Source organism: Pagrus pagrus (assembly GCF_965226575.1).
Source record: "Pagrus pagrus genome assembly, chromosome: 13".
Lineage (NCBI taxonomy): Eukaryota > Metazoa > Chordata > Actinopteri > Spariformes > Sparidae > Pagrus > Pagrus pagrus.
The window spans coordinates 13,947,736-14,216,961 of NC_140197.1; the positions used below are offsets into that span (position 1 = coordinate 13,947,736).

The window sequence follows — 269,226 nt, forward strand, 5'->3', positions numbered from 1 at the left end:
CATGTGTTAAAGCACATGTGTCTTTGCCTCTGTGTGTGGGCGTCTGCGTAGCTGTCTCTACATGTCGGTGTCAGACGGAGAGACCGTGTGTGGGCATGTGTAACGCATGTGCCAATGAATGGAAATGTACTGTGTGTGTGTGCGAGCATTTGTGTGTGTGTGTGTGTGTTCGGATAGCAATGTCTGCAGTGAATTATTCAACAGTGGAGATATTGCAATAATGGCAGAGTCAGCAGAAAAACTGCAGGGCCTCTGTCTGCCAAGAGCTGTGACTGAGTGTGTGTGTGTGTGTGTGTGTGTGTGTGTGTGTGTGTGTGTGTGTGTTAAAGAGAGAGGGAGAGAAGATGGAGTAAGAAATGATGGGGGAGGGGAGGAGGTATAAAGATGAAAACAGGTAGAGTTAGATGGAAAGAGGCCACAGGTAAATGGTCCATTAATAATGTTTCTATAACCTCAATATCGCGCATATTCAATATGTGCATCACTTCCACCGTACATTACAGCCCAAAGAAGTACTACATACAGTACATACTATATTTGGTTTTCACAACATTTAAGCTTATTGTAGAGAAATCTTACAAAAAATCTTTAGGGAGTTTTTAAGTTGAATTGACTTTTGTGCCTCGGAGCAGTTTGACAACTTGCAGAACAACGTGTTTGGAACAGCTTTGATGAAGTTAATGTGCGAGACAAGTTGTAAAATGCTTTTGAAATGTGAGAACGTTTCCTAAACTCGCTCATCAAAATATAAATGCACAGTATGTGATTTCTGCCGCCATGGGTCTCTCAGTCAAAACAACGAGAGCACAACACGTATGTTGATGACATTGTGATGTAGCGTTGGATCATGGGAGAAATCTACTCATATTTTATTCACTTACATATTATTTGATTTTTCTATCTATCTTTAAGAAAGTTAGACTACTGTAGGTACACAGCTCAACATAACAAAACATAACTAAGGTTTAGTTGTTTCTGGACATTTTAAAGGTGCAATATGTCAGAATTGTTGTTGAAAACATTGAAATGTTACTAAAATTATCAACAGAATGTAAAGAAATAGCAGTTTCGACTTTGTTATGTCTGTGTTGCAGAGATAACTACTGAGGTTAGCATGCTAACCAGCGAGCCCCTTCTGCTGTGCCAGCTGTGTAAACACCAACATTTCCTCAGTGCTCCGAGCTTCCAGTCCAGACCGCTAGCTGCACGGCTAACAGAGCTAACTAGCGAACTTCAGTTAGCAACAGTAAGCATTTACTCTGGTGATATGCTGCCCCCCTATTTATTTGGAGCATTATTTTTACAGGTGGACAATTCTTCAATTCAACATATTGCACCTTTAATTTAGAAACGTTACATATTATATCAAAGACACCTCTTAAAAATCTCATGACATTTTAAGCCTTAATGTTAGGCATTCACAAAAATCCAGCTGCACGTTTCTGCTCAATGGAAATATTGTTAAACGTGGCACAATAATATTTCAAACAACATCTTGAGCGTACCTTTCTTTGCTGTTTTTACTAGTCAATAATGGATGCAAAAACCCTGCAGCAGCAGCTCTGCGAGCAGGTAGGCCAATATGGAAATCCTGCGTGTGTTTGTGTGTGCTGATGGAAGTGCAGAGAGAAAAACTGAGAAATTAGGGCAGAGACAGAAGGGAGAGATATAAAAAGAAAAGTATGAAAAAAAATAGAAGGTAAACAAAGACATAAACAGACTGACAAAGAGGAAGAGAAGAGGACCAATAAGGCGAGAGGCAGAGAAAATAGATCCAGAGACAGCGGGGGAGAGATAGTGAGAGACAAATGAAGCTGAAAATATGTATCAAGCTGTTCCAACGTCAGACAGAAGGACATTAACAATTAAAACAGAGAGAGGCAGAACAGGTATTGTGTACTTTGGTAATCACTTAGATCTCATTATTAAACATTTGTTTGTTGTGTGGCGCCTCGTGTGGTACTTTTGTGATTCATGCCAACGGAGCACTTTTACTTTGCAGACGGCAAGAGGGACGCAGACCTACAGACAGGCAGAGGTGTGCCTCCAGCTGTGGTTTTAATGGTGTGTGTGAGCGGAGCAGATGGAGTCGTTAGCTCCCTGGGCCATCAGCCCAGTCTATCGCTCAACCATACATCACCACTGAGGCACGCCCAAACTCACCTCAGCAATAAGTCTGGAAGTACCTGGGCCTAGGTTAACTACACTTAAACATCTGAGTCAGTGTCGCTTGCTCTACCTATTGTAATGTCAAGCCTACTACCTGCTCTATGTGCTGATGTAACTGTTAGCATAACTTTACCATTGTATTTCTACACATTCTTTATCCGACCTTGCAATTAGTGCCTTTATTACTTAGGAAAAACACACTCGTATTTGTGATAGTGTATTTTGTCAAGTGAAGTAGTTTTGTACTATCTTTTAAATTAGAATTGGATGAGATATGCTTCTTGGCCCACAATACCTTCATTCAGGGTCTGGCACAGCATTTCATGACAGCCATTTTTGATTTAAGTTCAGGATACAAAAAAAAAAAACACAGACAGAGCGCATAAACAACCCAAACCCATGGAGGCATAACAAGAAAGACGTTTGTGGGACGTGAGACAAGCTGGTGACGTGCCTCTGCTCCCACAGATTTCTTCCTGTGCTTCATAGCGCCATGATCTAATCTGACATGCATCAAATTGATATTGTACAGTCAGACTCAGACTGCAACCGAGATTTTATTAGACCCGTCTTGCACAGTGCAATGAACCTACACGATCATTATCTGTCATACAGACAGATTATAGAAGGACTGACACCAATAGCGAATGGTAATTTACTCTATTGTAGCGTTAATCTCAATACAGTGTGTCGACATGACACCGGCTTGTCAACATCTCGCCAAATATCCAGATAACCAGAGAAAATCCTTCATTCAATATCATGTGTCAAACTTAAAAGTACTCATAATGCAGAGCAGCCTTTCAAAGTACAAATTGATGCTTACTATTGGATTATTATTACTGGCACGTACGCAGCATTTCATGTTGAAACTGATTGAGGTGGAGCTAACTGAACAAACCTTTTGTAAGGTTGAGCCCTTTATCTTTTAAAATGCATCATTTTGTATCATGTTTTACCTCAAATATGAACAGGTGAAGTAAGCATTGCCATCAGATATTTCCCCTCTGAAGTGTAGTGTGGTAAAAGTGCAAAGTTGCGTAAAGTGGCGCCAGTAAGTTCCTCAAATGTGTACTTAATTATAGTATTAAGGGTGCCATGTGTAAGAATTGGCCACCTGTTGAATTCATATTCAAAACACAGAGAGGGCAGCATATTACCAAAGTAACCACTAACTGTACTATATGTAGCTGCCATTAGCTAGTCAGCTCAGTTAGCCAGGGGGAGTGTTGGTGTTTAAATCGTTGGCACAGGATTGGAAGGGGCTAGCTGGTTAGCATGCTAACTTCAGTAGATATCTCTACAACGCATTCTATTGACAATTTTTGAATTGTTTTTTTATGTTTTCAACAAAAGATTCTCACATATTGCACCTGAAAGTAATGTACCTAGTTGTGTATCACCGCTGCCTCTAAAACACAATGAACTACAGTGTATATTTACATTTTTCTGGCCATATCTGTACCCAACTCAAGTGAACTTGATCAAAAGATTCCTACTATGATGATGATCACCTAAAACCCCAGGTTTCGCCCCAATGTTAAGAACATTGACTAAACAATTTAAAATCAATATTACACTCCTAGCATTTCCAAGTCGTATTATTGGCTGCAACCCCTGTTGCGCCCCGATCGTTTTCGTTGTCTTCAAAGTACTGTAGCAACTACCAACACGACAGGACAAAACATGTTAATTAATCTATAATTGAGACGAAGGAGAACGGGAGTAAACACTGATAGTGTCATTTTTCTATAGCCGTTACATTGTGCAATCAACACTGTCTCATAATGAAAAACAAAAACGTTGCCAGTTTAAGCGCTTGGGCAGCAGCAACAGCCCCTTCAACTCTTCCTCTACTTTAACCTTCCTTCCACGAATATGTTAATGCTCTTGTGTGAATCCACCAAGAAAACAGGTCAGTGACCCAAAGTCTGAAAATCATACTCCCCAAACTAAAATTACTCACTAGCATTACCACACTACAGTCATCGCATGACCAACCTCCAGTGACTTACCACAAGTTGCATCATAGCCATGGTGGCGTTAGTGACACAGGCCTACGGTCTTGCTGGTCAGCAAATGCACCGCAGCAGCATTACAGTAGTGCGGCTTTGTTCACTGCTTTCGCTGTATGGAGGAAAATGTAAAAAATCATAAATCAAATGGGCATATTGGCGAGGCCATTCAGAGCAGTTTAATGGCTCCAAAGCCACTGACTGAGGACCCATTTTAGCTATAGAGCAAAACAGCCAGGGGGCAGGGAGGGAGAGTAAAAGAATAGAAAATGACAGAAATGCAGCCAGAGAAATAAAGAAGGAGAGAGGGAGGGAGGGGTTCGAGTGAGGGAGGGAGAGAGGTGAGCAAAGCTCCTTTGTTTCCCTCACAAACCCATGAGGGAGGTATTTGAAAAAGAGAGAGGGAGACAGAGAGGGAGGCTGCACTTTACACTGCACTGCGCCATGCTCCTTCCCTCACATTATGAGTCTTTCTCCAACCTCTTTCAAGTCTCTTTCACATGAGCATACACACCCAGATGCTCACCAGCACACACACACACACACTCACACGCGCTCAGTAGTGAGTCATAGAGATAGATGGCCCCCTAACCATCCCTACAGTTGGACTGGCAGAATCAATTATGGATAGATTTCAAAGGGAAGAGTGCATATGTCTATGAATTATAGACTTGCAGCCACACACCCGCACACATCACACCGGTGCAGCGGAGCAAGGCACAGCACATGTCAGAAAAGGCCGGCGCAGCATTGCACTAAATAGATCAACAACACGATGCGGTACGGCGCGGCGTGCGCAGTCGCTCCCGTGTTAAACGATAAAGGTGCACTGATGAAACTGTCCTGGATTGCACTCGTGTGCACGCCGGCTGCGTTATCGCTCTGATTCCCGTTCCGTGCAAGGAACGACTGGAAAATCCGAGAGCCGCTCATGTGTTAGACCCGTCGTTGATGCATTGCGATACACAGCGGGGGGCTTCTGCAACGGCTGCAACCGGTTAAAGCATTTCCCCGAGGGCCCGAACAATCAGCGTGCTGATGGATGGTGCAACATGTCCCGACAAGTCTCACAGAAGCGAGACCTTTTATACACATTTGTTTTCTTTTCACACGACCAAAAAATCTCACTAACAGGATCAATTCTGCTCCTTCCTGCAGTGCGCTGCAGAGCTTCTCTAGCGTAAAAACCACAATCTTCCTTCACAGCAAAAGATGGCATTTTTCCCCTGATTGGCTGGCAGGCAAACTCTCTCACGCAGACAAAATGGGTGCAGCCAACTTATCCTGCACAACATTAAAAGCTGAATAAATAAAGAGGAGGGCTCATCCCTCTCCACCCCCCCCCACCCTCCTCCTCTCCATCGAATTGGCTGCGGTTGTAATGTAGCACACCGTCTCATCCCAACTCAGCCTCGGCCAAGTAAACCAGACACTGGCACAGCTGTATGGAGTAAAAGATATGATAGTAAATTATACAACGGGAGGTTGCAGCCGCGCAATCCGATTGGCCAAAGAGAATCGCGCCGCCGACTCCCGTAATACTAGCTGCATTTCACCGGTTGCTATGACAACGCTCCCGGTAAGTGCAGCCAGTCGGTGACCTTTTTTGTTTCCTCTTGATTGTCCTTTTTTTTATTTATGCAAATCATCGTAGAAGCAAACCACTCAATTAGTTCACAGGCTTTGGAAATGATTGCATAAAGCCACGAGGATGTTTTGCAGATGTTTCTTTCATAACGTGCATCAACAACATCATGGACGTCCTCTTGGGTATTACCGCTGGGGCGTGTTTTTCTTTATCATTCCAGCACAGCGCTGCATTGGCCTGGTTTGGCACCGCTCAGCGCGGTAAACTCATATTCTATCTCTCGAAACAGCCTCCGCTCTGTGCATCTCTGCTGCAAACGGACACGTTTTGTCCAGTTCTGCTCAGGTTGGACCCATATTGCACCACAAGAGCAGGCAGCAAAGTTCAGTGGCGCTAAAATTTTCATAATGCTGCAGAACGTTATTCTTTAAAAAAAAAGCGCTGAATAACTAAATCTTAAATTCGGGCCACATGTGTTTCAAAGATGCGCCAACATGAAGAGGAGAGGAGGAGAGCAACGGCAAGAAAAGCAGCCAGAAAGAGGGAACTGGTGGTTGACAGTATATTTAATTGATAGCGGTGAGGGCGGACATGCCAACGCTGTAAACGTGATGAATGGCGAGGGGAGACAGAGGAGGAAGAAGAGGAGTGGTGGTGGTGGAGGAAGATGTTTGACCTTTGCCTTATAAATCACGAAAAACTTACTTTTACTTTTTGAAATTTTTGAATCGATTTCCATCTTGACATCTAAACTGCCCATCCAGGCCAACAGGAAGTGCGGATGTTTAAAGGTGCACTATAGACTAAGAAACGTTTTTTATTTTCTTTACATTTGACTGAATAAACTGAATAAACAAACTGACCTAACAGGACAACACAATTTCATACTGTTTCACTTTGTTTGTATGCGGCGGACTCTGCCACCTTTCTAGCTACAAACAGTGTTCTGGGGACTTATTTTCCTCTGAGAACAGCTTGTTTATTCAGTTATGGGAAAAAATAAACATTTCTGAGTTTGTATTATTGCCTCCTTAAGATTCTAAATATTAAAATTCAGAGTTTGAATTTATTACCCAAAACTACTCAGTGCCCCTTTAAGCCATTCCCGGGTCAGGAGAGCAAGGGGCAGCTGTAAAGCCAGGTTCTACATCACTGACACAGCAAAGATAAACAGAAGGCTCGCTTTCCATTCAATAACTTTGACTATAGTGCTTTCAAATCAAATGGTTTCTATGGCTAAAGCGAGGCAGAACGTCTGTAAAAGCCACTTTCACTTTGCCTAAATGTCACAGAGAGTCAGTTTACTGAGCTTTGTAAGAGCCGTTCATTTAAAGATTACTTACACGGGACGCCATAACCCATCATTCTGCTCAGCGCTCCTGTAAATGCCGTCACGGGGAGCGCTGTTGTAACATTTCGGAGGGAAAAGAGTGGCCCGTGTAACTGCAGTCAGCGATTCAAGGCTTTTCACTAGTCATGCAGTCAGCTTAGCATGACAGCCCGACACTCTCATAACCCCAGAGGTGGGAAGTAACAAAGTACAAATACTTTATACGTGTATCTGTTTGGTTTTTGTTACTTTAGTTTTAAAGCATTTGAGGAGGATTATCCATTATTTTTTATTTTGCACCGCATTCCCAACATCACAAGACTGATTTCAAGAGAGGGAGACTCGAATGGGGAGAAAAGGCACGTTAGAGACCCTGCAGCTCTCTGCCTGGTGCTTGGGAACCCAAAATGGAGGTATTTGACACCCTGGGAATGAGACTCAACAATCATCGTGGAAGAATCCTACTGATTCTACCTTTGAGGTTAATGGTCTTTGAATTATATTAATTTCAGTCTGCTTCTCATAGAAATGTCCTTCGGTACTTTCTTACTTTTACCTGCGCAAAGAAGTCGAGTACTTCTACTTTTACCGATGTCTTTTTTTAGACAAGTATCTGTACTTGTACTTTAGTAAAGAATGTGTGTACTCTCTCAGCTGGTCACGTGTCATAAGCTGCAAGTCTGATCATTTTTTCTTCTCTTCCTTACACACAGGCTAGAGTATATGTCACTGACATTATTTATTCAGTGTGATATCAAAGGAGGACTAATTAAATATCTATGCAGTTTTCAACAGATAATTACATTCGTGTCACACATACATACACGGATGCACAGCAGAATGGCAAACGCATGTAAACACTGACACGCCATGCTGGGGAGGCACACACACACACACACACACACACACACACACAGAGAGAGAGAGAGAAAGACAATAGTTTCTCTTGGTTATAGTTGCAGAAACACATCTTGGTGTTGGAAAGACTGCTAAATCTTCCACTGAGATTTTATTCAGGCTCGCAGCAATAAAATCTCTTTTTCTCGGGATCTCGTACTGCCTTGCTTTACACTGCATGTGCATGTGGGTGCTGACTGAAAGGGATTCTGCTGTTACACACCACATCGGGCAGCAGAAAAGAAAAAAAACGAGTTAAATATCTGCAAAGTCTGCTGACTGTGTTGGAATCATTCCTATTATTGGAAGAATAGAAATAAATGTCATTAGATGTTGTTGTTTTATTTATAATTAAAGGTGCACTGCGCAGTTTTGGGGAAGAAAGAGAAAGATCCACATTGACTGGTTTGTTTTTTTATGCCTAAACAAACTAAATAAACAATCTCTCTCTGTTTTCATGACTGAATAAACTGAAGGACAGCACGATTTCATACTGTTTTACTTTGTTTATATGTGGCGGACCCTGCCACCTTTCCAGCTTCAAACAGTGTTCTGGGAACCTTATTTTCCTCTGAGAACAGCTTCTTTGTTCAGTTACGGAAAAAACAAATATTTCTGACTTTGTATTATAACCTCATCAATATTGTAAATATTAAAATTCAGAGCTTGAATTTCTCGTCCAAAAGCGCATAGTGCGCCTTTGATATATGATCTCACAATGGGTCTACTGTTGGCCCGAGGACTGGATATTCCCAATCCATTTTGTTATTAAACTAAAAGCATATTTATATCTGACCTATTGTTCGTTATTAATCAATACTGGACAGTCTGCCAAAATCAGAAACTGCACAGTAATATCCAAAGTGCCTGACTGGACAACTCCAGATGAAATGTCTGCTAAACACACAAATCCATATATATTGTGCTCAGAAGACAGCTTTAGTATGAGATAATATTTAAAGATTAATACACCTTCCTGTCTAATTTGGTCTAATCTGAGCCCCTGTTGCAGCTGTCCCTGCTTGACTTCTTCCTCTCGATGTGAGCTGACATGACTCTCTCTTTCCTTCTCACCTATGGGTGATGTTGAACAGGTTTAGTCCATGTGCCTGCCTCCTGTCCTTATATTATAAACCTGTCTCTCTTCTCCTTGCTGTTTAATCACCATGCATCTCCACCTCTATCACGCTGACAGAGTGGTCTGAGTCCTCTATTCTCTTACCCCGCTATCCATTTCTTTCTTTTCTCCCTCCTCCCTTTTAGTTCCTGGCCATCGATGTACGCCCCCCACCCCCGGCCCCACCCCTTCCCCTCTCCTCTTAATCGTTCCCATGTCTCGTTCTCACTCCCGCTGCTCTAAATTGATGAAAGTGTTCGCATTGTTATTCCCCAGACTCGACCACGTTCACACCCTGACGCGCACACACACATGTGGTCCGACTGCTGCCTTCACACCCCCGCTGACACGGTGGCCGGCAGTGTTTCTCTCAGTGAATCCATTAGCACCAACATCAGCGCAGCCATCGCACACACACGCACGCACAGATAGAAACAGTAAACACAGACTTCAGACGTTCAGGAACACACAAAAACAAACAGACGGCGCCCGAACAGCACCTCTTAACACTTGCCTATGGCTGGTGTTGACATTCTACTCTGGCACGTAAAGCATGCAACACCGTGCTGGTGAAGGAGGCAGCACCGAGTTAGCTCAATGCTAACCCCAGGCTAACACAAACGTTATTGTCATTCATCTTTTTTCATTAGTTTGGACGCAAATTTCAGTTGAAGTTTGAGCCCACATCGTTTAGCCACGGTGCACTATGAAGTGATTGGCCACCTGTCAAATTCATACTCAAAACAAATAGGTGGCAGCGTATCACCAGAGTGACCGCTAACTGCTGGGAACTGTAGCCGCCTTAGCCAGTTAGCTCTGTTAGCCCTGACAAGGAGCTCCAGCACCAGTGAAGTGTTGTTTACACCACTAGCTCAAGAGTGGGGGCTAGCTGTGGGGGCTAGCTGGTTAGCATGCTAACTTCCATACATATCTCTGCAACGCAATGCATAGATGTCATGATGTCCAAACTGCTATTATTCACACTGCTGATAATTTCAGTCTTGTTTAGTCTTCTGCTTGAACATACACTTGCAAAATGTGCACACAAAGCTTCTCCAGGCCTCCAAATGTTCTGCAGAACTGTACTACACTTTTACCTCATCCTGGGAAATGTGATTCTGTTGACCCTGACAACTGTTTCTCCTAGTAGTTTATACTGTGAGTCAACTTGTGTCCAATATGAGCGTTTATCATAAGCTGTATATATTATATCCTAACAAGCTTAGTTATTGAAAATGTGTGAATTTATGTGATGCTGAAGATGTCACATACAACCACCACATAACCTCATTTTGTTGGCTGCTGCTACTGGTGTCACCACCTAAAAAACACATAAAACACACACAACATAGAAATGTGGAGCTCATACGTCAATAAAAACATCTTTACAGCTAAAGAAGTGGAAAAACAACACGGCCATCTGTCTCTCTTTATTCTTAATGTTTATATTTGTCATACTGTTTGTCTTAATGCAGACCTCCGGGTTGTCACTTGTTGTCGATGTCACTTTAAAAGAAAAAATGTGGATGAGCTAGTATTATAGGTCTGTACTATACGCAGCCCATGCAGGCTTTAACCACCAGGGCAAAGCAAACCTAAAATATGAAAATAGATATTGTTGTCCAGGTTTCTTAGCCAGAAAAGCCTGTCCTCATTGGCTGAAAAGAATCCCATGCCTTCATGGCCTTTAGAGCTCAGAGCTGAGTCGGGTCCCAAGGCAGTCTTTGGCCATCATTGTTCCAGCCTGTGATGATTAGCCATTAGGCTCCTGCGCCCTGACATGCCGTTGAGGCCTTGCCTCCCCTGCTCTAATTTTAAAAAGGGATGAAAAAGAAGACCAGGATGTGAAGAAGACGAAGAAGAAAAAAAGAGGGATTAGCGCGGAGAGGAAGCACTTTCCCTCCCCCTCTCTCTCAGGTCCCCAACTAACACTTGTCCAAACATAAAGCATTTTATCCTCCGCTGTGCCCTGCCTTAATATCTCACACTTCAAATTGCTCGAGTCCTCTCATTGTGTGTGTGTGTGTGCGCACAGTTTCGTTCACTTTCTCCCTTTCTTCCTCTCCCTCCCTCTGTCTCTCTGGGGTTAGAGGACTTAGTGGGCTTTCAGAGAGCTGTTGATTTAGCATTATGTGTGTTAATGCAGGAGAGCAGGAGGGGAGGAGTGCTGACTCCAATACACTTTAAATCCACCACATGCCAATAGATAGGATGACACCTGGACCTCTAGCTGGGACGCTCTGGTGAATAAATTAAGCAGCCCTCATCTCCACATCGATCTAAATGAACCTGCAGTGCGTTTGTGTGTGTGTGTGTGCTAATGCGTGTAGCGGAGGGCAGTGAAGAGCATGCACGGGTTGACTGTAAATGTGGGAGGCTGGAAATGTTTCTATTGGCGATGATGAGTTATCCAAGTGTGTGTGTGTGTGTGTGCACGTGTGTGTGTGTGTGTGTGTGTGTGTGTGTGTGTGCGTGTGCGTGCGTCCTCTCCGTCCAGGCCACTTTTTTCCATACATCGATCGTTAGGTTAGAAGGGCTCAATAGAGGTATGGCAGCTGTGATAGCATCTTTAAGGCAATTAGCCTTGGGCACGAGCCTTCACACACACACCTACACACAAACATCCTCCTTTGTCCTCTGTTGTTCCAAACAGCTTCAGATGAACACACACTTGTTAAAATGATAGAGCACTTCCTCTAAATACGGAACATTTGAATGGCAGAAGTATCTGAGAGGAGCTGCTGCTGGTAATACGCTACAGGTCAATTTTGACAGCATATTTTGTTCAACCCCTCCTGCTGGTGAAGGCCAATGACTTTCAAACACCATCGCCCTGTTTGTTAAGCAGTTAAATGTGTCATTTCCCTCCCGAGGCTACGATAATCCTGATGTTATCACCAGGTTTTTTTTTTCCTTTTTCACTTTTAAAAACATAAAAAGCTCTCTCAACAACCACAGTACAAGTAAACTGATCTAGATGTGTTAAACCAGTGGAGCGGCCATTTAAATCCTTATCGCAATTATTCTTGTCATGAAGCATCAAACTTGACATGAGCTTTTAACTAGATGAACTGCTAAACACTAAAACCAACAAGGTTACTTAGCTAAACGTGATGCCTGTGTCCCAAAAAACACAACCAGAGCTACACTAGAAACTGATCAGGGAGCTGTTTAATAACACAATTCATGTGGTTAATGTCAGCAACCGGGAGAAATTAGCAGGTAAAAATGAAATCGGTGGTTTTACAGGGCAGCCACAGGCTGAAACATCATACTAGCAGTAAATGCTAGTGTGGACAGATGCGAGTGCCATGGACAGCTCCCCTGTGTCTCACATCCTCAGCAGCAAGGGAGCTGTCCCTGGTGCTGACCGCGCTGCCTGCTGACAGCACCACGGAGAGCTCCACAGCGTGCAGTCTTGACATAACACAGTTTGAAATAACACACTTCATAAAGGATCATTGAATCATAACTTAACAGGCTAATTTATACTCACCTTAGTCAGTTTAGGCCCTAAAGTCGGGGGGATAATTAGCAGGTTTGACATTATGATACCTCTGTATTCTGTTGCAGAGATATCTAATGAAGTTAGCGTGCTAATGAGCTAGCTCCAACCCATCCTGGTCCAAAGCTGCTGTGCTAGTAATGTGAACACTATCACGCCCCTGGTCCCCCAGCTCCCAGTCTGAACCACTAGCTGCACTGCTAACTGAGCTAATGAGCTAAGGACAGGTTAGCAGCAGTTAGCTGTAACTCTGGCCCCCTAATTGTTTTAAGTATGAATTTGACAAGTGACCAATCCTTACAAATTGCACCTTTAGTCTTAGTATATCTCTTATTAAAAACATTATATATCTTAAAGGATGAGTTTGAATGAGCAACATACCAAAAATATGTTATCATAGACTGTGGGGAAAATGATTCTTTAAAAATGCAGATTCAGGGTTCAGATACGGGCTATACAAAACACATTTCTGCCTTCTGCTTGCACATTCACAAAGCTTCCGGTGTATTAATTATCTTGGCCCGAGAAGAAAAGAGGTTTTGAAGGCGGTGAATGATTGACACATCAAAATGGGCGAGAACAAGGGAAGGCGCTTTGAGACGGAGTCAAGGTTTCATTCTGTGCATGTAAACACAGCCCTTGGACTCACCTCAGCAGCTCTTGAAAATGCCTGTGAACCCCTGCAAAAGTGTCGGGCAGATGTTAAAGCTGTGACCTCTGAACCGAACGTGAAAGGGGAGCTTTGCGAGATAACATGTTTGAAAATGTCATCCGTCACCTGCGCTCCCCCGGGGGCTTTATGACAGAGCTGTTGTGGTTTGTTGGCCCTGAAAGCACAGGCAGCCCAGCACCTTTTGAAATGGACAGCTCCACTCCCTCCTGTGAGCGTTTTGCACGGCCCGAGATTGGCGTTGTGCGAATCATCCCATTGAGTGCATTTAGCTCACTTTTCATCGCAGCACAATGAGCCTAAATACGGCACTAAAAATAGAAACCACCTCCGAACTGGCACCGAAACTGTCTGAGTTTTACAATCGCTTTTGGGGCGAGGGGGGAAAAAGGGGATAGTGTGAACTAAAAAAAGAGATAAATCATGTGTGGCGGGCCTCGCATATTTCGACGTACAGTGTAACACACGCTCTATCAGTCTTTACCGCCCTCCCTTGTATCCTCTCTGTTTTCCTGAATCTCCGCTCATCTTTTCGCTCCCTCATCTGTGTCATCGTGTGACAGTGTGAGCTGCCGCTCTGACTTCATGCTGAGCTGTTTGCATGGATAACACATCTGTGTACACACACACAAACACACACTGTGTATGTGTGTGTGTGTGTGTGTGTGTGTGTGTGTGTGTGTCTGTCAAAGGGGAAACAAACCATTTGATTTGCTACTGTCGTGATGAATAACCTAATAATCTCGCGGTCGTCGTCGATGCAATGCAAAGACTCAAGGCGAAGTTTGGGATTGTGTTTGTGTTTGCGCTCCTCCTCTGTCTGATTGGGTTTACTCATTCTCTACGCAGTGTGTGTGCCTCCGTGTTTGTGTGTGTGTGTGTTTGTGTGTAGTGACGTAACTCAACCTACATTTCCTTCCTTCCTATGCGTGTCTGTTTGTGTGTAAGTTCGTGTTTTACAGCCTCCAAGAGAAAACCTTCCATGTGTCATCGTGATGACTCAAACGGATGTTACTGTACTGTGTGTCATTTCCTTTCTGTCTTTTGCCTCCTTTGTGTGATGAAAAACTACACTGTGCAGTCGGTCATTTCGCTCATGTGTACAGTGCGTGTGTTTGGCCTGAGGTGAGTCCACAGGCCGGTGCTGACCTGCTGACTAAATAACCACATGTTCTGCGGACTTCTCTCAATATCACAATGTCCCTTCATTTTCTCTCTTTCACTTTGTTTTCTTTATGTTCTCTTAGTATTACATTTGTTTATGTAACTCTTAGAACCAGCCATATCCTGCTGCAACTGCCTGTTAACTGAACTTCAGTTAAATCCACACCTTTTATGTAGAGACATGTGTGCCCATGTGCCCTATACTTGACCTGAAATAGGACTCTGACGTTCCTATTCCCTGAGTTGGGAAGTCTGTCCTCTGCTTTCGGTGTGTACGAGCTTTTAAGTTGTAATATGCAAACAACATGGATGCTACAAAGAAGATGTGTTGTACTTTATTGCTCAAGTGTTTGAATTAGGGACAGACTAATTGTCGGCCTGGTCGGTGTTCGGCTCTGATGCAGCATCCTCTCTCTGTCACAAGACACCACTCTGTGGTCTCGCTCAGATCCCGCCTGCAACACTAAGTGATTGGCTAAATATCACAAGTCTGAATCTGCAAAGTAACAAGTAACTAAAGTTATCTAAATAAATGTAGTGGAATGAAAGTATAAAGTAGCAAAAAAATAGTAATACTCAAGTAAAGTACCTCAAAATTGTCCTTAAGTAGAATATTCCACACATGCGTGAATACACTAGTAGTTACAAGGGGTTTTTGATACATGTATGAATACATTAAGGTAGGAAATTTGATGATTGAATATATTTAGTTACCAAGTAAAGTCCAAATGATAAACAAATGATATGATAAACAATATTAAATGTTACAGTAAGTGAGTTAATTAGCATATTCTAATATATGAACTGTTACTTCCTGTCTGACTGCAGCCAGAATCTCCACCAGGCAAACAGGATAAATCCTCGACAGCTGGTAAAGATGCGACGCTGTTTACCACTGCATTCACACTGCAGCAGGCATTTCTTTTTTTTTTTTGGTCAAATTAAATCCTAGTGCAGCATTCAAAACACAGACACGCAAGTTTAACTACATCCATGCACTTAGCAGCTGACAAACTGCGCCGCTTGCTATGCAGGAGGCTACTTTAATCTTCCTCCAGCACAAACACGACATCATCTCTGCCCCTGTTTGACTCCTCGCTCCTGCTTTCGTGTCTGCCTCCCTCCGCGCGCTACCTGTTTTCGGGTTCCTCTCATGCTCCTTCTTTTTTTTTTCTTTTTCTTTTTCTTTTCAACCTCTTTAGATCCATCTCTGTCCCTCTCTCTCTCCCCCCGAGTGACAAAACAGGCCGCCCAGTAACCAGGGGAAACGCTGCGTGATGTCACACACACCCTCACGCAGGCTTAGTCAGAAGAAGCAGCGATGTAAATCCCCCCCCCAACACACACACACACACACACACACAGTGGAAAAGAGTGAGAAAGATTAGGAACCCCAAGTATTCATAAGTATTTCTCTTTCATTCACCCATTCACACACTCACTAACACACACACACACACACACTTTGCGCTCCTTCAAGTAATTGTATTCAGAACGACGAGTCAGCAGAATAGTCTAAGCTGGCATGCAGGGTTATGTGGAGGCTGACGCACACACACACACACACACACGCGCCCTCTCAGGCCAGCACTGCGGCTTCTTTTGCCATCTTACTCACTTTCTCTGACTAACTGCTGTATGCCCCCTCACACTGAGCGCAGACAGAGAGAGGTGCGGTCATCCCTCCATCCTCTCTCTCTCTCTCTCTCTCCCTCTCTCGTACCTTGAGGAAAGAACAAAGGGATGTCTAATTGCAAGACAGGACCAGAATTCCTTTTAAACAGAGAGATGATGGGGGAGGAGGGAGGGAGGGATGGAGGGAGGGTGACCCAGTTCTAATCAAAGTGGAGGGTTGTATTGTTTTGTATTTCTGAGCTGTAATACTCTTATTATAGCTTATTTATTCATGCCTGCAAACGCATACAGAAAACAGAAAACCCTCATGTGGATCTTTAGTCTTTTTATCTCTGTAGCTGTTCATCATGTTCATGGATCCGCCTGTTTAACCGCCGTACTATACAGATGACAGTATCCCTCTCGCTGTTTCGTCTCCTGTCATTCTCGCCCCTGAATTTATTCCGGCATTGTATGAGGGTGGGATCGTACAAGCTGGGTGGAGGTTGTGCTTGTTCCATAGCGGAAACTGCAGAAATGGGCCGGCCCTTAACAACAGCAAAAGGGAGCCACAATGGCAAAAAGGCTGACACTCTGACCAATTAACGCTCCGCAGTTAAACCTGTTTTTCCTGATCGGTTGGCTCATTAAGCCACAGTATATCTGCAACAATGCAGGATTGATGATGTTGTTTTAATGGGTTACACTGCATGTCAATGAAGCGTGAACATGCATAATGGGTGAAGTTACAGGCTATCTAATCCACATTGAATCGAGACGGGTGCATTTTACTGAGTTGATGAAACCGCTCAGCTTTTAGGGGGCGTTCAGGTACACAGCGACAAAGAGGCCCAAAGCAGCAGGACATTTTGTTAAGATGGAAATGTGCTACGCACAAACGTAAGAAGTGCAAAGGTGCAAAATGGCATCTAGTGGCGTGATTAGTGCTGCCAGATCTCGCGAGAGATCAATGTTATCATTACACTTCAGTTATCAAGTACTGCATTATGTGCATCCATTTCAGACTAACCATTTCTCCCATATTTCACCCACTTCATCTCTGGTTTTGTTAGCTGAGTAATTAAAAAAACTCCAAGACATGGGAGCAAGCCCAAAGAAGCAACTACACTTGAGGAGTTAAAGTCAACAACACCTTAGAATAATCGAATATTGTCAAATTATCCCCAGTGATTTTCGTAAAGCATTTTTGCTTGAAATCCCCATCCCTGGTGAAAAGTACAATACTTGGGTAAATGTACTGTGTTACATTCCCTCCTTCACAAGTCCAAAAAACTGCAACTCACCAATACCAACAGTTGCGAGTGACTTTACGGTAAAACAAGTAAAGTCGCCTTTAATAAGCAGTCTTGGCAATCCTGCGTGTGACACGAGGATTTCAGAAAAGTTTGGCTTCATGGAAGATGTCCTACCGTAGATGATGACTGCCAAATCATCCAATCGGTGCTGCATATACAGATTATGACTACTGCTGTCCCGCCTTTGTGTGTCTGTATGTCTGAATGCATGAAATCTGGACTGCGGCTGTGCTCTTTAGTGGCAGTATGGTCGACGTGACAGGCAGGTATATGAGATGTATGATGTTGTTTAAGCTTTTATTCTATCGATTACTGGATAAAGAGACACAGTTGGCAAAGCAGGTATTTCAAACACAATTACAAACAATGACTGCAATCACACTGAGAACTTTTTTTTTGTTTTGACAACCCCTTGACTCTACCTGAACAGACCAGTGCAGAGAGACGCCACTTTAGCTGCTTATAGGCCTGAACTAATCACCACCTAATGTGGGTTCAAATCCCAATCCAATCTTTTGAAAATTGAGACAGACTGCTGATTTATTAAGATGAATGGCAGCAACAAATGGACACACACACACACACACACACACACACACACACACACACACACTCAACAACTGACGCACAGTGCGGGTCAGAACGAGATGAGGAGTGGGAGAGATAACGAGAAGAGGCTAAGAGGGTTAATGACTGTCTCAAACACAAGGCCAGCAAGACTGTTCCCGTTGATGCATGCACAACACACACACACACACACACACACACACACACACACACACGCACAGGTCATCTTGATGAAATTGCACATGATAAATTTATGATCCGCCTGACGCTCCGGATCTCGTCGCTTCGCGCTGTGTCTTCATGTCACGCCCGCCTCTGCCTGTCAGAGAGAGGCAGAGCGGGGGGGGAGGGGGACGCAGGAGAGGACGCGGGAGATCGAGGTGAGGAGAAGAAGGAAAAGATGGGGAGAGACAAAGACAGAAATAGAGAGAGCGATAGTGTTTGAGCCAGGAGTGCGGCTCTTTGTCTTCCTAATGGAGCCATTACCTAAGGGGTGTGTGACCCCCGGGGGTCAATCCGACACAAGCGCGCGCACACATACACACAGAGGACAATGTAGATGATGGGCGTGAGTGGCACTGCCAAGAGCTGAAGGACAGGCTACGACACTGTGTAATCTGTATTTTATTACCAGAGTTTTTACTCGCTGATGTTACTGTACCTGTCTCTCTCTCTCCATCCTCCTCCACCTTTCTCTCACCTCCTCCCTTTCAGCTACTGATTCTTTCAGATCACAATCTGAGAAAGCGGCTCAGTACAATTATACAAAAAAAGGATGAAGGGACGCACTCAGATTCCCTCCTGTTGACCTGCCTGTATCACCCATTTTCTTCCCCCCCCCCCCCAGCAATTAGTCCTCTTACTCCCCCCCAAATCACCTCACGCCACCCCACTCAGTGCTCCACATCCCCCCTCTCTTCCTCCTCATCTCTCTCCCCTCAACCTAATTTAAAGCGAAAGTGACCTTTTTTGTGTGAAAAAGAGTCATCACACATTCGGGAGCATGTACACACACACACACAAACACACACTAATGATACAATGAAAAGATGTCTGGGAGATAGAACGCGCTCTTTAGAAAGTACACACTCATTGTTATGCCACTCCTGTGAGTGTGTGTGTGTGTGTGTGTGTGTGTGTGTGTGTGTGTGTGTGTTTGTCCACCACTAAGGGACATGAAATGCAATTACATCTGTCCTTGGGAACATTTCAATCGCTCCGTGTCCGCTTCAGGCAAATTACCTATTCAGCAGTATCACACATATACTACAAAAGATGAGTGCGTGTGTGTGTGTGTGTGTGTGTGTGTGTGTGTGTGTGTGTTTGTGTTTGTGTTTGTAGTACAGTTTCTACAACAATTTAAAGGTCCACTATGTCATTTTCGGGGGGAAATTTGAATCAGAAGAGAAAGATCTTCATTGACTGTTTGACTGAAACTCTCTTTGTTTTTATGACTGAATAAACTGAATCAACAAACTGATCTTACAGAGGTCAGACTATGCTTTTGGGGGTTTTGGCTTTCCTTTACTGTGTCATGTAGCATTTTTGTGCATTTTTGTGCAGTGGAAAAGCCCAAAGTCAACGCCAAAGGGAGTTACTCTCTCCCACAGAAAACACTGTTGCACTGCCTGAAACACCTGCTTGGAGTTGAGCCTTTACTTCTGTAAGTTATGTGCATCACCATGTAACAGGTGTTATATAAATATATATGTATACATATGTATATATATTATGAAATATACACTCCAGTCAGTCAGCAGACATACAGTTGCTACTGCTGTAGTGTTATTTTAGATCACACTACCTTGCTAGGCATGACCTGCAAATGCGACTGCAGACCTCGAAAGCACCACTTAAACCCAGAAACACACACAAAAACAACCTCATATGCAAAAGAAAAGTGTTCTGCATCTTATTTTTATTGCCCAAGATATAAAGTAAGAACAAAGTATCCAGATCTGACTGAGATTCAGCAGTAAATGCCCCCCACACACACACAGAAGGCAAACAGAGGGTGAGCCGCCTGCCAGTCTGTGCATCTCCCCTATTGTCAGCACTCTGACAGAATGTAATTGAAGAAAACAGAAACCCCAGAGAAGAGGATCAATTACTCGGTGTACAAGACCGGAGAGATGTTTTCATATTAGAATGATAAAGTGTTGCCCGAAGTACTGCAACACAGGAGGAAAGAGAGAAGGATGAATGTAGAGAGTGGAAGAAACAAAGAGAGAACGATAGGAGAAGGGAGAGACAGATGAAGTTTGAGAGTAGTTTACCTATTTGCCTCAGTGGAATGCGGGAGGATGTGTGTGTGTGTGTGTGTGTGTGTGTGTGTGTGTGTGTGTGTGAGACACAGGAGATTTTGAGCGAGAGCGATCTGAGCTGAATTAAGTTGTAAATTGGAAGGGTGTGATTGTGCCGCGAGACTCGCTTATCATTCAGCTGCATCATCTCCAGCGGCCTCGGCGCTCGGCCGGAGATACAGCGAGGAACAATGACGGCCTAATTCCATTGTGTCCATAAACCGTCAATACGAGGGGGACGGAGGGAGAGAAAAAGAGAGAGGAGGAGGAGGAGGAGGAGCGGGGGTGAGGGAGAAGTGGCCGAGGGACACGAGGAGCAGGTCGTGCGGTGAAGAAGAGCGCAGGAGTGAAAGGGAGCTCTCTGGTGAAGAATGGAGGAGTGCGAGCCTCACGGTGCTGAGTGACTTCAATAGCCTTCCCTGCCTCCCTCGGCCCATCGCTGCCTCTCAATTAAATTCTAATCAATGGAAAAGCCTCATTATCCCCACTGCCTGCAATGCTGTGGAATTGATCTCTGTCCCTGTGGTACAGCCATACAATGCTAGATTTCAAAGCTTCGGTCAAAAAGAACAGTGTTAGCGGACGCAGGGTATCAAACGCAGGCTGATAAGGTGCCGTGTACAATACAAGACAGTCAAGGTCTTTGTGATATAATAGTCTGCCTTTTTAAGCATCAACAGGTGAGGCTTGGAAAACACACCAACCAGTTGATTGACTTTCCTGACCATCGATTTATCGGTAATGTTTTGTTCCATGTAAAAATGGCAGGAAATGCTGCTGTCAGCTTCTAAAAATACTGCTGTTTTCTGCTTTTCTCTGTTTTATTACAATACATTGAGGATCTTTGAGTTTTATAACACAACAAGACATTAATAGACATAAGTTCAGACTTTAAGAGACTGAGTTGGACATTTTTCACTTTTTTCTGACATTTCAGAGACCAAACATCAAAATAAGCAATAATTCAGTGTCAACTGTGCTTGAGTTCTTTGAATACAATATCAGTGTTTGGCCATGAGAGTGTGACACATTTCCTTTATTGCATATATATGTGTGTGTGTATATATATATACACAATTTGCAAAATAACACCTCAATATTTTTTGCATCTCTCTAAAAAGTGAAGAAGTGGTCCACTTCAGCACATGCAGGCTGACAACCGCAGGCTGGCTTTTCAACTGAATATCTGGAGATGGTACACTTAAAGAAACCTTATGAATGCACACACACACACACACACACACACAAACACACACATACACACACAGATGCACACACACACAAAGTACAATGGGTGTGAGGGAGAGTTAAAGGAGAAAGATATGGGTACTTTCAGACAGAGACAAGGACAGAGGTGTCCGGGGGGAGGCCTGTTTAGAAAGCACCTGCCGCCGACCCCTAAGGAGCAGACAGATGATTCGCCACGGGAACAGGAACACCTGACAGCCCACACACACACACACACACACACACACACACACACACATACGCTGCATCTGAAAGAATATGTGACTGCAAGCTGAGAAGGAACCTTGAAAACAATTTACCCACTTCAACACACACACAGACACACACACACACAAACTCTTCTTCTGTGTGCATCGTTCAAAGACACACAAGAAGTGGCTGTAAAATGCTATAGCAGGCAGAAATAGGAAGAAGAACGCACACAAAACAGTGGGAGGGGGGATGAGAGAGAGAGATGCCATCCCATCATGAAGGCACTGGGCTCTTTTTATGAATTTATTTAGTTATTAGAGGAGAGGAGAGGAGAGGAGAGGAGAGGAGAGGAGAGGAGAGGCGAAGAGAGACAAGTGAAGGTAGTGAGGAGCGACTGTGATCCCATTAGGCCAGTTAATCACCGCACCCCCTGCAGTCATTTTGCCATCACAAAATTGGCTGAGTAATCCTGTACTCAGTGTGTGTGTGTGTGTGTGTGTGGGTCTGCATGAGTGACGAGGTTAGACATGTAATTATGATGTGCATGTCTCCTGAATTCCCTCTTTTCTTGTTATTTCATGGTTGTTTGCCTAACAAGCTGACATACCGTACACTCATTGGTATGGAAATGTTTTGCGCTAATAAAGCATATTTTTAGAAACCGGAGGTACATCAGCACAATATTTAGACATCGTGACGTTTTAGTCATTCTATCGTCCCTGCGTTTTGCTAACTGTTAATTCTTTAAATTCTCATTTGCAACATCGCCTCGCTTATGAGATTAAGAGGTGACAGAGAAAACAATTTCTCGTGTTGTGATTGTGCAGGAGAGCCCGCCACTGATTATTTGTCAGTTAGTGACAGCGACAGAGCTGCTCATTAAATGCTGAGAAAGTCTCCAGCTGGAAGGGGTGTTTGTGTTTTGTACAGTCACGCATGGAATTATTTTGTGTATATAAATGACCAATTTCCTCAGTGTGATGACTGTGTTGTCTAGACCTTGGGCTCTTATCTCCTCTGTCTTCATTTCCTGTGAAAAACACAGACTTTAAATGGTTCCAGACAATAGAGATGACAAGTGGAAACCCTGTTGAGCTTGGAAAAAAAGGGTAAACAGTACATATACTAAGAGAAATAATAGAATAAAATAAGAAAACTTGGATTATTTGGCAGATATTGTTTTCTTATGGCGGTCACATTATTGAACACTTAAAGGGAATCCTGTGTTTTTAAACCTGGGCCCTGTATTTACATCTTTTGCTGTGTAAATGATTCATACTACTGTCAAAGTTACATCCTCTGAAAGTGCTTGATTTTGCCACTGGCTAATGTTGTTATTCTAAGAGTCTGACAAGATTACGGAAGCGATTTTACAGAGATAGACCTTTTGTTAAATAAAAAAGATCCATTTCGTAACCGGGAACACAAGTCCCGCTGGAGGAGAAGTCTCGTTCTGGAACCTAGCCAAAGGTAAGTTCTTGTGGAAATATGAGTCAGAGTCAAAGAGAGGAGTTTGGAGTTTACCTAGAAAAAACGCCTGCAGGAATTTATTTCCAAAGTCATGGCAGACTATTTAACCGAACTGTAACAATTCATCATTGTGTTTCTGGTTACAAAAAGGATGCTACACATTTATGAAAGGCTTTATTCTGTAGGAGTGATTTCCGTAATGTTGTCAGGCACTTGGAATAACAACTTCAGTCTGTCTGTGGCAAAAACAAACGCCTTTAGTAGACATAACTTTGATGGTCGCAGTTGCCCCAAAGGATTACAAACCCAGCTGCTGCCAGCTGAGGCAATCTGCTGGACTTATTCCAACACTTAGTAAGAATAAGTTACACACCAAAACACATACAGTAGAGCTGAGGTTAATAAACACTGTAATTCCCCTTTATAACAACTCATTTACATTTTTCTGAGAAATATAAAGACACAACATCTTAAGGAGGTGATTGGTGAGGATGGTCCACACAGTATATGACACCAGAGACCGCTTACCACCATTTTTTTAACATGATTGTGGTTATAGGCCATTTTCGTCGATAAATGGTAGTGACATATTGACGAATCGTATTTCAGACTAAGATGCTGTGTCAATTTAATTTGCAATGTACTTAAAGTCAAAGCGCAGCGTACCGCGTAAAATGCTTAACATGCAATATTAAAGGTGTCAATCTTATCTGCTTCAGTTACCTTAGTTTTCTACACCAGTAGAGGTGTATTGATTATTTGAGGTGAATCCTCGGTTGGAGAAATGTACTGAGTGAGGGTAGCGAAGTGCACACTGATTAACTAGTGCTGTTTTTTTACTGTCAGGCAATAGGATACGGCTAAACACACACACATGCATTGAGGAAAATGCTACATAAAAGGCTTTAGCTGGCCTTGGTCTGCAGTGACAGCACTGCAAAGCCATCATTAATGTGTGTGTGTGTGTGTGTACAGACAGTAATAAATTATAGCTAGTATACTGCAGGGAGACCATAGTTAAATGAGGGCGCTTTTAGTCTTTATCAATAGCTAACTGTGTTTAAAATTGTGTGTGTGTATGTGTGTGTGTGTGTGTGTGTGGTGGTTGCACATGGTGTGTGGTCTCAAAACCTGTATTGTGCTTTTCAACACATGCAGGCATATCTTAGGGTCTACCACACACACACACACACACACACACACTGTAACAGCCAGCTTTTAATTACAGTAGTAGATAGATCTAAACGATTTTTGGAAAAGCTGCTATAATTGTGTTTGTGTGTGTATGTTAAATGGTACATTGTGCTGAGTAAAATAATCTAACTTGTACATAGTTTAGAAGTTAGTCAGTTTTCTTTTGTGTGTGTGTGAGAGAGAGAGTGTGTGTGTGTGCATGTCTCTCTCTCTCTCTCTCTCTCTCTCTCTGTCAAGGCATATTTCTCAGTGGGGCTGCGCTAACAATGCCCTCTCCTACTTGTCAAGGTTGGACTAAACTAACATCTCAAACACACACACACACACACACACACACACACACACAAAGCCCGATCACGACGCTCCCACACGCTGAAGCCAACGCATAAAACACACACACGCAATGCAAACAAAAAAAAAACCAAACCCTCACCTCGCCATGACTCCTCATCAAGCGTCTAAATGAGCTATTGAAAGTCAGCAATTTCGATTAAATCAAACCCTTCAGTAACAAACCTCAGTCTCTATCATTCAGGAGCTTCGGTATTGGAGCACAGAAAGCCAGGGTCGACCGAGCGGAGCGTGGGTTTACTGCAGTGAAAAGAATAAAGGATCACTTCTCTCAAGGACAGCTTATCTAAGCTACTGCAAAGTGGTGGTTTACCAGGAGATGGTGTTGGGAAGAAGTTCGTCCTCAGGACAAGGAGTTGGTTTGTTGGCAAGTTGAGTAAAGTTTTTTTTTTTAGGTTAGACATGTCCCAATATATCAAGTGCTGTAAAGAGCTGTACATGTTATCTATTTCAAAAGCTGGCACTGGTGTGAAACTTACCACAGTCGAGCATCATTCAAGCATATTTGCAAAAGTTATGAAATAAGATTCATGATCAAGCATTTATTCATTTCATATGAGTTGTCTTATAAGCTTTCATAAACCCATCTTCTTTAAAATAAAGCATGTGGTGTAAATGCCTACCATACCATAGGGACCATACCTACCACCCTACCATAGGAAAATGTCTAGTTAGAACTATTTGGTTTAGTTAAAGGGTAACTATACCAATTTTACACATTAAGGTGTGTTTCCAGCTCTTGGGGAACACTACTGCATATGTAAAAAAAAAAACAGAAAAAAAGTGGTATAAAGCCTTTTGTGGCCTCAGAGGAAGCTGCATGTAATCCGATAAATTGCCTCCAGTGATGTCACTCACTGGCTAAGTTGCATTGTGGGTAATGTAGCTGCCAGCTTTTGAAAAGGAACAATGCTTTACTTTAAAATGGCGATATCTCTGGCTCTTCCGTATCGATTTTGAGTTTTGCAATGCCAAGATCTAGCTAAAAAAAATCATGGCAGCTACTTTACATATGCAGTAGATCTCCCCAAGTCCTGTGAACACACTTGTCTGAAATTGGTGGAGTTACCCTTTAGGGGAAAGACTGTGCTCATGATAAATAAATAATGGTAATGTATGCAAGCTAACTGAAACACTTGGTTCCTTGGACTCCATGCACTTGGAAAATGGCTACATTTTCTTTGATTCCCCTTACAATCGTGCAGGGTGCCTGGGTAAATCACGATGCTACAGCCCCATATAGGTTATATATAGGTTATACTGCTGCCAGCTGCTGGTCTGCACATATTGTAGCTGCAAACCCTGCCCTGTATCTTTAAAATAACATGCAAGTGAGGCTAATATGCCTCATTCTTGCCACAAATACTATAGACTCGCTCTCTCCGTCTCTCTCTCTCTCCGTCCCTCTCTTTGTTGCGCTCCCTCTCCCCCTCTCTCAGGTGTTTTCGGCAGGTAAAAACCCCATTTCCCTGTTCCCCTTGGGGTGCGCTGACCTAACTGCCGGTGCTCCCCGGAGCCCTGGCTAACTCCGCAGACCCATTTGTCAACGTTGACCCTGCAATCCTCCCCCCACCTCCCCCATCCGTCTTCCCTCCCTTCCTATTCTATCTTCCTCTGGTGCTTCAGCTATTTTTAAATCCTCCCCTTATGTCTCGCTGTACACCCCTCCTCCTTAAAAGGACTATAAAAGCGCCGAGGGCTGGACAAGATGGACGGAAGGGGCAGGTGGGGGGGCTGGGCTGGGGTGGGGATATGGGAAAAGGGACAGAGAGGGAGAAGAGGAAGGAAGGGTGAGGCTGGAGCTGGAGGGAAGTGGAACACTCAACTAGAACGTAGAAGAACAGGTGCTGCGATAATGAAGGGTACACTCCTTCTTACATGTCGCCCCTTTAACTTTACATATTTCCGCCGGTCACTGCTAATACAGTGTATACAAAATGGAAGCAAGAACAAGCATATTGGTTGATTCCTGGTTGGTAAGTGTTCAAAAAGCAAGCTGGTTATCGCTAAAGTGTGATCAGCACTAACATGAATGACCCATAAACTCTTTAAAACAGATTTACTGACTTGAGCCTGTCAGACCTTTACGTCAATAACGCAATTTATCGGGGAAGACAAGAACCAAAGGCTGAACATTTTTCAAAGAATCAATGTCATTATTTATTTACATTATCCTGACGCTGAAGCCTTATCACCCCGAGTGCCAGGAGGGCAGATTTGAGGGTCACACAGTGCTCGCATTAACAGCGGCTGCGTACAGTAATTACAGTTTGGGAGGAGAGGGTGGTGGGGGGGGGTTAATAGGATGCGCACAGACTTTTCTCAGCAAAAACCTTATCGCTAATAACCACACACTATCAACTTAATTAAAGAGCGCTTCTTTAAAAGCCCCTCAGCCTCTCTCCGGTTTGCTCCGCACCTCTTATTCTATCTTTAACTCCCTCATTTGTGCTCATTCCATCCTCCTTTCTTCCTCTTTCTGTCGCTTTTTTTTTTTTCCCAAGGAGAAAGCTGTTGAGTCACTCCTCCGTCGTCCCCATTCTCTTCCCTCTATCTTTGAAGTCAGCTGAATTTCCACGGCGCCACGATGTAACGGCGGAGGGGCTCGCTGCACTACGTCAGTTACATGATGCGACGCGACACTTTAAGGACTTCATATTAAGGACTCTGCGGTTAAAAGAACCGAGAGTGCTGAGACAAGTTGCAAATGACCTGAAAACTAAAAATAGTGCCCACCGAAAAAGTCGTTCACTGCAGCATTTAAACTGGAGGAGGACATTATCGGCCGCTGCATGATGGCGCCTCGCAGAATACTTAAAAATCGTGTCGCTGTCACTCTGACTCACTGCAAACTGTTCCCACGCACAACGTATAGAACATGCGGCGTACCTTAAAACGCCAGCAAAACATTAGGCGCGACAAGTTAAGACACCCGACTGGAGTGTAAATATTCAGTCACTTTCAGGCCAAGGGGGTTAAAAGTTTGAAGAGCGCGTGGCTTTCGTCAAGACAGCCGGATGCGAGGACATTCCAGCTTCTTGTCAGGCTCGACAAGACCTCTTAAGTTGTCTTTCATGTTAATGGATGCGAGGCAGCATCCTTTTTCTTTTTTCTTTTTCTTTTTTTTTTTGCAGAGCTGAAGTTTTAAGAGCAAAGTGCTGGCTGCCGACCGAGGAGGCGAGGGAGAGAGGCAGAGAGAGACAAATAAACTGAGCGTGCCAATAAAACATGAATAATGCCATTTTCCTGAGAGCCCCCCACTGCGCTCGCAGCTTGTTCACTGCTTGTCACACGGGGACCTTCTTACAAGTCGTCCTCCACCCATCCATCCATCCATCCATCCATCCGTCCCCGCGCCCATCTAGCCCCGCCACTTCAGAACAATTAAGGTTGACTTCATGCTCCAAGGGGCTTTCCATCATAATGGAGAGACGAGTGAAACAAGGAAGAGGCTCGTCGGAGGGATATTTAATTCATGTCACTCTCACTGCCTGCATCTCTCCGTTCCCTGTCTTTTAGCACAGCTCACTACCCCCAACATGCTGCAGTGCTGGGCTAGGCTACGCTGCCCTATAACGCTAAGGGAGAGACCACGGTCCGTTTTAATGGAATTGTGTTGCAACGCTGGAGCGGGCTCCGTGCAGGATGCAGCGAGAGGAGCAAGTCAGCCCTGGTCTAACGTGATTGCGCTCGTTCACTGCAGACACTGCGGAGTAATCCGGCAGCGGCGTTTCTGTGTGGCTGTGTGTTCTCTGTATGCATACTCGTGTGTGTGTGTGTGTGTGTGAGTCAGAAATGGATGGATGGAAGGAAAAAGAAATGGAGGGAAAGATTGAAAAAGCATTAAAGACAAGAGAGCGGAATCAAACACTCCTGAAAGCTAAAGCTTTGAAAAGTGGTCTGTGTGTGTGTGTGTGTGCAGGGGAGAGGGAGTGCGGGGTGCAGCTGTTGCCAACTCCTTTCGACATGGCTGCGATAGATACGAGCAGAAATCTCTCACTTCAATCTTCAAACACTTAACGGCACGGCGATGGAAGGGGAAAGAGAGAGGGGAGGACAGATAGACTTTGGAGATAAGATGCGGAATGCAGATGAGAGAGGGAGATGAGGAGAGGAGGGAAAAAGCTGCACAGGGACGCAGGTTGGGTGCGAGATAGCCCGCGCCGTGCTCGAAAAAACAGTGCAGTTACTGCCCGTCCAATGAAAGCCGAGCCTTCGTCACTATTTTTCTGTGACCTATTTAAAAAATATCCCCAACAAAATGCCTCCTGTCCTATCCTTCCCATCCGTCTCTCCAGCATCTTCCGACCCGCTCTTTCCGAGATAAAGTTGGAGGAGCGGGAGGTCGGTGTTTTTCGCGGGCTCGTCTAATTAGATCAAACTTAAGGCGACTGACTGTTTTCTGACCTCCCAGCACGTCGGGTTTTTACACACAATCCCAAAGCAGCTCAAAGGGAAGACGTCGTAGCGTGGTTTTATAGAAAGCAGCCTGGAGAAAGGACTGCGCCACACCACACTGCACCAGAAATGTGAGAGCATCGACAGCCTAACATGAAGATATCAGTGCCTGCGTGTGTCGGTGCACCACTCAGCACAATCGAGCCCTGCTGACCTCACAAGAGCTTGCTAATAACTGTGCATGTTTATTTGAAGGCTCCCAGGTTTCCCTCCTTATTAGTGGAGTTGATGTCCAAACCCCCGAACGGACTATAGCTGACTTCCCATGGCCGCCGTTCTGCATTTACATCACTCATTGGAGGTGGTGCAACCTAAAATCAAATCTCATGCAACAGCAGCAACATTTGATCACGTAGCAGGTGAATCAGTTAGCTTAGCCAGCACAAACATACATGCATAATAGCTGCAATGGGGCAAATGAAACCGTTTCTGAGAAATCAAGACAATTTGGGAAAGAGTAGGAAGTAAAGGCTGATAAGCTGTTTCTGTCTTAACACTTTAACCTCTGACTGCCACGACAAGCCTCTTCTGACAAGGTTAGCATCACTTTGAGGCACGTTTCACTGTTTGCATGTGCAACGGGGAATTGTAAAATAGAGCTGCACCAAACAAATCCCTTTAATAAATGTTGGCAATGTATGTTTCTGTAAACCACGGATATGTTGAAACTTGACATTTCTTTATGTTGAAACTTTGTGGCCCTTAAGGTTCAATTTTCCGTTTTATCTTATTGTCTGGTTAGGAGATCATTTTAAATATCTTAAAATATCTGTTTTAATTAACACAAACCGGCTCCTGAGATCTCCTTCAAAATATCCAGTGATGTCACGCTTACAAACGCAGTCTAGAACAGTGGTCACTGGCTTAGCAGCCTCGTCACCGCCACCACCCTCCACTCCGCCTCCAGATATGAAAGTATGACACAAGCATATGACACATTTTGCAGTAAATTGCCTGTGACATGTACAAATGTGAACATATCGGTGGTTTGCAGGAACATTCACTGCCGACATTTTACCCCGGTGACTGGGCTGTGCGTTCTGCTTTTGTACGCTGTGAAGTCCATTCTCGGTGTTTGTTCACTGGAGGCTCCAGGTTTCCACATCACGCTTGTGTACGCTGAATATTTTGACCAGGATTGGCTTTGTGATGTCACAAATCAGGCGTGTGCAGCAGTCCTGCCTCTTAAAATGAGATTTTCAATGAGCACAGAGAAAAATTACACTTGAATAAAGGTGAAAACAGCCTTCTAGTGTTACACTCTGCACAAACGTCATTCTACACAGTGAAGATGAAACATTCAACTGTACGAACAAGAGGAAAAACATAGTTTCGACTGGCGGGGTGAGGTTTTAGATGTGAAAATATAACAGGAAAATGTGCTTGATTCCTGATGCTGTATTGGAAGTGGGATGCTACGAGCATGCCAAACAAACAGCCTCTAACTCTTTTATCTTTCCTCGTCCCTGGCTTCTTTACTGCTCTCTCACTGTAACACAGCACCCACAGGACTTGCTGGGGGATCGCTCCTCATCCAGAGCCACATATATCAGGGTGGCTGCAGCTGCTGCAGGCCCGTGAGGGTGGTGACTTTACGACCCCCAACACCAGCAGAAAATCTTGTTTAACTATCCATCCAGAACAAGCTGTCAATCTAGACTCCCCCCTCCGATCGTCAGGGTGGATGGAATCAATAGAGCGGTGCGTTCAGCTTTACATATTCATGTCAACATAAATAAGCCATCAGATCAACATCCCTGGGGGCAAAGTTAGCTGATATTTATCCGCGTGCATCTCAGGAGCGTGAGTGACAGTAGGTGGTGATAATACAGTTTGAAAAATCAACCTCTCACTCACATCGCTCTCTCCCTCTCCCCTCCACCATAACTGTGATTGACAAGTCCTCCTGAAAGATGCTTCTAGTTAATAAGTAGCTGTCGCTCATAATGAAGCAGTTTGCAGCATGCACCACGAATTAAGATCCACAGAGGCTCTGCGGCTTAAAAAACAGTGTGCGGACAATTTAATCAGACAATTTCAACGTTCGGAAAATGAGGAACTTGTCTTTGAAGGCTTCGGCAACCAGATTCTTGTCTTTTTTTTCTTTTTTAAGCATTTACGCTCGCGCCGATGCAATTGCCTCGTGACACAAAGACGAGGAATGAAAAGGCTCTCGCAGCCTGCAACTGCGTGCATGTGTTATCTGTATATTAGTCAGGCTTAAGCTGAGATGACAAAATTCTCCCCTCCAAAGCTGTGATAGCTGTGTTATTCTCCGCGCGCCTCTCCAGTCTCTCGGTCGCCGAGCTTACGTTATATTTATTGTGGGGTATTTCTGTCGGCTTACGGCGGCTGACAAGAGTCGAGTCAAGCAGATCAGGAATTCAATTTGCTGCTGAGACACTTGGGTTAATCAATGAGAAACACAGGAAAAAAAAAAAAAAAAAAAGAAGACGGAGAGTCACACCCAACCCAAAAATGCGCACACACATTAGCTTTGCTCCCACACAAATGCACACAAGACAAACAGACGAGAGGATTAGTCCGATGTTAGCCCGCATGCTGTTTGTTTACCCGACACGATACGTCCTAGCCTGTGCACACAAAAACTCTTGTTCGCTAATAATGCAACCCGCACCGAACAAATAGTCTGAATGGATGCTAATGTAGCGGTGTCACACTGGTGAACCTGTATGCAAATGCGCGGGACAGGGCTCCATCACTTCCTGCACGCCGTCATACGCATGGACGGAGCCTTATTAGAGCGTCTATCACAGCAGGAGAGTGTGATTCAGTGGGAGAAGACAACAGTGGGGGAAAAAAAAGAGGACTAAGCAGCAGCAGACGGATAAAATGGAGAAGATGAAGTGCGTAAGGAGATTAAAGACTAAAGTAAAACGCCGCCACGGGTACGACATCAAAATCAATTTATATTCCCGTTTCGCTATCACATAACGCAGCGTCGGCCTTCAATCCTGAGCATTTGTCAATTAATTTAAGAGTGGAGAAGATGCTTCGGTTGGTACGGGTCATAACTTTTGTTTTTTACCACGCCGAGGCGACCCGTTCAGTGGGTTTTATGACAGAAAGGGGCTTTTTTACAGCTCCTGACCCGACTTGTCGACCCGGCAGCGGCTGACACTGATAAAATGCACTCTTCCTTTGCGAGCATCCTTGCGAAAGAAGAGTGCATTTTATTTGCAATATGTGACTTTGTTGGCTTGCGTGCGTGCTGCTGCTGCAATCCTCGTACACAGTGCTCCCGAGGCTGAAGCCGAGGCTCTCCTGAGATGGAGAGACGGAGCGAGAGAGGGAGCGAAGGAGGGAGCGAGAAGGCGACGGAGGGGGGAAAAGAGCCGAGGACACAGAGGAAAGGCGGGAAAAGGAGAAGCGAGCTGGTCCAAGGGGAAGAGCAACGGAACAGTAAAGCTCGAACTATGGCAGCACGAATGCAAACTTCCCACACTTTGAAACAGATTCCATCAGGGGAAGCCAGAGAGAAGAGGGAGAGGGAGAAAAAAAAGTGGGGAATAAACTCATGAAAAGAGCTAACAGCTCTATTTCCTCCGGTCCCACATATTCATTCAAATCGATTCCCTTTGAGAAGTGAGAGGCCATTCCTCATCTGCAAGACAGCTGCATCTAGCTATCGGAATAATACGGAGCTGAGGCATACAGTGGCTGCACACACACACACGTGTGCACACATGAGCGTTTTTCATATTTACAGCGACTTCATGCACACGCATAAAGAATTCAAAACAAGGAGAGCTAACAAGTAAAGTGTTACCATTGGGATCTCAGTGAGGACCGGGGTAATAGGAAATCTGACAACACCCCAGTGATGTCATTATCGCAGTCTGGACCCACACACACACACAGTCAATTATAGACGTACAAACACAGATTGCCTTTGTTGGCGATATATTGATGAAGAACAGGCACAGACACATGGACAGCGTGGATGTGTGTGACAGTGCGGCAGGCTTTAGCAGGAAGACGCTCCAGTTAAATGGCAACAAAAACATACGACTCCGCGCGGTAATTGGACAAACTCATAAGTTATGTCACAGAATGTTATTTCTGCTCAGTCTCTCGCTCCGTCCCTCCCCGCCGCTCTGATTTGCTATTTGACACGAGGAGGCAGCAGCAAACATCAGAGTGCTTGTGTGTATGTGTATGTGTGTGTGCGCGCGCACGTCGTGTGTGTGTAATTATACCGCCTGAGGGGAGACAACAACAGGGATGGATGAATAATGTCCTTTGATCACGATAACACCATACACACACACGCACACACACACACACACAAATGTTTGCATCCACTACTTAATGCTGGCAGTTACACCGTGTGTGTGCGGTTAGTTGGTGCAAAAAACTTTTCCAGCCACCGGCCGCCATGACAGCTGCCGTGAAACACACACTCAGATAGACAAAAGTACAAGGAGTGCTAGAGTTTATCAATACGAGTGATCAGAAAAAAACACTGTTCATTATCCTGGGATCCATCGACGAGTCTCACCACTGACGATCGATCGTTTACATAAATACACTCGCAGCTCGTGTACACTGAATGTGTGTGTCTGTGCGTCACAGTTTAATTAGTTAAATGGGAACAGTGAGTAACAGCGGCTGATACGGGGTTTCGCGGAGGAGAGTCAGTCAGTCGGCTTACTGCACAAAAATAACGATTCTTAAAAAAAAGTGTTTTTGATCCTGATAACCGTTAGCTTTAGCATTTTAGCTCTAGTAATCACTTACAGAGCTTTAACGCCGACTGACAACAGTTGTTATTGACGCTCTGTCAGCCTCGATTCAGCCAAACATCGATGGTTGAAACCGGTTGAGCAACGTGTTTCAGTGTCACAACATGAAAAACAGCCAAATGTGAGCATGACTTCAGGCTGAATTTTAAAGTAAAATACGTTCAATTAAATAAGCGCCTTCCTCTTATCGCCATTTTGACGGTGGCGCTGTGTTATGGTCACTTAGGTGAGGCTGATGCTGCTTTCCAGTTAACGAAAATTTTCGACCTCCCACGAGAAAAAGTGCAATGGAACGCCACCTGTAAACTATCAAATCGATCTACTGCGACTTCATGACGTCACACAGCAATGGCAGCACCAGTGGGGAGGGGGTAGGACGCATTTGTAGACCATAGTATTTGTTTTAGATTAGTATAAAAGTGCCTGTCACATGGATGCCCTGGAACACACATCACACAACACTCCGGCGGGTGGCTGAGGTGTTTGGTGAGTAAATGTTTGTGTTATGTTAAGTTGTTTTGGCGTTACTGCCAGAGTCACAAACATCACATCATATTGAAAAGAAACATCTGACAAAATAAGTGTTTTAACATCTTTATTTTTTGGCTGATCGTTTGTGTCCTCCAGACTGCACCTGGCCTTCCTCTGATTCGGCCTTCCTCTGGGGGAATGTACCAAGTGTGGTGTGGATGAGGGGGAGGTTAGGGAGTTTAGAAAGCAAAGGGCTATATTGAGTAGTTTAAAATGATGTTTTCTGTTTGGAAGAAATGTATTGATGTTAACTTATATTTGTTTCTATCGGATGATAGATGAAGCACTGATTTAAGCGAAAGGTTAGTTAATTGATGGGCTAATTGTCGTCTCCTGCAGTAGGAGGAGGTTGGAGTGGCTTGCGAGAGTCAGTTAATGCAGGGGAACAGGTTGCAGAGGCTAAAGACTGCAGGGGCCCCAACTTAAAATGAGTATAGCCTGGTAAAGTGTTTTTGCCTAATTTTTAACCTTAAAGGAATGACATCGTTTCGAGTAAACTCTGGATGTCGCCACTTCAGGACACTTTGATTGCAGCGACCAGGCAGTTTGGAGGAATATTACAAAGTTTTTGTGTAGTTTTATGGACCTTTTCATCTCGGACACCATTGACGCCCGTTATATGGATTTTTGCTGCCGGAGTGTACCCCCGCGGGTCTCCAGCTGCACTTTGAGGAATAAAAAGCTACATCGGATTTCTCATCAGCATGAGGGTGAGTCGATAATGACTGAATTTGGTTCTAGAGTGAACTATTCCTTTAATCAAATCCAAAGATTAATTCAAACGTGACCTACACTTAAAAAGGAAATAAGTCGCTGATTTTGTAAAGGGAGGAGAGTGTCAGAGGATTAATCTGGTAGTCTCGTGTCTGCGCTCCACTAAGAATCAGACTTGTATATGTCATTACGTGTTCATTAATATTCATTAATTTGTTTGAATCACTGAATAATTAATTAATCAACCCATGTAAATGAGGTGTCATTTGTTTAAGACGCTAAAGGGATGAGCTCGAAAGTAAAAGCGCGTGTGTGTGTGTGTGTGGACACACGTGTGCACGTGCCAGCGTGATAGTTAAGGTGACATCACTGCGATGTGGCACACTGCGGAGCACACACACACCCACAGTGCTACACAGCAATATAAAGAGCATCACAACAATATTTCCAGGCTGTTTGAACACTTTGTTTTATTCAGAAGCAAAGTGTTTGTTTTTCTTTTTTTTCTTCAAGCAGCACAACAGAGAGGGACATCTCCCAAGGCTGCTGTTAACACATCTGGTGCACAGACCATGATTTAATTCACGAGATGCGCTCTCAAATATAAAGAGAAACAGTGAACAGCTGCAGCAGCGGCAGCACACATCACGCAAATCAGACCGGACGTGTCGATAGGTGGAGTCAGAGCAGACACTAACAAAGACTAAGGAAAGGCAGAGTGAACAGCGTTCGTGACCAACATGATCCAGTCGCCATTATTGACCATTGAGCGAGTCGATAAACATTTAGCGCGAGAATTACATGAAGCCAATCAACAAGCCAAGCCAGACGTCCGCCCACGCAATTACACCGGGGAAGGGAATGAGAAGATACAAGCCTTAAAAACTATATGTATGAAGAGACCAAAAGCAAAAAAACACACGATAATAAAAGAATGAAGCTAAGTAAATACAATGAAAACATAATAATATGATTTTTACGGGTTTTTTAGGGGTTATTTCTACCCATGAGTTTCAAAGAGCTGCCAGGGTGGCACCTTCAAGCTGAATTGCTGAGAATGCAGCAAGGAAAGATATTTCTTTCCTTAATCAATAATGCATTCTTTTCAATACTGGCAAGTGATGCATTATTCAACAAAGGCTGAGAGATGTATGGAGGGGACTAACACAGGGACATACTGCAACATTTATCTAATTAACAAGCGAGAAGGAAAGCGTGAGTGAAGGATAGAGAGATGGGCAGAGGGACAGCACAAGGAGAGAGCAGAAGAGCAGGAAGGAAAGGAAAGACAGAGTTGAGTCGAGGCGTAAATAGCGTCTTTCTTTAATGGGGAAGCTCTCAGATAGTATTCTCTAAGGGTTGAAGAGGAAACGGCTTTGACTGGAAGTCATCAGCACCAAGAGATTTAGCCTCCAAGTGACGGGCAAAGGAAACACACACTGAGTAAAAGTGTATTCAGTGCACGCAGAGGCATTAAAGCACATATATACGCAGGGAAAAAAATTTCACACACGTCTAAGCACACACAAGTACGAAGGCGTAATCGTGAATAGACAAACACACCGAGGGTCTTACAAGGCGTAATCATTGGAGGCGAGCTTCTCCTCATATTTCACATGAGGATTAGCGAAAATCTGCATGGAACAGGGCGGCAGAAAGACTCCGCTACTTACATTTCAGAGGGTAACCGTATAAACCTTAACCTACAGAGGGTGAGCAGTTATATAAACTTTAAAAGGAGGGTAAAAGACTATGTAAACCCTACCAGGAGAGGATACAGCAGAGGACGCACGAGAAGAATCCTAATCCCTGTTTGGGATGGAAACACACTGCAGCACTCACTAAACAGATTTAGCTGTTGTATTTATGTGAGTGTGCTGGGGGGGAGGTGGATATCACACACTGAACACCATCATGGCCATTATCGTGCAGACTCCAGGTGTATAAGTGATGTCAGGACCTCTGATCTTATAAAAAGTGTAACATCGTTATGGAGGAGTCTGATGTATTTATCTCAGCTGTATTTAAGGAAAGGTTATTTTAAGTAAATAGGGATAAAAACAGAACTCTGTGGTAGCAACAAGTGGTGAAACATCAGTTGATAAATTGATTATTAGAAGATCAATCCAAGATGATTGGCTCATTTATCAGATAAATATGGCAGCCCAGTCACCAGAATAAAATGTTGGCAGGCGACGTTACTGCAGATAACGGTGCGTGTCAGAGGTCATTTACCATGTGTCGTATCACATTCACATTATATGTTTATGCCCTGACTTTCATATCAGGAGGAGCAGACAGTGGTAGAGTTACGGGCCAGAAGGCTGCCATGCCAGTGACCGCAGTTCAAGACTGCATTTCAACATTTGGATACTTTGAAGGAAACCTCGGGGACATTTGCCATGGCTACGAAAAAACATTTTTGATGGGAAGTTTGAACAAATCCTGCTGCGTTAGTGGCAACCAAAACATGTATTTTAAGCCAAAACATGATCTTTTCCTCCTTTTTTAGACTAAAGCCAAGATAAAATTGAAAGATCTAAAGAAATGTTTCAACATATCCATGGTTTACAGAAACGTACCTTTGCAAAGCCACCATTTATTCTGGCCATTGGATTGGATATACCAAACATTTGCGTCTCACAATAACATTTGTTGCACTTTTCTGTTATATGTTATGATTTGAAGATGAAAGTGATGTGTTGTTGATGTCCATATTAAATAACTGTAGCACAGCTGGGCTGATACTAGATTTTTGGGCTGAATGCCAATAGGGTTAGGGTTATGGTAATGCAGGCAGGGTGTTTTAACAGTTGGAAATAAGATGTATTGTCTAAAATGAAACTGTAAACTTCCCTGGGAAGTGCTACATCTCCGATATATCTGTGATGGGCTAATATCGGCTGTTAAAACCAACTAATGGCAGTCAGGCTCTACAGTGAATGACGGTGATGATTCAGCGTTCGAATCGTTTTGACCTTTGCATTCATACTTTTACATCGTTGTCCTTGATCCAGCCTCTAGCTTGGATTTCATTTTCATTTTGCGAGATTCCTTGTCACATATTATCAGAAAATCTGGTGTAAAACAATCAGATAATCCTCTAATATTGCCTCAGATACTGTCAGGTTCTCAGGCGAAAACATTGCATCATCAAAATGTCCAGAAGAAACAAAGTCATCACAATGATGAGGAACATCACACATTCCTAAGTGGCTCTAAAAAAAACACTGGGTGAGCCCAAGGTGATAAAAAAAGAAGATTAAAACGCATAAAGAACATACATTATACCTGGAGCTGGAGGAATACAGGAGCCTGTGTGAGCTCCTTTGTGTGAGACAACTTCACCTAGCGTGAGGAGTGTGCGAGTTTGAAGCTAACACAGATAGACAGATAAGATGGGAGGAAAGAAGGAAAACGTTAAAAAGAAAACAAAGAGGAGACAAAGTGGTGGGTCGAGCACTTTAAAGTGGATTATTTTCTCCTCATCTGCTCCGGAGGAGGAAACACGCCCGCTGTCAGGGAGCTGAATCGCTGCTGTTTCAATGACACTCCCTGACAGGGGACATGAGGTGTGTGTGTGCCCTAGTGTGTGTGTGTGTGTGTGTGTGTGTGTGCACAGCTGAAATAGGTGGTGTGTGGCAGGTGCCAATCAGGACATTCTGTAATTCCCCACCACACTCAGCCTGCCTCTGGTCAAATTGAGGGATTATCCCTTCCCCTCTCCACCTCCTCTACTTCAACACTCGCCTCCTCCCCCTTCTCCCGCCCTCTCCTCCAACACTTGCCCCCCCTTCATCTCCCTCTTCCTAAAAAGGGGCAACGTGTAGCATTACAGGATCAATAAACCATTACCGCAGTAACTTTAAGACATTTGTATATTAACTGTAAACAAACAAGATCATCGCTGAGAGGTTCTGCAGCCTCATCGACCTCCAGACTGAGTGTTTTATTGTGGGCCACGGGGTGGGATTTGGTGGGAAATCTGCCGGACCGCCTGAGAGAGCGATTGCTTTATGGCATGAAATAGGAAGAGGGATGCTATTCTTTCAGTGCGACAGGAGCTAAAGATTTGTGATTTTTCTCGCACTGGTGGATCTTGAAGAAAAAGAGAGGTTTATAGAAAAATGATTTATCCTCTCCGGTAAAGTGAGAGCAAAGTCAAACATACACAAGCTGCACTCGAGGCTGGAAAAGTGCGCAAGTAGTTTTGAACACTAATATCGTGTGTTCACACCAATTACGTCGAAATACTGTGTCTTTCACAGTTTTGGATAATGACACACTGACGTTTCACATGTAGCATCTTTAAGGAAAGACTGGCTAACACGCTGTCTGGTAAGCTCTCTTTGATCTTCCCCCCAAATACCACAGATCAGAATATCCCCATTGTGAGTCTGATGAATCGTAGCAGCTAAACACTGCCTCAAGAAGCCAGAGTATCGTGCGCTCCTCATCTGTTTCTATTCACAGCTCAAAGTGATTGGCAGGCAAAGGAGACGTTGCCTATTCAAATTGCGAGAGCCAATCAGGACCTGTGCACCTTGTCTGAGGGAATCCTGCACCATGAATGGAGACTTCCAAGATTACGGCTCATTGTACCACGCAGCCGCTGTTAGCCAAACTACTAAAACACTCCTACTCCTGCTTTATTTCCTCACTTAGTCATCCATTCTTCTGTTCTCGACCTACTTTTTAGAATTCTCTCTTCTTCCACACGTTCCTCCAGCACTTTTTCTGCAGATACTTACCTCATCCTCCCACCCCCTATGCTTCCTCCACATTATCGCTTCCCACCAATGTCAGCCTGGTTCCTCCCTGCGTTTCTGTCTCTAGACGCCAGCTACACTGATATGAGCCCTTCCTGAGCCCAAACAGTCACAGCGCGTTTGATTTTTCTCTGTGGGTGCGCTTGATTTTCTCGGTTCAGCAAAGATGCAAGCCAGGACTTTTGGCAAACCACTCCAAACCAAAGCAATTACTCAATCAATACATTTTTAATTCAACCATTCCCCCTTTTCACCCAATCATCAACTACATCCATGTAGCCAAGCATTCTTTATCCACACATGATCCTCCACACACTGCTCCATACCTTGTCAGCCATGATCATGGACGACCCTCCGTGGATGCCCAGGATGGGTATGAGCGTCTGCGAGGAAATAAAATCCAAAATCTGGGCGATGGCCTCCTGGTCGGTGCCATCCCCAAACACCACGCCATGGATCTTGGTCCCGGACATCAGGTCGCACATGTGGGTGATGATGCTTTTCGGGTCGGTCTCGTTGACCAGCAGTGTGACCACGTTGACATCTATGGGGTCCTCCTTGCTCCACAGCGCCCGGATGTCTCGGTCTGAGATGTAGCGCGTGCGCCCCAAGATCACCGCAATGTTCAGGACCGGCACTTTTTCCGAGCCGCCGCCAGACCGCTGCTTTTGAGCCGCCGCGGGGTCTGCGATCAGGGTCACCGCCACCAGGAGAGCCAGGGATAGCAGCACACTATCACTACCAGTGCTACAACTGCTGCTCCTTTTACTCCTCCTCTTACTCCTTTTGCTGCTGAGGGACATCCTGCCAAACCACTTCATCCCCTGCATGGATGGAGGATGAGGGAAAACAGAGCAGATGAAGACAGATCAAAAAGAGAGAAGAAGATGAGAGAGAGAAGTGTGGAATGATGATGGCAGAGAGGGAAAGACAGGGGAGATAAATTGTTAATGCACAGCTCTTTGAGCCCACACATTCAGGTTGAATCCTTCATTTTTATTCCACTTCTTCTCTGTAATGTTATTAAATACATAAACCTTGTGGGGAGGGAGATGGCCTTGGGAGGAAGTTGCGGAGGGATGAGTGAAAGAGATGACTAACAAGTATACGCTTTATGGTCACGACTGCGAGGATCAGATGATTCCGGAGCAAGCCGAGCCCTTCGGAAGAGGCAGGCAGACATTTATACAATTTATAGTCTCCAAACACTCAAACTGCAGCATATAAAGGGAGATCTGTGTGCGACAACAATAGACAGGCTGTACAGAGCATCCATTACACTTCCTGCTGGTTGGTTGATTTAAGTTCTTCCATTAATCGCAATGTTGACAATTAATTATGCTCAGTAAGAGACTGATGTAACGGTGGGTAATTTGGTTTTCAACTGACAGAGTTGAGGTCTTTGGGAGTTTGATGATGTTGTGAAGTAGCGTGGAGTCATGGGAGTTGTTGTCTTAATTGTTACACAACCACCGTTGCTGCTGAAAATCTATCTACGAGACTTAGGCAGAGATGCTCACGTATGAGGAGATGTTTTAAAGCTGTATTCACGCTATCTTCAGTCATGTTCGCCGACTTCCTTCCCCACTCTCTGACTCTCACGTTGAGGCTATGGCAGTAAACAACCAAATGAAATGCTACCTTGAGTAAACTTGTGGATTTCTCTGGGTTTGAACTAGGGGTGATTCAGTTTCGATCCTCAAATTCAAAGGCAGCATCTTGAGTATCTTACCTAACCCAACCCTGCAAAAAGGTCACCAGGACTGCCCCTAGTTTGACCACTACTGAAAACATTTTGGACACAACAGTTCAACGAAACTACGTAACAAAGGTGTAGTTGTTTTCAGACACTGTAATGTGAAATCTTTATTATATCTTTAACCTGACTGTCACGAACCTATCAGTGGGACGACAGTAAACACAACTGCGCTGAACAATAAAAACCCATATAAAACTGGTGCGTCCCATGTCATACTGTCAAGATTTTTATTAAATGTCTACTAGAGGGGACACAATATTGCATGCACAACAATATTGGAGTTGGAAACTGATGTGAACAGCGAATAAAACAAAAGAAAACATAAATGCCGCGTTAGTTTGGGAATTTCTTCACCTGTATTTATTAGATTCTTATATAAGTGATTCTACGCAGTGGTGACACGGCGGTCGGACACACAGATCATTTTGTATCCCAGAGGTAAGTACGAGACAAATTACATAAAGGCTGGAAAGAACAGACTAATATAAACCAGCGGGCGCTATAAATAGCTCGGGATGCCACTGCTGGCTTCGGACAGGGAGACAGAGGGTTGGAGCGGGGTTTCCTCAGTTAAAACAAATGTTTGTGTGCCTGACAGTGCGCGTGTCTGCTTGAACGTGTGAACATGTGAATATCAGACAGTGATAAAGTCAGTGCTAAGAAGGTGGCAGCTGTTACTCTGCACCAAGAGTGACATCATCCTCACACACAAAACCACTATCTCCACCAGCCCGCTCCCTACAGAGATAACACTCACCGGACCTCCTTGGACATTCGGTGCTCAGAGAGCATAAAACATCGAGTGTGTGTCTGTAGGTTCATCATCGTGTGTGAGACACATGAGCAGGTGTGCTGAACAGTAGAGCGTGAGCAAAATCAGAAGGGCATGAAACATATGGCCACATAATGTGTCCATGTGCACCGCTGACGATTTATGGATTCACTGACAGGACGGCGTGTTTTTGCGTCGGTGCAGAGCCCGTTGGTGCGTGATTGATTCACAGGAGCTGTCGTTTATCAGGCCACTGTTGCAACCAGAAGAGATTTAAGCACTGAGATCATAAGATCATAAGAAACTTGTCAGATTTATATAGCGTTCCCAACCATTAGCATGAGCCACGAAACGTCACTGTGAAAAACGCAGCGAGACGTCAACATGTTGCCAACCAATGTCTTTTCAGGAGAACCAGAACAATAGAGTAAGTGCGGGTTTTTGGTTACCAAAGACACGGTATATTCTGACCCACAGCTTTGTCTGTTTCTCTCATAGTTAAACTAGAAATTGTCGACTTCCCTAGATAGGACACACTGCTTTTGTTCAATAGCTTTTGTTTCCAAATTTCCGTGATTTTTCTAATCATTCATTTAATCTTTAATTGAGACATGTAAGCAGATATGGTCGTACCGTAAATCCAGCCTTCAATTTCCCAGGATATTTCATCCCCAGAGAGCGAGTTAAAGCAACAAAGTAGACTTTTTCCAGCTGAACTGAAAAACTCAAAATTAATAAGAGACATCATATCAAATTTGGTGGAAAGTTGCACCATGGAACAAGGAATCAGTTGGTGCGGCAACACAAATTTATCTGACTGCCTTTTTTTAAATTGCATGACTAACAATAGTATGTCATAATCTATCCAATGGTTGTATATCACCACTACACCTGTATTTTGATGCAGATGTGGATCTACTGTAGATACAATTCAAAGTTTATTGAACTCGGTTTGAGTCCCCTGTAAGCAAACAGCCAGTAGTGAAGTAGTTATTTTAAGGGAACCAGCAATCTTTTCCTAAACTTAACTGCTATTTGCCATTTTTTAAAAAGAGATCTATTCCAAACTGTTTTCTCTGCCACTGTTTGCCAACTGCTGTTTATCTGGCCTTCTGAGTTTCCCATCTGATGGAACACAAAAACCCACACTGGCCTCCCCCTTCACATCTGAATATTCAGCTGTCGCCTAGTGTCCTACTCGGAATACTTCCTGGTAAGTAGTTACATAATGTATTTTTTTATTTGTGAAGTTTTGCAGTATTTTTCAACACTGCTGGAGGAAACCGCTCCTGCTTTTTTCTATTTATAAGTATGATGGTGGTTTTAGATTATTTGCGATTTGTCATACCTTATGATTCCATAATGAAATTGAGACTTCGGCGGAAGGGCTTCGTCGCCGGCTGAATAATGCATGTGGGCTCGCTGTGTCATCCCCGCGTTTTTAAAAACAAGCAGAGGACTGCCCCCCACCCCCATACCCCCTGCCCAACTGAGCATAAACACTGTTAGAGCAGACCTGAGGATGAATCATCCAAATCTCAGGCCATTCACTGCAGAGAGGGCACCGAATGCCTAATGGATTCCCAGTGTCTCTGTCAAGAAGTCGTCATCCTCCTTCACCCAAAAGCTGTGAGATTACACGAAGGCTTTGCCCTGACAGTTTGTGAAATCACTTAATTCTATACGGCTGGTGTTTCTTTCTCAGAGGAATGATGGAATATAACAGCTGAGAACATATTCATCTTAATAACACGAGATATAATATTGTAAAGAGGCATTTACATCATTACACATACAGTATTTTTATAGTTTTAATGACTAACTGTGACTTTCCCCATTTCAGGCCTTGCTCAAGAGCACTCGAGAAGGACACTCTTCCCGTCAAGAGAAATTAAACACAAAGCTTCCGTTTGAAAGACTGTCTTCATTACTACTAGGCCATTATGCTGCCGCTACTGCTGATACTATCTTTTCATATATTACATTTCACTATTAATATCACAGTATCGGTTGGACCATCACGCTGTTAAAATGCTTTTCATCAGCAGTTTCTGGAGGCTACAGGAGAGTTATGAAGCCCACACAGTCTGGAGAATCTGAGCAGAGGAAATAATAAATGAATAATGTCGCTACATTAATGCTCACATATGTATTGTACACATACTGTAGTATGTACATGGATTTGGGGAAGAGTTTCGCTCTATACGGTACGAGCTATCACCATCCTTATTTAGAGAAATCACACACACAGCTTCCCTGTGGCTACAGTAATTGTGAATGGCGAAACAAAAACAGGGTCAAACTGGTACCAATTTGGCGTTTTGCGGTATTTATAGTAACGGTTCATCGCTCACAAGATTATCTTTCGGTTCCAAGGGGCGGTGTGGAAATCTGACAAACAAAAGAGCCCTTTTTGGGTTTTTTTCTCTCTCTTTCCTTGTCTCAACTCTGCAGCGTCGCAGGGGGGCTTTCAGGGAGAGAAAATAGAGCGAGGAGGAGGAAAGAGGCAGATGAAGGCAAAAAAAAAAAAAGAAGTAGTATCTTGAGAAAGAGACGCGGACGCACAAAAAGAAAGGGGACGGGGAGAGAGAGGGAAGGAAAGAGAGAGAGAGCCTTCCCCCAGCCAAATCGGATTGGGGCAGTTTGTCGTCACACAAAGGCTACCGTTTCTTGGCACCACAACAGTAAATGATGTTTGGCAGGCACATCCATACTACTGGCTATCGTTCACACACACGCGCGCACACGCTCACACATTTGCTAGCTCACACCAGGCACGAACTGTAAATGCTCTCTGTGCGTGCACGTATTCAAAGTAAATCACTCTCTTGGTGATTCTTTATTCTTTGGAAACACACCCCACACACACACCAGCGGGGGAACCTCTCTCTTACACTACCAAAATGCTCTCCCTGTTTCTGGTTGACACACAACTAGCTTTCACACGCATCAATAATTCAGCTGCATTATCTTTACACGATGATTAATATGATTACATTTACTGCGGTGGTCACATTCATTCTTCTTTCCGTCTTGCTAAATGGCATTTAAATTAAATCAACGCGCTGAAGACGCTCTATGGGTATGATTTATTTACGGGGTCGGGGCTCAGAATGGTTGATACTGGGGCTGAAAAGTGTGTGTGTTACTATGCCACGGCCCAGAGGACACGTGTGTGCGTCTGCTTTCTGGTTTGTTAGGACCACGCTGAATATTGTATGTTTTATATGCGTCCCACATTGGCTCCTCCATTACTCTGCGTTCATTCAGCGCCCAGTCATCTGCTCACTTATCCGTCTGTCTTTCCCTTCATTTTTCATACCAGTTTCATCCCTGCATATTTTCACCACTTGCGCCCCCACCGCATTGACTTCAGCAAGACATTTCATATTACAAACTCCAGACTCCTCTATGATCTCTCATAATCTCGCCAAGGTTTTTCAGGCATTAAGGCGCATTCAGCCTTACAGCCACAGCTCTGCATCTGCCGTCTTTTCTTTTCGCGTCCCTTCTTATTAATAACTTTTCTTCCGTCGGTCTCTCCATTACACTCTGCTTTATATCAAAGTTCAGCTGATGTAGACGGAAGAAACTGTTTATATGTAAACGTTTGCTAATGTTCTATTAAAACACAGAAGGCTGTTCAACAAGATTACACTGTTGAAAGAGTGAAGCTGGACACATACTTTGCACTTCTCAGCAGCTAGTTTTGGACTTTTTGGACCCGCTGAGGGTAAATGTTAATGCCACGGTGCACATAAATAAAATGATATTCTACAATAGTGTGCAATGCCCCTTTTTGTGGCATTGCAAGTAGTTTTAGTGCCTAAACCTAACCTAACCATGGCTGTTTAACAACGTTAACAACATCCCAAAAGTCATTATTTGTCATACTATGAAACTTTTTGTCAGCACCCTTTACTTTGAAAGTCTAACCAGCTGTCGCTCCAGGAGCCAGGCCATATCACCCACCATCAGCGCCTGACCTCAGTCATGTACTTATGGCTGAATGGGGAGCAAATCCCCGCAGCCAGGCCCCACAACCAGAGAAAAGAGCAGCATATTCTTTCCAATGGTGTCCAAGCGACATGTCACGTTCTCAGCTGTCCATCAATCCTCTATCCGCCTCCTCGTGCAGCAGAGAAACTATTTTGGCAACCGCTTAAACAGTTATGTGGTCTCTTCATTTCATTTCAGATCCGTTCGGGTTCTGCTTCCTGTTGCCAGTTTCAATCTCTCCTCCCCTCGAACTGATCCGCCTCCCTGTCTCGGTGCCCTTTCCCTTACAGTGACACCAAATGAGGAAGAGAGAGACGCACATCAAACCGGCGATGTTTAGATCCACAGACGTAACCCCTGAACCACAGCGCCGTTCTCCACCCCAGAGCGTACATTCAAGCCTCTCCCCTCTTCCTCTGGTCTCGGTTCATCAGACTCTTCCCGCCCCGACTGCTTCATTGCTGCATGTGTGCCAAGTTGTGCAGAGATGAATTCTAAAATGACTCAATTTTTTAAAATAACTTTGTTAATAAATATATTCTCTATTAATCTCTGCCAAAACATTTTCCCTCTCTGCCATTATCCTCGCTCTCTCACCAGCTCCATCCCTCTCCGCTCGAGAGTTTCATTCTGAAATGAGATTCTGTCATTCGAGGAAAACTGACACCAAAGAAAAAGAAAATTGTATGAATGCAAATGCGCCGCTCAAGCCGGGAACTGACTATATGTCCTCTGCATACAGAGTAAGAACAATGTTTAGAGTTTTTTTTTTATATTAGACAGCTGTTGTTGTAGTTTTTGTCCTATACTCTCTTTTTTCCCCCCAACACCTGTGTCTCATTAGTCTTTTCGGGAGAAAATCCTCCTCCGCTGCACAGAAAGTGATCCATTTTACATCCCCGCATCAGCAACTTATTTACTTTGTCCAATATCACACAAAGAAACCGATACATAGCGAGAACATTGATAGACACCTTGGCTGAGAGGGTGAGAGAAAGAGCCTGAAGAAACATTCACAGATATTCATAAAGTCCCAGGAATGACGTCACGGCAGCACCCACACTGTCTGACTGACAGTTGGTGAATGGGAAGAGCGGTTCTGAATCAGAGAGTATATAAGTCCAATTATTATTCGGCACAGCAAAATCAGTTCACCACACAGCCCGGGAAAACAGTTGTATAATGTGTTTGGTGGCTCTGGGGGAGCTTTCCAAAGGACGGACGTAGGCATTCACGAGGCAGGGAAGTTCCAACCAAAGATGCCATCGCAATGTATTATGGGAAGTAAAGAAACTGGTGTTTTTTAAGGGGCTTAAGTCGGGATATCTCAACCTTGTCCGCTTCGGTTCTGATCTTTTTCCGATCGCGAGTTTCGCCAAACTTTCCTGTAGTGCCCCTTCAAGTATCCCGCAATCTGTCCCCCCCATCTCTTCTTCTCCTTTGTCAGCTCATTCCTCTGTCCGTTTTCTCCCAGCCAATTCCCTCATTCAATCTTCTCTCTCCCTCTCTTTTTTTCCCAGGCCCCAGCCATCTGCTCTGTGTGCCCTGACGTGTGCATGAGCACCCATGAGAAGCCCAGTGGAAGTAATCGTCTGTTACCACTCAGGCTTCAACATGTTGTCTGCCCACTGCACATACCTCTTTAGCTCCCTACAAACCCACTCGGTGTGTGTCTGTGTGTGTGTGCGAGGGACCAACAAAGAAGAACCCACCACTGTTCTCTTACATAAGGGGTGTGAACAGTGTTTCTCTCCGTGTCCCTCCGCACCTGATGCCCCAACACGCACCTCCACCTCCCTGCTCCACTCTGTGTCTCCCCCCCTCCTTTATTTTCAGTTCTCTCAGAGCTAATTGCATCAGTCAGTTTCTGCTTCATTAGCATGCGGGCGGCCGATATTAGGCTTTCTTGAATTTCAATTTGCTTTACTGGCGTGACATGCGAACACGTTTGCGTTGCCAAAGATTACACGTTGTCATTCAGGGTGCTTAGATGTAAGTTGGCAGGTTATTTTTGCATATTTCTGCGTTGCTGTGTGGCCTCTGGTCTGTGCCCCAACAGGAAAAGGAATCTTGTTCCTCCCAAGACACCTCTGAAGGGCCGGAGTCAGAGGTCATTTCAGATTTTTATTCCTCCAAGAACAACGCTGATGAATTTGAAGCACGGCAGCGCTGCTTTGCAGGAGCGACCGGCTCGGCACTCGATGGGCGACCTGATTTTAACCCTTTTTGTAGAAGAAGTATCCTCTGACTGACTGACTGACTGACTGACTGGACTTCAGAGCTGAGTTTGGTTAATAGTGTCCTCATCTATATGTAAATGGAGGTGTATTAAAAATCAATCATCTCTCTCTCTCACACACACACACACACACACACACATGCAATCTGGCTCATTTCCTCTCTGCACCCTTCTCTCCTGCCTGTGCTGTAACGGGCAGTAGTGAATGCAACAATACTTAATAAAAAGCATAATCTGTCTTTCTGGAATGCACACACACACACACACACTTGCTGAAAGGTAAAAGCAGGAAAACCATAAAGCTGAATGGTTGTAATTTACAGCGGGGGCTCAGTCTGCGTGTGTGGAGGTAGTGGGTTAAAACATTATTTCCTTTTGCTGTCATAAGGAAATATGGATTGCCCTTCCATGGGCTGCAGCTGGCGCCTTAACATGGGGGGGGGGGGCTTCTGTGATAGGAGAACTGCGCTTCAACAACGTGACTGAATCCCGAGAACAGGAGAGAGGGGAGCGGGTGGGGTGGGGGGGAGATGTAAATTCACTTGGATCCCCCCCATTAAGTTCAATGCAAGCAACACAATGCAAGTGCGACCCCTGCTGGAGCAACGCCGGCCTGCGTCCTCCGCTCTCGGCCGAGGCGCTCCTTCACATAGTGAAAGATTTGATTTGATTTCAGGGCAAAGCCCCGCGTTCACTTTCAGTCACGCTTGGGGAGACGCGCGGAAGTGGAAAATAATCTCATTCTAATTTAAGAGAATAAGCGTTGAGCGGCGTCTCCATCGGATTGCGCTCACGCGTTCGTCCTGGTATGGGATGGAGATGGAGATGGAGATGGAGAGGAGCTGGAAGTTGTTCCAAGCAGTGGCGCGACCGAAACCCGCAATGTGTTATCCAACCTCTGGATAGAAATGAGCGGAAGGGGCACCCGTCTTTTTTTATTCTGCGCGCTGCGCTAAATTCTTCTCCTCCTCACGGTGAAGCCGGCTTCATTCATGCGCCCAACTACCACAGGAGTGCTCGCTTCTTCCAATTTCACCTGTGCAGCCAGTTTACTGGTGCACGGGAATGTCTGGCACACGGATAAACGTCTCCGTGCTCCGCGCACTGCGCCAGCGTTATGAATCACGTTAGAAAAATGATGATACTTGACGTGAGAGATTCTGATTTTCTCGCCTCGCATCGTGATTTAGGGGCAGCGGGTGCTCTCCGCGGTGTGGGTGCCGCACTTTGGATAGGGGGGACGCCTGTGGGTAAAAAAAAAAACCCCGCTGATCAAGAGAGGAGGAGGAGGAGGAGGATGGGGGGGAGGCAGAGACAGAGATGGTGCACGATCATCACAGCCCAAAATTCAGAGAGGAACACAAAAAAATATATAGAGACTACTTACAGCATCTCCCTTCCACAGAGCTCCAAAACAGTGGTGTGAGATGACATTGCAACAGTCCCCTCTCTCCTCTGAGAAACCATGCAGCCCCTGTGGTTGTGATCACACTCCCCGCACAACAGGAGAAAGACCAGAAGAAGAAGAAGAAGAAGAAGAAATCACAGAATCTCTGGCGATGAATTATTCCCACCGTGTCCAACAACAACAATAATAAAAAAAAAAAGGTATAAAAAAGAAGAAAAAAAAACCTGAATGAAATCCCCCGGTTTTTTTAGCACTTCGCAAGCGCGCAGCCGCGAATTAAAATCACTGTTGTTGTAATCCAATCTTCATTGTGTGTGTGCGCCTGCCGCTGCTTCTCCTCTGCAATCTCTGCTGGCCCCGCGCATTGTGTGTGCGTGTGTGTGTGTGTGTGTGAGGGGGGCGGAGGGGGGGTAGGGGGGGGTGGGGGCTCAGACCTGCCTCTTGTGTGATCACAGGCTCCCGGTATCCCGTTATTCCTGTCCCGGGCGCGGAGAGAGGAAGAGGCAGGTGAGCAGCCGCCGGACGCACACATAGACGCACACACGGAGCTCCGGCAGCCTGCAAAGCGTGCATGGGACCCGCTCCCAACGTCTCTCTCTCTCTCTCCCTCTCTCCTTTCTATCTCTCTCGTGCACGTGGATGCGTGCGTGTGATCTCGCGTTTTTTTTTTTTTTTGGGTCTATGTGTGTGCCTGTGCCGCGCGCTTCTGCAGAGGCAGGGGCAGCTGGATAGATAGACGGACTGTCGGTCCGTCGGTCTGACGCGCTCTCTCTCTCTCTCTCTCTCTCTCTCTCTCGCTCTCTCTCTGCGCTCTCTGCGCTAAAGCTCCTCCAGGAAGTGGCTCAGTCAAAGAGACACTAATAGAGGCAGAGTTGGGCTAAATCACAAATGATTCACACAACAATTGTAAACCCTCCCTCCCCCTTCATACACTTCACCTTCTCCATTCTTTTTTTTCTTTCTTTTTTTTTTTTGTCAAGAATAACCCCCTCTCTGCCAACAACTGTCTCCCTCCATTCACGCCTTCTTTGCGGGGGGATTTTTTAGACATTCAACCCATCCGGAAAACTGGAGCACAGACAGAGAGGATAAGGGGATGTATGAAAATAGAGCTACACCAACCAGTGGTGCAAAGGAAAATGGAATATTAATAACCGCCTGATGAAAGTCAATTGTTCCACCTTCATGCACCAAAAAAAAAAAAAAAAAAAAAAAAAAGAATGGATATTGACGTACAAGCACAGAAACAATCTGTGAATTCATGCAGGCTAATTATTAGACTACCCACATGCAATAGAAAGACAATTTAACAATGTTAGGTTAAGCTAATGGAAGTAAAAAGAGGGTGCTGGGAACAAATGTGCTACTGCAGGGGAATTTTCATTATCACAGAGGTTGAAGGCAATAACGTGGGAGTTTCCGCCAAAGTTTTCTGCCTTGTTGCCCTGTAGAAGTTTTTGTCCATTAGGCGAGCATTAAGTCGGCGAGGTTAACGGGCTGTTCCCTCAGGAGGCGCTGTGGGTAACTTTGGTGTGCTTCTGACCTGGAAAGACAGGACATGAGCATTTAGCTCCTGCTGCGCTGAAAAGCTTTGGAGAGACTCTTGAAGGCGTAATTTGTAAGACACGGCCAGAATTTTCCCACTGAGCAAACACATGTCAGGGTTCAAAAGTTTTCTTGTTAAGTTTTTACAATGTAATTTTAGTCACAGACGTCACACGAACTTCTTCTTGTTCAAAACTTGCAAGTTTTCAAGACAGCCAAATTTACTCTATGCAGCAAAAGCTACAGGGTGGATCCTAGCCCGCATGAGGCATACACTTTACCTGGTGAGCTATTTATCAGCTATAATAAACAGCATGTTTTGGTCATCCAGCCTTGGAACATTAGCCAACCTGATGAAGGTTGGATGACCAAAACATAGTGATAGTAAAGTGGATAAATAGCTCACTAGGTAAAGCGTTTGCCTCATGCAGGCTACTAAGGATGAGGCTCAGGGTTTGAATCCCCCCTGTAGCTTTTGCTGCATGTAGTAATATTTGGCCGTCATAAAAACTTGAATTTTGAAACACAGACGTTCTTTAAACGTCTGTATGTCTTAAATTCAGGTCAGCAAAGACATTTTGGATATGTTTTTGTTCAATGGGATTAGTTGAAAACATTAAAAAATGATCTGACATTAATAACTGTGTGAAGGAACAACTGTGTCAATGGTATAACAAAGACTATGTTAGCTATGATTTGCAGAGATGTCTACTGAAGTTAGCACTCTAACCAGCTAGCCCCAGCCAGTCATAATACCACCCTAAGAGGTGATTATCTGATAGCACCCACAGTTTCAGCTGTGGAGTTTGGCACAATAAACTCCCAAAATGTCAAGAAAGGACATTTTTTTACACCTGTTTTCTTTACTAGACAGAAAAATACAACCATAGGCTGACCCTGTCTGAATTCAAGTTTCTCTCTTTCAGCCTACCAAACTAGGACCAGCTCAACTGCCTTGTTAACTCATCCTAAAACACACTTCATTCAAACTCAACATGTACGTGTTGCAACTCGCCGACGTACCTGGTTTGCCATGTCATCTCATCCATGGAGAGTCATAGTCCTGATCCAGACCAATGTAAATCACCTCCATACTGTATCACCTGGCTTCAAACTGGCATCTGTTGGCATCTCCCAGTCACCAGGCTGAAATGTTGGCAGTTGATGTTTCTGCAAACCACCAATAAAGGCTGCCAAGCCAGTGACTGCAGTTCAACATTTGAAAGTATGAACATAAGGATATGTTGTGGGTCTGTTTTGTGGTGACAGGTTTTCGCAAGACTTCAGGACAATTCCAGCCAGGTTTGTGGCTACCAAAACAGGTATTTTAAGCCAATACATGGTCTTTTCCTAACCTTAACCAAATGATTTATGTGCCTTAACCTAATCAGAGCACATGCACAGCTTTGTCACAACAGAAAGTTCAACAAGGAATGTTCTGGGGATTGTGTTGTGCAGAAACCACGAGTCCCCACTGAAATGCTGAATTCTATACACTGCAACCAATATGCATCTTTTAGGTGTTTTAAGTTTGAAATATGTATTAGCAAAAGCAGTCCAACTCCATACCTGCAGCATGTAACAACACCTTCTGCTGCAGTCTTGAAACCCAACCTGAGATTAATTAAAGGTCTATTTGTAACTAAATACATTTTTTTCTGACAAAAGTTGATGAAGGTTCTCAGTCATTAAGGTCATGGTAATTCTAAGTGCTATATCGTAGGCAACTGGACTTTCAGTTTCAGTTTCTTAAAGATGTTTCACCTCTCATTTTCTCACAAATATTACCTTTAAGTGATGTTAGGCTACTTGAAATGTCAGTCAGTTAACTGTTTTCATGGAGCCTATAGTAAGCTAAACTGACTTTATTATGTAAAATTGGAGTTCCCGATTAAAGGGGCTCTGTGAAATGATGTGTAGCAATTTACATGTATTGGCTGTATGTTAGCAAACTGTAATGTGACATGAAAAATTACACCTTCCCTGTCTCTCAGTTGCCTGTACAAGCCTATGGATGATATGTCTAAGTTGTTTAATGCTGTTGGACATTGGAGTTCTTCGTGAAGGACTTGGGTTGGGGTTTTTTTTCATGACAGTCCAAAGGATGTGACTTTATTCACGTTCTCGAGTGCCTCGTCTCAGTGCCTCTAAGAGCAACAGTAGCTAACGTTAGTTTGGAAATGGAGTCCGCTAACACAAACTAACGACCGGCTTCCAGCACAACACAGAGGTTCAAAAGAGCCCCTTTAAGGTTATTGGGGATAAGGAGCTGAGCTAGATGTAAAAAGGGAAGGATGTCATGAAAATGTCAGGCCAAATGAGAGATGCCACTTCCACCCAACTCATCAGAGAAGGTCAGGACGAATGACTATCTATCTATCTATCTATCTATCTATCTATCTATCTATCTACTGTATCTATCTATCTATGCATTTAGCATCTTAGCAGGCTCAGCAGTAGTGGTTCTCTGCCCTCTTTTGGAAGCTGTCATGTGAATTTCCACATCTCTCCACCGCACAATCTCTCTCCTCCTCCTCCTCCTCTCTCTCTGTGCAGAGGAGAGAGCATCAGAGAGAGGCAGCGAGGGAGAGGGAGGGAGTGTTACATGCAGTAATACGGGCTTCACAAATGGGTATATAGTCGCAATTCACACCTGACTGAGCAAACGACTATCAAACGACTGGAGAGGCTCAAAGATGGCAGCGTGTGTGTGTGCATGTGAGTGTGTGCGTGTGTGTAGGGGATACTGGTCACTGATCCTGAATCTTCTTCAGTGTGTGGATGTGCTAGAAATCCATGCTCTCCACACGTCTGCAGCTTCAAAAAAGAAAAGGCTACTTTAGGATTCATGATGGAGCGGAGATGCACCATGCAGCATGCAGCCACACTTGTATGCGAGGAGAGTCAACAAGCAAGTTTCAATCTGCCAGCGACCCCGACACTGTACAGGGGACAGGCAATATGCAGCAACAAATATCACAGCAAACCTGTAAGTTGCCAGGATGTGATAAAAATGTCACAGAATGCCATTGTGACATTAAAAATGCCACGAGGCTCAGTCAGGTTACTGTGAAGTCATTACTGGGAATCACAAACACATTATAGTATGTCCCTACAGGAATATTACTTTGAAGCCATCACAGATGAGATTACAGTGAAGCACCCTAAGGTCACATTTGAATATCAAGGAGTCAGTGTTATCCATAGGAAGACTTTGAGGACATTAAATTGGGTGCTACAAAGAACAGGAGGAATGTTGCATAATTGTGTGCTCAATTAAAATTAAACAGAAGTCGTCTCTTAGTATTTGAAATAAGAAAGTAGTGCATAATATCACACAAACTGTAAAGATATGTTCCCTCTCCCCGGGGGAATATAATAACAATATTCATGACATTTTATTGCATTGTCTACTATATAGTATCAGTGCAGACATCCCGGTGCATTGCAGTCGGATAATGTACTGTATCCTCTTTCAGTATTGATTTGACACATAAATGGAGATGCAATAGCCTACATTTGACCGGTGACCTGTTTGTCATTTTCAGTTATTTGTCAGTAAGCTGGAGGCTCTGCAGAATACAGACTCCGTTAGTCCCTTGAAGGGTCACAGGAAGGCCGAAACATGTAAGAAAACGCGCTGGACAGATGACACACGGCAATGTCTTTTTGTTTCTTTGTCTGCTGGCGTAAAGCTAGGGTTAATCTAGAAGCATTTTTTGTTATATTAGTAGAAAATCTCTTAACATCCCAACAGCAATCAATAAATCAAATGTGTCAGAGTCTTCCACAGGGCTAGTGCTCATAGTACACAGCCACTGAGCCTGTTGTTTAGAAACTACCTTGGCTGACAGTAACACAAAGCACACAGCCCCTGAGCCTAAGAACGAGTGAGCAGCAGTGGCAGCGACTGTCGTTTGGCCGCTAATCAAGTAGCACAAAGCACACAGTCCCTTGGCCCAATAAAAGAGCTGCCATGGCAGCGACACACTCCTGTAGCAGCTAATGTTAGCTTAAAGCACACAGACCCTGACCCAAAGAACAAGTTAGCAACAGCAGCAGTAAAAGACTGTCATTCAGCTGCTAACCAAGTAGCACAAAGCACACAGCCCCTGAGCCCAATAAAAGAGCCTCTGCGGCAGCAACACAATCCTGTAGCGGCTAATGTTAGCAGAGTTGTTTGTTTATGTATTTGTTTGACTAAAAAGCTTGTTGAATATAGTGAGTTAGCCGCTAACATGGGCTGCTACAATCTTACCAACCCCAGCTTTAAGTAAAGTGGCCTTTTTTAATATGCTGCTATTTTTATTTACAGTGCCGTTGGAAAAGTTGGGGGGCAACCCAGTCTTCTTTGTTGTTTAAACATATTCAGTGAGCTCTATCTTCTGTCAAGATAATGTAAATTGAATTTCTGTTTTGTGAGATAACAAAAGTGACAGATAGAAAGAAAAGCGTCATGAGTTTGAGTTCCATCTACAAAGACAGCAGCAGGTGTAAAGACATTATATCACAGAGAGCAAAAGGTTGGCTTAAGTGTGGGGAACTAGTGTACCACAACTTCATTGTTCTTGTATCTATGTTTCAGTCACTGATCCAGGCCCCTCAAACATCAGCCTGTCTGCTGTTTGTAACTGATGTGAAGGTGCTTTCTCCTTCTGAATATGTCACACCTTGCTGCAAACTGCTGCTGTGCAAATCAGCCATCATGGTCCACTGAAGCCAGAAGGACAATGTCATATATGGCACCCCAATGCCTTCGTATTGGACACTTTCCAGACAGTTTGGCTGCACAATTCTTGTACTTGAATATCACAGACAGGGATAAGGGAACAGCACATCCTTACTGGAGTAAGTGCCGTACATACAGTTAATACGTCTGACTAAATGTTCTAAATAAGGCTAATTCAGCTCTCATAATTCCTGCAGCGAGTCCCTCAGGATTACAGAGGTACCATCGCAAGCTTTGCCAAAAACTAACAGAGGATCGGCAAAATCCCATGAAAGCCTAATTATCTGCTAAAGGATGCATAATAAATCTAAATAATTAACTATGTTAGGAGCGAATGAACCTAGCTCAAATTTTATTCCTTTGGTATCTAAAATAGTCCCTGCTCCTGCTTCAGAAACTTAATTTCACCCCGTACACCTTCCCAAAGTCATGACTGGGGCTCTTTGACCAACCGTTTCTGTAACATTACGTAACCGTCAATCCACATTCACAACCCCCCTTCATGCCATGATTGGCCAGCAGTGAGGTGAGAAAGGAGCCAGGGTTTGAACTTCTCCCTCTAGCCCTCTTTTTCATTTTTCACACAACTATGTCTGTCACTTTGCGTGTGTCTAACCAAGTGAACACTATGAAGGCCTTCAGGAAAGACTCAAAATGTACGTGTTTTCCCCCATAGTTATCACATCTCCACCCTCTCTATGCACACCTCTTTGACTGCGGCAGCATAAACAAATGCATTCTGCAGTGGTTGCACAACATGGCTGTGTGATTTGATTCCTCTCTAGTTTAAAATGGCCTTCAGCAATGGCGGACTCAGGCTGTATGAGGAGCAGGGGCAAAAAGAATAAAAAGGGCACCAGCCTGATGCTGTGGGGCAACATCGCGCAGAAAGTCGTGATACATTTAGTGAAGAGAGCGCACTTCATCACATTTTACAGATTTTTGGCACTAGTCATCTGTCACTGTAGTATCCGTGATTCAATTCAGAGCGGTTTCTCCTTATTCTTCGCCTCCGTCTCTCCACCAGTGCCATTTGCCTTTTATTATGTTTGACATGGTTTTTGGTTTAGTTTTATTTTGTAGTTCTCTCCTCATGTGTCATGTTTTGCTTTTCACTTCCTCTATTTGTCTGTTTTCCAGCCTTTTTTGCTTCTCAACTGTGTTTTGACCTCACTCTTTCTTGGTTCATCTGTTTTGTTGCATCGGTCATCTTGGCTTCATGCTGGGTCTCCACTTTTTGTTGTGGTTCTGGTTTTATTCTTTCAAAGATTAATTTAGACTATCGCCACCTGGTGGTATGAAAAGTTATTTCCTCTCATGCAGGCGCAGAACATACAGACCAGTTGTACAGCTGTAGTCTTTGCTATATGTTCAAGTGCAGCTTTTTTGCTGAGACTCATGCGACGTGAGGCAACGTGACAGTCAGCCTTTGTCACTGCTGGTTCTTCGATGTCAGTTTCGTGCGTGTCTAACGGTGCCTACATGAGCTCTGTCCCTGTTCTTTGCCTAAAGTGCATGTAAGCTCCTAGAGCTGTCTGCCTTTCAGTGTGTTTTATTTAAACTGTACCCAGCTTAGATCTCCAGCCGCTGGTGCAGAAGTCGGAGAACAATATTCGAAACAATCAGTGTACAGCAACTTAATTTTGTAGTTGCTTATCCAGACTTCGACTGAGTGGATTTGTGTCCCGGTGCAAGACGTTTTCTCTAACGGTGGGCTTCATGAAGCCTCAGGAGCCGATCTATTCCTGGTGTTGATTATTATAAAACAATGATAATGGAGGTTTGTTTGATGCAGAAAATACTCTGACTCCAGCTGTGAATGGACAAAGCTGGACGATCTAAGTAGCGAGTGGGTGGGACTGAAGGTGTCTGAGTGAATGTGTGTGTGTGTGATTGCGTATGATGGCTTGGGGATACCAGTGGTGGCAGACATACCGGGCTGCCATGTGTGTGGGAGTGTGGGAGTGTGCGTGTGTGTGTGAGACATGCTGGGGGAGGGGAGGAGGGGGGGTGTTACCAGGTCACCAAACAGCTGTCTGGGAGACAGAGGCCGCAAGGGATGTTCAGCACACCCACGCTCACATGCACACGCACATACATGCACACACAAAGAGCGGGAGAGAGGATAACTCAACCACAAAATAGAGACAGACAGACAGGGAAACAGATGCTACAGCATCTCGCGCCTCCGAACACGCACACTCACACACACCACTGCGACGTAACATATGGAGATCAATTGGTTTTGGTTACATTTCCTGATCTTTTTATTGGGAGTATAATTCAACGCTTCCTGTTGTTTTTTCAGACGCGGTAATTTGATAATAGAAATCAATTCCTCAGTTCATTCTCTCTCCCTCACATATGTACACACTCACAAATCTATACCAGTACGCTACACATGATCAACAGCTTTCATTTCGCAAGCACACAAATACACACACACATGCTTTCAGGGGACACTCGCAGTTACCTCAAGTGTCATGAGGGAAGGGAAGGGAGAGGGAAATAAATGAAGTTAGAGAGGTGTCAGTGTTGAAAGAGAGTGAGCAACACCTTACCTTCTACAGTAAATGACTGATAACACAATGGTGGAAAAAAAGATAAAGGTTCTTGTTTGACAAAACTCCACATTTCACATTTTTAAATTAACTTAATGCCCCCTGAAATTGATATGCAATACCTTGGAAATGAACACCCTGAAATGGACTCTGAAAATAATCAGGCTCAGCTACTCATTAGGAATCTCATTGCAGTCATTGGAGTGAAACAACTTCTTATTTTGTGCAGCGTTCAGTCGTACAGGGTGTCAGGTATTCAGCATCCACCCACGCCCTTCTTTCTCTGAGCAGTTCCAGACAAAGCACCTACTGTATAAGCCTCATTAGCTACCAATGGATTAATGCGATGAGATCAGGAGTTATTCCGCTTCCCTAAGCAGCGTGACTTCATCCTTGATTGTTACTGCGCCACTGGTTGCATCACGAAATACCACAAGTCTTGACCTTTTGTCCCGCATCCCAGATTGTTGAACTATATGAAGTCTGGACATAAAGCCTCTTAATACCACTCTTCATTGTTCTATTAAAAGAGATTTTGTGTTGTGTAGGTTGTTTGTTTATGTTAGCGGACTCCTACTACTGTTGCTGTCCATTAGTGGACATCGCAGAACACTGACAGTCCAGCAGCATTAAGCAACTTTAACAAATCATCCACAGGCTTGCATAAGCAACCAAGAGAGGTCTCATTTTTCATGTCCTGTTACAGTCTGTTCACATATGGCCATTAAAAAGTGATTAATATCTGTAAATTGCTATGAATTGTTACAAAAATTGTACTAGCCAAAAAAAAAGTTTGTAGTTTTCTGGTGGTTAAAGCATTATGTGAGGTGTGATTGTGCCGCGTCTGTTATTGTCTTCACTGAATCAGTTAGTGTAGAATAATGTTTGGTTATAAGGTTAGTGTGCACGGTGTTGTTCACCAAGGACCATAGGTCATTTACGAATGGCCATGTACCACCAGAAAATGACACTTTTTGTCTCACTCAGGGTTGAGTCAGATTACACTTACACTTGAAAAATGGATGAAGCCACATGGAGGACTCGGCTCTTGCAACACATACATTTACTTAAAATGTTCATTTTCCACCTTCAGTTGATCAAAGGAATAAAAACTCCATTTTCATCATTATAAAACAGAGAAGCCATGCATGTCTATATAATATAAACTAAATCAGCTAAATACACATTTTTTTTCAAAAGAAATCTGGCTTGTTTATTGTTTTTTTTTTTCATTTATTTATTCAGTTTAAAGTTAGAGGGACATTAATAATAACAACTCTGTAAATGTGGGCAGGTGTAATAAAAGTTACAATAGGCACAAAAGATACATTAAAATGGGACAGCTAAATGTACACTATTGAGCAAAGCACATATAAAAACCCAGTGTTGTATGTAATCCATTACTACCCAGCCCTGGTTAAATATGCACAGCACAAGGGTCACCCACACACCTCTCCACTTTGCCCCATAGACGCAGTAGTTGTGGGAAAACAGTGGAGCTTCAGGAAATTCACTGTCAAGTCAAGAAAGGTGTGGGTGCTGAAGCCAAAGCCCGTGAGGCACAGCAAAGTCTCCCAGCAAATAAATAACAAAATTAGTCATCTCACTGGTACAACACTCAACCCCAGGGAACACAGCGGTTACATTCAGTTCAGGCTCATGACCTGCCAGGATCCAGGATCCATCAGTCTCCTGGATGGGTCAACTTCCACATCACACATATGTGGACTCAACATATAGTTACTGTATGTCTCCTCCAGCAGACATCCCTCCACCACTGGATCCCCAGAAAACAGCTCAATCGTGTGACTGCTTCCCTCCAACAGTATTCTTGTAGCTAGCTTTTAGCATTTTACAGCACCCACTTCTGAAGTTGTGCTGAGTTGAGTCATCCATTATTTAGTTTACTACAGATAAAAGACAACCAGCATGCAACATACCAATAAAAGATGATGTACGAAAATGTCAACTCCAGTCAGTTATTTTTATATAACAACAGGAGCTTACCAAAGTGCTTTCCATTTGAGGCAGTTGGGTTAAAATCAGCCTCAATACAGGTATACATGATAAAAGGATACATATACATTAAAGGCAGTGGTGGATAAAGAATGAAGTAATACAGAGAATGACGGATGAACAGAACTACCACAATAAAGTGAGAATCATATAATAAAGGACTTTAGGAGAAAGAAAACTGTCAATGGACGGGACACAATGTGGAACAGAAGGCTATTCCAGGGCCTGGGAACAATGTTGACAAGATACTAATGAAACAAGAAAGAGACCATCGAAAATAAGAAAGTAATGCTCACCAACAGGACAGATGGCATCTTTATAGACCATGTGGAGTACTTATGTAGCCTAAAGAAACACCTTTTTGTAGCTTTGTTTTGACGCGAGCTGCATACTAAACATCCACATAAATCAAAAGAGGCAGACGTCGTCATGTAATCATAATGAATTCCTGAGAGAGCCCTAAGCCAAGTTTTAATCTAAACAGGTGAGGGGCTACTACTTCTTTTCTTCTCTTTTCATGTGGGGGACAATCTCAAACTGATCACTTGATCTCTCTTATGCTAAAAGGGATCACCTTGAATAATGTCCCAGTGGAATATTTAATATCTTTGACTATTATATACTTTTGAATATAGACTCTTGGCTGTACAGTAGATGGCCACAAAAAATGGGTTGGCAACGACCTGAGCCAAAGCATCAGTGTTTAACGACCTGGGGATGAGACTCAACAAACAACTACCTTTACCTAAAAAGTTACATTGTCCTGCTTTAACTTATGTCACGTATGTAATGTACGTTGCATAACATACTTATTTAAACTGAAACTGTGATGTTTTCCTAAACCTAACCAAGTAGTTGTAGTGTCTAAACCTAACCCGGTAGTTTTACGTGCCTAAAACCAACCAAGTAGTTTCAGTGCCTAAACCTAACCCAGTAGTTCCGGTACCTAAACTAACCTACGTCTCACAACATTAGCCATGAGACAATGATGGTCTGGTATATTAAAGGTCCAGTACAGACATAACAAAGGTTACCTGCACCTGCTGCTAGTACTCTCAAACATTCATATATGGATATGTTGATTTGGGAACTATCGTTATGTTGTTTTGGGAGTCAATGGCAATCAAGGTTTTTAGTTGTTAAGGGATGAGGATGTGTTGAAGTGTTCCTTAAATAAAACAGCATGTCCATCTTCCATTATTTGTACTTACCTTCCCTTCAATGATATGTCATCTGTGGTTTAATGTCAGGGTTTAATGTCTTGCTCAAGGACTCTTCAGCAGAGAAGTTGTTCACTGTAACAGGGATTTACACACTCGCTTTTAAGCTGAGGCTCACTGCACTGCTGACATTCTCAATGCCAAGTCTCTTTTATAGCTTTATACCCCCTGTCCCAACAGACAAAGCTGTCATATCAACACCTGACAAAGCTGATTCGTTCTGTATCTAAGCAGGTGCTGAAGGAGGAAACTTTCTGAAGAGTGGTATGACCAATCTTGTGGGGCATTTTGCTGTCACAGCCAAATGTGGATGTCCAATTAAAAGCTGATAGCGGATGCTTCATGGCACCGTGAAGATGGAAAACCTGGCTCGGCTGACAGACGACTGTTACCAGGTGACTGACTTGTTTGAAGAGTAGATAAGTGAAGCGACATATGGAGATGGGTTGGAGTCTATCTGCAAGGCTGCCTTCATAAACTACACTTCAGAGGGAGTATAAGCCAAAAAAGAGAGATGTTTCTTTAATGGTTGCAGGCAAAGTCAGTCTTTGAATGCAGCTTTGACTGGCTAATTTCAATCGTGGAGCCGCAGAGCTGCATTCAAACCCAGAATCTGTCTGTCAAAGCATCAAAAGGCAGTGCAGTAGAAAGCCTGCGACAGATTTTATTACAAATGGGTAATACATTACAATTAAATTTGCAACAGCAAATCCATTAAGCAGACAAAGGCTTTAATAAATATTGGCATTTTAAAAGAAAAGCTATTAGCAGGCGCTGTGGCTCGTGTCAGAGGAGGCGGGGCGGAGGCTTTTCATTTTTTCTGCGATTCTGTCATCTTGACCTTTACTTCTCACAGGAACATATTACAACTGACATTGCTTCACTAACAAACACACATGCATGCTCTGGCATGCACACACACACTCACACAAAGCACTTCACCACTAGAGGTTACAGTCACATTTTTCTACTGTGTATATGATGTTGAGCAGCACCATCTTGTGTTGAGCTGAATGAACGTCCTGTAGCCGTGGGAAAAGATGGTGCAGCAAAACCATGTGAGCCGAGGGGCTGGGAATGTAGTCTGCAGGTTTTAACCTCTCTGTCCAACCATTTCTGTGGAAAATCTATTACTTATATTTTTCTTGTGAAAAATGACTAAACTGATTTTAGTTTGCTTGGGGGAAAGATTTAAGGATGCAGCATATGTGGTCCCGTGACACCCTGAAACTAAAGGGGGAAAAGAAGAAACCTGATTGGAGCAAATATTGTCAGTATTAAAGGCAAGTATGAAATATATAAAACTACAAATCCACCAATCTCTGACTTAATAATCAGTACTTTGATGATGAGAATCTTTGTTGATGCAAAACGATGTACTCTTTCACCAACTCCCGGAATCCTTAGACTATCAGACATTGCCACCTAGTGGTTATGATTCTTCCCTACAATAGCAAGACAAGTTTATTTGTTTTATTTGTTTTATTTCGCACCTTTCAACAAGGTAAATTAAAGTGCTTTACACAAGACAATTAGGCATTAAGAAACAGAAATATATAAGACACACAGGGGAATATAAGAAGACAATATAAAAGAGTGAAGTGGTATGAAATAGAAGAATAAGATTTCAGAGTTGCAGATCTGTGGTGCATAAAAAACTGAATGCTGCTTCTCCGTGTCTAGTTTTGGGGGCAGTGAGCAGACCTGTTTCAGACGATCCGAGAGGTCTGGATGGTTCATAACAGCGCAGCAGATCAGAAATATATATTAGCCAGTGTCAAAATCTGAGAACTGAACTGATGTGATCCGCCCTCCTGGTCTTAGTCAGCTGTCTGATTCCATTTCTGCTGAGACAAAAGTCTTTTCCTCCTTGATGCACTATTAATGTGACAGTGTGCTGATTTTTGAATTGTCTCACTGGGTGTGAGCACTGACTTTTAATCGCTTCTGTTTCGGTCAAAAGACAATTACTTCTGTTCAGTCTTTGTATAACTGCAGGGGATTTAGGCACATCCAACCACTGATTCGTTCAAAGCACTCTCTCAGTGCTTGAATTGGAGATAAATGAACTGTGGGATATTTAAATTTCTCTTCAATGACTGTATATTTATGTGCCAGAGTCCACCTTTACTGATTTCACAATATATACATTTAATTAAGCCTGCTATGAGAGTAGTTTACTGGTTTGCAAATCACAATAAAGGTAATGAGTGATTGATTTGGGTCAGAACTGAGTATACTCAGGTATTATTTACTTGACAGCCTGAGTTATTTTATAAATTTACAAATGAAGATTTTTTTCATCCAAAGCATGTGAAGATCTTGTCAAAAATATTAGTGCATGTGAGCCCCCTCCCTTAGGAACCATTGGCTGACCCTTTTTATAGACGCAGCGAGCAGGGTCGTGTGTGTCCTGACAAACACCGGAGTCAAGACCGCATTTGCATGAAAATACTTTGTTTACTTTACTTTTGAAGTGTTGAAGGTTAGGTATTGTCATGCAAATGCAGTCTTGACTCTTGTGTTTGTCCCCAAAAGTGGCATAAGTCAGAACACACACACACACATACACACACCTGCCCTCCTCTCGTTCCCAACTCTGCCAGTTACTGAAGCAAATAATAGCCAATATGCACATCCTCTTGTTGCCTAATGTACTTACATCATCACTTGACATGGTCCACAAAAGGGTAACTTTATTCCCTCCTCTGCTCCTCTGTCTGTGAAGGGGTTAGGGCGGGGTGCGTGGGGGCTGACGGGAGAGGGAGGGTGTAGCTGACACGTCGCTTTGTTTTGGTCTGACATGCTGGTGCTCAATTTGGCATCTAGGACTTTTAAAGTCATTTTGCATTCAAAAGCATGTTATGGTTCCGGCTTCTCGAACGTCTCAGCTTCTTAAGAATGCTTGCTTGAGTAATAATAACATAATTATATAATATATAATAACACAACGGTCACAGGGGACATCTTTCTGCATTGAGTGCTTTTAATATTAACACTTTAAGTACATTTTCCTGATTATTCTTTCATAGCTGTACTTTATTTTCAATGCAGGACCTTTACTTATCAGCGTACATTTACATAAGTAAATGATCTGAAAACTTATATAGTATACTGTAGTATATTAGTGACAGCCTGTGCCGCAGTAACCTTTGTTATGACCATCAGTACCTCACTTTGCTAACAGCACATCCATCATGTTCTTTGATCACGGCGATAAAGAGGCTTTGGTACCACTCAAGGAGAAAACAAACTCACCATCGTAGTGCCACATTCGATGAATACAACCTTAGAGCGGAGCCAGAAAAGAAAAGCAATACAAGAACGAGTTAAAACCACTTAACACTTCATGATGTTTATACCTTTTCCTGACAGACTCATTTATCAGTGTTGGCCAGTGTAGACTTGGAGGTGCTGTTCCCACTCAGTAATGTTCAATGGAGCTGTTGAGGTAATAAGGATTTAATGCACACATGAGAATATCTGGGAACATCCTATGTACAACATTATGTCTGCGTCTTCTCAATGATGGATTTCGTCCCTTGCTTACTTAACGACATCACGGTGGAATATCTTGTTCTCCTCTGTCATCATCTGCACCTTTTAAGCTGAGACCAGCAGCTCTATAGGTCGCTGTAGGTTGGTCCACACATTTTTTTGGCGGCCACATTTTTCACCCTACAGGAAGTTGAAACTTGGCATGGAGTGTGAAGGTGTGTGTTTGTGTTCTGCCAATTGTTAAAAGGGAGCGTGGCGTTAGGAGCGGCCCAAAGGCACATAATTATCTCCGCCAAGGAGGCTGTGTTTTTGCCCGTGTGCGTTTGTTGGTTGGCTCGTCAGCAAGATTACACAAAACCTACTTTACGGATTTCCATGAAACTTGGATGGAGGACGGGTGTCGGCCCAGAATAACTCACTTTTGGTGCGAATCTGGATGAAGTTACAGATCCAGGATTTTTTTCCCTACTTTCTTTATCATTTCGAGATTGGGCTTTTTTTCCAACTTGTTTGTTAATTTTTCAGGGAATAATGCATGTGTCTTGATTTAAAAAAAATCAGTTGTTTACCGAGTGCCAATTTCCATTCTGAGGCTAACACAGACATAGGAAAGATATTGATTGAGTGTTTAAAGAGTCAGGCTTTTATTTCTATAGTCTAGAATGAAAATAAAAATGTAAAGTGTAAATCAATCGGATCAACTTTTCATGTTAAAGTGTGTTCACAGGTCTTGGGAAGTATAACTGCACATTAAAGTAGTGTAAAGCTTCTTGTTGCCTCCAGAGAAAACTGCATTTAATCTAATAAATTGCCTCCAGTGACGTCATTAAGTGGCTAAATTGCATTGTGGGTGATGTAGGCTCCAAGCATAACACTCCTTTAACACTGTTGGACTCATTATGGACAGGTTAAAAACAAATGATCAAAATTGTTACAGCAGAACTAGCCACTGAGTGACATCACTGGAGGCAATTTATCAGATTACATGCAGCTTTCTCTGGAGCCATACGAGGCTTTATACTACTTTTTTTCCACATATGCTGTAGAACTGCCCAAGACCTGTAAACACACTTTAATGTGTAAAATTGGTGGAGTTACCCTTTAAAGGTGCCATTTGTAAGAAAAGTTGATTTATGAGTCTCATTCCTGAATAGTCAAATAATAATGATGCTCGGAGTGTTAATCTGATAATGTACGATAATCTGGACATCAGTCAGGCTGTACTTCAGCAGGAATGGCTCATAAATGGGTTAATCAACAACATCAACCAAATAAACAAAGCAGACGACACGCGTCAGGAATAAAAAAATCTTGTATTTTTTAATTGACAGGGAAACATCCTTCAGGACAACGGTTGGTCATCACACAATAATCAGCAACGATACAATGTAGAGAGTCCGACTGTGTGTCGAGCCTTTAAAACACCTCCCCCGTCCCCTCCCTTCTCCCTCTGTTACAGGGAATAAATGGAGGGCTTATTATTGCAGACACGTTGGCTCTCCTCTGACAGACAGAACACACCTCCTCCCCTCCTTGTAAGGCTTGGGGGGTTTGGGGGTGGGGGTGCCTGGGCCAATCACTGAAGGGTTGTAATAAAAAAAGAAAGAAAGAAAGAAAACACAAGGCTTCTGATTCATCAAAATCAAGTTCTATCACAGTTTGAACTTTCTGTAAGTCTGGCACTGTGGCGACAGAAGCGCGATGGGCTTCAGCGCGAGGCCGGACCAGCTCAGTGTCGAACCAGAAAACACAACTTATTACTATCTTTACCTGTCCATTACAGAGCATCAGGGCTGAGGCTACTCCTACATAAAATATACATCAGTTAATTAGTTTCACCAATACCAGAGTTCTACCATGTTTAGAGTATCAGGAGATAAAGTGAAAAAAGGTTCACCTCGACATTAAATAACATTGGTTCTGAACAAAATAGAACCAACTAGGTTTCCATTTCTCTCTATAAAACTGTATAAAGAGGAGCTCTGTCCTCATACAGTAAATAACCACCCAGTATTGCATTGGACAACAAAGAATAGGGTCATTTAATTAGTATTTTATCGGATACCAATTAACCAGAGCCCAGTGCAATTAGGTAGTCAATCTACAAATGGAAACATCTGAAAATGCAAATATCAAAATCTCTAAAACATCCAGATGATTCGTTCCCAAAAGAGTTTTTTTTTTTTCTTAAATCAGAACATGCAATAGTCAAAACTGTTTCCTCAAAAACAGGATTTAAATACTGAGATCCAAAGATCTGTAAATCGTAAGAACAATTATGCAGTCACGCTACCAAACTGTGTCGATTAATATGGCAATATGCGGTAGTTCGGGGTCGTCTGCACTGAGTCAAAGAAGAGCGAGACAGAAAGAGGCTGTCTTCAGACAACTTAAAACCTCCCGTTGCTGACAATCTGTGCAGGAAGAGGACATGAAACAGGACAAAGCAGTTGCACAATAACAGTGTGTTCAAGCACATACTGTATCAAAACTCTGTTTAAACCAGGGGGACGAGCGACTGTGCCATGTACAGGAGGGAGGACGACATCCAACATCAGATGTGCTTCTGTATGTCAGAACTGGAAGAAGAGTGCTATCAAAGGACGAACACGCCGACGGCGGCCGTGTTCGTCAGCAGCAGCATTTTCAAATTGTGACTTCGTGCTCCGAGAGCTTCTCGTTCTGTCTCTGCAAGATGCAAACCTTTAATTTATTCACCTGGACTCACAGCAGCAGCACTGACCTGCTGAATGTGGCACCGTCCGAGATATCTGTGGCAAAAAGACGCTAACAGATAAAAGTTTCTTTCTTTTCTTATGTTCTACCTCACAATTTCCCCCCTACATGCATACTGCTCGGGAGACGTAAAGCTAATGAGAGTGCTGAAGGAGAATGATAATCTGGACCTCTTGCTTTTCATCACTGACCTCATGTTTAAAAGGGTTTCTGCAGGAATCGGCAGCTTTTACTGCGAGGCTTAGCATAATGCAAGGCTGATTTTTTAATCAGACAAATGAACATAAACATTTTAAAGCCCCCCCTCCAGTCAGAAATGTGTTTTATTTGTTCCTACAGATTGAGCTTCACTGTGTAGAAGGTTGTGTTCACATCTGTGTTTACTGAAAATGTACAATTTCTCTCAATCAAGGGGCGGGGCTACGAGCATTATTTGACATCACCAATAGACTGAAAGCCAATCCAATATTTGCATATTATAAATCAATGTAATATAAATATAAATATATTATAAATATAACGTTAGCTAGTTCACAAACTGGCAACCACTGGAGGGGGCAGCTGATTCGTACGACAGCAGTGTTTTGACGTGAATGCAACGGAATAGGGGAGATCGAACGCCACATTTAGTGACTGAATGTTATAACACCTTTAAATTAAAGTGCGAAGGGGACCTTTAATGCCCACATAAAAAAAAATTCAGGGCTTTACCTGTTACCAAACTGGTTTAATACTATTTCAGATATTCACCGACCTCCAGAAACCCTTTGTCACACAGTTAATCAATCACAAATACTCAGAAAGATACACTTTATCATTGCACAAATATGTGTAATCCTGGGCCTTGTGTTGATTACAGTACAGCATCAAAGCACTTTGGTTTGGAGTTGTGCGTGTTGCATGCTGAGCAGAACAAAAGCAGAGACGCCATCCCAGCCAGCTGCCTTTAAAAAGGGGATTCAGAAGTAGCTTACCAGCATGCTTCTTGTTGTGTAACCAGACTGTGCACAAACTAGAACAAATACACATTGTGCTGTGTCAGAATAAAGGTATGGCGTGGTAAGCCACCGGAAGGAAAAAATGCTCATCATTCACACCTCAGAGAGTGGGAGGGGGCTGTGCACGATCTCTGTATAGGCTCATTTAACGTAACTGAGTGTCGTCGTCTTGTGTGATAAGATTAAGGAGTGATGAACGGGCTGTTGAGTCCTCAGCAGGGATGCATGTCACTCTTCTGCTCGCAGTTACAACACCAGCGGGCGGGCCTGAGCTTTTAGAGAAATCTACACTATACCTAACACTGCTTCCAGCCACACCCATGCCACCGCGGCCACGCGCAGGGAGGGGGGGAGGGCAAGTACCTACAGTAGCATGAACACTAGAGATAGAAATACTCTCAATCGTCATATAAAATGGGTTTATATCATATATAGTAGCTCTACAGTATGTACGAACACAAGAATGTGGTTGTTGTATGTAGTGTGGATGTTACTATATTCTTCACAAGTATATATTATTATTATTGCACTCTGGCTACACATATTTAGTAAGTTAGTTAGTTTGGTTGTCTTTAGATGTACAGAACACAAAGTGGTGTCAGAGCTGATCCAGCTTGAAAACAGCTGCAGAAGTGGGGGCTCAGTGATGGCAGGTCATGACGCTGGATTTTGCTCATATTTAGAGATATTAAGCTGCTTGCAAGTTCTTTTTTTGGACAATTAAATAAATTGAGGTACAGTAGTTTTTCCTGCGTTGCGCGTACTGTGAAGGTAAAACCTGCATAGCAGTAGACTTGTATTTTTAAAGAGACGGCGCACAGGTTTGACAAAGTCATCGACCGTGTTCTCCGCAGGGACGTCTCCGAATGAATTTGGCTTGCATCACTGAGCCCGCTTCTTAAGACTGTCACATAGACATCAAATACATAGAAATCTGAGACAAAGCTACAGAAACACGTCACACCCCTGTTCTCGTCTCTCTCTCTCTTTTTCAAAATAGAAAAATAAAATCCCGCTCCTCAACCTCGGCTAGCCTGTTGCGAGGAGGGGCTGATCTCCTTCGCCGCTCTCCCTCCGTTTTTGAAAAGAAACGTACATTCACAAGAGGACAACAGAGGAAAAAGAACAAGCAACTTGAAATTCAAATTTGTGTGCAAAAAACATGTTAGATCTCTATAAAAATATGTGCATATGGATAGAGCTATTTTTAATCTCACCAAATACAGTATTTTCCTTTATTTACACTGCACAGATACACAGATAAACATACACTACAGCTCTGCCCTGCTCCCCCTCTCTGTCGTTGCAGGCGTAAGAATAACATGGCCAACTTCCATGACAACAGATTTGACAGTACTCGCACGTAGGAAAACGCAGACACGCTCACTCGCACACGCACACACACGCTTCTGCTCCGATCAATGTGATCGAGGAGCAGAGGAGGGGGCAAGCAGAACTTCTGTAGAAAACCTGAAGTTGCATATCCCACAATTCCCCCCACGCTCGCATTTCACAAACCGCTTCCTGTAAAAGGTCAGAGGTTATCAGCCAGACGCTGCTTCCTGATTGGCTCGCGTGGGTGGGGACAGTGTGTCAAAAAAACTTTGGCTACGGAGTTAGGTGGCTTTAGTCCTGGTGTGTTCTCAGTAGAAGTCCTGTACACACCATGTACAGTGGGTACTGTTTGACTGGTACAGCCTCAGTGGATCTGCTGTCCTTCAAGCTGGGTTTAGGAAAATGGATCCATTGTCTGTTACTCTCGGACCGGACTGTACCAGCGTCTCTCTGGAAAGAATAATGTCTCCTCAGTATTCATCTTAACAAAACCAAAAAAAAAATATCCCTCTCCCGGTAAACTTCTTCTTTTTTTCTCCCCAGCACCAATCTCTGCCAAGCTCGGCCCTCTGCTCCAGTTTCAGAGATTTTTGACTAATCGATTCACTTCCTGAAGGCATTGCTCCATTTTCATTGGGCAGTCCTCCGATTCTTTGCACTGAATCCCGCACCGCTTCCCAGTCTGTTGTCGAAAGGGGAAGAGCAGGTGGCCGTGTCAGCGTCTGATAGGCCGCTCATGTATCTGGACTGTGGTTGGTCGAAGGTGAACTGGGGGAGGGGCATGTAGTCGCCTGTGAGCGGGGAGCGCCTGGCGGCGGGGGAGAGGGAGTGTGTCTGTGAGAAAGGCATTGCGTGCGGGAGAAGAGGTGCGTGAGGCTGGATGAAGATGTTCGGGCTGATCGGGATGCGTGGGTGCGTGGGTGTGGATGCAGACGGAGGAGTGTACGCCGGAGTGTGTGTCGGAGTGGATGCCCGTGAAGGCGTCAGCGTGTGTGTCGGTGAGTGTGCTTGCAGTGGCACGTGGATGGGTGTGAGCGGCGTGTGCATCGGGGAGGGCATCTGTGCGCGCATCTGTGACTCTGCCGCGACATCTTGCGCGTTTGACTGCGTGTGCGGGGTCAAGTCATAGGACGGCGTCCTACGTCTCAGCATCATGCTGCAGTCAGCCAGTTTTGGAGGTGAAGCAATGTGAGGGTGTTCCCTCTCTGAGGGCGGGTGGATGGATATACAAGGAGGGCTCATCTTCTTCTTCCTGTGGCCGCCCCCGACTGACTGCACCCTCAAAGGAAATGCCTGACCGACCTTTTCCGAGCGGTGAGCATCTCGCGTGAAGCGTTGGTCGTCACCGGTGATGACAGCCTGCGGGAGGCAGACCTCGATAGAGTGGCGCCGGTGGTCATCAGGGTAACCAGCGGACAATGATGTCGGCTTGTCCGGGAAGCCCTGGTTGTCAGCGCTCAAACCCTTCCGGAAGTCACGGTCCTTCAGTCCCGCCCCGAGCAGACTGAGTGCGCTCCTGGAGGAGGAGGGCGGCAGCGGGGGAGGAAGAGGTGAGGAGGTGGAGTCGTGAGTGTACGGGGAGTTGTAGGGGGAGAGGGAGTGGCTGCGGCCGGTCTTCCCTCTGCTCTCCTGCCCTCCCCCCTCCTCGTGTCTCCACCTGTGCTGGGCCGAGCTGGTGATGTGATACACCTCCTCGTCCGCCGGGTCGCAGAAGGACGCGGCGGAGGGCGGCCTCGGTCTCCGAAGGCTGGGGGGGCGCAGGGGGAGGCGTGGCGAGGGAGGGGGAGGGAGAAGAAGCGAGGGGGACGTTGGCGGAGGAGGGAGGGGAGAGGGAGGTGGGAGTGGGAAGGCGGATGGGGAGCAAGGTGGGAGAGAGACTGCAGAGGGGGAGGAGGGAGGAGGAGGAGGCAGGGGAGATGGGGAGGAGGTGTGAGGAGGGAGGGCAGAGGGGGAGGGGGGAGGCAGATGGAGGGGGTTGGGCCTCTCCTGTTGCTCACAACTATGAGACTCCACCGAATCCAATTTAACTGCAACCTGCAACATAAAAACACGGACGTTAAATACAAATAAATAAATAAATATTTGACATTGTGACGTCTGCAGAAATATCTACTGAAGTTAGCATGCTAACCAGCTAGCCCCCCTGCGGTCTAAACATTTGCCCTCCCCTGGTCCCCGAGCTCCCAGTTGGAACCGCTAGCTGCACGGGGAACTGAGCTAACTAGCAAAGGACAGCTACAGTTAGCAGCAGTTAGCTGTTAATAAACTGCCCCTTATTGGTTTTGTGTAATTTGACAGGAGACAGATTCTTACATATTGCACCTTTAACATTCGAACATGTAAGTGTGTAGCGAGCTGACACGGCGTCTCTCACCTGTCTGCGCAGGGCCCGTGGGGAGGGGCTGGGCGTGGGCGGGGCGATGCGGGGCAGGGTGATGGTGGGAGGTGTCCGGGGGTGAATGGGGGAAACGTCCGGTACCTGCAGCAGCGCGCGACTGTCACACGGCTGGGAGTGGACCGACGTCACTGAGCCTGAGGTCACAGATGTAAAGAATCATGCACGTGATACAGACACACGTGCACGCTCTCGATGCAAACACATGCACTCTTGCAGAAAACACATGCGTATTTGAGCAAACACATACACAACCTACATGACTATTTCCTTTGGGATAGTTTACAATTATTGCATTTGTTTAGTATCATTAACACTTTATTTTGATAGAATATTTGGATTCGAGCAACAAGAATTCAATGTAATTCATTCAATTAAAAGTTTTACTTTTAATTTATTTGCAGTTGCTTCAAATTTACTATCAAAACAAAGTGTTTTCTGAATGAGAAATCATCAGCACAGACAGGCTGCTCATCAAAACAGAAGTGTTATCACGATCAGGTAGCAGCACTGAGCTGATTGTCAGTGAATCATAGTTTGCAGGACACATTCTGCATTAGATCCTGGTTACATACAGTCATACCAGGGAGCTTTAAAGTCCTGATAACACACAGAACTCTAATGCAACATGGCGATCAATGAAGTCCAAAGCAGACAACTCGAAATGCAACTGGAGATGAGGAGGAAGCAACTCCATCATAAGTTCAATCTTGGTTAAATAACTGCTCTGAGACTGTGTGTAACCAGGATCTTGGGCATTCTGCACACACAGGTCCAGTTCACCTGTGAGTTCAGATGTTATCGTAGTAAACAGGTTAAAAACATTGCAGCAAAGTCAGAGTTAAGAGTTCATTTTCAGTCCGTACTTTCAGGCCAAGCTGCAAAGCCACTTGATTGTAAATCAGCCACTTTTAATCTCAAAAAGCGGACAGTTGACAAAGCACCGCCGCTGTGACGATGACAGTTTTAATCGATACAGTTTTCTGACTTTGCAGCTTGGCAACTTGAGTATTCAGCCATTCCACAACTGAGCAGATGAGCCTGTGTGAAGGTTGCAGAGATTCACATGAACCGGCTCATCCACTTCAGTCAGTACCTTGGAACAGAGCTGGGCCTGGCCACAACATGCCATTAGAGTCTGACTGCAGATAAAACAGTGCTTGTCAGTGCTTTGAGTCGTGATCTCGGCATGTTTATTCTGCGGCTAAGTTGTATTATGTTTTATTTTGCTTTGTGTTTAAAGTCGGAACTGGACAGAAAAGCACCACAGACTTCATGCGATAGGAAAGTGATGTGTGTTTCCCTTTGAAATGATAATTCGAGTTTGAGTTTTGTGTAACAGTGCAACAGACATTGTTAAATCCATATATAAAACATTAAATGATTGATTGTATAAGTATTCACCCCTTTGCTATGACACATGTAAGCTGCTGCAGCCAATTGTAAAACTCCATAATAGATTCAATGTAATTCCAGAGTCTGAGCCTGAGCCTGAGCCTCTCTGTCACTCATAAACCTTTTTCAGATTTCTGTCCAGACTCTGAGCAACAAGGGCACAGATATCTACTGTACAGGAGAGCGACTTTGTTAGCTTTCATCAACTATAGCTGTCATGATGCTTGACCCTGTGAATGACTCATGGAGTATGTTACAAAAATAATCATTTGCAAGCTGTGCATGGCAAACTCCTTTGAATCCTTTGTTGATGTATTTAGTATCCTAAAAAGGAATTTATGGACTTGCGTTGGACTGATTGATTGGTGTCTGCCGCTGTGGGCTGCCGACTCGCAATGCCATTTTTCATATTTGTTAATCTCTACGTTTTTAATTTGCAATTTAACAGCATGACAATGATGATGATGTGACCACAGAAAGCATGTTACCTTACATCTGGACAATATGTTTTGTAAGCCCAGTCATCCCTGTAGCACCACATCGATTAATTCATAATGGTACATTGTGACAGATTTTTTACTCATTAAAAACTGCAGCGCCTGTTATATGGATGATGCACTGGGCCATATTGCGATTTTGATACTATTTGCATTTAATTGTGCGGAAGCATGCAAGTATCACGGAAGAATATGACTCTATGTGAGGTTTATTAAATGGGATTAACAGCTGTGACTGTTATCACTGGCTGTCTGACACGAAGGAAAGATAGAGAATAAAACATCCTGATCTGATGGTTAATACTGAAGCAGATAAGTTACCTGAATGCTGGTGCTGGGGACTGAGCTCTATCTCCTCCAAAGGATAGGGGGCGCTGGCGGGACGTACAGGTCTGAACATGTAGCTGTCGTTAGGCAGAGAGTGCATCCTGGATACAGACATCTTCCTTGGCGACAGCAGGTTCTGGTCGCCGTACTGCACCTCTTCCTCCTGCGGGGGGAGACAGAGACCGCACAGATCTCACACTGACTGTGACTACATGCAGTAATACAACATATGGTAACACATGCTTGTTTTCCAATGAAGGATATGCTGAAGAAAACCTACTTTTGTCCATTACACCCTTAATTACACTAATGTCCTTCCTACCTGTCCAGGTGAATTTGGACATGGTCCAACGTAGGTCCCTCCCACTGAACTGTTGTTGGAGGTTGTGCTTAATTTGCGCTGCCTCTCCAACGCCATCTCCAAGGCGATCTCTGCATCCATCTCTGCATCCTCTTTAGCCTCCTGCAAAGGAACATGCATTGTTACTTCCTGACCACAGTTTATGGTAAATGGTGAGATCCATCCAGAGAAAGTGTCAATTTAAAGGGTAACTCCACCAGTTAAACTGTTTTAAGATCTTGGGGGTCTTACATCTACAACTGCATTTGCGAAAAAAGTAGTAAAAAACATTTTGTGGCTTCCGAAGCAGCTCTATGTAATCTGATAGATTGCCTCCAAGCTAAATTGCATTGTGGGTAATGTAGGCATTTGTTTTTACACCGTCAATGAGTCCAACAGTGCTTTTAATGTACTACATTACCCACAACGCAACAGAGTGACATTGCTGGAGGCAGTTTATCAGCTCACATGCAGCTTCTTCTGGAGCCACAAAAGGCTTCATACTACTTTTTTTCTCATATGAAGTACTCCTCAAGACCTACAAACACACTTTAATTCGTAAAAGTGGTGGAGTTGCCCTTTAAGTCCAAAAGTGGATCTACACAATATATAAAATATATCTGTATATTTGTTCTAGCATTCTAGTTACTGTACCTTGTTGCTCTCCTCTAGATGTTTCATCAGAACAGCCACCACCACATTGACCAGCACAAACTGGGCCATGAGCACAAACGTGACAAAGTAAATCGGAGAGACCAGAGGCAGGTAGGAGAGACAGTGGTCCTCTGGCTGACAGTCCCGTAACGTGTCCTTAAAAGGCACAAAGAGAAAGACTCAGAAAGAGGAACAGAACAGAGCAGAAATGAACAAGAGGCAGTGCAGAAACAGAGTGCTGCACACTCGCACAGCACCAGTTAGTTCAGGTGGATCGGCTCAATTGATCATCTGTCGGGCCAATACGCCAGAGGCTGTACTACAAACGCTTTGGAGATCTAAACTGTAAAGAAACCATGGTTACGGTATATTATCTGGAGCCTCGTTAAGCTTTACAAAATTAGAAATCTGGAAGAATTTGAGGGCAAACAAGGACAGCGGGAGTTATATAGGGAAGCAGAGGATGTGTTGAAATTGCCGCTGCTGATATAATTTATGGAGTGCAGGTTGGAATGTGTAGACGTGTAGCTTGCTACATGTGAGTGATGACAAACCAGGTCCACATAATGATGGAAACCCTGGACAGTGCCCTTCGCAGCTAACAGGGGACGAGGACGCAACTGGGAAGAGATCAGGGTGTGTGGTTCTGGGATGTATCAACAATTTGTCTGCCCGGGGCCACCTGCACAGCTCTGGGAGGGTGTTGACCCGTTGAAGGTCCAAACCTTTTCACAACAGCCCCCAGTGCTTAAGCTCGTTCTGTAGGGATGGCATGTGTGTCAAATTGCTGTTTAAATCAGGGTGACCTAGTCTCCTGTCCTTAAGTACGACCTGCAGCTTCCCCTCCACCGCTGAGCCAGAGGCTGAGCCAGGGGTGCAGCCTCGTCCCCATCCCAGAATAGGTGGAATAAATAAATAAACGATTACATATTAAAGAAACATTCAGGCAAAGTGCACGGCTGTGACTGGTGAGTTGTGACTGACTCTACTGAACTTTTAGTGGTGTAATTTTGACTGATTGTATCGATACCCTCTTCACGGCCTGACACATTATGAAAAAATACTGTCCTCAAATGCTACAAATCTAAAGAAAATGCGACATTATGTCAGGAAAGATCTGCCAGAAATCAACAACAGTGTGATTGTGATTCATATCGCGGTGGTCGTTTAACACTAATAGCTGAAAAAGAAAACATTATTCTCAATATTGCCCTCATTGGCCTATTAACATATATATTTTGAGCCAGCTGAGGGTGATTACATCATTCATCACATTTTTTAATAAAGGAAAAGTCAGGATGTGAAAGTGTTGACATTGCTCGGCTCTAAGCCACTTTATTACTTCTTAATTGGTTTTGGAGGTCATTGCTCTCTCTGTGGTTATGAGATAATCTAGTCATCATTTATGTGAGCGTGTGAGTGTGTGTTAAACCCTGTGTGTGTGTGTGTTCATACTTTCATAATCCCGTTCCAGTTGTCTCCGGTGGACACTCGAAACAGTGTGAGGAAGGCCATCCCGAAATTCTGGAAGGTCGCGTGACGACTCAGACCCTCACATGGGTTTTTGTCGTTGCACTCTGATCAACACACAAACATATACAGGTGTTAGTCATATTATACTTCTGATAAAGTGGCTAAAAAGGAACAAAATGACAGCGAGATGAGTTAGTATGAATTATTATATAACTGTCAGCATCAAAGCAGTGTGCACTGTACACACACACACACACAAACACTAAGCAGTGTGTCTCCATGGAGCTGACAGAGGAGAAGAGATACCAGTCTTCTGGAGGACGGGGAACATCTCTATCAGTCTCAGGGTCAATTTGACAGAAAGCCCTCAGGAGCCTGTTAACAGACTCATAACAGCCACCAGGAGATGTATTCCTTTGTTTTGAAGCCCGGGTCACATTAACAGGAAGCCAGAGTGAAAGGAGACAGTCCTTCGTGTATTGTGTACCTTGTTTCTGATTCTAAGCATCAACCACCAGGAAAAATAGGTTTTTTCACAATAAGAGAGAGGCTCAGAAGAACTTGACTTTTCAGAAACTCTTTGCACAAAAGACTGAAGTACACAAGTACAAGTAGCCATATTTTTTACCAAGAATAATCAACTGGGTATTAGGTTTTAAGAGATCTGTGATTTGATTTAGATTCAGATTCAAACCACTGACTGTATAAAATATGGACGGAGCTCCCGAGCCAACACGGAGGTGCCTTAAACCTGCATTCTTTCTAATTACCAGGAGGGGGCGACTGCACTGGTTGCAAAAAGAGGTCCCACTGTATATAAGCTTATGAGAAAATGACCCTACTTCGCACTTGATTTATTACCACAGTAAACAGTTTCTTAATGAGTTCAGTTTCAGGCCTTCTTCAATACAGCATGATGTTCAAATTGTAAATTATGGTTTTGCTAAAACAGCAACTTATTTTGAGACAGAGAAGTAACTGAGTACAAATACTTAGTTACTGTAGGCTCAGGTTTGGCTAGCTTTGCACATAAGTGGTATGTATAAATATCCTTCAGAGGGATACTTTTTACTTTTGTACTTTGAGTACATTTCAGAGCCTGTACTGTACCTTCTTACTTTTACTCGAGTAAAGAAGTAGAATCAGTCCTTCTACTTTTACCAGAGACTTTTTTACACAAGTATCTGTACTTTTTTTTGTCACCTCTGGTCAGAGCCAATCAGGATAGAGGTGTGGCGACGCACGTCCTCCCCAGCTCCACCCTCTCCTCTAAATATGGTCATTTCTGGTTTCCAGAGAACCAAACTGCCAAACTCAAGACTTTTGAAATGGCAGCCCACGAGCCAATGGGAAACGCTACAGTAAGGTTAAAGTTTATTCAAACTGAAATACCTTCAATATCAGCCACGCTCAAAATACCTGCTATCCGCACAGAAGCTTAAATCCAAAGCTGTGAGTATTAACATTCAACCCTCGTTCCATCCTCTTTGATGTTTCCTTTGCTCATGACCTTCCCTTATCTGTTCTGCCTTCTGCTGACGCCACGGTCACAGAGTTCAGACTCCCATTGTGCCAACATACAGTGCCATCCATGTCTTAGGTCTCCCAAAGGAATTTCAGATCTTACAAAGCCTTTGTTCCTTTCTGAGGGGAGAAAGATTTCATGAGCCAATTAAGCTAGTTGTTGGTGGCCAATTATAACACACAAACCCCCCAAAAGCTCCTTCAAGTGAGGGCCTTTACTTCTTTATATCTGCTTGCTTTGTATTCTCTGTTAGCTTACACATAATCATAGTCCTCTGATTGAAAAAGTGAAGTTCATTGCCTGAAATCTCTTTATGGGAAAGAGACGTGTTCCGAATGTCGTTGTTTAATGTAAAATGTAATCAGTGTGAGCTCCGAGAAACCTCTTGTACCTTAAGAACGTCTACCCTCGAGGCCCACAAAGACTGGAACCTCCAGCTAAAAACTAATAATGTTTCCTGATCCTCGCCAAGCCGCACTATATTCTCCAACAATCATCTCTACAAGTCTTTTCTGCAGCTTTGTAAGTTTTAAAACAGCATGTAAATTGAGGCATCGTGAGGGAAAATAAGTCGTTCAGCACATCCGAAAGCTTTTGTCAGCAGCTCGGCGAGTGCGAAGATCGTCGCGAAACACGGAGAGGGATTTTTTTTTAATTTATAAAACTGGAAAACAGACATCCATTCGATTTCCCGACGTGTTGAGCGGAAGCATAATAACGTTTCACAGAAAGCAACATCTTCATCACAAAGTTGTTTTCATTTAGTCCTCCCAGTGAATGCCTTCTCTTTTTTTTTTTTTTTTTGCTAATCCCCTTCCCTCACACATCGTCGCGCTCTCAGAGAAAATGAGTTGGAAGCAGCCGGCCTATTGAGGAAGCAACACGTAAATAAATGTGATCATGCAAATGTGATCTCTTCTTGTTAGAAACAGCCCTCTGATGTGAGAGAGAGGGAGAGAGAGAGAGAGAGACAGGCAGACAGATGGGGGAGGAGAGAGAGGGTTCGGCGAAAGGGAAATTTGCTGTAAGTCGTGACTGTGGATGTAATGAGTGGATTCAGAAACATTTTCTTTGCTGAGGCTTGTAGACTGTGCTGCCTGTGTGTGTGTGTGTGTGTGTGTGTGTGTGTGTGTGTGTGTGTGTGTGTGTGTTAACTGGTAGTAGCGTGACTGACCCAGTTTGCCAAAGAGCTCCACTCCCAGCGCGGCGTAGATGAAGAAGAGCAGCATGAAGAGGAGACCAAGATTTCCCACCTGGAAGGGATAAACATGTTAGATCTCCCTCTGCACATAAACACTGCAGTTTAAATAATACGTGTTCAAGCCTGCAGGGAATAGGAGACATTAGGATTAACGTACTCAATCAACTTCACACTAACCTGGATTTACCACGGATTATATACCAATATGCCAGTTACCAAAGTTAACTGTTAACTGTGATCTCCTTTAAACACCAGGCTGCCTAATACAAGCCAGATGAGGTCACATAAAGACATGAGTACACCGACATTGCTTCTCTTTAAACTGGGATTCTGCACACTGAGGGTTGTGGGGCGGGTATCTGTGTGCTGACAGGTGTACTCAAAGCCCTAATGTCCTTGCTTCACCTAGCCCGTAGCTATATTTAGCGGGCAACGAAAGCCTCCCACTGAATTTGTCATTCTGGAGGTGGAAACCATCGAGACATGTGGCTGCACAGTCACATACAGTATTTATCGTGGCTTAATTGGTTGACAACTCTGATTTTCTTTTAAAAAACGTAGATTTACAGTGGATGTTTGCACATATTGAAACTGAAACGGTTCTGAATCCGACGGTACCAAGCATTTCATTAAATTTGTAGTGTTTTGAGATACAGTCATTTCTACAGAATACTATATTTAGTCCTTATTCGCATCAGGTTACTCATTGTTATAAAAAACACATTAGAGGAACACAGATTCCTGTGATCCTTTGTGACTACTGACTTAAAAAGGATGTTAAGAAAAACTTACGCTGTAAAACTTTAATGGATTTGTGCTTAGCTCATCCAGCATTTAAAGTACTGTGATAAATTATAACAGACCATGGACCCTTTCACATTTGTTTTCAAACTCAGAAATGTAATATCTACAATATTAATGAGGTAATAATACAAGCTCGGTAATATTTCTTTTTTCCATAACTGAATAAACGAGCTGTTCTAAGAGGAAAATAAGGTCCCCAGAACACTGTTTGAAGCTAGAAAGGTGGCAGGGTCCGCCACATATAAACAAAGTAAAACAGTATGACACTGTGTTGTCCTTTAAGACAGTTTCAGTACACGGGAAACCTGCTGGTGGTCATCAAGGCGGATTTAGACATTTAGGCAGAATCCCTTCCTACGACGATCTGCGTCACACTGTCAGAAAGTTCCCAGCGTGTTGTCTTTTATCCAGTTCCTTAAAATCTGTTCTCGTGCACTCTGTGCCCTGAAGGTTTTACGTGTACACTTGACATTTAAAAAAAAAAAAAAACAGCAGAACAATGGAGTCTGTCACCGCTTGTGCATCATAGTCTGCGGTGCAGCTGCTCTTTGGCTCTGAGAACTGTGCCAGGCAGCAGGAGAGACCTGAGATACTCCCACAGCATCCGTGGACGAACTTTAAATCTAGCGTGTGCTGAGTGGATAGAAACAGCACATCGAGGAGGGTAGCGTCAGGGAGGAAGCCGGCTGCACAGTCCGACGCTTCAAGCTGTTTTCTAAGAGGCAGCGCAGCTCAGCGATCAAGGTCCAATCCATGCAAAAATGCTCTATGAAGTGAGCATATCTTTGATTATTAACTGAGCTGATCTCTCTGAAGCCTCCATGTCCTCAGCTGTCCACTCTCACTGCGCCTTCACACATTTCAGCACGAGTACCAAAACTGATTAGTTGTTGAGAACTGTCAAATTAATTTTAATATCTTCAAATGTTCAGTGTTTCCTTTGAGTTTGTGACTACAACACATGTGATGTGATGTGTTTGGCCTTGTGATCATGCAGATTTAATGCTAAAATCATCACAGTTCAGCCATAGAGAGGTAGGAATGTACAAAATGAGACATTTCAGGGTCAGAATGCACATCCTGTAACGTGGATGGATACGACTTGAGTTAAATATTCATCAACAAGCATGAATCTTTCAGACGGATGTCTATTCCAAACACAACCCTCATATTTAGCCTATATTCCTGCGAAGTTCTCATAAATAAAACAAAAAAACAGAATCAGTCTTTTCTGTTTAAGACCCTGCCGAGTCTGAGTTTACCTGTGGCAGCGCCTGCATGACAGTATCCAGCAGGGCCCTCATCCCTGTGGCCATCTTCAGGAGTTTCAGCACTGCAGAGGGACAGAGGAGCAGTCTTAAAAAAAGTTGTTTCTGGCTTCAGTAGCCCCCGTATACTGCAGAATTTATAACGGCACAGCACAATACTGGCACAGCAGGGAGCCACAAAGATTTGTACTGGATTTATTGCTAGACGCTAGGAGCTGCCTGTGACGTACTACAAGCTGAAATCACACGATTAAAAAGTGCTTCACGACACGGACAGGATGTGATTAGAACAGCAACGATTCATCGATTAATCAATTAGGTGTCAAATATTAAACTTTTTTTTTCTTTTCTGGTTTCTTCACTCCTCACAAGTCATACTTGATTAAAAGTAAAGATATTGTACCAAGTAGTTTTCAAGCAATAACTGTACCAAAGTATCAAAAGTACAAGTAAAAGTGAATTCTAAATATATTTACATGTATGTATATTCTGTATACTGAAAATCAGCCAGTTCAATAATCAGATCCAATGATCAGCAGTTTTTCTGATTATTGAAATCAGTTTGTTTATCTGATTGCCGCTTCAATTAAATCAATTTAAAAAATGCACTATTTTGGCTCTTCAAAGCGTAAATAAAAGAAAGAACAAATATCTCAAAAAGTACTCGAGTAAATGTACTTAGTTACATTCTATCACTGAAAGCGAGACATTTGAGGACTCGCTGTATGTTTTGCAGTCGTTAACGGGATGAACAGATGTGTGTGCGTGCGTTTCTACCTCGTGCTATCCGGAGTACCCTCATGATCCTGATGATGGTCGGGTTTATGGGCAGGGCTGCGCTCATCTTCAACTCCTCCAGGATGATGCCCATGATGGACAACGCCACTATCGCTATATCCAGCTGATTCCACCTAAACACACAGATAAACACACGTAGGAGGGAAAAAAAACATCATTACCTGTTGTCACTCCGGTTGAGTATTAGCCTCTAACAGACTGAGAGTTTACTGAGAACACCAAAGTATGAAGTTTGAGTGCTAACATGTATTTTACACTACTTATGTTGCAAATTCTATTACATTTCACAGCACCGAGGTCTTGTACAGATCCCACTCTTACCTGTCTTTGAAGAACCTGTGTATGCCGAACGCTGCAAGTTTGAGCAGCGCCTCGATGACGAAGATGAAGGTGAACACGTAATTGCAGTACTTCAGAATCTCCTCTAAATACTGAACACACACAAACACACACACACACACACACACAAATAGGGAATTATTTCAAATAAAATTCAAGTTTATTTGTAGAACAAAGTAAATTCAAATTAGACTTCAGACGAGTTTATCAGGAAGATGTTTAGGGGAAGTTTGCCAGCAGTGATGCCAACCTCAGATTATTACTATGTGATTTCTACGGAAGTGTTTATTTTACAGTAAGCAAATAAAAAATGTTCTCCGCTTGTGTTAAAAGAGATTTAAGTTGCCCAGGAGCCTACAAGTATTGCCAAAACTCAATACCAATTTACTGCTACCCAACTATAACGCTTGAGTGTGTGCGTGTGCGGAAAGAAACATCACCTGCGGCTGATTGTAGTGCTCGATGCTCATGGTGAAGACGTTGATGCAGATGATGAAGGTGATGAAGAGGTCCAGGTAGTGGCTGGTGCACAGTGTGTGGATGGACAGGCGCAGGGGAGAGTAGTCGGCGTAGTAGGGCCTCTGCTTGGCCTCTGGAGGACACGAACGAAAAATACGCAAAGACGACACGGAAAGCAACAGTGAGTAAATGTGCTCTGCGACTCAGATATTATGTGTCCAGTGGTGTGCACAGGGAGGTGCAGGGGCCGAGGGAGGGGAAACGCCACTGCTGAAGCTACAAAAGTTCCCTTCTCACAGCTTTATCGAACCAATATGCTTGTGTCGTCACTGTTTTTGCCATCTAAGCTACTGTGCTCAGTGTGGCAGTGTCCTTTTTCGTCAGCTTTGCCCCCGCCCCGCAGACCTTCTGTGCACACCACTGCCTGTGTGGTATGTTCGAAATAAGAGAGGACATGAGAGTCACAGGCAGGCTATATCATTTGTTATGCTTTAAGGGTTCAAACGGACCAAATGTTAAAAAGACAAATGACTCCTAACATCTCCAATTCACCTGGATAGATAATGTTGAAATCAACATGTCTTAAATGCAACATAAATGTTTTTTGGTTTTTTTTCTAACTTCTACCCCCGTATTGGACTAAAACAAGTGGCAAACGTGTATTTCTAGAATAATTCAGAATGCTCCTTTACAAGATTTATTGCCTTTTCTAATATTTGTATTCTTGTCAGGGCAAAGAGGTCCGCTGTGCATAAATGAAAGCCTCTTTTATAACCCAGACTATAGTTTTTGACAGGTGTGTTGCTCCTTCTTGGAAGCAAACCGTTACAGCCTATGAATAATTAACACACTTTAAGTGGAGCTGTTATCATGAATAAAGCTCAGAGGAGGGAAACTGAGTAATATCTGACCTTCATTAGGAGGTGCAAATAACACAAATAACTATGTTTCAGTAGACTGTGCACTCACATGTCCATATTTGACGAGTGTGTATGCGTGTGTGCGTACATCATGCTTACATGCCTTTGATGTAAAGGGTAATGTCTGTGGTGACGTGGCTGAGTGAGGTACTTTCAACAACACAACTCTTCAGTCAGGCCGATTAGTGTATCACATTTTTCAAAATTAAACGTAAGATCAGTGATAATCTATCGACGATACTAGCTAATTAAATCTATCCATCTTGCTCAATTTCCGAAGCTGCAGAACGTGACTGTGATGTTGAAAGCACACCGGAGCCGCACCTCAATGACATCACTACGGTTATTTTTAACCCAAAAGAAAAATCTCAATAGTCTAAAACTTCTTTTGTCTTGGCCTGATTGAGGAGCGGACTGATTGCATGGCCAAACACTCAGAGTGTTTCTCTGAGACTGATTAGGTAGCACTTGTCTGGACCTTTAGCAGTTTTAGACCAGTGAGAACTAACACATGATGAAAAGAGCGGCGCTCTGCTCACACCATATACTGCCTGCTGGTGTCATTCTGCTGCTGATGTGGCGGGTAGTTGGACATAATTTTGTGCTGTGGCCAAATCGTGGTTGTCTGTGATGTATGCCAATAAAATACCTGTACTTCTCACAGTTTTCTCTTTTTTAAGTCAGCATGTTATTACAATAAAAGAAGAAGAAGTCCTTACAAACTACTGGTTTGTACTGCAAGTATTTGGACTCATTCTTGCAATAGGTGGTGTGTTTATGACGTTTCTGCCAACATGTGCTTATGTTTTCTACAATCTGTACTTAACTAGAGGGACAGTTCACCCCACAATCAAAAATACATATGTTTCCTCTCACCTGCAGTACTATTTATCAATCTAGATTGTTTTGGTGTGTGTTGTCGAGTTTTGGAAATTGGCCATAGAGAAATTATAAATTTGAAAAACTCAACAACGGACTCTATCCAGAAATCACGAACTGGCTGCTCAAGATAACCCACAGACCTTGTTGTGAGCACTTTCATGTCGAAAATATATGGAAGCGTGCATCTACACCTGATGACGGCGCAGGACGTAAACATGAGGCGCCCTCCTAGCTAACTTAGCTAGCTAACTAAGCAAGCTAATGAGAGGCTTGTGCTCGTGACAGCGCAGGATGTAAACATTAGGGAGCCTTTCTAGTGTTAGCTAGCTTGGTTAGCTAGCCTCTCATCCATGAGTAGATCCACGCTTCCTCCTGCTCTGTGATACAGTTGAAGTTTAGTAGAAAGTTTTTCAAAAGTTTTTTTTTCTAGGAGTACCTAGCTCCATGGTATCCGAAAGAAGGCAGACATCTCTACGACTGATATCTCCAAAACTCGGCAACTCACACAAAAACAATATAGATGGATGAATAGCACTACACGGAAGAAGAAAAATATGTATTATTGTATTTTGGGATGAACCGTCCCTTTAACATGGTCTTATAGCTCTATTACCCAAGGTATTTACAGGTATAGCAGCCAAAACGCCTGCTATGTTTCTGAGTCTGCCAGTCAAAGCACGTTTAGAGGAAATGTCCTTCTTCTACCTGTGTCGAGAGACGCCTCAGGGTTGTACATGCACTCGGAGGAAGGGAAGGGGGCATTGGCATTTCACCAATCCAAATTTTGCTAGCAAAATTTCCCGAGGCACATGGAGGAAAGAGTCAACCTCGATCAGCTTCACATGCAGAAAGGCGCTGCAAAGGTTTTCTCCAACAGTAATGAAATTATAATAAAAATCAACTTAGGGATGGTAGTAAAACAAGATTTGGTGTTAGAGGAGATTATTTAAGGATACTGGATACTGTATTATTGCTCATTTTTTACACTACAGTGGTGGCAGTCTATTGTTTAAAGAGTGAGCATAGAATTATTAGACAGGTTAATACTAATGTAGAGGTTGGTTAAGTTGGCCCGGTTTCAAAAGTTTCCCATGCAGTGTTAGGGGAGGGTTGGGTGAGGGCTGCAGTCATGCACTTACATGCGTCAGACTGGCGTAGCCGACGCCTTCTGTCAGCGATCAACCACTGATCGCGTGAGCTAGCCAGTCTTTCAAACTCTCCCTCTTTTTTTCTCTTTATGTTAGAGTCTGAATATGTTTCCCTGTTTTCTCTCTCTCTGTCATTCCTTTCTCTTTTTGTTCAGGCTCTGAAAGCAGGCAGTGCTCAGAAAAATAGACTACCGACCAGCCCCTCCATTCTCCTTACTCCTGCGCTTTTTCTCTATCATTTTGAGCCTCTTCTCTTCCCGTAAGCGGGCCTCCTCCTCCTCCTGGTCCTGCCGGCACTTGTGGAAGTTCTCCACGACGACGCCGACGAACATGTTGAGGACGAAGAAGCTGACGATGAGCAGGAAGGAGATGAAGTAGAGCAGCATCCAGGGGTTGTGGTTCCTGACAGGCTGAGAGGAGGATATGGTGGAAGAGATTAGGCTTTCGATAGTTTAGGTTCAAACACCTATGTTGGACTTTTTCATCTGGTTTCAGCTGACGTAAATCCCAAATGCCACACTGCCGGTGTAAAGCCTCACAGTCTCTTATCGCATCCTACAATGACAATGGAAATTCTCTGAAAATCCTTGGGTAACCTTTCCAGAAATCAAAAGGATAATTTCAGCAGTTTAATGATTCCCCTCGATGAAATCATAAATAAAGGCTTTAATCCTTTGGTTTCTATTTTATGATGAGTGATGAGATATGACTAGACTACAATATGTCAGCACATTACACCGGAGACAGGCCTGGATCTGAGGACAGCCTCATCTGAACTGAAGCTTCCTGAAATACCTTCATGAACTCTCACAATTTGTTATATTACATCACTGCCATTTAACTTCTCTTATTCCTTCAAAGAAATATTCACTTAAACGTTAACTCTCACTCAAATTCTACAACTAAGACCTGTCGTTAGGCTGTTTTTACGCAGGTATTTGTTGATTTCAAAACTTAGAATGGAGATTAGCATGCCACTGTTCTCTAACATGCCTCACAGTTCAAATATATCAAGCTAAGTCAAGTCAGTACTGTTTTATTGCTGACGATACTGAATAAGTACTGAGCAGGGAGTGGACTTAGACAATAAGATTAACAGCATCAATCGCAGTTTTTGATGTATCTCATGTTCCATAATGTCAGAGGAGCGATGAGTGTCAGTGAGGGGTGAAATACGTTACAATACACACAGAAGTGGAAACACATCAGGTTTTATGTAGGTGGTACCGCCCCATCAATAAATATTCAACAACAGTTCTGCACGGCAGCCCGGCACATTCCTCGCATCGTTACCTGTTGGTCCACTCCCACCGCATCCAGCCCGTCGTACATGATGTTGACCCAGCCGTCTTTACAGGACAGCACAAACAAAGACATCAGAGCCTGGATTGGAAACAAGAAAGAAATAAGTCAGTACACGAGAGATTTCCCTGCTCCTATTATAATTATTACATCCAGACAGATGTAACTATGAGAATTGCATCGATATTGATTTTCAGGAAAATTAATGTAAAGTAAATGAATCATCATTAATCAATAATCAATATCAATATCAACAGTTTTTTAGCAAGTCATTTGTCTTCCTTCCTCAGTCCAATAACCCGCACCTGAACGAGGTTGTCAAAGTTGTACTTCCTCCGTATCCAGCGGTAGCTGGCCTGCAGACAGTCGGACTTGTTGGTGATGTTTTTCGTGTCCAGACCTTCACAGTGGTAGAACTTCCCTTTGAACAGCTACAGAGAGACAGACAGAGAGAGAGAGGTCTGCGGGGCTACTCGGCTGCCATTTACACATTATCTCAACTGCACCGGAGCTTGCAGCATTTTCCACACAGCCAACCACTAATGCCAGGACTAAAAGGACTTTTAATAGAGCACATTCTTATCAGAGTGCTCAGCTAAAAGCTGGCTTCGGGGTCATGTTGTCCTTTTCACACATTTCCTAATCGTCATTTTTGTTCAAAAAACGACACTCATCAAGAACAAAAGCTTCGTGTCCCATTGGCTATTCAAGACACTTGCTATCCCTCCTCAAGCCACAATCACATATGCAGCTGCTCAAGACTGACATTTAAGCTTCAAAGGGTAAAAGGCTTTCTCCTCTGGTATTTACAGAGGCATAAACACAATGTGTGCATTGGATCGCTACATGGCTTACATGTCTGTGTTGTGGAATGAGTCATTGCGTGTGAATGTAAACTACCTGCACCCCCAAGATGCCGAAGACGATGAAGAAGGCGCAGCAGATAAGCACAATGTTCCCGATGGGTCTGAGTGAGGTGATGAGCGTCTCCACAACCAGCTTCAATCCCGGGGCTCGGCTGATCACCCTGGAAAACACAAATTGAGACATACAGATGTTTGTAACTGTGCTGTAGCAAGTCTTACCTCAAGTGATTTCATCTAAAAGGCAGCATTTTCATTTCAAACCTTACCAGGGCCTACTAACTTTTCACTGAGGCCCTTTAACATTTGCATCATCAGGTTCATACTTTCCTTTAATGTTCAAATAATTCATCTGTTAATTATTTCTCTCATGCTGTCCGCTGTTGCAGCCCCTCTATTCACCTCCTCCTCCTGAAAAACCTAGTCTCTTCTGATTGGTCAGCTCTCACAGGCCTGAGCAGGCACCGCCCACAGTGTTTGCTGGTGTTTTTAGAATCACCATCATCAAAAAAAAACAAGTGAATCTCCCTTTATACAATATAAGACCTTTGAGTAATCAGTGTTTATTTCTCAAATTTTAGCTTTCCTTTTTGCAGTCTACACACACAGACACAGACACACACACACACACACACACACACACACACACACACACACAAAGACACTATTCACCTCAGTGGGCGTAGCGTTCGAAGCAGGCGTAGGACTCTGAGGATGCCCAGGATCCTGTTTCCACCAGTGTAGGCCAGAGAGACCAGAATGTCGACCAGAGACACGAACACCAACACACCGTCCAGAACGTTCCAGCTGGACTGGAGGTACGTCTGCTTCCCAAAGCAGAAACCGAGAGCTACAACCTGGTGAAACCGTAACGTAATTATCAAAACATCACTTGAGCTGCAAATCAGACCTTTGACTTGGATGTTATCGATGCGGAGTGAAAAAAAACAAAGGAACTAGCAAAGACAGCGCCTGTCGTGTGATTTTTACCTTAATGGCCATCTCTGCCAGGAAGATCACAGTGAAAACGTAGTTGGATACACTCAGAAACTTTCGCTCCTACAGAAGAGAGTGAGATGAATGTAAGAACGTATGAAGAAACACTGTAGATGACCAGGAATTCACAAGAGCACATGTTCTCTTTAAGCTGCTTTATACAATTAGCCTATTAAGTTTTAAAGAGTTATGAAAAAAAGACAAACATCAACAGTAATTCAAGTAGAATATACGTGTGGGAAACACCTGGGTTATTGTTTGTGATTGTGTGTGTGTGTGTGTGTGTGTCTCACCGTGCTGTGAGACTGTATATCAGGTCTTTCCAGCGCGATGGTGATGCAGTTCAGGAAGATGAAAACCAGGACCACGTGGTCGAACAATTTGTGAGAGATCACACTTTGGCACCACGCGCGGCATCTAAAACAACACACACAAACACACGAGCGAGTGAGACAGCGTCATCTATAAAACGTCTGCGGCCGGTTAAAAGTATTGACCACACAATTAGCAGTGGGAAAGCAATAAAGAGAAGAAAAATGAGAGAGGGGGACCATGGTAATTAAATAAAGAAGAGGGAAGAGGTAAATGGGAATAAGTGGGCCAGCTGAAACTAGACCCATACAGATTGATAATGGCATTTTGTGTGTGTGTGTGTGTGTGTGTGTGTGTGTGTGAGGGAGAGGGAGACTCACCGGCTCTCTGGAGAGAACAAATACAGCGTCCACTCTTCGTGTTCTTTGCACCAGCGGGGCTTCATGTTATTGAGCTCTTTTTTCATCCAGTAGCACACAGAGCTCTGCAGAGGTGAGAGGTCAAACATCAGCATTATCACAGACAGCAACAATTGAATCATTACATTTGTTACACCATCAACACCAAAGCCACAATCATCATCACCGTCATCATAATCATGCTTTCGATCGACAAGTGGAGGCCAAACAGTCTCAGAAATGAACTAAAAGTCAGAAATGAACTAAAATTATCAACAGTTCTGACATGTTGATGATCTATGTGTTGTGTTGTAGAGGTATTTACTGAAGTTTACATGCTAACCAGTCAGCCCAGTCTGTCCTGGTCCAAAGCTCCTGTGCTAGCGGCATAAACATCAATACCTCCCCGGTGCAGTAGGGTTGCAGTTTTATGAGACTTCAATCTTTGCTGTCAAAGAACAGAAAGTATATTTGACAGCATCGACAGTCATACTAAGGAGGAATTTACTCGCCCAATTAAATTATAAAAGGCCCTGAAAAATAACACTTTGTCATATCTGAGTTTCCACATTGCTGCTGCCGTTAGCCGTTCCATACTGAAATCTATGGGGGCACAACAAACAAGTGCAGTTCTGCATAAGTAGAGACGGAAGTAATTGGACCGTAACAGGCCAACTAAGCTCGTAGAAAGTGCTGTAAAACTCATTAAAGTTTCTAATAAAACAAACATTAGAAAGCTAGGTGTGCAGCTTCTGTGCTTCAGGATTGTAATTAAAAACAGCCCAAAGTCAAGCCCCTCAGACGCTGCTTATTTGGCAGACCAGTGCTGGTGTGAGTGTGTGTGTGTGCGACTGGGCGTGTCTCGCTGTGTGTGCCCAAACGTGAAGTTGAACCTGCCGCCTAGATGTAGTACTTGCAGCTGAAAAGCATAATCCCTGACATAGACACAGACAGAGAACCACAAACAGATACACGTATCTAAGCTGGCAGGTCTCTCTCTCTCTCTCACACACACACACACACACACACACACACTGGTGGAGTTTTAAGCCTCCCATATTCTGTGTGTCCATGGAGAGGCCTTCTGTTTTAGTGGATTTCATGGCTGTGTAAACCTTATTTGGAGCCAATAAATCCATCAAGACTGTCGCAACAGAGGTCATCCAAAACCACCACGGTGTACAGCCTTCTCCGCTTCACACACACACACACACACACACACACACACACACACACAAATGAACGAAAACACTCATCTGCACATGCACAAATTGTTTTGTATCCACTGAGAAAACAATTACTGCCTAAGCCAATCAATTAGAGCATGTCAGTTGGTGTCTCTCTAGGCCTCGCAGTGTGAACACAAAACACAGACACTGCAGCGTCTCCAAGTAAGAGACAGACAGAAGGGCAAAGAAGACGAAGAAGAAGAACTGGGTAAGAAGACAGAGACAAAGAGGAAAAACAGAAACAAGTGTAATGAGAGTCAGAGAGGGCAGATTAAGAGATTAAGAATTTACATAAAAGAGCAAAACCACTGAGGCTCAACCGCTCAGCGAACTTGTCACCAGGCCTTTAAAAACCCACAAATGTCTCCCTGCGTATGTAAAACACTGATGATACATGGCTTTGAAAAACCACTAAAGGACCCCCGCTCTTCTAAATGTTATTTCAGAAGACTCTAACTTACGTCATCATCCGTGTCGTCCTCAGGCGACGAGTCGTCCTTGGGGTCGGAGGTCACATTGGGGTCATAGGTCAGGGTCCTCCCGTTACAGTCACCGTACTCGGTTATTATGGAAGGGCAGAGAGTCGACGCCTGCAGCAGCTCCAAGGGCTCCGGCCGCAGTCTGTTATTCCCCCCAGCCTCCCCCTTGTCCTCCCCGCCGTCCTCCTCCTCGCCTCCCTCCCCAGACAGCAGGCTCTCCCTCTCGCCGCTTGTGTCTCGCCTCTTGAGGCTCGGGGCTCTTCCCAGGCTGTTCCAGCTGGAGCGACGGCTGCCCCACGAGCGTGGAGGAAGAGGGGAGCGCCGGCCGGGACTTGAGAGGCTCTGGAGAGACGGGAAATACGGGGTGAGCTAAAGTAAAAGCAATACTTCAAAAGTTAATGATAATACAATGTAATGATGTTTCAATCTCTTCTTTTTGTAGGCTAACAGGGAAGTTAGCATCACCCTGACTCCTTGTTCTCTTTAATTGTGGATTACTGCAGAAAGTAGTCGCCAGAAGTAATAAGCTAATGTTAAAGTTATAGATGAACTACAGCATGTTCGATTGACTGAAGCATCATCCCCACTGAGCTTCCTACTAAACTATATCATACACACAAGTACAGTAATAATGAGTAGATGAGTTTCCTTGTTCTGTGGTTTTAGGACTCATTCCTTCAGCACTCTGTTTGACTTTGACAGCAAGTTTAAGGATTCCTGGTCTACTCTGCTGTCAAACTTTTGGTGCCAGTTTCTTCTTTTTGTTCAAGACAAAGGCTTCTTTCTTGGGATATTTTCCACAGGGGTTCAGAGAGACATTCAGTCTAGACAAGGTATGAGCAAGAAATTTCTTTGATGGATTGCTACATTTTCAAGAATTTTGTCTCAGCCTGTTCAAATGCCAGTTGGCTACTCGATCAAATTTAGTTACATAAGAAATAAACCAAGAGTTACTAAGGGAGGGACTATTCTCACAGCATATTTATGTACAGCAACTTCCTTACTTACTATCAGGAAGCAGTAACAGGAGGTCGTTGAGAGAAATCTCTTAGTTAATGGCCTGGTAGTTGTAGAATATGGTCATGCAGAAGAAGGCATTGATAATGACTAATAAACAGCTGATTAATGAAATGAAGAAAAAGTTAAACATTCCTTATGTAATAACAGAATTATGTAAGGATAGCTCCTTCTTAGTCTGAGGGAATTAAGACGTCCTTCATGGTGATGGCTCTGACTGAATCCCGTAGATTGAAACGTTTAAAGACTGTGATTTATTACAGTGTTACTTCATGGGACCTAAGTCACTGGGTCTTTGGCCCTTTGTGATACTCCATTTGGGACCACTGTTTAAAGTTTGTCTCATACGCCATATGGCTGCTGCTGAATAAGTGGGTCATATGTATGCCAACATCCTGGTTTGTGAATGGACTGATAAACAGTTTTCATTATTCCACAGCGTGTTTGATCCAACTCACCAGAGAACGCTGGTCGTAGGCAATGGGCTCGATGGAAGTGGCGCTTCCACGACGAGACTCTGAGTGACTGATGCCTGCCTCAGAAAAGCCCAGACCCACCTCGCTGTACTGAGGCACCCCCTCTCTGTATATGAGGTCGTCTCCGAGGACAGACTCAGGTCCCAGGGAGCTCTTCGGCGTGGGCATGGGCGTGGCGGCCGTCCGCATTATTATAGGAGGAGCCATCGTGCCGCGAGGGTCAACGTGACCGTTGGCGGTCATCATCAGAGAATACATTTTTAGCTCTGTGGGGGAGGAGAAATAGTCATTATTATCATCATTGTGTCTTTATTCAGTTATTTTGGCATTTGTAATTAGTCAGTCATCATCAGTCATCTAACAATCAAAGCAAGAAGAAAATCAACACAATCTGAATTGAACTAAATGTCTTCTCTGTCATTTAACCCACCATTGTCTCTGAGCTGTTCCACCTTCTCATCCTCCTCAGAGTTGTCTGATTTCTTCTCATCATCTGACTCTGACCGATTGGCATCACCCTAAAACACATGCAGGCAAATAATAAGCATGGTTTGGGGGGATTTCTAACAGATCCTTATTCTTTTTGATAAAGAAATAGAGTGCAGGCACATGGAAGTGTGCTGCATTCAGTGCTCAGAGATGATTTTTGTGGCTGGATCCTCGCTGTGCTCCTGGGGCGAACATGATAACAGGGTTGGATGAGGAAGAATTGATGATCTATAACAATCAGTGGGCGTGTTGGGAACTGGTTATAATTGTCACTCTCTCATTGCCTTTAAAAGCAGTGGTGCCTTGCGCAATGTGACACTTTGGTAATTGAGAGTCCGGACCCGTGGCCCTCAAATGGCTCCACTGGGAGTTAATTAAAAGCGTAGAAGAGACGGCCCTCCATGCAGCATGAACACAGTTGTGGATGAGAGATGCTGATGAGTATTAGACATTAATCTTCACAGTGTTCCCCTGATATTAGAGCCTAAATTGTAGTAAACCAACTTTTCTGAGGAATTAGTTGTGTTGAATGGTTGGAGTTCAGTGAAACAGACATGCAAAGGAGTTTTTGAGAGTTTTGCTTTAGGAAATGTCTACAAGGGTAAGCCTTCAATGACTTGAAATGATAAGAAAATGCCAACCAGATGGCAGCAAAGGGGAAGTGGAAGAGCAAATACTGTGAATCTTAATGGCTGAGTTCCACTGTACCACTGGTGCAATAGTATAACACCGTTGGCATCACGTGGTATCCCTGTTTTGTCAGCATCAAGAGTGATGGTAGTTGCCAGTTAGGTGAAAATGAAAACAACATAAAAATGGCTGAGTTCTACAATATGCGATCAGAATACTACGCTGCCCTAACATTAGCTAGCTAGTATTATCAACATTAACTTTACATCAAAAGAAAAAATAAGAAAAAATATCACTCACCTCGGCCTGGAAGCCCTCAACCAAGATGGCAACAAGTAAATTGAAGAGCACATAGTTGCCAAATGTCATGAGAGCGACAAAGTAGAGAGCTGCCCACGGAGAGGTGGAGGCCATGCCGTTATACAACACCACATTCCAGTCCTCCTGGGTAAGAATCTATAGATTGAGTGAAACACAGACAGAGTTTTAGTCATAAATAAGGGATGGAGGCGGAGTAGGCTGTTGTAATTTAAAAAAAAAAACAGAGGTCTTCAGACATGAAGACATGGGAGAAAGGAAGGAAAAGGCACAGAGATTAAAACAAAGATGGCACGGAAAGAGACACACAAATGTGAAAGGAGGGCAGGAAATTGAGCATTATTGGCTTGTACAGCTCCTATGGGCTCTATACGCTTTATACAACCCAGTAGTGAGCTACTTTTATTGCCATCCTGCCACAATACCTCAACCTCATGCACATGGGATTACTATAAGTTGACATGCAAAGTGTATGTGGGCGTGTTTGTGTGTGTGTGTGTCTGCGCGTGCCTGAATCAATGTGAGTGATGAAAGCGTTTAAGTAGGACGCTCTTCATGATGCAGCATGAAATCTCACTCCGTCTCTGCCCACTCATAAAATGCTGTGGCAGGAAGGCAATTCACTGTAATGTCTGCGTGCATGCACGTATGCATGCGTGCACAGGTCTGTGTGTGCCGCAGCTACTCCCCGGAAAACTATAGTGGTGAGTATATAGAGTGTGTACCACCTTCACATGACAGTCAGTTCTGGTCTAAAATGCTTTTTCAGCATCTTACTCCTACACACACAGCAAAGTGAGACAGTCCGCTGCCTTCTGTCTTCTACCTTTGTGCTGACGCATCCAGTGTAGAAAGGAGGACAACCTATCTGGAGCGATTGAACAATATCTCCACATAGGGAGAGCAAAAAATAGAAATAATAGTGGAAGAGGATGTGCATAAGCAGGATTTCACATTTTGCAGCACTAAAATTTGACCGATGAGCAGAACTTGGCAGTTACACACATACACACTTACATTACCACCAGTGGACTCTCATTCTACACCAAGTGTGGACCTCCGTTTATGATCAATACTTTTAATGTCTTTTCCAATAATATTATTACAAATATGATATATAATGATGTAAACCTATCAAAGAGGGGACCTCCAGACCCTGCAGTGGAGCTGTCTGTGCCCATTATTTCACCTTATGAGGGTCTATTTACGATTATTTCTTCCTTTTAAAAGTTGATCATTTAAACTTTGATGTCAACATTTAAACATTTCTCTGTGATACAAATATTACGAAAATGATTTTGGCCACTTTTATTGGGAATAAATCATATTTGACCTGCAAATCAGAAGTAACTTAGCTGCATGTACTAATATTAAGTACTGCATTGTTAGCAAGAAAATATAATATAGTGAGGCTTTAATTATTACACATAAGCACACTCTAGGCTGAGTTTTGCATTCAAATTTGGGATATGTTGGGATACAAATGTACACACACTATCACACCTCACCTCCCACTTTATCTCTTACAAGTATGCTGTGTGAAGAACGTGATGCCACAGCTGCCTTTTGTCCTACTGTAATATACTTCCATTGACGTTCATGCTGTTGTAGTAAGGCCCAGTAAGGAGTACGATTGGGCTGAGGTTTTGAAGGGAAGCCAGTAACATATGAAGAGTTGATTTGTAAAAACAAATGAATTGCATCCTCCAGTTTAATAAACCAACACCAGTTTGATTGATATTCCCTTTCAATACACGATAAAAGACATGATTAAGGAAAAGTAACAAAAATGGGAGATCTTATCAAAACAACCCAGCACCAGTTTGATCGATATTTCCCGGAGTGCAAAAATAAAAAACATGACTTTAAAAAATAAATGAACCCTTCATATCTTACTCACTGCTGAGTTAAAAAAAAAAAAAAGGTTTTCAAATGATACATGCATGACTGGCAGCCTAATATTTTAGCTGTATAGGTTTATATAGTTTATAAGTTCACATACGCCAGTGGGCAACTTGCAAGCATATTTCTTAAAAGCAACACTTGTCCGCTGTAACATTTTCATTTTCTGTGACTAAGGTAAAGACCATTAATGAATAAAACAATTATTATTGGTTACACAAGAAACATACTTCAGAAGCAAAGCAGCAGGATGTGTGTTACAGCCAGCAAACCCTTAAACACAGTATCGGTATTATTTGAAAGCTAACCTGGAATACAGTGACGATGGCCCAGAGCAGAGTGTCAAAGTTCTTGCGGTCAGGGATTGTGTCTCCGTTCTCCGTCTTGAGACTGAATTTACAGCCAAACAGATGCATGCCCAGTATGCTGTGGAAAACAAGGAAATGCAGTCACCATTTTTTGAAAATCAGTTTGATAGATTTGTGTGCGTGTGTGGTGCGTGTGTGCCTACCTGAAAGTAAAGATGAAAAGCATCAGCAGCATGCAGAATGTGGCCACATTGTCCATGGTCTTCATCAGCACCACCAGCTGTCTCCTCAGGGCGGGCAGGAAGCGGACCAGCTTCAGAACCCGCAGCAGACGAAATGTTCTCAGGACCGAAAGCCCACCGTCTGCTTGACCGATTATCTCCCACACACTGAGAACCGCAAACACCCAAATTTGTATTAAAACATCATTGAGTCTCTTCAAAGCTGGAGGTTGTATTTGCACATTACAGTATGTTACACACATTTTGTTCTGTGGGGATGCAGTTGGTGTAAATCCAGAGTAATTATGAAGGTAATTCCACTTCAGTGCCACACATATGAAAAGCTCCCCTGATCCAATATGAGCTCTATCAAACTAAATGACAGCCACGCAGAAAACCTCCACTCCCGACAGGATCAAGAATATGCTGCAGCAGCAAGTAAAGCTGCTTCTGTGTGATCCATCATGAGCGTGTCAATCTTAGCTATTGTAAAAATGGATCCCGCTGCAGTAAACCTGACACTCTAAAGCCAATGAGTGACATGCAGGAGAAGAAATAAGAACAGGGGGTCGCTCGAAATCCGAGCTCTGGTGTGTGAAATCCACTTTGGTGAGAGCCACAGTTTCACTGACTTTGCATGGAATTGTAAAACAATAAAAATCAGGCTGCAGGGATGAAAATTACCTGATGATGACAATGATGCTGTCGAATATGTTGTATGGGTTCCTGATGTATCCAAACAAGCCGAAGGCCAGCAGCATGAAGCCCATCTCCAGGACAAACATGCTGGTGAAAACGATGTTACTGATCTCTAACACATCAGTCAACTCCTCAGGCTGTGGGGAGAGAAGAAGAAAGAAAGAAAGAAAGAAAGAAAGAAAGAAAGAAAGTTAATATCTCCAATCGATTATCAGAGTAGTAAACCCTTCTGGTGCCCTGAGCCGAGACATTATCAATCAAGTTCAGAGCAGCAGTCAGGCCCAATCAATCAAATGGGACCAACAGCACCAATCCATCAGTGCTGATCCACTCCACTTACCTAACAGCACACTCAGTGATCCAGCTGATGTGACTGAAGCCCTCCCATAAAGCATGCAGTCAAGTCATTTATGGAAAACGCAGCAGTTTTGTGCACCGCTAACAGCATTATGTGGCCACTTCCTCAACTTTTCATGATGGAAACGGTTTGCTTGAGCAGCATCAGTGCTGATTCGGATCAAAAGTTGTGACTTAGGTTCAAACCCATTACTCACTCTGACTTCCTATTGCATGTTTCTCACGTGGCCAAGTAAATAAAACCATTACATGTTCCATTAGATGGCACAAATTAAGTTTTGATGCCCATCTAACTAAATAAATTTACAATGAACATTATCTCCTGTGATAAAAATTAAGCTCTCTGATATTGTTTTACTTTTTCCTAATTTGTATCATGATTCAATGCTGACGAGCTCTGTGCATTCACAAATAATGATTCATTATGATCCCTAGACACCAGAATTATTCTAAACCATAAATTCGTACCCTCTCTGGTGAGCCTCGCAGTCTGTAAAGCCCCTCCGCCTGTGACTTTATTCCCATGTCATGCATGGCAGTTTCATTAAAACTAATTGTGATTCCTTTCATGTGGGGATCAACAAGAAATAGGCCCGAAGCCTATTTTGTATGGCAGGCAGACCATATTCTAGACCAATAAACACAGACACGAGATTAATATATAAAATCCCAGACGGCCTGCTGCTATCAGAGAGAGGGGTTAACCTTCAGCCTGGGTTATTGTGCACTATCAGCACCCTGCAGAATCATCCATTGTTAATTTATGTGTTAAATGATGAATAAGGGTAAGTCCATCAGAGTGAAGTCCAAACATTCACTTCATTATTCAAAATCAAATATTATCATGATCAATTTTCAATTTTTTCAATTTACCACTGATGTGTATGATGGTTAAAATTAGCCTAATCAAACACAAATAATATGAAATACAGGCATATAATAGCACATTTTGATCAAAGTCACAACTTTTATGATGCTTCTGCTGAAGCACGACTGAGGATCAGGATCACAGATAGAGGGCGCCAAACTACACAGCACTCCTCACCTCACTCCAACTCAAACACACAGAAACACAGAGCTCCCATGAGTGCAGCGAGCTACTAACTTTTTAGAGCCACCTTTCAAACAAAGCAGGGGTTAGTGTCTCCCACTGATGGAAAGCCAGGTTTTTTACTCAAGTACAGTATTTAAGTACATTTCTGAAGCTCTTTACATGAGTATTTCCATTTTATGCCATCTAAACTTCTACATCACATTTTAGGTAAGTGATGTACCTTTACTCAAATACATTCAACTGTAGTTGCTTGATTTTTCATACAATGCATATAGTTTATTTTCATATTATGTATAACGTACCCAGCACTTTATGAAGCAGTTTAAAATAGTTCCATCTTGACAAGTATGTGAGCAACATTTACATGTTAATCCATCTGACAAGGTCCATTTAGCATTACAACTACTTTCACTTTTGATGCTTTGACTATATGTTATTGCTGTTGCTTCTGTACTTTTTCTTTGGCAACATATTGCAGAACTTTCAGTTGTAATGAAGTATTTTATAGTGCGGAGTCGCTTCTTTTTACTTGAGTAAATGATCTGAATACTTCCTCCAACACTGGAAAAGTTACATGTTGAGTTGAGTGTCACATCCTGGATCTCCTGGGTTTTGCATATTTTCCAGTTTTGAGGATATTTGAGCATTTGTTGTCAGCAAATAATAAGTTCAATTGATTATGTTTTAAATGTTATGCTGTGAATACTAAAGACAACAGTCTGGCCTTTTCAACTGTGACACAAGGTGAGGGAAAAGGCCCATGCCAATCCACTGATTTGATGGCAGTTGAAAGATGATGACTGCTACAGCTGGTGTATTTGTGACCTCACTGTTACTACAAACTGGGTTGCTGTGTGTTGAGTATGCCTACATTATAGTGCAGTCTTGTAATGTAAAGCACGCAACATCTCTGTTTTTGTATCTTTACTATTTTCAGCTGATGAGCTATTGAGTTAATCGGGACAGTCGTGAAGAAAAAAACACCAGTGCAAAAATAAAAGGGTGCGGAAGTAACGTCAGGGGACTCGAGTGCTGGTGTGCTGAATGTGCACGGTGAGGAAAACAACGGCACATTTTAAAAAAAGAAAAGACTATAGCTGTTGGCTCTTCTTGTGTTTTCAAATTGTGTTTTTTACTGTCCTGCCAGCACAGGAAAAACTTTATAGCACTGCAAAAAAGCTTTATAACAGCCAACTTTGCTGTCTTAAGCAGTCATAATATAGTAGACTCATGGACATTATTATTTAACACTGGACTAGTGGCACTTTCATTACCTTCTGGCGCACCATCCTCGCACCAGAGAAATAAAACATCATACTGCAGACCAGCAGGGTAATAATTTCCATACAATGCCGTTCAGCAGGTTTTATGATAGGACTACAAATTTATCTTAAACACTGCATGCAGTGTGTTTCGAGGGGAGAGTGCAATGTGACGGACATATAGGTCAAAATAACATTGATTAACTACAGTAACAGCTGAAGGTCTGGTCGTCCTGAGAGGTCAATGCACTGCAACTTAAGAAAACACAAGCAGACAAAACAAAAGCCAATAAAGAACACATATTAATCAAGTCGACAACAGATTTGAAGCAATTAGAAAAAAACATGCTGCACAAAGAGGAAAGGCAAGCAAAAATAGAGAGCATCATAATTTGCTGCCATCATCATCATCATCATTTCATTAGGTTACTGAAGTCAGCTATCCAGAAAATTAGCTGAATTGTACGTTTTGGGGGATTTTTTGATGGGACAACAAGCGTCTCCCAGCTGTGTCCAGGCATGTGCATCACTTTTTAATGTCGCCCCGAGAAACAGTTGCTACTTGCAGCCTTTCTGTGTTTGGTCGTGTCTCATTTGCAGCCTTTCTTTTGTAATGCTCGGCATATGTTGTCAAATTGGTGAAGAGCTCTTCTTAAGTTGTTTGAGTCTTGTCTATGTTTTTGTGTTTTCTTAAGCTGAAGTGCATTGAACTCTCAGGGCCACCGAATGAATGAAGCTGAGAGCCGAGCGCCAGAAGTGCTAAAAAATCTCTGTGAGCTTGCATAAGATCGCATTAATGTCTTCTCTGGTTTTGTTTGACGTGGAAATGAAATTGACTCAGCGCACTTAGTTCTTGTTTCCTGCTGTGGCTGATGGCATTGTCATGGACAACGGAAGGAAGCAAAAGTTGAGGAAGTAATTGCTAGAAGCAGGTTCAATTAAGTCCTGTGGCCAGTGATGGAAATATAGGTTGGGAAAATGAAAAGAAAAACCTTTAGTAATAAATCCTGCCAAGGTGCCCTTGAGGCTTCATCCCATGACGCATGTTTTTTTTATGGTAGCAGCTCTAAATTGCCATTAACATTCGCAACTAAGTGGTTTCAAATTAATTAGAAGTTCTTAGCTGTAAGTCAATATATTTGATGTAATGTACTACAGTCCCAAATGAGCTTTCTGAACTATTGCTTTAGATGTTGCCTTCCACTATGATCATTATGTCTGACAGACCAGGCGATCAATAATAATTTAATACTGTCGGTGCCTGCAGAAGGATGTTTGAATGAGTGCTTGAATACAACTCTTCAAATGACCTTGGCCTTTATGAGGAAGCGCAGATGAGAAACACACACACACACACACACACACACACACACACACACACACACACACACACACAGCTTCTCTGGCAGAGCAGTGTAGAGGAACAACCTTGACTTTACAGCAGGACACTGACATACATAAAAACGTCAGAAAAGCACAAAAATTAGGCTACTGTGCACCAAATCAGACAGTGTGTCTTAGCACAACACCGAAGAAACCAACAAAACAAACAAACTTGACGTGTTTTTTCCTTCCTTTGGTTTAGCAGACTTTTAAAGTTCCCATGTAGTCAAAATTGTTGTTTAAGTGTGTTTTAATTCACATCTGTCTTGCTCCATAGCTCACCAATACACCAGTATAAGGCCGAATAGGGGCAAAAAAGTTTAGAAGTTTAGAAGTTGAGCAGAGTACGTAACAACCTGAAAACTCATTAAAATTGTTGTTGACTCATCCTGCACTCGAGGGTGTATATCATTTTTTCGTCCAATAAATGCTTTCTTTTTTCTGTGACGCTGCCATGGATGTATAAAAAGAGGAATGCCTCCAGAGTGGAGTGTGACTCAGGACCGGACCACACTGATTACTGTACAAAAACACAACTTTATAACTTTATTTGGTGATTCGGATGAAACTGGATCACGTTTATCGGGCAGGGCGTAATAAACGTTCAGTGCTATTGGCTGCTGCCTGTTTTTACACAAAACATGTAGCTATGTTGAAACAAATGGCACTCATTTAGCCATTTCATGGGAACCTTAAGAGTGATTGTGATGGTCGAACGTCCAATGCATAACACTTTAAATTAGAATCTAAAATTCTTAATTATGTTTTCTTGAATGTATCTAAATCTAGTATTAATTGAAATCCAACGCACTGGAGCTTTAATCAGTAGAAACCTGTCTGATCTTTCAGTTGTGCATAACACACAGTTACCTTAGAGCATACCTATATTGTACAAATCTTTGTGTTTGTGCTCAAACCTCAAGGAAAAAGGTTACGTTGAGCTTGCAGGCAAATCTGATTTGATTCTCAGACATAATCTTCAGGATTTGCTGTCTTTGCTGTTATTCGTGAGTCATCGAGTTGGATTTGTGTCACTCAATAATTAACTGTTTTTTTGCGGTCGTGTCGCAGAACAGAGTCACGTTTTTAAACTGTAGTCAACTAATGATTCTCTAAATGCGACGCCATTGTGTTGCGACGCACGTGAAGTAAAGTTTGGTACAGTTTATTTGCAGACAGTGTATTTGAAATCAATTTGCACAAATCAGTGCGCATGTGGACTGTAACGTCCATGCAGATTCAAAAATAGCAATCTGTTTCCAATCTGGATGAGTCTAAACATAGACAACATGCATCAATCATCTCCCTCTTTATCTAAACCTCTCTCTCTCTCTCTCTCTCTCTCTCTCTCTCTACACACACACACACACACACACATGCACACACACTGTCTACACTATGCCTCCTACATTCATACACCTCTTCACACACACACATACACTCATAGTCTCGTAAAGTTTGGCTAGGTGTCACATAAGGGGGATGATGAGTACTGAGGGGAGGAGGAACTGTTACATAACACTTCAGTCTCTCTCTCTGTGAGTGTGTGTGTGTGTGTGTGTGTGTGTGTTATTGGCCCAATAAGGCCATGGCTCTCCCAGTCGCTCCTTGTGTTTATACCACAAAGATAGAAGCACACACACACACACAGGCCCTGGAGAGGGAATTAGAGCCAGAGAAGTGGAAAGGAGGGAATGGACCGTGTGCATGCACAAAAATCTTCTCTTTGGGTTTTTCATCCATTTTGCAGCACGGGTGGGAAATTAAAAGGTTGGGTGTGTGTGTGCATACATAATGTAGCCGTAAAAACTCTGTCGATGAATGCGTCCGTGTAACCATACGTACTTTGAGTGTGTGACAGTGGAGCGAGGGAGCTGTATCATTAGATGGATACTTCCCAGATGTTGGCCACACAGGGAAAAACTAGAAACATAATCCTGGAGTGTGTGTGTGTGTGTGTGTGTGTGTGTGTGTGTGTGTGTGTGTGTGTGTGTGTGTGTGTGTGTGTGCGCGTGTGAGTGTGGGTGCTGCTCCCCCATCCTTCCCCCTCTTACTTCATTTCCTCACACTTGTCCGTTCGACCTCCTCTCCTCGCCATGCTCTCATTTCCTCTCATTTAGCCAAATGCCATTTTCACACATGAATGCCACATCTGACAACCAACAGTACTCATCAAACTACTTTGTTTCTCTTTGAAGGTCACTCACAGCCCTTTTAGTTCTGACTCATCGACCTGAAAAACTCTTCTGGGCTTTCATTCGCCTTACGTCTTGTTAGTCTTACCTGCTCGTGATACTCTATCCCCATGCTGAGAGTATTGACGAGGATCGCGATCATGATCCCTCGGTTGAAGTATTTACTTTCCACAATCCTCTTCAGCTTTTCCCTGAAGCCCATCCACGCCCGAACCACTCCGTTTTTGTACTCCCTGACCCCCCGACGCCTGCGACCTCTCCCAGATCTCAGCTCTCCACCCTGAAGCAAAGATGGAGGAGTTTTAGTTTGTGGTTGCTATTGTTCTAGAAGATACAAATTAATCAGGAACAACAGCGATAAATCATAGTGTTCTTATATCAACAGTGTTAAGTGTCAAGACATTCAAATGTGGTTCCTTAAAGGTGCAATATGCAAGAATTTTAGTTGGAGAGATCAAAACATTTTAATTATCAACAGAATGTGAATAAATAATAGTTTTGATGTTATTATGTCTATTATTTATGTTGCAGTGATATATTTACTGAAGTTTGCATGCTAACCAGCTAGCACTGGCCAGTCCCGCTCCAAAGCCCCCTTGCTAGCGATGTAAACACCAACATTTTCTCGCTGCTCTGAGCTCACAGTCCAGACTGCTAGTTGCACTGCTAACCGAGCTAAGCAGCTACAGTTAGCAGCAGGTGCAGAGATATATTTACTGAAGTTAGCATGCTAACTAGCTAATTCTGTTGCACTAATTCTAATACTGTCGCACCATTTCCCATATGGCAACTTTAACTAAAATAATGTGCAGAAATTATAGTTATGACATTACGATGCCTATGGCTTCACAACACTACCGGGTCAAAAACTCCACTGGGGAACCTTTAATGTCACATAACCCTTTCCACAACCTTCATCATCACCACCCCTTTGCATTCTGACCTGGGGGAAGTCGTGCAGTCCGTCAGCCTCTCCCCTGCCTCCCTCCAGGTCTCCCAGCTCCAGCTCCAAGGTCTCCAGGCTGCGGGCACACATAGGGCAGCTGAGCAGCTCCAGGAGCAGAGGGCTAGGCACCACGCCTGCCAGCTGGTACAGCAGCCTCTGGCGTCCTGCGGGGTGGAAACGGGTGGAGACGGTCATACATTGCGAAAGGGGTTTTTCCTAGGGGCGTCATGCACTGCTGTTGTGCCTTTCGCTTTACTGAGCAAGACAAACATATTAGAAGTTTAGTTTTCATCAGTCACCTGTTGCAAATGTTTTCTTTCGTGAGGGACTGAATGCAAATGTTGTTTTGAAAATCAATGGCGCCTACTTTGAAGTTCTGTTTTTTGGGGGGCACTGGATTCATGTCTTTGAGGTTATTGTTGTAAAAATCTAATATTTTTCACATAATGGCACATCAAAGATTACATTTGCATCCTTACTAACAAAGAACTGACCTTTATTGCATTTTCTTTGACTGATGTTCAAAAAAAAAAAAGGATGAAAGGATGAAATATTGTTTTACATAAAAGCATGTCAAGAAGATGGAGGTACTGCTTCAGCCCTGAGTGGTGCCTGAAGTCTTCCCTGAGAGCCGACACCAACAAGGCACAGTAACTAAGAAGGGACAAAAAAATTAGTCTGCAAATTGTTTGCTGCAAAGCACTCGTGGCTGCTCGTTAAGCTTATTGCTGTGAGCGACGGATAAGTGGAGGTGACTCAGATGAGAGTTTAAACTTCTCGTTTCAATTATATGGGCCAGACATCCAGAACAGGAGGTGTCACCATCTCGGTTCTAAATCACAAATCTATTAAAATGAGCTTAGAGGATGAAAAAGCCTGAATCTGCACTTAAGATGCTGCACGATCACAAACAAAAGGAATGAAGGTAACTCCAACAGGGACTGAGATGTTTCAGAGATCCTTTATTGATTTCCCCTGGAAGAGGGTTTACTCTGGACGGATTTCAGAAACCTTTTCTACCCCATGTTGTTTATTGTAAAACTCCCAGAATGGTGTTATTCTTTTATTGAACTCTGGAATCTTTTTTATCTTCTTTATCTTAATTTAAGTGAATATGAACTGAACTTGCCTAACCCTTACCTGCAAAAAGCCACCATGATAAAGTCAAGTTCTTCTTGTGAATTAGCCCCAAAGGAAGATTTGAAAATGTAAATGAGAGTTGGCAGGGCATAAAACCAATGATTTGTTGATCTTTAAAAATCAAGATGCGATGGTCTAACAATAGTACAGCCATCAGCGCTGAAAAACATGTTAAAATGGAAAGTCAAATCGAATCACGGATGTTCAGCGAGACTTTGGCAAACAAAATCAACCCGAAAGCAATCAAAGTGATGGTGACAAACATAGTCCCCCTCACCCCAACGTGCAATTTCACTCTTAATAATGTAACATCACATATATCAGAAACAAAGATAAAGCTGTCAGGATACCAGTGAAGTTTTGTGTGTTGCTGCATGTCCTATCCCAGCAGAGAGCCAAAGTGAGCTGGTTTCTGCAGTGAGTGCTGTGAGTTCGCACTGTAAGAGAACCAGGCTGACTCCTCTCACCCTCTGTTCTCTGACTACATCCTCTCAAAACCAGTACGGGGGAACTGCAGAGCACAGCTGCGTACTAACGGAAGCGAAACAACTCAAACTCGCTGTAAAAAACGGTAAGCGAGAGCTGTCATCGGATTTCGTGCCGTTGCTACAAATACATCTCCGTGTCTATTTATGTAAGTTCTGGAGAGTCATTCACAGTCTCACAAATACCTCAAGCAGATTCATTCGAGGGGACACAATATTTTACATCATTACCTTATATCACATTAGCTTAAATCAGATTACATTTATGCTCAAATTTGATTGAAGAGCCCCAGACTTTAATATATTCCCAAGACCAGTGGCGCTCTTGCAGCACAAAGGGGCTTTTCAACCAAAAAACGGCAGTCAAACCTCTAATCCCATTACATTAAGAGGTTTAGCCGAGATTGAGTCATCTGACAGGCTGAAAGAAAACATTCAGAAACTACAGAAACAGAAATGTCCGACAGGGGCCGAGGACATTAACTCATCTGGATTGTAGCATTAAGTCACCTGCAAACAATTACGCGCCTGCCCGGTGAAATCCTGTTTAAAAACGAGCGGTCTTCAGCACACATTAGTAGCAGGTGACACTCACTCTCCACCGGAGTCATGTTGACTGTGTGCAGATCACAGGTGTACCGACTGTTTAACACCTTGAACGCACACCGGTGGTGTTTTTGAGCACTTTCTCCTCCTCATCGCCGTGTTTATCACGTGTCAGACGGTAAATCTACACTCCGGCGAGGAGCTAATTCTCGCTCGCTTAATTATGTCTGGAGTGTCGGCTGTCGTTAAGCGTGTAAATGTGTGTGTGTGTGTGTGGTTGCGGTCTGTGCGTGCTCGCTGGCAGAGAGGTTTATCAGACAGCCGCTGCTTTCTCATGTTCCTTTGTAACTAACACATTTCTCTGTTATGTGTCCTCTCTGTCTCTGCGCTCTCGTCCTTTTCTCTCTCTGCCTCACGCCTCCTTTGTTCCCCCCTCGCCCTCCTCTCCTTTCTCTGTATTCAACTAATTTATTTTTCTCTCTGTGTCACCCTCTCCCAGCCTTCCTCCCTCTGGATCTGAATCTTTCATACCCAATGCCTCTCTACTTAACTCCGTCTTTTTTTCTCCTCTCATCGTCCGCATTTTTTCACAACATTACACCGTGTACCTGTGTTTTTGTTTCCGTTACGCCGCATACTTTTTCTACGTCGGCCGCTCATGTTGATTCCCCCCAATCCTGCCCCTTTATCCACCTCTCTGCACCGATGACTGTGACACTTGAGACATGGATTTCCTGTCAAGCCTCTCTAAGTGCTGCTTGAGCCCCACACACACACACACACACACACACACACACACACACATATGCACACACACACAGAGCAGATGCAGCCGGAGTCTACCGCAGGTCAAACTTGGAAAGAGGACTGAGCTCTTTGCTGGAGGAAAGTGCAAGAAATGAAGATGAAAACAGGAGATGAAAGCGAGCGTGATGACAAAAAAATAAAAAAAACAATGGAGCCCAGGGGAAATCCAGAGCATCACAGGCTGTGAAGGGGACTCAAAGGGCAGTGAAGACCATAAGAAATAAGAATAAAGGAATAACAAAGCGAAATAAAACAAAAAATAATTTGTGTTCCAAGAAGAGGCGATGATGACCAAACCGAAGTGCTTTTTTAAAACTATTGATCAAGTAGTTCCCCTTTGTTTGGAATAATAAAACACTTGGAGTTAGAGAGCGATCGCTCACAAAACGTAACTTTAGTGGCTTTATGTGCTTAACATCCAGTTATACTATCTGTAGAGATGTACAACGGAGACCAGAATCGGGAAGTTTTCAGCATCATCGGACATCGATCAGTGTCTGATATACCTGATGTCTGTGTCGCTGAGAGAAAAAAAAACAGAATATTTTGTTATTTCCCTAATTTAGGTGCACTTATTTCATTTCAGCTCATTGTGAGAGACGGGGACGTTACTCGAGTTGGCAACAAGGTAAATTGCCCGTTATTAATTCAATAACAACACAGAGGCTCCGTTGTCTGAGCCAGGGCCACCACCTTTCGTTCTGCTCACATATCCAGCTGCTTCCATCGTTACCTTTCAAAATAAGAGTCTTGGATATAGAAGGCGTAAATGCATATCTTCTAGAGAGAAGGTCCCGTGACTTGGTGCAGTTTTGTAGAAAATCTAAGTTACTTAAAAATCGGAAATCGGTAAGCCCAAACTCCAGACTCCTCCAGAAGAGGAAATCCCTTCAGAAGTCTGCAGGTGATATTACAGTGTCTACATTCATGTTTTTTCTGCAGTCAACAAGTGTGTGTGTGTGTGTGTGTGTGTGTGTCTCTTACTGTGCTGTCCCATGAGTTGGTAGAGCTTGGTCAGCGTCTCTGCGTGTTCAGACGCTGGGTGGTTTGGTGGATGCTGCTCCGGACTGCGCCCACACTGCTGGGAGTGGGGGGGCGGCGTCTTGCTGCTGTAGCTGCACACGAACGACGGCAGGATTGTCGGGTAGTTCATCCCCCCGTTCAGTCGCCCGAGCAACGCCCCCATGCTCTGGGTGACGACGGACGGGCTGCCGCCGCCACCGCTGTTCCCATTTGTGCTTCCCCTCCGGACAGGAAGCGACTTCATCTCTAGCTCCTCCCCTCCTCCAACCCCTCCTTCTCTGTCCGTGTGCTCGGTTGTTACCACGCTGATGCTGTGCTGGCCCCCGTTGCTGAGGCGACAGTGCTGGTGCTGATGGTGCTGCAGGAGGTTGTGGATCGGTCTCAACCACATGGCGCTACCCGGGCCTCCGCAGCCCCTGCTGGAACCGTGGCCGTGTCCGTTACCGCCGCCGTTACTGCCTCCGCCACTGCCATTCGGATTCACCTTTTTACGCCTTTTACTGGATAGAGAGGGATCATTATAAGTTTTATATGAAGTTGTAATATTTATTATGTGTTTGTATCTGTCTAATCCTCTCGGGACGCGGCTCTCAACAGTTTGGTTGCAGTGCGCAGGGAAGTTCTGTGAGAGCCGAAATAACCAAAGCACACTGACACATTATTAAATGCTCGTAACAAACAAAGACACACTTTAGTTGCCCCGGATGACTCATACAGAGCTGCAAATAGACACAAGAGGACCAGCAAAGACTATAAACTGCTGGGGAAAGCCATGATTAATTTAACACGGGGAGAAAGTGTGATTATATCTGCAATTAAGAGGATTTTTGCAGATATTTTTGACTGAATATCACGGAAAATCTTCAAACAGGAGTGAAATGAGGTCCTAAATTTTTGATGTGTCAGGGATTTATGGGCGACTCGTGGTTGTTTTTCCCGTTTTATTGCTGCCAGTCTTATCACACAATACTCCAACACTGGCATAAAGAGAGAGAATCCTAACACTCAGTAGACCTTCATAAAAACTTGCAGTCCATCATTTTAAAAGTGAGCTAAAGCATCAACAGAATGTGAAGAAAATAACAGTTGTAACGTTTTCTCAAAGACATGTGCATCTATCGAAGTTAGCATGTCCAGACAGTCAGCTAATATGACCACTAGTTGCACAGTTAACTGGGCTTAGTAGCTAATGGCGGCAACAGTCAACAGCAGTTAGCGGTTACTCTGGTGATATGCTGCCCCTTATTTGTTTGAATTCGACAGATGGCCAATTCTTACATACCGCACCTTTAATTTCACGCCATCTTTGCACAACTGGATACGTATAAAATAAAAACAAACAGCGCATATCTGACCTGTGCCATCCAGAGTATATCCTCTGCAGTCTGCGTGTGAACTTGCGATAAAGGTGACTGATGTAGCGTAGCATCTCCTCGTAGCACGAGCCCGGTTCGCTGTAGCTGGCGAGCGTCGAGTCGTTGGACATGTAGCGAGCGCGCTGCTCCCTCATCAGGGCGTTCTCCCTCTGCTTCGTCTCGGAGAACTGGGTGGCGATGACCACGAGGCACAAGTTGATCATGAAGAAAGAGCCCACCTGGTTGCAGATGAAAATTTTGTTTTATATGAGGAGCAACTCACTGTTGACTACATCACTCCTCAAGGTGTTAAAGGTCCAATAAAACACTGTGTGGACTATAAGCCGTATTAGCGCTGCAGCCTGTTTGGTCAGATTCTGGGATTATAAAACCGACTTTGTTTTCATCATTACTTATAAATTCTGCTTTAGATCGAGCTCTAACGAGGTGGCCTTGGCAGGAAGTTAGAAATATATACCAAGTCTATAAAGAAATGTCTATTTAACATGCCATTACTGTGCGCTACTGACAGAGCAATAGGAAATTAAAAGAGCACTTCTTCCATCTTTTTTTCTTCTCAGCTATCTTAATTTCTGTCTCAATCACTTTCTATACGAAGCGATTCTCTTTTTCTTTCTGCTCTTCCCCTCGTTCCTTCTCCCTCCCCTACTTTATCTCTCTCTTTCTCTGAATGCATGATAAGCACTTTTACATCAAACGGCAGGGGAGCTCATACAGCGTTGTAAAATGTAGCCAAAGCCGGGATCTTTGAAAACCCCCCACAAAAGCCTGATAAGAGTAAAATTATACACGGCAAGATGTCTGCCAGGTTCAACAGAGGAGAACGATGCTGCAAGCAGAGTTCAGTGGTTTACTTTAGAGAGGTTATTTTTGGTTTTCCAAACTGGGACTGAAAGCACACACAAATATCTTTCAGGAACAACATGTCATGCATATGCAAATGTGTGGAGCATTCAGACCACAATACTGCAGACAGTGTAGAGCTTTATGAAGAGAAGCAGGATTAAAGCAATGAATGGTCTGAGTTCTACAGAAGCTCTGTTATGAGGATCCATTTTACATTTTTTTCTAAGGTACTAAAACTTAACTCTCCTGGATGAAAACATTAATGCTAATAGCTGATTTAATCATTTTGAACATGGGCTGGTGGTGCACTCAGCCTCTTGTGGCCGAAATAGGTATTACAAAAACAAACACAGGGACCAATCGTTGTTTATATTAAAGAGTGTGCCAGTTAATCATGTTTGCCAAGTGAGGAGTATATTTTAAAGATGCAGTATGTACGATTTTAGTTGAAAACATTCAAAAATTAACTTAAATTATCAACAGAATGCGAAGAAATAACAGTTTTGACGTTACGCCGGCTACGTGCTATGTTGCAGAGATATCTACTGAAGTGAGCATGCTAACCAGCTAAACCTGGCCTGTCCTGGTCCAATGCTCCTGTGCTAGCAGTATAAACACCAACACTCCCCGGTGCTCAGAGCTCCTGGTCTGAACTGCTAGCTGCACGGCTAACTGGGCTAACTGGCCAACATCAGCTACAACGAGCAGCTGTTAGGGGTTACCCTAGAGATATGCTGCCCCCCACTTTGGCAAGTGGACGATTCTTACATATTGCACCTTTAATATAATGTTGTGTATTTATATGGCCCGTTCTGATGTAATTCCTACTTATAATTCATGTGCACAACTAGACTCCACAGATGGCTGCTACTCCACCAAAAAAAGGCCAAGTTATTTCAGAACTCCACAGTGAGTCAGGATTACAGTCAAACACTGAGCTTTGTTGGGTTTGTGCTAATTAATTGCTGGAGTGGTTTTTGCTTGGGTCAGGTTCAAACAAGACCCATGTAGGTCCGTGCCAGATATTTTGGACCAAATCAAAAGTGTAGTTTTAATTTGTTTTAATTAATTTTGCTTCTATTTCTGGGCATGCTTTTTGAGACAACACAGTAAAAAAAATCAGGAGAAGGCTGTTGACTAAAACAAACACAAGGGGATACTTACGATAATGAGCAGTATAAAATATATAAAATTGTAGAAGGAGTGAGCGTCCATGACATAGTACATGATATCTACCCATCCTTCCAGTGTGATGACCTGGTGGTGGAGACAAGAAAACACAGAGAGGGAGAATCTGTATTATAATGAGAAAGGAGAAAAGACATTCCTTCATGGCTCTGCCCATCGCTTTTTCTCTAAAAACATATGACAAACACGCCCACGCATGCACGCACAAAAACTGGGCGCACACACAAAACTGCACACAGACGCACACAAACACCCATAGCACGCCGCAGTCAGATGCATTACATTTCCAATTCTGTTTTTAATGGCCGTTCCTCAGAAGAAAGCCTGTGGTGTCCCTCCAACTTCTTCTACATGTGTGTGTGGGTGAGTGAGTGTGTGTTTGTGCCAGGGGACTGACGCAGCTCTTTCATGTGGCCACTATGCTAATGAACAGCGGAGATGCTGAGGCCTGAAAGCGGTGGCTCAGCTCAGCCAAGCCGATAATACACTCACACCTCAACATTTACACCTCGGCTGGCATAACACGCTGCAGCTGCCAGCGCGCACGCAACAATGGCGCGAACACGCCGGACTCACACGCCAACAGGCACGTGTGTGCATGCATACTTGTGTATTCATAAAGAATTGTACACAGACCCTCTATCCACAGACAACCACACACTGACACACACACGCAGACCCAGAGGAGACTAATCCGCTCTCTACTGGAATGCTCTCCTTGCACCGGATTGACAAAGGAGCCGAGGATTCTCATTTCAGAGCTGCAACAAGCTTGTAAATTGTAATCATCGTGCATCTTTTTATTCTGTAGACAGAGAACACAAACCAGCCGTCAAACATGATATATATTTACTCAGCCAAACTAATAATCTGGTACATAAAACCTGGAAAGCATAAAAACGAGCAACCATGTAGAGCAACGTGGAGAATAGAAACTGGAGTAGACTGTCCCTCATTCATACAATTCATCAAGAATTGGGATTGTGATGTATATGGAGCGATTTTATGTTTGTTTTTTTGGTAGTTTTTTACATTTTAAAACAAGTCCCCATCTACTTCAGTTGTCTAGGAGAATGCTACAACACTTTTTTTCCTGTGTAGCCTATAAATCTTTTGTAGACTATGAAATGTCAACCGACTGTCCATCAGCAGGGGGGTGAGCAGAAAATGAATTTTCATTTTTGGGTGAACTTGTCCTTTAAAAAATGAAAACAAAACGAATTTCTTAAGGCGCAGCAACTCTTGGGCTGCTTTGAATCTTCATCCTCTGTCGAGGCGGGCTGTTAAAGAGGCGTCAAACCTGAACAAATCACTTGCTGACCCCCAGGCTGCCCCCACCCTCTGCTCCAGACCCACTTTGAACATCAGACATAGCTACAGTCCTGACATTCATGCTAATGACATACATGTGGAGAGGAGGGCACATTCTCAGCTGTCACTGGTGAATGAACATATGTGTGTGTACAAGGTCATTAGTCATTAACCTGTTAATAGGTGTCAATATTGGCCCGAACCCGAATGTGTTTTTGCTCCTCTTGTCATCCTTCACCTGTCTACTCGAGCCTCTCTACCTCTTCTTCTTTTTTCCCACACTTAGTTTTTATCTGTTATTATCACTCCTCCATTCAGAGCCCACCTTTGCTCTTTTTGCTCTCCTTACAGTGTTGACAGAAGTCTTTTTGAACGACTGGTCAAGGTGAGGTTTGAGTGACAACTTCCCTTAAAATCAGTTGTAATCCCACACTAATGAATTCTGGTATGAGCCCTGCAGTCGAGAACAAAATAAACATACAAACAAGCAGTAAACTATTATGAAGTGACCCTAAACAAACCTTACCTCTAACAAATGGCTAAATTTCCATTTTTTATGAGGAAAAATTGCAAAACATCAAAAGATACTTCTGGAATAAACGAAAGGAGCCAACACAGGAAGCCATCATGCTATATTTGGTGTATGGCCGAACCCTCAGCGGGACCCGACATGACATGTTAACAGCTTGTTGTACTCCGCAGGAGTCCCAGGGTAACTCTGAATTAACTCAATTTGAAGCCATGGGCTGAAATCTTTTCAAAACCCTGCGCTGAGATGTATAATTCATGTTTTTTGTTTTTTACAAATACTGAGGGAATAAAGCTCTATGCTGGGATAACAAGCAAAACAGCTCATTTAACATTCAATATGGCCTTCTCCTGTTTTTTAGCATTCTTTCTATTTTTCTCTCCTCTGTCTGTTTCTCAACCACTTTTCTTTTTCTCCCTCACTCTCGCTCTCTGTTAATCACTGTTTCCATCAACCTGTCAACAAACAGTCTGTACAATGCCTAAAATGTTTAAATTGAATTTGTTTGGCCGGGCATTGGTTTTGCCAAGGTAGTCACTTAATGCCTGTGTCATTCTTTATTTACAGTGACAACATCTACAAATAATATTGCATACTTTTCTTAAATTGTTAAGGAACGTTGCATGCATTAGAACTGACAAGCAATGTATTTGCAGTGGTGGAAAGACTCCTGAAAATATGTACTCAAGTGCGAGTACAGTTACATTACTGAAAGATTACTCAATTACAAGTAAATCTACTGGTATTAAAATGATGCTTAAGTAGAAGTACAAAGTATTTTTCTTAAATGCTACACAGTATTGGTTACTTTTAAACCATTGATGTTTAAAGGAATATCAACATTGTAATTAGTTACTTCCACCCTGCTTATCTGAACAGAAACCTATCTACACATATGAGAGCTTTTATCTTGTATCTGTTATGTTCACAAAGTATAAACACACAGATCCTGAGAACCAGATGATACAGACTTCTATTTTAAACCCTGCTTGTCATTCTGATGACACTGCTACACCCGAGTGTGCAGGTAGCAGCACCTCCTGACTGCGGAGACAGAGCACAATCTGGCGACTGAACCCATGACTAATGCCTACAACCTTTTCAGTGCAACGGATCCTAAAAATACACACACATAGACATCATATACCTGGCTTAAAGACTATTATTATCTGGGAATGTGCTGCTTGCTAAACCATCACAATAGAAAAAAAAAAATTCTGCAAAAATCTAATCGTTAAAGCCTCTGACTGCAAGCTGAGACCACACATGCACTGGGAAGTTGTCCGTACCTAAGAGGTATTAGTATTTGTGCGTTGCACTGTGTGTGTATTCGTGCTGTTTGGGGTAAACTGGAGGTAAGACTCTCTTTGAGAAAGTCATGTTGTGCAAGTCAAAGTCTATTAGACACAGAGTCAGATCTATCGTGGCGTCCCGGGCAGATCTATTAAAAGAGCCGGAATTCATATCACAACAGCACAGACAGTGTTAGCACAGCTCCGGGAGGAGGTGGGACCAGCAAAAGGGAGGAAGAAAAACACATTTTCACAATCAGTGGGTGGAAAAAAATCACATTCAGGTACGTGCCCTCTGACGGCCTGAGTGGAGGGATATTTTTTTCCTGGATGGATGACAATATAATTTCAACAGACCGGAAACAGAAAAAGGTTAATTTTGTGTTATTTTTGTCTGATGACTAATATAAATAAATCTCATCATCCCTGTCTTGTTAGCAATAGGAAAACCTTAATTTTTTAGCAGTTATATACTCCTAAATAGCACAATCTCTTGTATAATACGTAGCTTTCGTTTCGCTTTCCACTTAGCTAAAAGCCCAACGGGGCGTCCACTTACCGCCACAGTCTAGTCAGACATATTTTGCTCTGCTAAAAAGAAGGGTCATGAACCATATTTTCCATTAGAGTTAACTTATTTTGCTCAACTTTCTGCATGACTGGAACCAAATGTAGCTCTCTGAAAAAAGTCAATTGTGAGTGATACTGTGTGCTTCCTGTTTCCTCAGTGCGATGACTGTGCAGGATTATAAAGGAACAGAAATAACATTTCATAAAGGATTATAAATTCTTGAAAAGCTGCTCTCCACATTTTTGCTCCTCACCTGGAATATGGCTATCCAGGCGTAGCCGATATTGTCAAAGTTGACAGCTCCCTTGTGAGGGTTATGGTCCCCGGGCCGACACACATTGTAGTACTGGTTCCAGTTAATGCAGCCGTTAACGCTGGCGGGGGCTGATCCAATCAGAGTTAAACTTTGGTGGGAAGCCGCCAGTGAGCACTCTTCCCCGCCCTCGGTGAAGGGTGGCACGTCGTAGCAGCGCAACATCCCGTTCTCGCGGGGAGCCGAGCAGATAAAAGGGCTGTCTTCGCCTTCCTCTGTCAGGTAGTAAGCACTTATGGACAAGTTGTACATTCTGGGTGGAAGAAGGAGAACAGAAACACATTGTTACACCGACTTATTATGGATACATTTAGTTATTAAATGTCTCACAAGAATTTTTGTGCTGTTGGTCTACTTGAAGTTCAATAGCAGGTCATATTAGCAATATAACTGTCAATCTACTGGGAACTGGTGTTTTCCCATTTAAGGAAAATATAAATTACACTCACACTGTGATTATAAGCATGACAGTGACAGTGATATTCTCAGTAATACTAGTTTGTAATCATTCAGGAATGTGTTAGTCATTGTCTAAAAGTTTTAAGTGCGTTTATGTAAAAAAGAAACACACAAATCCTCCCCAGGACCTTTGCTGCGACAGATAAAAATCATTTGGCTTCTCTCTGGAAATCGCATCATCGCTTGCACTTCTTGCACCGAAAAAACATCTTCGTCGCTCCCGTTGGCCCATTCATCAATAATCGGGATCTGATTATCCGTCATGGTATTTAATTTGTGCCTCCATATAGAAAGTCAAATTAAATGTGAGTAAGCTGTAATCAATGAAAGTGGATATATCATTGAATAGGCACACGTCTGCTCACAGATGTTGTCTTTGAATTTGTCACAAAACACCTCCAGCAGCAACAACTACCAACTCCTCCCACACTGTTCTCACACTGGATCAACACTGTGTGTTCTTTTTCCACAGCATCTCAATCAGTGATTTCCCCTCTAATCATAAATCATTTGAACAACAGACTAATCGGGGGGGATTAACCTTCTGTCTCATAATTGCTCAGTAGCTCAAAAAAAAGAGAAAAGAAACTGACACCAATAGAGCTGAATACATTAACCATGTTTACTGGAAGCCATGGAGAGCATAACCAGTCTGTCTAAGCTGTCATGACTGCTTCTTCAAATGGCTGATAGGCCTGCACGAGATGAGAAAAATCTGTATTCTGATGATGTTATGATCGCCGATAAATACGCAAATATTGAGGTATACATATTAGATATACAGTTCCAATAGCATAAACCCCAGACATTAAGTAGCCTAAGCCCATTAATAAAGAAATTAAATATATTATTTCAAACATACTTTTATTGAACAAAGTGCACACTGTACTGGCTAACCCTGCCACCAAACTGACAGACAGTACACGATGGCTGAAGCAGCCACATGGTGTGAATGAATGGCCCAAGTTTCCACGGTTCCATCTGATGCGTCAAATGTTCAGGCAATCTTTTTGCCATGGCTTGGGTTTTTGGTTTGTCTTTTCCTGTTTTATTTTGTAGAATTCATCCTCATGTTTCATGTTTCACTTTCCACTTCCTCTCTTTGTCTGTTTCCCTTTTTGCTGCTCACCTGTTCCATTCGTTGATCATTCCTTCGCATTTAAGCCTTTGTTCGCCTACCTTCCTCTGTCCTGTCTTCCCATTGTGTTTTACCTGCTTTTGCTGCCTGTTTGTTCTTTTTTTTTTTTTTTGGTTTGTACATAGTTTAGTTTTGCTTGTCTGTTTTGAATTTTGCATTTCGGACTGCAGCTTTGGTTGCATTAATGCTCGCTTTCTATTTTATTGCCTGCCTCTGAGTGCCTTGTTTGGGTCCCTTTTTGATTAAATCTGACGCTTTTATGACATTGATATTGTGCATTTTCATATTTCAATGGCGAAAGAACGATTTGTCAGTCAGCTCTAATGGCTGATTTCCTTTTGTCCTCATTGGAGCCCAAATTGCAGCTTGAAAAAACTCTTTATCGAGTCTAAATGTGCCCCCTTCCTATCCACTCCACCTGTGTTTGTGCATTCACATGTAGACTTTGCAAAATCAAGAGCTTTGGGGAGTGGAACCAGCTGCCAAACCCTCCAACTATGAGTCTGTACTGATGTTTATTGCCGGAGCCTTAAATAGAGGAAGAAAAAAATGTTCTTGCTACGTAGTTGAGTATAATTTTGTTCAGGCTACATTCTCCCCACTCTGTCTTTCCATGGTGGCTTTAGACACATTAAACACAAAGAAAATGTTATCCATTGAGTAGCACTTGCTTATTACTTTGCAGATAAGTGAAACAGCATCTAATAACTGAGGTGAGTGAGCAAAGCATCTATCAGTATCCATGGTGACAGCTGTTTCCTATTCATGGTAGAAAGTGGTGAGTACATCCCACAGTTCATCTGTTTATTTATACGCTCCCCTTTTAAAGCAGAGTGCCCTCCACAACAATGAGTGTGCCTTTATGCGGAGTGACATTCACTCTTGAACTACTAGTGGGAAGGGACCAGTTTGGGAAAGGATCTTTGTCAGTGTCTAGTGTTTGACTCCCGTTATGTTACGGCCAATCCTGTCCTGTACTCTGAGTCATACAGAACATGTTAGCATCCTTATGATCTCTAAAAGCTTAACTAGAAGGAGGTTATGAAGATGAGTGTGCATGTGCCTGGTATAGTGGGGATTCATGCTGTACGGGAGGTCAGACAACCATTTGTTTTGTGAGAGAAAACACAGCAGCCTTAGCTATGAAATATTAAGGTGCTGTTCTCTTTCTGTCTTTCTCCCTTAGACATAGGGAGGATTCAGCAACATTAAGTCTGGTACAATTTGTACCATTACATCAGAAAGAAGAATTAGTTTGTGGATGTCTGAGAAACATTTTTGGCTTCCTGACGGTGTGGACTCTTTTCTCTGTCTGCCAATTTGCATGTGTGCCTGTTTGTCTTCATTGGGAGACAGTGGTTCTTTGTTGCTTTCTATATTAAGATTCATCTTATCTCATTCATCACAAAATAAGACAGGATTAATCTGGGAAAACAGGTTTATTTGATCTTTTCATCACGTGTACAGTGTAGTAGGAAATGCAGTTTTGTCTGTCTGTGTCAGTCTCTGTCATGTTGAGTCTGCACTTGGAGTTTTCTCCATTTTGGGTCAGTCCCCATGTAATTTGCGATTTTGTCAATCTGGTAAAACCCCAATAATTCTTAAATCTTTTTTCTATTTGATCACTTCAATTCCTCAAGCCTTTAAAATGTTTCTTCCTGTTTAGTCATTTCTTGTTATGTTGATTCTATGTCCAAGGTTTAATTATCCTGTCTGTAAAAATGTATGTATTTTCTTGGGACATACTCTATAAGAGGCTTTTCTAGTATGCTATATTTTTGTTTTGTTTGGGAACATTTGATCAGAGTCTAATATGTTCAGCGTTGCTTTATCTTCATTTTATTTTAAAGGAGCAATATGTTAGAACTTTAGTTGAAAACATCCAAAAGTTAATGAAAAAAAGTTAATGAAAATTGTTGTTAACTCAAATGCTCTTAAGCTATGGATGTAAACACCAACATTACCCCACTGCTCCAATGCCTAGTCCAGACTGCTAGCTGCACAGCTAACTGAGCTAACGAGCTAATGGCAGCTACAGTTAGCTAGCAGCAGTTAGTGTTTACTTAATTAGTTTGGAGGATGATTTCAGGTGGCCAATTCTTACATATTGCACCGGTATACACAAGAACTGCATCATCTGCAAAGAGGAGGAGTTTTATTCATTCTTGTAGGAATTTTATAAATTTTGCATTGGACAATTCTAATTTATAGGCAAGTTCAATGTGATATTACGTTACACAGGTTTTAAGTATTAAGTTATTCCACATACTGGCTGTTTTCGCCTTCTCACCTTCTCTCTCATTGTGTGTGTGTGTGGCATACAGCTGTGTACATCCTGGGGGCGCTATGCAGTTTACGTAACAAGTAACATTTTTTACATTTTTTCTACAGGCAACAGCTGATTGTTACAACCAATGACAACCAAACACAAACTATGACAAGAGGCAGAAAAAGGGAGAAGCAGAGAGACATAAAGAAAGAAACAGAAGGAGAGGAGGGAGAGGGCGGAATAAAGAAAGACTGCATTTGGAGTTAAATGAGCTGCGCATGTTTGAGGATTTCATGTGTGCATGCTAGAGGCAGTGCTGGATGTTCAACTTTTTCTGTTGGGGGGAAATTAAAAATTGATTGCAACTTCTAAGTGTAGCGCTTGTATTTTTTACTCATCTCTGTTTTGTCTAGACTCAATGAAAAAGAACTGGACTCAGATCATATTTTCACCAAAGTGCTTTGAAGAGCCATTTTTTTAAAGGCTATTTGTGCTATTTTCAGTCCAGAAGAAAAGGGGGAAATGCAAATACTTTTATCACAAGACATTTCCTTACGTATTGATGTCCTCTCCCAGGAAGCAGCGGTTGCGCAGTAGCCCCGCCCACAGCTGGACCCCCACGATGCCGAAGATGAAAAAGACAAAGAAGCAGAGGAGAAGGACGTTTCCCAGCATTGGGAGGGTGTCCAACAGCAGTGTCACCAAGATCCGCATACCTACGTAGTGGGACACAAAAAGTAAACGTGCCATCAGAAACCGGGAACCATATACAGGACACACATTTCGAGTACATGACTGACAGTTGCATGTGGTGCAGGAGCTAACCCTTTACTTGCCCTCTGGTTACTGAACACACGGACAACCTCTATTGATCTTGAGAGCCTGGAACCCACAACTTCGTCCCCGCAGCCAATATAATTACAAGTGATGACAATACTAAAAGTGACAGTTTGACATTATTTCATCCTCTGGGATTTGAACTCAGAGCTTCCCTGTGGCTAGTATTATCTAACCACATGCATTCAGCATCCATCTCAAGTTGTCAGATGTGTTCAGCGTCAGCAGAGTCAGGGATCTAGTCCCTGAGGTGCTCACAATGTGTTCTGTCCCCCCTTTCACTTATGTCACAGCCTTGTCACATTGACCAGACTTACAGTATGACAATGCCATAGTGTTACTGCTACTTTTGACGGTGGCAATGAGATCGAAACTTGAATTCGAACTTAAATCTCCTCAACTCTCCAAATATTTAATCTCCAGACTGTTTGTGCCACTGCGGGAGAATGTTCTCCCTGAATTCTTTATCGTTTGACAGGTGAAAATCAAAAACAAATGCTCTGGTTTGTTTGTGAGTTTTTACAGTTATCAGGATGGGCCTCGACTGCATTGAGCTTGCCAGTTAATTATAAATTCTAATTAAATTTTATGCCAGGAGCTAAATACCATCAAAGTCCATTTCCACTAATCAGAGTGAAATTAAACACACACTATTGTCCAGAGATTATCAGTAATTATTTATGCATGTTGGGAAGCACAGATTTTATTATTTTGTCTTCTTTTTATACATTGTTTTGTTCTTTAGGGCAAAATTAATAATCCTCTTGACACAAGATTGATACCTATTACTACACTTTCGCCATTTTCTATCAAACTTTTTGTCCAACTGTAGGTCAATGCTTTCATTGAAGGCAGAATGGCAGTATTTTCCTTAACAAAACAAAAACAATGTATGGACATACTCAAAAATAATCGCTCTCAACCAACACATGTAACGTGACTCCAGTGGCGGTGACTCGAGAAAAGCTTTGTTTTAGATCTTAAGCTAGCATCAAATGGGATGCCACCATGTTGTTGAGCCAGGGCAGGAGGGGTCAACTATGAATGTTGTGTCTGCAAACTGTAACCCACAATTCCTACTTACATTGCCTTTAAAATATGTTTTTTCAAGTGATTAAAATATGTAATCTAATTAAATACAACATTTGTGTTAGTAGTTTGTAGTGGGTGAGTGGAGAGTGATGGTCAGGACCTCTGGTGGATTCCTGTTGTGTCTGGCACCAGGGCATTGGCAGCAGAGTCCGATGGATTCCTAAGTGGGGCCTCGAATATCCAGTTTGAATCATTGTCTGACCATCAATCTGTCTTATATTATGTAATGACTGAGATCTTCTATCTTTTAACTGGCTAATCACTTTTGCCTGTTCCTCACAAAATGAGGTTTACAGTGGGGCACATTGAGAAAACCTTCCACACACACAATGATGCATGTTTGTCATCATAAAACTGAAGAAGAAAACAGCATGTCTGTGTACATGCTTGAGGTAGACAGCATTACTCGAGAGACACCGGAGCATTGCATATGGCACATGGAAATATACACAAGCACACACTGAGTAAACAGCACGCAGATGCCTGACTGTGGAAGCATCTGTGTGCAGTGAAATCCACTCAGTTAACACAAACATTTGACAGCACTGACAACCCTTAAGGAGAATTCAAATGTTTCTCCTTACACTTTGGGCATGGAGATTCAGTGATATACTGAAATATACTGAAATTCATTGCTTGGAACGATAGAGAGGGGGTATCAAATGCAAAGAGATTTAAAATAGATTAACATTGTGTTCACTCCCAGCATTACAATGCACTCAGTTCAATTTATTAAACTACTGCAGTCACACAAGTGGTCGACTTGTTGAGAGAAAAAGAGAAAGGTCGTTTATCCAGAAAGTCATGCCACTTGGATAAGCTACGTTTCCTAAGGCTCTGATTTCTGAAAAAAAAATGTAATTTTTTATTGCCCTTTATTGTTTTAGCCAGTAATAAGTTATGGGTGTGATGTTGTCAAGAAAAAAATTAATGAAAGTTGAAATATTTGAAGATTTCAAAATGCAAAATTCCTCATATACATGTACGACTTAAAGTTGGGGAATGAGGCCTTAATGTACGATAAGATCTTGTAATAAAGTCAAAATTGCTTCTCAGATTAGATCTGGGAGAAACCTCATGTGTTAATGTAAAGTGTCATTGGTGGACAGACAAATTGACTTATAGAAGAATATGTGCATTGCAATGAATACGAGAGTGGTGACTACATGTAGCAGTGAGCAATGTGAGTTACATCGCCCTCTATGGGCTAAATATTAATGCAGGCTCAATGTTGCAGAGGTTGTTATTATATACATTATTATCATACGTTTATCATTCAATTTGTGTAGGGCACTAAACAATGCCTAGCAGTCTCCAGTGCTAGCTTAAAACTGTTTTTAAATTGTATGTCAGCTAATGCATGATGCAAGGTGCAAAAACCTCATTCAAAATCCCACTGATGTTTCTAACTACACTAATAACTGAAACTAAAGCCTGGCAACGAAGCCTTCTCCCTTTCCTGCATAACCAACAGAATACCCGATTAGAGCCAACCTGTCTGTTTGTACAGGTGTGTGTGGTGAGATTGTAGCAGCCCGGTGTCAGTTGCAGGTGATTTAATTGAAGGTAAACACAGTGGACTGCCGTGTGTAATGGCACCGTGCCCTGGCGGCGCGGCACTTCTCAAATTGCATGCTGCAGATTTACCAACACGTCCGTCCTGCTGGCTTCAGACGTCTGCAGGGATTTAATGAACTGCAGAAGATGCTTGACAGAGCAGATCTTGTAAGAATCACTTATTTCATTATCAATGCACACTGATTTACCTCCAGCTATAAACAAATTAAACATTCATTCCTGTTGCAGATTTAAACGCGCGCTTAATTAAAATGGCTTTTTTACATCTTGAGCATGATTTCTCATTTCTGCGCATTGGCTCCGTGCTGGTTGTTCCACCGCCACGAAAACAGAGCTCAGAGTGGTGCTCGACGTATCCAGGCTACAGCACAAAAACACATTTAACATCTGTCTAACTCTGGATACTCCCCATACACTTACGCAGAAAGAAAACAGAGAGACTGAGTGAGAGCACAATGGTTCGAGACAAACAGAGACGCGAAGTAGAAAAAAGTTTGACCTGGCTATTAGCCTGGCTGGCTCTGTCTGATCACAAATCAGATGAAAAGGAAAAGAACAGATAAAAAACACAGATGAAAAATGAAGGGAGCAAGCTGGTGTTTAACATCCTCGGGGTGTCTCCGACTGTGTCTCCCTGCGAGTATATGAGTCTGTGGGCTTTAGGGTATGTTTGTGTCTGTCTGCGTCCACGCTGACCTTGAATTTACAGCCTCACGTAATACCTCTCAATCTCAGCCTCACTCCATATACCCCCCTCTGTCAGACCCTTCGGGGAGCAACTGGAAACTTGTAACAATAATACAAGTTTTACTTCACCTTGTCCACGGGTGTAAATATTGTTTCTCAGGGCTGCTGTTGACTTGACGATATGGTTAACGTCACATTTTAAGTCCTCACAGGAGGTGGAACAAAACAATAAATGTGTGTCTGTGTGTCTGAGACTGTTCGTGACGACGGCTTGAGAGAAACAGACAACCTGTCATGCTTTATGATTGTGTTTGGGTTATCTGCAGTGCCCGGAGCACCCACACACACACTTGTGCAAACGTCATCGTTACATTGGAGAAGCTTAGGTCAACCTGTGTCACATGCTAACAACTGGCTTATTCTGGGAAAATAGGGCCACACACACACACACACACACACACACACACACACACACACACACACACACACACACAGTTTTCTAGCTTGCAGCAGCCAGACAGCAGCTAGACATCTATTACTCAGACGCCATACTTGTTTAAAATAGTACAAATACCATTCATGAACCAATAATTCTCCCATGGGCTCTCCAATGGTGTAAGAATAGATTTTCTTTTCTCCAAATAAATTCAGTTTTTTGAACAATAAAGTCAGTTTATCCGGTAAAAATACAAAACTGTTTCACATGAGACTGAAACAGCTACAGAAAGAAAGAAATGCTAAAAACCCACTCTATGAACCTTTGTGAGAGAGGTGTATTGATTAAAATGGCTACCAATACTGGCAGCCCGAACCTGAGAAGCAGCTTGGCCGCCTGCCTAATGTATGCTGGTTAATAATCCTGTACGTTGTTATGACACCATTGTCTAGTGTTCCTCTTTAGCTGTAGATTCATGGCCGCCCCTGTCACAGAGCTTTTAGGAAAATGACAAACTATGTGCAAGTTCTCACTCAGCACTGGCGCGGTACTGTACAACCTCTGGAGGGGAGAGTAAAGCAAACAACAGGTCCTGGATCATCGGTCAACTTACTGTTAGTGTAGTAAGAATATACACACCAACACATTACATTTGTTCCGCGTAGTTTTGCTTTTATACCGCGCGATGATAACAGGTGGCTAACATTACACAGCAAAGTGTCACATTCATCTTGAAATGCGTATACCTCTAGGATTGTGGGGATATCCAGAGGTGATTCTTCACAGAGAAAAAGTAGTAAAATGTAAAAGTAGTTCTATCACAGTGTGTGAACACTGGAAAAATATTTTATTTTTAAATGTTTTATACGATATAAAAGGTTGTGTGTATATTATAATAACATATCGTCAGTTCTGGGAAATGAAAAATGTGCAAGACTGTGTAAATAAATCATAAAAATGTGTCTCTCCTGTAACACTTTATAATAAGTATTGTTATGAATAGTAGATTTTGAATTAATTAAACTGTAGTTAATAGTTATTTAACTGTTAACAAACGATAAAATGCATTATAAACCATTTATTAAGCAATTGTCAAGGTTTATAAACATCACATGTAACTTTATAATGGCCATCCAAATAATGTTTATAGATGAACTACACAGTATCTATCAACCATTTCAAAGGTGTTATAAACATTAGTTACAACCTTACAATGAACAGTTGCTTAATAAATGGTTTATAAAGCATTTTATTGTTTTAAACTTGCAGTCAAATAACTATTAACTAGAGTTGTATTAACTTTAAATTGACCATTTAAGAAATACAAGTCTTATTTAGTGTTACTGTCTTTTCTAATAAATCGTGTTCGGTAAAGACAAAATGTAAGCAGGTAAATTAACGTAATTTCCTTGGTTGTTAATGGCAATCTTCCTTTTCAGACTTTGTCATCAACATTTTTCTTTCCTAACCGAAGTTCACTGGACCAGTGTGGTGCGCTCAACTGGCAGCATTGAGCAAAAGAGCAAATGATTAATGGTGGCTTAATTGTGCTCGTCGCTAATCGAGGAACCATAAGGACATTTACCAAATAAGCATCCCTGCAAAGGTACAAACACAGACTCACTTGGTACTCTGTTGATGGCCCGCAGTGGCCTGAGTACTCGGACGGTACGGATGGCTGATAGACTGGCGTTATGGCCGTCCAGTGAATACTCCAACACCCTGAGGACAGATTCAGAGAAAGGCAGGAAGAGGGAGTTTTACTGTACTTAAAGGAAACATTTGTGCACACAGATTTATCAGCACAAAGCAACAACAAGAAAACTAAAAACACGAAAAAATATAATAATGCATATAATAATGGAAGCTACCCACATAATTACTGTATGTGTGAGACTTAATTACATGGAGTCAGAAGCTCTTTTTTCCTCTGTATAGTCTATGTAGCAGCACACAAACATCATGAGTGTGACAAGTAGGCAGAGAGAGACAGTTATGGTCTGCGTGAGGAGAGTGTGTGTGTTTGTGGTCACATACTGGCTCAGCTTTTGGAGCGTGGGAGTATCTAAAGGAATGTCTACTGCTGATTGGGTCCTGCCCTCGCCTCAATCTACAGTACATGGAGGCCGCAGCCTTCTGTGCAGCTGACAGCCAGAGACATATGGACACACATATGTCCAGGCTCCAAATTATACGTCTTAGTTATGGATATCTGCTTTTTGAAGCTTGATAGCTTGATATCTGTAAATATATCTTTCCACCTCTCCCATCTCCTGTCATGACAGTTTGTTTTGTTGTCACATGTCACCCTGAAGGTAAAAGCTTTCTGTAAAGGTGCCATTAAAGACACAGTTTACAATAAGCGGTTCAGCATTCAAGTGTTGTGAGGCCTGACGTGGATGCTGCACATATAGACATGCAGACAAGGAGAACACAAAAGCACACCTATGTACAGGGCACTTCTATTTAATTAAGGCTAGGACATTGGCTAGGACATGTGCATAAACAGACACACAAGCACCTGTATCATGTGATCTATATTCACTCCTAAGGCAGAAAAGTGTCTGTGATTGTTTACTTTGTGTTAAAATAGTAAATAAATGTAAATAAAATGCAATAAAATGTTTTATTCTAAGCAGGCTGCGTTTGTACAGCTGCAGGCGAGGGAGCAAATTGAGCAAATTGTGGGCATGAGTGAAAAGCATTGTGGGATACTAACCCTGCCATGACGATGACGAAGTCAAGCTGGTTCCACTTGTCACCGAGGTAACAGTTGGGGCCAAAAATTCCGAGGGCCACCATCTTGATGACCATCTCCACAGCGAAGAAAGCAAAGATGCAGTCGTCCAATACCTGACGGACCAAAAAACACAAACAAGCACACGGATACAATTAATGTTTCACGCGGATGTAAACAAGAAAAGGAAATTGACTTGTTGGCAACAGAAAAAAGGTCAGGTCCCTGTTAAGTATCCCTCGTCAATATGGAGACGCATTTTGAAAGGCGCCTCGGCAGTGCCAGTGGAGGTTGTCTGAAAAGCAATTCTCTCCTCCATTACTAAGTTGCATCCCAGCGGGGAATAGCTCTGGCTTAGCATGGTTATGGCTGTGTCTCAATTAATTAGGCATCTACCACAGCAAAGGAATGTTTGTATTTGAATATAATGAGCGTATCTCAGCGCGCCAAGAATCAACATTACTCTGCAGTGAGAGCATGTTGAAACAAATGAGACAAGTGAGACGAGAGAAAGAATGAAAGACCTTTTCATTACCCTGTATTTAAAAACCGGATTTGTTATTGCTATGGCTCTTCCAATCACCTCACAACTACACAAAGCAGAATGTGAAAGCAATAATGGCGTAAAAGAAACATTTAGTTTATAGTTAATTAGTGTTATTCTTTAACGTCCATTACATTTGGCCCTCTCAGTGATGTTGACTTAGGAGTTTTCACCATTATTGTCACCAAGGTAAGCAATATCTTTGCCCATGCCATGCCGACCTGTCATGTAAGATAATGTGCTCACGGGCCCAGCTACCAGGGGGAGGGCGTCACACTGACCTGTAGGATGCGGCACCACTCTGACTGGCAGCTGACGTCTTCACAGGGCTGGAACATCCCCAGAGTCACGCAGTTGAGCAGGATCACCAGCATGGATACGTGCTCGAACCATGTGCAGGAAGAGAGTTAAGGCCAATACACTCGAGATGTCATTTTAAATCAGAGACGACACAAGGTGAAGGACTAAACACTTGTCCAGAAGGAAGAAAAAGCAAGCGAACACATCAAATTGTATACATAGCACTGTTATTCCAGGGGAGATACAATGGGCTTCACAGAAAAGCAACAAATAAACAGTCAGATGATGTGGAAAATGCAAAAAAAAAAAATGTTTCCAGTCTTTCATCAAAGCTTGGGACAGCTTGTGCCGTCACAGCACTGGCCACAGGTGCATCCGGGGCTGGCATGACCAGGTGCAAACCACACGCAGGGGCAGCATGGTCATAACAGGCCTGTTGACCTTTTGCAGAACGATATTATTTCTGATTTTTTTTTTGCCTTTTCATGGCTTTATTAGACAGAACAGTGGAAGAGTGAGAAGAAAAAGAGGGAATAACATGAGGGAAAGGGCCACAGGTGGGAATCAAGACCCCAGCCACTGCTGCGAAGACACAGTCCTGTACATGAGGCGCACAATCTATTAATTGAGCTAATGGGCCGTCCGGCTCAGAGATGAGCAAATTACACTGCATCAGCTGTTAGATGCAAATGGAAAGCATAGGCTTATGTCCTACTCGTTACTACTGCAGCCTTAAATGTCCATCTCAAATCTCAGACTCGATGCTTGAGACAATTGTTTGTTATTGCTCAGCGCCTCAGCAATCAGGAAAGACAACGCAGGGGTTGGCGATACTAAAATGAATCAGAGCTACAGTCCATAAAAGACAGTGATATAGTAATGTAACATTCAGAGATGTATAATCATACATAAGAAGCACTAATATCCCAGATAGAAATCAACCATGATCCAGCATAAGACCATGTAAGTAGACGAACAGCCCGCCAACACACTGGAACCGGATGCCAGTAAGAAGTTTTTGTGTGTGAGCCTAATGCACATAATGGGCCTAATAATGACTCAGTGGGCCTGGCTGTTTGGCTGTTAATCTGCTTACAGGCCTTTTCACAATTTCTCAAATAAACATTTTAATGGGCCCACGTCTACTGTATATCCTGTTGCATCATGTGCTAATATACCAATGGCAGGAAGTTAACGATGCCAGTATGTCACAAGGGACCATGGTTTGATTTTTTTTTTAGTTCGTGGCGATTGATTTCAACATCTGACTAGAGTATGAGCGTAAGAATCCAACCAAATCTTTGCCGTTTCTCAGGATTTGTTTCGTGAAAACTCGGATTTCCGCCGTCTCGTCACAAGGAGGAAACACAAATCCGATGTTAGATGTCACCTATGACCTGACAATAAAACCACTTGTGGGTAATCCTTTGTTGATTTCCATTTGCTTGTGTTATCCTTGCTTTATCCTTTTTAGATGACAAGCAAGCTTATCTTTGCAGGACAAAAGAGTACAGAGGGCACAGCCAACAGTGGATTTTGTTTTTATCTCTTTTCCTTTGTTTCGGATTCCTCTCTTTAAATAGAAGGGTCTTAAGTGTGTGGCCCGTTGGTGCCTCACCGCTTAGACAGATGCTTGATGCAATGGGTCTGTGTGCGTGGAAGGGAATTTCTCTAAAATGACGCACTCTCGCTTGATGATGATGATGAATCAGAGATCTTTAAAACATGCAGCATGGACTGAAGACCCAGCAGACTGTTCTCTTTAGACTTTTAGATTGTCTTCACTCATATACTGTCAGGTAACAACAGGACATCAGATGCAGAACTCATGACAGGTGTTAATCATGCCTTCCCCAGGCAATGACCCTCGATGTTTTGCAAGACTGTCAGCTACTCTGACTTCCTGACAACTCCCCACATCTCAGGCGACGAGAATCGCCCCTCACCGGACTTCCTGACATGGTCTAATCCATGCATTGATTTCTGAAACCGAAGATGTTTTAAATACCCACATGGGTTTGTTTAGGAATTCCAGTGACACAGTTTGAGTGTAGCAACATGGATGGCAACTGAAATTACACCCTTGTATCTGTTGACTAAATGCAAGATGGCAAATCTGAAAAGCCTTAGTCAGCTCTGAGATCCCAACTTTCCTTTTAAGTCCGGTGGAGATGCCGTGTACGAAATCCATGAGAACCAACAACGCATAAGATTGATCATTGTAGTCGCACTCTTACTTCAAACAAATTCATAAATCCATCGTTGTAGCGCTGACAACGTACTTCAGCGTGATGCGACGCCATAAATCAAACCACTGTAAGAACACACGTTAACTAATGAAATATGTGGCCAGTATATCACAGTGCAGCTGCAATAAAGTTAGAAGACGTCCATTTATCATGACGGGAAAACATAATAGACACCAAGTAATCAAAGAGTACGAAGAGAGCATGAGTGAGACACAGTGAGGGATTGGAGGGAGGAAACCGACAGGGAGAATAAGAGCAGCTCTACACCGAGTCTCCTCGACTAGAAAAAAGCCACTGATGCTGCTGTTTTTCTACTTTAGTTTGGCTTTTCTCCCAAATGCGCACACACACACACACACACACACACACACACACACACACACACACATCCAGTGAGCCGGCGTGTGCGGTGAAGTATTCCCAGGGTGAAGTACTGTTCTAATTAGAAAAGGAGTTAAAGCAGAAAACAAATGGTGACCATTGTCTTCTACATTACAACACACACATAGACACACATACACACTCAGAAACAGACAAATGCAGGCAGGTATTGTGTATATAATATTGTAAGCAAATAACAGGGAGTCGATGTTGCACACACACTCACACACAAGGAGCTCGGGACTCGCTGCTGTGATCGGGAGCCAAGACAGAGGATTGTATCAGCAACCTAAAACTTTCTTCTCTCTCCAGTAGCTACAGCCTCTAATTTATCCTACTGTACCGACCACTGCAGGTTTTATTGTCTCATGAGCCGAATACTTTGCTTAGATGTTACAAGGCTCAACATTCTGGTGCATGGTGCACTACGTTAATATCGAACATCTTTAGACCGATGATGTCCGCGCCAAGAAACACAGAAAGCCGTGAGACTTTGCTTCTGGGGGCAATTCACCTCCCCTGTGGTCAGAAATTGACATAAAAAAACGAGTTAATGCTGCGCAACTGCCCACTGAAAATGCAATTCAACATGTCTTTAGTTCCCGTAGACGTGGATAAAAATCGATTCAAAAAGCAATTAGGCAACCGAGACTGCATATGAGGCATATAAAATATATATAAGGAGAGGGAGTATGGCTCGCACACAGTTTTGAGGGTAATGAGGGGTCATGTGCAGTTCTAAGGGGGACGTAGCATCATCATAAGCTGCCTGCACAGACAACATAAAGTGAAGTTCACAATACAATATTTTACCCTGTGAACAATGATTGGTATGTGTGAAGTGTTTAAAAGACAAGATCCAGGGGCTCAGGGACAGCTCGCCGATGTGTCACAGAAGCCCGCTGGATATCTAACAGGCTGCACATCTGCTTAAGTCGGGTCAGGAAACAAGGAATGAGCTAAAGCCAATGTGAGCATACACTCTCCTTCCTCCCTCTCTCCTCCTCTCCTCTGTTGTCGCTCGCGGTATCTTGGTACCCAGTCTTATCATGCATCTGTTTGAATGGAGCGGGCACAATAACAGCCTATGGTTTCCATTAGAATACGTATACGCAAGCTTTTCAGAGTACTGTATCTGTAAAGGTGTCGTCCTCGCTGAACCACAATGCGAGAAAAGTTTCATAACCCATTCTCACCTGTATTCTTTTTCTTTCTTTTTTTTTTTGCCACAAATCAGCGCGCGAACAACTTGGACACGTCATTCCCGTGTCACGTCTGGCATGTGTGATCTTGTGATGTGTGGCCTCATGTCGCTGATCAGTCATGGAGTGGTGTTTAAACCACAACGACTGCAAGACTTCGGATTACGAGGCAGAAAGTTGTGCAGTGTGGCCGAGACAAACTTTGGAAATGGGAATAACGGCAGCAAGAAACCTTTTGAAGACTTGATTTGTATCTCAATCGGTCTGCAGCAGCGATCCACAAGCTCTGTCCTATCTATGCATTCCAAATCTAAGAACAAAAAAGTAAATTAAAAAAAGTGTCATTTCTCTTTGCTCTGCTCCCGCCAACACATCATCTGTATTCCGGCCCATTTTGCACGTCTGACAGAGGATTTCCTCAGCCCTGCCTGCCACTACTCACCTTTGTCAGGCCGCTTAATTAACCAAGCCTGACAAGTCTGCAATATGCTCTGCCAAAATGCCACATGTCTTTATTCTGCCTGCTGTGAAAGGTTTCCCTCTGTCCACTGTGAGGGAAGTTACAGATACGGACCACCTCAGTGAGATCAATAAGGTTTAACTGCATTATGTTATTATATATGTTTATCCGGGACTGCAACGCCCAACTGATCATGAAACTCATAATCTTACACACTCACGCTACTTATGTTGATGTGAGGATTTTGTGATACTAAGGGAAACTGTCTGTCTGCTACATTTCTGGAAAAAAAAAATTCTCTGCCAGTGCACCAAGCTCCCATCGCTACGCTACACAGCAGCTGGATGTTCAAGCGAACAGAAGCAGCACTACTGTGGGAGGCAGGAAGAACGCAAACCCTGACGCTTATCCTCTGGGGACACATTTAAAACGAGTGAGAAACAAACCAGGGGCCTCTGAGAAGTTAACATTGCAGAGAGGGTACAGTATGTAAAACTGGGGGGATCGTGGCGGCAGGCAGCGTGAGACACGAGTGGTATGTTGGAGGGGAAGTCCAGTTCGGAGGCCACGTTCACACAGAGAGCGCTACGTTTGATTCTGTGACTCTGCAGAAGCGACAGCAGCTCTGAGGCACTGCGGTCGTTGCTTGTATCCAGTCCGCAAATGAGTTACAGGTGTATTTAGCGGTTCTATCAGTGTAAAACATGTCTCGCACGGGCCTCAGGGGAGCAGCAATAAAGCGTTGTTGATAACATTGTGTCAGGTTACAATGTGTTGTTGTGAGTATTAATACGACGAGAAAAAAAGACATTTGCAATCACATGGGAAATGCCTTGGGCCAGTCTGCCACCATACATACAACAGACACAGACACACACACAAACACACACTAAGTCAAACAACCTAAGGTCGATCCTTCCTTCAGAGATGAAAGATTCAGTAATCTGCGGCAGAATTAAAATGAGAGATTTGAATATTCAGAGAATCTCTCGCTCTCTCTCGTGTTGCTCTGAGCCTCGCTCTGCCCTGCGCTCTCTAATTCCTCTTTAATCTCCACAGTCAACACCTCCTGAGCCCCCTTCTGTCTTCAGCTCTCCCACACACACACACACACACACACACACACACACACACACACAGATGCATGCAGGCATAGACGCACACGAGCATTAATGTGTAAGTCCTCAAAGTCAAGCCGGGCTGTCGCCGCACAGCGAGTGCAGCATACGCGCTGATTTGCGGTAAACAGAGAATGACAAAGATCCTGGTGTTTTTAATGTTTTGTTTGGCTTCTGCCTCTCTCTCTCTCTCTCTCTCTCTCTCTATCACACACACACAAACGCTCCAAATTCAGAAGTATAGTTATGTTTTCCCTATGCTGCTATGAGCCGGACCAAATATAGTGCTCTTTCGTTGGTTTCATTGGTTGGCTTGCTGTGGCAGAGACAAATCCAGCCCAGGGTTGCAATGCTCCTGGTCTCACTTGATAAGGTCGATTCATGCCTCAGCACTCTGAGAAAAAAAGTAGGTCTGTGTCGTGTCATACAGGATGAGGGGGATTGCGGTTATTCAGATGTCTAGCAATGGTTCAGTTGTCTCTACTTCCGTATTATCATTCATCACCTGTCCTTATATTAGGGCCCCATATGCACAAAACTCAGCAAAGAATTCAACAATTTGGGTCAGTATAGCACAGATGTAGGTTACCTTTTACCCGGTATGAATGGGTTTGCTATGACCTAGTTAGTGTTATTTGTTTTATTACTGTTGGGCTACTGTCCCAAGCTTAAATATGGTAAATTTGACCCAGTGTCAGACACATGATTGAGGCTTTACCTCAAAACCGTCCTGAAATGTTTTAAAATCTATAATAAATGAAATGTTAAAGAGCGAAGGTGGATTATCAAAGTTTGTAGGAATACCATGTTTAAGTCTGGGCCAATAACACAACAGCAATAAAAAGAATAACATGGATACAGCGTCCAAACAAACCTTTGTCACCAGTAACTCGCCAGTAATTTGAGTCAGTTTTAAGCCAGTGACTTTAACGTTGTACTAACTTGTATGGCTGGAGTAAACGGGACAGTCTGTCCCTGACTTACTGAGTGAGTGATGGATGGAGTTATACCATCAAGTGTTGGAATTCAATTACGTCCTCAGGAGGCTTTTACAGCGAAGCACCAACCATCACCAATTATGTCTTCAGGAGCACATTGACCATACTCGGCCCAGCCAGTTACTTGCTTTCGACAAACTCCTGTTGAGCAAGTTCAAATCCAGAAACCAGGAGATTACGTCTTCCCCGTGTCCGTTTGTCAGCAGGATTACACAAAAAAACACTGATTGGATTTCCATGAAACTTGGATAGAGGCCAGGAACTATTCTCTTAACTTTCTTTAACATTGCGAGAAAGGACGTTTTGCGACAGTTTTTTTACATTTCTCAGGCGTATTTAAGCGGCTGGTATCTGTGAGTAAGTACCAAAGGAGGCTGTTGGGCCTTGGCGGAGGTAAGCGCTCTACTGAGTGCCATTCTAGTTGTTAAACATGCTGAAAAACAAAGACACATTTTAGAGAAATAAACCTTTTCATTGTCTTCTTGGAAACAAAAACATTCACAGCAAGTGCAGAGTAACTTTCTTATCCATTCATCTACTGGTAGGCTATAAAATGTGGAGCAGGTGCAGCGAGTTAAGCCTTATTTGTTTCTCACAGATTTTAGTGAATGGCTGCTTAAAGTCTTTGTTAAATAAAAATTGGTCTACACAGCACAGGATTCATTTAATGATTCATTTACCAAAGAACAAAGCATCCTTCAGCCAAACCAGAGCAGCAAAAGTTACTTTTTTATCGACTTAGTTCATGGGTCCATCAATATCTTATCCTGAAAACAAAGTGTACTATCAGTGGGCACTAAACCTGTCTACAGGAGCAATATGGTGTCGTGCATAAGGACAAGAGAAAACTACTTTACACTGTATGCATAAGTAGTATTAAAAGAGGTACACACACACACACGGTCATTAAAGCTGCTCTAGACAAAGTAGAAACAAAGTATGGAAAGGCTGTAAAGCTTGCAAAAAACACATATATGGCGCAGCGATTGCATTCATCTGTTACTGTATGATGGGTGCTGCATGAGTCAGTGTTTATCTTTAGCATCTGCTGGGCAAATATGGAACAATACGAGCCTGCCGAGGTAAACAAATATCACAAAGCAACGCGGAGCATTTGCGAGAGCCTATTTAATTTGTACCACACTCTGTCATAGCAAAGTCTCACACCTACAGCGACTGTGATAACACTTACACACGTTCATTAAGTGAATACACGCGCACACACATACAAATGCATAGTACTTGTACACACATGTACACTCAGGGTGACGCTTGCAGACTGTGTTTTTCCTTCTTTTCCCAACTGGACATGATTGCACAGCGCCACTACATTGGTCAAAAGAGCTTTAGCCGCTCACACACACAAACGCACACACGCATATTTCGACACGAGCGGCCGCTGATGCAAGACAACAACAATACCTCAGCACAACCTCTTAGGCATACACGGGCGCACACAAGCATGAATACACTGGAGAGGTCTCGCAGCACACACGCGGTGTCAAGCCCACTCCAGTTGAGCTGTCAGGCCGGTGCCAGTGCATGCGGAGAGAGCGGAGAGGTAGGAAGGAGGGCGAGGTAAACAATAACAGAGCACTGAAGCACTGCAGACACACAGTTGTCTCCCATCAGCGCAGTTCACCCAGAGTCAGTCCACTTTGGTTTCATTAAATTGAGACCACGTTATCAGCTGTTTTGTCCTTCCTATCTCTTTCTTTCCCCCCTCCGTCCTCCCTCCGTTCTCTATTTGTTAAAGAGGAGCTACAGTCTCAGATCACAAGCAGAACTTATCCCTATCTGCTTCACGGCTTAGCGCTCTTTGTTCTGCGAGAAACTACAAATGTAGCCTGTCCCGTCTGGTTAGCGGCTCTCACAGTTCCCTGTCCGACCACATTTTCACACACCAATACAAGTTAATTTAATGCCGCCGCTTTTGCATCATTCCTTTATTTTATTCCTTAGCCAGGCAGTCAGCACAAGCAGCATCTTCTCTAGGGAATCTAGCTTAAAAAAAAAAAAAAAATGTGCTGTGCAGATGTCATTGGTCACAGTTAGTGGTCACGATTTACAGAGCCTCGTGACTCCTGCCGGGAGCTGATCGGCTGTCGCTCTCTCGTGTCAGGTGAAATTTCTCAGCCGAGCACATGAATTTCAACCTGTCTGTTTTGCTTCATTTTTCCTCATTCCACCGAATTCGGAGCTAAAGGAGAGGTAATTAGAGTGAGAGGTTCAGATCAGCGACCAGTCGCACAGCACTTAGCTCTGCCATGAAGACAGATGGCTTGGGGGAAGCAACTCTATGCATCCATGCACACAAAGATAGCGAGCCGGGGAACGAAACAGACTGAGGTACATTTTTATAGTTGTTTGGAAGTTAGCGCAGCTCCCAGAGTTACCACATTCACATATTTATGTAGTTTACTGTGTGTGAGAGAGACATGTTTGGATGTAAACTGATGTTACAATGATGCTTGTGTAAGTGCCCGTATAATCCTGACACAAGCACCTACACTTTCTGCTGAAGTTTTAGGTACAATGCAAAATAACTGAGTACATTTTTTCATTTACACGCACACATTCTTATATTGTAACTGTGCTCGCATGTGGTGTCAGAATAATTGGAAAAGTCAGTGATAGACATGGAAAAATGATGTGTATGCCCCCTTAAGACGGATTACCAACTCGGAAAGCTCTAAAAATTTGAGTGAACATGGCAGTCGAAGGTTTGGCTGATGTTCAGAAAGTTTTTATTCATTCATGTATAGCATAAAAATTTAGAACGAATCCCCAGCTCGGAAAACGGGACCACCCATGGAGCTTACAGCACATTATTATTGCTAATTTGTGCTTAACAGTCCCGCATTTTGACATATTTCAATGTCCAGCAGCCAAGTTACTGCTCTTGATACTGCTCCTCTAATGTCAGTGCAGACCGGCAGGGGAGGAGAATGTGAGCAAATTGCTTTTCTATCTCCATCAGACAAACAGCAAATGACGTGATAATTCCCGGTAATACAGTAACGCAAGAGAAATCACTGCAGCTGAAGACGGCATGTTGGAAATGTCCAGTCGCTTCCGTTTTCATAAACGCCAGCGCCTACTGATGATGTATGAGTGTCCTGACGGGTTGTCCCATGTCATAGAGGCAGATTTCAACCAGTACCCCCTTTAACTGTGTCGTGAGGGGCAATGGGGCACTCTAAAAAGAGGGGTCGGAATAAAAATTGGGCCTAAATCTCACACGTGTTGAACAAGGATTCAACTTCCAACGACTTTGTCCTCTCTCTGTTTATATCTATGCAGACATCTGCTAACAGGCATTACTTTTAATCACTTAAATGTGCAGAGTTTTTTTTTCTTTTTCAAGGATAACATTTGCTGAATTATTAATCTCACTCCCCCTCCTCAACACCCCTTTCTTCCCTCCCTCCTTCCTCAGTTCCTTGACTCTCACCTTCACCCCTTCGCTCTCTCTCTCTGCTGACACCTTCATTTCTCTATGTTTTCAACCCTCTTAGCCTTTCACCTCCCTCCGTCTATCTCAGCCTCCCCTTCCATGTACATTTCCTTCCATCCTCTTTCGCAATCCATTTTTCTGACCCCCTCCTCCTCGTTCTTCATGCTCTAGTCCATCCCCCTTTCATTAGAGGAGAGCAAACTCAATCCCATCAGATGTAATAACCTAATCACGCTCGCTACTCAGGTCGATCAGCAGGGCAGCAGTGTGTGCGTGTACATGTGTGTGTGTGTGTGTGTCTGTGTACAATCACTAAGAAAACAAGAGCATGTGTGCCTGTGTTTGTGTAGCCCGTCATGTTGAGCATACCAATTTATGTTGCAATGCCCTTTGTCCTTTCCATATCTGCTTTGTGTATTATATTACTTTGTGCCAGCCTGTTTTATTAAACCAACCTGACAGTGTTATAAACCACAAGCCAAAATAAAACAACAGAGAGCAAGGTTCATGCCCTGGTTGTTAGGTTTAGGCTACTTGTTTAGGCCTCAACATTAGGGAAAGATCATGTTTTTTTTTACATTAAAGTATACAGTTTTACTTAGGATAAGTTCTGTATTAGCATTTTGTGTTGGCAGTGAGCAGTGTGACAATGGCTCCCACAAATAATGTAGTTGTATATGAACATTTTTAGGTGACAAGGTTGCGAGGAAATGACCCGGTGCTCCTGGATAAATGACTTCTTCCACTATCAATTGATATCATCAGTTTTTAAGTTGCATTGTGGGCAATGTAGGAGCCAGGAAGAATAATGCGTGCGAAGGAAAAAGGTAATATCTCTGGTTATTGTTACAGGAGTGCAAAAACCAAAACATGGCGCCTGCATTACCCACAATGCAACGCTGGTGTTTCTCAGATTACATGCAGCTTCTCTCTGGAGCTTCAAAACAGCTTTATACTACTGTATTCACATATACAGTAGTGCTCCCCAAGACCTGTAGACACACTATGTGTAAAATTGGTGGAGTTACCCTTTAAATAAACACAGGTATCGGATCAGTACTCGGTATCTGCAGCAAATGTGGAGCAGTGCATCTCTAGTTCAATTTATACGTCCTGAAACTAAGTGTAATATCTTGAATTCATATATATTAAATATGTTCATTTGAATTAAAATGCATTTGCATCTGTGTCATGTTTGACACGTGGACACTATTTAAACCCCCTTCCCTGATTTGCTGGTGATCAAATCTCAGAGGAACTAATTTCTGCCTCATCCAAGCAGCAGCCATGAAGAGTGCGGCGGGGTTCAGAGCTCCTCCAACTGCCGGCATCGCCCTACAGACCATCAGAGGCTGTTTGTCCTCCTTCCTTCATCACTCCATTCACCGTTAATGAGCTCTGTTCCCTCTCTGCTGTCGTTTCTTCCCTTTTACCCTCTACCGCTCAGCCCCAAACTTTGTTGTGAATCTCCGCTTCTGACCAGAAATCTGCTCTCCTCTCCCCGTCGTGTTTGCCCTGTCCTCCCTTCTTCCTGTCATCGCTCTCCAAACTCCTCCGCTCTCTCCATCTCTGTTTCTCCTCCTCGTGCTTCGCCGCCTAGTGATCCGTCGCACTCTGTCGATGTGGCGTTGGAGTGCTTCCAGTCCAGATTCCGAGCCGTGTTTGATTGGGATGATTGTTCATTTATTTCACCATCTGCCGCAGAAAACAGACGCACGCACACACACACTAACTCTACCATTACCTCAAACATAAAAAAAACCTGCTCCCACCTGCTGTGATCACTACTTTAAAGGATCCTGCCAACAGAATGACTAGTTTTGGAGTTGCATGTGTCTCGTGTGTCTCCTGTGTGAGCGTGTGTGTGTGTGTGTGTGTGTGTGTGTGTGTGTGTGTGAGCTCCAGATCGGCTCATCACAGCGAAGTCCCTGAAGACGTCACGATTCAGAAACAGAAACTCATAAATCAGCCTGTCCCTGAACTCTCTCCCCTCTCCCTCGTCTCCTGATTCCCGCTTTCATCTCTCCATCCCTGCATCCCTCCATCCCTCCTCCTCCAGCGCCCCGGAGAGGAGGCTGAGGCAGCAGTGACGCAGTTACACCAGGATTCCCTCCGTCGTTGTGCTATAGTCTCTCTGCTATAGTCTCTCTGCCGCCTGCTCTTTCATCTCCCACTTCCTTCCACTGCCTTTTTAACCGTGTCTGCTGGTGGCACTTTTTTTTTTTACACGGTGAAATATTGTCTGAGCAACTTCAGCATCGATTACATTAAAATTCTATCTCTCTCTCTGATGTCTGTTTCAAAACAGAGGGAGATATCTGTGTGAGTTGTGTGCGCAATGAGAGAGAGACGAGATGGTTTCGACAAAACAAAAACAGTTTGTTCTCTGAAGCGCTGCAACGTGCAGATGATGTACTGGACCAAAACGTTCATGACACAGAACACACCTGAACAAAAGGCATCCCAAGGTGAGATTCTCTTTCCTACGGCATCTGTCCCATCATGTGTGTTCGCAGGTGTGTGTGTGTGTGTGTCACGGTGTGTCAAAGAGGGAGGAGAGGAAGAGAGAGGGAGGGATATACAGCCCTAAATAGAGCAGCTGCATCTGGTGGGGCCTGGCCTTAAACCTCAACTCTCTTCCTCTCTCTCACACACACACACACACACACACACACACACACACCACTACCTTACATGCCTGAAATGGTTCAACAATCCTGCTCGACCTTGAGCTGTTGGCCTCTCCACATGTATAAGCACAGTACCAAACGTCGGCAAGTCGATAAAGCCCCGAGTGATAGTCTATATTTTTGTGAGTGTAAATAAAAGAGCGAAACAACCAATAATTAGACCTTACCTACAAGTCATGTCTGTGAAGCCGAGGTCTAACATTTTTCCCCAACAAATGCACTATATGTTCCTGTTTGAGTAACATTTGCAACAAAAAAAAGGCAGACATGGGCTTTTAGGCTGAATCCAACCCTGCAAATCACCAAGTCCACAAGGCGCCTTAAGTGGACTTTCTCAAGTGGAGTTCCAGAGAGTCTGCTCGGGGTGCAGCCTTCACCAGACTTCACTGATGTATAGAAGTATTTCTCTTCGTCTATGCAGTAGAAAAACAGACTTTTTTTTTTTTTTTTTAAATTGATGCTACATAACACAGAAAACAGGAAAAAAATGGGCTGTGGTATTCCCTTTTGGGCAAAAGGAACAACAACCAGAATGCACTGTGTTCGGCCCGGACCAATAAACACTCCACTCCAACAATTTTTTGAGAACTTATACTACCAACATTGTAGTGATAAACATGTGGTTGGAAATCCTCAAAGTGTCCCTTTAACTACCCACAATCCATTGCAATACTGACATGACGTTGTAGTTTTTCCTATTGCTGAGTAAAGACAAAAATAAAAGGAATGATTATAAGTTTATAAAACACTTTATTAAAGTGCTCTATAAATATTTAATATGTATCCCTAATTACTATTTTTCATAATCATTTAAGGGAAAGTAGGATTCTTGTACCATTACATCTTAAACAAATGACATAATACAATAGGTGTTTGCATTTGGCTCTATGCCCACCCAGCTTTAGTCTCGTTATGGACTGAAGCTTAAGATCCTACATTTCCCACAATGCAACGCAACAGCATCTTTATTAAGAACCTCCCTGCCGGGCAAACACCCACATCTCTGAACTTCAGGGACACGACTTCGAAAACAGAGGCTTCCAGTTATAGATTTGAAGTCTCGAGCTGAGATGACCCTGATGACATCACCGTGACATCATCAGAGTTATTTTCAGAGACTTGAACATAACGCAGCCCACAGACGACATTATACACAGACTGAGTGGTGCTCTTTGTCACGAGTCACCTGAACGCCATGTGTAGCACTCGTGGAATGCCCCTTTAACCTTATTGAACTACATATCTGTGACCCCATTTTAAAGATCTACGCCTTCAGTCGGGACGAATGGCTTTTGGGCTCAGTGCCACCAGGATATGGAGGTCGGAGCGTACTCAAAGACCGACTAACGCATTGTTGTTTTGGGTCTTATAGAAAAATAGAGCTATATCATACTAACCCATCCTGTAACATAAGGTCTCTGCCTGCAAATGATGTCGTTGGTGCGTCTTAATACAAACAACACACGTACTGTACCGTGGAAGAGCGTCAGACATAAACATCCTGACTGATTATAGCGATTAGGAGGGCCACTTTTATCATGCATTTTTTTCTCTCTCGGTCTCTCTGACACACTTTCGACTGGATTCTGGTTGCCTGGTAACCGAGCGCAGTCCGAGGAGCACTGTCCTCAGAGAGAATCAGAGAGGAGAGTTAAGGACAGGAAGGTGGAGTGTTGTGTGTCTTTTGTCTGCATTTTGGTTTGCGGTGTTTACATTTTTCTTTGTTTCCGCCTCTTTTCCCAGTCCTCTTCCTTCACCCCGCCCTCCCATCCTCTCTCTCGCTCCCTCCCCCTCCTCCTCACCCTCGTCCTCCCCCTAAACAAGTCTCACGCTCCATATTGTCAAGGGAGAGGAAAGGGAGGGGGATCACCTCCCTCTTGTTTCCCTTCTCTTCTCTCCTTTTTTTTCTTCTCCCTCTCCTCTCTCCGCCTCTGCATGTAAAATACACATCAACAATACATGTAATTTAATCCAAGTATAATCCATTACATGAGCCATCTCCTCACATACGCGCACAGCCTCTCTACAAATGTATTCCGACATTAATCCGGTTAAACTGTTACCTTAAACTTTCCTGGGGACCGTTCATCACTCCACAGCCACGTTGCTTAGTCTAAATCTTTCGCATCACAAATCACGTAAGGGCCGGTCAGTTGTCGCTGTATTAAAAATGTCCGGTTAATGCGCTGTGGTGTTTCTGAACTCTGATCGAGTGTTTGCTTGGGAGGCTCATGGCTCCTCAGAGGACCGTAGTGCTGACCCCACAGTATCGTTTTTACTGCTTTACGGTGTTTTATAGATCACTTCTTCTTACTGCTCCACTGTTACATGGAGGGGAGGCAGGAGAGCTCTGCTGTACCTGCAGATGTTATTCAGGATTAGGTATTGAACTTGACGTGGAAGGTGGTGTATTTTTTTGTCGATTACTTTTGGACTCTTGAGGTGCTGTAACGACCCAATGACAGCTTTCCAAAGCTAAAGACATAACTTTGTGCTGCCCGATCAAAAAGCATGTACAGCCTATCTAAGACAAGCTGTACTGTGGCAGCAAAATGGACAAATATATAGAATTATGATTTTAAAACGAACTTAGTAGATTGCATGGTGTAATGCATACTTAAGTACTTAAGTACAAGTAAAACTACAGACTTTAAAATACTCATAAAGGTACAAGTACGCAAAAAAATGACCTAATTACAGCAATTTGAGTGGTTGCAATTAGTTAGTTCTAACCCTCATTTTCTGCATTCAGTGAAAAAAAGATGACAAAGACATGGATGTCAAACTGGCTTTAAAGAGACTGACATGAGAGAGTCTTTCATCATGCTGTCACTGTACCGCACATGAATAGATCACACAAGTCTCCCATCATGCATCTGTCCCGGATCACTTCTTTTAAATGCAGTCTCAGTTCTTTCAGAAGTGGAAACATAACGTTCAATTGTAATTCATTCTTCAATATCACGCGTCTAAAAATGAATACGGGGTGACGTGCGGAAAACACAGAAAAAGGGACAAAAACTTCTGCAGTGGCTTCAGTGATGCGGCGCTCAGCACCAGGCGAGCATCGTTACAGTATCCAAATCAAAAGGTCAGAGCCTATTGGTTGTATTTCTCTCTCCCACCAGATGGCCATATGCCCTGCCCTGCCTGGCAGCATATGGACATCTGGACACAAACCAAGGCATGAGCTGCACGCTCACACACACGCAAACACACATATGCTTACACATGTACATGCAAATCAACATGTTTATAAAGGCAAACATTTTATCATCTATTGTATACTTATGATTATGCACCTCTCTCTCAAACACACACACGCACAAAATACGGACCAGTTATTATATTCAAACAAACACACCATGTAGGTGCCCAGTCCAAGCCACACACCCCCTAAATAACACCAAAATGAATACTGACAATCTGTATGAAAATCTATTTAAACATCCTGCGTGCACACCTGTATGTGTACATCTTGTGTACATCCATGTGAGCCCTCCGCTTGAACCTGTGTGTGTCTACGAGTGTGTGTGTGGCCATGCGTGCGAGTGTGTAGCCATGTGTGAGCGGCGAATCTTGGCAGCTTTGTCTGTGAGCTCACCTGATACACTAGCAGGCTACAGCCTCTAATGGCCGGCACATTACCTTCACGGGTAACTATTACATAAGCTCCCCCCCATCACGTTTTTATCTCGCGTCTATGCTGCGTTAGTGCAGAAGGTAATCACCGTGGAATATTATACAGCCGAGCCAAATTAGTGTTAGCTTCATGTTTGGCATTCAGCCAGTGCTTTTATGTAAAACGACTTCAAAAGAAAGAGCATGACGTCCGGCGCGGTGCTCAAGTTCAGAAAATTGTTTCCACATTACATTGAAATATTTGATGTTTCTGAACAATAACCATTTTGCACAAAATCGGGTCACTTTGACCATACAGAGCCACATATATACTGCAGCCCTTGTGTTTCAAGGAAAAATTAAAAGCAAAAAAAACAATAAAGGGATTACGATGTACAGCAGTAAAGGGTAAATGATTCACTTTCCCTCAGCTTTGAATATATGAGGAACAGTTCAACTCGCTTCTCTCATACCACGTGTCCACCGCACCATACGCACCAATTTGGTATCGTGGCTGGTGAGCTCCCATCCCCTGAACGCTGCATGTTTCGAGCACCAGAATCTTCCTAATTCAGTTACAGCACTGGTTGTAATGGGCTCTCAACACGCAAGTCACCAGTTTCCGATGACTAAAAGGAGCAAAGGTTGATATTTCCACTCCTGTTCCATTTCCACATTAGTTTAAGTATGCGGCGCTGTATAAGGGAGGACTTGTGCAACAGCTCCGGCTTAGCAGACTGACTCATGCATTTAAGAACAGATCACTGAAATGAGCATCCCCCGCTGAATACTCCGCAAACATAAGCAGATGTATTGACTTTCAATGAGCTGACGGTGTACAAACACGAGGCTGGGATCGATTAGCAACGTAAACTCAGTTAAAGAAAGTAAATACAAAATTACTAGACGCTATTAAAAAGGGCCAGAACCCGACAGTGCAATATGGAGTTCTGGCAGTCGCTTCTTAGCCATTACAACGAAGACGCTGAGCACAACAATAAACACTTAACAGGCCTCGGCTCCGGCCATTACGGTCCAGACAGCGACTCTCACGTCATCAGAAAAACAATATGCAACCACTGATCACATCTTTGTGTGTGTGTGTGTGTGGAGACTGCGTATGTGTGCAGCCCCGCCACCTTCACCTCTCCTTTACCGTGAAGAAGATACGACTCCTCGGGCTTAATGAAGTCCCTTTTATCACAAGCACAATGAAAGGATTATTCCAGGAGAAGAAAAACTCGGGGCTACTAAAAGATGACATTTGTCTTCACTCTTTTAAAACTTTTCTGTCAGGGCGCTTCGTTTTTCATCCGGGAACAGAGATGAGAGGAGCTGGAGGACCCGAAGAGGGAGAGAGACGGAGACTAAAAGGTGGATTAATGAAAAGGACTGACAGGGAAACAGAAGAGACTGGAGGAAGGAAGGAACGGAGAAGAAACTGTGCAACCCAAGACTGTTTTAAGGCTTCCAACATGCTAACACACACACATACGCTGACCGCACTTTGGCGCCGCGCTCTAGAAAATTTTCCGCTTATTGCCTCAGAGCTGTAAAATAACTCCTCTTCACTGCGCTCATCCCCAGCGCAGCCAGCCATGCACGGACATAAACAAACAAACACACACACCTACACACACACACAGACCGCCAAAATCTGACATCTGACAGATTGGTGAATGTGTTGTTTCCCTTGCTTTTCTTTCATTTGCAGCCGAAGATCTGCGGCACTTAGACGCAACAACTTCCTTCCTCCAAATCACCTCTTTCACTGCGTGCCAGACTGAGAGCGGGGGGACGATCGAGAGAGAGGGAGAGAGAGAGACACACACACACAAATGGAGATCGGAGACGGTGAAGGGCAAAAAATGGAGAGAAAGAGTAATTGAATTTGTTTCCATATTTTCAGGTCGCGTTACCATAGGAACCACATTTCCTCCTCGGAGCGCACACACGTAGTCCAAGGTTTCGCCCCCCCCTCCCTCCATCCAGGGGGTGTTAGATTACAGAAAAATGTTTATCACAGTCCGCAGGGAGTGGAGGAGGAAACTGGAGCACACGTCCTGTAATTGTTATTTATTAGGTGCAATTAATGCAATTAAAGAACGAGGGTGCTGCAGTTCCTCCCTGAGCTCCACTGCTCACTTATTTTGATCTACAGTGACCTGCCCTCTGAGAGCACTGGTCCACAGACTCAGTGCAAGATGTAGCGCTGGATGATTACTGCGCCATCATTTATACATACATGTACTTTTTTTCTTCCTTTTCTCTCTTGAGCAAAGTTAACATGATACTGGATCACAATTTTAAAGGTCACGTCCACCCAACAAAAATATGTACTAAGATGTTTGGGCTTCACGGTGCAGAAGGATGAATGCACAGACTTTAAATGAGTTTCTCTCTGTTTGTCTTAAATCTGAGTTAACGGCGTTTTTTGTACGAGCTGATTTTGCGACATCGAAACTGGTTCGAAAGCCACTTGTGGCTCAAAAAGCAATTTTAAGCCTCTTGTCAGAGGAAATACAGTGAGAATGGCCTTTTCATTGGGGTAGGTGACAAGGGGGAACGAGTTCAATTGAATTTGTTTTGTGAAAACAAACAACATTTTTTTTTAGATTTTTATATATTATTCCTGGTAGTGCTGTAAAAAGTATCGAAATATCAAAACATATCAATACTGAAAATTTGCGATGGTTTCGAAAACTAATTTTTTGCCGTATCGATACTCAGTTGTGTTTATCCGCTCTCCCCTCAGACATAATTAAAGCTTCTACTTTTCATAGAGGGAAGTACTGCTGATATTGGGGGTGAATCAAGAGAATACATTTAAATTTATTCATATATTCCGTGGACTTTGGAGACACAGTAGTTCGAAATGGAAAAAGAAAAATCAGCAGACAATAGCTGGACTATCCTGATACATTTTATTTATCACCGGGAGTGAACCTGCCCGTGCTCTCCTCTCTAACCTCTCTGCGTCACCTCCAACATTCGGCCGTGTTTAACAGAGAGGGAGCTGCAGAGCCACGCTCAGCTGACTACACACCCGGGCCAGAGGTCCGCAACCTTTTTACAGCACAGCCGCGGGAGAGCGGGCAGGATATTTCACTGTGTTTTATTATTAGCCGAGGCAGCGGGAGACACAGGAGACTGGCTTTGGTGGGATGTGATCCAAAGTACGGGGCGCTTTGAGCGCACATCCAAACTCTGCTCGCAGCATGAAAACAACAGTGAACGTAAACAAAGGAGCGAGAGAATTTCTTAATCTACCGGGCACCGGATATTTTCTCACACGAACGGGTTTCACCAGACAAAACGTGTTCAGTTGAACCACCCTTTGTAAAACTTATGTGGTGTGTTTATTCTGTTACACATATACCTTCCTTTATATTAAATCCTGAGCCAAAGTATAAACCCTGTGCCTCAAACAGAGCTGAAATGTAAATTTTGCTCTTTAGCTGAAGCACTTTAAGGCCACTAAAACATTCGGATAGATTTCTCCCCCCATTTAATCCTTAAATTGCAGGCTTATGTGAGTAAACCCTCTTTTACCAAAACACAGTATATGACATAATCACCCTTTATCTCTTTAATTGCCTTTGTAGAAACTTAATCTGGATGCTTGACTACAAGGCCAGTGAGTGTGAGTTGCTGTTGTTGCTCTGGGATAAAAAAAAGAAGTTTTTCACTGAACACCGTGCCTGCGACATTACATATAATATTCAAAAGCAGATTTTGAAATCTACAAGGAAGGCGTTTTAAAGTAAAATGGAGCCTTGCCCCTTATTTGCTGCTCTAAAAAATGCATGTATCCCTCTGGACCTCGACCATCTCAGCTTGAGAGATATTTCACTCAGTGCAGTGACTCAACATTTTCCAGGGTCAGGGAAAATAAATTATTTCATATCTCACCATCGCTCAAGGCTCACAGACTGGCCCGCGGTGATCGGTAAACAATAGTAAAACTGTATTTACCGTATCCATGGCAACAGCCGCCAACAAGGGATCCACCTGGGGCAGGTACCACGGGTTACCATAGCAACCACTCCACACCATCCTCTTCTCAGAGGAAGTACAGGGGTTAATATTAACTAGTGTAAATATGATACAGGGACAGTCAGAGGCTGTGTTCATGTATTACCCAGTGAGGTGACGGTGAATACAGAGTGAGCAGATTTAACGCGTCCTTACATCCACATCACCAACATCCCAATATATTGTGCATTAACCAACATGCAAACCTCCTGAAAATTACCATGGAAACAGGGCTTGCAAGAATGAACGAAAAGAAGCAGAAAATATTGAAGCTACAGAGCCTAAAATTTGCTCTCTTTTGCTTCCTCCAAATTACGATACATGCATATCCCCTCCTATGGATATGCATGTACTGACGATGAACAGGATATACACTGCTGTTCATCGTCAGTACCTCAAGGCATTCAGGAATAACTGTATATATCAGATAACGCTGTCATACAGCTGTCTATGTAAATGTGCTGTATGGGAGCCATATTCACCTAACTGGCTCCTCTGTTAACCACCTGTTGGGGACTGTTCATTAAGGGTTATTACCCACTTTTGTTCTAATGTGGTTTTGTTAATTCGGTTGATTTAAAGCAACATTAAGTAACTTTTTTTTACCGTAATAACATTTTGCTGGTACAGGGTCTTAGAATTGGGTAAATGGTGTCTCTGTCTCAGCCACTCTCTATCACTTGTTTCTGCACTATGTGACTTCAGTGAGAGGGTAGGATCACAGTGTTATGTGTTTACAGTGTTACATAGCATTGTTATGGCATAATGGGCCCCATTTAGATGGTCTAAAGTAGAAATCAAGCCGCAAAATGCAGTGCAAAGAGGTGGTACTTAGATGGACCCTTGCTGCTGCATTGGCATTTTCTACATAATGTTACTTTATTAAAGATGTACCTTGTCCTTTCATTAGCAGGGAATAAACTTGCAGTCGTTGGGCAGGTAAGTAGTCTATATAATAGAGGGAGCTTACATTCAATTTCAATAATCAGAAGAAATAAATATCTGTTTTTGAGCACGACGTTCAATAAGATGTCAGCAATCTTCAGCTGCGAAACCATGGCGGCCATTTTTGTTTGTAACACTGAAAAAGTGTGTGTGTGTGTGTGTGTGTGTGTGTGTGTGAGTGTGTGTGTGTGTGTGTGTGTGTGTGTGTGTTTAATTGCCCCACAGCTGAGGGATTAACAGTGTAAACATGAGTTTTCTACAGCCTAGTGAAACAACCAATCATTTTGGCCCAACTGGTAAAAACCAACACACACGTACCTACTGTTCACACAAACACACACGCACACATACAAACACAGCGACCATAATCAAATATTACCCGAACATAAAAGATTGGAAACAGCTACAAGGAGTAAACTATAACCTGCTGCAGCACAGCAGTTCTCTTCAACACTGCATGGCACCTCACACACACACACACACACACACACACTTGCTATAATAACAGCAACTGATGTGTTCAAAAAAAGGTAAAAAAACAGCAGTGTCGATTACTTTAACCTAAATTGTTTGCACGCAAAAAAATCAAAGGACGATAAACATGAAAGATAATAACTAGACACACACACAGAAGAACTGTTCCTCTTCTTTCCAGTTCTCTGTCGTCGTCTTCCCTTCCTTCTCTGCTCCTCTCCTCTTCCATTGCTTCCTTACATAATACCATTCCTCCATCACCTCGCTCTCGTTCCCTCGTTCATCCACTCCAACATCGGAGCTAAACGACGTAGGTAGTGTTTCCTCCCGCGGGAGACGAGTGCACTGATGCTTTAGTGTGGCAAATAGAAAGTGACAATACATTCATTACCTATGCCCACACTCTTCCTTCCTCTCACTCCGGCTCCTACACACACACACACGCAGTTCACCTCTCGTCTTCAAGGTGCACACTGTGAACAAGCTCTCTAATGAAGGGCAACAGGGAAACGTGGAGCATTTTCACCAGGTATCCAAATCACTCTGGACCGCTACTTGACCGCACAACGAGTACCTCTGAGCACCACGTCTCTAAGAAACACGAAAACAAAAAAAGACAGCCTTCTCCACTGCATTGAGAGGGCAACTCAGACTCAGACACACTTCGTTTCCAGCTTCAGTCCGACGCTGCCTTCCAATTTCCGTGGGAACGAGGGGTTCAATTTTCGCTGAACAATCACTAGAGACCAATGTATCTGCCAAATTATAATGCAGTTTATAGTCCACAGTGGTGTGTAGCCATGCCAACATACTGGTTACGCTGAGGTTATAAAAGAGGAGCTTTTTAAATTTATTTATTTTCTTATTGGGAGAGATATTGCGTATCATTATTTTTAATACTAGTACTGTGCCAAAGTTCAAAATTCTGGTATTGTGACAACCTTAGTCCCAATTGGCTGACTGTTATTCCCGCCGCAGTACTGACTGGATCCTTTAATGTCGAGATACCAGACGAATCACCTACCTCGGTGGAGTTGCTTGAAAGGTCTACAACTAGGACAGACATTAGCATACAGTTTATAGCTGATTGTTAATATGTGCATAGTTTTAATTGGGAAAAGGATTTAACTCCCCAATTTACTTCAAAGCTTCTTTACAGCTTCACTGCTTATATCAAATACAGCACATTCAAAAATCTTTGTAACTTTTTCTCCTAAAAAGACGCAGGTGGCCCGTAATCCTCTCAGTATACACCTGACACTAATTTATACCGCGGCCTTACAATTCCAAGATGAGTGTTTCCTTTGACAGTTACTCATTGGTTAAAAGTACTCTTTATTCCCTCCTGTGTTATGCAACCACATATTCTTGTTCTGCTAAAGTGCTATTGAGTGACAAATGTATTTGCATAACAAATGTATATGCAAATTAATTTCAAAAGCAATTTTCCCCCTAGATCACAAGCAGAAGAAATGGCTTTCCTCCTCAGTTCAGCTGTCAGTAGTAGATTGCCCTGGTGACCAACTGAAATATATATCTCAGTTGTTTTCCCAAGCCTGCCGTAGTTTTCACTATTTAGGCAATTTTTTTTTTTACCAATGCAAAGAAAATAATATCCAAAATGTGAAGCATGTTGCTAAAATATCGCTGTCTGCTCTGCCTCTGAGATGAAACAACATCAGACTGCACTGCCGCACCAAATCTGTCTACCATCTGTGTTCTCCTGCTATATGTGTGTTGGGGTCCACACACACACACACACACACACACGCACACACACACACACAGCTTTATTCATACTTGTGCTGCCTTATTTACAAAGAAAGATTGACGCAGGTAAATGTCAGCGTTTTTCGTAGCTGACTGCGTCTCAAGTTGCCGTTTCCATAGAAACAGATGAAGTATGTACAGTAGCCTCTCTATCTGTGTGAATGAGCCATACCATAATACTCCAAACTGGTGTGGGTGGACAGGCACCGACTGCAGGAGCCTTTTCACAGTGTAGCACAAAGCTCCGTCTGCATATTGCTGCTTTCAGGAGACGGAGACAGCCTCTTCCTCAAAGTTTTTTTTTTTCTATTTGGTTCAGACGGAAAAGCTCACGCCAAATATATTCTTACTGAAGCTGCAGATAGCTGAGATTCACTGCTGCGCTCAGTGTGATTATGTTTTTCTATTTTAGGATTAGAAAATAGAAATGTTCAATGTTTTTCAGATAAAATTGTTCTTTTGTACTGATGGAAAAAGATACGGAAACAACATTTTGACCATTATATAACACTTTCAACAGAAAGACTTACATTTTTGTAAGTCATTTAAAGATGCAATATAAAATACCTGCTGCATGGCTAACTGAGCTAACTGGCCATAGATAGCTACAACAAAGAGTATAGTGAGTAGCAGTTAGCGGTTCCTCTTGTGACATGCGTGTCCCTATTTGATTGAAATGACCTTCAGCAGGTGGTCAGTTTTTTACATATTGGCCCATTAAAGCTTCATTATGTAAAAGTTTCAGTTTAAAAACAAACAAAAAATAACTGAAATTACCAACAAATTGAAAAACAGTCCCCCGGTGCTCTGAGCTACCAGTCTGGGCAGAGTCAGCCAATACCACAGCTAGCTGCACAGTTAACTGAGCTTGCTAGCTAACAGCAGCTATAGTTGTAAGCATTTAGCAGTGACTCTAATGATGTACTGTCACCTATTTGTCAGGTGGACAGGTGGTCAGTTCTTAAATATTGCACTTTTAAGGTAGGATGATCCAATGCAGTCATTCACTGGCAGGTTTTTACTCTCTTTTTATGTCTGACAACAGCAGCAGAACGACATTTCAATTGTTCGGTGCATTAACTCAGTGCAGATTTTGCTCTTTTTATGGGATGTATTGTACCCAATAAAAAGTATGACACCAGACATATTCCTTAATCCATACTAAATGTCTCTGGCTCAGTAACAGCATAATGGTTGGCTCACTCTTGAACTCAAACTGTAGGTCAGGAGCTAGCAAGGCTTCCCATAACCATTACACTACTGTTTGATGTAATTTCCTGTCAGACAAAGATACTGCCGGTAGATATACAGCACAATAAAAAGCTAATTTCAAGATCAAATTGTTTGACGAACACAAAAGGACATTATTAAAGATTAGTTAAAGAAGCACAATCGATCTCTGAAAATCTAAATAACATTAATGTCTGTATGCCCACTGGCCTGAAGATGCTTCTTTAAGTGGTTATTAATGATTTATATACATGAATTCACTTACAGTAACACTCAAGTGAAAGGCTCTTGCCCTTAAACAGAAAGAGTCACTTAAATAGACACTGATGGTAAAAAAAACAGACACAACTCCATCCAACTAATAAATCAAATCTTGGTCCTGTTCCCAAGAAACTCTGATGCAGTTAGGCGTGATAATGCAATCCAGGCTTAACACAAAACCCTTGAAAAGAAGTTTTGATGGGAATGAGGACATTGAATTTGACCTCTGCAGACAGCCGGCAATTACTTTAGTTTGGAATCCTCAGAAGAAATGAGGGCAAACCGCATGGACGCTAATGCCTGCCAAGTAATCTATTTCTTCATGTATTTTTGATCGGTATCATCATGATATTTATAATTTACAAGGACTACATTCAAATCCCATGCCTCTTCTGTTGATGAGACAAGTTTCCCAGAAAAACTAGGTACTTGTGAGTCCATGTGACTTCTGTTTAAAAGACCTGGTTTGCTTGCAGCTTGGCAGAGTGAGCCTAAATAAACCGGCTACGAAATGCAATTAAGTAAACCTTTCTGCTCCAGTTTTAGCCAAAGAAAACACACTGTGGGTGTCAAGAGCTGAATCCTTTAAGACACCGTTAAGTTGGCCAAAATTCAAACCTTCCTGCTCTTCTATACGACGTTATTAAGTCAGTGTCAACATAGAGATTTATGCATCCCAGTGCAGGACATTTCTGCCATCAGGGAAGCAAATTGACCATAAAAGATCCCCTTGACAAAGGTTGCGTTGACCAGAGAACTTGGATGAGTCTTTGACTAGTGCGCAAAAATGTGCTCAGCAGGGAATGTGTGGGCAGACGTGATTCTACAACCTCTTCAGTCCCCTGTCATCCTGATGTTTACAAGTGCACGCACCTTCTGTTTATCTGATCATACTTGTGACGACCCCGAACCCAAAACTTCTCACAACACGCCTGGCCTTTCTCCTCATGCTATCAAGATTTCAGGTGCAGACTTCTTAACAAGCAAAGCCTTGTCCTTAAGATGGCATTAAGACAAACCCTATTCACAATAAACTAATTCATGCAACTTGAATCACTGTCCTTACTCCAACTTTACTCATGCACACACACAAACTCCACATACACATTGTACACACACCTCTGGTACCTTCCAAATATCCCAGAGAGGATCATCTCCTTTGTCTTGTGTTTCTTGGCACTTCAGAACAAGGAAATAGAAGTCATGGAAATTGTTTGGTATTTTCCCCAACGATGCTCTGCCAAGCCTATAATGTGGCCATTGTCACTTCTTACTTGTGCCAACATCCTTTTTTCTGTCTCTTAAACCGATGAACGACATGTATGATCATTAACACTAATTACACGAATACAAGAGAGAGCGTCTGCCATCATGCAACCGAAACAGGAAGAAGCATTGTTTTCCCTGGTCGCTATCCTCGGGTAACAGTGGAACAGCTGGAATAAACGTGGAAACTCAGAGAGAAAAGGGAATCATGCTGATGGAGGAGGCTAAGAAGGCCAAACCGAGGTAAAACAAGAGTGAAGATAAGGGCATTCACTCAATGGAGAATAGAAGCATTCACTCAATGGAGAATAGAAGCATTCACTCAATGGAGTGTGCCGGTGTGCTTTCTCATAAAACTGGAATTTAAAACATTTCAAAATCTGACCTTCTTTGTACTACATCAGTAAGTAACAAAACCTGCCAACCTATCTCTTTTCATAGCCCTGAGATCAGGGTTTCATAGTCAACGCAGGATTCTTAAAGTTTTTTTTTTTGCCTTGGACGGTAGCCAGGCAATTAGCGTCATCCATACTGCTAATGTTGTCTTTGCAACAGTAATCCCACAGGGAATCCAAGGACTGGTGTAATTGAAAAGTTGTCTTTTTCTGCTTTATTGTCCTCTTTCTTCTGTTTCCAAACTTCATATAATCTCGTTTCCTTGCTCTTCCTTGGGTGACGTACTGTAAAGAATGCAACATGAGTTGTAACCAGCGGCTTGATGAATGAGGAGCTTGTGCCATTAAAAAACTATCTTTTATGACAAACTGTGTTTTGATGGTGCAGAAGAAGAAATTCCAGGCTACAGGGCATTTCGAAATTGAGAAAAAAAGATTGCAATTTAGATTTTTGATCGAGATTGCGATTAAATAAACTGTGATTATTTTCGCCCACGCCTAATCGGCTGATATTTATTTCTTTCCATAAATGCTTAACATTACAAATCCTAGTGAACAGCGACCACTTAAATAGTTTTTCTCTGTAGAGCTTTGACCACAATATGTGCTGAGCGGTTAATTGATAAACAGTTGAAAAATAAACGTATACCTCATAAATACTGCATACTAGCTCTTTTAATTCCTTAAAGTTCTTGTCCTTATGTTTAGGATTATTATCCTGCTGCATTAACCTATAGATGGGGGACTAGGTGTAAGAGAGGAAACAAATCCTACACTGTTCATCCAATATGGATTTGAAGGCACCCACCCCTGAAAGCTAAAAGTCAGCACTTTTACTCAACAGTCATTGTTTCATCTCCAATCCATTGTGCTGGAGTACAGAGCCAACACAACACAGAACGAATCTCGGCACCGCTGCCATCCTCTCCTGCATCTTTAACCTCCTCTTTGCCTTGTTTCTGTCTCTTTTCTCTTTCATTATGCTTTCAGGCAGCCCTCCTCTCCATCCACCAGCTCTCCTCTCCTATCCGTCCTTATCGCTCTCGTCCTGTCGAGGAGCTGTCACATGCTTGAGAAAACCGAACAGAACACTACGGTCCTACTTGACAGCCTCCTGCTGTGTGTGTGTGTGTGTGTGTGTGTTGGATGTGTGTATAAGGGGAGATTATTGGTGGTGTGTACAGTGGGGCATGTCAGTACGCAACCTCTCCTCACCCACCAGTCATTTTTGGTCATGTGGGATTAAATATACAGTAAACACACAAATACAGTGTGTTGAGCTGTACACATTCAGGGAACTGTCAGGCCTAGGTGTGTGTGTGTGGAGACATTAGTCCATTAGCTGGATCACACGTTTTTTTTTTACAAATAGAGCTTAAAAACCAACTTTGATCCAGTTGAATACAACAGGATTAGCCTAAAGCCTTTATACACACAGACACTCACTTTGTTCCTCACACACACTCGCCTGCTCGCTCGCTCTCGCTCACACACGTAGCCGAAAAAACGGAAACACTCACCATTCACATAATTAGTTTCCTTTATTTAACCTATACTGAGACAGTCAGATCACTCAACAGTGTTATCTCAGGCTCTGTTTTCATGCAGGCAATGTAGATTTTTTCCATGGAGGTTGTTCCTCTTTTCCAGTGTCTGCTCAGTATTTTGGAGACAGGGCGTTTTCACTCTTTAGAAATGTGTTTCATGACTGTTAGTACCCTTTACACAAGCTGTCAGAGACTCACACCGGGTAAATAGGCCTTCCTAAACACTGTTAGGGCTGACCTACCCCAAAAGACACTGTAATCAGACTTAAAGGTGCAATATGTAAGAATTTTAGTTGAACACATTCAAAAATTAACCAAAGTTATCAATAGAATGTGAAGAAATAACAATTTTATGTATTGTGTTGGAGAAATATCTACTGAAGCTAGCATGCTAACCAGCTAACACTAGAAAGTTCTGGTCCAAAGCCGCTGTGCTAGGTGTAAACACCAACATTTCCCTGGTTCTCCTAGTCTGGATCGCTAGCTGCACAGCTAACTGAGCTAACAAGCTGATGTATAAATATTGTGAAAGTATCAAAAGGCTCAATCCTCATCATCTTCAAACAAGTCGTCACTACTTCTGTAAGGTTATGATGTCACAACTACACAGTCACCGCCCTGGGCTTTTTTTGGAGGCCGGCCTTACAGAGACAGGCACCAAAACAGAGCATTCAGACAGAGGGTGAATAGAAGTGCTGCAGCAATGGACAGCATGAGAAAAATAGTGTGTTAATCTAAACATATTCTATCACCCCAAAAGAGAAGTAACTATGAACCAGAAAATGTGCATAATAAGGGACCTTTAATCATGATTCTCACCACGTTGTGTTATCCACAGCAGCTTGAGCATATTAAGGCTTTAATTTCAGCCTCCTGAAGGTGGCAGGTATTAGGCTCCATCTGTAGTTGCCAATTTAAGTAGCATGCATCATCAAAGTGCAATGAAGCGTGCCAGATCCACTGTGGTTACCTGACTAAATCCTGCTCTGCCAGCAAGGGGTTGTTGCACTTTGCATACTGTGACTTCATCCATGATATTAAAGCCACTTGTGTCCACTTCAGGAAGTGTTTAAAAATATCAGGCCTATTTATGTGTTAATCATTTATTGTTTTTGTCCTTTTATGTCCTTGACTTTTTATTGTTGATGTTAGAGTTGAAAACAGCCGGGTCGAAAAAGCCACGCAGTCGCCATGAACTGAAATATACGCCCCGGGTGACAGACTCTTTCTCCCTCACACTATCAGCTCCCCCTCCCCTCTCCACCCTTCTCTCCTCCCTCCTTCCTGATCTCCTCCATCCTTTTCCCTCCCCATGATTTCTCTCCCTCCTCCTCTCCTCCCAGTAAGTTAAAGGTCAGACCTGTCTTTGGCTTGGAGATAAATCAGCTCCCATCACATCACTGTGTGAACATCTTTTGCCTAAACTAGACAACACACACACAAAGCCACACACCGCACACACACACACACACACACACACACACACACACACACACATGTATGGAGACCCCCTGGCAGGAGTGGCATTCACTGTAGAGCTACATAAAGACAAGAAACAAGGCACTGAATATGATATAGGGAGTCATTTGCAGAGGCCCTCCTGGTGCACATGCTCATACAGGTACACACACACACACACACACTGTAATCACAGAGCTGGTTGTTTAAAGCTGTAGCAGTACAAAGAGTTTTAATGTCACATTTATCTTCCCTGTCAGAGGCACTTATTGCTGAATAAACTGGATTGCTTTCTCGCGCTCTGTCCTCTCTCCGTGTTGATCTCTCTTCCCCTGTAGAGTGAATAAAGGACACGGTGCGTTTTATGGCGCCAAAGATTATCGCTGCGCCCATTACTTTAAAAGTTTGAATGAGTGTTGCAGCAAGCGTCGGGGAATCGTTCGAACGTAATTTGCCGTCGCCTCGGCCGGCAGTGTCACAGCGATATACGCCGTCTCCCGTAAAGAGTGAAAACATTTTTAAAAAAAGGGTGAAAGAGAAGGAGGACTGGTGGAGGGTGGTGAGGTGAGGGGGAGGATGTAGAGACAGAGAGATGTGCACATTGAGAGAGTAAATGTGGTTCTGATTGAATAACGAAAGGCAGCATGTTCTCCTGTCTGAGTTACTGTGCACTAGTAGAACTAGATATGTCCCTGCTGCTTCCACACTACATTAACAGCTCTCTGTATGTGTGTGTGTGTGTGTGTGTGTGTGTGTGCTTGTTGGCCCGAGGTGTATATTTTATGGTCAGAGGGAGATGAGGCACAGATTGATACTCTCTCCTGACGGTGCTCATTCAACCTTCAAACCCATTACCCGTCTCTTCTCTCTCCCACTCTCTTCAGCGTCTCTCGCTCATCCTCCTCACCAAACCTCAACTCATTCTTAATGTGATCAGCCTGACTTCGCTCCCTCTGCTGTATTCACCCCATCATTCCTGTTCTCTTTGATACCTTGCTTTTCCTCCTTAATATCTGGACTCTTTGCTCCCCTGCTGCTCGCTTTTCCAGAATTTCCACCCTAAATTCTTCTGCCTCTGCTCTGTTAACTTGACACGTTAGAGTAGATTTACTCCGATGCATATCAATCCACGAACAAAGAGTTATTAAAGGGCCGTAACACTGCACTGGAATTTGCATTGCTGAAACTGTCCTTTATGCGGCACACTTTTGTTGAATAAGTTTGTGTTCTGTGATACTTTAATTAAGCCCAGGAGGGAAACATGGTGTGTTTGCACTCTCTCCTGCTTGAGCTAGTGGTGAGTCACTGATTATTTCAGGGATACTTCTGAAGGGTGAACGCTGAACCTGTGAAAGGCAGAAAGATTTCAGCCAGAAATAGATTTCCGGCTTTCACGCTAAATTCCCCTTATAAACGCCTATGAAAGAAACCATTACACCGTAAAACTCTTGATGGATCCGAAGACAAAACACTAACGCATTCCTATTGACCCCACTTAAAATATTGCACAATAATCAGTTTTTATTAATGACTCTCCATAAACCCATAGTGTGAATTGATTATAATTGCAGTAAATATGCAATCATAGCCATTATATCAGTCGTGGATGACACTGACTGGACAGAATTCAATTTTTATTAAAGAGCCAATTATCAGCTGAGATAATACAGCAGTAGGTGTGCAGAGATAGCAGCACAGAGAGCCAGATTTACAAGCTATACTGACAGTATTTCAGTTCAAACTGACAGATTTAAAGGCCAGCCGGGAGACTCTTCAACGAGTCTACCAATATACTAATAGTCTCTGTCTTTTACATCTCCTGCTCTATTTCTAAATCCGTATTTCAGCCAATTTCTGCTCATAATCCTCCTTCTTTACACGGTCCTCATCTCTTCTCCTTAAGTGAAACGTCATCACATCCAGCCCTGTGCCCTGCCCACCTCCTCTCTCTCGTCATGTGTGTGTGCGTTAGATGCCACTTACAGAGGCCCCTCCATTACTCCTAATGAGAGGAGCTGCAAGAGGCCTGTCGTTGCATTAACCTCATCAGCATCTCTCTCTCCGAAACACACACACACACACACAAGCGATGTGCAGGAGCGATGCTCACATGCATGCCTGCATTTACAGAAATAATGATCTGCAGTGTGGTCATGTGTGATTGATGACGTTCAACTCTCTCCAGCATGAGGTCAAGAGACACACACGACGCACAAAATCCTCGTCCTCAGCTTCCATTTTCCAGTTCCTATTTAGTAGTTAGAGAAATCGTTTTATTCCACACTGTCTGTTTTATAGCTGCATGACTAAAATGTCTCATGCGTCATTTTAAACGCATTTTCCCAAAATTCTGTGTGACATATTTAGTATATTTAGAAGCTCTGGGCTCTCAGCTAGAATTTAAAATAACGCTCTGTGGGCTTTGGCTGCGCAGCATGAGTCTGCAAAGACTGATCCACCTGCGGATCATTCGGGGCTAAGATGTTAACACGCTTAAAAAACGACGAAAAGTTTCTTCCTCGACTCGCAGCTTTGATGACACTTGATGATTCAGAGGTCTGTAGAAATCTGTTGCACAGGGAGGAGCAGATAAGAAGTGACAGTAGCCTCAAGAGACCAGAATGCAGCGCAGTCACATGTCACGTCTTGAGTGACGTGCGTGAATCACTTCTCCTCCACCTTCAGTTCTGAATCCTGAACAGCCTTCAATTAGCAGAAAGTCCTCAGCTGGAACGTTTCAAAGTAAAAGCTCTCACAAGAGTAGACATAACTGCAAACGCAGGCACACTGCTGTGAGAAGTTTGGCCTTAACCACGAGCATATTTAAACATAAAAATACAGATGGTGTTTGTCATTATAACAAATGGCTTCAGACCTGCAGTGCTGTGCTCCGGCAACACAGAGTCGCGGCCTATTTTTAACTTTTACTGTATGTTGTCATCTCCTGTGTGACCCACTCCAAGAGCTTGGAGAAGCTATTAACCATCTATATGGAGTTATCCTTCATGTTGTTGTTTCTCATGTCCTCCCCCGCTGGAAATTTATGTAAAATGATCCTAAAACTTCTATCCCAGTCTAGCCCAGAGCAAATTTAAAGCTGGTGAGAGCACAGGCATGGTTTTCGGCTCTTCTGAAAGGTTATAAGCTGAACGTTTCCCCTAGCTGTCAGAAGCTCTGTAAGTGCTTCTGACCTTAATTCTTCAGGAGTTTGAACGCAGTGAATTATTTATTCCTTTTTCTTGCCTAAATTTTTTAATGCGAAAATAAGCCTGCCGTTGACCTGTAACTGCCTCTATTAACTGGAAGACACAATGATATAGCCATCATATAGCCTTACACGGCCCAAGTTCAAATTAATGACAACATCACTAAAAAAAGACACTTACCACTTCTTTTTCTGAGGAAATATCCAGGTGCCTGGCAAAAGCATGCCATTTTATGACCTCAAAATACCCCTGCTTGAGAATAACATGAGCATTGAACTCATTATAGTTCTTTATTTCCTTATTTACACTTACTTCATGCATATAAATGAGTAATTGACAGCCTATTCCAAGAGTAAAAATGTATAAAACGACATAATCTTGCATACTTTTCAAATGTATGGCTTTAAAAACTGTATCAAACTATATATTACAGGATTTGAAATCTCATTGGCTACGTGATGCATCATCTGGAGGCTGGTACGTAAGTGGCTCAGAAGAGAGGAAAAAGAAGAGAGGGTGGGTCACCTGCCTAAACAATTACTCATTGGCTGTTGTAGGCTATATGGTGGGCATATAAGCTCATATCTGATATGAGTTATATGACCGATAAAAGCATTAGAAAGCATCTGCACGAGCCCGATGGCCCGTGGGCAAGCCGCTGCTTTTTCTTCCCGCCCTTGCCTCGCCCCTTCGGTCCCTCGTTTTCTCCCTATCCGTCCCCTTATCTCGCATTGGCCCGCCTGTGTGTGTGGCATCCACTCATTTTTTATGTTTCTGCATGCCTGGCCGCTTCTGTATATCTGCGAGCTCATAACTGCATAAGAGTGTGGGTTTCTGTGCTTGTGTGTGTGTGTGCGTGTGTGCCCCCCAAGGCAAGGCTCCAGATGGCCTTAAAACTATGAACAATCTCTCCGACCCTCTTGTTATTCTCTCAGATTCAATTAGCAGCTGATCAAACCAAGCGGGAGACGCTGTTCACTTGTAGAGGATTTGTAAACCACCTCAGCAACCCAACACACACACACACACACTCTCACACACACAAGAAACACCAATCCCTCTGGTGCACACCTTAATGCAAAACAATGCATGCATGTATGAGTTTCAGTGAATGTTGGTGCATCACAGCTGAGACACACACACAGAAACAGAACACATCCTAAAGCTGTACGCAGTTGAAGCCGCGGAGTGAAACATCTCTTGGCTTCGTGCCCTACTGCAGGAAACTCAACTCTCACCCATCCTCCTCCTCCTGCCCTCTTCCTCTTTACTCTTCCTATGTATTCCTCTTTCTTTCTTTTCATCCACTTGACTTTCATTGGTTCTCTGTCTCCATCTTCTGCCTGTCTTCTCCTGTCTACTCCCCTCTTGTGTTACAGCGTTTGTTTCTTCTCGCCTCTCAGCCTTTCCTTATTTTCCTTCTTCTTCCTCTGTCTGTGCGCTGTTTACTCTGTAGTCATGTAGTGTTTGATGTTCTTTCCTCTTCTCACTTTCCCCTTTTTTCCCTTTTCTCCCCTCTACTGTGCACCATCTTCCTCTGCTCTCTTATTAGCCGTGTTTACACGGACCCTGTCCTTCCATAAACAAACAGAATTAGAGCCCAATCAGAATGAGAACGCCTCATTTAACCACCTCGATCGAAATGAGATGCCCAGTGGGGTTAATTTCATGAACTTTTTATATCTTCTGACGGATGAAAACTTGTTATGTAACTCTCGCTCCCGACGCTTCTGTTTTCACAACATCATTCTGTACATGGTCGGGCTTTTTAGCGGGGGCAATGGGTTTTCTTGGAAGGGCACATGACTCGGTTTGAAGCCGCGGAGAACTGCGGATTGCTCAGCGTCTCCACTCGAGTGGTGCAATCCGCAGTTCTCCGCGGCTTCGAGTGGTGCACTCAGACAAAACTGCAGCTTGAGCCTCGATGGAGCCGAACACTTAGCACAGGTCCATCATTTTCAAAAGTGTGCCCAGGCAAAGTGTACCTGTCGTACATCTTCTCTCTTATTGTGGAGCATCCTGTTCTCCATACATCCTTAAAGGCACAATATGCGGGAATGTTTATGAGTCGCTGCTTTGTAGGCTAACGCCGCTCCATCTCTTCATTCACTGTCTAGCTAGCTTAAGGGGCCAATTTAGGAATCATGCTAGCAGCTCATTCAGTCTCTGGTTATTAAAAGGGGTTTTAAACCTGATTTTGGGGCAAAGTCACCAAACTTTTGGGGCGATTTTTATCAGATTTGACTGCCGATTCTACACATGCAGTTTTTATGTCCAGGTGACCATTGAAAGTGAGGTTCTGGCTCTGAGCCCATTTATTTAGATAGAAGCCTGGTCTTGTTAACCCAAAATAACAATTGCAAAGATGGCTGCCCAGTGGCAACGACTTGCCTATACGGACCGGTAGAACTGAGGCTGATGGGAATGTCAGAAAACAAATCATTGGACAAAAGGATACATTAACCTTCAACATGTATGATCTAAACTCTATAGTTTAACAAAGCAAGTTCATACTTAACTATTTTTATTCCCCATATAAGCAATCCATCAGTGGAAATGGGACCATGTTATGAAAACAAACGATTACACCACGCAAAATGTTTCCGCAAACTCTAAACCACACTTCCGACATGGTTTTTGTGTAAAAGTACTATCTGTCCGTGACTCCAGCCATCCCTTCTTCTAGTCCGAGCCCCGTATGACAGCTCCCTCTTCAGATAAGTGTGCACTTCAAACGAGTACAGACACGAAGCTAGGTGGGCTAGGATGAGTGTAAAATTAGCAGCTATCCACGCTGGGCCGTTAATGCCACATCCCTCCTCCCACGGCCAGCATTGTTTTATCCATCTCAATGGGTTAGTATCAAATGCTTGAACAAAAGCAGACACATTTCGAGGCAGAGGTCATTTTCTACTAGCACAAAAATCCCTGAATACTAAAGTTATATCACCGCTCATTGCACACAGCTTGGTTTTTAAATGTAAAACTGTGCGAGTCCTTTTTTATATTCCTCTCCTCCCCGCTGATATCTTTATGGTCGAATGTTTTTCTCCCACTCTCAAATGGCTCTACGCTTTCTTGTTGCTTCACCTCCATCTCTCTGCTGTTGCACAGGAAGCAGGATTGCCTCTAAACAATAACACTCCCGAATGTGTTGGCACACACACATTCACAGCATCGACTGCACCTGATAGTGATCATTCAGAAAAACATTAGATGCTTGAAAGTATACACACACTCTCTCTCTTTCTTCTTCTCTCTCTCTCACTCTCACACACACACACAGCTGAGCTCACCATGTCAGTTACCAAATTAGGAAATAATATGCAAGGTCGCACAAACATCATGTTCTGCTCGGTCGGGGAACACACTTACACACACACACACACACACACATGCACACACACGCACAGGTGGTTGTTTCTTCCAGGCTACCAGACATTTTTGGTTGTTGCAATAAACTGTAACATCTAATATAGTGATTTATTAGTCAACTGCAGTCTGAACATCTAGTTTTACACCACAGGCTGTCTACCGTAGGAAGGTTAGCACTAATGCTGAATTCAAGTGCAGTCATTCTGCCGACTTTGGTGTGTTCGTTGGCTTTTAAGCTGTAATGTGGGTAACAAGCAACATGGATGCTTCAAAGAAAGATCAAGGATTTAAACGACATGTTGATAGCTGTTTGAAGTTTGAAGCACTATACTACAAAGTGATTTTGTCTCAGACTTGATGTTGCACCAGTACATTTCCTAAAACCTCTAAAATATTGCTTTACTTGACTTGTTTTCAAGGTTACTGACAGGTATTAATAACTAATCTAGGTCACTCCACTTGGACAGCAACTAACGTTTACAACCGCATACCCAATTATTAATTACACATGAGCAAAAAAAAAATGTATGAGTGGTCTATGAGTATATGACGTCAAGTGATTAATCTCAAGGTGTGTGAAGACTGAGTGGAGGGCAGTGGATATGGCATCGTCTGTGGATCTGTTGGTTCTGAAAGCATACTGGTGAGTCTCCAGGCCTGCAGGGCTGTTGTCTTTGATGTGCTGGAGAACCAGTTTCTCAAAATACTTCAGAGCCACAGGGCGGTGGTCGTCAAGACCAGGCACAGCATACTTTTTTAGGTACAGGGAAGATGGTGGCTGTGTGTAAAGGTATGAGGTATAGTAGTATCAAATTCTGTTTAGCTTTCAAGTAGCATTCTCTACATTTCCCCCTTGCTATTTAAAAAGAGGAAGCAGAATAATAGGTTTGATAAGGACTTTGTTAGCTTCTGATACCCCTTTCACAAGGGAAAAAAACATACTTACATCTGGCTTTTGTCCTCAGTAGGAAAGGTTACAACTACCATTCATTCCTGGGTCAAATTAGTCTGCAGTAGGTTTTTATTTTATCGGCTCCAGTTCTGATCGGCAGTGATGGAAGCATGACACCCAGGTAGACACGCTAACTTTTGCCCCCATCCCGATGCTATGGCATTGTTCAGTCGGCCACGATTTTGAAAGAGAGACCTAAGTGAAAGACAATCATGTTTGAAAAAACCTGCATATTTGCACTAATTTTGGCATGTTTTGCCTTTTTATGATTCAAATGCTGGATTCAAAACGGAAGCTAGGAACAGTCTGTAACTTTGCATAACAGAAAGTGTGAAAACCCTGAGCTGAAGCGCCACCGGGGCCTGTAAATTGTTGACATGGTTTATAGCTGCAAATTTATGATGCACCCAAAATCGGTCTGTGTAATTATAAAGTCGGCCAATAACAGGAGATTTTGTTCCACATGAGTGAAAACACTGCACTGGGCTGTTGTTCGCCCAGAACACAAGCTGACCACTTTAAAACTGAGACTCGGATCTCCATCAGCTGCAAGGGTGCTGATCTGTAGCTGATGGCAAAAATACAAAAGTCTCTTTGAGCAATGAATGCAGCATGACAAACTGTAACCCTTTTTATTTGTGACATGATGTTCCTCTGATTATCTCCTAGACTACAAACACTGACATTCATCAATTAATTTCATTGCCCCTGACATCGCTGTGTAATGAAGTTTATCGGTAGCAATTTCATGAACTTTTTCAGGGCACTGAGGATGAGATATTTTGTTCGGTCTACATTTTGTTTACTTTTTCAGTTCGCTTTTTGCTCTCTGCATCAGCGGCTGATGTAGTGGAGGATAACAGGCCAATATGGACTTCAGCTTCGCTGTCCTGAGCCGGGCTGACAGATGACACTCCTATCAGACACACACCAGCACAGGCACGCATCCTCCTCCCGTCTCTCTCTCTCTCTCTCTCTCTCTCTCTCTCTCTCTTACACACATACCCACACAAATACACACATCGTCGCTTGGTCCGCCGCTCTCTGATCTGTTCGTTAGCGCGGCTCCTCGTTAGCTCTGCGCCTGACGCTCGAGCTCGCCAAAAAGAGGGTCTGTCTGGTGTCCATCGCCATTCCGACACAAGGCCGCCAACTGGAACAAACCAGATCAGAGCTCGGTGCGTGGGAGGTCTGTCACACACACTCATGTTAGCGCTCCTCTGCCTGCAGTGCACACACACAAACACAAACACACACACAAGATGGGAACTCCTATCATAGTGCTGTTCGACACACAGTTACACACATGGAGACTAGAATGCCGGCTACCGCACATGCTCATGACAACTGTCATCCTGCTGCATTATGCATCAACACCCACAGACGTACACTACGCACACTTTCACACCGTGGAGGACCGACCGATCTTTATTTGGTGTTTTTTAAAAGGTGAAGCATCAAATCTTTCTCCTTGCTGGGTTAACCGCGGGTTAAACTGACTGAAAGACGTTGTTCCAGAAAGTTTGGCATCTTCAATCTGCCGCTAAACGGCTGGTGGTAAACAGATGATGCTGCTCCCCAATTAGCCGTCTGCAAGCTGTACACATTTAGCACCGGAGGTCTAGTGTTTCCACGTTGCGCTTCACACAGAGAGAGGCTTTAACTTACACCAAATCCATTCATTCATTCTCTCCCACAGCTCTACACTGCGAGCAGACAATCTTACATCAAAATGATTGTAGCATCCTTTCCTTAATAGCCACCATCTTTTAATGGGCGCCTGAGCAAAGGAGTGAATTAATAAATAGTACACGAGTGAGTCACCGCTCTGCAGACATGGGACGCTTTTGCAACTGCACTCAATTCACGTCAGAGCGGTTCTGTCTGCCTGTTCTTCAGTCATGTCTGCAGCTTCAGAGAGCAAAGCGTTCACAGCAAAGCGTTCACAGCAAAATCTTGCTATTTACCACTTGCACATTGATTTAAAAGTTCACTGGAGTTATAAAATGATACAGTAAGCTTAACTCCATTGATCCCCAGCTGGGAATTAGATCGTTACAGCAGCAGAGGGAAAGATGTGCCTGTGAAGAAAAGAGTAAAAGGTACTAAAAATATTTCACAGATAGCGGCAGTTCTTCATGCGACTTCATTTCCCACGGGTTTCCTACTGGGTTTTTATAGCTGACGTTGTTCCCAAGTTACATGTCAGCAACCTCTGACCTGCCTATTTATCACAGAACCGAGAGGTAGCAGTGCACTCGGCACAGACGTACAGTGTGGATGCAGACAAACATTCTAATCCACTTAATAAGCAGATTTTGAGCACTTAATGTTTCATGTGACGTCTCGTCAACGATCCTCCTGACTCTCAAGTCTACCTCTGATATTCCTGCACGGAATTCGATTTAGAAACTACATTTCCTTTATTGCATTTCTTCTCCGCACAATTAAAGTGTTGCCGAGTGTAACAATTATATTAAAAGGTATTCTGCTGTCAAACTGTGTAAATAAGAATCGGTACTCGCTCAGAGGTGAGGAGCGCAGCAAACCCACTCTTTGCAGAAGCAGAATTCAAGTGGCTTTGTTGTTTTATTAGAGGCTGCACGAAGCGTTAGATGTCTTAGTTTTACCACAAGTAATCTTTTGCACTGAAATGTTCTGCAGTGTTCTGCAGACTCCATCGCTCGTTTTCATAATTGTGTTGGAAAGAAAGCAGCATTATGAGGTCTCAGCTAATTGTTGGCTCTGTATTCAGTTTAACAGCGTTTTGCTGCGTGACGTATGGCTCGCTCCTCTCCAGACAAGTATATAACAGCACCATTATATAGCCACTCCAGCTAAAACCAGGCTGTTTAACACACACCAGGCCGCCTGCACTTCAGCTGGGTCAGCTGCTTCACGATGCCCTTTCATCGCACGCAGAGGCAGTGTGTGTGCGCGTGTGTGTGTGTGTGTGTGCGTGTGTGTTTGAACTGTGATAATAGAGGTCCATTAGTAAGCAGACAGGGGGCCAGGGAGAGCAACGTTCCTTCATTACAGCCTAATGGACATCAACAGAAGTCTACCACACGCACACACACACACACACACACACACACACACACACACAACAAACACACACAGCTTATAAGAAATGCTTTTGATAAGGCTGCCATTCCTCCAAGAGACAATTAATGATCATCTGAACTGTCTGTGAAAGATTAATCCATCCGCATTGACCCACTGACTGTGTGTGATAGTGTATGTGTGTGTGTGTGTGTGTGTGTGTGTGTGTGTGTGTGTGTGTGTCTGGTTTAGAACAGATCAAACTTTCACTCCACTGTCTTTGAATTATACCCCACCTATTCCCACTCAATGCTTCACTGACAGACCGAACACACTGATTAGCTAGCCATTAGTAAGCTTCTGATATTTCAATCTACTACTCACTACTGAGTGAACGATGGAGGGTAATATATAGGAGGTAGCGAATGAGTGAAAGAGGGAGTGGGTTCAGACAAGTCAAGAGCAGAGATCATCTGGTGACATCAGACACTATTTAGTGCCTGTCTCTTTAAGGACCCCATCTTGAAAAGTCCAGTCTGCTCTGATTGGTCAGCTCTCATAAGCCTGAGCAGGCACCGCCCATCATGTTTCCGCATCCGCTCTGCCAGTGTTTTTGCAACCACGGCCGTTCTGGGTCATGATTGCGGGCGGTGACTGAATCACAATATTAGAGAATCCCGACAGCTCGTTTAAAGGCACCATTTTTAAATAAGGACTGTTCGTATGGATTGAGAGATGTCATGGCTTCACAGTATTTATATTGCACCTACTGTAGACCTGCTTTCTTTACAGCATAGTTCAGTGTAAAAAAAAGTCATGCTATAATATTACTGTGGCAAAAGTAAAGGTCACACCGTCGGAATAGTGCCTGAGTAAAAGTCTCAGTTTCAGTTTCTGATATAATCTTTTGGAGTCTCTTGGGTTTGCTTTCCAGGTTTCTTGCTTGCTTTGTTGACATTATGTAAAGCAGAAGGTCTGTTGGTCACTACATGTTCCTGTTTTTGTAAAATGACCAACAACGACAATCCTGCACATTGGGATAAAGACTATTTCCAAGTACGACTAAATAACTGTCATAAAAATCTATGTTTGTCTGTATTAAGTTTCATTCTATAATAGCGACCTCTTGATCCACATTATGACAGCCTTAAAATTCTGTCAGTATACAGAACTTTGAAACTGAAGGTGGTGAGCTGTAACCCAAGCTGCAAACACACTTCAATACTATACCCTCATAAACTCTCTCCTGGTGTGACTCACGCTGCAGCTGCAAAGTGTCCCAATTAAGATTTGCTTTTGTCCTAATGCGCAGTGTGAAATGTTTCTTCAGGCAGGAGAGCTATGGAACAAAATTCTGGGTTGTTTCAGCAGAGAAGGAGCGACTAAAGTCAAAAAAAAAAAGAAAAAAGAAACGCTTGGCATGTATATTCAATCGAGCAGACGCGACGTCTCCTCTTACTCTGCGCGTCTCTTTGCGAGTTCACTGTCAGTTCAGTTTGGTGTGGGTGACATCCTTCAACGGATATGAAGTCACCCAAAAAAAAATCAGATATGAGCAGCAGTTCGGCGCAGAGCGCGGACGCCAGGTCAGCTTAGCCTGTCCATTGTTTTTCCTTACTACCGCGACTCTCTCAAAGCGAGGCAGAGTGAGTCGCCTCGGATGCTCTGTGTGGACTCAACAGCAAACACCTCGCTGCCCTTTTTAGCTGCTGCCAAAGCTCTTCTATTATTCTTTTAAATGTTACCAGGACACACGGCCTCTATGATACACCTCTCACACACACGCTGAAATACACCCACTGCCTTCATTTACCCTTTATTTCCCCTCCCCCTCGTTCACACGCACCCTTGCAATAAAATGATCATCAATAATACAGTTATTGACTCAGCACTGAAACGTGGACACGCGCGTTGTGGATTGACCCCCCCCACCCCGAAAGCTCCGACGTGCAGCAGTGCTATCCTGTTGCCTAGTAACCAGGTAGAGTTTCTAGTAAGAGCCTATTGGCTGAGAGAATCCCACTGTCCTAGACTCCTCTCTCACCTACTCTCTCCCTCTCTTACGCACACATGCTCAAATTGCAACACACAATTTTGTGCCGTTTGAAGCGCCTGCCATCAAACGCCGCACGTGCGCGTTAAAATTCAGCCGGCGCCTTTTCTTCGCTAATCAACCTTCGATCACCGCTCCGGCGTGAAACTAGGTTGCCGTAACTGCTTTTCTTTCTTCTTCGCGCTGCACTTACCTACACACCTATGCGCCCTCTCTCTTTCACGCACGCGCGCACGTACACAAACAGTTGCTCTCGCCCGTTTTTGTAGACAAAGCAGAGACACGTGCTGCAGAGCCCAGAGAGAGAGGGGAAAGAGGACCGGAGAGAAGAGGCTGCAGTTTTCAGGTCTCCACGGAGATGCAGTTAAGTATCAGGCTGTAGCCATTATACACTGCTGCTGTAAAAGCATCTCTTACTGACACACACACACACACACACACACACAGACGGGAGTGTGAAGGCACCGATGGGTCAAGAAGGAGGTTTAAAAAACAAACAAGGTCACATTTATTGCACTCGTTGAACTTAAAGGGGCACTATGTCGTTTTGGAGAAGAATTTCAAACTCAGAATTTTAATATTTCCACACTGATGAGGTAATAATACAAACTCAAACAATTTTTTTTTTTTTTTCATAACTGAATAAACAAGCTGCTCTCAGAGGAAAATAAGGTCCCAGAACACTGTTTGAAGCTAGAGAGGTGGCAGGGTCCGCCACATATAAACAAAGTGACACAGTATGATATCGTGTTGTCCTTTAAGGTCAGATTGTTGGAGAGTCACAGAGGAGGGATATCATGCAATAGATGTCACATGTATGGAACTGAACATCAAAATCACATTACAAATTGCATTGTTAGAACATCTGATACAAAAAATGACATAATATACGTGAAGTGTGTGGATCCAGGAGGACAACAAGAGCCTAAAAAAAATAAATATTAACCCCCGCAGTGCCAGAGAGCGAGGCTCTTCCCTCTCTAGTGTATGCAGACGACGTGAAGTGCAGCGGAGACGGTAACTAAGAGAGACGTTTCTTTGTTCGCATTAAAGCAGGCCTGGGCTGACACAAAGTTACATACATGCTAAAACATTGCAGTGATATGATCTGCATCCATCTCTCTCTCACACACACACACACACACACACACACACACTGTGCTGTGCTGTGCTGTCCGCATTGCCATGACAACCTAGTGCTAGATGCTGATGGATTTCCCAGATCTTTTATTTATTCATCTTTGCCTGCATTACTCTTTCATACTACCACACACATGTGCATCCTCACACACGTGCGCACCCGTGCGTGCTTTGCCTAACACACGCAGGCCCTCGTCCGCGAGCTGGTTTCATCATCAAAGCCCAAAATCTGTCTGCGGGAGAGCGCGCAGAAAGGTGTGATCGTCCTTTTTGTTGCCTCCGAGACACGGCTGCGCGAAATGAACGGCTGCCCATACAAAGTAGGCCATTACAAATTGTGCGCCTCTGTCTCTCCTTCCTGTGTGTGTGTGTGTGTGCGTTGCTGTCACTCCAGCCATCTTTCAGACAGTAATGTGATCAGCAGCAATGTGAGGGCTGCTGTGTTATTCATGTGGAGCTCGACTGTGGGGAAACGGCTCAGAACAGCAGGCGCACGCATGCAGTGCAAAAAGCAACACACGCACCAAGAACAGCAAAAAGAAAAGGGGGGGGGGGGGCTCATTAGGATCAGCAGTGCAGCTACTAAACAGCAAACGCAACAAGGCAATATGACCTAAAAACATAACTGAATACTAAGCATCAGGATGACGAGAAGGAGCTCCGGCCCGACTGGGAGTGTCCGCTGACGAGCCCAACCCCGGCACGATGCACGGCCCCCCGGGGACCCTCACGCTGACCTCCCCCCCCCTCACAGCTCCTCCTCCAGAAAAAGAAATACATTATCGCCTCTTCCGCCTTATTTCTCGCTTCTTGAGAGTGTGTGGTTGGAGATGCACTAGGAAGTGCAGCGGTCCCTCAGTTTTCAATTACACCTGCTGAGTCTCCATCCATCCACCTCCTATTTTTTTATAGCCGGGATAAATCCACTTTTTACTGAACTCCATTCCCCGTCCAGCTCACCATCACGCACCATCTCACACACTCGCGCCTATAAATCAATACAGCCTAGGAGCCAGTCCGTTCACGTCAAATGCCGGGACACCGAGCGGAATGACGGGAGCGGAATTATTTCAGCAAGTGTCCTCGTTAGTGCGTGCAAATGCATGTTTCATACTGCAGCGGTGAAAGAAAAAGAAAAAACATGCATAACTGATCCCTGCTTCTACAGAGCAACATAAAAAAATCTACAAGTGCTTTGGTGCATTTGCAGTCGGGGCTCATGCGCTCGTTTTGGCAGCGGGAGAAGACAAAAGAACAGCAGAGGGTGAAGGAAAGGAGAAACAAAGAAAGAGCACGCATTATTCAGCCGCAGCTTTTTTTGGAGAGGGGCACAGGACGAGGGTGGGGGAGGAGGGTTTGAGAGAGAGTGTCTTAAAAGGACGAGAAAGCCGCCGCATCTTCGCTGCAGCAGCCATCAACTAGCAGATAAAGACAATAAAAAGAGCACAATGGAAGGTGGCCGGGGCGGAGGGGTACGTGCTCACCGTCGCTCGCACTTGTGATTGGCTGAACGGTGTGTCCGACTGTCAGGTGGGGGCGCCGTGGCGGAGCGCGCGCGCCGTGCAGAACAGATTGGATTAAAATGACCAATTTCTGTCCTGTTCCTGTGCGTCTTGTGCAGCTCTCCTCTTCCATCATCCCTCACTCTGTCCTCGCTCTCCTCTTCATCCTCCTTATCCCTTTCATCCTTCCCTCCTCTCCTTTTTCTTGACTTTTAACTTCCACCTTTTTTCAACATCCTGCTCTTCTACCTCCTGTCCTCACTCTTTGACCTCCCCCGTCTGTTTTCTATCTCAGACTTCATTTGCTTCCTCTTTTCCTCCATCTCTTGACTTTTGTTTTCCTTTAGTGTCATCCATCCATTCTTGTCTCTCTTTCTCTTCTCTCCTAAATTCTTTGTCTCATCTGTCCTCTCTTTTTACCGAACCTACCACCTGCTGCACTCACTCACACACACACACACACACACACACACACTCGTTTCCCGTCGTCATCCCGGCTCTAACATGAGTTTTGACTGCATCACATTTCGCCGTATGGATTTCCACGGTGAGAGTGACAGAGCAGGTTTCGGGTGAGGGGGTTGATCCGTGGAAACGCAGACTTCTAGACCATCATCAACATGATGCGTAGCCATGGCAACAGCTGCCGAAAAGCCCTCCCATGGCAAAGGCGGGCCAATCAGCGCGGCACTGCCACTACAGGGAACTTGACAGACAGCTCTCTGAGTGAAAAGAACACTGGGCAGACAGATCTCAGATAGTGTTTGTATCCTTTTCTCTGTATCTGCATAAATAACTATAAAATCAAATATTATAAATGGCAGATAAAAGCAGTTTTACACTGTGTAATGACTATCCAGCTATTCTTTTGTCTGATCAGGCCACTTGTCCTCACTGGCAGGTGGAGAGGAGCGTCTGGCAGCTCCATGTGTCACCTCTGTGACACATGTCTGTCCACAGCTCCCCCCCCCCCCGCCGGGCCAACTGTGCAGTTAGCAGTGACAAGGATCACCGTGCAGAACAATTTCACAACATCTTTAAACAGCAATAAAACCCCAGGACCGCCACAGAAATGACCTGTTTTACTGTGTTTAGACAGCAGAGGGATGTTCAAGAACTCAATAGTCCACTCCTTAGCAGATTAACCCCGTGACCCTCAACACCAGCAGCCAACTGCTACACTCAGATTGACCTGTAACCTTTGACACGACCGACTCATCAGCATGCGCTGATGAAACATAACCTGGTTGGCTGGCATGAAGCTCTGTGATGTCGACACAGTGTCCCACTGTTGCTCAGGGCGCAGACACTGTGTCTATTCCCACATCTTATACCTTCAACGCATTTTCACCTCCAAGCCGAGAAATTGATAAATAATACTCTCACGTCCGTACGGTCAATACAGCATAGCAGATGGCTCTGGCTAAAGTAGGGCTGCACAATATGGTGAAATAAATCACACTGCACTTGTCTTAAAACGATTCCCATCAGTGGTAATGATCATTTTTGCATCAAGGATTGCATTTTCACTGAGAAAACGTTTGAAATCATGATGATTTGAAACATGTTTTCTTCCACCTGGAGATCAGGATCTGTAGGTCAGGGCATCTCTGCAGCTCAGCAGTACTTCATCATAATGCTGTTTTCTCACACATTTTACCTTCATCATAAAAAATGCAGCGTCTGCAGTTTGGATATTGCACCTGGCTATAATACAGTTGTAACTACATTTTGATGAATTGTGTAGATGTTATATTAGCATTTATAGTAGCGTTAGCCAAAACTCAGCCACTGGCTATCGACATGCTGTTAAGTGCGGTCCAAATTTGAACAGTACCCGAGCCTAAAGTTTTTTTGTGGTGGGTGGATCTCATTATCTTTGGATGAGAGCTGCAACGATTAGTCAATTAACTGATTAGTCAAAGAAAAGAACATGATCATTATTGATTAATCATTTCAGTTCTTTTTTTAAAGCAAAAAAATAAACATTTGCTAGTTACAGCTTCTTAAATGAAATTTTCTGCTGCTTTTCTTTGCCATTTATCTGATTGTCGGTTGGATAAAGGAAGCAAATTGAATATGTCAGTTAATTTTTCTTTGGAAAAATTTGAAAAAATGTATAGATCAAACACTAAATTAATTGTGATTAGGATGTCTCATTCATCAATAAAGAAAATAATCATTACTTGCGGCCCTACTTCAGACAGAGTCAGGCTAGCTGTTTCCCCCGTTTCCAGTCTTTATGCTAAGCTAAGCTAACCAGCTGCTGGCTGTAGCCTCATATTTACAGACAGGTAGATAGCAAATAAGTGTATTACTCAAAATGTTGAACCATAGCTTCAATCTTTGTGTCTCTGGACAAAAGCATCTGCTAAATGAGTGCAATGTAACCCAAACCCAGCCACGGCAGGCCAATCACAGTGTTTCTGCCCCAAAACTCTGGTGGTCTCCATAATTTCACAGACAGTAGCTATCATCTTGCCGGCAGCACAACTACACAAAAAAACCCAAACACACACACAAACACACACACACACACACACACACACACACACTGAAGTGCTTTGTGGAGTCAGACGTTCAGAGCCTGAGGCAGGAGAGGGTCACTGCCTAAATACATGGTCTGCGTGAATGCGCGCAAACACACGTACTGTTGAGCACACACGTTCGCGCTCCGGCATGTGCGGCACACTCGCCGTTTACACACACGAAAGTCAGCGCTATTAGTTCCAGATCATTTTGCGACGCAGCCTGTAAACAGTGAGCCTGGGGATAAACAAAGATCCTACTGTACTAGAAGTAATCCCACGGCACACACAACTGAACACCCCGTGGACACACGCACCTTCCCAACCACACACACACACACACACACACACACACAAACACACACCATACAAACTGACAGTGAAATGCCCAAACTAGCTTGCATGCACACATCAAAATGAACATTAAAAAACACCTGGAGGGCCAACAAACATTAGTAAAGTGAAATGCATATTTGTAGACTCATTATGTGTGCTTCATACTGCATTTCAGAACAACAATAATGATCCACGTACAGTCGGGCTGGGAATTATTTGTCATGTTACTGTACTAGTGCCAACATGATGCTTGAGTTTTGGTACCAAAGCAGTACTTTCTGATCACTAACGATAACCAAAATCATGTTGTAAACATGATTTCTAATGAAATTTCAAATCTGCGCTACAGCTGGACACAAATATGAACAGGCCAACCGCCTTATTGGTCAGATCAAAACATTTGAGCCAGTATATCGATATCTGATTGTTGTACTTCCTGATAGCGGTATCGGCATCGGCCCCAAAAGTCGAATAGAAGTCGGGTTCTATTTAATGATGATTTCATTATTTTTGGGGTAGTTACGGCTCAGAAAGTACAGCAGGTTGTCCGCTAATTGGAGGGTTGGTGGATCATTCCCTGGCTCCAGCCTGCATGGGCAAAATACTGAATCCCAAATTGCTCCTGATGGCTGTCCCGCTGGTGTGTGAGCAGATGTGTGAATAGCTGAGCAAAGTGAATGTGGTCAGTGTTTTAAGTGCTCCAAAAAACCAAGAACTATGTACTGTACATGTCCATTTTGTATAAGTATAGTATTGTTGTTGTACTGTTGACTCCATTTTGGATCACGTGGAGCATTCTGTTACTGTTCATGGTTTTACACAAGCAGAGAAAGCACTTGTGCAAGAGGAGGCCGTTGAACGATTCATTTCTCTACAACTGCAGATATGTGGTTTAACGCACAGCTGGTTTTTGTTGTCATATTTAACAGGACTGATAATATTAGTGTGCCATATCTGGTGCCTTTGCAGTGCAGTGCTTAAAGTTTGGTCCTGCGTTATAAAACACACTGCAGAGTTAGACCGACTGCACACATACTGTACGGGTACATGCACAAAGATAGACACAATCAAACACACTGGGCAGGGACTTTATACGTCAGAGAGACAGGATCCCTCTGTCTCTGCAGTAATACACACCCTCCTGACCCCCAATCTGTTGTAATCATGAGCACAGGCCAAATAAAATGAGTCACCGAACACACACACACACACACACACAGGCAGACGCACTGCTCAATATAAGTACAGCGAGACGAACACTGAGACAGGCAGAGAGGGAGAAATGCACAGAAGCCTGTCTGTGTGCTTATACAAACACACACACACATACACACACACACACACACACACCTCAGGATGCCTGTCTGAGTGGCAGCAGGAGAAGGACAACCTGCTGACATCAAGGCTAACTCTCTTCATCTCTCACACTGCAGAGATGAAGTCATCTTAAGACATAAATACACACACTAAGAGAAAGAGCTGTTCGAGATGGCATCACTGTGGGAGTTAGAGGAAGTGGACGATTCAAATGTCCTGCCCTGACGACAGGGCTTATTATAGGTCATTTTATCGCTGCCGCACTGGCGGTTGTTGAAGAAGGCCGCTCAGCAAACAGCGAGGCCTCTTATCATCCTGAAGCCAACACTTATCCCAGACTACACTTTAATGAGCTCCTACACGCTGGAGATTTAAGCTCAGATTGGTTGTCTCCCGTATCAGATGGCTGTAAATCTGTCTCCAGCTTCAAACAGCTGACTTACAGTCCGACCTGCCAAAACTTGGAATGGCTGGAAAGCAAATAAGGGTTCAGTGAAATCTAGCAAATGCCTCTGGCCCTTCAAAAACACCAACGTCGTTCTGTGTGTGTGCGACTCTTCGCGCAGTCTCATCTGTATTGATTTATAAGGGAAGTACAAGAGGCCCATTCACCATGTTTAGAGTATAGGATGACTAATGGAGACAGATAGCGTGATGAATCCACTCATCTGTAATGGATTAACCTCGTCTGGCCCCCGAATCTGATCTAATCAGCAGTCTGAATCAGCTTGTTATTCTGTCGCGCCATCTCACCAGCGACTCCTAAATATTCAGTCTTGTGACAGCGTCGCAGGAGGTGTAAGCAAGGAAAAAGTCGATGCAGGTATAATAGACTGCAGTCTATTATCTACTGGATGGAGTTCTGCTTAGGATGTGGCGCGCTGTAGCGTGTGGACTACTGACTGCTTTATACGACTGCCAAACAAGCAGCAAATTGGTTCTCTATTCATTTCAGCAGACTTCAGAAGTGAACTATTATATTTCACTATGAATTATTCTGCAGAATACTTTAGCTATTGATGGATTTTCTTTTTGTCTGGAAAAGGTAGAAAAATTGTGTTAAAATGGCCATAAAAAGTTTCTATAGCCCGAGTGACATCTTCAAACCCAAAGAGACAGAATTCAGAATGGTATCAGACAAACTAAAGCTAAAAATCTGCACATTTTAAGGAGCTGAAACCACCTTTTTTGTTTGTTTTTTTTGCATTTTCATTCAAAACATAAATTAACAAAAATCAATTATCAAAAATTGCAAATGGATTTTTAGGCAATCAAATACTCAGTAGAGCGCATACCTCTGCCAAGGCCCAACAGTCAGTCCCCTTTAGTACTCACTCATAGGCATCATAATGTCAAAACTGCTGTTTATTCACAAATTGCTGATAATTCTAACTCATTTTTGAACATTTTCAACTTAAATTCTTACGTATTGACCCTTTAGACCTTAATTTATCCATTTAGACGCATTCTATACACAGACTGCCCAGTTCAACGAGGGCGACAGAAGGAGATAGAACAGCAGCAGTTGAGCGAGCTACAGACTGAATGAAGAGAGCGAGCGGTGGTCACGGTACATCAGAAAAAATGCTGCCTCATTTCTGGATTTTGTGTGATTTCAGCTGAAGTGTACCAGCCCTATTTTTAAAATTGCACTTTGACTGACTTGAACACATAAAGAACTCAACTGAGAAGCTACAGAATAATATAAAAACCCTAAAAACACAAACAATAATGGCCCCGCACTTATAGTTTTCAGCCTGCATCTTCGTAAGAGTAATCGCTTGCCTGAGACCCCAAGTCAGCTCTGTTCTTTGATTTTTTTTGGTTTGTTTTTATGTTCCAGTCTCCCGTTCTTCATCTTTGTGTCGTTTGTTAACAGCCAAACACATAAACACACTTACAAACTATGATTTATGTGACAAACAAGGAGCACAGGCGTCTCCGGCGCTGAGAAAGACTACTCATCAGCTGACAGTGTCAGATCCCGAATGCATCAACAGCAAAGTATCTCAACACGGACCCACAAATACAAAGACCCTTACTGAAATCATTAGATATCACCTGTCTGTGTGTCTCATTTAAAATGAAAACCAATAAAAAAAAAAAGTTTTATCGTTGGACTGTATTGTATATGGAAAATAAATAACTTCAATAGCTCGCTGCTGCAGCTTGAGCACAGACTTTTTATTGCACATACCGAGACGTTTATGTAGAGACAAGAGAGCAGGTCAGTTGATCAATGATGACGAGCATAATAAACATGATGAATGAGAAGTGCTGCTCTTATGTGATTATGTAGCTTCCCAAAAACAGATTAGATGTTTTTTCCTGCAGAGATGTAGACCCAGACTGTGAGGAATCTGGATTTTATACACTACAGTTATTGTTCACAACAGTTTGATCTCTGTTTTATCCGAGTAACGGTGCGGCTGTAAAAAAGATTAGTGTTTCAAGAAATGAAAAAAACTTTATCTCTTTGTCTCTCCCCTCCAGACTCGCACTTTATCCAACGCATGCGTGCCTTTGTGTGGTCGAGTGGCAGAGCATTTATGCTGCGAATAATATTTACATAGCCCACTGTGGACCACCAACCCTGCAGTGCTTACACAGAGGGTCCTGCACACACACTCACGCGCTGGCAGACGCTGAGGAATTATCTGTCCATAGAGAGCAGCTCTTCTAACATAACCTGGCCAAGCATGTGATAAGGTGTGTACCCTTATTCATTAGCTATCTTGGTACAAACAGTCCTCGCTGTCGCACAACAAAACAGATCTCGTGTCGGTAGCACTGAGCTGGAAAACGCAAATATGAGCAGGACGCAAGCATGACGAAGCACATGTGCTGACCGTAGGAGCATCTGCTTCGTGGCTGTACATCTCAGCAGCCACTGCAGTTTTATCCATGCAACGGTGCTGTGAACAAAACTGATATAATGTAATGCAACATTAACATCTGCCAGACAGCATGCTGACAGGCCATATGTCCTGTGTGTTTAAGCCCGCATGTCCAACTGGATAAGGCTGGATCGTTTCTGTCCTCATCTGCTGGCTCTAATTCATTCTTGTTTTTTTTCTGTATATTCTCGAAGGATAAACAGCATAATGTCTTTAATCAACCTTTTCTCCGCTCTGGAACAAGACCACAGGTGAGAACAGGCTCAAAAAAAATGCAATTCAGGAGTTTGGCGTCCAAAACTTTGAAATATCTAAATACACCCTCAGTTCTTGCATGAGAAGAGACAGACTTGGCCAAAGTCCCTGCCACTTTATGCTATATTCATTTAAAAACAGCCAACAAGATGTGCATTTGTATGATATCCAAAATGTCTGCACAAGTCTGCCAATTCGATTCCCTTTAAATTATTTCTTTCCTAACTTGGATGATACTGCTCACACTGCAGGGGCAGCCACCCCGGATTGTGTAATATTTTTAATTTCACCAAGTACCCCCGTTCTGTTCGAGAGCACAACATGCCTTTCATTTCTACGGCTGGGTTCTTCAGTGCCTGCACTGAGCGGTGTGGATACAACACTGTGATGTTAATCCCCAAAGAGAAATTCCCCTTTGAAAACAGAGACCTTGGAGCTGGCAAGAGATGCTTTTTACTGCTCAGGAGATGATTGGTTGACTTGGCAGTTTGCCTCCAGGTCCAACAGTTTGAAGAGGGTTTTTCTTTAAGGACAGCAATCCAACAGTGTCTTCTGTGGCTCAGGAGGAAGCTTTTCGGATGATGTCATTAGGGTTACTGGTTCAGAGATTTCAAAAATATTTGACAGAAAACCTGCACTATGAACTCGGGTCATGGGGTTTGAACGATAAAGGCTTTAAATCTCTCTCTCTATATATATATATATATATATACGATACGATACGATACGATGCGATACGATACGATACGATACGATACGATACGTTACGATACGATATGATTTACGATACGATTCACAATACGTTGCCGAGAGAAAATTCTAGAAATTCTAAGTCAGAATTTAAATTTTTACAATATGAGGTAATAATACAATCTCAGAAATATGTATCTTTCCCACAACTGAATAAACAAGCTGTTCTCAGAGGAAAATAAAGTCCCCAGAACACTGTTTGAAGCTAGAAAGGTGGCAGGGTCTGCCAAATATGAACAAAGTAAAACAGTATGAAATTGTGTTGTCCTTTAAGGTCAGTTTGTTCATTCAGTTTATTCAGTCATGAAAACAAAGAGAGTTTCTTTATTTAGTTTGCTCCCCTTTACATTTACAACTTCATGCGAGGGACATAGTAAATCACTGGCAATAATAATGTTGGAAGAAAAAATGTCCCTGTCTCCAGTTTTTCCAGCTACCACTAGCAATAAGAAATGAATCTTAGCGAAGGCTCAGTCAGGAAGACTATTTCTTTATGCATGCCTTTTAAGTCACAAGTCTCCCACTAATCTCCTCCAGCTCCTTCTCCTCTTCATCCAATCACAACCTGTCACGCTGCCTCCTAACCAATCATTTGTAAGCTGACAAACTTCGTAATTGTTTGCTCTCTTTGCTGTCATTCAGCTACCATCGTCACCCCCTCAGCCTTAGATGCCTGCCACCTCCAATCAGCCCTCCGGTCAGAAGTTTCTCTCGCATGAAGTTGTCCCACATCGAGCTCCATTCCTCATCACCACCACCGGTGTACGGCTTCACGTGGGAACTCTACTTTATATTGGAAACGATTCATTCGTCGGACTGATTACTTTCTGCCAAGTCTATTCCTTCTGTTTCACAATATATTTAGGCCACAAACACGGCTGGAGGTGTCCCAACGGACACTGCTTACCATATCATTAAATGAATTTCAATCCTTGATACAAACAAGTTCTCCTAAGCCATTAGCGTCATATGCATATTCACTCCCTGTGGTGAGGAGGGTCATTAAGGAGGGTCGGCTGTCGCACACTGACCCATTCAGACAGCCCATCGATGTGGGTTTGACCCGTCTGTCTGAGTGTGCTATGAATCATCAACTCGCCTTCCTGGAGCTGTCAATCTTTTGCGAAGAAGGAGGAGAAGTAAATATATCTTTAGGTGCGGCTTTGCAGCTCGGCACTCAAACAACAACCGGTGCAGATCCAACTGTTTATCTACTTGTCTGCAGTATCCCTCTCCTCTTCGACTTAAAACACCTTGTCGAGATTCATCTCCAAAACGATACACTTCCACCTCCAGGCTGCCATAGACCTGTGCAAACACACAAGATACCAAAACATCATGAAGGGCTGCTGAGAAATCATCTGTGGATTGCAGCCAGTCAGACGGCATCTATGGCAGCTATAACCTTCCCACAACACTAGAAGATAAATGAAGCCTGCGAGGAGACAGAGGAAAGTTTGCAGTTATAATTTTCTCTCCTTTATAATCTCAGTACTCTGCAGATTCGATTCCAGGTGCACAGGAATGTACTTATCAAATAAAAATGACTCCGGCCCTGATTTTGTTCTTACACCACCCACCTCCCCGCATCAGGGATGAAAAAACATTGCAGCGGTTCATCTTCAAGTTCCTTTCACGGCGCTCGGATTTGGATGCACATTATGTTCTTTTTTGTCCGTGCTCCAGTGTGTTAAAACATCCCACAGATGAAAATTATCCAGGCGGGATGTTCAGCCGAGGGGTAATAATAGATACTAAAACAGACATGAGCGGCTAAAAACTGATTTCATTTGGACTATTTGGCATCCTTGCATTAAACTGAAATGAATGTTTTGGGGGGTTTTTTTTAGCACAAAATGGCTGCCAGAAAATGTAAGCAGAGGGATGCTGTAATGTCAAAGACCGTATTTAACCTGTGCTCTTACAAGTGATTAACGATGTGTATCCTCACAGGGCAACTTACTCTGAATTGATCCCAAAACAACCCAGCACTTCAAAACCTGCACTCAGGATAAAGCCTGGGTGAAGCAAACCAGAATAAGAAAGTAAACACGGAGACATTGCGGAGCTAAATTTAAGACATGTGACATGCATTCATGCTGTAATCAGTGAAGGGATGTTCCCAAACGTGACCTGAAAAGAGCACGATTCCCTGCAGACTCTGAAAACGTCAATACGGACAGAGAGATCTCACTCTGTTCTTTCGCTTACATTAACGATGATGATGCCTCAATGCAAACATGTGCTGTATAAGAACTTACACAGAAAATTGACATGTGGGAGATTTGTCTCTTGGATGGAAGCGGCCAAAATACACAGTCTAAAGTCAGAGACGTGGTCAAATTTGGCCTCGGGGTCCGCCGTGTTGCACCGCCAAACCAGGCAAAGCATTTTTAGCAGCCATCGTAGCGGCTAATTTGGTTGTTTAATAAAATGCATGCGCCTACAAAGTCCCCCCAATCATTCTAGAAGTATTAATCCTCACCAAATGCAGCTACTCAAGTTATCTAGTGAAAATTCCTGTATTTTTTATATCGCAGAAAACCAAAATACTGCAATGCATTCGTTCTTTCCAACATGCAGCCCTGCTTCAGTGTGTATCTGTGTGCACTCTTGACATCTTGAAAGCTCCATTAGTGGCCCCTTTAGAGGTGACACCACCTCTTTAACCCAGGTGCACCACTGTGGTTTGACTGACCACTGGATTTGGTAACTAATAGCATCTTTTGGCCGTAGAGAAAAAAACACAGACCAGTAAACGGGGTCGAAACATAAACCATCCAAATCTCAAGCCAGAGCAGGAGAGAAACTCTGTGAAAGTGACGTTTCCCGATGAAGATGAGCTCAAGACAACTGCAGCGACGTCAGCGAGTCTTACACATACTGCCACACACTTCATCACTCACCCCATACACCCAAACAACAGGATCCTGGGAGGTTTAACCCCAGTGGTCAGACAAATGACCTGTCAAGTCTCGCCAGCGTGGAGCCAGCTACTGGTGCTTGTTTAGTCTCAAAGGACCAAGCGAGTTGGTCCGTTTATACGCTAGCATAAAGCTTTCAGTAAGCTGCAACAGCTGACTACATCATCATATGAATCACATACCTTTTAAATCAAGAGATGCGTCTGAGCCTGGCAACAATCACACGTGCGGGAAAACAGGACATATTTGGTCTTACCAGGCGGGTGTGATACTGAGTTAGGTTTCCAGCATGTGAAAGGATATGGGTTACAGACGAAGCGAAGACACCAGTTGCGAGGCCTTGTTGTTTGCTTTAAGCAGAAGAAGGCCACGGGGGCCAGGGCCGGGTACGGCTGCTGCTCCTCTTCCTCGGACACACAGTCTGGATCGCGAATAGGAGCCGTGATGCGAACTCCAAGTGTCGGTCCAACTTCCACTTCCAGCTCCGGCTCCTGGTCCTCGTGCTCCTGAACCTCAGGACTCCAGTCTCCTCCGTCACCACTGCCTCTCCTCTTCCTCTCCACCTCCTCCTCTTCCTCCCCATCGTGGCCTCCTCCTCCTCCGGGGTCAACATCGTGACCCGGGGCGTCCTTCCTGTAAGCCGTCGGTATAGCGAGCCTCACCTCCTCCTGCACCTCCTCCTGCTGCTCCTGCCCCTCCGGGCACTCGGCGTACTGAAAGCGCGCTCTCCCCTCGCCATCAGTCATGATAGAGCATCAGGCAGAGCCACTCTGGAGGGAGGTCAGAGGGAGAGAGGTTAGAGAGAGGTGGAGAGTGGGAGGGTTTGAAAGATGGAGGACGGTGTGACGGCATGGAGGAGAGAGCAAGGATGCAGAAAAAGGGAGAGGGTGAGGGAGACGGATCAACTCGGCAAAGAGCAAACTGGAGACAAATCACACAAGGAGCCAAATAAACACTCTGACCGTTTCCTCCTCCGATCCCTCAGCCGCAGAAGTACTTGCTTCCAATCAATCTAGGCACAGATTTTCAATATTCGTTTACTAACCTGGCAACGCTTGAGGCTCGGTGTCAGTTCAGACACTTCCTCTCTCCACGAAAGCATCAAGCATCCCTATACAGTACGATGACACAAAACTACGAATCTACGCTGGAAAAACAGATTAATGGACACTATTCACTCAATAGATACATAGTGCATCACCACTTACATTAACCTCACTATTGTGCACAACAGACGGGCGATTATGTGCTCTTTCAGTGACTCCTTACACTCGTAAACACAGAAACGTGCACATTGCAATAAGGTAATGAACTCTATGAGTATGAGCATTGTGATATTATGGTGATTCTCTTCTCATTTTTTTTTTTTTTTTCACTCTGTCTCCTCGCTCTTCCTGTTGCTATGTGATTGAACAGATGGACTGCTCTGTCTCTGGTCTACTGGAGGTTTTTAGCCCACACCACGCAATGGTGGGCAGGGAATGCGCAAAAAAGAAGAAGAAGAGAAAAAAAAACACACACACACACGCACACACAATAAATGGCACACTAATCCTGATTATTATAATGAGTAGAATAACATGGAGAGGAAAACATTAGTAATCCAGCTAACAGACTTTCCTCTTTTAAAGGCTTTTTTTTATTTATTTAATGGGCTTTGTTGTCCATCGTTTGCCGTTAGTGTAGGAGAAAAGCGCATCTCACGGTTGAGGCTCTCCTGAGGACAAAACACGTTCTCATGATAAAAAAGTACTCACATTTCAGACGGTATACAAAGCGCCTGAGGGAATGGAGCGCCCATCACCTGTGTTTCATTGTTTAAAAGTGGGCTACATCCTACATGGCAGGCAAACACAACAACTTTATTCTTTAAAAAAGAAAAAGAAAAATACCTTATCGAGACGGAATCGGAAGTTCCCATAAGCATGATCCGTGACTTTCCGTGTTTCTAGCGCACCCAGCCTTTCCCAGCAACCCGGAGCTTTCCTCTCCTTTCTTCCTTCTCTCTCCTCAACAAGACAAAAAAAAAAAAAAAAAAAAAACCTCCTTACTTCTGCTGTTTGTCACAGATGAAAAGGTAATCCAAGAATCACAGCAAGTCGCCAAAAGAATCACTTGAAGCGGTCTTCATTTAAAAACATCCATCCACATCCGTGCGTGATCCACCCGTCCGTCCATCCTCGCCGAGGTGTCGGTTTACGCAGCGTGGAGCGGAGATGCGCGCGTGGAGGGTCGGGGCCGTGCGGGTCCGCCGTGCTTCAGAGCGGCTCCGTGGATGATCTGACACGGAAGAGGGAAAAAAAAAGAAAGAAAGAAAAAAAAAAAACTTGGCCCAGGCACCCGGGAGCCCTGACACGTGACGTGATGCCCGGCTATAGGGACGTAGCGCACGGTGGGAGACACAGACATGCGCGCGCGGAAAAGAAGCCACGGAGAGCCAGGCTGAGCGCGCACGTCCCGCGATGCTTCATGCATCAGTACTGCATGTCAGGGCTGGATAATGGAAATGGTATGAATCATATATTAGCCCAGACAATGCGTGAGTGTATGTAGGCGACAAAAAGCAAGGAAACACTGTTATATTATTGTTATGATGATTATTATTATTATTATTATTATTATTATTATTATTATTGTTATTATTATTATTATTATTATTATTATTATTATTATTATTATTATATTCCTTAATATGTACCCTTAAGAAACACTGCGATATATATCATTAATGTTGCACTAACCTTAAAGGGGCACTATGTAGTTTTGGAGAAGAAATTCAAAGTCATAATATTCATATTTACAATATTAATGAGGTAATAACACAAACTCGGAAAATAGTTATTTATAATATAATAGTTATTATAATAGTTTTTCCATAACTTAATAAACTGTTTCCTCAGAATAAGGTCCCCAGAACACTGTTTGAAGCTAGAAAGGTGGCAGGGTCCACCAAATATGAACAAAGTAAAACAGCATGAGTGGTGTCCTTTAAGGTCAGTTTGTTTATTCAGTCATGAAAACAAAGAGAGTTTGTTTGTTTAGCTTGTTTAGGCATAAAAATCACTTCTGATTAAAAACTACACAGTGCACCCAAATGCAAAATGGGCTTTGTCAGGTGGATCGTAACCATAACAGCGTTACTCAAATGCTAGTCCAGATGGAGTTAGTTTAAACTTCTTCATAAAGTGCTGGGTATGTTATACATAATTTAAAAAATAAACAATGCGATTTGGATGAAAAATCCAGCGACTACAGGCAGATTTAGTTGAGTGAAAGTATGTAAATTTCCTGAAATGTGATGTAGTAGAAGTTAAAGTGGTTAAAATGGAAATACTCAAGCAAAGAACCACAGAAATGTATACTTAAGTACTGTACCTGAGTCAATACACTTGCTTTTTATCAGTGATCTTTCCAATAGGAAACACTAACCCCTTATTTATTTAGTTTGTTTAGGCATATGTAAAAAAATAGCCAATGAAGATCTTTCTCTATTGATCAGAATGACATAATACATTGGAAAAATACACCCAATGCAAAGAAAAATGTTAATTCTCCTTCATGTTACAGTCAGATTATAGAGGCTTTTGTCTGAGTGGCTTTTTTTCAAATTGTTTGTTTTCGCGTTCACTCATCAACATCATCATTCATATTTTGTTCGGCACATTCGCCACGGTTCAGTTCCCTCAAATCAGGCAACTGCTGCTTCTGTGCCGTGTCAACGTCTTTATAGGCAATTTGATTTGACAATCAATTTAAACTCCCATGCTGCCTGGGAGATCGATCACAAATACATACACTATGCTTAATGAACAGTGTTTGGGTGAGATAAAGTGAGAGATGGAGGGAGTGAAAGGACCAGAGCCTCGGGCGGAGGTTTAGAGTTAGGTCCGTTTCTGCTTCCATCAAGTCCTTCACCTTCAGAAGAACCTGCCAGAAACTTGGCAGTAATTGACATCAGGATTAGGGAGAATAAAAGTCTGGGATCAAATCCCTCAGGGTTCATTTAGATCTGGCAGCTAATAGGATGAGAATCAGACGTCGTCACAGAGAAAGTTGCGTGTCATTCAGACACACCAAGTGTGTGTGGGAGACTTGGGCAGGGAAACAAAGTCAGAAAAAGCCGTCCATGTGTTCCTGGTGGATCGCTCACTCCGGCGCTCCACGCTTACACAGGAAAAGCAATAAAACTGTTGTGAGCTACCACTGCTGTTCCCACTGGAGACTAAAGACAGGGAGCAGTGGAAGAGTCCAGCTAAAAGTCACTGCACAGAAGAAATACGAGCCCACACAGTTACGGTTATTAATTTCAAACAGTGGTAAAACATGAATATATTGCAGTTAACTTTTTGGTGAATCAGGCTCGAGGCTGTTTTATATTCAGTCATGTGAGGTATTACATTTCAAAAACAGCTCACACATGCAATACAAGGTTAATATTCTTACTTTGCATAACGTGACCCATTACTGTACATAACGTGACACAGTGGGCACGAACTACGCCTAGCGAGGGAAGAGAGTGCACAGATTGTTTTGGTGTTTATGCTCATATCTCATAATGGACCAGCAGGCCAATCTCCTGCCAACCTGACATAATCCTCTAATCTTTGTGTATCTACATCAAGAGGGATATGAAACCTATAATCTACACTCTTCACATCCTGTCGTTCGTGTCCTCGTGTCTGCGTGTAGCCCACCTAGTAACTAAAGTGATGTATTTAATCCGTATTTATTTCAAAATTAACTGAAATGTGAAGTGAAACATGAACAGACAGTAAACTATGATACACGTTTTGCAGCTGGAGATCAGAAACCTAATCAGACGTCACACGGAACCATCTGGAAAGGTGCAGCTACAAAATGTTTAGAAAAGGGCAGGCACTCAGAAAACCCTTTGCAGGTGATTGGATGAACCATCTGTCTATCGCCGCCTATGAAGATCAACAGTAGGAGGGCACTTCAAGCAGCACCCGGTGTTGCATCAAACTTGCCCGAGCCAGTCGAGAGAAGAGTGAAAGCATATCTTCAAAGCGCTTCTCTGGCTGGCTGTCACATTTAAATCACGCCTTTAGCTACCAGTAGTTCACCAGAGGATGCTGATTGGTTCAACCACTGTGCATTCAGAAACACACTTAAACCAAACATAAAAAAATGGCAAAAAATCAGTCATTAACCTACTCTCTGAAGTGTGGACCTTTCACTTCCAGCTTTGGGTGCTACCGTGGCACATGCAAACTAAAATGCAACGACTATCGCCACAACTAAAAGGCAAAGCAGCAATGCTCACTGTATCGGGCCAGATATGAAACTTAAGGCCTCGCCAAGCCACAAATCCATCTTCCCCAGTTTGAAATGCCAGTGCTCCGTTTCTTAAACACCTTGTCAAGACACCAAATGGCTCGCAACCCCCCAATCCATTAAGAGCCCACATAACAAAAGCAGCAGTCATTTTTACAAGATCTCCGAGGATGACGGATTCTCAGCCGGGTTCGAAAATGTTTAAGGTTTAGTCAACCAACCTTTTGGCAGCTGTGCTCTTTGATTAATCCAAGATGTTACAATAAGATTTGTTGGAGCCCCGCTGCCAGTGATTCAGTCGTTTTATTGAACAGCATTGCCCCGGAGCGATCCTGTGCAGTTCACAGATCACTCCAAAGCATCAGCCACGCTGGAACAAAACCGAATAAATGCTGGGCACGCCGATGCGAGGCTGCTGCCAACCTCCCCGTCGCACAGGGCTAAGCTGATCAAAATAATAAATTTGCCAAAAGGTTGATGTTCTCCTTCAGGACCCTTGGCAAGTGGAGCCGTGTCCCCGAAAGCCAATTAAGGAGTCGTTTGAAGTAGTGAAGCCGAGGGTGGGAGGGTGGGGGGGGGACAATGGAGCCACTCACAGGTTTTATTCAGAAACATTGAAGGCAGTTTGATCTATTAGAAAGACAGATAGGTTGCTTCTTGATGGTCATTACTGAAGCCTTGGTTTCCTTTGAGTGTTAGTGACTAACACAGGCGGGGTTTGAGCCCCAAGCCGCGCTGAATCACACTTTCCTGTTATCTCTCTGTGGAACGGGACATTACATTATCTAAAGTAATACCAATCAAGACGACTCACTGCAGTAATTACAGGACTTAAACGCTCCGTGTGTGGGTGTGTGTGTGTCCAATGGTTGGCAGCTGTGAGCTCACAGAGCGAGCTCTGCTCCACACACCCCTCCGACACCTGTCTTTCTCTCCCACCTGTCTGTCTCTCCACCCATCAGAGTTGGGAGCTCGTATCCTCATTACCATATAGGCTTGGCCCCAAAATGTCTCCCATGAGGCTTTGGCTCATGTTGGCTCCAGTTTCACACCGCTCTCAGCTGTGTGTACAGAGCCTGAGAGCCTGGTTTGAATTTGCTGAAGGCATCTCTGTCTAAATGTTGTCTCGATACCGACCCTCGGCAGCTGCCTCGGGGAGGCAAAATATCAGATTTTCTGAGCTGACTTCTCTCTTTTTTTTTTTAAACACAACGAAAACAGGCTCCTGAGCTTGCAATTGAATTTATTTTTTTCCAAATCCATGTGTCCCAAGTCCCATCCACTTTTTAAGTAGAGGCGTCACAAAAAAAGGCTCGAACAAAGTGTGTAAACTGGGTAGGAAGAAGGGAAACATGACAGGAAAGAGGAAAAAACATAAAGCTTAATGTCGGTGATTCATTGTGTCACATTATTTGAGATATTTCTTTAGATTTTTGTGTTGAATTTGAAGTAATTTTCTACTTGAAAGGCCACAAAAGTACAGTCTATCATGAGCCTGTGCCACAGAGATATTATAAACTAGTGACTGAATCAATTTACATACTCTGAGCTTTTTAATATCTTCAAATATGTGATCTTCCTCTGGATGAAATTGCAAAGTGCAGGCCAACCCATAACTTTTCTCATGTTACTATAGCCAGAAAAAGTATTAAAATTATTAAACCACCTGTTGAAATGCACCTGAATACAGAAAATGACATCTACTCAATTCAAAAATATTTCCAGGGGGAAACAGCTGTTAAAATTGTCCCACCTACATTTTAAATGCTTCCTACGCCCATGTCATAAACTATTATGTGTACAAAATACAATCACAAATTCCACAAGGGCACGGACAACAGCCTGTGTTCTATATTTAAGGAAGAAAACTCTTCCTCTTTCTTTTTAATACATTTATACGATACATAATGCCACCAGTCTAAATCAATCAGGAACGCCCGTGCTTCCCACAGATAATCAATAGTCCTCCGTCAGCCTGCACTCTCTGCCTTCCACTCCCTGGCTTTTCCCGACCTCTTCCCCATCCCCCCATCCCATCAGCCTCCATCCTCCCTTCCACTCTGACTCCCACGCTTTCATCATCCAGCCTCTTCTTCCTGCTTTTCTCATCTCCTTCTCATCAGCGACCATCACTTGATCCTACTAGGTACAGTGGAGGGTAAAGTAGGGCAAAGCCGTCGGACACACGCAGCGCACACAAAGTGATGAGGTTCATTTCAGAGAGTATGAAAATGTGAAAAACGAGGCATCCGACCTGACCAAGACATTGACTAAATCAATTTAAAGGATGGGGAGTAAATACAAATCAGCTTTTTCTTCAAATTTAACACCCGATGTGTATTAGAGAAGTAAATCTTCATTTAAAGATGATATTAGGTGTATCGTGGTTGGAAGCATTAGAAGATGTACAGTGAAATACATGATGGTGAAGTTTATATTTGTACCTCTGAGGGTACATCGGCTTGTCACAGGGGCAGTACCCAGGTACAGCTATTATACATGACATTGTGTACAACAGTGTAGTCTAATGTCTCCTGTGGCAATTTTGTACCTTAATGTAAAGGTGCAATATGCAAGAATTGATTATCTGTCTTCAAACAAATAGGGGTCAGTACATCACCAAAGTAACCACTAATTGATGCTAACTGTAGCTGCAGTTAGCCAGTAAGCTTAGTTAACCGCACAGCTAGCGGCCGTATTAACTGAGCAGGGGAGTGTTGGTGCTGTTACCATGGGACTATCACCTCTTGAAGTACAAACAGGCTTGGGGCTAGCTGTTTAGCATGCTAACTTCAATAGATATCTCTGCAACACAATACATAAATGTCATCGAGCATCAAGCGTTATTTTCTTCTATTGGAAACTTTGAAAAATTCTTACATATTGCACCTTTAAGGGAAATTGACCTTCTAAAAAGCGTACATTAGGAAAAATGGGTACACATACTGTATGTACCTTTAATGCTGGGAGAAGATAATTGTACCTTTTTAGCCCCCACCCCCCTAAAAAAGTAGGGAGGTAGTATGAGTAGCCAGAGCAAAAATATGGCTGAACATAAAAAGAAAACAACAGCACTGACGAAAAACTTCTCAAACAGACGCCGCGGGGAAAACAATGTCTACGTCCGGCCTGCACTTTTTGATTGACGAGTGATCACTCGAGATGTGCTGGGCAGACAACACAACAAAGACATCTTGGATGTCTCCGAAGTAATGAATAAAAACAACAAAGTTGAGGAGCGGTTCTTGAAGATTTTCAGCACCATTTCTCCCTCTCTGCGCTCTCACCTTGTTTCTCTGATCCATCTACCCTCCATTTCTTCTCTCCCCTTGTCTCTCCGGGGGCTGGACTCTTCTCATTAGGCCTGCTGACGTATGTGAAGAAGGGGGGGACCCTGCATGTCCTCCTCCTTCAAGGGGCTTCCCCTGGCAGCAGCAAGCACGGGGACTTCTATACTGTACATGTACGCCGCATCACAAGCGTATTGCACAGAGCTACTGAAATATGCATATTCTTGATGTATTATTGAGTAAAGAGGAGAAAAAGTACTCTGAGATACATGAGTAAGTGAAAGAGAGACTGGCTTGGTTAGAGAGAGAGAGAGAAAGGGATGAAAGAGACGTTTTTTGGACGGGGGGGTTGTTTTTCCGTCCCTCTTTCTATCTGCATGCCAAAGTAATCATTCTAATTAGGGTATGGGAGAGGAAAAAATATCTGTGCATCAATAAAGACTCCAGGAACAGAGGAAACAGTTACATAATCACACACAAACATCGTCGGACCGCTCGATGCGCACACACATGCCAGTATGGAGCAGCATCCCAGACAGCTTTGAAGGGAAATCTGTCGTGCTGCAGAGTGCAGTCAGCCGTGCAGCTCAGTCATACATGTTGACACGTGAGCGACACCTGTGTGTGTGTCTGTGTGTGTGTGTGTGAGGCATGAAAGCGTTTCATCTGCATGTGTACACTCATCGTCTGTCGGCTCATCATCTCCGTTCACTTGCATGTAATTACTGTATGTGTTATCTTTGAGCAGGCGTTTGTGTTGGTGCAACCTAACTAGCAGCCAGCCATAACACCTTCCTGAGCTTTAAGCTGGTTTCTTCCTATACTTTGGACCCTGTAGCCCTTATTTTCCATCGCTGACAGGATCATCACTGTCAAGACAGTTTACCATAACCAACGCTGGTGTGGCGTCGATCTAACGCAAAGCAGCCACTGATAAAGCCTCTGTTTTATGACTTAGAGGGTGTAACTGACTTGCTAGTAGTCTTACCACTGTAGGTTTAGAGTGGTACATCAAATTTACATTGGCGGTAGAGGCTGAGGATTTTCAGGCAATTTCCTTGGCATTTACAGCCTGGGGACGAGGATATGGATCTAGAAGAGGAAGAGGAAGCTACCATTCGTCCATGAATGGTGACGCAGCCCATCTGACATCATCACCACAACCTGCTCGGATGAGGTTGGATGTGCTTAACCTGACTCCTGAGATTGTCCATATTGGGTGGGACTTGGTACAACTCAGCACTTTTTAAACTGGTTGTGGAAATGCAAATCAACGAGGCGTGGTGCGGTTAATTTCAAGCATTTTAACCCTGAAATGGACCCGGTTCGTTTCATTCACTTGCACCTAGCGAAATGACACTTTTGGTTTTTTTTTGGTTTCAGAGCCATGTCGGGGCTAGAAATTCTCACAAACCTTAATCGGATAAATGGTCAGTGAGTCATGCAGACTAGACTAAGATTTTGTCCCTGCACTCCCTCTGCTTCTAGGGAACAGAGATCAAGAGATAAACTTCCTGAAATTACTTCCTCTGTCAGTCCAGCTCGATTAGCCAAGGCCCTCAACTTAAGAATGCACATTCCTGTTCACCACACCCTAAAACACGGTCATCTGTAACAGTTCAACAATGACTAGGCAAAGGTGTTAATGTAGAAATAATTGTCTACATCGTTAAACTTTAACCTGGAATACCTGGGTTTTTCCATTTTCTGCTACTATATACTTCCACTGCACTACATTTTAGATGGAATTATTGTGCATTTTTACTCCTTTACATTTATTTAAAAGCTTTAGCAACTGGATACTTTCACATCAAGATCTTACATTTAAAAATTTGATAAGATTATAAAACACACAATGAATTGTTAAAGATTGAAGCAGTGGTTTACAATCTTTTGAATAACTGATGCTTATGCAGCCAAATCATCTAATATTTTAGAAAGATGTGAGAAAAGTCCAAAGGAAGAACATAAATCAGTGTGGTATAACTTTGTTTTTTCTTCATTTCTACCCCATAAATAACCTCAAGGTCCATCAGATGTATGTTGTGACCTATTGGAAGGAGCCCAATCCAAGATCTTTATTCTTTTCCCACTCCTCCACCCCTGACTGTGACTATAACTCTGCCAGCTGCTGAGACCACAGTTTGTACAGTATATGACTGTCACTGTTAATACCCAACCACCAGGACCAGGGGCTGTAAATTAGCTTCATCTGAACACCCTATATGTGCTGTTCAATGAGTACAGAGTATAAAATCATTCTCTCTGGCGAACACCATACACCAAATTATCTTATCTGGGCGTGTGAGCGGCCAGGACCGTGTTGAATCTCATGTAGGAATGTCTCCATGTACATGCGGATGTGATTCCTGGCAGCTGTTATTTTCTGTACTGTGATTCTGTTATGTCTGCACTCTGTCTGCTTTCATCTATTGAAAATAAAAAAAGGGATACGCACGCAGGCGTTGGCTGCCTGCTGGCCTCTTGAAAAATATAAAAACTCATTTTCAATACAAAGACCTGCAGGTTGCAGGGCGTCCTCACCCACACACACACCCCTACTGGTAGACTTCAAACCGGCTCGGAGAGAGACGGACAGAACAGGGGAGGGAGAGAATAGAAAGGAATGGAGGTATACAAAGAGAAAGAGAGATGGAGGGAGGGCTTAAGAGAGAGATTACTGGACACAGACACTGAGAGGGAATGATGTGTCATAGCAGCAGTAATGACAGTAACAGTTGGATTATAATCTGGTGTTGTATAATAGTGTCTGTCAGCAATCTGCACAACATTATTATAACATACACGGACAATCACAAAAAATCTCGAGGTCAGTTAGGGATATGTGCATGTTTATTTCCTCTCTAATATATTTCAGTTATTTATTACGTCAAGCCATTAAATCATTTAAAAGATTTTGGACCTGATCTCAGACAGATCTACCACTTTTCGACAGGGCCCTGCAGATACAGTGTGTGAGGCTCCATGTGACCGGAGCTGCAAGCAGGTGGATGGATGTACTAGAGCCACTGGCATACACACCAGAGACCCTCTGAAATAAATGTGGACATGACCTGGACCACTCGAGGTTAAACAATTCTGACCTGGCTCGACCTGTGTCCCAAGTTGAGTCTGTGTTATCTCAAACTTTGTGGCCTCCCGATGGCCTCTGCTTCTTTCCCACTGTTTTGTCTAAAAGTAAGTAACAGTGTAAGAACAGTCTTAGGAGAACAGGGAGCAAACAATTTTTTATTGACCTTTTATTGGAATTATGCTTAAATTAATCATATGAGAAAGAAATATGGGAGAATATAACTGGAAATAAATGTAAGTGTCATCCCCCCTCATACAGGATGAATAAACATACAGCTGAGGAGAATACATTATTGGATAGTTACACAAATTAAGGCACCTTTGTTCTTTATGAATAGATTTTTGAAGTACATGTCGTTACATCATCTAAAATATAACCGCTGTGTAAGTACGTCCAGATAATTAAACTCAAATAACAAAACTTATGAAGCAGGGTAAATCAACTAATGGCTCTCTCTCATTGGACTCAATACACATAGTGAAATGTGCCAAAGTTGGATTTGATTATATTTCAATTTTATCTTATTTTAAGTTCATCAAGTTCTTCTTTTTTTTTTCTTTTATCGTCTTTTACGTGACATTGAACGTCTTCTGGCTTCAGATGATAGCTGCTCGCTTGGTCTCACTGTTTTCATTGTGTAATTGAGTGCGGCTGTGCCAGGGTAACTTTCACCTCAGTTACAAGGACATCTTACAACATAATGCAGTTCACAGCAGCACATTAAAGTACCGGCTCTTACATCAACACAGAACTACTCTCATGTCAACAAAAGATCAACGTTACGCACTTTACAGCACGCTATTATCACAGGCCTGTTGTACTGGATTACTTCATACAGGTGCGTTTGTTCGTGTATCCACCTCGTGCTTATACAAGGTTGGGTAGCAGTGGATTACATGTAATTGAGATTGTGTATTCAGATTACAAAAAATAAGTGCCTATAATCAGATTTCTCATGATAACCAATTAGCCTGATACATTTTTTAAAAAAAAACAGCATCCCACATGATAAAATACACACAGTACACCTGCAGTTTGTGCCAGTGCTGTTTTTGTTCTTTGTAATCTGATTAGACCAACTGGAAAAGCTAAATATGCAAAATGTATTTAAAGGAGCACTGTGTAGTTTTGGGAATTCAATTTGAATCATAAGAGAAACATCGTCTCTTGTTTATATTCACGACTAAATAAACTGAATGAACAAAATGTCCTCAAAGGACGAAACAATTACATCCTGCTTTACTCTGATTATATTTGCAGAACCACTCTAAGTAGCCACACTTATTCTGTAGCTTCAGACAGTGTTCTGAGGACCGCTTGCTTATTGAATCATGGAAAGAGTTAGAAAGTAATATTTTCAATATTTGGTTTTGAAGTAATCCAGAGTATTTGATTACATTACTAATGACAAAAAAATGCTATGTATTTAGTAATTGGCCACATTTCAAAGTAATCTAACCGAACCTTGTACATGTATATCTCAATTTGACACCACTGCTTTACCACAAATGTATGTCACACCAATCAATATCAATTAAAGGGGTGGGAAAACATTATTAAACAACAAGTTCAGATGCTTAGGTAACATGTTTGAGGTGGGTTTTACCTTCTACTCCTCCGGTCTTTCACCTACTATCTGTCCTTCAAACCCATCACTCTGTGCTTCTGCTCGACTCTCCACTCCACTGAGTGTCTGAAACACTTGTGAGATGAGTTTGCGCCGTCTGTCATATTATGAGCTCCTGGAGGGAGAGATCGACATAAAGTGAGACCAAGACACTAAATAAGACACAGTGTGTGCCGAGAGCCGAGAGGAGGCGGGCGCACTGATAAAGGTGAGGTGGTGAAACAGAGACTGAGGGGAGAAGAAGGAATGAGATGGAAATGACAGAGAGATAAACGAGATGGGCAGACAGACAGGAGGAGGCAGACTTCCACTGCTGAGTCACACGGCTCGTTACACTTCCAGAAACTTCTGTGCTGTCCTCGCATACTCAGCTGTGTGACGGTATGTGTGCGCATTTGTGCGTGTGTGAATGTGTGTGCGCTGGTGCAGCTGTGCATTCCAATCAGAGAGATTTAACCCTCTCGCCCCCGCTGAGGGGCCCCACCCACCCACCAGCTCCCTCACATGATCCACTAATACCCTGTGCTGTCCCACCATCTGGACCAGTCCCTGCTACCGGTCAGTAAAAGTTGTCTGCTTCCAGCCTCATGTGTCACACTCACAGTGAGGAGAATTAGCTGGTCTATGCTACCCCCTGCTATCCTAAAAAAGTCATCAAAGATATTTGGACTAACTGCTGCCTTTGGATGCCACTTAAATCTACTGCGGAAGCAATTGTTTTCATCTGGAGGAATTCTCACACGATAATTACATCAAACATCTTCTAACAATGTTTACTGAGATGCGAATGACAATATAATAGGTAGTATTAGCAACTCTGAGTCTTTCACACATTACTTAGAACCAAAGCAAAACCCTATCAGGTAAGTTTTCACTTACATTCTCCTAAGATGGCAAAATCGATTTTGTATAAAAGTATTTAGAACAAAGCAGAGTGCCTAAGTGCATTGACATACACTTATAGGACCAGATTTAGAGAAGACCATGAGTGATGAGTCCATGAGTGCATCATTAATTAGTGTCCGTCCATGTAATAAGTAGTGACTGCACTGGCAAAATGCTTGTATGTGAAATTTAAGCTATAAGGTCTAGAAATGAAAAATCGTGCATACTTGGAACCCTTAAAAGTAGCTTCATTAATCATTCTTTTGAAAACCAAAAGTGAATTAATTGTACAGTGAACTTATAAATACGCACAGTTGCAGTTACTTACGCAGTTATATTTGCTCTCCTATTGATTGATAAAAACTTTTGTTCACTGTCTGACCATTCCATTATTTTATAATATATCAAATCATTAAATGTCATAGCGCTGCAATTTACGAACAGTGTATGAGTGTGTAGATATTAACTAGCCTATAAAACAATACATACCATCAGCTGTCAACAGTCGTAATATGTTTTAGGATAAAAGTGCCACAGATGACTAACGCAGGGCTCCAGGGTCAGCATGGGTCACACATGCATCCAAAAATCTTTCAAGTGCAACAATATATTTTCATTGGTTGCACTGGTGCGCCTGAAATTTATCTTTCTTTCTTTTCCAACTGGGTAAGTAGGTAGTACATTTATAATACCCCAGTAATATTTGAGGTTGATTTATTTGAGTTTGTCAAGCACTTTAAAGAGCAATGTGTATGACTCTTAATCGAAATTATTGAAAATCGTATACAGAAGTAACAGTTTTGATGTTAAGACGTCTCTGTATTGTGTTACAGAAATATCTGCTGAAGTTAGTATGCTAACCAATTAGCCCTGTCCTGTCCCAGTCCAAATCTCCTCTGCTAGCAATGTAAACACTAATACTGACCTGGTCCCTGAACTCACATAAGGGACTGTTAGCTGCATGGCTAACTGGGCTAACTGAGCCTACTAGCTAACAGCCGCTGCAGTTAGCAGCAGTTAGCGGTTACTCTGGTAATATGCTCCCACCTGTTTTTTTTAAGTATGAATTCAACAGGGGGACAATTCTTACACACTGCACCTTTAAACATCCGTTATTACAATTTCTTGTTGCATCTGCTGTGATTTCTACCTCTTTCTGGTTAGTTTGTCAAAATAGATTAAAATAATACATGATAGAAATTATTAAAACCTTGTTTTAAAAGTTATAATTCCTGCTTTACTAGTGTGTGGCATCAATTCAACCTCTGCACCACACAGAGATAAATACTTTATGAGTTTTGCGGAAAGCCTCACAATTATGACAACTTAAGGCCTAAATTGAGAAAAAAGGGGGCTGAAAACTTCACTCGCAGAGAGAAAACTTTTATGATTAAAATGTCAAACAAATCTGAAACCTGTTTATCTGGTAAATCTAATTTCTCTTCTCGTCTGAACGGGTGCACATTCAGTTAGGGAGAGATTGAGCTGGACTACAGCCAAGCACCACTCTCTCTTTCGTTTCGTCGGTTTGCGTGTACAAATGTGATACTATAATGTAACTTACGGTAAGCTGTATGTGATCAACCACATAATAGATGATAATTAAAAAGTCGATACTGAGCTAAAAGTTCGAAGCCACTGTGGGAAACAGGAAATGCTCCGTCTCATTTGCAATCATCTTTCTGCCTCGGTTGCTCCGTCTTCACTTGACTTTCAGCTTAGTTTCATCATCCGATGCCTCTCTGTTCACAGAAAAGAGCGCACACACACAAACAGACATGTGTGGAGGACCTAAAAAGCCCTGTAAATGTGGCTTATTAGACGTGAGAGTCAAATATTACCCTCTGTTACGACGCACAGCATTTGCATGTGCTGTTGCGTGCGTGCACGTGTGTGTCCGAGAGATTGTGTATCATGAGGCCAGAGGAGAGGATTTCTAACGAGGTCTGTGGCGGCATCGCCTCCATGGAGCTGGCTTGACTGCACCCACTAATGAGACAGTGACACACACACACACACACACACACACACACACACATGAGCAGCCCTCTAAAACTCTCTGAACAGACACGGTGAATCACCATTTTATCCGATCTGCCTCCAAACAACCCCACTCACTAATCCATTTCCTGGCCTGTAAGTGTGTATGTGTGTGTGTGTGTGTGTGTGTGTGTGTGTGAGGCCAAAAGGTCCATGTCCTGGCAGCTTCTCATGCTTAATCCCCCCATCGCTCACTCTCCCTGTAGCACCTCACACTCTTCATATGTTTCCCTCTTTATCTTCCTCTTTCTCCATCGTTTAGAGAAGATTTTTTTTTTTTCCTTCGCCATTGTTCTTTTTTTTTTGTCCGTGTGCGATGTTTTGGCACATACACAACATATACAGCGTGTGTGTGTGGTATATGTGGTCTGGTGGGTGTAGGATTAAGACATATGTTCATCAAAGAAGGATTACAGCCCAGTGGTGTGATCTAATCTGAATGCGACCCCCGCAGGAGAACAACCTGCTGAGACTGATCTGACACATAGACACTCACACACGGTCCTGACCCACAGAGGTTGAGGTTGGCTAGGCTTGGTCAATGGACCCAAGCGTCACCCAATGATAATCACCTTCCTATCCATAGCGCTGCTTCTCAGAACAGATGGCGAGGCCTGTGTAATCTCAGGGTATGATTTTGTCTTGAGCTTTGATATGTTGCCTTCAGGAATATCTGTGTCAGTCATGCACGTTGCCTCTCGTCGGTGTGTGGTGTTTGCAGAAAATGTAGCTGACGCATGGACATGTCAGGACTCTGGATGCTGCGTTCAGGAATATTCTGCAATTCATTTTTATAAACTATGAAAAAACTGTTGAGAACATGCTGAGGGTGGACAATCTAACAAGTCAATTGACCGTTCACTAAGCCTCATGTCCATTGTTGCTACGCCTGTCAAGATTTCAATTCTCACACGCAGTTTTTGAAAGTTTTTAATAATGAGCTTGTTTTCACAGGTGTAGACAAAACTGGGGTTTTCATTTATAGCCATAGATCGTCAATTTTGTGAGCTGAAATGACACTGCTAGCATTTTACTGTGATTAGCTAGTTACTTGGCAGCCATCTTGGCGGCACCCCTGGGCAGTTATTTGGGGCCACCAGAATCCTCTCAAAATGAATGAGGAGATATAACAAACGCTAACAAAGTTCAGTGACATTGCCCCAAAATTAGGTTTAAAATGCCTTTTTTTCCCACTGGCTATGCTTCTACAGCACATGTACACGGTTTCACGACACCAGCTTCCTTTACCGCTCAATACAGAGTGCAGCGATATGACGCTAACATACAGTACGTCCTGCTGCTGGTTTGTTTTACAGCAGTACAGCGCTCTGCTTCCCTGTTGGTGCTACGTGCTGCTTCTCCACACGGGGGGAGAGATTTACTTAAAACTATTTATTCACACAAATGAACAATAGGTAGTTGAATCAGCAGTACGTGGATGGATGTGTGCTGTGGTGGTGCTGAAGGTGTAAAGGATACAAGAAGGGGGAGGTTATTTATCATTTCTGTCAAACTTTCCGTTTTTTAATAATTGTACCTTTCTCTGCAGCTCACTCTGGTATGGACAGCACTTTTTAACCTGAGAGCAGCACCTTCAGCAACTTGAAGGACGCTTCAGAGCACCAACCCGCTCCGCCACCTGAGCCACGGCCGCCCTGTGCACCGCAAAGTGATTGGGCGAACGTATGCTAGACATGGAGAACGGTAAACAGGTGCTAAATCTCCCTGGCACCACTGTTCTTCAACACTATGCCGATCCATGTGTTGACTTTGTATGCACTTACCGTTATTTATGTTCTCATCACTTATAGTTGTAAACCGACCAAGCGTCCGCTCTCATCCAAACTTTGTGTGTTCCTTTGTCATCTGTAACGGACGTGTGTTTGTGTGTGTGTGTGTGTGTGTAGTGAGCGGGAAAGAGCACTTGTCAGTTTATTTATGGGCTACCGTACTGGGAAGCTGCACAGTGCAGCTGCTGTCATACCACAGATCAAAGGGGATTCCTAGACAGGCTGGGAGTGGGTGGAGGTGGAGGGGGAGGCAAAGAGGACACGCTGGAGGGAGAAGGAGGGGTGAAGTCGACGCAGCGAGGTGAACTTAATGAAGCTCGATGCACTGACGTCAGCTGGTTCGGCTCTCTGGACTTCTGAGGATGCTTGTGATACGGCAGAGCGACGAGGTGAGACTCGTCCAAGTCTTTAGCTGATCGGACCGTCAGAGGACACACGCTGCAGCTCCGAATTAAACCGACGCTGGAAAGGATTACAGGGCTCCTGGCTGGGACCACCCATGTAATCTGCACTAAGCTTGGACTTGTGATGCTATACATTTTCTTTGGATGGACTTAAAGGGCAAATGACACAGTTTAGTAAATGACACCGTGGCTTGCAGCCTGCACTGCACCCAGAGAAAGTTGATAATTTAACATATTTCTGATATTTTGTCCACACCACACAGTTATTGATAACGTTTCCCTATTAGACTGTATTAATTTTTGCAGGGCATATCTCATAAACATGCAAAAGAGTGTTTATTCCATTCGTCTCCATGAATATTCCATTGTTATTTTCCTGTTTGCTGCACTGTCCAGTGTTTTCACAATGATCGTTAATCATCTAATCTAATCTGCAGAGAGCGATGCCGCCCCACCCCGCTGCTGGTTACGCAGGCCTCGTAATCCAATTGGTGCGTCAGCCGCTAATTCTGCAGAACCAGCAGACGTCAATCCAGATGGCATTAAAAGTCGCCCTCAGGACAGCAGGAGTTAAATCATGCTCGATAAATAATTTCAGCCGGGGCATTTACCAGAAGAGAAGTGATTTTTCTAGACAGGGTTCTTAAGCATGAGCAGCACATTCGGCTCTGTTTCAAAGTGGTGATAAACATGGAAAACAACATACATGTTACCAAATGCAAGATGTTGGAGGTGTAGAAATATAGTCAGCTCAACTTTATCCACTCATGATACTTTAAATACTTCAAAAACATCTTAAAAACTTATGAAGATATACATACATCTAAATTTTTGTACATTTTTATAGTTTTTCTTCAGATTTTGGAGCAAAATTCCAATAATATCTTATTGAATGATAAAAGTGTGTTTATAAGCCAAACTTTATCTCCATAAAAAATGACTAATATAAAATTTAAAGGTAAGACTGCCATCTTTAATAAACAAAGAAGACATTTTATGAATTTATTTGGGAACAAATACCAGTTTTCAAGGTAAACGTGGTGAATCCTGCAAGTCAGTTGCAGTTTACATGTAGAAGCGACATCAATTCTGACAAAGCCGATGGTAAAGAGAGTCAAAGTAAGGCAGATTTGTTGAAGATGCTTGTGAATGAAACTGAAAAGGCATCTGTTTGAGCTGCAACAGTTTCCTCGAGTGGTCAGCTCACGTCGTTTGAATGGAAAGAGACGAAAAAGCAAAAAAGGAGACAGTCTGGAGGAAAATGGCAAGTTTGGAAATCAGTTTGTCTGAGCTGTCACGCACAGTCGCTGCTCATGGCCACGGCAAACATCAGTCAGTGAACTGCTGATTTGACTGACTGCAACCAGAAGATTTAAAAACTGCACCAGAAATCAACCCGAGCAGAAGACACACGTCACCTTGTATCTGAAAATACTTGTTTTTTGCTCATGAGACACAACACTGAGACTCCAACTACACAAGTCACTGACAGACATGAAAGCTGACTCTGAAGTTAACAGCTACTCGGCAGACTTTCTCGCTACACTAACTAAGAGTAACGATATAGTAATATTTATTTACTCCGCACACCCACACAGGTGTTTCTAATCTTGTTGGTTAGACCTCCTCTCAGGTGAAAAATGGGCAGAGTGATGCTGTGTTGAGGTCACCCAAGCAAAGAAGATTTCAATCAAGGCAACTGGAAACAAGCCCAGACAGTCTGGAGGAAAGTTTTTACAAGAGTGAAACTTCTTCTACACTTTTGTTCATCGCCTGCTGTTCTAAGTACACAAGACATTAAAAATGAATGTACGAAAAAGCTAAATGTTTGACAAATGTTGTTGTTTGGGGTTTCCTGGAGTTGTTTTTAGGGTGTTTTTGACACATTTTGAGTTTTATTTTGAAAAAGCACTATGTTATCTATGTTAGATTCAAGATTCAAGTCTTTATTGTCACTGTGCAAAACGACAAAACAGTGAAGCATCTCCCTGAGCTGCATACTGTTGAATAAATATGTAAGTAAACATGTAATGTTCCTCTTTGTCTGTACATTCAATGTAAACTGTGCATTCAATACACAAGAAACCACAGTTGTTTGCAGTGCACTGTGGGACAAAATGTTCATTAACAGTATATCCTTGAGGAAACTACAATTTAGTTACTCATAATCCATCAATTTAAGTATTTTCCAGATTTTCCTCTTGTTGATTTGAATGTGACAGTGAACTTGGCAGCCTTCATGACAGTACGACCCACATGGTGAATAAAACATCTTTATCGTTATCTTGCGTCATTGTTGTACAGGACCTGTAGAAATAGTTGGCCACGAGCGCCGAGCACATGCACTGCCAAAAAAACTGCAATTGAGAGGAAGAGGAAGTAATTATGCAGAGAAAACAAGACATGGTGGAAAGAGCAGACGAGAACGTGTCAAGTGCAAGACATGACAACCGATCCACGAGAGAGGGGTAGAGGAGAGGAGGAGGAGGAGGAGGAGGAGGAGGAGGAGGAAGGGGGGGAGAGGAGAGACAGGCGGGTGCCAAGTGTCAGGGGGACTGTCGAGACAGAAGTGGGACTGTGGGATAACTTGCGGTCAGCTAAAAGAAGATGAGTCAGAGGAGTGGTGCGAGGTTAAGGAGGGGTTTACAGGCCAGCTTTGGTAGGATACTGAGACGAGACAGTTCCCGGCACTCATTTAGAAACTACTATGGACAGCCAGAGGGGTGGAGTTAGGACTGTGCAAACTAATGATCGCAGTGAAGTTTGCGACAGCCTTTGTTTTTCTTAGATTACAGCGAACTCCACTGACCCAGATCACATCCTGGAGGTATTCAGGAACAAACAAAAACTGCCGCTATTAAAAGACACGGAGGAGCAGCGGTAGGAACAATCCTTAAATAGATGTCTCTGATGAAATAAAATGAATTTTAATCTAATAACCAGCATGACATCAGATCAGTCTGAGTCACATAATGTGCGAGACAGCAAATGAACGAGGGAAACAGGAACTGTCATGAGCAGCTATGGAGACAGAGGCAGGACTGCAGGACAACTCATGGTCAGGTCCAATTACCAGGAAAGATACTCCTTCAGGCGGATGATGCTGTGGGTAAACACTGCTCTCAGAAAGGTGTGTGTGTGTCAGAGAGAGCGTTAAAGAAAGACTGAAAGGCTAAGACGTGTGTGTGTGTGTGTGTGTGTGTGTGTGTGCGTGTGTGCGTGTGTGCGTGTGCGTGGGCCATTAAGAGAGCAGGAAAGTGTGCCTTCATATATCGCTCGCTCTTAATTTATCGCTCGTGTTCTTTCGGCCTGGCACCAAACTGTTAGCACAATTTCCTCCGACATAGAAACGCTCTCTGTTAAATAAGGCGATTGTGATTCAGAGCACAGCTCGAGATTGTATTTCTCCAACAGAGAGAGAGAGAGAGAGAGAAGTACAGCAGCACTGGAAACAAACGGCTCCAGCCTCGTCTCTGACGAATTACGTTCATTTGCTTTTTGCTCACGTGAAACAGTCCGAGCTTACATCTCGCTGCCTGGTAGGACTAAGTGTTAAAAATTAAATCTGGGTGGTGGTTTGTTCTCCCAAAAGAATATGTTGCTAGTGCAATACAGCTTTAAATGAATTAAATCCGTCACGCTGCTGGTATTGTTTGGCTAATTGCGAGCCCTGGAGCCGTTGTTAAATGAATAATTGTTTTATGATTGCAATCAGCACTGTTCCATTACAGCCATACATGCTTGTGTATACATGAAGGTATACTTGCATCAATATTCAGCTCACCACTGTGGCATCAATAAAGAGGTATGAAGCAGATAAGCTGTTTAAAATTGTCAGATGTCTCTAAATTTCAAAACAGGGAAATATCATGGACTACAATGTGCATTTATGCAAACCACAGATATGGTTTATGTTTCTTTAGCTTCATTTTTTAATTGTATCTTCTGTCGACATGAAGCTAAAGCTCTGGTTAGGTTTAGGCACAAAATCACTCGGTGACGGTTCAGAAAAGATCATGTTTTGTCTTAAAATACCTGCTCTTGGCACCACAAATGCGGCTCGAGACGTCCCGACTTCCTGCAAAAAATATAATATATATATAACACACACATGGCTGGGAATTGTCCTGAGGTCTCCTTAAAAATATCCACTGGTGTCATACTTACAACTGTTGAAACGTCATGGTCCCTTGTCAAAACTATCCCATGGTCTCACAATTGTAAACACAGTCTTGAACCGTGGTCACTGGCTCCCCCGAACCACCTTCAAACATGTCGTGGCCGTGATTTGACACATGTTTCTGGAAATGTGAACGTATTACTGGAAACTTAACTGCCAACATTTTATCGTGGTGACTGGGCTGCTCAAAAGGTCAGGGGGCAGATAAAGGAGCAGTGAGAGATGGAGCAGTGAGGTTCAGGCTTGAGACTTGTTTCCTGGTGGTTTGGTACTTTAAAGGAATAGTTTGACATTTTGGGAAATTCGCTTACAATAATTGCTTTAACTAAGTGTTCTTCAGCTCCTTCAGCTCCTCATCAGATTCCACTGAAGTGCTGGAGCAGGGAAACGTCTAAAACATGCAGCGCAGGGTGCACCAAGGACAAGGACTGCATAACACAGCTTAAGATGAGAAGACAGCCACCACCTGATTTAAAGTCTGGAAACAGGGGGACACACTAAACGCTACTAAAGCTCACATATTCATTTTTATCTTGGTTGTTTAATCTGCACACAAAAAACGAAGCGTAAAGATTACTGTACATGTCGTGTTTTCACAGTACAGGGGATGTGTGTCAGACCATTCCTTGGTTAAGTAACAATACATAAGAAAAAGTGAGTGTATTCATTCGTTTAGTCCATAATGGAGATGTGTAAGCACGTAGAAACGGTGCCAGGCTGCCAGGTTGGCTGCATCACCAGTCAGCCGTCATTCTCCCTGGAGATTTGATGCTCATTGGCAGAGAAACCTGCATAGTGAAAGCGAGGTTTAGAGGGAACCAATCTAAATGCTGATGGTGTCATTATTCTATAGCCATTATGGTGTGCGATCGACATTTACTTCAAAATGATACGTTTAAAAAAAACAACTTGTCTATTGCCAGTTTAAAGACCATTAAACACCGTCCTAAAGGAATTGTGTCTGCATATGAAGAATGGAAACGTCCTTCATATGTAGCGTCCTCCACGGTGCAGCCCTGATGAGATTCTGGTGTGAAGCCACTGACATTATGAGAAATAAGCGCAGCGATTATAACTTTATTATATCTTGTGTAGGACAACAAGGACGCAATATTCTCCCTCAGGAACTCTATCCCACCCTACCGCACCACAACAAGTAGAAATCACTGGAGCAGCGTCAGGGAGATGATCGCGTGTCTCTCTCAGACAATCCGCTGCGCACTGCCAGCTGAGTTCAGTAGAACCCCCATCCAGAGTGGAGGCACTGCTGCTGGGAGCTGAATCTTTATTTCCCGCTGTGGTCCGTGAGCCCCCGTAGCCTTATACTCGACTCAGTGACTCGGTGACACTAAAGAGACCATTAAGACGAAGCAAAACTAACAACTGATACTACAGAAAGTCTTTAAAGGTCGGGTGAGTAGAAGGTGAGTCACGCTTTAGTATCGGCAGTGTGTCTTTCTCAGCCCAGAGTAGCCTCAAGTCCGCTCCTTAAATCACACACACACGTCCAGAAGCACACCCGCACACACACAACTCATTCATTACAATGCACAATCCTGTCCGAACACAACTCGCGCACGCACAGATACTCACAGGTAAATCCTCCTGCCCCCTGAGTGTTTTCCCTTTATCCTCTGCGTGTGTGACTGCACGCTCAAAATGAGAGCCCGTCCTGTCACAATGGAGGAGACTGACTGGAGACAACACGCCGCTGCACACAGGGCCACAATGGCAAACAAATCTCTGCCATTCAAATGCCCGACGACTGTGACACTGTGATGTGATAAGCTCCGCTGAGCAGAATTCTGAAAAGTGATGCGTGCTGACTGCTTGTCCTGTGGACCCGCTGTAACAATGTGTCTGGAGAGGGAGAAAAGAAAAAAATCGTCTGTGCTGATTTAAGCATGTTGCCACTGGAGCGTCTGATCTATTTTGACTTTAATTATCATAGTTTGTTAATCCACTTTTAGCAATCATTACTGTCTTAATATAAGTGTTTACGCAGATTCTTTAATCATCCTGGTTATGACAACATCTCAAATCAGACAAAGCATTTTGTTCTGACTTGTCAGAAGTGTCTGAAGTGTCTTCTGGTGATGGAAAGATACTTGTACAATCTTAGGTACTTGAGCTTTGAGTATTTCAGTTCATGCTACTTTATACTTTTAACCCACTACATTTAAATTATAGATAAATTATACTCTATACTCTGTATGTTCTTTGCAGAGAGAATGCAGGCTGAAGTTTTTGGAGCTTCACAGCAAACCCGCGTTGTGGCATTCTCCTAAACAACTGAAAAAAATGGCTTCTTACAGCTCGTCCAGCGTGATCCAAGTCTCTGAAAGCCCAGGGATGCCAACCCACAGTTGAGCTTGTGCACCCACTTCAGACGGGGAGCACAAGCTAATGCTAGCAATAGCTTAGCAGCTATAGTGAAGATTTCCACTTCAGAAAAGTCTGGTCTGGTCATGTGCCGACCATCTATTTTTGTTGTCTTTTACATTTCAAAACAAGTCCTCATCTACCTCAGCTGTTAAGAAGAAAGCTGCAGCGCTGTTTCGCTTTGAAGCTCCAGAAATGTTTTTTGTCGACTGTCAAACTTCACCAGACTTTCCATCAGCATGGGGTCGAGCAGATAGTGACTGAATTTTCATTTTTTTGTGTGAACTTATCCTTTAAGGCCTCATGCATTTAATCAGTCATCTTATACTTTACTGTACATGTGGTTATTCTGATAAACCATTGCCTACCTGAATCTTGATAGCTTTGCCAGCATCAGAGCAGTCTTGAATGTTTATACGGTAGCTTCCTGATAAATCACATTCATCCACCTTTTGCTCCATGTTTTTCCCCTTGGTCACGGACGCCTTTCACTTCCTGACTTTAGGAAGAACTGTAGTTAAAACGTAACAGTGTATACCTATAAAACATCACTCTAAAATGGACCATTCGCCTATTCTGCACTGCTGGATCTCAAGTTACGAACGACAGGATTATAAAACAGACCAGACAGTTCATTATGCAGGCTACTCATTCTTAATTGATACCAACGAGTTGTTTCTTCTTCATCTTTCTTAGTCTAGTTTCTCAAACTCAACTATATCATGTTGGCTTCTATGGTTACTTTGAGATTTGTGATGCGAACACTAAAACTCTAGTATCACAGGAACATGGTTCGGAAAAACGAGCGTTAGAGCAGGTACGTTACTAAGTGGGCACATCCATCACTACTACGACTACTCATTGAATTAGCACCATGACACCACACCCAGACTCAGCAGTAAATTAAAGCTTGAAAGTTGTGCATTGTGAGTCAGGATTTAAGGGATTTGCGGAGTGACGGTGGAGTCACCAGAGTTCTGACAGCTATCCCTGCGCTCAGTGACGGCCACCCCGCCTGCAGTCTTTTTATTTATGTTTCTTACACAGTGTCAAATAAAATCAATCACTCGCTTACTCGCTCTCTCTCTCACACACATACACACAAATGCAAAGACAGCTAAAGACACACACGAGGAGCAGAGGTGGGTGATGTCATTAGGGTTTCTAGGCGACCTGTCATTGAACCCTCAGGCCATTTACAGTAGAGCTGGAAAGATGTGGTCACTCAGCTGTCAATAACACATGAAGTGTAACGAATGGTGTGTATGGTGTGTAAACAGGTTTCACACAGTTAAATGCAAAAAGGAAGGGTAATACACTTTGTGTGCGGCTGTGCACTGTAGGTGTGATTGCAAATGTGTGTGTGTGAGAGAGAGAGAGTGAGTTTTAAAGGCTCTGGGTAATTAAGGTGAGAGGTTTATTGTGTGTGTAAAACAGTTCTCAGCACAGCGGGACAGTAAAATCTCTCAGAAACAGTTTACCTGACGTTGACACTTCACTCCCTAGATTACTTAAATCTCTTTAATGGATGTGTGAGTCTATGTGTGTGTGTGTGTGTGTGTGTGTGTGTGCGTGCATGCGTGCGTTATGACACACGAGTTTCCATTAATCAGGTGTTGCGATGTTGCACACACAGAGAGCTACATAAGAAATCAGTCCTAATACTCACTGGGAATGCTTTTGTTTTCGAACGATACCCCCGTCATGTCTCTAGATACGTACCTGCAGCAAGTTAGCTTAGCTTAATATAGCACAAAGACAGGGGGATACAGCTAGCCTGGCTCTGACCAAAGGTAACAAAATCAGCCAACCAGCGCCTTTAAAGCTCAGTAATTAATTAATCAATTTGGACAGAGCCAGTGTTACTGTTTCCCCGCTTGTCCAGTCTTTCTGCTAAGCTAAGCTAAACAACCGCTGGCTTTAGCTTCATATTTTCTGTTCAGACATGGGTCATATTGACCTTCTCAACTAACTCTCTACAAGAAAGTGAAGAAGCAAACTATTCCTTTGAAAAAAAAATGTGTAAACTCTGTTTTCACAAGGTTTGCATTAAAAAAATAAAATAAAATCTAAGAATGTGAACATTGCTAACAAGCCTACCCAAACTTGGAGAGTCAGCTTGACAAGCTAAGTAAGGCAGAGACTGTTAATGTTGTAAGCTCCAACAAGACTTAATAAGTGCTGAAAGTCATTGTGGTAACCTTTTTCTATTCATCAAAGATCACTGTTTTAATAGCATCACAACGCCTTGTTTCTGCTGGTAATGACAACAAGGCTACTGCCACTTAAACCTCATGTATAATGCAACGTGTAGTTATTACCAAAGGGATGGTAGCATGTTAATTGTTGCTGGTAAGCAGATTTACCTTGGCCTGGGCCAGATGACTATTCTCCCCTGCTGCTAACCAGCTGCCGGTATTAGCTTCATATACATTGTACAAATGCAAGAGTATCATAAATCTTCTCATAGGCACATTTTCCAAAATGTCGTTTTTTAGTCATTCACAGATTTTTCAGACCATTAAAGTACAATTAACTTTTCTCTTTCCATTTGTCCAAATGGATTTCCTTCACACAAGCTCATCTACTCAATCTACTTTTGAACGTATTTCTAAAACGATTTCTGCTTCTCAGAATGTAGATTAACTACAGAAGCACCAAGGACACTGGAGATGAAGCGGCAGTAATGCACTGTGATGGTGGTGGCATTATTTGTTAGCCAAGCTCTGCACTGTTTCATACATTTGAATGATATAGTTTTATATTCAACCCACTGAATCAGCTCGATCAAAACGCTGTTATTCAAAACAGGGTCAAGTGTCATGATTATTGCAGTCCAGTGATAAATTGCCTGCAATTAAACACTCAGCTATCCAAAAACGATGAAGCCCTTGACTGCTGTTTCCAACTGTTCAGGCTGTCAGATTTAGCTCACAATAGAGCCGATGTTGACACCAAGTTTCTATTTCCTGTTGTATATTGTACATGCACGTGCCGTGGTCACGAGCAGAGGTCAGGTCTGGGTATGGATTATTGATGAAGTGATCAATCCCGAGGTTGGAGGAATGGCCTCCTTGCCTTAACAGTCCACTAGACCTTAGTGGTGCAAGACCACAGAAGAAGAAAAACAAAATCCTATAAACGCTGCAAGTGCTGATATGATTTAGATCAGCTTTTAAACTATAATCACGAAAACATATAGAATTCAGCCATACATTGTGTGTTTAGGACTGTATTTAGCACAAACTGTGACACAGACTTATACGAGGCTCATCCGGATCAGAATAGAACCAATGATCCTATTATTAGAAAGTGTGTGGTAAGTCTGTGTGATTCCTACATTTTTAAGCCTAGCGGCTATATGTTTTAGCTGTTGGTAGACCTATACATAGCAGCTTCATGACATTACTCTTCTGTATTTAACCATCAGGAGCCAGATTAGGACCAAACACAGGAGACCAGGAAATCTGTTCTTTGTTCTTCCTGCTGTCTGTGACAGTGATTACATAAGCCTGCCCCCCCTTACATAAGTGTCATTTGTCAGCAGTAAATTTCAAACTGTTAAAATGCATTAGCAAAACATTCGGCCTGCACTCCTGGTGGCCTAGATTCATAGTTTGAACATAAATACTTTTGTTTCTCGTGATAACGGTAATCCTAGAGGCCATCTCTGCACAGCAGGGCAGCACTAAGTCGGAAACATCTTTAATTTATTTATTTTCTCACAAAAGCTCCCATAGATTGTAAGATATACTTTGATGTTGCTGGGTTAATGCAATATGAAGTATGAAAAAATGCTTTAAACGTGTGGATTTGTAATATGAAGTTATGAGTTAATTAAGTTCATCAAACAACAATGGGTAACTTCATTTATTAGACACCAAAATGAAAACAAATGATCTTATTTCTTGTTCCGTCTTGTCCCCAGCAAAGCCCTGGTTAAAAAATACCAGCAGAGTTGACGTGGAGACACTGTGGGTGTTGCTTACTCGTGCGTGTGAGAGCTGTCCAATCAGAGCAGACTGGGCTTTTCAAGAAGGAGGTATTAAAGAGACAGGCACTAAAACAGAGCGTTCCCACAGAGGTTGAATAAAGGTGCTGCAGCAATGGACAGAATTAGAAAAATTATGTGTATTTGTTGAACATTATAGCACGCAAACATTTTCCAGTGGATACCTAAAATAAAAATATGAACCTGAAACTGATCATAACACAATATGGGACCTTTAAGAACGCTCCACTCTTCACCACTTTGCCTCTGATTTGATCTGACGTACAGTGCTGTCGATCCCTGACTGAAGGAATCAAATCGCAGAGCTTCACACCACATGTCAGCACAAGTCAGTAGCCACGTCTCAGCAACCTTGCCAAGGCTTAGAAATGACCAGCTGGCGCAGAGAACATTATGGCCTAAACTGTGTGGCCGAACCGATTTGCATTTGCATGTCAAATCTCTGCTCCCCAAAGTGCACTAGCGCCATAAACCGGCAACAATTACATTTAAAGCCACGACATGCTCACCCTGGCAGGAGAGGGTAAGAGAAGAGAAGGCTATTCATTTAAACAGACGGGATGTAAAGTGATTTGGGGAGAAGCTGTAAGTCTACTGAGCCATCTTTTCAAATATTATGTTCAGATTTATTTCCACATCACATAAATTGATCTCTCTGGAGGATTTTCCCCCCTGAATAAGATTTACAATACAGGGCAAAGTAAATGTATACGTTCATGTATAAAGACGGAAATTTCAATTTCAAACAGAACAATCCATAAAAAACATTTGATATGCATACATTCGATGTATTCTCAGTGATATACAGTTTCTTAAGTTGTAATAGCGTGGTCCTATTCTCAGGAGGGAAAAAAGGAAAACGCATCTGTCACTATAGTCCCAATAATCTGCTTCCTGCTCTCATTTTGTTCAGGTTTGGGAGTTCTTAGACTCAATTCTCTGGCAAAAATCCCTTCCGAGAGGCTGTCACAGTGGGGATTTGTGAATTTGTGACTTCTTCTCACGCTGTCAATCTCTTCCTCCATAAATTTTACTGAAGAAAAAAGAAAACACGCTCCTTATCTCCTCTTGCACGACCGCGGATCCCATCCGTATTATCAGGATACTCGGTCAGCTGAGGTAATGGACCGTCCTTGGGTTCAAAAGATTTTTTAAGATGTAAAATACTTTTGTTCTTAACTGGAGCATCGAGGCCTCATCTGACGGGGCTAAGTATCAGCGAGGGAAGAGGCCAGCCCGGATGTAGTCCTCTCACGGTTAAGAGTCAAAAGATGCAGAGCGAAACAATAGTGGAGGAGGGTGAGGACATGTCTGAGTGTGCAAGGGAGTGTGCAAGGGAGAGAATTTATCCCTTACTGCAGCCCTACAGAGAGTTCATGCGTTAAGTGGAAAGGGTACAAATAAAAAAGGAACATCTGTTTCTTCGCTTCTGGGTTCAGTTTATGTCATTTTTCTTTCCTTCCTTTAAACTCTCTTACTCTGCGGGGGCACGCATTGCCCAAAAAATCCCCTCAAGAAAAGCAAATCAAGTGCGGATGAAACCTCGCAGAGTTTGTTTACGCCTATCATGCTATAATTCTTTACACTGTAAAAGATTAGGGACAAAATCCACAGTCCTCGCTCTGAGGACAAAATACATTCTCAAAGTCTTGAGTGAAATAAACATAATGAGCTTGGAATAGAAAAGTGTGGAGAAATGGGTATGGAATTCCTGCCATCCTCAATTTATTGGTTAAAAACATGAAATACAATGGACCTATTATTATTTCCCCCATTCAATTTAAATGGCAAGTGTTTAATTCGTTTCATGTCACGCATTTTATGGACGCTTTGCAGTTTGAGAGAGCGAGAGAGGGCCCAGGTGATGTTTAAAAATAACATTTGGATGTAGAATAAACACTCGCTCGCACTCAAATTACAGATAACACATGATGCATGGAGGGCATGTGGTCATGTGAGCAAGAAAGTAAAGAGAGCATACATTATGAGCTTGTTCAGACCTGGTGTCAACATGCTTAGCACACATGTGAATGTACCCAGGACATATTGAGAGTGATCTGGGCCACCTTGAAGGATCGACCACTCCACTAACGTCGAAACAAGAAGAAGAAGCCAGAACAACAGGCAGAATGGATCACACGCTGTCTGATTTACATGTGATTCACTGTAATGCAAATTACATGTTAGGGCTCCATAACCTGCCAATGTTAGCGGCAGATGTTAGTGAACACACAGTTTGTTTCAAGCAATACATTGACTTTTTTGTTTCCATGAAAAAAGGTTTTTAGACCAGCTGTCAGGGTTTGGGATTTCAGTTTAGGTGTTTCCTGTTTTGTTTTGAAGGTTTTATCCTTGTTTGTCATGTTTGTTTAACACATGGTTTTCCTATTCAGCTGTGTTTCATTAGTTAATAAATCCTTGTGCATTTAGTCCATGTGTGTTCCTTCACTTGTCGTCACCTCGTCTGTTTAAGTCATCATATGACTTCTGCATTTAAATGTCCGTTCCCCGGTCCTGTTGTTGTCCGCGTGTTTTACCTGCGTTGTCGCGTGTGTTCTTTATGTCATCCTGGTTTGTACTTTTTTCAGTTTTTGTTTTTGTCTGCCTTTTGTTAAGCTCCCATGTCTAAAGTGCGTCTTATCTGCCAACATTAAGCAGCCGTTTGAACACACTGCTTCGACCGATTTCACCATTTACACTAAATGTATTAAAGAAGACAACATCTTATTGATGGTAAACTTCAAATTTTACAAATACAGTGGTCAGTATCTAATACAGTCCCCAGACTCCCCTTAAAAAAATGCTCAATTTTGTGAGTTGTTGAGTTAGTAGAACTTTATAAGCATTGTGAAACCCTGTCTTTGACTCTTAATTATTTGAGCCTTCTTGTGAATTCAGCAAACGTTATATATGAAGTTCTTTCTTTGTTTGAATAGAAACCATAGTGTCCATTTGTCCCAGTGATGTGCATGTTTATCCGCATATACTGCAGAACTGGGAAGTGAGATCTGATCATATGGGTCACTCGAGACACATGTTAACACCAGGTATGAACTGAAGAGAGCTGCTCACTTGTGCTTCGATCACTCTGGGCGGATATTAAAAGGGCTTATTATATTCAAGTGAATAACGATTGCTTATTTGCGTTAATCATCATAAGTTATGTTAGCGTCAACGCTGATGAATACTAAAGTATTTAGTGCTCGCAAAGCTCAATGAACAGAGCTAAATTGAACAGAGATGAGTGATGGAGTAAAGGAAGACAGGATGGAGGGAAATCTCAGAGGGGAGTGGGAGAGATGAGGGGGAGGGAGTGATGCAAGGAAGACAGGTGTGCGTGAGAGAAAAGATGGCGTGAGGGGGGAAATAGTTTGGAGGGAGGACAAAAACAACAAGCACGGAACAGAACATTCTCTTTGGCCTGAAATGACGGCACATACAGTAGAGTGAAGATAACAATGTGAGTGTGTGTCAGAGAGAACGCCCGCTCCCTCCTGTCATCATGCACAGCTCCCTTGCAATATGGGTCAGCGTATCCCTCCATATAAACCCAGCAGAATGGGGACTGTGATGGGATTTCAGTAACATAAATGCCACTTTATTGAGATTACCATCATTTACATATGGCAGAAATTAAAGTTCAGCGTTATTCGTCCCATGAAAAAAAAACATTGAATACTAAATGCGCACAAATTGAAATTTAATACGTGATCGTTTACAATCAAGCTAGCTGCCCATTAATTCCCGTCACCCTCGATGTATCATACTTTGCTGCTTTTATGCTGCGTAAATCACGCACGAACATATGTTTGCTGGCACATAGAAGATGATGCCTCTGAAGCAAACAACCAGCTGCCGTATGAAACTTACACTGCATGCAATAATCATTTTGAGGTTGAGGCACAATGCGAGAGGGAAATAAAGAGGGAGGGAGAGAAAGGGAGAGAAAAACGAGGAGTCATGTTGTGGGTGTGTTGAGGTGAATATAAAACCTGTCTTTCTCTCTCTGTGTATATTTTGTCTCATCATTCCTGCAGCTCCGTTGCTCACGTGTTGAATAGAACAGGTGCAGAGACCTGATGCCAAGACAAATATACATACATGCAGACTTCTGCACACTCAGCCCTAAAGCAGACAAAATGTCCTCACTTTGGAAAAATGTCTGCACATTAGAAGTGTGTCACATAACCTATTTTATGCACGCACACACACTCACACACATTTGTCTCGCGCGTGAGTTCTGTGCTTCTCGCAGTAATGGATACTAATTCACCGCCACATTCATCCCGCTGTCCGACGACCAGTCCTGCATTCTTTCGTCTAACAGCTGCAAATGCTATGATCCCTTACCCAGCACACACACACACACACACACACACACACACACACACACACACACACACACACACACAAACATCCAGACGCACATAACGCACAGGCTGTCTGACAGACAGTCATAATATAGCCCCACCAGGGTTGAGATTTTCTGCCAAGTCCAGAAACAGGTTTAAAATCTAAAAATTGGGATTAATGCACATATGCTGAATGGAAACAATTGGATTAACTCTTAAATCATTTAAGACTGATCAGAATGATGTATAACACACACTCACACACATTAGAGCAGAACTGAATGATTGTAATTGTCTGCACCAACAAGTAGCAACAGGGCAGTAAGAATCAATACAGACAGGGTAATTAAGTCATTACCAGTTTCAAGTTCTCATATTGTTTGTAATCAAATTGCTGTTATGCAAAGCTGAAAAGATAACACCATTTATCATAAAATCTCCTTAGCAAGTCTTTTCAAGTGCCTCCCTGGTAAAATATAAAAATCTCCTCAGTACATTACATTAATATTATTAGTTTGTATACAGCCTGAACACTCGCTATACAAACATACATACTGTATATATAAACATCTGTTCATATATTAAAGGTGCAATATGTAAGAATTTCTGTTGAAAATATTCAAAATGTAACTGTCATTACTGACAGAAGGTGAGGTTGCAAATCATGTTTAGCATGCTAACCAACTAGCCAAATGTCCTGTGCTAGCGGGTGTAAACGCCTGCACTTCTCTGGTGCTCCGAGCTACCAGTCCGGACTGCTAGCTGCACGGCTAAGTGAGCTAACTAGCTAATGGCAGCTGCCATTGCCAGCATTGCCAGCAGTTATGTTGACCTCTATTTGTTTTGAGTATGAATTCCACAGGTGGCCAATTTTTACATGTTGCACCTTTAACACATAATAAATAGAAAATTACATTGCTTTGATTTTAACAGCCGAACCTCACTGACACATGACACATGTAAAGATGTACATTCATTCTTTGCTAATTAATCGATTGATTTCATTGATGCCTGAATATCAATTGGTTTTTCAACGAGTCCCGGTTTGCTTGTTTAATTCATGAGGCGCCATCACTGTGTCTGGACCAGACAGTGTTAGATGAATGTGAATCATTCTCAACACACACACACAACGAGAACCAAGCACTACTCAATATCCACAGATATTATAAACCTTCCTGACACTAGCTGCCCCAATGAAAGACTTTTCAAGGCACAACTGACCTGGTGTCGGATGGGTGTTCCAGCGTAAAAACTGTCATCACAGGAAATGAGACAGTTTGCATTTCTGGCAGCAACAACCCGGGCAGTTTTTTTGTGCCGTAGGCGAGACACCAGTGCTGCACTCAGTAGACTTAATACCTGTCATCAAAAATCTGTCATCAACGTCTACCCTCCCTTCCTTCTTCACTTGCTTTCATCTTTTCATATCTTCTAATTTAATTCAACTTTCCATAGAATATTAGATCAGTATAACATGAATGTGAATCAAAGGTAGGTATTTCCATACTGGAGTAAAACAATACCAAACCCGAATCAGATAAGAACTTGTAAGGGCCTTATTGCCAATAAGCTAATGCTTTTTACATAACCTTAATATAAAGCACTATCAAAGTAGCAAAATAAATAAACAAACTGGGTAAGAGGCATTAGGAGCCCAGAGCACGAGTAGTTTGACAGGCGAATAAAAGGCTGCTGCCTTCAGACAGTCAAGCAACAATGCCGGGCAGTTTGACAAATGATCCCTGCAAAGTGCAGCACAGAAACACTCCGGCCCCAAAACTGTCTTGTAATTTCAGTGCAGGTTGCTCGCAAGGTGGCTCTGGTGACAGCGATGAGTGGCTCCGGACAGAGAGAGAGGACACAGAGAGACAACCTCTCCTGTCAGCCGGGCCAAGAACGTTTAAGAGAAGTTAGGATGCCGGAGTGGCCCGTCCTCCTCCTCCTGTTACATCATCCTTGCTTCCTTGTGTCCTTTTCTTTCCGCCGTCCTCCTTTTTTGCACACCTTCCCTCAACAGCTCGAAGTGATTGACAGCAAATGATGTGTGTTCATGCTAATGGTGGTTGCATCCCGGCTACATGGGCCATAAAACGCCAGATTTGACCAAACAAGCTGAAATCACTGCAGACAGCTGCTTCATCTCATAAAGCTCCATCTCTACAGGGTTGTGACGGGCGTCATTAACCTGGGCGAGGATGGCACATCTCGCCTCCCTCTTTCAATCAAACTGTGATGCAGTTTGTAATCTGTGGAGACGTGATCTGATCTGTCAGCCTCTGGTAGCCAACACTTCCACATGCTAAGGGCCACCTGGACTGATTCTCATTTCCTTTCTTCCCATGCCTTTAATTGGAATGAACAGCAGTTGTTACTGGTGCTTTTAAACAATGGAAAAGATAAACTGCAAATCATTTGTTGCTAAATTCACAGCGATTGGCATCACGTTTGTTTAGACTCACCTCACTATGACTATGTCCTACGGGAAGTCCATGGGAATTTTGTTTTCGAAGCTGTGGTTGGTTTGTAATTGTGCAGATTTGACCCAAACAGACCAAATATATAAAGATCTAAAGAAATCAGCTTTTCATAAGCTGCGTTTCCACCCAAAGTGCCCAGAACTTTTAATCCCAGGGACTTCTTTTAAACTTCCCTCAGCTCGTTGCCATCTGCATTTCCAGCACAGATTAAAGACCCACAAAGATGTGGCATATTTGTCAGCAGACGCATGAAAAGCAGCTGTAATTTATGCACATGACGGTACAATTTTTTTTAAAGGAGGATTAAAATACAATGCTGCAAGTACTCAAACAATCAGATATGTTCAGCGCTGCAAGCCCCGACCCCAAAGTTCCTGTACTTTTAGGGGGAAATCTAAGCATTTTGGAGACAATGCAACGGACATCTGTAGACATTATTATGTCCGTATGTTCCCCCTGGTGGATAAGGCCAGATATCATGAACATAATCATAACGTAAGCCTCCATCTTGCGTACAGCCAGCAATATGTTGACTCATTAAAACAACAAGTCTTTTTATTATGGATGTTCTAAAGTGCCTTTTATGTGGAGTGCCTGCCCTTGTGCAGAGCAATGTTGCTGACAGCGTTAGCATTTCACCAATCCTGCTTTGTTTCGCCTTCCTCTGGCAGGATTTAACTTTTTATTAATGTTTGGATTACTGGGTCGTAACGCGCTCACTGCTGGCTGCGCAGTGAGATACCGCATTACAATCATGTTTATCCAAATCCAATCTTCTCATACTGTCGAACGCGTACAAACTGTCACACGCTGCCACGGCCGACACGGGAGCGTTTCCCCTCACTTCGGCTCTGTAAACACGCAATTACACCGCAGATAAGACTAATGTGGAGCTACGGTTGCGTCCGTGTCATGATTACTGCTCAATACGGAGATGATGCCTCTCGGCTGCATGTCTCCCACACATCAATACATCGGAGCGGCATGTTATCCCGACATTACAGCAGTCGAGTGGATGATAAAGCTCAGTTTTGCTGCATCTGTTAGCACTGTGAATTATCTAGTGTACTACTTGAGCTGCAGGGGTAAATGAAGAAGTTATGCATATTTCTCTATCTAGGCCACAGGGAAGATTGGGAGGGAGAGGGGAGGCGGATGAGGGGGGGTAATGTGATTGTCAAGACACGCAGAATTCCCACTTTGCTGTGGAAGCAGAGTGTGTGTGTGTGAGAGAGAGAGAGAGGGAGGGAGGGAGGGAGAGAGGATGAAAGAAGAGAAAGAAGAGCAGGAGATGAAGAAAGTAAGCTACTGTATGAGAGCAGGGCAGACTTTAAAGCCCTCGCTGATATTCAGAGTAAAAACATCAATATTCAGCCACAGTATAAAGCTGAACTGCAGGCTTGATTCCAGTTCCCCGTCTTCTCTGTCGGCGATACTGCAGAGCTGGGAGGAGGATTCCTTCCTCTCTCGCCCTCTTTCATGTCTCCGGCTCTGTGGAATCCATAGATAACAGGCATACGCAGCGCACACAAACACACACCGAGATACACAAACGCACACCTGCCGCGGTGCTGTTAAAGCATGGCGGCGCACTCGGAGGTTAGTGTGCGACAGCGTTAGGAATGTTTTCAGGTTACACTGGAAGTTCAAACGCTCACAAAGAAGAGGAGAAGAAGAAGAAGAAGAAGTAGAAAAGGAGGGGATGGAGGGGAGTTTGTTGCTATGCAACCAGACGGTGCTGTTTGAGAGCATAACCATCCACTCTGCAATGAGTTAATGCATGCCTGCGCACACACACACACACATACACACACACACATGCATGCACCCACGCACATGCAGAAACTGTGGGAATCTGCACAGACAGGCACAAACACTCCCATGGCTGATTCCCACCAAGTGTTCAGACACATTAAAATCTCTGGTGATATGTGGATGCTCGCGTCACGCCGGAATCTGTCCCCCACGCTCTCTCTCTAATCTATATGCAGGTTTTTGAGTTCAATGACTGGTTCACTGATTGGAAATCAGAGATCAGGTCCTTTCTGAAAGCGGTCAGAATAATTCCCCTTTCCTTGGCAAGATAGAATTTCCCTCCAGCGATAACAGTGCAGACAAAATGACCAAATGGATATTGGATATTCAGCAAGAGCGTCATTCTGCTCTCATGGTACCACCAGGACAAATCATACAAATGCATGAATAGCTCTTATTATTCGTTTCTGTATTAACCCCACGTCCCATTGGGTTATCTGCCAGGCATAGCAATACATTGCATTTGCATGTTTCAAAGAGTCTCTCTGTCTGTGGGGAGATCATCTGAACCTCCCTCACACATCAGATCATACACACACACACACACACACACACACTAGCCCCCTGTGAGCTGTACACGAGCATAGCTACCTCTACTTGCCACTGTTTCTGCCTGTATTACCGTAAGGAAAGTTATTCATTCATATGGTAAATGCTTTGAGATAACTAAATCTGGAAGTTACCAAAACCACAAAATAAAAAACTTGTGTGGGTTGGAGATCGACGTTGAATGTGAACACACAACTTTACTTTACAAAAGTGGTATGAACCCTCTCGTCTCCTGTTTTAAAGGTCTTGATCTGGATAGCACGTGCATTTGTTTTGGAAGCAAGCAAAAGATGCAACGTATTTCTAATACTCTTTTTTATATTTTAAACACAGCTGTTTACAGGATGCATCGTGGTGACAAAGTGTATCTATTCATACCTTTTTAAGATCAATAACTATGATACGACAATGGTGAAACCAAGTAAACTTTGTTTTAATAACATTATCATTTACACGCCAAGGTCACATGTAGTCCTACAGCTAACAGATTCTGTTTAACGCTAATAGTTGTTTTGTTGTAGAAGCTAAGGTTATCAATATTCCCTCGTAATGTTATGTCTTCATTATACAAGCTTATAAGGTTCATAAATTTATCAGGCAACAACACCAGAGTTGCAAAACAAAATTGGGTTTGACTCCTTTTTGGCTACATCACAGAAAAAGAAACAAAAAGACAAAGTCTCACAGCCTGAGGAAAGAAACTGCTCGGTAGTCTGGTGGTATGACAGCGGATACTTCTGTATCTTTTGCCAGATGGCAACAGGGTGAACAGCCTATGGCTGTAATATAATAAAATAAGCAAACAGCAAGACAAAGCTTGTAACACAACATGACGTAAAATGTTACATTATAAGGCAGTTGTTCTGCTGCCATCTGGCAATACAGAAGTATCCGCTGGTGTGCCACCACACTTTCCTCAGGCTGTATGACTCTTCAATTCATCCTCCACTCTCCACCACGTAAATAATTTGTTTTTGTCTTTTTGTTTCCTTTTCTGTGATGTAACTAGCTTCTTTCCTCCAGCTGTGAGACACCTCAGTTAATCCTCAGCACTCTATAAACTGTTTCAATTTTCAGAAATCAATCCATTGGCAGGCATTTAGAATAACTATGTAGAAATAGCCAATCTTCTCACTGATGGTCTTGTTTGCTTATGTAGGTCATACAGAGGTATAAGCTCTCTTGTACATGCAACCACGCCAAAGAGTGATGTCACAGGGTCCTGGAGTCCAGATGTACATTGCTGCAGCAAGGTGAAAGTTAAAGCACTGGAGCTCAGCAAAGATCAGATTTTTTTTATCAGCATTTTGCCTTATAGCAATGGTAACATCCATATTATGACATTAATTTCACAAAAACTTTATCACCACTTCTACCATAGTAATCTATAAGTACATTCATTCTAACTTCGAAGGATGTTGAGAAAACAGACGGTTTCAAGTATCAGTTCGCTCATACCTGTTAGCTGTGTTATGAACACTTTGTTTTAAATATTCTCAGGGGAAAATATCTTTTAAAAACGAATAATGAATGGCAGTAATCTAAAACAATATTATTGGTCTGGCAGGTAATACAGGTCCTTAAAATGGTTATGACTGAGGTTGGTGGTTGGCTTCTTACCACATTTTAAACACTTCAGTGGGTTCTAAATTGAACAATTTCTGTTCCCAATGATAATAAAAACTCTTTGCTACAGAGCATGGAGACAAAGTCTTACTGGCGGGGGTATCATTTAATGACTAAGGCATTAGGCTAACCATAAATGGAAGGAAGTGGCTATCGCAGCAGTACATCAAAGCGTACATTAATCTTCATATTTTGTTTATTCTCATGACTCATTAAGCTTTTATTTGATTATTTGTGCAGCTCGGAGTGAGTCATGCGGTGAAACTTTGGAAGTCAGACAACTTAAAGTCAAGGGGTTCTTTTCTATAGCTCTCTCCTTATATATACATACATATATATATATTATCTATATCTAGTTGTGGATAGATGTGGGAAATCATCTTTTGTAAATCGTCTGTAATCTATGGCCCTCTCAAATGCACAAAGTGTGTCGTGGGGGTATTTGTAGACAATGACAACGAAGGGACAGGAGATAAGTGAGTCATAATTTCCATTCAATCTCTTCTGTAATTTGCTGAGCAGCACTGTTTGAGGCCAGCTATCACGCAGAGTGTCTTTTTCCAGTGCAGGATCTGGGAGGATTGCTTCACCAGCACTTGTTCTCGCTGTGTGCATCTGGTGATTATGATAAGTTGAGATTTTTTTTTTTCCTTCTTTGCCATCCTTTTCTGTTCATTAAATGTGTCATATGCCCCCGGTCCATCTCTTTCCCTCCAGTCCTTGGCCTCTTCTTCCAACCCCCTCCACCCTCATCCCCAACCTCCATCCCTGCCCTCCAGTGTCGGTCTTCAAAGCAGCAGGCAGAAGTCTACAGCATCTCTGCAGCTCTTGAAATATAGATTTTATTGCCTGTGGGACCCTGCCTGCTGCTCTGTACATTGCTAACACAAAAAAAACACACACATACAGCTGCTGTATGTGTTGCTGTGCACATGGTCTCACTCACACACACACTCACACGGTTTTCTCTCAATGTTAGAGTCGCACAGAGACATCTTCTCTCCTCCATATGTCTTTTTGTAATAAAGTTTGCACTGCTGCAGTGGTTCGATGTTATGAGCTGATCAGTGAGGAATGAACTCTTCAACCTTCGCTAATATCTTTCTCACCTCCTCCACACGTCTCTGTATGTGCTCTTGCACCATCACTACTGGTGATGACTCTGTTTGCTCTCTAAATATAAACAAGACCAATAGCCTGCAGCCATGCTAGCAGCTCTGAGAAGCTGTGGTAGAGCAGAGCTAAATGCTAATGGCAGCATGCTAACATGCTCACAATGACAACGCTAACGTGCTCATGTCAACAGCTGTAATGTTTAACATGTTTACTATCTGATGTTAGCGTGTTTGATGACTAGAATGGCATTCATTAGAGTGCATACCTCTGCCAAGGCCCAACATAGATCCAATATAGTATAATAACATATTTAAATCCACTATATTCAGATTTGCTTGCAATGTTTAAGAAAGTGAAAAAAAAATCCTGGACCCTTCCTGGATCCATACCAAACGTTAATACTTTTTTACGTTTATTTTAATTATAAAGTACATGCAAAGTGCTGTACAAAGCCAAAAAAAGACACACAGTGTAGAAAAACACAAACATAGTAAATAAGAAGCCGATTTAGATCAGGAGGGCTCAAACGCTAGTATGTAAAAGTAAGTTTTGAGCTGATCTGATCGACAGGGGCAGGCTTTTACACAGTTGGGGGGGCCATTGCTGCAAAAGCTCGGTCACCTCTGAGTTTATGGTTAGAGCGCAGGACGGCCAAAAGGCCAAAGTCGGATGATCTGAGGGGGCTGGATGCGGTGTAAGGGCATAAGAGTTCAATTTAGGGCTTTATAAACAAACAGTGAAACCTTAAAATCTGAGCGTTTTGTGTGTAAAGCATACTGGCAGCCAGAGTCGGGTGGCGAGAATTGGAATAATATGGTCCTTCTTCCTGGAACCAGTCAGGAGCCTGGGAGCTGCCTTTTGGACCGATTGCAGGTTTGGCAGAGACAACTAGCTGATCCCAGTGTAAAGGGAGTTGCAGTAATCAAGCCAGGAAGAGATGAAGACATGAATAACTTTTTCTAACTTTTTTCTGACCTAAAGCAATGAGTAAGGACCAGAATAACAGGGTCTATTCTGGGCCGAGGCCCAACTTCCATCTAAGTTTCATGGAAACCTGTTGTGTAGTTTTTGTGTGATCCTGTTGACAAACCAACAAACAGACACAGATGGAAAACACAACCTCCTTGGTGCAGGTAATCATCTCTGCACATTAATCGATCAATCTGTACCTTGACCTGAGATGCACTGAGATATTTCAGTCTGGACCAAAGTGGTAGACAGATAGCAGACCCACAGCGAGCATGACTTTAAATTATTATGAAAGTTCTATCAGTTTACAATCCTTACCTGCCATTTACAGACGTCAACGATGGCAAAGAAAGCTATTTAAGCCAAAGTCAATATGTCTCGGCTCGTCAACCAAAAAACAAAACTGACCTTTGACTAATTAATGGAGGACACTGTATTGTTCCAGACAACAAGAATAAATCGATTGCATAAAATTCAAGCGAAGTGAAAGACAGCAACTAGAGCGAGATGGATGCATCATGTCATTATGCAGTGGGAATACTCATTTTTCTACTAATTTGCCAAAAAGGATTTGAATATTTTTTGTTTTAATAGATTTTAAATCACACGAGGGTAAAAAAAAACAACACAAAAAGTGGTTTGAATTGGACATAATTACAGCACATATGACACCAAGTCCTGTTTTTTGTTGTCCGTGTGTTTTTGACTTTTTCCACTCTTTCTACATATGTTTGTCTCTCCCACTTCCGCCGGGGTTCCTCTTCCTCAGAATCCATTTGACCCGAGTTACAGTAAATACGAGCTGGATCGCGAAAACATCTCAGCACTTCTCAGTCCATCGGTTTATAATGGACAAGATAATCTTACCGCGGAGAAGCTTTTTGGGAAAATGGGCCAGTGTAACTCCATTGTAACTGCGCTGTATTGGAAACAACTCTCGTGGGAGGGCTCTTCATCGCTCTGTCTCTCTCATTTTCAGCCCTTTCCCTCAAGTCTTCCTCGTCCACTCGTACGTTCGAGCTCTTTCGCTCATTTCCCATCAACCCTTCTTTCATTATTGATTAGTTCAAAAACCTCTCAAATCCCTGAGAGTTGCCCTGCCCAAGCTGAGTGTGTGTATGTATGTGTGCGTACGTTCACTCCAGCCAAGTGGGACTTTGGGACCCACTCTACTACATTGACATCAGCAGTTGCCGGGTGTGTTCATAACTACGGTGACCCTGTTTGTCTGGGCGGCGGCCATTATGTTGTCACAGAAGCACTCAGGCTAATGGAGGAGCCATATAAAGGATGGTGCTCTGTCTCTCCATCCTCTTTCTCCCTCTTCCCTGCCTCACACACATACAGATATGCATACATTACTTATGGGCTCCCATAATAAATGGATTACTCATTTCTCAGATGCCGGTCATATATCGATGACACTTCTACCTGGCCTGCTTTGTTTGACTCGTTTGCTGACGCGCACTAAGACAAGTTGTTTACCTGAGTCATTTCATGGACATGATCTGTCGCACACACACACATGCACAGGCAAACAAGCCGTACATCATTCTGAGTCTGAATCTGGGTTAATTACCTTAAACGAAAGCTTTTTTCAGGCGTTAGTTTTCGATGATTGCCTGCTTTTTAGGCATCATCATTAAACGCCAAGTTGCATATATCAGAGCTTTTAGAAATAATTTACTTTCATAGTTAAATACAACTCAAATGTTGACATGAATACTAATTACAGAAAATGGCCGTTATGATCCAAGAACGTGGCATAAATCAACAGCATCAAACAGAAAAACGTGCTGAAGTATCAGCATCTGAGACATCTGTCACCAGGGTTGGGTGATTTCAGCAGTCGACTTCGGCAATGGAAGATGGCATCGTCCATCAATCCAACCCTATCCGCCACCTCACAAATGATCATTGTTGGAGGTGCATCAAACAATTTCTGTAACTTTTGGAGACAATCGACTCCACTTTGTGATGAAATTGGCAAGGCGTGCAGAGGTACGCAGGATTTAAACATATCTTGTCCTTTCCTCACACGACTATTACATATATATAATATCTGTTCTGTTTCATGTGTACAAACAAATGCAACAGAATATTGTATTTTCACAATATTCTTTCTCCAACTGATGCTGTTTGAAACAGCTTCGAAAGGCTGTACACTCTAAGAATCAGGTCTTCTACTCAGATTCGAGCAATACGCTGTCTTTGGCTCGCCAAAGTCTCCTAAATGATCCAACAAGCTCTTCCCCAGATCTCTGTGGTTTGAGAAAAAAAGCTTGCCGAACCCCTAACTGTGAAACTGTTGTCGCACTTAACTGCTAACTGATGAGTGTTTGAATATGTGTAACCCAGCCTCGCTCTGCAACTACTCCCCCCAGGCTGTTACTGTAAATAAGATTTGGTCCTTAAACAGTTTGCCTGGTTAAATGAAGGTTAAAAATCCAACATGAGCTTCAAAGTCCCAGAGCAGAGCAGAGGCGGGGGGGATGGAGAAAATACACGGGAAAAGCACTCTAGGCTTCATCATTTCCCATTAAATTTCAATTATGTTTGTATCAGGTGACTGAGGAAGCACCTGAAGTCATTTGAAACCACTCTTGTATTAGTTTAGCAGTGTATTTTAAATGGGACCACAATGAGATACAACTGTACCGTGGCACTATAAAATATTCTTGTAGTAATTGAACTATCCTGAGCAATAATGTAATCTGATGATTTCACCAAGATGGCACCTGACCTACTACACAGCAGGTCTAACAGCTGGGAGCACACAGCTGAAGGAATGGCTTTCTCAGTCTGTCCAGATAATGGGAAGGTGAAAGATGGTCAATTCGGCCTTTTATCCAACAGCCCACTTTATAAACCTGCCTGTGTTCAGGGTCAGCGGGGGGCTAGGGGCCAAACGCTCAGGCTTTCTTATTGCTCAGGCTCGCAGCTTTCTTACTCGTAAACTAGGTTTCGTGTCAGTGTGCGCTGGGCTTAAACACTGAGGGCTCCCCGATTGCATTGCTGTGACTTAAACCGTCATTTCAATGGTAATTTTTGAGATCTGTCATTTTGTTTAGCCTAGCAATTTTCCTGTTAGACGCTTTGCTATTATTCTCAGTGTGCTTATCAGCTCCTCAGTGAGAGTATTGTTTCTCTGAGTCGATCCAGTGAAGATTGCATATTGTTGTTGTGAGCTCCTACACAGTTAACCATTAAGACAACACGCATCTTTTGGAAGAAATTACACTGAACCTCATTATCATTGTGGAGGTATGTAATTGTAATTTAAAGAGTAATATAACACTAGGACGAAAAAATCAAATATCCTATTATTTTTTACCAAATACCTTGATATCAATGTTGCAGCAGTACTGTATGGTTGACTGTTGTTGTATTGTATTATCAGAATGGGGGAGCAACATGGACGATGTTTTGCATTTTAACGTCTAAACAATATATTAACAGCCGGTTCCAGTATTTGAGTGACAAGGATATACAGTATATGCATGTTACCCTAAGGTTTACTTCCGCTCAACATGTTTGAGCGTCACATGACATCAACTCGGCGAGTTGTGTAGCAAACCTTTCTCCGACTTTTTCTCCGAGTTGTTGCTTTGACTTGAAAGGGTGTAATTAGTTGTAATTTGTTTTTCTGATTACTCCGACACCACGTGAACGCACTATTACTCCATGAGTGTTCCTTCACTTGCCATCAGTTTGTCAGTTTTGGTCCTTGTGTTTTTTGTGTTCCCTACACTTCATCCTGGTTTGTATTCCTTCCCCTTCCCCTTCCTTTATTACCCCTGTACCCACACCCAACACTGATGTCACAGTGCACTTAAGTACACTTCTACATCACCGCAGATGGTAAACCAGTGGAGGCCATAAAAGCGGCATTTTCAGCTGGTGTTGAAATGGCTCTTCAATTACTTTCAGGTTAATGTTTGTAATCTAACATATTCCACATGTTGACCACTCTACCAGGTGTATTACTGTTCAATCAGCAATTCAGCTGTGTTTCATTAATTGCCAGGTGTTGGAGCAGATGTAGGAGATTAGCAGGTGGAAATACACAAGTAGATCACAGCACCTCTCTCGCCTTCCTCTTCCACCTCCTATTGGCAAGTAACGAGCTGAAATTACTGTAGCAAAGCTGGCTGCTGAGGCTTTCGGCATGTGTGCACCTTTATATACTTGCTCTGGTCTGCCAAGTACACTTAAGTTATGTATAAATATAAGGAGTTTGTTGTGGGTATTCAGCTGATTCTTTCATACAGAGCAGCTTCCACTGAGCACAAAAGAACTAGGAAAAAGCTTAATTCCTAGATCAACCAGCATTAAGGAGAATAGCACAGCTAATTCGACACAAGATGTACAAAATGAACAAGTAGCAGCGCTGGTTAAAGAGAGATTTAAGTGTATATCAAACAAATGTGATACATACAAAATCTTCTCCCATCCAACAAGGTGAAATACGTAAAAAGCTCTACCTGACGGCGTTTTTTTGCGACTCAGAGCCAACAGCGTTGTGACTTATTACTCCACGGCCGGGGAGCTCAGCGGACCGGGCTGACCTTAAAGATTCACTCCAGTGATGAATATCTAAATAACCTCTCCTCTGAGTTCTTCATTCTCTCTCCCCTTCTTCTCCTCCATCAGCTGCTTGGTTTTCTCCTCTCCCCCCTCCTTCACTCCTTTATGGTTTCTTTAAAAACACCAACAGCTTCCTCATTTTTTTCGCCCCCCATACCACCTTGTTCCCTCCCCCCTCCCCTCGCTCTCTTCTTCCTCAGTGAAGGACAGTGGAGGTTACAGAGCAGTGTGGTAGCCCGCAGGCAAAACAGGCTCCCAGAGAAGGCGAAGACGAGGATGATGCTGCCTGGAAATGTAGGTTCCTCTCTCACCAGCCGGCCGTGTTGTCACTGAGCCCTTAATGGATTTTACTGTCAACTAAAACGCATATCGAGTTTTTGTGGCAAAGCAGTGCAGCCGCGTGGTTTGACAGGATTTATCCACTCACAAAGCAATCATGGCAGTGGATGGGTTTCCTGTTTACAAACATTCATTGCCACAATGTCATGATAGCTTATTGATGGACTTTTTCCACTCGCCACACTCTGCCACACCCCACCCTGACGAGCTAACATGATACATATTCCAGTGAGAGATGGCAGCAAGTAGCCCTGCAGGTAGTGAGAAATAAACGACTGTAGAACTTAAAGGTGCAATTTGTAAGAATTTTAGTTGAAAAAAATCAGCCATCAACAGCATGTGTTTAATTAACAATGTTGATGTTATAACGTCTATGTATTGTTGCAAAGATATTTGTTTCAGTTAGCATGCTAACCAGCTAGCCCAGGCCCATCACAGTCAAAAGCTCCTGAGCTAGTGATGTAAACCCGACACTCCCCCACTCCTTCAAACTCCTAATCTGGACCACTAGCTGCATGGCTCACTAAGCTAACTAGCCAGTGGCAGCTACAGTTAGCAGCAGTTAGCGGTTTCTCTGGTGATATGCTGGCCCCTATTGGCTTGAAGTATGAATTAAACATGTGGCTTATTCTTACGAATTGCACCTTTAATTTTCTATAGATGAACCAAACAAATTTCAACGTGTTTTAGAGGTGCTAGCAGGCAGATTTTGTTACCTTAGGCCAGAGCCAGGCTAGCTGTTTCCCCTGTTTCCAGTCTTTATACTAACTAAAGCAAGCTTCATGCTGGCTGACGCTTCATAGAGTGGGCAGATGTTCTAAAGTCGCATCAATCTTCTCATCGAACTCTCACCAAGAAAGCGAAAAAGGGTTTTTCCCAAGATGTTGATTTTGTATCCTTTGAGGCTAAAATTAATGAATGAAGTCTTTTCCTTACTGTAAACTCTGATTCTGAGGTTCACAACAGTCAAAATAAGCCACACATGGGCTCTTGGGAGCCAGAGAAGACTCTGAGACCGAGGCAGAGAGACATTTTGAGAGGTGGGTCGGTGGCAGCATGGGGAAGGAGGAGAGGAGCAGTTTAAAAATATGATGCCAAATTTTGGTGCCTCTCCCAGAGGGACTTAAAGATTCAAACTGGGCCAAAGAGGGACCGCACACACTCTCCTACATGCATGCACCACACGAACACACACAAAAACCAAACTGTAGAATGCAGTCCCAGTTAGACAGACAGGACGACGGCATATACAAGAAACTTCTGCAGAGAGTTTAGCCAGAAACAGACAGAGAGAAGGCGACAGAAAGGCTCGACTGAGACGGAGACAGCCAGAGGAACAGCTCATTAAAGTGAATGTGAACAGACAGGCTGGGAGTATTTTTGTTAGACAGGCTGAATGTATCGACTGTCACAGGTATCATTACACAGGTAGTTACCTTCCTAATGCAACTGAGAACGGCTGGTGTGGAAATAATGGACAGCTTTAATAAAGGGATGGTGCAGAGTTGTTAGTTAAGGAGACAGTTACTAATATGAAGTTAGTTTAGTTAGTTTAAGACTCTGACTTTGGCACAACACTTTTCTCTACAGCTGGAGGAACATTAATAACCTGAGCAGAGTCAGCAGCACAATCAAATGTCAATAGTCGGCCATTGTTTGTTTGGCTATTAGGCTAAAAATGTAATACACATGCGGGAAACGGGGGCCGGTTTTCACATGGAAAAGGAGACAAAGGGAGGAAATGAAAATCAAAACATGACACATGAGGACAGCACTTCAAAATAAAACAGGAAATAACTAAACCAAAAACCCTAACTATGACAAATAGAAGTGAAATGCATTGGCTGAAAGCAGTCAATCTTGTAACCCGTCATATATATAACTGGTGAAATGTTGTTTACAACTCTATTCTTGTGTCTTGAAGCACAGAAAGAAGTCTTGGCCTAGATTTCCATCATCTTGATATCCACAGGCTGCATCAGGAGACCCCAAATCCTTTGCCGTTAACCCCAGAGGCTTAATTGTCATCAGATGATGGCGGATGGGCTCAGAGATTGTTCTACTGAGACATGTCAAAGACACTTCACAGCAAATAACAAATAGCAGCTGAGGGAGGAGGATGCGGTCCTGAGAGGAGGTCTAATCAGGCAAGATAATGAAAACACCTGTGTGGGAGGTCAATGAGTGTGCAGGGTCTTTTATAATTATTGAAACTGTTGTCAATTCATTTTCTGTCAGTTTACTAACCGAAGAATGGTTTCACGAAGTACACGTCTCGTACTTCATCTATCCATACTTTTCTTCTTGTGTCCTCAATGTCGTTTTTACATTTTTTTTGTGATGATACGACCCACCGCCCGCCCTCTTAGGAGCAAAATCAGTGAACCAGCGGTCACAGACCATTAGCCACAAACGGTTCCAGACATTAACCTCCACCGGCATCTCTCACTTCCGTGTGTGCGCCCCGTTTGAAAATTAGATAAATTATGACTCACCGAATTATGTTTGTCATACATAATATTTTGTGGCAGTCTGTTAGCGATCTGTATGCTGAGTGTATATGCGTGTTGAGGCTAAAACAGGAGAGCCATCTTTCACAGTGTACCTCTCTTTGTTTTCCACCCCTGTTCTGGATGAATCACACTCACCCAGCACATACCTGTGAAGGGCACTTCAGCGAGACGCTTTCTCCAAGATGCTGCAGCCTCGGGCGTGAGATCATTGTTTGCTGTGTGACACATAAAAAATTTCCATAAGAGATACATATAAAAAACATATAGTGACACTTCGAATCACGTGTGACCCTGGGAGGGGAACTAGGTGGCCATTAAAGTATGTATTCTTGCCTCTTATAGCTGTTTCCGGCAAATATGCAGTAAAAAATACATCTAAGGTGTAAAGTGCACTGGGATTTGTGGGCTTGTGTTTTGGAAATGCACATAATTATGCAAGATGTGCTGTTTATATCAGTTTTCAGGTTGCAAAACTCCAGAGAAAATATAATCCCATATGGCCAGATGACCCCTTTGGACTGGCCACTCTACAGCGACTTTAAATGGGCCGCCAGTCGTTAGGCTGTCGGACTCTAAATCAGGCATTTGGCAGGGAGACGGACACTGGAGAGATGGAGGAGGAACAAAAGGGGGTCAGAGGAAAAGGGAGAGGAGGAGAAAGAGGGACAGGTAGCCAGTGGGAGGAGGAGAAGATGGATGGACAGAGAGGTAGGAGAAGAAGAAGATGAGGAGAAAGAGTCAGTTGTGAGGCGGAGGAGTTGCGGAGGAGGAGGAGGAGAAAATAGGTAGGACATTGGGGAGAAAGAGGCAGGAGGTGTTGGCAAGAGGAGCGATGGGGAGATGATTGGGGATGAAATCGGGACAGAGAGATTGCAGGAGGTGGGAAAACAATAAAAAGAGACACAAAATTGGCAGGTTGAGAGGAAGGAGGGCAAGAGAAGAGAGGAGGGATGGGGTGATGCTGGGAGGGAGGCAACAGTGATAAGGTGATACGCAGCCAGACAAGGGAGGGAATGGAGGAAGAAAGAGACTTAATAACAGAGTGTCATCATAGGTACTTGTTGAGGAGCTTCAACTTTAATGTTTCTGGATGGCTGATGTCTGATCGCTGACTGTGTAACAGTGGTTTGTTTGAATAATGCCAAGATAATGCTTCCCTGGAAGGAGAAAGGGTGGTTGGGGTGGTGGAGGTTAAGATGGGGGACACAGGGCAAAGCTGGCACAAGCTTTGAGAAGGGTAAATGAGCAGAGCAGCAGTAAAAACGATGGAGGATAGAAAGAGAGCTGCTGTTTGGGCAGTAATGAAAGGTCAGAGACTCAGGGGGCCCGCTGCTGTCTGCCAGCAGGACACACAGCAACCTATCAGACAGACACACAGACAGAGAGAGAGAAGTAGGTGTAGTTGGCAGACGGAGAGACAGACAGACAGAGGGGTAAATTATTGGTGTGTGTGACGGAGCTGACAGTAACTGCTGATTTTCTAATTATCTGAACAAAGGCAGCAACTGGATACGTAGCCCAATAATTACCCTAAAGTATACGTTATTTTGAGGCCAAAGTCCTTAATAATAGAACGCGCTCTCGCAGCAATATGGCACATCACACATAGCCGACTGTAAGTGTTGTTTGTTACAGTGCAGCAAGTCCTCCACACATGCATAACTGCTGTCATTGTGTTTTTATGGCAAATCTTTGGCTCTGTTTGCAAAGAGACAGCAGCTCGGTAGATTTTAGGAAAAACTGAGACTACGAATGCTATATTGATATAAAATGTTATTTTTTTTTTAGACAATTTAGATATAAATTTAACCATTACGTTATATTTTCTGTAAATCTTCACATTAAAGATGCACTATGTGGTTTTGAGGAAGAAATACTAATCAGAAGAGAAAGATCTTCAGGGACTGATTTTTTATGCCTAAACAAATTAAATAATCGAACTCTCCTTTTTTAAATGACGGAATAAACTGAATAAACAAACTGACTTTAAAGGACAACACATTTTCATACTGTTTTACTTTGTTTATATGGGGCGGACCCTGCCACCTTTCTAGCTTCAAACAGTGTTCTGGGGACTTGTTTTCCTCTGAGAACAGCTTGTTTATTCAGTTATGGTAAAGATAAATATTTCTGAGTTCTTGTTATTACCTCATTAATATTGTAAATATTATAATTCTGAGTTCTATTTTCTTCTCCAAAACTACATAGTGCCCCTTTAAAGGAGCTTGAATTACACAATTTAGACTTTTATTCTGAAAAAAATCACAATACCACTACTAAAAACTATAAGTCTATTATCAAAATAAAACTATTTTTTAGAAATAGAACAACTAATCAAAGTATCACTAAATGGTTGCAGCTCTATGACTAAATAACTAATAAATAACTTGTTAATAAAGTTGCATATTACTAGCAAAAAAGCTGTTAGCCTTATAAATTCATACTCCCCATCAGTAGGTCAGCAATATCAACTGTGTCATTTTCTGGACAACAAATGGCACAAATAGCCACTTACTTAGTGTTTCTAAAGCTTTCAACCTCATCTCGTCGCCTTCCTTTGCTCGTTTTCAGTGAAGAGAAGGCAGTCATGCTCTTTTTAACGAGGACCTCGTTAGTTTGGATTAGAAGCGCGTTGGAAAATGTCGCTTCCGGTGGATTTGTGTTTGATTCGCGGTCGCCATCTTGTGGAGAATCAGGATTAATTCGACACCGCCTCGGCGCTTCCGTTCAGTTTGGACCCAGCAGGTTGCCGTAAGGAGGAGCAAGCGTCGCCTTAGCAACGGGCAGGGTTTAGCTAAATTAGCCGGACTCATGTAAACTGAACTGAACCACTCGTAAAGCGAAAGACGCCTTACATTTCTAGTTCAGTACCCGAAGCCGCGATGGCTACAGGCAACCCGTCAGTGTTTCTCCTCACGATCAACGGGCAAATTGAGGGAGCGAACGTGAGTTTTAGCCTTTTAGCCTAGCCTAGCAGCTAATTTCAGCCAGCATCAGCAACACTCGGCTAACAGTAGTTAGCGTTAGCTACTCTGTGACGTGAATTTGTCTAAATTTTGAGTCTGTGTGTCATTACCTCCAGGTATAAAGGTGATATTTGTTGTTGTATTTCAGTTTCCAGAGTATGACAACTTATACTGCAAATATTGTTTTGTCTACGGCCACGACTGGGCTCCAACCTCGGTGAGTAACTGCCTACTTGTCATAAGAAATGATTATGTTTTTGTCAGACTAATATTTTAAAGCTGTAGTCTTGTCCTCATACCGTAAAATAAACACCGCTAGTCAGTCTGGACTCAATCATGTCTTCGTGTAGACTCTTATGCAAAGCAACAAGTAAAAGTCTCACTCACTCATTAGTCCATGCAATTGAAAGCCTGTAATACTGGTTGCATGCAGTTCAGCAGCTCCCTACTCTGTGTTCTGTGTATGGTGTTGAACATAGCAAATACAATGCCAGTAATGGTGTCTTCATGTGTAGATCCAAAGAAGACAAATGTCTAAAGTTTCTTGACTTGAAATTGTGTGGGGAAGTCAGTGGTGAGGTTAAATTAATAAATTTATTAACACAACAATAAAGCTTTTGTATCTAATTTAGTTTATGGGATGTCCTGTCTTTTATCTGGACCCTGAGTCTGTAATCAAGTTTGAATTGAATTGAAATTTAAAGTAGGGCTGCAACTAATGATTATTTTCTATTAATTTCATTTTTCTGTAATAATTTAGAATAATCACAATTAATCGATTCAATGTTTATTGTCAAACACAATTTCCCAGAGCCTGCTAATCAACTAATAAAACTCTTTTTTTACCAATATAAATGACAAAGAAAAGCAGCACATCCTTATATTTTAGAAGCTGGAACTAGGAATTGTTTCACATTTTAGCTTGTAAAATAACTAAAACGATTCTAAATGATTATTAAAATAGCTGGCAATTTCTTTGTGATTGACTAATCGAGTAATACACATAATTTTAGCTCTTAACTTTACAAAGCTTTTTGGGGTCAACTTAGAAGTACTTTCTGGTGGCGGTGGCCTCATTCACCTAATTTATTATAAAACTGCAGAAAATGTAACAGTGATGCAGTAAATATGTTAATTTAAAGTAACTATAAATCACCCCCAAAAGATTTGAAAAAACATGTTAAATTATTCAATAATGTCCTGACAATGTAGAACTTCTTCTCATGTATGCAAATCTTAAAAATACAGTATTGAACTGTTAAAATAATGCTCGCTGTCATCTTACTTTGTCTTTGTGTCTATATGTTTCCCTCTAGGGGCTGGAGGAAGGCATCACTCAAATAACGTGCAAAGGCAGTCAGTCTTCACATAAACTAATATGGAACTTTCCACTGGAGACGACGTTCAAGAGCACAAACCCCTCCGGATGTGAGTGTTACAGACATACCACACTAAGTTGTTTTGGTAGCTGCTGCCTTCATTCAGACATCAGTAGACATCTCTGAGGTTCCAATGAGGTATTTTGAAAATATGACATGATTTTTGTATTTCCAGGGCCTCAGCTTGTGGTGAGTGTGTACGGTCCAGATGTGTTTGGCAACGATGTGGTCAGGGGCTACGGAGCAACACACATCCCCTTCACACCGGGACAGTCAGTATTACCTCTGTTTTTCCTTTTAAAGGAACACATTTAAGAGAATAGTTCTCATAGTTCACATCCCTGCATAAAGCATGTGGATATTGTTTGTTCCCTCACAGAAACTCAGCTGTAACACAGCACGGTTGGATCTAATTTTGTTTGATTTGATCTTTCTAGAATTCTTCTTTGTTTTTCATCTCTCAGACACACACGAACCATCCCCATGTTTGTTCCTGAGCCCACGTGGAGACTTCAGAAATTCACGAGGTGAGACGTGTGCACAGTCGTGTGTGTGTGTGTGTTATGTGTGTTTCAATTTCTGTCTCAGCAGCTGTGGTGCTGCGGCTGATGAGTTGTGCCTGCCGGGGGAAGCAGCCCATATCTGAGTGCTATCAAATATTTACTGCTCCACTGTGTGTGTGTATGTGTGTCCCACTGAGGATACAGTCTTAGGCCTCTGTGGTGAGAACACTCCACATCAGTGTGCATTGTTTGTCAGCAGCTGTTATCAGAGTGTTCGAGATGCACAGATGCACATCTAGACCTTTTGGATTTGCAGTTTAAATAGCAACACCGGTATCATTGTTTGTTTTTCCACTTGACTTGATGTAGGTGGTGTTTTCTTGCTCATGCACTCAACCTATTTGTTCTTTACAGGAAGTACATTAACACTTCCTGTGTGTCAGAGGACTTTTAATGGGAGTAATTTAGAAGAACAAGTGCTTAAGTTTTATGATTGGTGGAATGAATATGTGATGTCAGGAAAAGATTTATCTTGATCATCAAGCATCTTTTTTCTGCACTGTAATTTCTTTAAAAAGAAATTAGATTTCATATCTGCGCAAAAGGAACAACATATATGCCAACGCCTGTGTAGTAATGCTCGTCTCTTTCTGTAGTTTTAACATGTTCATTCCTTTCTTGCTTAGCTGGCTGTTGGGACGGAGGCCTGAATACACAGACCCTAAAGTGGTGGCCCAGGGTGAAGGCAGAGAAGGTTGGTTATGCATTTGTGTCTGTATTTTTCTGTTCTTTTTTCACTAAAATATTAGCAGTAAAATCTTCCTTGCGTATCTCAATACAGACACACATTTGTGTTAAACAAAACCATGTTTAAAAAACAACTCCAGCAAACTCCTTGAGCCAGACTTTTCTAAGATGAGTCACCTGTAAGTAGGTGGGTTACTTTAAAGCAGACAGAACTGCCCCGAGTGAAGAAGACTGGTGGTCTGAAAGCAGAGGCTGTTCCTGCCAGCCACTGGTGATGTAATGTATATCGTCTCTAACTAGGAAGAAAATGTTTGAATAAGTCACTTAAATAAAATACCAATTAAATTCAAATAGTACATTTTTTGGGTTAAAACTGTCTCAAAAATCATTTTACATTTACACATTAACATGTTTTAATTAAACAAAGTATATAATGACAGTACAATAATTACATAATAATGAAGCTGTTCTGGCAATATCTATATTATTTGTGTTTCAGTGACGCGGGTTCGTTCCCAAGGCTTCGTCACCGTCTCCTTTCACATCATGACCAAAGACATGAAGAAACTGGGCTACGACACAGGACCATCAAGCCCTGTGAGCACACCGTCTGCCACATCTGGCTGGTCGACAGAAGAACTACAGTACACAACGTAACACAACTGGTGGGATTTTTGCTCTCGAGGACGATTCATCCCCACCACAACAACCCAAAACTCACATTAAACACTAATGGACTTCGATTCCCCAGTGAGGAAATCCGCAACACTGCAATGTCACTGGTACTTCAGAAACAAGGTGGCAAGAATGCAAGATACACACACTCCTGTGCCTAGTGTTTTAGTAAAGATGTGTAGAAATAATCACATTTAAGCAGTTTGATATTTAACAGTAAATTTTTTCCTGTTTGACAATTTTTTTACTTTTTTAAATAAATATAGATTATATCTTTAAATTGTGTAATGTCTCATAATGAAAATGGCAGCTTCCAACTCATGTGGTTCAAAAGATAAAAAACACATGAAGACGCAGACACTTGAGTTACAGAGCTGAAGTGATACACATTTTATTTTGAACCAATGCAGCTACAGTTGTCCTCATCCAACAGGGTGCGGCCTGCTGCGTTCATTTGTTTGTTTAGATGCCGTTAAAATACCACGGTGACTTTTCCTACAAAAACCCATTACACAGAATAATAAGGTATACAGAGGAACAGTATGTTACAATAGTACAAATGATAAATTATATTATACAGTTATAATGCCAACAGGTTGAGCACGTATCCAATAAAAAAAAGCAGCCTGCTCCCAGTACTATGAGAAGGGTAAATAGACAGACATGGAAAAAAAGATTAAAGGAGGCTGTTTATGCATATAAAGACAGACAGTCCACAAGGTCAGTTAGTCCTCTTGATAAAAGCATAATGAATACATAGTAACACGCAGAGGAGCTCGCTACACACAGGCCACATTTTCACTGCACCATAGCCACGACTGTGAAACTGCTGCCAGGGATCAAGAAAAAGTGTTTGACTGCAGTGTCATCTGACTGTTTGGGGAGTGCTCAATTTGTTCAAGACGGTAAAGGTTGTTTTGTTTTTTCAATGCATCGATAAATAAAAGAACCTTTTCCACAAATCGCTGGAGTGAAGTTAAAAGGTCAGGCCGCAGTGAAATCAAGGCCAGTGAGAAAGTGACATGTCTTCGCTAGAATATCATAGTAGCATCTCAATAAACAGGACTTCATTTGCAAATCTAACTTTGCAAAACACATCAAGCGTTAAGTCTTCTCATCTTTTTTTTTGTTTTTTACTTTTTTCCCAACTTTCCAATTTTTGCATATATTTAGTTTAGATTAAAAATGTTTTGCTGGTCTCTGCAAGTCAGTGTCACATCCATTCATTCAGGACCCCAAGCATAAAAATCATCACCACCCTCAGCATCATCATTATCAAAATCATACACACGGTTGGAGCTGCCCCTCCTTTTGCCTGAGAGAAATGAAGGTCTGCGTTTAGTGGAAATAATCGAGGGGGTCCTGCGGCATAGCTATCATACCACGGCAGACCAGGAGAGGGCGCCAACTCACACCATAAGGGAAAAAAAGAAAAAAAAAGAAAGACATCCTCTCCACAGTAATAACATTGGCAGTGATGAACAGAACTTTAAAAAGGGATTACAGTGACCTAAAGAGAAGAAGGGTCTACTCACCCACCGTCTGCTGTCTGAGACGCTCAGCTTGCTGTCAGTAAATGTGCCGATATTCAGCCAACAGTAACACTTTCTTACACAAACTTATGCACATATAGCTCTGAAATATTAAAAAAAATATATAATAATGGAGTCTCTGATATCGTGAGCATCCATGAACTGAAAAAAAAAAAAAATGTCAGTGAAGTGTGACCCTACCGTTCAAACTACTCAAAGTACGACATCCTCAGAAATCACAGTCGCTATGACTTTGGTAACAGTTGTGCTTCTAAGAGAAGAGAATTACATAGCCTACCCATAGGGTGAAAAAAAACAAAACAACTAAAATGACAGGAAATGGACAAATGAGAGAATGAAGGTGAATACATGCTAGTACACAGCTCCAAAACTCCAAAAGGCTATCTAACGAGAAAAGAAACAACAACAAAAGAAAACAACAAAATTAGCAACTGCTTGTTTACATGACATGTCTCACTGTTGTTTGCTGCGGGATTCCCTGTGCTATTAATAGGCCGATCCTTGAACAACCCCCCTGTGTGAGAGTGTGTGTGTGTGTGTCAGAGTGTGTGTGTCCACCAGGTAATGTTCTTGTAGCTGGATTAGCCACAGCAAATCCAACCGGAGGTTAACTCTCTTGACGCTGCTGAGTGGCTGACATGCTCTTTAAACCCAGAGCTCTGTTGCAAAACCTGTCGCCATAGTAACATTTGATATATGGTTGCACACACGACACATGTCCGCAAACACACACACACACACACACACACACACACACTTAAAGCTGCAGATGTCTACATTATCCCCCTGTTCTGACTTCAGAAACTAACTTAAGTAATTTCTCAGTCACTTCCAATTTACTGAGAAATTTAAAAAACTCATTAAAGTACACTTGGAAGCTAAACCTATCTCTCATGCAAACAGCGCACACACGCACGCACACACACACACAACCCACCCTCTTCCCTTTGACCCTAGAAACTAAAAAGAAAGAAAAAAAAAATTGTCCCATGATGCCTCAACTGCATCCATATGTTCAGATAGCAAAATACTGATGCCATCACAGTTCATGTCTTTTTCTCTAAACACACACTGGCGGGACAAATACATCGACATGTGGCTGTTAGTATCCGAGCGTTAACAGTACACCTGCGCATGAGCACACACAAACAAAAATAGCATTTACGTGTCATTTCAACCCCTGTGACAAAGGGGCTCATCTCCTTTGATGAGTGTTCATTGTTCATCCCGTGACCCCTCGAGGTCAAAGTTCATGCGGAGGGTCGGGAAAAGGTCCGAGTTGACAGGAAGTGACCAAACGAAGAGTTGTGACTGAGTGGTACCGAGAGTGTTTAGCGGTCAGCCTCCTTCCCTTAGCTAAGGTGTAACGGTGAGCCCAACAGTCGCGGAAAAGAAAAAACAAAAAGAGAGAGAGAGAAATAAAAATTGTGCAAAATCCCTGCTTAGTAACACACACATACACACACAAGAGTATAAACACATCTGTCCATCTCTCATCCGTAACTCCAGTGTGTGTAAGTAAAACCCACTGGAATAGACACAGTGTAAAAGTACTGAGATGTGCGCTCACGCTCACACACACGCCAGCTGACAGGGCTTATAAAAGATTAGCTCTAGTGAAGAGATAAAGATCCTGGCGTTAGTACTCCCCTGTCACTCCACCACAAAAGAAGAAAGGAGCAATCCTAAGGGAAGAAGTAAGGGAGAGGAGGCAAGTGAATGAGGAGGACGGGAGTCCTGTCCTGCCTCTGTGGGAAAACTGTAAACACCACTGCTACTCTGTAAGTCTGTAGAAAGATGCAAACTCTTTGTGGTCATCATCGTCAGATCAGTATGGAACACACAGGACTAGGCAGCTTGTAGCACTGAGAGAAAGAGACAGAGGAGGAAGGAGTAAAAGGAGTGTGTTAAGGTAGGAGGAGGCCGGGCTGGGACTACGACCTGGCTTCGAGTTGGTTATAAAGGGATAAATGGGATAAGACATCTCCTTGTTCATTTTGAAGCTTCTTAAGGAGCCAAAGTGGAGGAGAGCAAAGAAAGAGAGAAAGGAGGGGTTACTCTGGGTCAAGTCATCCCCCCTCCCCCTCACAAAAGGAACGGGTTGGTGGTTCCAGCGGGCTGCGACCCGGCCTGGGGTGGCATGCTCATCAGGGGCTGTGGCATGGACATGGAGGCCGGGATCCCTGCGTTCATCCCCGCGTTCGCCCCCACGCCTCCGACGGCGCCGACCCCCATTCCGGGCATCATGCGGCCCATGGGGGCCATCCCTGCCAGGGGGACCATGGTGATGGGCTGAGCGGGCAGGGAGGAGACGGCCATGGGCTCCGGCATGGTGCCGAAGCCAGCGGGCATGGGGCTGATCCGCATCTGGTTGAGGGTGGGGGGCGCTGGCTGGCTCACTTGGAAAGGGTTGGCGTGGGCTGCTGGAGCAGAGCCACCTGATTAAAGACAGGTGAAGGGGCAAAGGGAGAGAGGAAATGTTACGCGACTGTTGCGATTAGGGCTGCAACTAATGATCATTTGCTTTAACGATTAATATGCCTAATATTTTCACAATTAATCCTTTAGTCTCTAAAATGTTCATCACAAGAGCAGCAGATCCTTCCATTTGAGAAGCTGGAACCATTTTTTTCTTGAAAAGTGACCTTCATTTAGTTACCTAAACCTATTGTTTCCACACTATACTACTACTGCTAAAATGAGTTAGGTGTGATTCATCTCTCTGTCCTGACAGTGTACAGTTAGCATAGACAGGGCATGGTCAATGATTCAACATGTGCAGATGGGTGTGTCTGCCTGTGTGTGTTCAGGCCTGCACGTGTGTGTCCATGTCTCTTGGCTTACTCACTACACTTCCTGGCAAAGCCAAGTCTTGTTATCTAATCAGTACAAATAGCCAGTATGTTTACCTGCTTAAAGAAAGCCCGTCTCTGCATTTAGATGGGAAAACTACAACGAACATATCTAAAATGCGACATGACATAAAATCTATTTAAAAAAAGTGTCTCCCTACCTGTTGAAGAAGCTAAGAACGGGTTGACGACTGGCGCAGGCTGGGCTGGCTTGGTCACCAGAGAGTCCAGATTGACCAGGGCAGCGTTGGGACCCAGGAAGGACTCCGGAGTCTTTCTGGTTGGGTTCACTGAGGTGGACATGGAAGAAGGCAGGGGGTCGAAGAGATCCAGGCTGCCGCTGCTAGCCAGACTGGCTTGGGAGGGGATAGAGGATGCTACGCCCCCATCACCTTGGGGACAAAGAGCAGTTGTATTTCACTCACTGTTAATTAACTCCTCTTTGAGGGAACAATAACATGAAAAAAACACTGAGACATGCTGAATAGAGGAGGCAATATTTCTTATCTAGTCTTGAACTGTAGAGGTCGTTAAAACTAAGTGCACTCATCATCAATTAAAAATAAAGCAACATAAACTCCCCAGTTTATGATAATATGCTAAATTTATGCTGTGTCACCCACCCCCTAGTACACCCAAACACAGCACCAAACTCGACGTGAGCACCCGCATTCACATTTACCGGGAAATAAAATGGAGCCGATGCAATAAAATAATCAGAAGATGCTTTTATGAGAGGACATCAGAGGCAGACAGCCTGGCTAACCCAGACAGCAGTGGAGACCTTCATTAATGCACTCACACACGGACGTGCACAAACCCAGCATGCCAGCCACCACACAAACACACACAAACACACACACACACACACACACACAGACAAGGAAATGCAAAAGACGGAAATTCTCTCGCGGAGCCAAACAAAAGGGCTCATGATAACATCAGACATTTATTGTATTAACACCCCCAGAACGGCTGACTCAAACAGCATCATTTCTACAAGTCATCCTATAGGGGGCTGCTTTATTACGGTCGCTGAATTTTGTGTATTGTGCACACCGTGTGCTGATAAGGTGGCTTTGTTTCAACAGACTTTTCCTTTTCTGGGAACTTTGTATGCCTGCGTTTGTTCCTTCTCACCTTGTCCTTGACTGTATCACAAGTGTTTGTGTTGAGGAAATGTCAGACACCAATGTCACCCTCCCACACCCAGAGACTGCCAAACCACATGGGGAAAAACACTCGAGACCTGTGCCAAGCTGTTCACTGAAACCCTCTCACATACCAACCTGAATGGAGTTGTTAAAGGTGCACTATAGAGTTTCGGGGGAAGAAATTTTAATCACAAGAGAACGATCTTCATTAACTGCTTTGTTATGCTTTTTCACCTCATTAATATTGTAAATATTAAAATTCTGTGTTTGAATGTCTGTTTGAATTCTCTAATACTACATAGTGCCCCTTTAACGTTTTTAATTATACCTTTTGGGACATTTGTTGTTCGTTCAGATGCATGAAATGATTCAAAAAGGATGGTGGCAGATCTAAAAGGGATTTCATGAACAGGATGGCCCCGGTCTAACAATGTATTTAGCCATAAACACATAAAAGCTGCATCAGATTACACCACACTGATATGGGACCAGACCAGAGCAAGCAGCTATTTCTCCACCGTTTGATCTGATTGCTGTTTTTTAATCGCATCTGCAATGGAAAAATCACCAGCTGTTTAAAAAAACATAATCCTGGTGGTTCTGTCTTTGCTCAGGTCTGGTGATATTTACATACAGAGACAAGACATGTGCGTGTCTGTGCCCCGCAGACGGGCATCATTTCAGACACTGAGAGGAAAAAACAACACAGACTCCGTGTCAATAGAAAGACGAAGACATGGGTGAGTACCAGTGGGGACAGAGGAGGAAGAGCGCAGGCTGTCAAACTCTGAGAAGTCCTCTTTGGACGTACCGTTGGATGCATTGAACAGGTCAAAGCTACCTGGAAGGGGATAACGCAGACACACACACACAAATACAGACGACAATCACATTAACATACAGCACACACACACACACACACACACAGGTAGACAGATGGAAACAGACAACACAAGTATGAATGAGTATGGATATTTTGGTAAACTAACAAACAAAAATGAACAAAAAAAGGCAAGTGAAAGCATGCAGATGTGCCCCTTCTGACACAGCTGTTGAGTCTTTAAGACACTAGCCAGCCATTGATGAGATATCGTTTTCATTTCTCGAAATAGAGAGAGCTCAAGCTAATTTTCCCTGATGGTCACCTGCGTTGGAGGTCTTAGGACGGGCAGCTGCAGAGCTCCAGGGATCAGAGGCGGGAGTGGAGTTGGATGCCCAGGGATCACTGCTCTTCATGGGTGGGACAGAAGGAGGAGGGCCCCATGGGTCCACTGGGGCTGCTGGCTTAGGGGCAGACCCTGGGGGGGAGAGGGGGAGAGGATCAGCGTTGGGAAGGACAGGAGGGGTTGGGTGAAGCAAGCATAATGTAAAGCCAATTTGGAAAAGAAGAAGAGGAGGGGCAAAGGAAGAGAGCAGGAAAAAGGAGAAAATGATAGCAGGCTAAAACTACTGCTCATCTGTCCCCCTTCGACATTTACATATCTGACTCCCCACGGCCTCCTTCCCTGCCGCCCCCCCCCCCATCCCTCCACACTCCTTTCCTTCATGATATCTTCCTCTAACATCCTCCCCCCTCCCCTTCTCTTCTCCCTGTGCAGTAATGCTGCTGAGCCAGTGGAGCAGCATTCCTATTTAACAAAGAGTCACAGTCCTGCGAGCTGCAGGTGGAGAGCCGAGACGACACACACACACACACACATACAGAAACAGAAAAGTGACCCTGTACACAAATACTTCATTCTGTCATCGATGACAGTCAGCGTGTAGATATCATCCAATTTGTCCCGTGAATATCGTGTACATTCTGGATTTGTGTATACCATAAGGCTGCCAGGGGTCTTCTGACGCAGCGGCTGCTCCGGCGGCTGCTCCGGCGGCTGCCCCGGCCCCTGCGCCCCAGGGGTCAGCACTGGCACCAGGCTCTGGGACATCCATCAGATCCATCAATGACGACTGTGGCTGGAAAGAGACAGAGAAAGTGGGTCAGAAAGACCAAAGGACAGGAAAAAGGAGAAGGAAGGGTGCAGACAAAAGAGGAAAAGGGAAGAATGTGACGAGTAAAGATTGAGAGGAAATAGATGAGGAGGAAAATGTAATGGACCATCTGTTGGTCAGCCATTATCCTCTACAGCACAAATTCTGTTCAAACACAGACGGTGGTCACGCCAGTTTGTGCTTTGATTTCAAAAAATGAACCAGTCACTTCAGCTCTGTGTGCCCTCAGACTCCAGTCGTCCAGCTACTCAGGCAGAATAATGAAGAGTAACCGAGGCAGTCTGCTGCCAGTTAGTGGTTTCATTACTGCTTCTGAAGCAGCAGACAGAGTGGGGCAGAAAGAGAGGATGGGGAGAGCTGAGACTATTTCAGGAGCCGGTCATGATAACAGAATAAGTGAGTCACTCTGGTCCCGGTGTTTGTGCTTATTTTACCTCTTTCTTCTTCTTCGGCAGCTTTACCGATTCTGGACCTCCTTTCTTACTCTCCTCTAAAGCCATCTGTAGCCTCAGGTCGTCCCCTCTGCGTATGCGCTCCTCCTTAACACACAGCCAGAGCACAGTTAGTATAAGCAGCACGTGCAAATTAAAAAGAAATTCTTAAATTTCCCTTTTTCAGCTCATACAACAATAGCACATGAGGATAACGGAGCATTGTGTCACACAATGAGGTTTTCAGATTCTGATTCAGTTGCTGATCGCCTCATGTTCAGCTCAAGACAACTATACGTGCAAAAGCTTTTGGCTTATAGACGCACAACATTTGCGGTAAGTGGCAGTAATCAGATTTCAGAAATGTTCATGTAAGTGGGCGAACTTAATTGGCTGACTGTTGTCACCTATTGGAAAAAATAACAGGGTTTCAGGAGGTTTTTAACTATGTATATTTGTAGCGCGATGATCATAAAAGTACTGACGTGCAGAGGAGTGAAATAAAACGTGATTACTCATAGCTTCCTGTAAAGTCATCTTTTGAAATATAATAAGCCGCTGTCCACAGATGTAATGTGAACCATCTGCGAATTTCAAAGTACAGGAACGCAGTATAAACAAATAATGACAAGTGAACGTGGAGTCATCCTCTACCATCTCAGCCCGTGTCTCTGTGTTGGTGTGCGTACCTGCTCTGCAGCCTCTCTGCTCATGGCCAGAGCCAGTTGCAGCTGCAACTCCTCCTCTCCGCTTGTCTGAGGTCGGGCCTGCTCCAGTTCTGAACCAGCGTTGGGAGACGTGGCTAACAAGACACATTCGGAACGGATGTTATTATCACTGCCACATGGGACTTCATCACATACTGCTTGTAACATAAATATACTGAAAACCAGTGTCGACGGCTATGGAAATTATCTGTGTTAATCCTCCAAAACTAACCATTACCAATATGTAATAATTACAATCATACACTTACATATGACACAGTGTGAATCAAAAAGCAAATGTATAGAAAATACAGTGTGTGTGTGTGAGAGAGTGTGTGTGTGTGTGAGATTAGAGGTTTCTCCAGTGAGCCTGTAAGGGACGACGGGTCCATTCAGTTCATTGGATTAGATCGGGCCATGTGGCAGCAAAGAAAACACACAAGGCACTGCACGTGGCCAACGCACACACAGGCCAGGAGAAAGACGTCACCGTGCCAAAAACACTCATTAAAGGTAGCCTAGAGTGTATTCTTTTTCTCAAAGGGTGACTACGAGTCTTTCCGTTGGAAGTCATGACAAGACACAGTGACGTCACAGTGCCTCATCATTTCTCAGCAGTCCAGCTTAGCGCATGTGTGAGAGTTGTGGGTGTTCAAAGGTGTGTGTGCACTAAACTTGTGCGTTCATTGCTTTCAGTTAAAAGTTTAATGTTCTGGTGGGATTTTGGGCGAAGCTCAGACACGTCGTCTCAGATTTCGTGTTGTTCTCAAACATCGCCTCTTTCCTTCTGGCTGACTTTTTCCACATCCCTGCTCCTGACGAGTCAAGACATGCTTTGCTGCTGAAGTGGCCACTCCCCAACACACACACACACACACACACACACACACACACCTCATCACATCATGACGATCTTGTATCTAATGTTACATTATTTTGACGGCTCTTCTGTATGTAAACCATTTGATGTCTTTAGGGTAAATCTGCATATCAAATGTTTCCATTGACATTAAGCCCATTATGTGTTGATTAGGCAGCAGCATTACAGCTGAATGTTTTTACGATCCATAAAAACGACAACATACATATTCACAATCATTAATTCACTGTATCTGCTTGCAACCCTCCAACCTCAGATCTGGCTCCTTGCTCTCTTCATAGCTCATTTCCTGCCTTGTTTGCGCCTTGTCATACCCATGTATCCTAGATCTGATTCCAGCCCGTGTTTCTCTAGGGAAAATGACCAGAAGTACCAGGGGTAAAGGTGTGTTTGGTTAGCTGGTGGGACTTGAGCCATGGCCTCAACATCAGCGACATGTCTGCCTTAAATAGACAGTGAGCACACTGGAACCACACAGAGAGAATGTAACCCTGCAAAATGAGTTAGAAGTATGGCATTACATTGTTCCATCAGAAGGAGCATTTACTTTGAGCTCTCTTTAAAGTTAATCTCCCCACAAAACAACTGCAAAGCAATAGAGGGCATACGCTGAGAGACTAAACTGCCAACACAATGACACACATTACAACACTTGACAGTAGCCAGTCAGAAAGACAAATAAACAAAACTCAAAGCCAACTAAAACACACTTGTTTCTTGCCCACCACTGTGGGAATGGACCATATAAGGATAATCACAATTTCTTGCCATTCCCTGTCAGAAGCTGCTCTGCATTTAAAAGCACAGTTTTCTGGGTCATTCTTCAACTATTTGTGCCACTACAGTTTGTGTTCGCCGTTTAGTCCGGTTGTTTCACATCCTGTCAACTCCATTTTCTGTGGTGATTCATGTAATAACTGAGCAAATAAACAAAAAGCTCTCATTAAACTAAAAGTTCCTCTTAGAAAAACCTTCAAACAAAGTTAAGGCTCTGAGCCCAGCCTGCATGGAGAGAACAGAGTTTTGGAGAAAGTGAAACAGGCTGATGACCACTGGTGTCATCTGTAGCAGATTTATGTGGTGATAATCACGCACAGGGTTTCTATCCCGGGGTGTCAACCACTAACTATCCCCACATTTGCAGACACTCTGTCTCTTGTCGTTCTAGATAAAAAGAAATGAAGCGGCTGTTAAAGACCTGGCAAGTGAAGGCAGTTCCTTAAAATGTACTTTCTAGATTCTCAAAACATTTTTTTTTATCTCTGTTTATTAGTGTAAACCTGTGAAAATGTACAGCTCGAGTGTTGCAACGACTGGCTCGAGCTTGACTGAGCACTGGCCAGGAAGATGAGAAACAACCGAAGACAGTGAATGAACGATCACCAACTGAAATAAATGTCCTGTATTAAAAAAAAGACACAGGTGTACGTTGAATGCAGTATGCTGACGGAGGGGGAAAAACGTGGCACGCAAAAACACAACTGCATTCAGTGCCTTAGATCAAGTGAATTTCAGACCTTTCCACCTACTTTTTCGTACCAGGCGGCAGTATGCTAGCTTAAGACAGTCACACAAGCGTGGCCGTTCATTCACACCCTGTCTGCTCAACAATACTCGGAAAGTTTGACTGGAATGCCAAAAATTCCCACCTTGCAACGCCCACGGCCACCGCCCAGCCTCCCTCCCATTGGCCGGTGTCTCCTTCAGTTTTCTCAACTGATGACTCAGCTCCTGGAGCTTCCGCTTCGAACACGCACGCACTCAGAACATAACGTACATACAGGAATGTGGACCGCAAAGTAAGAGATGGGCATATGGCTCAATGTATGCTCCAAAATCAACGCAGGCAACAGACACACATGCAGCCTTCCTGCTGTGTACAAAGGACTAGTGGGGGATAGAGGATGAAAGGGAAAGAGGCCAAGGTTCATTCTTTCATTTCAGCATCTCCATTCTTCCCCTCTGTCCCTCTCTGCCTTACCCCATTTCCTGACTTGGATTTTCATTTCTTCTCAACTCTTTCAATCCATTTCAACACTGCCCTTAGCCTGTCAGGTATCAAATAGCTTATTCTCTTTGAACAAGTAGGAAATAAGCCCAACAAGTGTCACTACACTACCCATTTTACTAGCACAAATATGATATACTGTGCAGACTCCGTTAACACAAACATTTCTTGTCTAGTCGATCTTCTATATTGAATGTTATCCATGTCTGGTTTCTATTCACTTCTATCTTTCCATCACATATCTCCATCCATGCCATCGTCGTCTATCCACGTCTCTCTTGCTGCACTCTCTCACTGTGTCTCTGGAGGAGTGAGTGTATCACTGAAAAGAGGAGCAGATTCCTCTGTCATGTGGATGATAGAGGCTGGGGGGTGAACTCTGCTTCCTCTTCTGTGTGTGTGTGTGTGTGTGTGTGTGTGTGTGTGTGTGTGTGTGTGTGTGCTGAGGAATGCAGTCCTACTGTGGGACTGCAAGCCAGACACAGAGCAGGGGGAGGGGAATGTTTCAGGATGTAGGCCAAAGTTACACCAACTGGAACACAATACAGTTTAATGGAATATTCTGTAATATGTGCGAGTCACCTTAACTTAAGGAGTGAGCCTTGCAGGTGTGTGTGCATGTGTGTGTGTGTGTGCCGTGTAGTAATCATAAGCTAATACTCACAGCCGTGGTAGGAGGCAGGTGAGCCCTCTGATCTGCCGTACTCTTCGCTGTAGGAAGTGGAGAGGTTGGGCTGAGATGAGCCTCGGCCAAAGCCCATCTGACTGCTTCCTGTGGACACCTGGGCCATACGCTCTTTGGTCTTCAAAGCTTGAGACCTTGTCAGACAAAAAGACAAAACGGCATACGGTCAATCATCTTACGGCAATTTGTTCTTTGGAGACATAGTAAAAAGTGAGTTGGAGTCTATGACCAAAACCAACAGATGGTTTCAGTTCTAAAATACCACAGCAAAATCAATTAAAGAGATACACGATGCCCTCATCTTTTCTGATCTTAATTTATCTGAAGGATGGATGAACAAATAAACATACATAAGAGTAGAAGATAATACTGTACTTACTTACTTAAAAATAAGTCATTCAGACAGTTCCTGTACGTACTAGTGTTTGCTGAAGAACATTCAACTGATTTAAAAAAACAACTCTGCAGCCATTTTTCAAGCACAGTAACTTTACTCGTATCACATAACGGCAGGAGCGATTTGGAGTAGTATGACTTCCTGTGGACCAACAGGTGCAGAAACACAATGAGTACGGTCCTAAAAGTACCCCAGCTCTCACCGGGACAGGATAATAATCTAAAGGGGAAACCCAGTGTAAAACCCCATCTCTGATGTTGTAGTTGTCTTTTGTTTAAAGCGAACGGTAATGACCATCAGCGAGGTAATTATAAAAATACTGGCACATTCCCAATTAGTGTACTGGAATCAGTTGTAAAAGGTTCAGATAAGTGGTGGTCTCTTGCAGCTGTACAAACAAAAGCTGCGACAATAATTCAAAACTGTCAAAACATAAATGGTCTCAGCTGACCCCACTATTCAACCATCATCTGATGATTCAAATCACTGACTCTTAGCAGGCCCCTTTAGAGGGCAAGCACAAGTGTAAAGTCACAGTTAGGGAGTGTGTTCTATCACTGTCACATCCCCAACTTAGAAATGACAGAATAGTGTGTCAGCATTATATGTTGAACTCAAAAACCGCTGCAAATACACCAACACAAGTTGACTCCTAAAATTTGTCTTCAAATCTGATTTAGCAAACTCTCACCTCTCTCCTTTGAGGCGGTCCTCGTCTTTGAGTAGGACCACTAGCTGCTTGCTCTTCTCCCTGACGTTGATGCCCTGGTCTTTGCCGTCTCTGTCGATGTACTGGAAGTCCTTCAGAGTCTGGATGGCGAAGATGTTCTCTTTGCACTGCAGCGCCACTCGCTCCGAGCCCGTCTTGATCAGGTAGTCGAGCAGGGTGAGCGCCTTGTAGACGTGGCGCCAGTTCTTGCCGTGGTCGTTGAGCCGTTTCCAGATCATGCTCATGATCTCGCTGAAGGCCACCACGTTGTAGGTCAGGTCGGCGATCTCGGACATGAGGGAAGACGACGGGCCCCAGGGGTCGTTGGAGGTGGCCTCTCTGACTTTCTTCTCTGCGTCAGAGTAGTTGTTCACCATGTTCTTCATCTGCCGGCGGATGGTGGAGCTTGGCATGGTGGCGGAGGAGATGGGACAGACGGGAAGAAATACAATGTACACTCTCACACAGGAGAGGCTAACACAGAGGGTGTTGATGCGTGTGTGTGTGCGTGCTTCAGCTGAAGCTTGCGTTATGTGTCCGTGCACCCTTGTCCTTTCTCAAGGCACGGTGGCGGTGTGCGTATGTGTCACTCTTCTCGCTGTACAGGTGTGTGTGTGTGCCGGACGTGTATGTTTGTTTATGAGGCTTCTCCAGGCCAGTGCAGTGTTCCTGAGTCCTCCAGAACAGCGTCTGTTAAAACCATCTCCACACACACAGTGCTGGCTGCACACAAGCACACGCCATCACCTAGGACAGACAGACAAACAGCAGGTTAGTGGAAGGAAGAGAAGAATAAAAGAGAAAGACGAGAGGTGAAAAATGCTACACGGAGCTGAAACGAAAAGATCAAACACCTCCTTGTTGTAATCTGCTTCGGAGTAATTGTCTTCGTTTTAGCACTGTGACAACTAAAACTTTGTCACATAGCAACAATACCAACTTATCAAATTCCCCTTCACTACACAGTCACATTTGAGGCGTTTAATACTAAATGCAACATACCTTTCTTTAGCGGACAGCTGACATACTATGAAACATCTGGTTAAGCGATGGGTCTTATGCGAGCATCTTTATTGAAGTTGTCATTGCAATTTCCTCGGCAAACAATGAGATCGGGGAGATAAATTGTATTTATAGGAGCAGCTGTAGTGCCTTCCTTTATGAAACCAGACAAAACAAATGATTTCATACTTTCATTCTTAGATAAGCAATTTCCATGCACTTGCAGAGAGCATGCCTCTTTTATATTATACTAGGCCAGGGTGTTATGACCAAGAATTGTGTTTCCACTTCTGTAATCATACTTGAGTTTACAGTAACCTGACTCAATTACAGGGCAGTGCGTTGGAAATGAAAAATCGCACGGCAGTCAGGTCCGTCTGGTGACTGAAGATGAGAAGGAAAGAAGATACAAAAGATTCAAACGTGAGATCACTGGGAACAAATTAGAAGATCCATGTGATGAAAATACAAATTAAAAACGTGCAAACCAGTGACTCACATGATAATATAATAAATGTCCCAGTCACACTGTGAACTGTGAAATCTGTCATCTGCAACGGAGTCTACCTCAACAATGGCATAATGCGTTTATCTCGTTACTAAGAAAAATCACGACAATAGCAACGGCTCCAAAAGGTGTTGTTTGAGGAGACATTTGACGCATGGAAAAACGTCCACAGTGGCATGAATTATATATAAGCTAACCTTTCTATAAAGCTGAAGTGTCTTACACAGCTAGCACGGGAGCGTTGGACCGTGGGAAGGTGTTCGTGCTCGGGGCACACTAAAACTGGTAGCAAGTGGCACCAGCACGAGTATCAAAACTGGAGCCGAGTGAACGAGGAATGGAACCAGCCAACAGAGAGGGACAGGGACACTGGACGACAGTCTGATAATGGGGAATAGATATAATCCTGATGTGATTTACGGCGACTCCAACCAGGACTTTTAACTTGGCACATGATGTAGACACAACAGGTTCAAGCGGAGACAGGAGAGACATGTACACAAGTACACACCATCCGTTGTGTTGATACGTCAGCATGTATTTGTTTTTGTGAAGTGGGAAGTTATTCCAATTATTCCCGAGGAAATTCTTTAGACCTAGTTTTTGGTTACTGTTATGCAGATGAGATCTGAAAAAAATGTGGAGCTGCAGCTTTACTAAAATACACAGAATGCAAATGGAGTTTAGCCAGAGGGAACGGGGGCATTTCATCAGACACAAAGGCAACAGCTGATTCAAAGTTTTGCTTATTTAATTTCGGATAAATTCAGCGATCGTTCTCGACCAATTTGTAACATAATGAGCCTTTATCTACGCTCTTTCCCATGGCCTTAGTATGAGAGAGTGATGATTAGGTAAAAATGTGTTTCCACTCTTTGGTGGGTGGCAGGGGAGATAAACCATTTCCAGTCTGATTATGACTGGAGTGACTTATGACTCCTCTGTCCTGTTTCTAACAGATCAGCAGCCCAGCTACTAATCACTTCCTGACTGACACACGCGAGGATGGAAAGTGTGTGCAGACTAAAACAGCTGTGCGACCTACACATCAAAGTTCCATGTGCAAACACTAGATCAAGAAAGTCGCATTAAGTTTTAAAATACAGTTTTACTGTCAAACTAATTTTACTTGAATATAATGTTGTAATAGTTTGAGCTCAGATTTGTACAGAGGCTCGTGTACTTTCATTTCATTTCCAGAAGTTCACGATCGCACACACACACTGACTGTTAGCAAACTGCTTTAACCACTGACATGATCTATGTTTGATGTCAAATGTGAGTCAGCTACATTAGGAGAGAAAAGAACAGATAGAGTAAACATTAAGTTACTCCAATAATAAACTAGATAACAAAATTAGTGCCTTTTCAGCAACTGGCAACAAAATCCAATCAATACTGAAGACTAAATGGCTAAAATGTGACATCGGTTTATTAAAAATGTCTTTTTGTATTTTTTAAATGACAAATTGGTTGTGTTTTAATTAAATATATTTTCTCATACCAGTATTTTAATGTTTTATTTGGATATATTTGAAAAGCAAGTATCTGTAATGTGTAAAATACTATGTGATGTATCCGTGCCCACCTCTAATTGTCGGTTAAGGCATTTTTTAATGTTAATTTCTTCACGGTGATAAATAACTATTCATTAACATCCCTACTTTGTAATAAAGAGCCGCTTTTTGAGTTTGCAGAAATCTTTTCATGCCCACTGTTCCTCTGTCTGCCATCTAGGGAGACCCATGATGACTTATCCTATTCAGTAATCTGATCCCTGTGCCAAGCGTGCTTTGACATGCCTCACAAAAAAGTGCTTTCATGAACAGAGGCCTGTTAAAGGTGATCGGCCGTGTATGGAAAGTGCTGCATTAAAAACTATTTCCAAAGCAGCGAGTGGTTGTGTACATTTACGCGTGTGTGTGCGTTTGTTGCAGGGACCTTCCTGCCTAGCAATGCCATGGTAAGACAGCTGGGGGGGGAGAGAGAGGGCGAGGAAACGAGGAGGGGTGTGAGTGTATGTGCTCGGAGGGGGGTTAAGAAAACAACTTGGCACATCCCGTAAATTCACTTAACGCCAGTGAAATGTGAATCCTGTGGAGCATGCCCCCCCCCAAACGCTCCCTCGTCACCCTCCTTCTCACCCTGCATCCGCATGAATACAGCTCAGACCTAATGACACATCTGCTGCTATAATCACCTATTCACCCGTAGCAGACAGGAGGAAGAGAAGAGAGTCTGTCTTGTCCATCCAACCCCCCTCACACGTCCTCCGCACACCCCGGAACAACCCCCACCGACGGACACCGCTGGCCCGCCTTGCTTGGGCCCTTCTGTGCTTAGATCACTCGAGCCCCAAGGCCCAGAGGAGACAGCACACAAGATTTGTGTGTGTGTGTGTGTGTGTGTCTGTGTGTAGAAATACACTTTCACATGTCAATGCAGGTTCATTATGTCTGAATGACTGGGCCTGTCATTCTTGTCAAACTGCCATTATGCTTTGTCATTGCTAGAATAGGAGGATGACCATATAAATCATTTAGTCCAGGAACTTGGATGATCTCCTGCAGATCCTAATATCTGCTACCACTCTTTCAGTCTCCTCCTCTCGCTGCATGTCTGTATCTGACTGACAGGCATCAAGGTTGATGGAAACACATTCAGTCCAGCCCTTTACCCCATTTATAATTGTACTTTTATAATTCAATTAGTATTCCTACAGCTGGGTTGTCATCAGTGCTATAGAAGGCGAGGGATTCAAAGACACCTTGAGCCCGAGTATGTCATGCCACTGAATACTGTGACAAAATCCCTCTCGAACCGCAGCTACATCACAAATACCTGTCACTTAGTCGGTGTTGATTGGCAGATGCAGTCCAGAGTGCTCCTCAGTCTGAGCGTTCTCAGTCAGACAATCTTGCCGATAAGTTTACTCATCGATGCGCCAAAGCTCATTGACTCGATACAGCGCCGGACTTAAAGGAAAGTGCTTCTTGTATTTCACACCATTTTGCTTTTTTCTTAGAAACAACCCCGTTTTTCTTGCCGGTTAATGGGTGTCACGCTATCGTCAGCTAAATCAGCCAAAACTGGCAGCCCTAATAGGGCCGATGCCATCATCCGTCCTAAGTTATGGACGTGTGGTGCGGAGAAGAGGATGCTTTTAAACCTGGCACAGGGATGTATGTCGGTGGTAATGGGAGATAGTTTCCTCTGCGGGGTGAGACAGCAACGGTGGGAAACAGCAGCGGCTATAGTGGTGAGCTTATAAGACAACACTGAGGGGACACGCCGCCTCAAATTCGTAAACAACTATGTCATCATCATATCAATTCGGCAGACATCTTCACCTATTTTGGGTTTTCAATGTAATATGAGCTATGTCTATTTATTTAGCTGACTTTTCTGCCATCAAGCTGTCAAAGTCATGTAGACATTCCTGATTATTAATGCTTAGAGGTGGCCAGCACTGCAGAGTCAGCAGAAAACTGACAGTGCCCTGCAAATACACAACAGGCCACACGTGCATCTATTGTTGCTGGAAGTTGGGCCGAGTCCAAAGTCAGCCAGAGTTTTTTGAACGGCTAAAGGAAGAGAAAGAACCTCGTAAATAAGCGTCACAGCAAAAACACCGACCGCATTCCCTCGACGAGGACAACACAGCGGATGAGAAATAAGAAAAATCAAATGTATTCCTGCAGTGGAGTCCTGTTTTAAGCAAATGACACAGTGGTGAACCGACTGATGAATTTAAGAATATAACGCCCAGCACAGACGGACCTATGTCTATCTTGTGCTCTGCAAATCAACAGGTGACATTCCCCTACTGAAATATCATCACTTCCTTCGGCAGAGGTATCTACATTCTTGGACATCAAGAACCAATCTGCCGGATTATTACTGATGCTGATCTCTGTATTATTCATGGATCCCATCCACAATATAAGTGGCTACCCTTTGTATAATGTGTCTGACAATGCTATGACCTACTGATATTTGCTACAGAGATCAGCCGCCCGATATAAAGATAACGTCCATCACTAAGGAAGTGAAAACTGAATATTAATGACCAGTCCGACTCAAGAAGGCCACAAGCCAGACGTATCCTGTGTCCTGTGTGTGCATGCGCAGTGGCTGGGTGTGTCTTGGCAAAACCTAGGTAAACTGTGATTAGCATTAAGGGTTGAGAGGCAGTACACTGAGAACAGGTCTACCTTGCCAGGCCCACACAGCAAGAGTAAAGCTGATCTGGAGATAGAAGGCAAAGCTTGCGCAACCGGGCGTCTCTGTGTGTGTTTGTGTGAGTGCGTGAGCATCTTTGTGTCTGTGAAGGAGGCGACGGAGGGGGGAGTGTGCAACAGTGTGACAGCAAGTTATCCAGCAGGTTCCTTCGCCATCCATTTACTCCTTTTCCGCTCACAAACAACATACACCAGTAATTAATCCTCAAACCACTCAGCTGCTGAAGGATTAAGTTCCCGCAAGCCAAACAAACAATTGCATCAAGTCTAGCCCAAAGAAAATCAAACCACTGACACGTGCTCCTAAAGCCCTCAAGTGACTGCAGATCTATGTGAGGCATGATGAGCCGGGAGAAGGGAGGGAAAGATAGGAAGGGAAGGGAGGCCACCTTCTGATCGGCATGTCACCCCACCTATTGTCCTCCCCTGGCCTGCGAGACAAAGCCAAGTCAGGGAAGGGAGGAGGACGGTGATGATGCATCTGTCACCCACTGTGACTGACTGATCATCCTGACAATAGACAAAGCCCTGCCCCTCTCTCAGACCACGTTTATGCGGGCTCAGAGCGGCTCTGGATGAAAAGCTTACACCGGAACACACCAGCGGCTCCAACTATGCCACATTCAATAAATAAACCCCGCTACTGTCAAGTGTCTTTCAGCTAAAGATCGTGTGCCTGCCTGCTTACCAGCAGGGTTAGCCGATTGTGAGCGGAGCGAGTGCACAGACAGCGCCCACACCGACAAGAATTTCCCCCAAAATCTCAATAAGTATGTGGATGTCAAGTATTTTCGTGAAGACTCCATAAGTAGGACCAGTGATCTCAGTGATCTCTTTCATAGCATGAGGCATTGGGAGTGGATACGAAAAGAATGAAGCCGATCTTTAACAAACAATACAAAAAAAAAAATCACTGCGTTTCCTTGAACTGATGTGATTGATAGCACAGAAGCTAAAGTAGCTTAAGCTAACATTACTTTCGTGCTAGGTAAAGCGCCTCTGACACATTTGCAAACATTTGCGTTGAGTTTAAAGACCTGTTTGATTGCGAAACCGTTTGCGTAACGTCACTTTGATAGATCGGGTGGAATAACTAGCCGACTTGCTACTCAACGGTTGCCGCTAACGTTAGCAAGTTCAGGGCAAACTTGCGACAAGTAGTTGTCGTTAGCTAGCAAAATAAGCTAGCGAGCAACGTTAACTTGCTTACGTTGGTTAAGTTAGTCAATTCACCTGGTTAGAAAAGTGCTTAACCCTGATAAAGTTTGTATTATAACATGTTCTGTGCCGCTCCGTTTCGCCACCCACAATGATATGTGTGCTCCAACCGCTGACTAACGTTAATTTCTAATACGTGATCAAACTTGGCTTTGAAAAAAAGTTGGATCAAAGCTAGCAACGGTTGGGTTACATTAGCCAGCCGCAGCTCGCCTCCCAGCCGTGCTTCAGCTCACCACTCGGCATCTAAAATGCACAACAACGCTCACCACGTACTGAATTAGCAGTCGGCCGTACACCTAACGTTAGATACACAACCACTCCGGCCAGCTCCAAAGCGTATTTTCTGTGCTAAGACAACCAGCTAGCACGCTAAGCTACCTAGCAATCCTCCTAGCTAGCAGCCGAGACGGGTGCTCGTTGGAGACATCACCAGAGCGAACTGGATTACAGGACACCCTGGGAAAAACAAAACAACTCGACTGTCTTGAAAGCGGACGTTAACTTACCACATCTTTTGTGCTACGTCGGGTTACAAGTTACTGTTAGTCCGGGGACGTAAACCCATAAACACGGTTTTCCAATTCCAAGGAAAAATCGAGATACGGCACTTATTTCGGCGTTCGGGGTGCTTGTTGCGCCTCCGCCAAGCTATGTGTTGCTAATGCTAAGCCAGCTAAAGCCAGGCTACACGTATCTCCTCCTCCAGAACATGGCGGGCAGAGTGGGAGGGGAGGGGAGGGGAGAGGAGGGAAAGGGGGGGCTGGGAAGGGTGTGACCAAGGCGGCTTGGCTCGCCAGGGGCACAGAGAGCCCCTTCAGTCCCTGCTGAAATATAGTCATGTCACCCAAATGCAACGCTACACCAGTGCCATGCAGAGTCACCATCACGGTGATTCATAAGTTTTCACAAGGGCATTCACACAGAGGGCTGTGGCACCACACTGTGCACTCCAGGGCTGTGGATTGTGATGAAGATCCTGCTTAAAAACACACTTCCTGTCTTTTTAAAGCTGTTAAACAGACCCTGCAGGTAAATCAGGTTCTTCCTCGGGGAACTACTTGTGCAATTTCTTCCTTTTTAAAAAGAAAGTCGAAGCCTGCCAGCCACAGGTAGGCACTCGTTACACAAGCAAGTGCATGTCATGTCATGACAATGCAAAGGGCCTGATGTGTGTGTGTGTGTGTGTTACAGGTGTGTCACTGCAGGACAGCATTCCTTCACTCAGCTTCCCTCTGTCGCCCTTTGTGTGTGCAGTGATCAGATCCTCACACATGCATCACACACTGATGTGTATTCAAATCAGGCTCTATGAATAGACGAGAGGTTGCCTGAAAAAGTGTACAGCGAGCTATGAATAGACATCTAACGTGTGTGGATGGAGAGCAAGGTGCTAAGAATAGACAGTGGGGATCAAAATGTCGCCAGGACAAAGTTAGGAAAACGTTGCCAGCACCTAGATAGTCATCGTGGGCTGGCAGTGACAATTTATTTTTCTCCTTTTCTTCTCTTCTCTCTGCAGGATGAGCCAAAGAAAAGGCCGAGCCAAGCTGGTTTAGGTGTGTTTATTGGTATCTGTGTGAGAGAAAAAGGAAGAAAGATAGACGCTGGAGGTCCTGGTGCCAGCTGGCTGTTTGAACAAAACCTTCCTGTTATCAGCCACGCTAAGTTTTTATTGCTCGGAACCGACAGGAGCTGACATTTGCCAGTCAGGGTGCAAGAAAAGCAATTACATGATATTATTACACGCTCAGCGAGAAGTTAATGAGATTTTGACAGTCTGCCACACACTTTTAGGAGAAGAGAAGTGAGGTTCTAGTTCATGATCACTGATTATTAACAACCCTCAAACCGAGAAAATGATTTCCTCGCGGTGTTTACTTCAAACCCTCCCCGCTGATGTGAATCCAGTCGACTGTATATCCAGGAATGTGATCCGATGACTCATCACGCCAGACTTAAAAGCGTCTGCATTAAAAAGCATGACTCCTGAAACACAGTGGAACAGTCAATATTTAGCTCAGACGTCCCATTCAGAAGAGGATCATGAAGCAAAGCCGGCTTGTTCGACAACACTAGAGGGCATTATTTCTTTGTATATATATAAACATGTAGAAATATATACCTCCTCTATAATGCAGCAGGAGAACTCAATGAAAACATCTGGAACAAAGCAAATATCACACAAAGTAAAGTCACCTTGACATGCATGCCTGATACCACCTTGTTTTCAGTGCTCTCTTATCACGTCCGCCTGAGTGTTATCGCGTTTGCCTCGGTGCATTATCAAGATCGTGCAAACCTGCACCGTGCTGCACCACTGAGGGCAAAATATTCAGTGAATGTGAGGCACCGTCTTGAAAAATGTGACAGTGCCTCCTGCAGATCAGATCACATCCTTCGCCTGTAGGTCCAACTTCAACCAACAGAGGTCGGCAGCGCTCTACTTTTTATCGCAAGGCTTGTGATCAGAAGGTTTTATTGCAACGTGAACTTCTAACTGAGCCCCTGCAGGCCATGTATGTCCTTTAATATGTGATTAGCACCGGTGACCCTCGATTTAAAAAGTCATTTAAGCTTATTAACATTAAACACCACAGCGTTCGTATAATTACCCCAATTCACATCACTTACAGCCTAATAGAGACTCACGGGGTCCTTAGCTTTCCCCGCTGCACCCTTAGGTGTAATGCAATTCAAGGTTATTCCTGGTTACGCTTAAGTATTTCCATTAAGTTGAGTAGAAGTACACGCCTCAACCGGTCGAGTCATTTATACCTCGTCATTTATTATTAAATCTGCATTTGTTAAAGCAGCGCTACAGAAACGTCACTTGGACCGTAAGTGAAATGGAGAGAACCGTCTTCTGAGGGAACTGGTGATGTGTGAAGAAACCAGTCTGTAAAACACGACTATTCACTGATATGCAAAACATGGTTTAAAGATGCCACAACACGAGTTTATCGTCTTCAAACTTCTATTAAAGATCACAGATTATGCTGGTTTTCATGTTCATATGTTTATTTTAGGTTTCTACTAGAAAATGTTTAATGTTTTTTAAAAAAAAAACATTATTTTTCTCATACTGTCCATTGCTGCAGCACCTCGATTCACCCCTCTGTCTGACCGTCTCTTTAAAGGTGCAATATGTCAGAATTTTACTTGAAAACATTAACAAAAGATATAAACAGAATGTGAATAAACAGCAGTTTTGACATCATGATGTCATTTGCTTCGAACTGCTAGCCGCACGGCTAACTGAGCTAACGGCTACATTTAGCAGCAGTTAGCTGTTACTCTGCCCTCTATTTGCTTTGAGTATAAATTTGACAGGTGGCCGATTCTTACACATTGCACCTTTAAGGCCCCTCTCTTAAATAGCCCAGACTGCTTTGATTGGTCAGCTCGCACAACGGCCATCGCATTTCAGCATCAGGTGACTGTATAGTGGTGACATCACAACTTTACAGAAGTACTGACGGCTTGTTTGATGCCACAGATTCTGAAAAAGGGGCTGTGGATTGAGCATATTGTTTGATTTATAACAAAAAATGACATGGAAAGCTCATTTCTCACAAACGGACCTTAAATCAATCCATTACAGAAAAATTCTCATCTGATGAAGCTCATAATGTTCAGTCTCTGTCAGAGATTTGCCATATTTTATCCCACATTGTATAATTGAGCATTGTTTGTCACACACCAGCTCATCAAGCACCTACTGCAGTAAATCACAGTTACGAAAGCAGCGACACATTAGTCATGTTAATTAGAATATTTCAGCAGTATGTGTGAAACTTACACATGAACGCAGAGACGCTGCATGAATAACTGGTGCAAAGGTTTCGAAACCTACAAAGTTATGTCATGCGAAAAAAGGAAGACAGGCAGGACTCAGTGTTTTTCCTGCAGAGGAGCACGTGGTTGCAGACGGAGCCCAAATCAGCAGCAGAAGACAGAAAGCATGAAACAGGATCATGTGTAATACCTGCTCCTCCTGCCAGATTATTAGCCTAATCTTTTCACACACGCAAATGGTATTACGCTCACTGAGGGCTGGTGTAGATTTCACCTGGAGAAGGTACTTTACAGCTTTAATTGTTGACATTTGCTCGTTTTTTGCACACACATCCGACCTAATGAGCTCCACACCTGAGCTGAAACCTTTCATTTATCAAAACCGCCATCAGTGAGACGATCTTGTAACTGAGACATAAACAAAGTCATATCTGGAAATCTGTAATTCACAGACTCTCGGGGAGTCAGTCTGCCTCTTTGTTTGCTGATACTATTCTGTAGCTCATCACTGATGTTAACAGACTCTCTTGTGAGTATCCCATAAGCCACAAACCAACTGATGTGATCTGAACCAACAGTTACAGAGGAAACATTAATAATACACAGTGTTAATTTTACTCACTCATAAAAAAAGGCCATATTAATTCAAGCACAGCCAGTCTTTTCTGCATAATTTAATGCTAAATCAGATTTTGTTTTAATACCACAGCTTTAATATTTCCCATGATTTTGCAGCTGCCATGGTTCCTTCATAGCTGCAGACACTTCTGAGCTTGTGAAACTGCTGATGTAGAAAGAGATCAGTTGTGTTTCCGAAGAAACCCCCCCCAAAAACACCGTAATTAACGGACATGCTGTGAGTAATAAATTTTTTTTATGAGTCTCTTGTGTTTGCAGGGGGGCACAACACATTGGACCTTTACACATTTAACATCCAAACATGTTTTGTGTGTGTGTCTGATATCCAGTGCATCAGTATTTCAATTTTTAAAAATGAACAATCCTGAACTCAATGACTGAGTTCACAAAATTCTTTTAAAGAGGTCGTATTAGGCTAATTTTCAGGTTCATACTTTTATTTGGGGGATTTCAAAAAACACATTATGTGTTATATTTAGCTACAGAGTGAGACATCTCGCCTCTGTTCAAACTTCGGTGACAGTTGCACATGCGCGTTACTTAACAGGCAGGATGTAGCCAATCAGAGGCAGAGTAGGGCGGGTCATGCCGCCCAAGGTAGTGTGATCTAAAATAACACCACTACAGCAGTATACTATACTGTATGTCTGCTGACTGACTGGAGTGTATATATTTTATAATAAATATATAAAAAATATATCTATATAACGCCTGGTACATAGTGATGCACATAAGTTACGGAAGTAAAGCCTCGACTCAAAACCAGGCAGCGTTTCAGGCAATGCAGCAGTGTTTTCTGTGGGAGAGAGTGACTCCCTTTGGCGTGGATATTGGGCTTTTTCCCTTTGCAGACCTTTGACATGCACAGAAATGCTACATAACACAATAAAGGAAAGGCTAAAAACCCCAAAAGCATAGTAGACCTCTTTTATCCCACTTATTTTATGTTGTGAATAAGGAAATCGCTCGGCTGGCATCTTACCTAGCCTATTGGTTATTGATTGCACGCCGCTGGTGGTTTTTGGTGGGCACTTTTTGACCTTGCCACATGCCACCAGTGGCATGGTGGTATATGAGTCACATAATAAAATAAATTTAATCTTTAACCAGGGTTTGGAGCTGTTTCACCATAAACGCATCACTACTTTCTGCATGTTGGTTCCCCCTCCTCATGCAGCCGGTGTCCTTTATATAATTTATTTTCACCCCTGCCCCTCAGAGACTGGAGAGGAGGTAGAGATGTGGATGCTTTACATTTAAATTCCTTGCAAAACCATTATGAGAAGGGGTGAGAAAAGGGGAAGACAGAGAGAAATAGAAGAGAGGGGAAAAAAACACAATGTGACATAAGAGTAACGAGAAGGGAACAGGATCAGTGGAGAGAGACGGCAGACTTTTTTTTTGTTTTGTTTTTCTGAGCGTGGTGACAGAAAAGCAGAAGAGAAAGAGTGAGAACAAACTAATGAGACATGAACCGGGCCTTCAGACTAAACAGATGGAGGAAAGTAGTGCTGTCATTTTCATTGAAGGGAAGTTGAAGAGACTTTGTGCCCACCTGCTTTTTTCCGCTGTTGCCCACTTGCTTCCGCTCACACACACACACGCACACACACACACACACACGCACACACCAGCTATTTCATGCCCACTGCACCAGTGCCCCTGACAGGATGAAATGTTAGCGTCACTCATGCAGAAAAACACTAGCTCGCAAAATAGATTTGTGAGTTGTGGGTAACACAAATGCATCACAACCACCTGCCACTGTATTTTATATAGACAATAAGATGCCAGTAAAACATTTCCCACGACGGGAAGCACTTTAAAGTACCAAAACTCCTCCGAATGATCACAAATCATTCACGAAAGTGTTAAACTACACTGTCCGAAAACATCCGCCGCTGCCTTGGCTTGGAAATGGGCACAGGAAGTGATGTAACTGCATCAGCTGAGTGAATTGAATAGGAGAAAAACGGTGCGAGCGGTGAACACCACCGTGGCTGAGTAGACAAAGAACAGAACCACCTACAGAAAGTCCAACTCGGCAAACAGAAAATCCAAAGAAAGAACAAAAGTAACGCCTACACTGTTTATTTAGCAAGTGAGGCCGGGAAGTGCCACACAATACAAGAGTGATGACCGATTAGCACAGATCTACATGTTGAAATGAAATGAATCAGCACAGGGGCAGCGTTTACATGTACCAAAATACAACTATCTGCGGCGAGCTGCCTCCTCATTCACATGCCGTACATGTCGTCATGTCTGGGAGCTCATGGGAACTCATCACACACAAGAAGGGGAAAAAGTAAAGGACGAGATTGTGCTCCGGCCCTTGAGCTGAAATTCAGTTCCACTTCCTCCCCTCCTCTTCCTCTTCTATTCTTCCATCACCACACATCCAGCCCTTCTCTCTTCCTCCTGAGTCAAGCGACCAGCTGACTGGGGATTTCCTGGACAGGTCATGCTATTGAAGCCGCAGGTCGTCCATGTTTTCCTGCTGTTGTGCTCGGTCTTTGTTCTCTTTAATCCTCCTCCCGTCTCCCTCTCAACGTGTTAGCTAGCGCACTTTTTAAATCGGTAAAAACGAACAAGAATTAGTTCTTCAGACTGTTGTTTGGTTAAAGTTTTGCACCGCAGGATAATAATTCACGATGAATAAATAAAAGAAAACATAACTCAGGATCCTGAGCGGCCACAGACAGCAGCAACATTCGTCACGACATATTTTGACGTGGCAAAAGGGCGAATGATTCCTCATCCTGTGACAGCTTGGCCTCAAAGTGCAGTCTGGAAAATTTCAACCTTATAAATAAGAGCTGAAGTTGTTGTTGCTATCACCAAAAAAAAAAGAAAAGAAAAAAAGAATAAAGTATTAGATTCTATGAGAGTGCTGATGCATCCATTTGTGCAATATTCTGCAGTTTTCAGACCGAGCACCAGTGACTTTCTGGGCTGTTTCACAACATCTGAGAAAAAATGGTGACACCAAACTCTGATTAATGGATCGACACTGGAGATAAACAGGAGTTTACTGTCGGGGTGAGATTAGATTTATAGATCGGCATCAGTTTTCTCCCGTTAGAGACTTTTTGGAGACACATGGAGGACCTCTTCGAGTTAATTAGTGGTATCTTATCTTTCTTTAAAGCAACATGATGTCAAAAATTCAGATTTTCTGCGGTTTGGCACCTCAAGTCTCAAGTTTCGTAACATCACAATAATGTTATGTCTTGAAATAAACACATTCATTCTGCTGCATTTTTGCCATCACAACTCAAAACAGACACAGCATGCCAAACTGACGTCTGCTAACATGCTAACGGCTAAACCTCTGTCCAAATAGGTTTACTTGGCTTATGATCAACTAGAATAGACCGCCTTGCAGTTGTATGCGTCCTCGCAACTGTCAAGTTGAGCTATGGCGTTGAATAATGGCCACTTTTTGCAGAATATTATGATGTCACAT

The 269,226-nt window shown here is 43.2% G+C and overlaps 4 protein-coding genes across 7 annotated transcripts in view; 1 reads left to right on the plus strand and 3 right to left on the minus strand.

Annotated features, from left to right (window-relative positions):
* Window positions 1-50,511, minus strand: part of grin2aa (glutamate receptor, ionotropic, N-methyl D-aspartate 2A, a) — a gene marked incomplete at its 5' end in the record, with an annotated part of 157,873 nt that extends 107,362 nt beyond the window's left edge. The window contains 2 exons of one of the 2 annotated variants that reach the window (XM_084370623.1): window positions 40,275-40,772; window positions 50,105-50,511. In XM_084370623.1, coding sequence (XP_084226749.1) covers window positions 40,275-40,769 — 495 coding nt within the window. Of the gene's footprint in view, window positions 1-40,274; window positions 40,779-50,104 lie in introns of those variants that run through there. The other variant, XM_084370622.1, reaches the window with a different exon arrangement.
* Window positions 50,512-66,988: 16,477 nt separating this feature from the next.
* Window positions 66,989-187,714, minus strand: cacna1ha (calcium channel, voltage-dependent, T type, alpha 1H subunit a). Its single transcript, XM_084371440.1, has 38 exons — window positions 187,258-187,714; window positions 185,667-186,135; window positions 129,510-129,619; window positions 128,667-128,800; window positions 127,572-127,669; window positions 121,874-122,033; window positions 117,392-117,704; window positions 113,412-113,504; window positions 111,381-111,619; window positions 109,987-110,525; window positions 106,022-106,188; window positions 105,167-105,358; window positions 98,813-98,964; window positions 98,111-98,296; window positions 97,908-98,025; window positions 95,680-95,835; window positions 94,691-94,778; window positions 94,243-94,526; window positions 92,750-93,109; window positions 91,042-91,145; window positions 90,643-90,766; window positions 90,344-90,412; window positions 90,026-90,210; window positions 89,391-89,517; window positions 88,796-88,921; window positions 88,482-88,571; window positions 87,385-87,598; window positions 84,220-84,371; window positions 83,762-83,871; window positions 83,420-83,553; window positions 82,637-82,707; window positions 80,544-80,622; window positions 77,827-77,948; window positions 76,372-76,527; window positions 75,700-75,840; window positions 75,372-75,540; window positions 73,138-73,295; window positions 66,989-72,797 (listed from the first exon to the last, which is right to left on the minus strand). Exons 2-38 carry the CDS (start codon window positions 186,109-186,111, stop codon window positions 71,394-71,396), a joined length of 7,569 nt encoding a protein of 2,522 aa, XP_084227566.1. The 5' UTR covers window positions 186,112-186,135; window positions 187,258-187,714; the 3' UTR covers window positions 66,989-71,393.
* Window positions 187,715-237,428: 49,714 nt separating this feature from the next.
* On the plus strand, window positions 237,429-241,073 carry b9d1 (B9 protein domain 1). The gene is made up of 7 exons (XM_084370683.1): window positions 237,429-237,655; window positions 237,825-237,893; window positions 238,993-239,104; window positions 239,231-239,327; window positions 239,520-239,582; window positions 240,245-240,312; window positions 240,805-241,073. The coding sequence occupies exons 1-7, from the start codon at window positions 237,593-237,595 to the stop codon at window positions 240,960-240,962; spliced, it is 630 nt and encodes a 209-aa protein (XP_084226809.1). The 5' UTR covers window positions 237,429-237,592; the 3' UTR covers window positions 240,963-241,073.
* Window positions 241,074-241,346: 273 nt separating this feature from the next.
* epn2 (epsin 2) lies at window positions 241,347-262,041 on the minus strand. Of its 3 annotated transcripts, none has more exons than XM_084370681.1 (10): window positions 261,830-262,041; window positions 254,334-255,098; window positions 253,225-253,379; window positions 249,655-249,767; window positions 248,969-249,073; window positions 248,360-248,498; window positions 247,685-247,837; window positions 247,351-247,380; window positions 245,547-245,777; window positions 241,347-244,971 (listed from the first exon to the last, which is right to left on the minus strand). In XM_084370681.1, the coding sequence occupies exons 2-10, from the start codon at window positions 254,762-254,764 to the stop codon at window positions 244,619-244,621; spliced, it is 1,710 nt and encodes a 569-aa protein (XP_084226807.1). In that variant the 5' UTR covers window positions 254,765-255,098; window positions 261,830-262,041; the 3' UTR covers window positions 241,347-244,618. The 3 variants fall into 3 exon arrangements, with proteins under 3 accessions (XP_084226807.1, XP_084226806.1, XP_084226808.1); XM_084370680.1 differs by having other exon boundaries at window positions 247,288-247,380; window positions 261,830-262,040; XM_084370682.1 differs by lacking the exon at window positions 247,351-247,380.
* Window positions 262,042-269,226: the final 7,185 nt, after the last annotated feature.

Excerpts from the sequence above, each read along its gene's own strand:
- b9d1 (XM_084370683.1), top strand. The coding sequence starts at position 237,593 with ATGGCTACAGGCAACCCGTCAGTGTTTCTCCTCACGATCAACGGGCAA. Across the intron at positions 237,656-237,824 it reads GGCAAATTGAGGGAGCGAAC|TTTCCAGAGTATGACAACTT; the intron begins GTGAGTTTTAGC and ends GTTGTATTTCAG. Across the intron at positions 237,894-238,992 it reads ACGACTGGGCTCCAACCTCG|GGGCTGGAGGAAGGCATCAC; the intron begins GTGAGTAACTGC and ends GTTTCCCTCTAG.
- cacna1ha (XM_084371440.1), bottom strand. The coding sequence starts at position 186,111 with ATGACTGATGGCGAGGGGAGAGCGCGCTTTCAGTACGCCGAGTGCCCG. Across the intron at positions 98,026-98,110 it reads CTTTTCATCTTTACTTTCAG|CATACTGGGCATGCATCTGT; the intron begins GTAGGCACACAC and ends TGTTTTCCACAG. Across the intron at positions 73,296-75,371 it reads TCCCCAGCACCAGCATTCAG|GCTCAGTGACGTCGGTCCAC; the intron begins GTAACTTATCTG and ends CTGTGACCTCAG.
- epn2 (XM_084370680.1), bottom strand. The coding sequence starts at position 254,764 with ATGCCAAGCTCCACCATCCGCCGGCAGATGAAGAACATGGTGAACAAC. Across the intron at positions 253,380-254,333 it reads GACCGCCTCAAAGGAGAGAG|GTCTCAAGCTTTGAAGACCA; the intron begins GTGAGAGTTTGC and ends TTGTCTGACAAG. Across the intron at positions 247,838-248,359 it reads AGACCCCTGGCAGCCTTATG|GGTCTGCCCCTAAGCCAGCA; the intron begins GTATACACAAAT and ends TCTCCCCCCCAG.